Here is a 243,793-nt window from a genome sequence, read left to right as displayed (position 1 = left end):
AGAGAGAGATGTGTTGGGGTAGGGGGACTGCAGGTCAGGAAGTCCTGCAGATGTGCGTGCCTGTGTGTGTTTGCGCGCGCGCGCGCGCGCGCGCGTGTGTGTGTCTATGTGTGTGCCTGGAGCTGCGCTTGCAGGTCTGAGAGTCCTCCGAGAATGAGTTGGGGAAGGCGGGTGCAGGACCGAGGCCTGGAACAGACAACAAAGAGGCCCTGAAGGAGGGTGGGGCTGGCCGGGGACAGGAGGGGTGGCCAAGAAAGTCGCATGAAAACTCCGACCCCCTAGAAAGAGAGACGGTATGGGTTGCGGAGCCGACCTCACGGCCGGGTCTTTGCTGTTTAGACGCCTGGGTTCCCGGATCCCAGACACGCGCACGGGCAGGAAGTTAGACCGGAGACAGAGAGTATAGACAGCCCTTCTGGATAGGGGCAGACGGGTGGGAGCTCCTAAGGGGTGCCCGGGCGGTGATCGGGAGGTCTCCAGCGGCCCGAACCAGGGTGAGGAAGAAGGTGGAGTCTGCGGAGGCCCCAGGCCGGAGCGCGGGCGGGTCGGGCCCAGCATCCCCCGCCGCCGGGGTCCGAGGGGGAGGGGCCGGCTGGAGGAGCGGGTGGGGGCGGGGTGGGGCGGGGCGGCGGGGGATGCGCCCCTGCGCGAGCCAGTGTCGCCTGCCCTCCTTCCGCACAGCCCGGGTTTCCGCTTCCCTCCGGGCGTGAGAAGAGAGGGGCCAGGCCGAGCCCCGGCCCTACCGCCGCCGCCGCCATGTGGCCCCCAGACCCCGACCCCGACCTGGACCCCGAGCCCGCCGGCGGCTCCCGTCCCGGCCCCGCGGTCCCCGGGCTCCGCGCCCTGCTGCCGGCGCGGGCTTTCCTCTGCTCTCTCAAAGGCCGCCTCCTGCTGGCCGAGTCGGTGAGTGCGGCGGGACCCTCGGCCGCCCCGCTGGGACTGCGCGGCTCCTTTCGGAGGAGGACGTCGGGGCGCGGGTGGGGTCCGGGGGCGGCCGCCGTGCTCCGATCCCCCCTCTCCACGCCGCCTCGGCCGACTTTTCTCGGGCGCCTGGCGAAGTTGGGTCGAGGTCCCCAAACTTTGGACGGCGGGGCGGGGCGCGAGCCCAGGCCATCCGCGGTGCTGTCCCCGCGAGTCCAGAGCCGGGGACCGTGGGAAGCGGGTGGGGCCCGGGGATGTGGGTCCTGCTGTGTGACCCGGACGACCCCGCCCTCTCTGGGCCCCGGGGACTCGGGCAACTCGGACCTCCAGGACTCCCGAGCCGCGGCGGGGTCCGCTTTCCTGCGCGCGGGTAGGGCGGGCCGGGGCCTCGACCTGCGGGGCCGAGCGGGCGGGGGGCCGTGCGGAGCGGGAGGGACCCCCCCACCCCCGGGACTGGGTGAGGCGGCCCCGCGGTGACTTCATCGCCCTCCTCCCCTCCGCAGCCGGGCTCCTTCCTACTCCGCGCTCGCCCCCCCCCCGGCCGGTGGGACTTCTTTGTCCTCTGGACACCGGAGGCGCCCGCACTGTCCGCCGTGGGGTAGGGGTGGCGCTGGGCCGCCGGGGATGGGGAGGGACAGGCCGGGCCGGAGGCAGGGGGAGGCGGGAGGAGAGAGCGGCGCACGGCGGCGGCCACTTGTTGCTTAGATCCCGGCGACTTGGCGCTTCCTGCCCTTGTCCCCGCTGTACAGATGAGAGCGCTCAGGCGCCTGATTTGACAGGTGGCTAAACTGAGGGGCCCAGTGAGAGCGGCCAGGAGAGTGGGGGCAGGAGGAAGGGGGATTCTGCTCCAGGACCTCTCCCTGGTCGCTCAGGGCAGAGGGCAGAAGGTGATCCTGCAGCCTCTCCCGCGGTCAGCCCAGAGGCCACCTGCCCAACGCCCAAGTGAGACACCAAGGCCACACTCCGAGCCCACACTCCCAGCCCCACCCTGGAGACCACTGGGAGCCACTTGAAGGGAGAAGCCTCGAATCCACCGTCCCCAGAGTGGCTTGAACACCCACCCCCCATCCCCACCCAGGACCACCTCATGGAGGGAGGCATATGTCCAGCAGGAGCATAGAGGCTACCCTGGGCCCAGCAGATGTCAAGAATCCAGGTCAGGGAGGATAAGGAAGGGTGAACGGTCAGCACTCAGGGTTCACAGGAGCCGCTGAGGGCACTCCTGCCTCCCTAGTCCCCTCACTGCCACCCCCAGGCCAAGCAAGTGCAGAGGCTGAGATGGACAGAAACAGAGAGAGGAAGTGGCCCCAGAAATCGCGGGATGAGAAAACAGGAATTGAGAGGGGAATCCCCAGAATTAGGCTTTGGGGCACAGGCATAGGAGACAGGAAGGGGAGGGCCAGGGCTGGGTCAGTCCCATGGAAGGCCTTCCTGGGAGGCCCTAGCAGCCTCCCAGCCCCTCTCTATACCTTAGTCTATCTTTCCAAAAGGGGCTCAGCTGCACCCAAGGCCATGTGCAGAGCAAATGGGGGTGCTCTGGGGACCCCCGGGATCCCTGCAGTTCATTTGTCTGAAGCAGCCACAGTGCTTCCTGTGGGGCATCTGGGTGTCCCCATGGGGCCTCCTGCACCCACTAGAAGCTACTCAGCCATGGACATGTTCAAACGCAGCCACAGTGACAGAAACCAGGGACAGATGGCCTCCCCAACACCCACAGGGCCAAGTTGCTTAAGAACTCTAGCTGGGCCGGGCATGGTGGCTCATGCCTGTAATCCCAACACTTTAGGAGGCTGAGGTGGGTGGATCACCTGAGGTCAGGAATTCGAGACCAGCCTGGTCAGCATGGTGAAACCCTGTCTCTACTAAAAATAAAAAAATTAGCTGGGTGTGGTGGCAGGCACCTGTAATCCCAGTTACTCGGGAAGGCTGAGGCAGGACAATCACTTGAACCCGGGAGGTGGAGGTTGCAGTGAACTGAGATCGTGCCACTGCACTCCAGCCTGGGAGACAGAGCAAGACTCCATCTCGGGGGCAGAGGTAAGATAACTCTATCTGGGGGGTTAGCCAGCCCTGGGTTCAAATTCTAGTAGCCTCTGATTAGCCAAGTGACAGAGTCTTCTCATCTGTAAAGTGGGGCTGTGCTCATGGGTGGATGTGAGAGTCAGAGGCACCAGGCACTGTGGAGCCCCAGGCTGGCCAACAGGTCGCCTTGGCCTGCTCTGCAGCACACCTGGGCTGCAGGACTGCCCAGGGCTCGACATCCTCCTGCATCAGCTCTTCCCACCTACAGAGTTGTGGGCAAGACCGCAGTGAACATTTTGATTCTTACAGTTCAAGTACAGCTGGCCCCACCTTTCACAGCTGGCCCTGTATGAATAAAGCAGCAAGGCCTGAGATGTCTGTGTCAACGCACTCTGTTAGATGTTCCTTTCTTATTATTATGAAAATTTGCAAATACATTAAAACGCTGAAAGATTTTTTTGCTTTATCTATCTGTCCATCAATCCATTTTATCTTTTAACACAAAATAAATTGCAGACATCAGGACATTTAAACTCTGAACACTTCAGCACACATATCATTAAGGTTCAAGATTTGTTTTTTGTTTTCAAGGTGAAACTTACATTCAGTGACGAGCGCACGTCTCTGGTGTTGGGTGTTACTTTTTGGAAACTGGTTCCTGCCTCGCTTTGATTTCCCTCCGCAGGGCACTGAGTGGAGTGGATGTGCTTGGGAGGCTGGGGCTTTCTGACTAGGTTCTGGTAGGGAGCTGGGGTGGGGTGAGGTGAGGACTCAGGGCCATGCCCAGGACTTGGAGGCAGCATAGGTGTGGGCCTGGGCCATGCTGGGGTTTTTTTTGTAGGGGTGGGTGCGGAGAGGGTCTCTCACTCCCTCACCCAGGATGGAGTGCAGTGGCCTGATCACAGCTCACTGCAGCCTCAACCTCCCTGGGCTCAGGTGATCCTCCCACCTCAGCCTCCTGAGTAGCTGGGATTTCAGGCACACACCACCACGCCTGGCTAATTTTTGTATGTTTTGCTGAGATGGGGTTTTGCCATGTTGCCCAAGCTGGGGTCAAATTTCTGGGCTCAAGCAATCCACCTGCCTCGGCCTCTCAAAGTGCAGGGATTACAGGTGTGAGCCACTGCGCTTGGCCTGGGATTCTAATCTGGCTCTGCCACTTCCCAGCTGCAGGACTGTGAGCAGCTGGCTTCCCCTGCTGGAGCCTCCTCTATTCTGACCACAGGGCCTGGCTCAGAGGAGCACTGGACAAGGAGCATGAAAAGGCTCTGACTTCACCTTAAACTCCTTCCCCGCAGGGTCTCTCATTCATCACTTTTATCTGCTATGTGGCATCCTCAGCATCTGCCTTCCTCACAGCGCCTCTGCTGGAGTTCCTGCTGGCCTTGTACTTCCTCTTTGCTGATGCCATGCAGCTGAATGACAAGTGGCAGGGCTTGTGCTGGCCCATGATGGTGAGGACAGGGGCCCCAGGAGGGAGGCGTGCCCTGCACCAAGTGGCCAGATGAGGAGTCCGGAGTCGTGCACTTGGGCCCTTATCCTTTCTCTAGTGTGCTGGAGTTTGCAGTTGGTTAGAACTGGACGGAGAGACCCAGCTTCAGATCATCCCAGCTCCACTACTCAGCAGCCCTGTGACCTGAAGTGGGCTGTGGTGCCTCTAGAGCAGGTCCGTGAGGCAGGGAACCCAGAGTGGGGTCTCTGGCCACCAGGTGGCGCCGGTGCTCCCCACCGGGCCTACAGGAATGAGCTGCCACTACAGCAATTCAAGCCATTTCCACGTGGGCAGGACAGGTTAACTGAGGACTTGCAGGGCTTACCCAGACCTCAGCCATCGGCAACCCTGACCTCGTTTTATCACCTGTGAGGGCCGAGACCCCAGTGGACTTCGCTGAATGAAATGTGTCCTAGAGAAAGGGCAGCAAAGGCTCGACTTGAACCCTTGTCTCTTGACTTCATATCTAGCATCCGCTGCCTCAGGAGGGCTGCACCCTCTGTGTCCCCATCTTAGGGACGGGTAAGCAGAAACTGCGATCCATAAATGGATCGGCCACAAGAGTGTGGCAAAGCCGAGGCCCAGAGCCAGATCTCCCCATTGGAGAGTGGAAGCGAGCAGGTGGGGGTGTTTCCAACTTCTGCTTCCACCGCGTCCAGGCTGCAGCCTGATCCACACAGTTTTTTGTCCAGACCCAGGATAGGGCAGTGTCAGCTGCTGGCAGGGCAGCAGAGGCACCTAGGGGGTGGAACAAGGGCCTAGGCATGTAGGTGGGGTCAGGACGGGGTAGGAGCCCTCAGGTGCTAGGCCTGGGGCTGGGAACCCGACCACACTACCAGGCCTCCTCCCCATGCTGTGCTCAGCTCCAGGGGCTCAGGGCAGCATGCCCCTCTCTCCCCAGGACTTCCTGCGCTGTGTCACCGCGGCCCTCATCTACTTTGCCATCTCCATCACGGCCGTCGCCAAGTACTCGGATGGGGCTTCCAAAGCCGCTGGGGTGAGCAGCCGCCCCACCCATCTGGAAACTGCAGATGCCCCTCTAGCTGCTCATTTAGGGTAGGACCTGGGGCAGAGCCTTTCCCTGCTGGGGCCCCCCTGGGGTCTCATGTGGGTCCCGATGATGATTCCAAAGTCCTCTCATTAGAGATTGACTCTACCCGGAGTTTTGAAAGGCTGTTTGTCAAACCAAGTTCACAGCTCATTTTCCCACTTCCATTACTCAGAGGGGTCTGTGCCTGTCACTCAGGCTCTTTGTCCAAGCAGGTCTGAAATGGGCAGCGAGGCTGGGGCAGCAGCCTCCCGGAGCAGGGAGTCAGCCCTGTGATATGTCCCATCCACCCTGTCCACAGGTGTTTGGCTTCTTTGCTACCATCGTGTTTGCAATTGATTTCTACCTGATTTTTAACGACGTGGCCAAATTCCTCAAACAAGGGGACTCTGCAGATGAGACCACAGCCCACAAGACAGAAGGTGAGCAGCTGCCCTGATCACCCCAGCAGTGCTGCAAAAGGGGCCTGCCCTCCCTTGGGGATGGGCGGCTAGTTTGAGGCTGGTGTGGGATCATTTCCTCTCTCCCCATGGCAGGAAGTGTTTTCACAGCCCATTCTCACCTACCCTCATGCAGCACTGATCCAAAGCCAGTCCCATTCCCCTAGTGCCCCCTCACCCCACCTTTCTAGGAAGGGCAAGCAGTGGGCACGGCTGAGCCTTGGGCCAGGTAGGCAAGTCTCCCTGGATGACCCCCCCGGGCAGCCAGTCCCTCTCAGGGCACCTGTCCACCTGGGATCCAGAGTGGCCACCCCCCAAACCCAGCCTCTCTGCTCTGCTGTCTTACCCATCCAGGCCTGTCCTGGGGTGCTCAGAGCCCAGAGAGGAGTCAGACCCAGAAACCGTGGCAAGGGACACATGATGTGTCCTGTACCAGGGGAGGGGCCAGATGGGGCAGCAATGACAACAGTAAAACAGGAGTCGATAGAGGGAGGGATACAGTAGCTGAAAGCAGGCCCACGCTGAGTGCCAGCCAGCCCGAGGCTCTGGAGGGGACGCTAGAGCTGGGTCCTGACGGATGGCAGTAGAGGAGTGTGCAGGCAGAAGAGACCAGGCTGGTGCAGGGAAGAAGGCTGAGAGCAGAGAGAGCAGGCGCTTCTGCCCGGGGAGATGCTTCTCTGGACCAGGCAGACGTGCCCCTGTGCTGGCAGTGCCTGTGGCTGGGCAGGCAGACAAGGGCAGCTCTGGAAGGGCCTGTAGGCCCCACCCTGTGGTTGGCATCTTCCCTAGGCAAGACCAATAGGTTAGGCTTAGGAGTCACTAGTTTCCTAACAGCCAGGTGCTGGGGCCACGGGGATTTGTGAATCCCAGAAACCGTCCTTCTGCTGAAAATGAATGCCATTAATCCCATCCCATCCCTTGGCAAATATTAGGTTAGAGCTCCCAGACGGTTTCCTCAGGGTCTGCAACCTGCTCCCAGTTGCCCGCAGCAAGTGATCCCAGACAACCAGCCCAGGGAACAATTAGTAAACGTCAGTGGAAACGGGTGTTTTGTTTTGTTTTTACTATTTGGAGAGCTTCACATATGTAACAATTATTTTGCTGTAAAATTATTCCTAACTTATATGTCAGAATTGAATATAGTGGCCAGGCACAGTGGCTCACGCCTGTATTCTCAGCACTTTGGGAGGCCGAGACGGGTGAATCACTTGAGGTCAGGAGTTTGAGACCAGCCTGGCCAACATGATGAAACCCCATCTCTACTAAAAATACAAAAATTAGCCAGGCATGGTGGCGCCCGCCTGTAATCCCAGCTATTTGGGAAGCTGAGGCAGGAGAATCACCTAATTTTGGGAGGCAGAGGTTGCAGTGACCTGAGATCACGACACTGCACTCCAGCCTGGGTGACAGGGCAAGACTCCACCTTGGGGGGAAAAAAATTGAATATAGCAAAACCCACAAAATCTGAGGAGTGCAGCCCAGGAACAGGAGTGAGGGACAGAGCTGGGGTTCAGGAACTAGGCTGCCCACGCCCCAGCCCTGAGCCCTGCCATGAGCCAGCGACAGCTCATAGGGACTGACTGGGGTTCTGAGAGACAGAGGCTGGCCAGGGAGGGGATGAGCATGAGGAAGTAGCAACCAGCACTGGGGCGGGGTGGGGGGTTAGTGACTCGTGCTTTTCCTTCTGGGGTGGAGGTTCCAGAAGGCTCTACAGAGCTCTGAGACAGAATTGGGATTTCAGGAACCCTCGAGGCACACCTCATAGGCAGGCCCTTACCATTATAAAATTGTTTCTGATTACAATATTAAACAAGGATTGGGGGAGGGGGATTGAAGATATAAAATGGCTAAAAAGAGGCTTGCTGATTTTCCAGTATATTTTAGTTTGGGGGACAAGAAAATAGCTGTCCTCACCTTGTCCTGCTGAACCTGGGGGTGGGGGTAGAGCTGGGATGCAGAGGTACAGCCCTGACCCACCCAGCTGAGAACAGCCCAGGGAGACTCCAGAGGGGCTGGGCCTGAGGAAGGGGCACCTGGGCTTCAGTCTTGGGGTGGAAACACCCCCACCTGCACCCGCACCCACACCCTGGAGGTGCAAGTGGCTTCTGTGGCCGGGCGCGGTGGCTCACGCCTGTTACCCCAGCACTTTGGGAGGCTGAGGCAGGTAGATCACCTGAGATCAGGAGTTCAAGACCAGCCTGGTGAAAGCCCATCTCTACTAAAATTACAAAAATTAGCCAGGTATGGTGGCACACGCTTATAATCCCAGCTACTTGGGAGGCTGAGGCAGGAGAATTGCTTGAACCCAGGAGGGCAGAAGTTGCAGTGAGTCGAGATCCCGCCATTGCACTCCAGCCTGGGTGATGAGCAAGACTCTGTCTTAAAAACAAAAAACAACAACAAAAAAAAAAAAAAGAGAGAGAGAGAGAAAGTGGCTGCTGCCTGTGGAGGGCCTCAGGCCCACGGCCTGCCCTGATGCCAGCGATCACTGGGAACGGTAAGGTCAGCTGCGGGAGGCCCGCATCCAGGCTCCTGCCAGCAACCCAGCTGTGCTTCCCCAGAGACCGTTCCCAGGCATCGCTGCCCTGAGCCTCCTGCCAAGCATCCTCTCTGCTTTCCTTTCAGAAGAGAATTCTGACTCGGACTCTGACTGAAGGCCTGGCGGGCGCCCTGGCAACCTGAGCCACACAGGCCTCCACCCCTGCGCCTCACAGGGGACGCTGGCGTTGGAAGGGAGGCCTGGACTTCTGAGTTGCAGAGGGGGCTGCGGATACAGCAGGCCCCCTACAGCCTCAGGTTCTGCCTGAGCCCAGCCTACCAGGCTTGCCCCTCAGCTCAGCACTGTTGACCATGCTGCGTGTGAGGGCATCTTGGGTATCCAACCCCTTCTCCCCATTTCTGTCCCACAGGCCTTCAGCCCTTTAACCTCTCTGCCAAAAACCAGCACAAGGAGACAAAGCAGAGCCTTGTCTGTATCTGGGCAGCAGGTGTTCCATGCTGCTAGGTGGCGGGGGTTGGGGGTCTTCTGTTTCACTAACAGGAACAAAGACAGAAACCGTGACAGGGCTGCCCCACCAGGCCCCGGTGGGTTTGTCTGCACTTGATGCCCCTGCCCGTGCCAGGCTCTTTGGTGACAATGACCCTTCCAAGAATCTTTGGTTCAAGGAGCACCAGTTCCCTCTTCTTTCTTGAAGCAGGGAGAAACTGACCTTTGCCTTGTCGCCCAGGAAGTGGGGCTTGGCACCCGTAACTGACACCTCCCACCCTTGGAAACCATGTCTTCTGGGGGTGAGATGACCATTCTGGGTCTAAGACTGTTTCAAAGAAGAGCTCATAGACTGACTGGTCCAGAAGACAAAGGGTACAACAGTGGCATCACAGTGACAGTGTCACGGGGAGCTGGGTGGGCCCAGCCAAACCTCCCTTCTCCCTAGAGCCCAGCCAGCAGGCAGGAGTTCCTGGACCCTCAGGACAGTGAACTTCCAGACCCCAGGGCAGGTCTATGGGCCACTGCGGGAGATGAGACCAGCCTTCTGTGTTCACCCAACGATTTATACTGTGTATCTGTCTTTGATGGAATTTTGTAACTTTTTATATTTTTTTATGCAAAAGCAGCTTCTTAAAAGATGGCATTTTCTGTGACTCTAGGCCTCACAAAAGAGCCAGAGTTCTGGACCCATGTTTGGAGCATTTGTAGCCTTATTCTCTTGCATGTGAATCTCTTACCCTGAAAAAAAGCCATAATGAATTAAGCCAGACTGACCACTTGCTTGGAGTGTGTGTTTGAAAAAACCAGAGCAATACTGTTGGGTATTGTGTCAGGCTTCATTACAAACTGGTAATGCCAATGTGGATCCTGACAGCTTTCAGTTTTAGCAAAAATACACATGAAATCTGACTACCATTTAATCCTTTATTTCAGTGGTCCCTAACCTTTTTGGCACCAGGGACAAGTTTCGTGGAAGACAATTTTTCCATGGACTGGGGGTTGGGGGGTGGGTTGGAGTGAGGGTGGGAGGGGATGGTTTCAGGATGAAACTGTTCTATCTCAGATCATCAGGCATTAGATTCTCATAAGGAGCACCTGTGTGCTAGATCCGTAGCATGCACAGTTTACAATAGGATTTGCGTTCCTATGAGAACCTAATCCCACTGCCAATCTGACAGGAGGCGGAGCTCAGGCGGTAATGCTGTTGCTTGCCACTCACCTCCTGCTGTGCAGCCTGGCTCCTAACAGGTCCCATGGTACCAGTCCACTGCCCAGGGGATGGGGACCCCTGCTCTAGTTCTCACACTACCCTGTTTTACAAACAAAGAAACTGAGACAAAGGTCGGGTAACTGGCCCAGGGCCCTCTCACTTACACATCAGGATAGTGTCTCACGGCACCCTCAGGCAGCCGGAACCCTGGGGCTCTCCTGGTTTGGAAGCTGGTTGCATAACAGCCCAGAGAACTGCAGCCCTGGAGGACCCGGGTCCGCATTCTTATCCAGGCTGATGGGAAAAGACAAGACATTCCACCCAAACTGTCACACACCACATGTACTGAAAATGCGTAAGAAAGCTGGGTGTGCAGGAGTGGAGAGGCCCCTGGTGGAATTTACATTCCACCTTGTAAGCCCTGGCAAAGCGGCAAAGCTGGTGTCACAGAAGCCTTGTTCCACCCTGAGGATCGTGGCTCTGTTCAACCTCCACACAGCAGCCCTGTTTCAGGAACTGGATCCGTAACCTTTAAGGGGCAGAGGAGGCCAGTCAGAGTGAGGAGAGACAACGACATCCTTACACGTCCATTTATTAAACAAGAGTTCCTTCATGACAATTTAATACAATAGTTATTAACGATTAGTGTTGAGAAAATTATCTCCCTCTACATACAAAAATACAGATTTGAACACTATGAAAAAGATCAAGACAAGTACCATGAAAAATTGGTCCTTCAAATGAAAGGTGGAAAATTGAGCGCAATGTGAGGCTTTGCCTGCTGTCGGGGACAAATCAATAGCAGCAAAGCTTTGGGGCCCCGACCCACTCCAGACATACAGACTTGAACCCGAAAGCCAGGCCAGCCAGGGGGCGCCCACCCAGGGCTTCCACGTCAGCTGAAAAACCAAACATATAAACCTAAGTTTGCCCAATGGGCATCGCCTCAGAAAGCCCACAGTTGTGTCTTTAAACTGCCGAAATGAAAGAGACTTGACAAGTAAAATGTGATCGTTGTTAACATTGCCCCCCCAAAAGTGCCACCAGGTGAAGTACCACGGAGAAATCATATTGGAAAGTTACTACTTAGCCATCTGACTTGACTTCCTTGGTTATCAAATAATTACATATTCTGACCCTTCAGAAGGACACCAAAAGCTACAATTTTATGTTTCAATCCATCCGTACCTTCATTTGCAATGGCTCAGCTAGTTTACTCAAGGGTTTTGGAACCAGACATAACTCACGTCCTGCAGGAAGGAGAGGCAAAAGGAGCCGGTAAAGAGTATGTGTCTGTGTCTTGGTGTCATCTAGCTCCTCACAGCAAACAGCCTGTTTTGTTCAGGCCTGAAGCCTGGGAAAGGCCGCCGAGCCTAGCCAGAGCATCCACAACGAACCAATCTGAGATCCGAGTGGAAGGTGAGAGCCCCAGAGCCGGGTGAGGTCCCCCGGGAAGCTTCCCACTCTGCAGCGGCAGCGAGGCCATGCCTCTGCAGGACGCCCGCACTGATTCTGGAAGGGGCCGGGGCCAGAGAATACGCTTGGGCTCAGTTCACCAGCCCAAACCACAGGAGAAGGAACTGGACACCGTCCTCTCACCATTTTACACCCAAAGACAGGAGGTCAGGGCTCTGATGCTACTCTTTTGTTTGTAAAATATGGAACCACTTTCTTTGTACTGTTTGAGGTGAGCAGTGGCTCCAAACTGACCAAGTGGTTAAAAAATGCCAAATGCAATTATACTGACTTATAATTATTTCATAGAAATATACTCTTACTCTCAGACTATTTAAATAAGCAGAAACAAGATGTGGGAGAAGCAGCAGCAGAGAGGAAAGAGGAATAGCCAGGGAATTTTTTTGTTGTTTTTTTTCTTCTTTAAAATACATATGAAGTGTAAAGAGAAAATGGCCAAAACCTCAAAACTACCATTGTTGAAAACAATATTAAAAGGACACAATCTAAAATCATGCTACAAAAATAGTGTTATCTTGTTTAACTAAATGTACATCTTTTTTTCCAATTCCATGATTGACAAGAGTGCTTATGCGACGCATGGAAGGCACCAGAGGTGAAGTGATTATTTGCCTTAAAATATACAAAGAATTGCCTACTTTGAAAAAAAAAATAGTCATACTTGTAAATAAATAGTTTAGTGTTTCTGCCATGGGTTCCTGAACCCCTACAAATTTCAACATATACAAATAGTTTCAATTCCTACCATTCTCTTAGAGGGAACCACGCCAAACAAAATCAAGTTAGGAACAGCACTGATTTTATCCAAGTAGGTCAATTTGAGGCAAGATTCAAAAACTCATTTTAAAATGGGTTACAGAATGAAAGAGTTGGGAACAGGCAGCCCCCTTTGGGCCTGGGCCAGCCTACGAGTCCATCCCAGGTGTCCTGCCCTCACATCTGCCAGCCCTCGGGCCGGCCAAGTCTCCCTTCAAACCCTGAGTATTTGCCTTCCTCACTTCTGCAAAGAGGGGAGCAGAGTCTTGAAACTTGCAAAATCGATTCTGGAAAAAGCAGGCAAGCAAAGCAGGGCCTGTTGGGGGGAAGCAGCGTGAGTCAGGCCTCACCCTGGTGCAAGGGCACCAGGTCTCCCTCCTCTCCCCTTGTCTCCTCACCATCCCTACGCATGACTGACTTTCCTGATAAAAATGGGATACTTCCTACTGGGTGTCAGCACTGTCATCCTAAGGCAACTCAGACTTGATAGTTTTAGACTATGATCAAATCTCACACAAACCATTATCAGAATCTTGTTTCACACCATCTCTCTTTTCAGGCAGTTATGAAAAGAAACTCTGACCTGGCCCTAAATCCCATCAGCAAAGCTGACTAAGGTGGTCTGAGATATGTTCTTATTCCTAAACTCAAACTTTAAAAGTTCCAATAGCTCCCTGGGGTCCAAGCCAAAGGCTCCCTGGCCTTTGTGTATTATGTATCCCAAAGAAAACACGCCACCCCAGGTGTCTAGATGGCAAGTCACCCGAATTAAAGCCTCAGCATAAAAAAAGAAACATAGACAACAAACTTACCCTATGAAATAGATAACACCATTCAAGGACCCATCATCTGAACTTTTCTAGGCAAGTTGCCAGTGATTCAAACTCAGCGGGTTTGTGGGTGATTTTTTCCTTACTGTTAACGTTTGTGGAGTAGGAAAAACTAGAAAGGAAAAAAAGAATCCCAAAGGTTGAAAAACTGTATCCAAACGGAAAAAGAATACATTCCAGACAAAAGAAGGGAAAATACAATAGGACCCACTCCACTTCAAGCTGAAGAATGTACAAATGCTACTCACTTGCATGAAGAATTAAACAGAATATTCACTTTCAGAAGAAAATTTTTCTAGACCTAACAGATATTGACGGTATTTTCTCTCACAGTTTCTAAATAAAAGAAACATAAAAGGTCAAATATTTTAAATTACTCTCAACCAGACAGTTCTTGTGATTTGAATGATATCTGCTGAGAAGAGAAGAAACACAAGATTCTATAAAGCGCCAGGGAAGTTTACAAAGCTGAAAGCTGAGGGTGTCAGGCCTGCATCCTGTCTGAGACGGCAGCCAAGCCAGCTTCAGAGTCACCTGCTGGACCCACATGTTCCTGAGCCAGATGCCAGGAGCTCACCCACAGCACGGGGAAGACTTGTCCCCAGCATCCCACTCTTGCCCTCAAGCTCACTGTGGAACACAAGACAGCTTTCAAAGACAAGAGGACAGGAAGGCAGTTAACCAAGTACACGTTTCCAAGACAGCCTGAGCTGTCTAGTGCTGATAGCAGACACATGGGGCGTTCCAGGCCACTGCTTCCTCCCTCATCTCCCAGACCTGGCCGTGTGTGGACCTCACCAGCCTACCAAGCTGTTGGGCCTGGACATGGGTGCTGATAAAATAAGACAAACCTGGAAAAAACCCTGGATTCTGCAACTTCACTAGGAAATAACAAGGCACCTAGAGACTTCACAAGCTAATAATGGCGGTCCCTGGAGCAGGAAGCAACTTGTTATTCTGCTCAAGAGAATCCAACAGCAGCTCTTGGCCTAGAAACCTTTTTCCCCTTTCTGATACCTGTTTAACGTCATTATTTCTCTGTAAACAAGATCTGGAGAAAACGACAGTCAGGAAGTGGCACAAAGACTTCATGATTGTTTTGTTTTGAACACAGATGAGACAATAGGAACCCTTAAATCATCACTGCCTTGCAGAATCACTAAATTGTTCAGGTGTCTCCATGCTCTATTTATCTCCTAGGTGCTCAGACCAACCCACAGAAAATCTGGCACAGAGAGGGATTAGACCTCAGTCCACCTCTCAGAGCACATGGATGGGTGAGGGGTTTCTCATGTGAATCTACAAGAAAAGGTACGCCTGGGCCACACGCAGGACATGACACACACTAGGGTTGTTCAGGGCTCATTCACTGCAAGCAAGAATTCACGTACATGAGTGCACAAAGGTGTTGCAGCTTGGTCTCCTCAGGCTTAACCCAAGGCTGACTCACTAGGACAGCTTCCAAGATACCACAGATGAAACTGCAAACTTGAAGAGAGTCAAAATGTTTTCAACTGAGTCACGAAGCTCTCCCAGAAGCACCTGACATAGGGTGGAGGTCAGACACATTCCCTGGCTGCCCACAGGCATGAGCCTTCCTGCCAGGGGACAGTAATAGGGCCCAAAGGGCTGGGGGTGCCGCCGGCTTCCCAGGGCCAAGCCCTCAGAGCTGGGCCGGCCCTGCTCATGCTGGCTTCAGCTCACGTTGCCAAGGAAGATGTGTATTGGGGCTGTGCAGGCTGCCACATTCTTGCTTTTTCTGTAGACAAAAGTCACCTCCCTCGGATGGCTGTTTACTTCAAATCAAACTGCTCTGACGAGATTTTAATCTGTAACTGCGTCTGCTCTTCCCAGCTTTATGTGGGGCCAACAAGTATCTCCAGCCTTTCGTGACTGTAACCCCTCTTTAAGACAGGGAAAACATATTTCCCTCCCATGCCTTCAGCAGTGTGAAAGAAGGATATCAAAGAGAATCAGAGGGAAAAAATACCAAATCCACCCAATTAGTGCCAAAATAAACCTTCTCTGAGGACGTCAGTGTTTGCATCCATCTAAAACCACCAGAGGTTCCACCAAATGCTTGAGGGTTTCAGCTGTACAGTGTCCAGGAAAAAATCCAAATGCACACAGCAACTGCAGTTTCTTCAAGTTTTGCTTTAAATGTGAAAACCAATATCGTCCCACCAGAACACTGAGAAAAACTAAGGTCGCTCAGCCTTCAAATGCCCCAAACCAAACTGATACTGGTCCCTATTGAAACTATTAAATGCAAAAACGCTTCCTTCAATTTGCCAAGAGGTCATTTTAAGGCCCCCAGATATAGATTGTCTTCTGTTTGCATACAGAGGCAATATAAGAAAAATATAGGCGTCTTCACATTCACTGTGGACAACCCTATTCCCTCTAGAACTTTCATCACCATGTGGTCTATACATGATGAGATGTGCAACCACACATTACATCAACTAGAAAGTGTCCATGGCACCACTTCCGGTTCTAGTGGGAGTTAATTAAATACAAGGAGAACATTTACAAAACCACCGAGGAGCCTCATGGCACAAAGGATATTAAATAGTTACAGGGACATAAATAATTCTGAAGAGTCTATCACAAAGATGCAAATTAACTCCTAAGTCACTCTCTGGCGTGTCATCCTTTTTGGTCATTCATCTGCATTTAGTTTCAGTGACTTCAGAACTATTTCTTGCAGCTGACAACATATCCTCAGGAGGCCGACCACCTGCCCCTCCTTTCACCAGATGATCAAGCGGTTTTACTGAAGTGACCTGGGAAAACTTGGGCAACAAGCCCACCTGAATGATGCTCTCGTTTTCAATCTCACTTCAAAGGTGGCCTTTTTTGGGGGCCAAGTAACATGATTCCCAGCAGGAGATTTCTGATAAAGCTCAGGGTGGTCCTTCCAAGTGGGCCCCATTTAATGCAAGGCTGAGCCTTTGTGGCCCTATTTTAAAAGGAACTCTCTAAGGCAGGTAAGCCCAATTTTGACTTTGCAAACACACTCAACAGACCTGCCAGGCAGCACACCCAGCTGTGAGCTGGCCTGGCTGCCCTCTCTGTGGGAGCACAGGCTAGCAGGTCAGTCCCTGAGGCAGACATGGTGCTCAGCCACATAGCCTGGGCCACTGCTCCGAACTCAGATCGTACTGAAGGTGTTCGTGCAGGGAGCTAACCCCAACTCCGACCCCCAGCCCAGCAGTGTTGCCTGATCAACACTGTGAGATCAGATGCTGTCCTTTTCTGGGGAATGAGACGCCACATGTGCATAAGGGGACGCTTTCTTGCACAGACCCCCCGCCGCCCCCTCGGAGTTATTTATTACACAGTACGCTGCTAAAGCTGTCAACATTTGTCAGCACTTGATCTTGGGGATTTCTCCACATTACTGCAAAATCTTCCTGCCACAATAAGTGCTTTTTGGTGAGGGCTAAACACAAAATGTTAGAGCTAAAGTGAGGTTTGTAAACATTAAAAACAGTTCAAAGAGGGAAAACCTGACAAACTAAAACAACTTTTTTCCATAAAAGATATAATTAATCTCTAATTTTTTTAAAAAACTACTGCATCATGGGGACTCACTGAACTCATTCACCACATACAATAATCTTCACTTTATCAAGAATCAATCAGAAACCTTAAGTAGCTAGGATTTTTCCCCCCAACAACTCCCAAAAATGATGTCTATAGTTATGACACTGAGGCGCCCAAAGCGACAATTAGTGCCTTCTGAAACATGGGTGGAAGGGTGTGTTCTGGTGCAAATTCAAGTATTTTCAAATCCTAGACGAGTCTGCTCAGAATCATTTTAGAACTCTTTGCAGGCATTTAGAAAATTAGCACACATCCCTAAAATAGAGGGGTGTGTGTGTGCGTGTGTGTGCGCGCATGTATGCATGCTGTTTTTTAACTCAAACACATACCTCCCACCTGCGGTTCATGAAGCCAGCAAATGGGCAAGTGCCGTGGCCGGTGGAATAGGTTTGTTTCTTTCATGGCTTTTACCTGAGAAGGTAAAATGACTGAAAATCTGCAATTCAGCCTCAAAGTATTTAGGGTAGGCAGGAAACTGGAAAACAAGATAGTCCCCATAACAAGATGGTCCCCATATTCCTGGAGAAGAATCTGGGGTTCAGGAAGGTGATTCATTTGAGGAAGAATCAAGTGATTTCTCAGCAGAGTAGGAAACAAAAGGTCACCCTTCCTTGAGTCAGAGGTCCCTGGGAGCCATCCTCACAGGACATCAGCTTTCCCCAGCCCTGTGGCCTTTGGGCTGGTGCTGGCTGCCTGGGGGCCCTGGCACGGAAGACGAGGAGTAGGCTGGATCCCAGCACACAGACTCAACACTGACTTGGAGCAGGTGGTGCCTAAGGCTGCCTGAGAACCACTGCCGACTGACCGTTCCAATGCTGTCCCTTCATTCCTTCATATTTCCCCCCTCTTAGCAGCCCCATTTAATCCAAAGTCTTGTTACAAATACACATGACAAGGTGGCTCAGAGTCAAAGTAAGCCTGTGCTTCAGGGCAGGTAAGACCTCAAGTGGACCTGGGCAGTGACGCCGGCTGCTCCACAGCCCCAAACGCCGAGGAACGTGGGCCTCCCGACTCCACCGCGGACCCGCCCACTGGGCCACTCGGGAATTCCTTTCCCAAAATGAACTTTTACCAAAGAGGACAAAATTCAACTGAATCACATGGAAATCTGACACGACAAAGGAAAGAAAACTTGACTGAGAGACAGGCACGAGGACGGGAGGGAGGAGGATCCAGGCAGGTCCTCACGTGTCCAGGCGCTGGATCTCCGGGCGACTGTCCACATCCCTGGACTCTGTGCGGGCTCGGATGTAGTCATTGGTGCTTTGCTGGCGGACGCTGACTCTCCATTTCTGCACTGCCAGGAATGTGTTCACTGCATATACCGCAGTCGCCAAGAAGCCAAATATCTAAAAACACACCAGCACAGTTAGTCCTCGGGCACATGGCCTAGCCCCTCAAGGCTTCCGTGGTGACCCAAGCCACATGCAGCCCCTTCCTGCTCTGCCAACTGATCATTACAACCCTGTGCCTTCATTCCTTGATCTTTTCCCCCTCTCAGCAGCCCCATTTGATCTAAAGTCTTGTTTCAAATATATATGACAGGGTGGCTCAGAGTCAAAGGGAAGCCTGTGCCCAGCCCTGCTGGATGTGTGGCTGTCACACCACGGCTGAGTCTCTAGTCATGTGAGACACAGAAAATCTTGCCTGACCTAAAGACAGCCTAAGGTTTCCTTTGAAGTATTTTGGACCTATAAGAAAATAAATCACAGAAGTACCCCTTTTACTGCACCTTCAGGGCCTCTGGTCCCAGATGAGAAAATATAGTGCAGACAAAATGTAACATAGACAGAAAATCAGGGTTTCGTATGTGGGTCCCAAATCAAGCCACACGGCCAATGTTCCACATCACAGCCCCCATCCCACACCTGCCTCTCATGGGGCAGCTCCAAGTAAGCAGCTCCAGAGTGAGAAGCACAGAGTTTTAATTATTAAGACTGACAAATCTCCTGAGTGGCACCTGGGAGAGCAGCTAGTTTAATCATTTATAAACCTTTTAATCCCCCCATTACAAAAAGGATACCTGTTCCTCATAAACTGAGAACAATACAGAAATGCAGGGCATGGAGAAGGGAAGTCCTACATCATCTGGTTCCCACCTGCCGTGGCATTTCCACCTTGAAATGTCATGTGACTGCTAAACGGTGTCATGACTGCATTCAAGAACCCTCCCTTTCCCAGGCAGGTAAGGCTCTTAAACAACATCACTGACAGACATTAAGGACTGTGTTGGAAACAAACCAAAGCAGGGGTTCTTGTATCTGTATCATCCAGAGGGTTAATTCAAATACATTTCTGACTCAGTAGCTCTGGAGCGGAGCCTAAGGATGTCTAACAGACGCCAAGGCTGCTGTTCTGGGGCCCATACTTTGAGAACCACAGCACTAAAGGGACACTGGGACCCCCACTGGCCCAGTAACATCATCTTTAGCAAAGGAAAAGCCACAGGAGGGGTAGCAGGACACATGCCAGGGACAGGTGAGCAGGTCACAGGAGGTGCCCAGATCAGCCTGCTTTAACCATTTGAGTTTGCTTACCACGGCAGCAATTTCTGCTCCGGCTCTATGGTTTAAAGCAGCCAGTACGACTGAAGCAATAAAGAAAAGGAAAGTGCTGAGTCCAGTGTTGACCAAATCCTAAAGAGAGAGACAAAATAAACCAAGTGAAAAGAACCATTCCATCTTTGCTCTAAAAGCAACTGAAGAACTTTCAAAATAAGACCCACGATACCCAACCTCCCTAGTGGCTCCATATTTCAGTCTCAATGTCACAGGGTTACTGGTCACACAAAAGAAGGCAAAGTTAACAGTTTATGACACTACTTGATAAATCACCACCACAAAATCTACATTTTCACCAACCCCACTACCCTTTCTGAAGAAATAGTAACCAAAATTGCTAACAGTAATTACCATTTAGAGGTCTGGTGCCATCTTTTAAAAACCACACTCAAATCATCTTGCTATGGACAAAGCTCCCCAAGGGTACAAATGTACTAAAACTGGTGAAATCCCTCCAGCATTCCCCGCACTCACATGTGACATTCAAAACAAACTTTCACACATAGAGAGCACACGTAGCCAGACTTCACACTCTTTCTCAAGCAGTCTTTCAAGCCTCTATGTCACTAAAGCCTGGGGAATTTTCTCCTAAGCTTCTTGCATAGCACGCATCCACCGTTTCACAGATTTAACTCGTCTTATTTGTAGAAGGGAACATAGCAGGGTAATGAAAGGTCACAGCCTGAGCAGGGTCCAAACCACCCATATGACTTTGGACAAGCTACTTTGTTTCTGTGCTTTACATGAGAATATACCCCTTCCTCCCAGAGTTGTTGAAGGAATTAAATGGAACCATACAGGTGAAGAGCCCAGCATGGTGCCTGGCCCACAGCTACGGTCGCCTACACATTTACTGTCACTTCTGTTATTACTACTTTGGCATGAGGTCCCCCAGTAGCCTGGGTCATACCAGAGTACCTCTAAAACCTCCATAGGAAAAAAATTCAGGAAAAAGCCCAAACTGCCTGAGTGCCAGGCTGATTACACTATCCACACCTGATGGGTCCTCTGGTCTGGCCTGGCTCCAAGGTCGATTTCCTCTTTTTGAAGATGTAAAGATGGCTGGTGTGGTGGCTCACACCTGTAATCCCAGCACTTTGGGAGGCTGAGGTGGATGGATCACTTGAGGTCAGGTGTTCAAGACCAGCCTGGTCAACATGGTGAAGCCCCATCTCTACTAAAAAATACAAAAATTAGCTGGGCATGATGGCGCATGCCTGTAATCCCAGCTACTTGGGCAGCTAAAGCATGAGAATCACTTGAACCTGGGAGGCAGAGCTAAGATCGTGCCACTCCACTCCAGCCTGGGTGACAGAGCAAGACTCTGTCTCAATAAAATAATAAAATAAGATGTAAAGAGACAATGCTGGCATGATAACAGTGCTGAGCCTTGCAGCAGACACCCAACCTGCTCCTGGCTCATGGAAAGCTCTGCTCAGATGCATCTGCCAGCAGGATGGGTTTCAGCTATGACCTGCGTAAGCCAGGGCAAATTTTTCACAAATTCAAACCAGGAAGCGTTTAGTTACACTCAGCTCTGGGTAAGAGGCTGTAGGGGTAAAAAGAGAATATAAAATATACTTCCCAAAGCAAAGACTATTCAGAAACGAGGGGAATATACAATACACTGTGAGGTCAAACATCAAATAAAACAGTATCGACATTAACAGTGACTATATAAAAACAGAGATGCAGCAACGGGCTAGAAAACAAACAGGCCAGGCACTTTGGGAGGCTGAGGCAGGTGAATCACCTGAGGTTGGGAGTTCAAGACCAGCTTGGCCAACATGGAAAAACCCCGTCTCTACTAAAAATACAAAATTAGCCGGGTGTAGTGGCACATGCCTGTAATCCCAGCTACTTGGGAGGCTGAGCCAGGAGAATCGCTGGAACCTGGGAGGCAGAGGTTGTGGGGAGCCGAGACTGTGCCATTGCACTCCAGCCTGGGCAACAAAAGCAAAACTCCGTCTCAAAAAAAAAAAAAGAAAAAGAAAAAAAGAAAACAGTCAAAAATTTTAAAGTTGTAGGAGTATCAGTAGTTTTAAATTTGCTTTAGTAATGATCATTAACAATAGTGAGTGGAGAATGAGATGATGAATGGGATCAGTGAATACAGGGAAAAAATATTTCAAAAAGCTATTTTAAAAAGATAAAAAATAATCTTTCAACATGATCTGAGGCTAAGGGACCAGATTAAACCAGAGGAAAAAAACGCCAGCAACTACTAATAAGAGCATAACATATCTGCCTCCTCAAATCCCACTGAATCATATTTAAATACTGAAGCACTTGCTTAAAAGATGAATCTAAATATAATTGAGCTTCTAGGGCTGTGCTGTCCAATAGGGCAAACACTAGCCATGTGTGACGAAAGTTAAACTAATTCATATAAGATAAAAAATTTCGCTCTTCAATCACACTAGCCACAATTCGAGTGCTCAGTAGCCAGGTGTGACAAGTGGTCGCCTCAAGGGCAGAGCAGATCAGAAAACATTTCAATTGTCAGAGCAGCTGCTGTGGCACCACACTGCCCTGAGATCAATGACTAGGTCACAGAGAAGATGGGGAAAGAAGGACATGTGAAACACTACCATGAGGGTGCACACGGCCAACTCAACTGCAGGACCTTCTACAGGATAAATGACCCAGTTTTTCTAACAAGTCAACAGAATAAAAAGAGAAAGGGGGGCCAGGCACAGTGGCTCACGCCTATAATCCCAGCACTTTGGGAGGCCGAGGTGGGCGGATCACCTGAGGTCAGGAGATCGAGACCAGCCTGGCAAACATGGTGAAACCCCGTCTCTACTAAAAATACAAAAATTAGTTGGACCCTGTCTCTACTAAAAACACAAAATTAGCCATGGCCAGGTGTGGTGGCTCACATCTGTAATCCCAGCACTTTGGGAAGCCGAGGTGGGTGGACGGCCTGAGCTAAGGAGTTCAAGACCACCCTAGGCAACATGGCAAAACCCCATCTCTACTAAAACACAAAAAATTAGCCAGGCACAGTGGCATGCACCTGTAGTCCCAGTTACTTGGCAGGCTGAGGCAAGAGAATCGCTAGAGGCCGAGGCAGAGGTTGCAATGAGCTAAGATCTCACCACTGCACTCCAGCCTGGGCGACAGAGCGAGACTCCCTCTCAAAAAAAAAAAAAAAAAGTTAGCTGGGCATAGTAGCACACGCCTGTAGTCCCAGCTACTTGGGAGGCTGAGGCAGGAGAACTGTGTGAATCCAGGAGGTGGAGGTTGCTGTGAGCCCAGATTGCGCCACTGCACTCCAGCCTGAGCAACAGAGGGAGACTCCATCTCAACAACAACAAAAGCACGGGGGTAGGGGAATGGAACTGTTTGCAGGGATCTTGTTTGCATCAAGATTTGAACAAAACAAATGTAAAAAGACATTGTGAGACAAAGGGGAAATCTGAATATTAACTGGATATTAAATAAAATTAAATATTGCTAATTATGTTGGGTATGACAATGGAATGGTGCCATTTAAAACATAACGCTGTATTTTAAAAAGAAAGGTAGTGAAGAAACAAATGAAAGTGTTAAGCAACTATTGAACAAATACTTTTAAAAACGTGTATTCCTACCTAACATCTTAAAGCAAAATAAATCAAAGAGAATAAAAATTACATTTGAAAAAGTAAAACCACAAAAGTATGTGTGTGTGTTTAAATAACCCTGGTCAAGAAGAACTTTGTAAGCATTATACCAAATGCAGAAACCTTCAAGTACAATCTTGGCAAATATTAAACCTTAAATAACCATTTGACAAGATGGTCAATATTGGCCGGGCACAGTGGCTCAAGTCTGTAATCCCAGCACTTTGGGTGGCCGAGGTGGGTGGATCACTTGAGGTCAGGAGTTTGAGACCACCCTGGCCAACACGGTGAACCTCCATCTCTACTAAAAAAATACAAAAAATTAGCTGGACGTGGTGGTGGGTGCCTGCAGTCCCAGCTACTCAGGAGGCTGAGTCAGGAGAATTGCTGGATTCTGGGAGGCAGAGGTTGCAGTGAGCCAAGATTGCACCCCTGCACTCCAGCCTAGGTGACAGAGCGAGACTCTGTCTCAAAAAAAAAAAAAATGGCCGGGCGCAGTGGCTCACATCTATAATCCTAGCACTTTGGGAGGCCAAGGCAGGCGGATCACCTGAGGTCAGGAGTTCAAGAAGAACCTGGCCAACATGGTGAAATCCCATCTCTACTAAAATACAAAAATTAGCCAGGCGTGATGGCAGGTGCCTGCAATCCCAGCTACTCAAAAGGCTGAGACAGGAGAATTGCCTGAACCCAGGAGACAGTGGTTGCAATGAGCCAAGATCGCACCACTGCACTCCAGCCTGGGCAGCTGAGCGACACTCTGTCTCAAAAAACAAAAAAAGCTCAGTATCTTTAATTTATAAATAGCTCTTGCATATTAATAAGAAAAAGTAACAAAGTGAGGAAAGAACATAAATAAGCAATTTGAAAAAGAATACTTATGGGTAATAAGCAGGAACAAATATTCAAATTTACTTATAGCCAAAGAAATGAAAATTAAATTGGCAATCATATACTACTATTCACCCGTGGGATTAGCAGACTATACACCTGGGGTAAGTGTGTGTGTTGGAGAGAGTGAGAAGACCACCAAGAAGGGCTTCAATGACACAACTTCCTGGAAAACCATTGCCAATAGGTATCAAGGGTTTTAAAGAGGTTCATGTCATTTTCCTATGAATCCCACACTTGGAAATCCCGTTGGGAGTGGTGGCTCATGCCTATAACCCCAGCACTTTGGGAGGCCGAGGCAGGCGAATTACCTGAGATCAGGAGTTCTAGACCAGCCTGGCTAACATGGCGAGACCCCGTCTCTACTAAAAAAATACAAAAATTAGCTGGGCATGGTGGCACATGCCGTAACCCAGCTACTCGGGAGGCTGAGGCAGAGGAAACACTTGAACCTGGGAAGCAAGGGTCGCAGTGAGCTGAGATCGCGCCACTGCACTCCAGTCTGAGACGGAGCGAGACTCCGTCTTGAAAAAAAAAAAAAGAATATCGGAGGCCAGGCATGGTGGCTCCTGCCTGTAATCCCACCACTTGGGAGGCTGAGGTGGGTGGATTGTTTGAGCTCAGGAGTTCGAGACCAGCCTGCGCAACACGGCAAAACCCTGTCTCTACAAAAATATTCAAAAAAATTAGCCAGGCATCGTAGTGCGTTCCTGTAGCCCCAGCTACTTGGAAGGCTGAAGTAGGAAGATTGTTTGAGCCCAGGAGGTCGGGGCTGCAGTGAGCGGAGACTGCGCCTCTGCACTACAGCCTGGGGGACAGAGTGAGACTCTGTCTCCAAAAAAATAAATAAATAAATGATATAAGGCAAAAAGGTCCAAGTATAAGGAAGCAAACAAAGTGCTCAATAAGGGAGTTGTTCAATAAAATGGTTATTTCCATAATGGAACACTATGCAGTCATTAAAAATAATCATGCAGTTGTATATTTAACATGTAAGGTACAATAATTTAAATGAAAAAGCATGACTTTAATGGTTCCATTTTTCTGCACTCACATATCACAACACACATGCATACGCAAAAAACAGTCTACAGAGAACAGTTTAGAAGGATTTATACTCAAGTATTTTAAGTGGTTACCCTTCATTGGGTCGTATCACGTATTTTTAAACAGCTTTATTGAGATATAATTCACATACCATAACATATACCCAATTAAAGTACACAATTCAATCACAATGTAATTTTAGAACATTTTTAGCACTCCAAAAAAAGCCTCATACGCATTAGCAGTTATTTCTCATTCCTCCCCCAACCCTAGGCAACCACCAATCTGTTTTCTGTCTCTATGGATTTGCCTATTCTGGACATTTTTTTTCCCTGTGTGTGAAATCTGCCACAAATATTCTGGACATTTCATACAAATAGAATGACATAACATGTGTTTTGTGCCTGGCCTCTTCTGAAGGCATGGCCTGCCCCTTCACACCTGTGGGATATCTCGTCAGGTGAGATGAGAGACTGAGAAAAGAAGTAAGACAGAGACAAAGAGAAACAACAGTGGGCCTGGGAGACCGGCACTCAGCATACCAAGGATCTGCACCAGCACCAGTCTCTGAGTTCCTTCAGTTTTTATTGATTATTATTTTCATTATCTCAGCAAGAGGAATGTGGTAGGACAGCAGGGTGATAATAGGGAGAAGGTCAGCAAAAAAAACATGAGCAAAGGAATCTGTGTCATAATTAAGTTCAAGGGGAGGTACTACGTCTGGATGTGCACGTAGGCCAGATTTATGTTTCTCTCTGCCCAAACATCTCAGTGGAGTAAAGAATAACAAGGCAGCATTGCTGCCAACATGTCTCACCTCCCGCCACAGGGCGGTGTTTCTCCTATCTCAGAAGTGAACAAATGTACAATCGAGTTTTATACCGAGACATTCCATTCCCAGGGGCAGGCAGGAGACAGTGGCCTTTCTCTATCTCAACTGCAAGAGGCCTTCCTCTTTTACTAATGCTCCTCAGCACAGACCCTTTACGGGTGTCAGGCTGGGGGACGGTCAGGTCTTTTTCATCCCACGAGGCCATATTTCAGACTATCACAAGGGGAGAAACCTTGGACAATACCCAGCTTTCCAAGGCAGAGGTCCCCGTGGCTTTTCGCAGTGCATTGTGCCCCTGGTTTATTGAGACTAGAGAATGGTGATGACTTTTACCAAGCATACTGCTTGTAAACATTTTGTTAACAAGGCACGTCCTGCACAGCCCTAGATCCCTTAAACCTTGATTCCATACAACACGTGTTTTTGTGAGCTCAAGGTTGGGGCAAAGTGGGTGGGGCAAAGTGGCTGGAGCAAAGTTACAAATTAACAGCATCTCAGCAAAGCAACTGTTCAAGGTACAGGTCAAAATGGAATTTCTTATGTCTTCCCTTTCTACACAGACACAGTAACAGCCTGATCTCTCTTTTTTCCCCTACATCTTCCATTTAGTATAATGGTTCTAAGGTTTATTCATGTTGTGGCATTTATCAGTACTCATTCCTTTTTATTACTGAATAATATTCTGTTGTATAGATACACCACGTTATTTATCCTTCATCAGTTGATGGACATTTATTTCTACGTTTTGGTTATTACAGATAATGTAGCTATGAACCTACAAGCTTTTGTGTGGACAGTTTTCATTTCTCTTGGGTCATCAGACTTTTTTTTAAATTACCTATTATCTTCTAGTTTTGGGGGTTTTTTTGGGTTTTTTTGTTTTGTTTTGTTTTGTTTTTTTACAATAAGCACTTATTACTCGCACAACTTGAAAGGCTCAATACTGGAATACTGCAAATCTTAGTCAGCATCAAGCACTTGAGTTCCTGGGCCATGAAACAAATCAAGGCTGAACTGATCACAAATGAAATATTTGTACACAGAATCAGCCTGGGGCTGTCACTGCAATCCTGGTTGGCCCCCAAACCAACATGCTATGTGGCTGGCTCTAGCCTCTGTCCTATACATCCAGGAGACGAGAACATTTGCAAGCACTCGGCCCATCCTTTGCACTCACTTGTGCTTGAATTGCCCCAGGATCAAAGGGACAATTATAATGTTGATGACAGTAGCAGCTACCATCTATGGAGTCACTGTGCCAATCATATCGCTCCCAGTGAATTCTAACCTAATTATGATCCAAAATGCCCACAAGGCAGGACTTGTTATTTTGTTCTACTTTCATAGATGAGGAAACTGGGTCCCAGAAAGAATGAGTGTGCTATAATGAAAAATATTTAATCAAATCCTTGAATCTCTTGAGTGATATGAGCATCTTTTGTTATTCATAATGAGTCCCTTTCAATCATACCCGAGTTTATGCTAATTAAGTGACTTTTGTGGGAAGAGGGTGGTAGACAGTTTCAGGATAGGGGCAGGTCACCAGAAAAACCAGCCAGGTGATTAGAGAGTTGGAATTTTCAGCCCCATCCCCTGGACCTTCAGGGAAGTTAGAGGAGCTGGATGTTGAGTTCAATCACCAAATGGCCAATCAGTCATGCCTACCTAAGGAAATCTCCAGAAAAAAACACCTAAACGATGGGGTCTGGGGAGCTTCTGAGTGGAGCTCATTCTGACTCCATAAGGACAGAGGCTCCTGCATCTGAGGCCCTCCAGACCTCACCCTATGCATCTCTCCCATGTGGCTGTTCCTGAGTTGTATCCTTTAAAACATATCAGTGATTGCTTAAGTAAACAATCCTGAGTCCTGTGAGTCACTGCAGAAAATGACTGAACCTGAAGGGCGGTGGAAACCATCAAATCTGTACTCAGCCAGACAGAAGTGCCAGGGCACCCCTTTTGCAGCTGGTGTCTAAAGTGGGGCCATCTTGTGGGACTGGGCCCTCGTCTGTGGGATCTGTGCTAACTCTGAGAGTTAGTGTCAGAATTGAGTGGAATTGTTGAACACCCAGTCAGTGTCAAAGAATTACAGAACAGCTTGGTGTGGAAAATGTACTTGGTGTCAGAAAAAAAAAAAACACAAGACGAGTCACGCCCAAGGGCTCAGGGCTCAGCCACTGGCCCCTGTGGGTAATTGCCAACTGTTCTCAACCCACCACAGCACCCAGCCTGGGTTCTGAGATAGAGGCCTAAGAGGTCTCCACGCCCACTAAGAAAGGGCAACCAAAGCGGAAGAAGAAAAACAGGACAGTGTGGGGGCCCAGGATGCGAGATGAGAGAGTATGGCAGGAAGGACAGAGGGCCCCACAGCAGACACCGCCAGGACGTTGAGTGGAGTGAGAACCCAAGAGCGACCAGAGGATCTAGGAACACGGAGGCCCCATCCCAGGCTCCTGACCAGGGGACTTTCAATGCCGCCAGACTGGAGTGGGCTGAAGACGAATTGGGGAAGACCACCACATAGTCAGGATGGTGGACTGGGGGAAGGGGCAGGGGGTGTGTTTGGCTGGAAAATACACATGGGAAGCTTTTGGGGTGTTGACAATCTCCCATTTGTTGACCCAGGTGGTGGCTGTATATTAAACTCCATATTTACTTTCATAATTTTTTCAGAATTTGACAATAAAAGATTAGAAAAGCGAGATTAGGAGAGGGGGAAGTAGAGAAGGCAGGTGCAGACCTCCTGTTCAGGGAAGTCTGGCTGAGCTGGCCCTGGGCTCTGGGGCCAGTTGAGTGGGAGCCACTGGCAGGCTTTTGGGATGGGGGAGGATCAGACATGCCTTTTAGATAGCACCACATCCCAGAAGGGAAGGGGAGGAAAGGAGGAGCCCCGTGGCACTAATCAAAGTAAACAGGGGTGGAATATGTGAGTGTATGAGCTCCCAGCACTTTGGGAGGCTGAGGCGGGCAGATCACCTGAGGTTGGGAGTCTAAGGCCAGTCTGACCAACATGGAGAAACCCCCTCTCTACTAAAACACAAAAAAATTAGCCAGGTGTGGTGGCACATGCTGGTAATCCCAGCTACTCAGGAGGCTGAGGCAGGAGAATCGTTTGATCCCGGGAGGTGGAGGTTGCGGTGGGCCAAGATTGCACCATTGCATTCCAGCCTGGGCAACAAGAGCGAAACTATATATATATGTCTCTCTCTCAAAGAACAAGTCCCACAATCCATCCAAAAAAAAAAAAAACCCAAACCAAAAACTTGACATTAACAGAATCTTTCAAATTCCATCAAATTATGCTTGTAGAAAATTATGCATTGTCCTCCTTATTTATCATTTCTCATCCATATTTATGTCAACCTGGGCTCCTGGAATGACCTGTGTTTTTAAATCTATACCAATCACACCCTATTTTAACCATCAGGCTGGCTCTGCTGGAGACAAAAATACTCCCAATACTCCCACCACCTTGTTATAGAAACACAACACAGCCAAGGCCAACCCTTCTGTAGCAAGTGGAAGAGCTGAGATCGGCCCTGAGGAGCTCACTTTTTCACCCCTCTCAGAGAACATTGGACAGGGGCTGCCTTTAATAGATACCATCTTGGTGGTGGCTCACGCCTGTAACCTCAGCACGTTGGAAGGCTGAGGTGGGCAGATCACCTAAGGTCAGGAGTTGGAGAACAGCCTGGCCAACGTGGCAAAACCTCGTCTCTACTAAAAATACAAAAATTAGCTGGACATGGTGGCGCACGCCTGTAATCCCAGCTACTCAGGAGGCTGAGACAGGAAAATCACTTGAACCTGGGAGGCGAAGTTTGCAGTGAGCCAAGATCGCGCCATTGCACTCCAGCCTGGGCGACAGAGCAAGACTCCATCTCAAAAAAAAAAAAAAAAAAAAATTAGGTACCATCTCCTCAAGGTCATGTAAGGTATATGCCCTTTTATTGGGCAAACACACAGGCTTTATCTGCTCCAAAAGAGTGGAAAGTCTGGAACAGATCCCAAAGAACAGGATCGTGTTCTCAAGTGACCACATCACCACCCAGCCATGGGCCCAGGCCACCACCACCCAGAGGAAAAGAATGAGTATCAACTTCCCTGGGAAGAGATGCACCTCAACATGACCGGTGATGTGGTAGTGTGATAGTCAACAAGTGGAAAATCTTTCATGATTAAAATAGAAAAAGCAGAATTCCAGAAAGCTCACTAAATAGGTATTTCTGGGCTGGGCATGGTGGCTCACGCCTGTAATCCCAGCACTTTGGGAGGCCAAGGTGGGTGGATCACCTGAGGTCAGGTGTTTGAAACCAGCCTGGCCAACATGGTGAAACCCCATCTCTACTAAAAATACAAAAATTAGCTGGGCGTGGTGGTGCATGCCTGTAACCTCAGCTACTAGGGAGGCTAAGGCAGGAGAATCGCTTGAACCCGGGAGGTGGAGGTTGCAGTGAGCCGAGATCGCGTCACTGCACTCCAGCCTGGGAAACAGAGCAAGACTCCGTCTCAAAAAAACAAAAAACAAACAACAAAAAGTAGGTATTTCTGGGGATAAACACCAGTATAAATTAGTAAGAAATCTGAAGCATGGAGTCTTTTAACAGGTTAATGGCTGTCAGATAAACTGACAAAACAGAATTAAGGGGGGTCAAGTCAAACCTGGTGGAAGTAAACAGGGGAACAGTGTGGGTAACGTAACAGCAGCATGCCAGGACGGACACTTCTTACTCAGGTGAGATTAACATCGCTGCACTGGCCGCAGCCCCCACTGGTTTGAGGCCTTACCAGGTGACTTTACACCCATTACCTCATTTTGTACTTAAAAAAAAACCCTGCAAAAAAAAAAATTATTATCTCCACTTTACTAGTGCTGACACTTCACCAATGTAGGGCTCTCAGTGACTAGCCCAGGGTCATGCACAGCCCATTTTAGCAGCCACCTTGGACTTGAACCCAGCCCGGTCTGTCTGACTCAATGCCTATAATCTTAACCTTTCCAGCAGCTGCTTCTTTGTCAAATAGGTCCTCCTGCAGGGTTTCACAGCCCAGCCCCTTACTCAACAAGTATTTACTCACAGGCCTCAGGAACATCAGGCAAGTAGGACAGCAATGAAGAAGATGCTGACCTTGACCTTGACCCTACATCCATGGTATGAGCATTTTAACTGGGGGAGGTTTGCAAAGTTCTCTTAAACTGTCTACTGCATGCTCTGTAAGCATTTTCTTATGGATAACTAAACCTCATCTTAAAAATAGTTGAGACATTACAACCTGTCACAAAAACTCAGACAAAATGCTTCTAGTTATCTTGAGGTTTTACAGCTTAAATTTAAAATACCACCACATTTTTCTCAGCTTTTGGTGCTAAGACAAAAAACAGCTAAGTTTTCAACTGATACCTACTTTTCTAGAACAGCAACTCTCCTTTTATTTTTCCTCCTTTAGGAGTCTGTGCTGGTTAGGACAACCCAGGGAGCACCTGTAAGGAGGACCTTCCCCACCCAGGGCACACCAGGAGAGCAGCCCTGCCAGGGAGGTGGCAGGTCCAGCCTCCTCCTTGGGGCCCACACTTTCTCATAGGCCCAGCAGCAGCCAAACACAGACAGAGCCACGTGTGGCTTCTGTGTGGCTCCCGATCTCAGGCAAGGGTAGCTGGTCTGAGGTGCTCTCCTCCTGCTTCCCCCTCAGCAGCTGAGGTGCCCATGGCGTTCTCATCCCACAGGCACAGCAGGGTGAGGCAGCCAACTGTGCTTACATGGATCTCCCTGACTGACTCCCTTTGAGCTCTTGCACATGCTAATTTGTAAATAAATATCAAGAAAACAAAATGATATTAAAATCCCCTTCTCATTCAACACAGTAAGGATACAGTCTAGGAAAGGGGGTCTAGGACTGAACAGCCCTGTGCTTCCCATCTGATTAACAAGGGTGGCCAAACAGGGCTAAGAACCCAAACCATGGGGAGAAGAGGGCAGGTTTCCACTCAAGACTTTCTGATCAAACCACCAAACACCCCCGGTCCTCCTAGTTGCTTTGAATTTAATAATATTCCTAGGCTCTGTAAGTTACTGGCATTTTCATTCATATTTTCAATTCTTCCAGAATCAATATTTTTATAAATGGCTTTTAGGTCCAGTCTGAAAAGTATGTAAATGTCTACACTGTATTTTATTTCCCATATTCTCCAAATATCAACATGACCAGTCTTCTCAGATGATCGCAAAATTGAAATGACATCTTTAAGGTGGCCAAAATAATTGTTATGATGTTTCTCCCTTTAGTTAAGATTCAGTTTATTTTGTAGTTTTACTTAACCCAGTGAAGAAATTTAAAATTTCACAGTTGAATTATAATGGAATATTTAAGGATCAAAATGAACTAGAACCAAACACGACCTGGAGAAATTCCAACTTTTCCTTGGAGCCAACCGGCACGTGATCCTTTCATGGCCAGAGCGGCCGCTTATACTCACTGTCAGATTCCAGTTGATCTGGGGGATCCTCATGTGCAGGTTGAGACTGAACATAATCAGCAAGACGCCAGTCACCACAAACGCACTGCAGCTCACAAACTCAAAAAAGTAGAGGCCTTCACACGGGGAGCACGCCATGATGGTCTCTATGCAGATGAATGCAATCAGGGCCAAGATCTAGGAAGAAAATTGGAAACATATATGTATGTATATATTTAGTATACATCTGTGGACATATGTACCTGCCATGCTTATATAACACTGAACAACAACATACTGCCACTGAGTTTTCCGCTGGGGACAGCAGTGTAACTGTCGGAAATCAAACCTGCTTCAATTCTTACATAAAGAATAGGTGCAGGCATCTTAATGAAAGGATCAAATTACTAATGTAAACAGTGAAGGCCCCACCACATACACTGAAATCAATCTGGTGTGATGTGGCCCCTGGGTGTAAACTGCTGGCCCTTGGGAGGAAGCAGAAACATCTCTACAATGTTTCTAGGTCTTCTCCTGCCACCAGTAAGTAAGTGGGTGTTGCCTATGTGTGTTTCTAATTCATGGTCTCTACCACAATTATCCCAAACACTGGGAGAGCAGAATTCTGATGGGGTCTGACTTATGCCATCTGCAGTTACCTTGGTGGCTCCTGCTAAAGTCACACAGGTTAACTGGGACTCCTGATGGCTTTAAAACAATGATTGGTATAATCTCCTCTTCCCCCTGTTAGGTGAGAACAAGAGGCCCACCTAATTAATTCATATGGTTTTAAAAAATATATTTTTTGAACTTAATCACAAGAAGATGGCAGCTTATTAAAAAACATTAAGAAATCTACCAATAATAGAATAAATTTCTAGGCTGGGCACGGGGGCTCATGCCTGTAATCCCAGTACTTTGGGAGGCCAAGGTGGGTGGATCACCTGAGGTCTGGAGTTCAAGACCAGCCTGACCAACATGGAGAAACCCCCTCTCTACTAAAAATACAAAATCAGCCAGGCGTGGTGGCACATGCCTGTAATCCCAGCTACTCGGGAGGCTCAGGCAGGAGAATCGCATGAACCTGGGAAGTAGAGGTTGCAGTGAGCTGAGATCGTGCCATTGCACTCTAGCCTGGGCAACAAGAACGAAATTCCATCTCAAAAAAAAAAAAGAATAAATTTTTTTCTTAAGGACCAAAGTACCATTCTGGCAGTATGTCCTAAGAGTTCACAGACCAAAAAATCAAATAGATATCAATGGAAATTACCAAGTGAACTTTTAAAGGGGGATTTCAGGAGAAGGAGGAGTCCCAAAGGCAGAGTTAATGGCCCTGTGATCAAAGACAGGTTTCCAGCACCTAAAGCCAGATCAGTCTCAGGCTCCCGCTCCGCTCAGTTCAGTGGCATCTGAAGCCTATGCCGCTGCTTCCAGGCTGGCCTCCACCTCAAAGGTCAAGGAAGCAGAGGCAGGCAGCTCTGTGGTCCTCTAGAGACTTGTCCTTTAGAGCTTGTGAGAAATGCAGAATCTCTGCTTCCTCCCCTTGAACTACAGAATCAGAATCTGCTTTCTGATGAGATCTTTAGATGATTAAAGTGCCAGCAGCATCTAAGGCACGGGCTGTTCTGGAGCCTTTCTCCACCTGCTGAAGTCCTACTCATGCTTTCCAATGCTCCACTTGATGCTGCCACCACCTCCTCCCCATGTCTTCCCTGACTGCTGCTCCCTATCAGACATCAGCTTATCCCACCCTCTCCCAGGAAAGCTGGTTCACCTATGATTGAATTCTATCCTTACCATATTGCAGCCTCTGCCTCCTGAGCTTTTAGGGGGCAGGGCAGTCCATCCCCATCTACCCCCAAGGCACCAAGCACAGTAACTTGCACATAGCCGGTAGATGGGGGCTGAATGAGCCATTAGAAAACCCACATCTACAGTTCCTGGTTGACTGGTCAGTGTCTTCAGGTGAATGGAAGGGTGGTTCTGCCTTTCCCATTGTCAATACTTCTACACAGAACCTCTTTCCTAACAATATGTGTTTTTTTCTAAATCAACACATTAAAGACACGGGTCTTCTTTGTCAAAGGATACAAAATTTCAGTTAGACAGGAAGAATAAGTTCAAGAGATCTATTGTACAACATGGTGACTTAGTCAACAACAGTGTATTGCATTGTATTGTTAAGAGGAGATTTTAGGCCAGGTGCAGTGGCTCATGCCTGTAATCCCAGCACTTTGGGAGGCTGAGGCAGGTGGATCACCTGAGGCCAGGAGTTCGAGACCAGCCTGATTAACATGGTGAAACCCCGTCTCTACTAAAAATACAAAAATTAGATGGACATGGTGGCGGGCGCCTGTAATCCTAGCTATTTGGGAGGCTGAGGCAGGAGAATCGCTTGAAACCCGAGAGGCGGAGGTTGCAGTGAGCCGAGATCGTGACACTGCACTCTAGCCTGGGTGACAGAGTGAGACTCCATCTCAAAAAAACAAAAACAAAAACAAACAAACAAAAAGAGTAGATTTTAAGTGTTCTCACCACAAAAAAAAAAAAAAAAAAAAAAAAAAGGTAAGTATGTGAGCTAATGCACGTTACCTCGCTGGATTGAGCTATTCCACATTGTAAACACATTTAGAAACATCATGCTCTACACAGTAAATATAGAAATTTTTACTTGTCAATAACACAGAAGATATGGGTCTTTAAATATACACACTGTGCTTCACCTAATGGCTCTTCTTATAATTTTCTATTGCACCATAGACTTTAATTCTCCATCTGAATTACATGCCTAACTTGCAATCAATTCACAAAAGAAATAGTTCACATAAGGGAAACTCCTAAACTTTCCCCTTTTTTTCACCCCAGTAATCAGATCTAGTAATCTTGGGCAAGAAATAACACACTGTACTGATGAGTTACAAATGTTTCTGGTATGCTAACTTCAACCATATTTGTGTGGGAAAGTAACATCTACATTCTTAAATATTAACATAAAAATGGCTTCAGGGATATGCAAATCTAATAGACCATTCGTTGTGGCAGTGAACAAAACAGACAAAAAATCCTGCTCTTAGCTCACAGTCTAATAAAGGAGCTTTTTTTTAATTACATTTAAAAACAGAGTGAGTTAAACAGTGATAAGAACGAAGGACAAAAATGGAAGCAGGGAAGCTGAACAAAGCATAGCTGGGGCAAAGGTGTTTGAAAGTTTAGACAGAGACCAGGAAGAGTGGCTCACGCCTGTAATCCCTTTGGGATTACAGCACTTCAGGAGGTTGAGGCGGGTGGATTGCTTGAGGCCAGGAGTTCCATACCAGCCTGGCCAACATGGCGAAATCCTGTCTCTACTAAAAATACAAAAATTAGCTGGGCATGGTAGCACATGCCTGTAATCCCAGCACTTCAAAAGGCTGAGGCGGGTGGATGGCTTGAGGCCAGAAATTCCAGACCAGCATGGCCAATATGACAAAACTTTGCCTCTACTAAAAATACAAAAATTAGCCAGACGTGGCGCTGCACACCTGTAATCCCAGCTACTAGGGAGACTAATGCATGAGAATCCCTTGAACCTGGGAGGCAGAAGTTGCAGTGAGTGAAGATTGTGCCACTGCGCTCCTGCTTGGGTGACAGAGTGAGACTCTGTCTAAAAAAATTTTAACATAAAATAAAGTTTAGGGTGGGCGCAGTGGCTCACAGCTGTAATCCCAGCACTATGGGAGGCCGAGGCGGGTGGATCACATGAGGTCAGGAGTTCGAGATCAGCCTGACCAACATGGTGAAATCACTAACTGCGCATGGTGGCGCACGCCTGTAATCCCAGCTACTCGGAAGGCCGGAACGAGAGAAATGCTTGAGCCTGGGGGCAGAGGTTGCAGCGAGCTGAGATTGTGCCACTGCACTGCACTCCAGCCTGGGCAACAGAGTGAGACTCTGTCTCAAAAAAAATAATAAAAATAAATAAAGTTTAGACAGAGTGTCCCTGGAGGGTGCTAGCTGAGACAGAGTTGCCGAACATATAAGGGACAGCTGTCTGGAGAAAGAGCACTGGAGGCAGAGGGAGGAGCAAGGTGAGATCCCTGGGAAGGGGGTCAGGTGGCCCCTAGGGAGAATCACAGGAGGGAGGTCAGACCCAAAGAGCCCTTGGGTGCAATGAGGTATGTGGCTCTCACTCTGAGTGTGATGGAAGCACCAGATAGTGGCAGGATCTCCTTTGGGTCTTAAAAGGGCCACCAGCTACTACATGGAGAACAGACTACAGTGAGGACAAGGGCAGAAGCTGGGAGGAGAGTGAGAAGACCCTTGCAACAATGAATAGGGCTGACCTATTACCTTGCAGAAATGACTTCACAGGTGTGTGACTGCACAGGCTCAGTCAGAAAAGTTAGCATGGTTCCTGCCTTGCTCTCTCTTAGACCACTCATGATGGGGAAAAACCAGCTGCCATGTCTTGAGGGTATTCAAGCAGCCCTATGGAGAGGTATAAGTGCCAAGAACTAAAGCCTCCTGCCAATAGCCATGTTGAACAAGCCATCTTAGACACGGGTCCTTCAGCCCCAGGCAAGCCTTCAGATGACATAGCCCTAGCCAAAAGCTTGACTGCAACCTCCTGAGAGAACTAGAGCAAAGCCACCCCCCAAATTCCTGACACACAGAAATGAAAAGAAAAGAAAGATCTGAATCTTGTTTGTTTGCTTTTTTAAGACAGGGTCTTCCTCTGTCACCCAGGGAGTGCAGTGATGCAATCATAGCTCACTGCAACCTTGAACTCCTAGACTCAAGTGACCTTCCTACCTCAAACTTTCGAGTAGCTGGAACTACAGGTGCACACCACCATGCCCAGATAATTCTTTATTTTGTAGAGACAGGGTCTCACATAGGCTGGTCTCAAACTCCTGGCCTCAAGTGATCCTCCCGCCTCAGCCTCCCACAGCACTGGGATTACTGGTCTGAGCCACTGTGGCCCACCTAATATGTCTTGTTTTAAGTCACAAAGTTTTAAGGTAATTAGTTATGCAGCAACAAATAATATATCGGGGAGGGAAAACTCTTGTTGTTATAAAACATTAATATTCTACTCATTACTCATTGATTACAGGTACGTACAAATCAAACACCTTATAGGCACTTCTCGCTTTTTATCATTTAGTTCCCCAGCACAACCTTATGAGGTAGATATTAGCCCCATTTTACAGATAAGGAAATTAAGGTTCTGTGACATATAGACAGCAAGAAGCAGTGCCAGGATGTAATAGCCAAGATTTGATTCTCAGTCTCTCCAGTTCTTACTGCCTCACTATGTTATTTCCCTATTAGCTTCTCACCCATAAAATTATACCTGCCTCCTTCCCAAATCTCAAATGGTCACTGTGTTGAAAACCCAAACAAAAATATATGTAAAAGGGCTCTACAAATGACAAAATGCTACATACAAAATAAGAAAATAACATGTTATAACCTACACCTATTTAAACCATAAAATACCTATCATACATCTTATTTTGTAGCCCACTTTTTCTGCTAAATAGTGTATCCACAGGTATGTCCACATATAGATGTTACTTTTAATAATTACATAGTATTCATATGTAATTACATAGACAGATACATAAATACACACATATACACCTCTATACATGTACCACAATTTAATTGATCCCTGGATAGGCATTTAGATGGTTTCTAATACTCTGCTGTTACAAGCAAAACATTTTTTTGTCTGACATTGGACACAGCAAAATGTCAACATTTTCTCTAGCACAGTGAAATCTAATCATTGCTGAAATAAAAACTACCTATTGACCAAGAAAGGCTCAGATAAAGTGATACTAGAAGCCAACAACTTCAAGGGAACTAAAGAGTCAAAAATAGTTCAACTTATAACAACCTTGAAGTGAGCAAATGTCACGTGAACAAATTATACAGAGATGTCCAAAAAGATGTATATAAGAAAAAACTTTTTTGTTTGCTGATAATGAGATTATGGATGCCCTTGGAGAGAGTCCTTTCCAGGTGGCACCTACAAACGGACCAGAGTAAATATTTTCATATTTGATAAGTAAACTGGGCCAGGCACAGTGGCTCACACCTGTAATCCCACCACTTTGGGAGGCCAAGGCAGTTGGATCGCTTGAGGCCAGGAATTCCAGACCAGCCTGATCAACACAGTGAAACCCTGTCTCTACTAAAAATACAAAAAATTAGCTGGGTGTGGTGGCACATGCCTATAATCCCAGCTAGGCAGGAGGCTGAGGCATGAAAATCGCTTGAACCCTGGAGGTAGAGTTTGCAGTAAGCCGAGATCGCGCCACTGCACTCCAGCCTGGGTGACGAAGGGAGACTTCATCGCCAAAACAAACAAACAAATAAACAAAACCAGAATTGATATTAACAGGTTGTCAGATTTCCACAACTGTGGCAAATTACGATTGGCAGCATCAAAAAGCAGGAAGAGAAGGAAAGAGAGAGGACTGGCTGATGAAGTTACCATAATAGTCGTCCTTCCACTCTAACTTTCTGTCACAGCTTCTTGTGCCAGGCAATAATGAAATAGCGATTTTTGGTTTTGTTTTGTTTGTTGCCAGAGTCTCTGTCGCTAAGGCTGGAATGCAGTGGTGAGATCTTGGCTCAGTGCAACCTCTGCCTCCCGGGTTCAAGTGACTCTCCTGCTTCAGCCTCCTGAGTAGTTGGGATTACAGGCACCTGCCACCAAGGCCGGCTAATTTTTGTACTTTTAGTAGGGACAGGGTTTCGTCATGTTGGCCAGGCTGGTCTCAAACTCCTGACCTCAAGTGATCCATCCACCTCAGCCCTGCAAAGTACTGGGATTACAGGCATGAGCCACTGCGCCTGGCCACAGTGGGCATTTTTGGCATTCAGCTAACTGGAAGTTGAGTGAGGGATACATTAAATTTGGGTTTAGCTGCTGGTTCCACGTGTGGTTAAGCTACCGTAGCACTCCCAGTGGAGGAATGGCTTTCACATATGCTCTGACACCACTGCACAGGCTCATCTGACATTATGACAATGGAACAGACCCCAAACTTCATGAGATAAACTGTCCTATGATGACCAACTAGAAATATGTGGGTAGTGGAGGAGAAATAGGGTTTGAAACATATGGAGCCAGAAGCTTGTCTGTGGGAAATTCTTCAGATCATCAAATGCATAAAATTGTAAGTAGAGAATTCTATTGTCATCAGTGCCTAAACGAGAGTTGTGTCTTATCAGGAAAATACTCAATAATGTAGTGTATGCAACTATAAATGTACTACACGTTTTCTCCCTTTTTTGATGGGAGCCACAGGAAATAGAATTTATCAGAATTCCAGGGTGTGTAGGGCACAAAACTGTGGCAGTACTATAAACAGCAAGTACTTCTTATTTTTATTATTATGTCGAGATGGAGTTTCGCTCTTGTAGCCCAGACTGGAGTGCAATGGCATAATCTTGGCTCACTGCAACCTCTCCCTTCCGGGTTCAAGCGATTCTCCTGTCTCAGCCTCCCAAGTAGCTGGGATTACAGGTGCCCGCCACCACGCCCGGCTAGTTTTTGTATTTTTAGTAGAGACAGGGTTTCATCATGTTGCCAGGCTGGTCTCGAACTCCTGACCTCAGGTGATCCACCCGCCTCAGCCTCCCAAAGTGCTAGGATTACAGGTGTGAGCCACCGCCCCTGGCCAACAGCCAAGTACTTCTGTGCAGGAGTTTGGAGTTTTATGTATCCCAATGTACCAGATCGCATCTTGATACAGCTGATGAATTTTAAATTGACAAAGTCTGACAATCCCAAATAAAATGGCACACAAAATTGCTTCCAACTCACTGAAACAGCATGAAGAAACAAGTGTTCAGCGACAAACTCCTACACGTGTTCATCAATAAATCAGTGAATGGGGCCTCAGAACTTATTGATTGTATAACGACATGATGTTGCTCGAAACAATGTAGTGGCGACCTAAAATCTGAACTGCACTTGTGTACACCGAAATGTCAGGTAGACTTTGTATACTTTTTCAGAATTACTGATCATACTGAAGTTCAAATCTACGAAGGATCTATTGCAGTGGAGGCCAAAACAAAAACAGAAAGAAAATGCTTTTTAAATTTGTAATTGATTGTTTCCTGTTGGATGTCAAAAGAAGGCCCCCCCCCAAAATCTGTCATTTAGTGTGTTTCTTATTTTAAAACAATATTCACTATTGTACCTGTCTTGTGTTTTTGTCTTTCTTTTTCCAAAATCAAGAGTCTTAAGCTCCTCAAAACCTGTACCTACTGCTAGGTTTGGACAATGAAGTGTGAGTGGGGGAGACACCTGTGGTGACCCTTGGCAGCAGCCTTTTGGAACTACAGACAGTTCCACCATGTTCCTTCCCTGCCACAGCAGCCTGCAATGTTCCAGATACAGGGCAGGGGAGGGGAATGACCAACAAACACATAAATAGATGCTCAACTTCACTTCCAACAAGAGAAATGCAAACTGAGGTACTCTTTTCACTTACTTGATTCATAAAAATTATAAAGTGATATCCCATACTGGTGAGAGAATGTCAAATCAGGCCATTTTCCACACTGATGGTGAGGGTACAGACCAGCATGGCATGCAGACATTGATCTCCCAATCCTTGTCAAAATTGGCCGGGCACGGTGGCTCATGCCTGTAATCCCAGCACTTTAGGAGGCCAAGGTGGGCGATCACCTGAGGTCAGGAGTTCAAGACCAGCCTCGCCAACATGGTGAAACCCTGTCTCTACTAAAAATACAAAAATTATCTGGGCATGGTGGCAGGCGCCTGTAATCCCAACCACTTGGGAGGCTGAGGCAAGAGAATCACTTGAACCTGGGAGGTGGAGGTTGCAGTGAGCTGAGATTGCGTCACTGCACTCCAGCCTGGGCAACAAGAGCAAAACTCCATCTCAAAGGAAAAACACGGCCAGGCACAGTGGTTCACGCCTGTAATCCCAGCACTTTGGGAGGCCAAGGCAGGTGGATCATGAGGTCAGGAGTTTAAGACTAGCCTGGCCAAGATGGTGAAACTCCGTCTCTACTAAAAATACAAAAATTAGCCAGGCGTGGTGGCGGGCGCCTATAATCCCAGCTACTCAGGAGGCTGAGGCAGAGAACTGCTTGAACCCGGGAGGCCGAGGTTGCAGTGAGCCAAAATTGTGCCACTGCACTCCAGCCTGGGCGACAGAGACTCCATCTCAAAAACAAAAAACAAAAAACTGTAACTGTGCACACCTTTTGACCCAGAAATTCTAGGACTATGTACCCTATGAATAAATGCACATGTATGATGCTGCACTGTGTGTCACATTAAAAAGCAACCAGACCGGCCGTGGTGGCTCACGCCTGTAATCCCAGCACTTTGGGAGGCCTAGGTAGCTGGATCACCTGAGGTCAGGAGTCCAAGACCAGCCTGACCAATATCGTGAAACCCTGTCTTTACTAAAAATACAAAAATTAGCCGAGTGTGGTGGTGGGCACCTGTAATCCCAGCTACTCGGGTGGCTGAGGCAGGAGAATTACTTGAACCCGGGAAGTGGAGGTTGCAGTGAGCTGAGATTGCACCACTGTACTCCAGCCTGGGCGACAGAGCAAGACTCTGTCTCAAAAACAAACAAACAAACAAAGCGTCCAGCAGGAGAGCCATGGTGAATAAACAACAGCGCATCTACAGACAGTAAGAAACACAAGGCAGAGAGATGGGGGATTCTGTGGACTGGCGGGGAAAGGGTCCAAGGGATACTTAGAGAAAGAACAGAGTACAGAACATGAGGCATAAAGTGACCCCATTTTTGGTGAAGAACAAAAAATAAGCATATTTGTGTTTACAAACACATTTATGTGCACTGAAGGATTTAAGCTAAACAGTAAAAAATCAATACCTCTCTATGGATTAGGATTGGGTGGGGAACAAGGGAATCACGGAGATTTTTCCTTTTTTAATTAACACTCCCGTAGTGTTTGAATATGTAAGAAATATGCATCTTCATACATATATATATTTATAATACATGCATAATATATACACATATATGTACACATTGTACATAACTGCATGTATGTAAATATATCACATGTATATATTATAGATTCAGGAAGAATCTATAGTAAAATATTGATAGTGAACACATCTATATGGTAGAAATGTGGATAGGTTTATTTTCATTGAGCCTGCTTTCATTTTCCAAAATTTCTACAAAGAGTATACGTGTTTTTAATTAGAAAAAAAATTAAATGCCCTATGTATGGACACTTTTTTGAAACATCCAGGTTATGAGTTAAATTTTAGTGACCTCTAAGAACCAATCCTTACTTGTTTTGAAACCATTCATGAATTTTCTTTTTTTTTTTTTGAGACAAAGTCTCGCTGTGTTACCCAGGCTGAAGTGCAATGGCGCGATCTTGGCTCACTGCAACCTCTACCTCCTGGGTTCAAACAATTCTCCTGCCTCAGCCTCCTGAGTAGCTGGGATTATAGGCATGCACCACCACACCTGGCTAATTTTTGTATTTTTAGTAGAGACAGGGTTTCACTATGTTGGCCAGGATGGTCTCGAACTCCTGACCTCAGGTGATCTACCCGCTTCGGCCTCCCAAAGTGCTGGGATTACAGGCATGACCCACCGCGCCCAGCCCGGTCAGGACTTTTTAAAAGTCCTTTTGGCCAGGTGCAGTGGCTCACACCTGTAATCCCAACACTTTGGGAGGCCAAGGTGGGTGGATCACGAAGTCAGGAGATCAAGACCATCCTGGCTAACATGGTGAAACCCCGCCTCTACTAAAAAAAAAAAAAAATACAAAAAAGTAGTCGGGTGTGGTGGCAGGTGCCTGTAGTCCCAGCTACTCGGGAAGCTGAGGCAGGAGAATCGCTTGAAATGGGGAGGCAGAGGTTATAGTAAGCCGAGATCGTGCCATTGCACTCCAGCTTGGGCAACAGTGCAAGACTCTGTCTCAAAAAAAAAAAAAAAAAAAAAAAAAAAAAGTTCTTTTAAAAAGTACACAGGCATCACAATTATAGCCTGTTTTCACAAAAGAAAGTCCTCTTTTTAGTCCGGATTTGATTTTGTCAGTCATCTGAGAAGTCAAAAACTTATCCTGTTTTTCCATCTAAAAAAGCAATCTATGACATCACCTAGAAATACATGAGCATCGCTTCTGATACACTGTTGGGGGTAAGGAAGGTGTGCGCAGGGCCAACTGTGAGGAGACTGGGGAAGAAGTTGGACAAAAGGGCAAGTGAGGAATGTGAACATCTGTCTCTCTGAGTGCTACTCAGAGAAGTTCAGGATCCAGCCTTAATCCCCCACACAAAACACCAGAGAACCTAACTTCAAACTATTGTTCTTTCTTTTTTAAAAAAAAAAATGAGTCTCACTATGTTGCCCAGGCTGGACTCAAACTCCTAGCTCAAGAGATCCTCCCACCTCAGCCTCCCGAGTAGCTGAGATTACAGGTGCACGCCACTACACCCAGCTTTGCTATTCTTTGGTTACTCACTAGACATCTGTGTGAGAGAAGTTGTGAAATCATTTGATAAAAGTGGTATTTTTATTTACAGTGATGGTGACCCATTGCTTTAAATGCACTTTCTCTGCATTCACTTGAATCCAAAGCAACTCTCATCCTATAAAAGACAGTCTGTCATTAGGGTTGTAGGAGTCATTAATGCTGGCTGCCAAATATTTGTGGTTCTCCACCATCCAGCACCTTCCCCGCATCCGTTGAATTTGTGTGGGGCCACAAGACTACTTCTGGCTAATGAGCTGCCAAGTGCATCACTTTCAGGTGGAAGACTTTGTTGCCAGTGTGAGATGTTCCAGAGACCTCCCTTCACCACAGTGCCCAGCAAGCTCTGAAATGTAGCTGCTCTATCAGCAGTGAAGACACATGGGCTAGAAAGAGTAAGCGCAAAAATGAACCTTGGTTGTTACTACCTAGTATTCTTGCTTTTCCCAACTGCTACGAGGATGGTGCCTTCATCTGTTTGGGAATGAAAATATTTTTCCTGGATCTGGGTTTTTCCTCATCATTAATATCTTAAGAAATCTTAGCACTTTGGGAGGCCGAGCCTGGTGGATCACCTGAGGTCAGGAGTTCAAGACCAGCCTGACCAACATGGTGAAACCCCATCTCTGCTAAAAATATAAAAATTAGCTGGGCCTGGTGGCACATGCCTATAATCTCAGCTACTCGGGAGGCTGAGACAGAAGAATCGCTTGAACCCGGGAGGTGGAGGTTGCAGTGAGCCGAGATCACGCCATTGCACTCCGACCTGGGCAACAAGAATGAAACTCCGTCTTAAAAAAAAAAAAAGAAAGAAATCTTAGCCCCCAGGCCGAGCACAGTGGCTCACGCCTGTAATCTCAACACTTTGGGAGGCTGAAGCAGGCTGATCACCTGAGGTCAGGAGTTCAAGACCAGCCTGGCCAACATGGTGAAACCCCGTCTCTACTAAAAATACAAAAATTAGCTGGGTGTGGTAGCGCAGGCCTGTAATTCCAGCTACTCAGGAAGCTGAGGCAGGAGAATCACTTGAACCCAAAATGCAGAGGTTACAGTGAGCCAAGATCATTCCACTGCACTCCAGCCTGGCTGACAGAGTGAGACTCTGTCAAAAAAAAGAAAAGAAAAGGAAAAGGAAAAGGAAAGAAAACAGAAATCTTAGCCCCCAGACACTATGTCCTAAACAGTGACTGAGGTTGCTGGGCACAGTGGCACACACCTATAGTCCTAGCTACCCAGGAGGCCTAGGCAGGAGGATCGCCTGTGCCCAGGAGCTTGAGGCTGCCTACCGTGAGCTATGATCATGGCTGTGTAATAGCCACTGCACTCCAGTCTGGGCAATAGTGTGAGACCCTGTCTCTTAAAAAAAGAAAAAGTAGGCCAGGCGCAGTGGCTCATGCTTGTAATCCCAGCACTTTGGGAGGCCGAGGTGGGCGGATCACGAGGTCAGGAGATCGAGACCACCGTGAAACCCCGTCTCTACTAAAAATACAAAAAATTAGCCGGGCATGGTGGCAGGCGCCTGTAGTCCTAGCTACTCGGAGAGGCTGAAGCAGGAGAATGGCGTGAACCCGGGAGGCGGAGCTTGCAGTGAGCCGAGATCGCGCCACTGCACTCCAGCCTGGGCGACAGAGCGAGACTCCGCCTCAAAAAAAAAAAAAAAAAAAAAAAAAAAAAAAAAAAAAAAAAAGAAAAAGTTCCTGAGGTTGGTGTGGACATTTGCCTTTATGTTTTAAAAGTCCACTTTTTTTTAAAGTAATATTTAGGCAAGTACTATCCCTTTATTCAGCTAAAATTAGCTGAGGATCTACTACATGCCAGGCACGATCCTAACTCTAGGGATGCATTGGTGAACAAGCTCCTTAGGGAGCAAACATGCTCCTTTTTTCTCTTGGTCTTGATTCCTTCTCTTTATCTATCTATCTATCTGTCTGTCTATCTATCTATCTATCCCTGATTTTTTTCTTCCTGATATATGCATTATTTCCATGACAAGTCATTTCAAATCTATTGAAGAGTATATCCCAATTTAATCATGACAGATATCACCTGGTGTCCTGCAGACTCCACAGTGGGAGCAGGTATGGCCTGTCCTCAGCAACCTCCCCACTCCCCAAGCCTGGGCTCAACCTCAGCCTCGCACTGGGTTCACACCCTCCTATGAACACAGGTCAGGTCCAGAGCCCGACTCCCTCCTCATGGGGGGCAGGGGCAGGGCTCTCACTGGCACTTGTCTGCTGCCCTTCTCTCCTGAGTATGGCTTCTTTCAGGGCCCCTAATCCCTGTACATGTCAGGATCACAGACATGGCCCCCCAGGCAAACAGGGTGAAGCCAGACAACTTCTCCCTCAACCCTGATCGTTCTGTGGCACTTGGAGACTCTTTGTGCTTAAGGTCTCAGTTCCAGTCCAGCCAACACACGCTATTATACACAAAAAGAACTAAACCAGGTTCGTGGCTCGGTGCCCAGGGAGGTATCGAGACAAAAAGTGCTGCTGGGGTTTGGAAGAGGGAGGATCAATGAGGGCTTAGGCAGCAGCAGAGGCTTTAGGAGGCTTCCCAGTCAACACTGAACTCAGGTGGTCTTAGAGGAAAAGCAGGAGAGAACATTTGTGTGAGATAGTGCCTAGCTTTCAAGATGTGTTCCTTGGTTGGCTGGAGGCGGGTAGAAGGTTGGGATAGAACCTAGTTCCTCACCAAAGTGCCTCTGTTTTATGTTTATACTCCCATTAGCAGTGGTTCCTAAAGTTTTCTGGCCAAAGAACAGAACATCTGTTAATAGCCTTCTCCTAAACTAATGTTCCAAGAAGACTAGTTTGCAAACCATTGTTCGGGTTTATACATTAGAAAAGCATTTCTGTTGTATTTAAAAAAAAATTTTTTTAAGGCTGAGACTACAGATGCAGCCTGGCCCTTTCCCTTACGGAGGAGCAGCCCCAAAGTGACACAAGTGTGCAGAGTGGTGGGCCCCGCAGACATACAGCTTTGGGTCTTCTCATACTAAGCCCCATGCTATTCCCACCTTAACTATATCCCTGGTCTTAGGGTATCAGGCACACCAGCATCTTAACAGTTCTGAAAAGCTTCACAGTAAAACCTGTTTACCTTTACTTAATATATGGATGTTACACAAGCACAGATTTCTTCCCCCTGCACACCTCTTAACACTTTGCACAGCCATGTCTGGAGGGAAACTAGTTTGGGAAACACAAAAGGCATGTGCTGGTCAATACTCAGCTTTGTCATGTCATGCACAATTTACAGAGTAAAAACATGGAAGCTCATTTACCCAGCAGGGGAGCAGCTATTAAGGACCCTGTTAACCTAGTGAAGGCCTACGAAGCTGAGTGGTGACCACACGAGCACACACAGCAGGGTTTAAAGTGTCTTCAGAACCAGAAGAAGCTCTAATCAACTCCAGCACATTCGAAATTAAAATGTCTCTATTCCTGTCAATACTGAAAAAATATCTGAAAGACAAGACAGGGCTTGTATTTAGCCACAGACGAAAAAGGCTAGTTGTTAACGGCTGCTGGAAGACCTCAGAATGCGCAGAACAGAGAATCCAGAGGGGGCAGTAGAGAGCAAGGCAGGGACTCCACTTCCGAAGCCAGCTCCTCTCTTAGCAACCAACAGGGGATGTTAAGATGGGCTCCTGGAGCCGGAACTACAGAAAAGGCACGAGGCCTCTCCCCACCATCTTTCACAGTGTTGAGATCGGGGGTTTTAAGCCACTCTTTATACACATGCTAAACAACAGATCACCTTAAAACATAAGTTCCCAGGCCAGAAGCCATTTATATGGTCTGAAAAGGGGGGCAAATAGTTATACAATGCCAGGCACCTTGGAATAACAACGGCTTCCACTTAGGGAGCATCAATAGTGTAAGGAAGCTACAGGGCTCTGCACTAGGCACAGTCCAAACATCTCTGATCCTCACGCCCGGACTCAGGAAGCAGGCAGCACCTCCATCGTGTGGCCAGGTCCCAAAGCTAGTTCCTCCCCTACCTCATTCTCCTAGATAAGATGCCTAACATATGACTTATCCAGAGTCTTCCCACCCCTTTCACCATGGGAAAAATCACCATGTATGATTTCTCTTCAAGGAAAGTAATACAAGACCTGGGGTAGCCAGTGCTGACAGTCTGACAAAGCCCACAACGTGACTGCTTATTCTCAAAGGGATTTAGCTGGAGTAATATCTTAATTTTTCTAAGAAAAAAAATCCATGAGTTTTTTTTCCCCTCCCAAGGGAGGCCATCCCATGAGGAAGATAAATTTAAAATATCACCCTCCTCTCCCTTGAGACAATCCAGCAATGAGCAAATAATATTTGGTTCTGAAACAAAGGAGCTAATTGTAGGTGTAAATTATTCAATCTGCAACCAAGGTGTTTGCATGTGATCGTTGGTTTCATTGCTTTTCTCTAGCAGCGCCCAAGCTAGGACCTGAGGGTAGCAAAGAAGTAATAGAAAACTACCTGCTCTGGAAGGGCAGAGACGGCCCTCAGGAGCTAAAGCCACCTAGGCTGGCCAGGAGGACTAATTAGTCAACAGTGATTAGTTGAGCAAAGGAGCCGAGGGGTGGAGGCAAGTAAGTTCCTCATTGTTGACAAGAAAAGGAGAAATGAGATCAAAGGGAGAGGCTTCCAAGGACTCAGAATGGTCAAAAGAAAACAGAGTGCAGGCAAGGCTGGGGTGCAGCAGAAGGCAGCAAGGTGTGCACCCCCAAAGGAAGCCCGCCGGCCTCTGCAGCCACACTCCACTCTTAAGTGGTGCTTACCGCAGACACCTGAAGGCACCATTTTCCACCAAGGACAGAAGTGTTGGGTTGTTGATGCCCCAAAAAGCTTGGTTGGGTCTGGGTGTGGCCTGTGTCACTAAGGCCTATTCAATCAGTGTCCCTGACAGATGTTTCAAGCGGGTTCTCTTTGTAAACAATTTTGCTATTCTGGAATTCTAAAGCCATAAATAAGAGTTGAACTTTGGACACTGCATTCAATTTCCATTTTTTGGCAAGATTCTCACCTTCAACATAAATTTTCATACTTAGAAGCATGCTCTAACACATACATTAAACCCGCAGGTTACCCATCAACAACGGCTGGACACTGTATCACAGGCTCCAATTAAAATAGGTTTATTTTTTGGTATCTAACTACTTAGAGCACACAAACAGGGTTATCCAATAAAGTGCAAAACATTTTCTTATTTTTAAAAGAAAATCCAGAAATCCTTATTATGTGGTTTGATGATATAACTGCACATGATTTCAGAAAACCACAGGATGGTCAGCATCTTTCTTGCCAAAAGATTGCCCACAGAATCTTACTGCAAATGCTACCCTGCTCAAAAAGCCAAATTTTCAGACCGTTTAAATTAGTAATGGAGCAAAAACAAAGCACATGTAGAGGACAGAGGAAACAAACTGCCCTTAAACCATAATCTGAAGCTGTTTAACTACACTGCTGCCATTAGGATCTTCTTTTCCCCCTTCCTTTCTCATGGTCCTAGCTTCATAGATGAAGCTGAAATCCCAGAAAGCAGTGTCGCATCCCCACAATTCAAAAGCAAAACCTCCCCCTTTCCTTCCTCTTCCTGCTTTACTTCCTGGGTACTTCCCCAACCTAACAACTCTGGCCAACCACCTTAACTGAGAGTAAGGGCACAGCATTTCTCATTGAATGAGAAACGAGCAGGCTGGGAGAAGCTTTTTGCTAAAGATTAATTTCAGCCAAAATAGTGAACTGCATATCACAAGAGGCCAGGTGGAAGTCCAATGGGAAAACCCAGCTCAGTCGTGAGACCCACTACCCTGGCAACCCCCAGGACCTCTGCACCATCCAGAGAGAGAGGTCTTAGAACCAGTCTCTGGGAGAGGGAGATGCAGTGAGCTAAGGGTTAGCAGTACAGGCCCAAACCTATGACCCCCAGGGCCGCCATCCTTACCCCACAGGTCAGGGACTACTGTTCAGCATGGTGGTTATAATGGTGTCCCCAGCTCCAGAGACAGTGAGAACAGTGGAACCTAGAATGTGTGATGCTGTGGCCTTCCTTAAAAAGTCTACGTTTGCTGAGCCCTTCTACTATGAGTCAAATACAATGCTGGGCACTTCTATAAGCATTCTACCCTTTAATGTAAAATTCATTCCATCCTGATAGAAACATCGTTGGTTGGTTTCTGTTTGTTTGTTTTTAAGACAGAGTCTTGCTCTGTTGCCCAGGCTGGAGTGCAGTGAGCGATCTCGGCTCACTGCAACCTCCGCCTACCAGGTTCAAGCAATTCTCCCTGCCTCAGCCACCCGAGTAGCTGGGATTAGAGGCATGTGCCACCATGCCTGGCTAATTTTTATGTTGTTTTTTTTTTTTAGTAGAGACAGGGTTTTGCTATGTTGGCCAGGCCGGTCTCAAACTCCTGGCCTTAAGTGATCCACCTGCCTCGGCCTCCAAAAGTGCTGGGATTAAAGGCGTGAGCCACTGCACCCAGCCAGTTTTTAATTACGATATAATTCACACAGCATAAAATTCACTCTCTAAAATACACAATTCAGTGACTTTTAGTGTATTCAAAGTTGTGCAACCATCACTATTACGCAATTACAAAACATTTTCATCACTCCAGGAAGAACATGGTTTTTAATCCCCATCTTATTGACAAGCAAAGTGAAGCAAAGTTGTTAAGCAAACCAGCCAAGATAAGTCTTGTTAACAGCAGAGTTGGGGTTCAAATCTGAACCCCAGAACCCTCTACAGCACTAGGCACTAGTGATCACCCTCCACCTGCACTGGACTTCCACTGCTCCCCCTTCCCATCCTGCCTCCTGTCACGTGGCAGGTGCTCTCCAGGGCCTTGCCTCTGCTGCCTTCTCATGAAACACATGCTTACCAACGGACTCCCTCCTCCAGACTCACACTCCCAAATTCACCCTTCTAGTCTGAATGTCTATCTAAGCCCCAGACCCAGGCCCTAACTGTTCCCCCACAAACTGGGCACCTCTACATAATATCACCAGGCACCCACAAATGTGAGTGCAAAAATCCTCTTGCCGTTAGCATAGCCCGTCGCACAGTAGTTAAGGAGTGGGGCTCTGGAGGCTCACGGCCCTGGGCCCTGATCCCAGCTCTGCCACTGTGACCCTGGGCACATTTACTTCTTTTCTCTGAGCCTCTCTTTATAAATTGTAAAATGGGTTTTCTTTTATTTATTCAACTGTAAAATGAATTAAGGGGCAATTCTGATGCTAAAGGATTGCTGTGAGGATTAAATGTAAAATACTTTGCACCATGCCCAAGAGTGAGTATTCAGCTACATGGCAGCCATTGTCCTTACTATGTGAAAGGGCCAACAGAGCCCTCAGACATATTTCCTGTCTTCACCAAGCTCCAGTCCAGTAAAGAAATGTGAACATGTAGCATGTATCCGAATTTCCTTTTTGTTTTTTGGGTTTTGGGGGGCTTTTTTGAGACAAGAGTCTCACTCTGTCACCCAGGCTAGAGTGTTGTGCTCACTGCAACCTCCGCCACCTAGGCTCAAGCCAACCTCCCACCTCAGCCTCCCGAGCAGCTGGTACCACAGGCACACACCACCACACCCAGCTAATTTTTCTAATTTTTGTAGAGACAGGGTTTCGCCATGTTGCCAAGGCTGGGACTCAAGCAATCTACCTGCCTCAGCCTCCCAAAGTGCTGAGATTACAGGCGTGAGGTACTGCGCCCAGCTGAACTTATTTCTTTTTAAAAAATAGCTATTATTGGCCAAAAAGACCTAGAAGTAATAACTCAGTGACAATGAGCACCCCAAGTACCCAGACTGAGGTCTCTAAATAATATTTCCTACTAAAAGTAACAAGGGTTTCTTAGAGAAATGGCTAATTCAGGTCTGGGACAGGACATCCACAGGATAAATATTATTTCCCACTAAAGGAACAGGGATTTCTCGGTAAAATGCCTGAGGTCTAGGACAGAAACGTGTGTGTGTGTGTGTGTGTGTGTGTGTGTTTATATATGTGTATATATGTATTACATACATATATACGAGATATAAGATCCAAATCTTAGTTTCTAAATACTACCATTTTTCACTTAAAGGAAGTAGGGCTCCCTGGAAAATCCAGGGCTGGGGTAGGAGAGTCCAAGATGAGCGTGAAACATCTTGTGCTTAGAGAATGAAGGGAACATGTCTAAAGGACACTGGAACCAATGTAGAGGGGCTCCCATTGCCCAAATCGGAGACAACTTGAGCATCAAAATAAATAATTATAGTTTGGCCGGGTGCAGTGGTTCATGCCTGTAATCTCAGTGCTTTGGGAGGCTAAGGCATGAAGATCACTTGATCCTAGAAATTGGAGACCAGCCTGGACAACATAGTGAGACACCATCTCTACAAAAATAAATTAGCTGGGAATGGCGGCCCACGCCTATGGTCCCAGCTAACTCAGGACGCTGAGTTGGGAGGATCTCTTGAGCTCAGGAGGTCAAGGCTGCAGTGCGTTATGATCATGCCAATGCATTCTAGCCTGGGCAACAGAGCATAGTCTCTGGGAGACAGAGTATTTGTCTCCAAAAACAAACAAAAATAATAATTATTATTAAGTATTAAAATCAATGAAAAAAATCCAAACTCATGAGTTCATACAAATATAAATTAAGAAGGGAGAAGGAAAAACTCTTTCCTACAGTTGAAAATCCAACCAACAAATATAGAAGGAATGGTGGATTTAAAAAACTGCCATTTGGCAGCTATCATAATTCTTGATTCAGGCAAGAGTCATCAATGGACATTAAAACTAATGAATGAAAGGGTTTTTTGTTACTGTTATTGTTGTTTCTTTTGAGACAGAGTCTCACTCTGTTGTCCATTCTGGAGTACAGCGGCGTGATCTTGGCTCACTGCAACCTCTGCCTCCGAGTCTCAAAACATCTTCCCACCTCAGCCTCCTGAGCAGCTGGGACTACAGGCATGCCCCACAGAGCCCAGCTAATTTTTGTATTTTTTGTAGTTTCACCATGTTGCCCAGGCTGTGAAAGATTAAGAAGTTATAAGATATTTACATTGTCTGAAAGTATCTTCCCACACAAAAAAAAATACTTATTAACTACATAGAAAAAAAAAAAACAACAGTAACTCAACAGTGGAGAATCTGAGCAGACATCCCCTTAACCAGGTTAAGATCTCCGATAATGGGTCAAATCTACATCATCTGCCTCTGATACGATGCACTGAAAGGACACATCGTCCCTTCTGTGGTGTTCCCAACGCTACCACAAAATAACCAGAATCCAAACAGGAGACAGCGTCAGACAAACCCAAATTGAGGGACAATCTACAAAATAACTCGCCTGTATCCTTCAACTGTCAATGACATGAAACAAAGGCTAAAGAACTATCCCAGACTCAAGGAGATTAAAGAGACATGACAACTAAATGACAACATGATCTAGGACTTTTATTTATTAAACGGATTTTTGAGACAAAGAGGGAAACATGAATAAGGTCTATAGATTAGCTAAGAGTACTGAATCAGTGTTAATTTCCTGATTTTTTTTTTTTTTTTTTTTTTTCAGATGGAGTCTCGCTCTGTCACCCAGGCTGGAGTGCAATGGTGTGATCTCGGCTCACTGCAACCTCCGCCTCCCAGGTTCATGTGGTTCTCCTGCCTCAGCCTCCCGAGTATCTTGGGCTATAGGCGCCCGCCACCATGTCCAGCTAATTTTTGTATTTTTAGTAGACACAGGGTTTCACCATGTTGGCCAGGCTGGTCTCAAACTCCTGACCTCAGGTGATCTGCCTGCCTTGGTCTCCCAAAGTGCTGGGATTACGAGTGTGAGCCACCACAGCCAGCCCTAATTTCCTGATTTTGATAACTATAGTGTGGTTATGTAAGAAAGTAATCTTGTCTTTAGGACACTGAAGTTTTTAAAGATAAAAGAGACATCAAGTCTGTACTCTCAAAAGACTTAAAATATTCTATAAATATACATATACAGATATATAAACACAGAGAGAGAGAGACACAGGAAGGATAAAGCTAATATGGTAAAATTAACATTTGGAGAATCTAGGTGAAAGTATATATTGTTTTATACTACTCTTGGAATCTTTCAGTCTGTAATTATTTCAAAATAAAGGCTTTTTAAATGACATGTATCAAATCTGTAAAAATCCACGAGTTTGGAGAAAAAAACTCTTTGTTCACCCTTAGAGGTTGCTAAAGCATTAGCTTGTTATTAGGAAAATTAATGAAGGAAAAGAATCAAAAGAATCAGCATTTACCTTGCCTTTCCTTTACAAACTGTATTTCACAAAAATCAAACGGATGGTGAGGAAAAGATCTTTACAAAATTCCAGTTAATAAATGCAAAAGGAATGATTGAATTAGAAAATCATCAGCCAGGCGCCATAACCATGCCTATAATCCCAGCACTTTGGGAGGCCAAGGTGGAAGGACCACTTGAGGCCTGGAGTTCAAGACCAGCCTAGGCAACATACTAAGCCTCCATCTCTACAAAAAATATTTAAAAATTAAAAATTAGCTGGACGTTGTGATGCATGCCTGTAGTCCCAGCTACTCAGAGGGCTGAGGTGGGAGGATCACTTGAGCTCAGGAGGTCTAGGCTACAGTGAGCTATGATTGCGAGAAAGCAAAGAAAGGAAAAGAAGGGAGGGAGGGAGGGAAGGAGGGACAGAAAGAGGGAGGGAAGGATGGAGGGAGGGAGGAAACCATCATTTTGAAATGATCTGGACCCGGATTCTCAATCCATCTGAAAACCAGGAGTTAGAGGGCATTAATTGCTGAACTCAACCAAAAAACATTCTTTTTCTGCCTGTTCATTTATCAAAGTCATGCTCCTAACTCCCATTCGAGTCGCACTTCCCCCACCAAAGCTTTCTATGGCCCTTTCTTCAGCCCAAACCAGTTTTATCGCTCTGTGATTTCCTGTGGCCCTTGATCTATGCCAGTGGTTCATATACTTGGTTTATCCGGGAATCCTTTCAAAATCCCGATAACCACACTGGGCTCTAGAACAAGATTTCTCAAACTCAGCACTATTGGCATCTCAGACGAGATCACTCTTCATTGTGAGGGGCTGTCCTGTGCACTGAGTATGTTTAGCAGCATCCCTGGCCTCCACACCACTAGGTGCCAGTACTCCTCCCACCCCCAAGTGGAGAAAGCCAAAAATGTCTCCAGATACTGTCAAATATCCCCTGGGGGGCAAAATCTCCTCCCACAGGGAGGAAGAATGGCTGATCTAGCTTGTGAGCATCAGTAGCTATTAAAGCCACCGATGAGGAATTCCAAACAGATGGATCAAGCATCCACCAATCAATCTTGGCTTCACTAAAAGCAAGACAATCAGCTGCTCCACCTGCTAGTGTGGACGCAGTAGGATGAAGCCAGCAGACCTGAGACAGCTTCTTTTTATCCCACCCCCAACCCCATCCCACAGTCAAGCTATATAGAGTAACCAGGTTACAGGAAACAGAGAAGTTGAAGGAGCATGTTAAAATCACACTAGAGGCTGGGCATGGTGGCTCACACCTGTAATCCCAGTATTTTGGGAGGCTGAGGCAGGCGGATTACTTGAGGTCAGGAGTTTGAGACCAGCCTGGCCAATATTGTACCGTCTCTACTAAAAATACAAAAATTAGCTGGGCATGGTGGTGTGCACCTGTAGTCCCAGCTACTTGGGAGGCTGAGGCACAAGAATCACTTGAACCTGAGAGGCAGAGGTTGCAGTGAGCCAAGATCGTGCCACTGCACTCCAGCCTGGGCAACAGAGTGAGACTCTGCCTCAAAAAAAAAAAAAAATCACACTAGAGAAAGCCACCAGTCAAGGCCAAAATGTGGGAAATCTATATAACAAATTACCCCATTTCATCAGCAAACAAATGACATAAAGGGAGATGAGGGCTGTTGTAAGGTTAAGAGAGACTTCAGACACAGCAAGCAAATGCAATCATGTATGGATCTTGTTTAAATCCTAATTCAAACCAAAAGGGCATTTTGGAGATCACTGGGGAAAAGTGAACATAGGATAGTCAATGACATTAAGGAATAATTATATGTTATTTTGAAGTAATATTGATATTGTGGATGTGTCATTTAAAATAAAGTTCGTAACTGATAGAGATGCATACTTCATATTTATAGTTGAAATGCTATGATATTGAAGACTTGTTTTAAAATATTACAACAAAAAAGGAGGGGAGTGTTCATTAAACAAAAATGCAAAATGGTGATAACTATAAAAGCTGGATAGGCCGGGCACGGTGGCTCACGCTTGTAATCCCAGCACTTTGGGAGGCCGAGGCGGGCGGATCACGAGGTCAGGAGATCGAGACCACAGTGAAACCCCGTCTCTACTAAAAATACAAAAAAATTAGCCAGGCGTGGTGGCAGGCGCCTGTAGTCCCAGCTACTCGGAGAGGCTGAGGCAGGAGAATGGCGTGAACCCGGGAGGCGGAGCTTGCAGTGAGCTGAGATCGCGCCACTGCACTCCAGCCTGGGTGACAGAGCAAGACTCCATTTCAAAAAAAAAAAAAAAAAAAGCTGGATAAAGTATATGGGGACTTGTACTATTATCTTTACTAGTGTATGTTTGAAAGTTTCCATAATAAAAATTTAAATTTTTTTTAAATGTTGAAGAACTTCTATCCAGAACATAAAAAAAATTCACATCTCCACAATAAGAAACAACCCAGTTAAAAAGTGAGTAAAAGATATGAGCACATCACGAAAGAAGATACATAGATGGCAAATGAGCACATGAAAAGATCCTTAACATCACTAGCTATTAGGAAAATGCAAATTAAAACTACAAGGCAGAGCACAGTGGCTCATGCCTGTAATCCCAGCACTCTGGGAGGCTAAGGCAGGAGGATCACTTGAACCCAGGAGTTGGAAACCAGCCTGGGCAATCTAGTGAGACTCCATCTCTACAAAAAAAGAAAAAATTAGCCAGGCGTGGTGGCACATGTCTGTGGTCCCAGCTTCTTGGAAGGCAGAGGTAGGAAGATGGCTTGAGCCTGGGAGGTAGAGGCTGCAGTGAGCCCTGATTATGCCACCACACTCCAGCCTGGACAGTAGGGTGAGATCCTGTCTCAAAAAAAAAAAAAAAAAAAAAAAAACTCCACCATAAAAAGTGAAATTTATTGCATGTAAATTAAAAGGAAAAATTTTCAATGTTGTGAAGTCTATTGATAAGGAGAAGCATGCATAAAACAGTCACGTTACAAAGTAATCTGTGCTTGTAAATCTATGCACACAGACACATATGTGAACAAATACACATGGAGAAAAAGTGTTACACACAATGTGACTAGTGTTCACCTCTGATGAGTAAGATACTAGGACGTGTGTTATTTTCTTTTAACTTACAGGTATTTTCTAATTTTTCTTAAATTGGTATTACTTGTGTGATTTCTTTAAGAAGTAATTTAGAAAGAAGCAAATAAAAAAATAACTGCAAGCTGCTCTGGGAAGCCTTTCCTCATCCCTCCACAATAAGCCTCTCCCTCTGCAGGCTTCCTGCTGTCCCCTCGAATCTCCTAACACTTGGCTGCCCTGTCCCCATAGTCAGCTCTTCCCTCTCCTGCTCGCTGTGCTAAGTGAGGAAGTGCAGTTTATCGCACGGTGGGGCCGGTCTCCGGAATCGTGTCTAGCTGGCTCCCTGCTCTATTCCTCCCGAACAGACACTCAGGAAAATAGCTGAGCAATGACTGACCAACAGGGCATGAACAGGCATCTACGAAACAGTCATTAAACCATGTCCACAGGCAACTGGACACGATCCAAAGGTTGATAATTAATGTTCCATGTCAGCCTAAAACACGGGCTCAGGTGAAGGGTCACTTAAGTTTCTAGAAATTATTTGGGAGAAAACATACAAAGCTGGTTTATCACTTGCCACATTTGTGAATAAGAGACTTCATATTGCTAATATGTAAGATGATAAGCTTCAAAATTATCCCAACGTCAGCCAGACTGGTGCTGCAGATGGACTGTAACCTGTAAAAATTTCAGGTTCAAAGATTCAGCTACAGGAATATAGAGTAGGGAGAACAGAATTGATAAAAGTAGTCAAGTGAAAACAGACCTGGTGATTTTAGCTGACACCAGTCACACTGAGGCTAAACGCTTGTCAGATAAGGATGAAGTAAAAGACCACCATTTCTGGTGGGAAGTAGAGCTAAGCAGTCCCAAATCTTTTCTATATTGCTCTGTTTTCATATTCACAGGGAGAAAAGTCTGTTCGTTAATATGAAAAGACAGTAACATTAAGTCCAAATTTTATTAAAATAGATCCTTTTATATGATTCCTTGCACATGCCAGGAATATCCCAGAGTAATATTTAAAACATTTCCTTACTACAGGCCAGGCACAGTGGCTCACATCTTTAATCCCAGCACTTTGGGAGGCCAAGGTGGGCAGATCACCTGAGGTCAGAAGTTCAAGACCAGCCTGGCCAACATGATGAAACTCCATCTCTACTAAAACAACAAAAAAATTAGCCAGGCATGGTGGTGCATGCCTGTAATTCCAGCTATTCAGGAGGCTGAGGCAGGAGAATTGCATAGCTCGGGAGGCAGAGACTGCAGTGAGCTGAGATCGCACCACTGCACTCCAGCCGGGGCAACAGAGCAAGACTCTGTCTCAAAAAAATAAAATAAAATAAAAATAAAACATTTCCTTACTACAAAAACAAAACAAACAAAAAACCAAAACACCATGCCACTGTGATTCATCTCTACACAAGCCAGGGCCCCAGCAGCCTGCAAGCCAGGAGCCTATTTGGCTATCAGACAATAAAAACAGACAACAAAAACAAATTAGAAAGCTTCCAAGTATCACAAATTTGGAATTCCAGTTCCAGTTAATGAAGTAGGTAAACTCCAGCCTGTCTGTCTCACTGAATGCTGCTATCAAACTGGAAACAATGCACACAGCAGCTATTTCAGGACGCTGAAAAACAAATCGAAGTAGGCAGATGAGGAAGATGCCCAGAGTTCAAAGCACCACAGAACCAACAGTCAGGCTCCTATTTTTCCTCCAGTGTTCCCCAGCTTAGACTCTAAGGAGCCTCAAACCCAGAAAAACCCAGAAAAGAGAGCCTGGTATAGATAGGGAGTCCAGGACAATCCTCTAGTTCTGGCCAGAAAAGTGGACAGGGGGGTTTTCCTAACACTCATAGACACTGAGGACAATCCTGGGTTTTATTTTCCTTTTAACTTTTTTTTCCTTCATTCTCACTTAGATTTCAGACCCCAGACAACCCTGAAGTCTTGGGGCTCACCCCAAGGTGTATATATGTGAATCTGACCCTAAACAGTGCAGTAAAGTCGTTGAGAATGAACTACGGGATAGGTCACCACCTAGGTCCCAGACTGGCCACTGGGTGGCATATACCAAGCAAAGATTCAAATAGCATCACAAAGGCTTTGAAACAGAATTGATATTGAACCTTTAACCCACAGAAGACTGACCAGAACTTCTCCCTTGAACCCAGCCAGGTTGATTGCTTTCAAAAACAAAACAAAAATCAACATTCTTCATAGGATTTAAACAAGACCAGAGTCCCATAACATAATAAACAAATGTCTATGATATAATTCTAAATTACTTGGCATACAAAGAACCAGGAAAATCTCAATTCCTATGGAAAAAGACAATCAATAGATGCCAATGCCAAGATGACACGTTGTTGGAATTATCCAATTGTAAAGCAGCTATAATAAAATAACCCAAGATTAGCCAGGTATGGTGGTATACCCCTGCAGTCCCAGCTAATCAGGAGGCTGAAGAGGGAGGACTGCTTGAGCCCAGGAGTTCAAGGTTACAGTGAGTGATGAGCTACATTCTGCTATTCAGCCTATCCATTTTTATTTTGGATACCATGTTCTATGATTCTAAGATTTTCATTTCCTTCTTTTTTTTTTTTTTTTTTTTGAGACAGAGTCTAGCTCTGTTGTCAGGCTAGAGTTCAGTGGTGCGATCTCAGCTCACTGCAACCTCCGCCTCCCGAATTCAAGCAATTCTCCTGCCTCAGCCTCCCAAGTAGCTGGGATTACAGGCAAGTACTGCCACACCCAGTTAATTTTTGTATTTTTAGTAGAGCCGGGGATTCACCATGTTGACCAGGATGGTCTCAATCTCCTGACCTCGTGATCCACCCACCTTGGCCTCCCAAAGTGCTGGGATTACAGGTGTGAGCCACCGCACCCAGCCCATTTGCTTCTTTATATCTTGTATTTCTTAGCTGAGACTTTCTGTCTGTCTATTTGTTTAAAGAGTATGCATCCCTACTTCTTGGATTATTTTATATAAAGCTTAGAACAGGCCAGGTGCAGTGGCACACGCCTGTAATCCCATCACTTTGGGAGGCTGAGGCAGGCAGATCACCTGAGCTCAGGAGTTTGAGACCAGCCTGGCCAACATGGTGAAACCCTGTCTCTACTAAAAATACAAAAATTAGTTGGGCATGGTGGTGGGCACCTGTAGTCCCAGCTACTCTGGAGGCTGAGGCAGGAGAATGGCGTGAACCCGGGAGGCAGAGGCTGTAGTGAGCCTAGATTGCGCCACTGCACTCCAGCCTGGGTGACAGAGCGAGATTCCGTCTCAAAAAAAAAAAAAAAAAAAAAAAATTTCAGATAAAGGAAAATGAAAAGAATTCATAGCCAACAAATCTGCTCTAAATGAAATGCTATGAGGTTCTTCACGGAGAACGGAAATGATACCAGAGGGAAACCTGGAACATCAGTAGTGAAAGAAAAGCAACAGAAGTGGTAAAAACCTCAGTAAACATAATATACAATTCTCGAGTTATTTAAAGTATGCATGATGGTTAAGAGCAAAATCTATAACAATGCTGGGATTTCAATGTATTTGACAACAAAAACAAAGTAGGAGGGTAAAGGGGCCTATGTACTTGCAAGGTTTCTGTATTTCATTCCAAGTAATGAAATATTAATTATAAGTAAAGCATAAAATATTAATGTTATAATTATGTGTATGTATAATGTAATTCCTAGACCAAACACTTAAAAAAAAAACTATATAAAGAGATACTAGTCAAAACTCAATAAATCAATTATAACAAAATACTAACAAATATTCAAAGACTCCAAAAGAAAAGAGGAAAGGGAAAACAGGAACAAAACAGAGGGAACAAACAGAAAATAAATAACAAAATGGTAGGTTTAAATTTAAGCAGACTAATGATTACATTAAATATAGGCAGGACATGGTGGCTCACACCTGTAATCCACACTTTGGCAGGCCAAAGCGGGAGGATCGACTTGAGGCCAGGAGTTCAAGACCAGCCTGGGTGACAGAGCAAAACCCTGTTTCTCCGACAGAGAGTCTCACTCTGTAGCCCTGGAGTGCAGTGGTGCAATCACGGCTCAGTGCAGCCTTGAGCTACCGGGCTCAAGTGATCCTTCCATTTCAGCCTCCCTAGCAGCTAGGATTACAGGTACATGCCACCATGCCCAGCTAATTGTTTTGGTATTTTTTTGTAGAGACAGGGTTTTGCCACGTTGTCCAGGCTGGTCTCGAACTTCTGACCTCAAGCAATCCATCCACCTCAGCCTCCCAAAGTGCTAGGATTACAGGCATGAGCCACCATGCCTGGCCAAGACGCTGTTTCTTAAAAAAAAAAAAAAAAAAAAAAAAAAAAAAATTAATTAATTCAAAAGGGATCATAGATCTAAATGTAAAATGTTAAACAATAAAATTCAGAAGAACACATAGGAGAGAATCTTTATAAGCTGAGAATAGTTTTTAGACATGACACCAGAAGCATAATCCATAAGAAAAAAAATGGATAAAATTTCATCAAAATTAGAAACTTGGTCTGGGCGTGGTGGCTCACACCTGTAATCCCAACACTTTGGGAGGCCCAGGCAGGCAGATCACCTGAGGTCAGGAGTTCAAGACCAGCCTAGCCAACACAGTGAAACCCCATCTCTACTAAAAATACAAAAATAGCTGGGTGTAGTGGTACATGCCTGTAGTCCCAGCTACTCAGGAGGCTGAGAATCACTTGAACCCAGGAGGCAGAGGCTGCAGTGAGCAGAGATTGTGCCACCACACTCCAGCCTGGGTGAGACAGAGTGAGACTTTGTCTCAGAAAAAAGGCCGGGGGCAGGGCGCGGTGGCTCACGCTTGTAATCCCAGCACTTTGGGAGGCCAAGGCGGGCGGATCACGAGGTCAGGAGATCGAGACCACGGTGAAACCCTGTCTCTACTAAAAATACAAAAAATTAGCCGGGCATGGTGGCGGGCGCCTGTAGTCCCAGCTACTCGGAGAGGCTGAGGCAGCAGAATGGCGTGAACCCAGGAGGCGGAGCTTGCAGTGAGCCGAGATCACGCCACTGCACTCCAGCCTGGGTGACAGAGCGAGACTCCATCTCAAAAAATAAAAAATAAATAAATAAATAAATAAAAGGCCGGGCATGGTGGCTCATGTCTGTAATCCCAGCACTTTGGGAGGCCAAAGCAGGTGGATCACTTGAGGTTAGGAGTTCGAGACCAGCCTGGCCAACATGGCAAAAACCCGTCTCTACTAAAAACACACAAAAAATTAGCAGGGCATCATGGCACACACTTGTAATCCCAGCTACTTGGGAGGCTGAGGCAGGAGAGTGGCTTGAATCCAGGAAACAGAGGTTGCAGTGAGCGGAGATTGCACCACTGCACTCCAGCCTGGGCGACAGAGGGAGACTCTGTCTCAAAAAAAAAGAAAAGAAAGGAAAAGGAAAGGAAAAGGGAAAGAAAGAGAAAGAAAGAAAGAAACTTGTTCTGCAAAGGAAATTGTTAAGAAAATAAGAAGACAGGCCAGGCGCGGTGGCTCACACTTGTAATCCCAGCACTTTGGGAGGCCAAGGCGGGCGGATCACAAGGTCGGGAGATCGAGACCATCCTGGCTAACACAGTGAAACCCCATCTCTACTAAAAATACAAAAAAATTAGCCAGGCGTGGTGGCAGGCGCCTGTAGTCCCAGCTACTCGGGAGGGTAAGGCAGGAGAATGGCGTGAACCCGGGAGATGGAGCTGGTAGTGAGCCGAGATCGCGCCACTGCACTCTAGCCTGGGCGACAGAGCAAGACTCCGTCTCAGAAAAAAAAAAGAAAATAAGAAGACAAGCCACAGAGTTAAAATATTTGCAAGTCACATATCTGACAAAAGTCTTGTATCCAAAGTATATAAAGAATTCTCAAAATTCAATAGTAAGAAAACAAACTGCCCAATAAAAATTACTTGAACAGGTTCTTCACCTAAGAGATGGCAAATAAGCACAAGATGCTTGATATCATTAGCCATTTTAGGGAAATGCAAAATAAAGCTACTATGAGATGCCACTACACACCTATTAGAATGTTACAATGGCAGTCATAAAAAAGAATGAGACCATGCCCTTTGCAGCAACATGGATGGAGCTGGAGGCCATAATCCTAAGTAAATTAACACAGGAACAGAAAACCAAATACCACGTTTTCGCTTATAAGTGGGACCTAAACATTAAGCTCCTGTAGACATAAACACGGGAACAACAGACACCTCTGATTACTTGGAGGGAGGGAGGGAATGAGGAATGGGTAGAAGAACTACCTATCAGGAACTATGTTCACTACCTGGGTGCAATATACCCACGTAACAAACCTGCACATGTACCCCTTGTATCTAAAATAAAAGTTGGGGCCGGGCACAGTGGCTCACGCCTGTAATCCTAACACTTTGGGAGGCCGAGGCGGGCTGATCACCTGAGGTCAGGAGGTCGAGACCAGCCTGGCCAACATGGCAAAACCCCGTCTCTGCTAAAAATACAAAAATTAGCTGGGTGTGGTGACACATGCCTGTAATCCCAGCTACCTGGGAGGCTGAGGAAGGAGAATCGCTGGAACCTGGGAGGCGGAGGCTACGGTGAGCCGAGATGGCGCCACAGCACTCCAGTATAGGCACCAGAGCGAGACTCTATCTCAAAAAAATAAAATAAAATAAAAAATTAAGAAATAAAAGTTGTAAAATAAAATAACAACAAATGTGAAGGTTCTATAAAGCAATGAACTGGGGACCTGTTATGTACTACATTTCAGGTTGTGATATTAAATAACCATATTTTCTTTGTAGAAATGTGTCTTGTCATATGTAATATCACACCTACATACATAAGATGCATTTACACACAGTTCAAAATGCATATCAGCTTCCCTTACATTCCCTTTTGATATTAACATACGAACTTTACAAAGTTTAAAAAAGAAAAAAGGGCCTGAGGTGGCTCACGCCTGTAACCCCAGCACTTTGGGAGGCCGAGGCGGGCAGATCATGAGGTTAGAAGTTCAAGACCAGCCTGGCCAACATGGTGAAACCCCATCTCTACTAAAGATCCAAAAAATTAGCCAGGTGTTGTGGTGTGCACCTGTAATCCCAGCTATTTATGAGGCTGAGGCAGGAGAATCGCTTGAACCAGGAGGCAGAGGTTGTAGTGAGCCGTCATCGCGCCACTGAACTCCAACCTGGCTGACAAGGCGAGACTCTGTCTCAAAAAAAAAAAAAGTAGTTACCATCTTTGGAAATAATATTTCTTCTGTTTTCTTTGCTTTATATGAACCAAAACTTTTCCCTGTTTTTTTTTTGTGTGTGGGGGGGGGTTTTTTGTTTGTTTTGCTTTTGGTTTTTGAAAGACAGGTTGGAGTACAGTGGCAGAATTATTGCTCACTGAAGCCTCCAACTGCTCAGCTCAAGGGTCCTCCTACCTCAGCCTCCTGAGTAGCTAGGACTACAGGTCACGCCACCAACAGAGCTATTTTTTTTTTTTTTAATTTTGTGTAAAGACAGAGTTTCGCTATGTTGCCCAGGCTGGTCTCAAATTCCTGGACTCAAGTGATCCTCCCACCTCAGCCCCGCAAAGTGCTGGAATTACAGGCATGAGCCACCACGCCCAGCCCCATTTTCTGGTTGGTTTGTATGCTTGATTCTATACAAACTAAGTTCTGCTTATGGCCATTCTGATGCCTTGCTGGTGTTTTGTAGAGTTGCTATGACCACAGAACTTATGGATTGTTTTCGGAAATATCTGCCCATGTTTTTGCTTTTTCTTTACTATTCTTAGAATATACTAAAATTTTTTGTTGATCCTAAAGTAAATATACATAATTTGATTTAACTCCTCATTTTTGGCATTTGGAATGTAATAAACTCTGGATAACTTTAAAGTGTCATAATATTATGAATAAGATTTGAATTGCTGAACTTGGAAATCTAGAATGTCATGTATTTTAGAATCTCTGAGGAAAACAGATGACAGCACTTCACTGTTCCTAAATAAGCTTTGACTATTACCTTAGAGTCACCGTGAGTTTTGAAGAGTTGAGGAACTTGCTGGTATTTATTTCTTTACATTATTCCTAATAAAATTAATTTATCATCTGCTTCAACAAAAAGAATATTACAACAGCTTTAAAAAAAAGAAAAAAAAAAGGACTATGAAGTGCTAGCCAAGAGGCAGAGCGACTGGAACTCCCATTTACTGCTAGGAAGAATAGAAAACGGTATAGCCATGCTGGAAAACTGTTTAGCTGTTTCCTCTACAGTGAAACACTTACTCTATGACCCAGCAATTTCACTCCTGGGTATTAACCCCAGTGAGATAAAAACCTACATTCACACAAAAAATGGTATGAATATTTATAGTAACTCCATTCATAATCACCAAAAGTTGCAAATAACTCAAATGCCCTTTAACAGGTGAATAAAGAAACTGTGGGACATGCCTACAATGGAAAACTACTCAGCAATAAAAAGGAATGACTATTCATAAAATACAACGTGAATGAATATCAAATACATTACACTGAATGAAAGACGGTCTTAAAAGTACACACTTATGATTCCATTTCTGTGACATTCTGGAAATGACAAAACTATACTGACGAGAAACAGATGAGGTTGCCAAGAATTGGATGTGACTACAAAGAAAGGGAACGAGGAAGTTTTGTGGGTTGATGAAACTTTCTGTATACTCATTATGGTCGTGGCCACAGGAATATATGTACATGCTAAAACTCATAGTACTGTACACCAAAAAAAGTCAATTTACTATATGTTAATTAAAAAAAAAAAAGAGCACGTGAAGACCACCAACATCCTTGGCATGTGCCCAAACCTCTATAGCTCAAACATTTGCTGGATTTTTTTTTTTTTCTTTTTTTTGAGACAGAGTCTCACTCTGTCACCCAGGCTGGAGTGCAGTGGAGCAATCTCAGTTCCCTGCAAGCTCTGCCTGCCGGGTTCACGCCATTCTCCTGCCTCAGGCTCCCAAGTAGCTGGGACTACAGACGCACGCCACCATGCCCAGCTAATTTTTTTTTGTATTTTTAGTAGAGATGGGGTTTCACTGTGTCAGCCAGGATGGTTTCGATCTCCTGACCTCGTGATCCACCCACCTCGGCCTCCCAAAGTACGGGGATTACCGGTGTGAGCCACTGCACCCAGCCATTTGCTGGATTTTTTAATGATCTCAGAAAGAAAATGGTGCACACTCCTTTATTAGATTTGTTTAATTCAAACCTATATGACAAATTCTAAATTAGCTTTAATTATTTGTTTTAGATTCAAAGTAGAAAATAAAGCCTTCAATTTTGCCACTTAATCATGAAACAAAAATAATGTAAAGAAGGAAACAAAGCAATTTTCAAAATGGCAACCAAAACAAAAGCAAGAGAGAGTCTACTACATGGAGCTAACCAGAGAGAGGCTAAAGCATAACGAAGCATCATGTTCAGATCTTCGCTGTGTATTTAAAATTTGTGCAGTTCGGCCGGGCGCGATGGCTCACGCCTGTAATCTCAGCACTCTGGGATGCCAAGGCGGGCAGATCACCTGAGGTTAGGAGTTCAGGACCAGCCTGGCCAAGATGGTGAAACCCCGTCTCTACCAAAAAAAATACGAAAATTAGCCAGGCTTGGTGGCATGCACCTGTAATCCCAGCTACCCAGGAGGCTGAGGCAGGAGAATCACTGGAACCTGGGAGGCAGAGGCTGCAGCGAGCCAAGATCCAACCTGGGCGACACAGCAAGACTCTGTCTCAAAAAACCAAAAAAATCGTGCACTTCTCTATACGTATATTGCACTTCCATAAAAAGTTCTTAAAAGTAATAATGTGGCCAGGCACGGTGGCTCACACCTGTAATCCCAGCACTTTGGGAAGCCGAGGTGGACGGACTACGAGGTCAAGAGATTGAGACCATCCTGGCCAACATGGTGAAACCCCGTCTTTACTAAAAATACAAAAATTAGCTGGGCGTGGTGGCACGTGCCTGTAGTGCCAGCTACTCGGGAGGCTGAGGCAGGAAAATCGCCTGAACCCAGGAGGTGGAGGTTGCAGTGAGCCGAGATCAGGCCACTGCACTCCGGCCTGGCAACAGAGCAAGACTCCATATAAAAAAAAAAAAAAGTAGCTGGGCGCAGTGGCTCACGCCTGTAATCCCAGCACTTTGGGAGGACGAGGCGGGTGGATCACAAGGTCAGGAGTTCGAGACCAGCCTGACCAAGATGGTGAAACCCCGTCTCTACTAAAAATAAAAAATTAGCTGGGCGTGGTGGCAGGCACCTGTAGTCCCAGCTACTCGGGAGGCTGAGGCAGGAGAATTCCTTGAACCTGGGAGGTGGAGGTTGCAGTGAGCCAAGATCGTGCCATTGCACTCCAGCCTGGGCGACAGAGCGAGACTCTATCTCAAAAAAAAAAAAAAAAAAGTAATAATGTAAATCTGTAATTCCAAAAACCACTCTGCATCATACCCCGAAGCAAACTGTGGTATGTGTAATAACCCATTTTTACAAGTATGTGCATGGGAACAAAGTCCAGAACAATGTAGACCTAACTGTTACTGGGAGTCCTCTCTAGCTGAGGAGAACACCAGTATTTTTACTTTTTTCTCTATTTTTCTATAACAGTCTGACTTTTTAAAACAAGGGACACAAATTTTTTTGGAATCAGAAAATAAGTTTTCACCATTTTGGAAAATATTCAAGATAAAAAAACTGATATTTATATTACAGACAAATTTATATATGACTTGACTGTAAGCTCCTTGACATAAAGCAGCTTTGTAAGCCTCATATAGTACCAGATTCCCAAAAGACACTTCACCAGATGTGTAGCTGGAGAATGAAGAATAGAAACAGGGAAGCCTTCTCAAAGAGAAGGGCTAATTTCAGGAGTCTCCAAATAGAGGGGAAGGAATCAGGCAAGCGGCACGGGTAGCTGGATGGAAGGAGACCTGTGAGTGATGGTGAAGAGGCCAAAGGCCTCCTGAGATGGAACAAAGACAGGGGAGTGGGCCCAGGGGAGACAGAAAATTTGGAAGAGGTGTGAAGGAAAGGGTAGCACTCAGCAAAGACTTGTGATGGAGAGAACAATGGTTGCATAGGAAAACATCAGCGGGCTCACTGATCCCTTCTAGAACTAACCATTCCATTCTCCTCCCTTACCTTCTCCTCCTCTCCCCTGAATCTCCAAGGAAAGTGACTCCAGCCTGTTGCTTACACAGCTTGTCATGCTCAGGATCCTTAGCACACAAGAGGAGTGGGCACCTGACCCAGGGCACCAACCCACAGGCTGGCCAGGCACCTGTAACTTGGCCTAGCTGGGAAAACCCTACCCAAATAGATCATCAGATGCTCTCTGGCATTCAACTGAAGTTAGCATCATGATGAGAGAACAGACAGACCAGTAATGAATATTTCAAAATATATAATCTCCAGCCTGGGCAACACAGGGAGACCCGGTCTCTACAAAAAAAATTAAAAAAAAAAAAAAAAATTAGCCAGGAGTGGTGTGGTGGCACACATCTGTGGTCCCAGCCACTCGGGAGACTTGCAGAGGATCACTTAGGCCTGGCAGGTCTAGGCTGTGGTGAGCCATGATCATGACTGCACTCCAGCCTGGGCAACACAGTGAGACCATGTCTCAAAATACACACACACACACACACACGTATATATAAGTATATATATCTACCAGGATATATTTATAACATATATGTTGGTGCAAAAGTAATTGCAGTTTTTGTCCTTAAAAGTAATGACCAGGCCAGGCACAGTGCCTCATGCCTGAAATCCCAGCACTTTGGGAGGCCGAGGCAGGTGGATAACTTGAGACCAGCCTGGCCAACATGGTGAAACACTGTCTCTACTAAAAATACAAAAGAAAAAAAAAATTAGCTGGGTGTGGCAGCATGTGCCTGTAATCCCAGCTTCTCAGGAGGCTGAAGCAGGAGAATCACTTGAACCCAGGAGGTGGAGGTTGCAATAAACCGAGAATCAGCCACTGCACTCCAGCCTGGGAGACAGATGGGAGACAGAGCAAGACTACGTCTCAAAAAAAAAAAACCTAATGACCAGAACCGTAATTACTTTTGCAACAACTTATATATATAATATGTATATATTATTATATATAGGCTGATAATATAACCTATGTAATATTAGTAACATATCTCAGAAAATGTAATACCTGCAACTCCACTAAACAATCTTTTATTATTCCTCTGATTCTTAAGGGTTACTTTTGAGTTACACTTTTTTTTTTTGAGACGGAGTCTCACTCTGATCGCAATGGTGTGATCTCGGCTCACTACAACCTCAGTCTCCTGGGTTCAAGCGATTCTCCTGCCTCAGCCTCTCAAGAAGCTGGGATTACAGGCACATGCCACCACATCCAGATAATTTTTTTTTTTTTTTTTGTATTTTTAGTAGAGACGGAGTTTTGCATGTGGGCCAGGCTAGTCTTGAACTCCTGACCTCAGGTGACCTCCCACCTCAGCCTCCCAAAGTGCTGGGATCACAGGTGTAAGCCACTGTGCCTGGCTTTTTTTTTTTTTTTTTTTTTTTTTGAAATGGAGTGTTGCTTCGATCACAGTGGTGCGATCTCGGCTCACTACAACCTCAGCCTCCCAGGTTCAAGCAATTCTCCTGACTCAGCCTCCCAAGAAGCTGAGATTACAGGCACACTCCACCACACCCATTTAATTTAATTTTTTTTTTTTTTTTTTTTTGTATTTTTAGTAGGGATGGAGTTTCTTTCGCATGTTGGCCAGACTGGTCTTGAACTCCTGACCTAAAATGATCCTCTCACCTCAGCCTCCCAAAGTGCTGGAATCACAGGTGTGAGCCACCATGCCAGACTTTTTTTTTTTTTTTCTTTTTGAGTCAGAGTCTCACCCAGGCTGGAGTGCAGTGGCACAATCAGAGCTCACTGCAGCCTCAACTTCCTAAGCTCAAGCAATCCTCTCACCTCAGCCTCCCAAGTAGCTGGGATTACAGGCTCACACCACCATGCTCAGCTAATTTTTTTATTTTTTGTAGAGACAGGGTCTCCCTATGCTGCCCAGGCTGGTCTCGAACTCCTGAATGCAAGGGATCCACCCACCTCAGCCTCCCAAAGTGCTGGGATTAGGCGTAAGCCACTGCACCTGGCCCACGTTATACTATTATTTACAGAAAATGCCTCAGTGTGCACACTGCAGATTCTCAATGATGTACTGTACTTTTGTACAGCTACTTAACAGTGAAATGTGGTTTGTTCCACAGGGCCTCTTAATATGGCATTCCTTAAAGCAAGAGATTGTGTTTCCCACTGCAAACAAGCCAGGCAGCAATGTTTTTTACATACTCCTTGCAGTTTACTTACTTTAAAACACAGTATTTTCCTCAGCCAGTGTTCTCTTCTTGGCAGTAACCAAACAGGGGATTGACATTTTATTGAGAACACCACCTTCCTTTGCATGTTTGCAACTTCCGCTCAGGTCCTGAAATAGTCTTGGTTGTGGGATTTTTTGAGGTCAATGGTGGCCAGTCCTTGGTTATCTGAGACAAAGTGCCATGTGCTGCCTTCCACAATGGGGCCACGGCCCCTGCATTCCACCAGCCAGTTTTTGCCCCCAAGTTCTCAGAGCAAGGCAGTCAGTGCTCATCAGCCCCTGCCAGACAAGCTTGGTGGACAGATCCCTCTCCATGCCCAGTTGGCAGAGGAGGAAGCATTTGGTTGGCCTTAGGCTAGTGAGGCCAGCATGGAACTAGGCAGAGCCAAGTTCTCTTTCAGATGCAGTTGGGTCACAATCTGGTCTGTGAAGGGAGGACATAGGCCTTTGGGACCAAGGGGCCACAGGCTGCCCTTGACCAGATAGATGGAAAAGCTGAGTCCCTTTGGATTCATGAGTCCCCAAGATTCATGAGGCCCAGATGCTTGGCCCTTCCAAGGCTCCCTCAAAGGCCTGGCTTACTAGTGAGTCCTGCAGGTAACCCAAAGGAACCCAGGTATCTGCTCCTGGCAACTCAGGCCAACACTGCAGAGACAGGGACAGACATGGCCCAAGAGCAGCCCAGATGGTCACAAAGGCCCCTCAGTGCACACACCCAGACAGGGACAACTACAGTGGAAATTCTAACAGGTTATCTGCATCAGTCTCTACTGCCCATCACACATCAACAACTGCTTGACAGATATGCTGATGGTAACTTAGGTTCTCAGTGGAAACTAATTTCCACTGGAATTAGGTTCAAGTGGAATTTCAACAAATGGATGCGCTCATCAAAATGAGTCAGCAAGCTACCCATGTATCTGTGTTCATTCAGTCATTCGGTGTTGAATACATCATCATCTACAGACCTCACAGAGGACCAAGTGCTGAAAGGTGTTACATATTCTTTTTTTTCTTTTTGAGATGGAGTTTTGCTCTTGTTGCCCAGGCTAGAGTGCAGTGGCATAGTCTCAGCTCACTGCAACCTCCACCTCCCGGGTTCAAGCAATTCTCCTGCCTCAGCCTCCTGAGTAGCTGGGATTACAGGTGCCCGCCACCACACCCAGCTAATTTTTTGTATTTTTAGTAGAGGTGGGGTTCCACCATGTTGGCCAGGCTGGTCTCAAACTCCTGATCTCAGGTGATCTACCCGCCTCGGCCTCCCAAAGTGCTGGGATTACAGGCGTGAGCCACTGCACCCGCCTGGTGCTACATATTCTTTTCTTTACTTAAAAAAGTTTTTTTTTTATTTTTTTTTTGAGACAGAGTCTCACTCTGTTGGCCAGGCTGGAGTGCAATGGCGCAATCTCAGCTCACTGCAACCTCCGCCTCCCAGGTTCAAGCGATTCTCCTGCCTCAGCCTCCCAAGTAGCTGGGATTACAGGCATGCGCCACCATGCCCGGCTAATTTTTGTATTTTTAGTAGAAACGGGGTTTCACTATGTTGGCCAGGCTGGTCTCAAACTCCTGACCTCAGGTGATCCATCCTCCTCGGGCCTCCCAAAGTGCTGGGATTACAGGTGTGAGCCACGCCTGGCCAAGAGCCAGAATTTTAACAAAATGTTTTTCCTTTATATTAATCTGATCTGAGACACAATGGTAGACTTTATTATTCATTAAAAAAAAAAAAAATCTACAGGCCACCTACAGAACTCCATGGAGGCAAAGACACAAAGGAGAAATTCTGCAGACCCCTGGCCCTGTTGGGCTCCCTGCGACCTAGCAGTTAGTCATTTCTTGTGGGCTTCACTCATTTAACCAGCCTGGCAGTCCCTGGGCCCCCAACCCAAACCAACAGCTGAAGCTTTTCCAAAGCATCTAGTGAAGGTGAGACATGGACATGCACAGTGACTCCTCAGCTATCTTTGAGCAACACACCACCAGCAACCACTCACCACCACCTACACCAGCACCACACACTGCAGGACCGAACAGCCGTGCAAATTATTTACACATGACAAGTGGGGGCCTATTTCCCCAGTTCCAGCTCTAAAACCACACTATTTTTTAAAAAAATACTTATTTTATTTTTTTAAGATAGGACCTCACTCTGTCACCCAGGCTGGAGTGCAGTGGTGCGATCATAGCTCATTGTAACCTCGTACTCCCAGTCTCCTCGTACTCTTCCTGCCTCTGCCACCCAAAGAACTGGAACTATAAGCGCATGCCACCATGCCCAGCTAAAAAGAAATAAAAATAAATCACACTCTAACGGGAATGTAGACAAATTTGCTGTCAAATTATTCTGTTCTCACTTTACTATCATAGAGAGTAAGGCAAAGTTACATCCAACACCAGGATTTTGTTGCAATCCAAACTCTGGGGCTCTCAGTCAATTAATTGCCTGCCCCAGTACATTCACTTGGGCAACTGCCTGAGTTGGTTAAATACTTGCTCTTTACACAAAACATCACAAAGAATTGATGTGTCATATACAGTCTTTCCTAAACTACTATTCTAAAAAATGCCTAAGGCTCTTCATAATTCTTCTGTCTCTCCCCATAACCATATAACGGACAAGAAAGATGATCACAAATCACTGAACTGTCCCACATCTGGCCTCACAGAAAGGATCAAACCTCCATCTCTATGGCAGCAACAGCACAGCATGGGGAAAGAACACGACCCTGAGGCTCAGCTCCCAGGGACACCAACCAACGGGGTAGCTACAGGAAAGTCCCAACTTCTCTAGGAGTCAGATTCCTCACCTGTAAAACAAGGGAAGCGCACAATAGCTTCACGATCCCTTAGAGTCTAAAACTCTTGAGTTTCTGTTTGGAGCCACCTTGACCCTTCGTCATTGATTTATACTGTGCATTCACCTTCAACATGAATTAGTTGTTTCTTTTCTTCCTTGATTTGGGACTTGTTCCAAACTTCCCAACACCATCAAAATGAACGTGGCTAAGCCGGCAAATGCTTACCAAGTGATCAGCACTGTGAGCACTTTACAGAAGACTGGGCCTCTGCCATGCAGATGTTTATAAACTTACTACAGTAGAACATAAGTATTCCTTATTATCCAAATCTGTTCAGAAAGCCAGTGCCCAGAGAGTCAGGGACATATGTAATGTAAGATAGTGCTTCATCATAGGACACCAATCAGAGCAGAGAAAAACCAGTGACAGCCAGGCATGGTGGCTCATGCCTGTAATCCCAGCACTTTGGGGACCAGGGCAGCTTGAGCCCAGGAGTTCAAGAGCAGCTGAGGCAACATGTTAAGACCCTGTCTCTACAAAACACAAAATTAGCCAGGCATGGTAGCACACCTGTAGTCCCAGCTACTCTAGAGGCTGAGGGTCTAGGACCACTTGGGACCAGGAGGTTGAGGCTGCAGTGAGCCATGATTGTGTCATTGTACTCCAGCCTGGGAAATAGAACAAGACCCTGTCTCAAAAAAATATATAAAAAAGAAAAGAAAAACCAGTGACGCCAGGCATGGCAGGACCAGAGGAAGACAGGTGGGGGCAGGGAAGTAGGGAAGGGGACATGAGGCCCTGCCTCACCCTGGCCCACTGACTTCTGGGGCATCTGTAGGCTGGGCAAAGGGCAGCAGCGGCCTTGCAGCAACAGCGTGTTATTGTGGGGAACAAGAGCTTCCAGCCAGGCTGAGGCTGGCCGATTTACGTGGAAAGAATCTGAATGGGAAAGTGACTGGACCAGAACCTGGCTAAATTAAGCGCCCATGGACATTTTAACAATAACAACACTCATCAAATGTTTCCCACGGCCACCTCATACCAATCCTATGGTGACAGGTAGTCTTATCTGTACTCCTACTCCCAATCATTCTAGCCTGACTCAGGCCCTTAAAGGCCAAGCTGAGGCCTAAAGGGCATGGTCCTAAGTGTAGGTAGTCAAGATATATATATATATATATATATATTTTTTTTTTTTTTTTTTTTTTTTTGAGACAGAATCTCACTCTGTTGCCCAGGCTACAGTGCAATGGCATGATCTCAGCTCACTGCAACCTCCACCTACTGGGTTCAAGCAATTCTCCTGTCTCAGCCTCCTAAGTAGCTGGGATTACAGGCCTGTGCCATGATGCTCTGCTAAGTTTTATATTTGGAGTCTGGGTTTCACCATGTTGGCCAGGCTGGTCTCAAACTTCTGACCTCAGGTGATTTGCCCGCCTCAGCCTCCCAAAGTGCTGGAAGTACAGGTATGAGCCACCGTGCCCGGCCTCAAGATCTATTTTCATGAAGAAAAGTGACCACGGTCAGATGTGGTGGCACGTGCCTATAGTCCCAGCTACTCGGCAAACTGAAGCAGGAGATCACTTGAGCCCAGGAATTCAAGGCTGCAGTGAGCCATGATCACACCACTGTACTCTAGCTTGGGCAACATAGTGAGGCCTCATCTCTAAAAACAAAAGAAATGAAAAGCAAAGCCATCAGGGGAAAAAGAGAAAAATGAAAATCCAGAGAGGGGAGCAGAAAGCCATAAAGAATGCTCCTCCAGCAACCCGGAGATGCAGGGCTCCCCTCTCAGGCTAGAGGAACAGAGGAAAGGGAGAGAAAGAAACAAATGAAATTGGGAGGTTCTAACATGATGAGCTGGATAAAAATCCAGCCCACCCAGCCCCCTCTCGCCACATAGTCCCCATTTCAAGATAAATTGTGAATGCTTTCGAAATGAACCAAAAATACCAAGTATCTTCGATGGAAAACTAGGCCTTGTTAGAACGTAACTTTCCAAGTTATCTGATCCTATGGAATTTGCACCTTTCATTGTCCTTGAGCTATCTGTAACTCTGTTAAACTGTGCATAACTGACAGCAATGCAAATGATCCTCATCTATAAATAGGCAAATTAATTCTGTCTGGTGGAGAGACAATTGATTCAACTCCAAGCCAGAGTTGCATGTATTTGAAATTGATTTCATGGAACGTGTGTGTGCATGTGTCTGCTCTTTGAATTTTCCTTTGAGCTGGTTGTAACATCCTACTGTTTCCCTCATTAATTAATAAAATACATTTGTATGAGTCATGATTTTATCTTTAAAAAATTATTCTTTGGCCAGGGGCAGTGGCTCACGCCTGTAATCCCAGCACTTTGGGAGGCTGAGGTGGATCACTTGAGTCCAGGAGTTCAAGACCAGCCTGGGCAACATGGCGAAACCCCACCTCTACAAAATGTACAAAAATTAGTCAGGCATGGTGGTGCATGCCTGTGGTCCCAGCTACTTGAGGGGCTGAGGTGGGAGGATCACTTGAGCCCAGGAGACAGAGGTTGCAGTATGTCAAGATCATGCCACTGCGTTCCAGCCTGGGTGACAGAGCGAGACTCCGTCTAAAAAAAAAAAAAATTATCCTTTAATATCTACAAACAAGTTAAAGTCCAAAAAAGGTGCCAATACTCTGTATTAGCTGTTCTAAGAAGTAAAGAAAAAGATTCCAGGTCAATAATTCATCCAACCCCAAACACTTTGAAGTCTGCTGGCAAGAAGGAGGACAATCAAGTCTCAATTTTCACTTCTTTACCCCACTCCATGGGAAAAGATGACCTCCAGCTTCCTCATCACTTTCACTGGTTCTGATTTTAGCAATTCTTAAATTTCATCAATAATCCAAAGAGAAAGAAGAACTGAGGGCCCCCCTTCTCCCCTGATTCTGAGAGATGTGACCCCTGAATTATGCAAAAAGGGTTCTCTTGAGGCTGGAGACCCCAGCAGGAGCAGAGCCAGCAGAGGGGAAAACAGAAACGGACCAAGTCAATGTAAGATGGGACCGATGAGGCCGGGCGCGGTGGCTCATGCCTGTAATCCCAGCAGTTTGGGAGGCCGAGGTGGGCAGATCACTTGAGGTCAGGAGTTCGAGACCAGCCTGGCCAACAAGGTGAAACCCTGTCTCTACTAAAAATATAAAAATCAGCCGGGCGTGGTGGTGGGTGCCTGTAATCCCAGCTACTCGGGAGACTGAGGCGAGAGAAACGCTTGAACCTGCAAGGCGGAGGTTGCAGTGAACTGAGATCACACCACTGCACTCCAGCCTGGGTGACAGAGCGAGAATCTATGTCACAAAAAAAAAAAAAAAAAAAAAAGATGAGACCAATGAGTGATGCTGGAGCAATGCTCACAATCCGCCTAATGGTTACAGAAACAAACTCACATGGGGGCTCTGGCCTTGGAAGGTAGACTGCACAGCTCCCCACCAGCTAGCCAGTTATTGACCCCAATAGCCTTCTGTTTCTGCATCTGTAAAATGGCAACATTAACAGTGTCTGCCTCATAAGCTTGCCATGAATGTTAAATGAGGTAACACACATAAAACACTTAGCAATCTGGCACATAGCAATGCACACTTCAGTGCTACCTTTAGTATCATTTATTGATTGAGAAATGAATTTAATGTACTGTAAACTAAAAGCAAGAAATATAATAAATCATAACTGCCGGCCAGGCACGGTGGCTCATGCCTATAATCTCAGCACTTTGGGAGGCCAAGGCGTATGGATCACTTGAGGCCAGGAGTTCCAGACCAGCCTCGCCAACATAGTGAAACCCTGTCTCTACTAAAAATACAAAAGTTGGCCAGGTATGGTGGTGGGTGCCTGTAATCCCAGCTACTTGGGAGGCTGAGGCCCGAGAATTGCTTGAACCCAGGAGGCAGAGGCTGCAGTGAGCCAAGATCACACCACTGCACTCCAGCCTGGGTGACAGAGTGAGACTCCATCTCAAAAAAAAAAAAAAAAAAAAAACAAAGGCCGGGCATGGTGGCTCACGCCTGTAATCCCAGCACTTTGGGAGGCCAAGGCGGGCAGATCACGAGGTCAGGAGATCGAAACCATCGTGGCTAACACGGTGAAACCCCGTCTCTTCTAAAAATACAAAAAATTAGCCAGGCATGGTGACGGGCGCCTGTAGTCCCAGCTGCTCGGGAGGCTGAGGCAGGAGAATGGTGTGAACCTGGGAGGCAGAGCTTGCAGTGAGCCGAGATCGTGCCACTGCACTCCAGCCCGGGCAACAGAGCGAGACTCTGTCTCAAAAAAATAAAAACCATAATGGCCACCTCCACCTCTTAACTCTCTCTCATTTAGTTATGTCCTTTCCATCTCCACTGCCAAAAGACCAGTTAGTTAAGCCTTCTTTTCTCACTGGATCTACTCAAAGTCTCTGACCAGGTTCTGCTGCAATAATCTCATCCTTCTCAAAGCCATTGCACACACCTTCTAACCTAGAACTATCCAACAGAAATACGTAAGCCACACATGCAACTGAAAATTTTCTAATAGCCATATTTTAAAAAGTAAAAAAGTAGAATTTGGATAGTATATTTTATTCAATCCAATATATCCAAAATATCGACCAGGCACAGTGGCTCACACCTGCAATCCTAGTACTTTGAGAGGCTGAGGCAAAAGGATCACTTGAAGCCAGGAGTTCCAGGCCAGCCTGGGCAACATAGTGAGACCCCGTCTCTATAAAGGAAAAACAAACGAAAAATATTACTTCAATATATAATCAGTATAAAATTATTAATGATAGTTGACGTGCTTTTTTCCCTATTAAATCTTTTTTTTTTTCTTTTTTTGAGACGGAGTCTTGCTCTGTTGCCCAGGCTGGAGTGCAGTGGCACGATCTTGGCTCACTGCAAGCTCCGCCTCCCGGGTTCATGCCATTCTCCTGTCTCAGCCTCCCAAGTAGCTGGGACTACAGGCGCCTGCCACTACACCCGGCTAATTTTTTTGTATTTTTAGTAGAGATGGGGTTTCACCATGTTAGCCAGGATGGTATCGATCTCCTGACCTTGGGATCCGCCCGCCTCGGCCTCCCAAAGTGCTGGGATTACAGACGTGAGCCACCGCGCCCAGCCTTCCCTATTAAATCTTTAAAATCCAGTGTGTATTTTGTATTTATGCATATCTCAATTCGTATCAGCCACATTTCAAGTGCTCAATGGCCACAGTTATAACTGTTCCCCATCTCTTTTAGAAAAATCCAAATTCATCAGCCTAACAAATCAGCCCCTCACCAGCCTGGGTCCCCCTCATCTTGCCCCATTTGTCGAATCACTTGCCCTTCCCTTCCATACCACACTTGACTCACCTCTTACCACGCCTTTCTGGCCTGGATCCTAGCCCCTGGGATATTCCTTTGCCACAGGCACATCCTCCTTATTCCAGGCATTGGCCATTCAGCATCTTACAGCAATGTGCCCCTTTCCCAAATGGCCACAAGTGCTTCCTGCCAAGCCCACTATCCCCAGGCCTCTATCACAGCCCCTGGCTCAGGTGGTCCAATGGTTTGTGTACTTTTGTCTGTCCCACTCCAAACCCTTACTCCCAAGAGCTCTGGGAGCTCTTTGGAGGCAGAGATTTTTGTCTTATTTCTAATAGTACCTGGCCCACCCTAGGCACTCAAATGTATATAAAGTATGGATTTTTTAAAAAGGGGTGAATGATAGCATTTTTACTGACATCTAGTTACTGATCTTGATCTAACTTTCAAGTTATTTAGCCAACTCTTAATCTCAAGTTATAGGCATTTCTAGGGCTTGGCCTGAAAATGGGTGAAAGAAAGTAGACAAGCTGAGGAAGCCACTACCCCTAGAAGAGCCATTGTTTCTAAGTTGTTTTTCTTTTTTTTTTCCACTGGCACAAAAATCTTTTAGCCTTAAACTGTTTTTCACAGTGGTGCTGGAATAAATGGGAAACCACAAAAATGAAGGCTTCCACTGCACCCGTCATCAAATCGCAGTGGCAGTAAAGAAAACATCCAGAACCATCCACATTTGATTAAACTTTGAACACTTTAAGTGTTTATTAACTCGTTTAATTCTCAAACTTAACCATTCATTTGAAATTGTCAACAACAAAATGCTGGCTTAACAGTATTTCCTATAGCCTTCTCTAGCCTTCACTGAAGATCGCCAGCCTCCCTTTGCAGGCCTCATGGAACGGTTGTTCTTTTATTTTAATCAGAAAGCTTTAAACAAAAAATCACTATGACCCTCAGTTTCAGTCCCAGTTGTGACTTTTTCTTTGCCTGAAAAGTGTCTCTTGAAAGATACTTGCTTGACAGATACAAGCCTCTCTCTTTCTGAATGTGTTAATCAGAAAGCAGACAACTTCAATAATAATTACAGAATTCTGGTTTTCATTTTACACTTTTCTAGGCAAAAAGATTGGCAAAGCCTCTTATGGTTTCCCCAACTTTTACAAAAATCTGTCTCCTAAGCAAAATCTTCTGTTTCCTAGTAGCAGTAGATAGTATACTTAAAGTTAAAAAAAGAAAAAGTAATTACAATGGCATTTTATTTCCATACTTTCTCTCCAACATTTTCCACCTCAAATAGTCTAGTTGTGTGCGTGTGTGTGTGTGTGTGTTTGTGTGTATAGAAATTTTCCCCATGGATTCCATGTTTTCAAAAACTTGACCTTATAAACTACATTAATAACCCATTTTTTTCTTTCTATTTTTTTTTTTTTGAGACGGAGTCTTGCTCTGTCACCCAGGCTGGAGTGCAGTGGCACGATCTTGGCTCACTGCAAGCTCCGCCTCCCGGGTTCACGCCATTCTCCTGCCTCAGCCTCCCGAGCAGCTGGGACTACAGGCGCCCACCACCACGCCCAGCTAATTTTTTGTATTTTCAGTAGAGACGGGGTTTCACCATGTTAGCCAGGATGGTTTCGATCTCCTGACCTCGTGATCCGCCTGCCTCGGCCTCCCAAAGTGCTGGGATTACAGGCGTGAGCTACCACGCCCAGCCCATTTTTTTTCTTTTATTAAACAAACACGTACATTCAACTGTCTATTCAACACCTATGTGCCAGACCCTGGTTTAGACACGGGATATGGCAGGGAACTTGAAAGCCAAGTCTTTGCTCTGGTGGAGCTGACCTTCCAGCTGGATGGTCAATGCTCTGGAGAAGAATCACACAGGGTGAGAGGGGTCAATAGTAAGGCACAGTGGGGTAGGGGAGTGTTCTATTCCAGATGCGGGGGTATAGGGAAGGTCTCTTCTGAGCGGGAACCAGAAGAATAGAGCCAAGTGGGAATCTCTCTGAGCCTATTCCGGTGCAGGAGGCTGCCTAATTTAAAAAATAAAAATAGCTAAGTGGGGATTTTCAGCAAGAGGGTGAGGGATGAGAGAATAAACCCTGGGTGCAAAGATGAAGGCAGGTGCATATTAATCAAAAGCTTACTGAAAACTCCTGATCAACCTGAAGTAATCAGTATTATAAAATTCCAGCCAGAGGTAAGAAATTTTACCTCATTCTGCTTAATCTAAGAAGAAATCTGCCTTATTCTGCTTACTGTGGTTTAGAGTATAGACTGTTTGAAATATAATTAGTACCCAGGCCCTCTTTTTTTTTGTTTTTGAGACAGAGTCTCCCTCTGTCGCCCAGGCTGGATAGCAGTGGCATGATCTCGGCTTACTGAAAACTCCACCTCCCAGGGTTCAAGCGATTCTCCTGCCTCATCTTCCCGAGTAGCTGGGATTACAAGCACCCACCACCAAGCCCAGCTAATTTTTTTTGCATTTTTAGTAGAGACTGGGTTTTACTATGTTGGCCAGGCTGGTCTCAAACTCCTGACCTCAAGTGACCTGCCTGCCTCGGCCTCCCAAAGTGCTGGGATTACAGGCGTGAGGCCACTGCACCCCCCAACCCTCATTCTGACTCTCAATCCCCCATTACTACCTTAATAAACTCTAGTGATCCCAGGACCCCACTCTGAAAACCAGTGATAGCCCCCATCCGGAGAAAAGGCCACACACGAGAGGCACTGCAATGAAGCCTGAACAACCCCCCACCCACTGCTTTAAGTTGAGAATTTTTCAAAAAAATCCTCCCCATCAAGAAGTTAAACTGTTTAAAAATAGGATAGTTTCCAAATACTTAAACAAGCAATACCTTCTCCCCCAGGAGGTGTCACTTTCTGAGCTTGAGCCCTTCTACTTATCGGCCTCTTCTCCAGCCTGCTGCAGCCCTGCTCTAGAGCCCTGGACCACTTCAAACTGAGGTCAGAGTTTAAGTCAGCTGACAGGCCGAAGCCATCCCCCTGAGCAGGGGTTCCCTGCTCTCTTCCTCTCCACCTCTCCCAGTCTATATCCTTCCTCCTTCCTGGAGCCCTGAGGCTAATGAACCCAAATCCCATCTCATCTCACACTGCTTGTTACTTCTCTTGCACACACAGCCTGTTCTCCAGGAATCACCTTATTTTCCAAATAAAAATATCAGGGTATATTGTGAGCACACAGGTACTGTTACATGAATTGCTGTAATTTCAATGCTTAGAATACTTCACAATTTATAGTAAAATAATTATTTAAAATTTAAGATTATACTTATATATGGTCTGATGAGGCAGCACAGGAAATTGAGACTGTCTGGGAAAATTTATTATCTGTGATCCCTTCTGCTCTATTCTCTAATAAGTAATTTTATTTTCCAAAAGAATCCCATGTCATCCTGCAAGAGCATTTGGGGTTACTTCCAGAAATAAGGATGCAAGAGTCAGTGATAGCAGCTATAGGTTGAAGACCCCATGCTGGTATTTCCAGGCTATTTCAATGACTCAGGGAAGACCGCTGTGGGGGAAGAAAAAAAAAATCAACCCCAGCTTCCATACATACCTCAGTCCTTCATGGGGTAGGCCACACGTGTGGTGCAGCTCAAGTCTGTACAGCACGACTTTAGGCTGGAAAGAGCTCTCTCCCAGGCACCCAGGTATGCATTCATTCTACCGAGAGAGAAGCATCCTGACACACAGCCCTGTCCTTACCTCTAAGCATCCTTTGGAGTGCCATAACCTGGGAAAGATTCTTACTGATTTCTTTTTTGTTTTTTGAGGCAGGGTTTCACTCTATCGCCCAGGCTGGAGTGCAGTGGTGCAATTTTGGCTCACTGCAACCTCCGCCTCCCAGGTTCAAGCGATTCTCGTGCCTCAGCCTCCTGAGTTGCTGGGACTACAGGCATAGGCCACCACACCCGGATAATTTTTTGTATTTTTAATGGAGATGTTGTTTCACCACGTTACCCAGGCTGGTCTCGAACTCCTGAGCTCAGGCAATCTGTCCACCTCGGCCTCCCAAAGTGCTAGGATTACAGGCATGAGCCACCACGCCTGGCCTGATTTCTAATAAAGAACAAAGTTCCGGAGCCGGGCATGGTGGCTCATGCCTGTAATCCCAGCAGTTTGGGAGGACGAGGCCGGCGGATCACGAGGTCAAGAGATCGAGACCATCCCAGCCAACATGGTGAAACCCCGTCTCTACTAAAAATATAAAAGTTAGCTGGGCGTGGTGGCACGCACCCGTAGTCCTAGCTACTTGCGGAGTCTGAGGCAGGAGAATCCCTTGAATCCAGGAGGCGGAGGTTGCAGTGAGCCGAGATCGCACCACTGCACTCCAGCCTGGTGACAGAGCAAGATTCCATCTCAAAAAAACAAAACAAAACAAAAAAAAAGAACAAAGTTCCAGCCAGGCACAGTGGCTCATACCTGTAATCCCAGCACTTTGGGAGGCCAAGCTGAGCAGATCACCTAAGCTCAGGAGCTCGAGACCAGCCTGGCCAACATGGTGAAATCCCATCTCTACAAAAAATACAAAAATTAGCCGGGCGCTCCTGTAATCCCAGCTACTCAGGAGGCGGAGGCAGGAGAATCGCTTGAACCTGGGAGGTGAAGGTTGCAGTGAGCTGAGATTGCGCCACTACACTCTAGCCTGGGTGACAGAGTGAGACTCTGTCTCAAAAAAAAAAAGAACAAAGTTCCTCCAAAGTTGTGGAGAAAGAATTAATTTAGCCCTGCGGTCCAGGAGAAGCCATTAGGACTTACAGAGGTCACCATTTCCCAGTTGTCTGTACTTGTGGATAAGCACACTAGAAACCTGGAATAAACTGAGACCCTCAGATATGTTTTGGGAGGAAATGTCAACCAGGTCTGTATTTTTTTTTTTGAATGTTCAGAAATGTGGTGGTCTTGTCCTTTGATGTAGTAAAAGCACTCCTTGAAATTTAACCAAAAATAATAATTCAAAAGAAGAATCCAGGCTACACTCATGAGGACATTTATTGACGCATCTTCCTAATAGCAAAAAACTAGAAACCGTAATCATCAGACTTTGCTATAGGGGATCATATGTAGTCTTTGGAAAGGAAAAAATTCCCAAGTCCTTTTCATTTGAGTCTGTCATAATACGATGATTATTTTTCTAATTTCTAATTTTCTTTAATGTTACAACATTTTCACTAACAAATAAAATGAGGGTAAATTCCTTTCAAATGGAAGAAGTTTTCCATTAGCATCAACAAATTTATTAAGCACCTACTATTGTGCAGAATGCTTGTTTTTTTTTTTTTCTTTTTTTACAGAAAAGTGCATTTTAAAACAACTTAAGCTTCAAGTTTGTCCAAGTGGTCTGTATTATCTAAATCATTCTGCCCAAGGGCCTCCAAATTACAAAGAAAGGAGAGTCATGAAAGGTTAAAGATTACAGTCAGTATATGAGCTTTAAGGCTATACTAAGGTAAAGCTAGTAACATCTACTATTTTAGTAATTTTTGAATAGAAGGTACTTGCATGTGGTATAAAATTCAAGGGCTGGGAGCAGTGGCTCACACCTGTAAACCTAGGACTTTGGGAGCTGAAGGCAAGAGGATCGCTTGAGCCCAGGAGTTTGTGACCAGCCTAGGCAACATAGCGAGACCCTGTCTCAAAAATAAAATAAAATAAAATAAAATACAAAAGGTACAAACAGTTATACAGCAGAAAATGTCTCCCTGACACCCTGGCCCTCAGCCACCCGGTTCCCCAACTTGTATCATTCCAGAGATATTCTGTATCACTATCAGTCTGTTGTCTGTTCGGGTTGCTATAACCAAATACCGTAAAATGGGTAATTTATTTATTTATTTATTTTTGAGATGGAGTCTCGCTCTGTCACCCAGGCTGGAGTGCAGTGGCGCAATCTCGGCTCACTGCAAGCTCCGCCTCCCGGGTTCACGCTATTCTCCTGCCTCAGCCTCCCGAGTAGCTGGGACGACAGGCGCCTGCCACCACACCCGGCTAATTTTTTATATTTTTCGTAGAGATGGGGTTTCAACGTGTTAGCCAGGATGGTCTCGATCTCCTAACCTTGTGATCCGCCCACCTCGGCCTCCCAGAGTGCTGGGACTACAGGCGTGAGCCACTGCGCCCGGCCAAAATGGGTAATTTATAAATAGAAATTTATTGCTCATAGTTCTGGAGGCTGGAAACTCCAAGATCCACATGCCAGCAGATTCAGTATCTGAGTGAGGGCCCATTCTTCACAGACGGCATTTTCTATATGTCCTCACATGGCAGGACACATAGAATGAGCAAGGACACTCCCTTCAAACTCTTTTAAAAGGGCACTAATCCCATTCACGAGGACTGAGCCCTCATGACTTAATTACTTCCCAAAAGGCTCCACCTCTTAATACTATCACACTGGGTGTTAGGTTCCAACATCTGAATTTTGGGGGAACACCAACATTCAGACCATAGCAACCTCCAACAGGCTTTGATGACGTCGTGTCTTGAGACGCTGAGCTAGGGAGCATGGTGGGCTCACCAGTACCGTAATACTACCATTATCCCCAACTTACAATCCCCAAGTAAGAGACCTACAAGAGATCTGCTTGTGGCCTGAGTGAACAAGTAGCTTGCCAAAAGTCTCATGGCCGATAAGAGATACAAAGTCCATCACACTCTCAGAAACACTCCCCTCAACACACACACACACACATTCTACCCTAAATAAGGGTGACTTCCGGTCGTTGTTCTCTCTCCCTGGAACATACCTCCATCAACCATCGCTAGCCCTTTGCCTGGCTAACTTGATTTTCCATATAAAGTTTAGAATCAGCATTCTTCTATCTACAAAAAAACCTTGCTAGGATTTTGGGATTGTATTAAACCTATAGATCATTTGTGGAGAACTAATATTTTAACTATATTGAGTTTTCCAATCCTAATGAACACAGAATGCCTGTCTACTTATTTTGGTCATCTTTGATTTCTTTCTTCGGTGTTTTGTAGTTTTCAGTGAGCAGATCCTATACATGTTTTGTGAGATTTATATCTAAGAATTTCATTCTCTTCAGTGCTGTTATAACTGATATTGGTTTTTTGTTTTAATTTCCAATGATTTATTGCTAGGATATAAAAATACTATTGGTTATTGTGTGTTGACCTTATATCCTATAACCTTGCTAACTCACTTATTAGTTCTAGGAGGTTTTTTATAGATTCCCATGTGATTATCTACCTAGATAATCATGACATATGCAAATAGGGACAGTTTTATTTATTTCTGATCTGTATGCCTCCTATTAATTTTTTTGCAATGGCTAGGACTTCCAGTATGATCTTGAATATGAGTGGTGACAGCAGACGTCATTGCCTGTTTCCCATCATAGGGGGAAAGCACTCATTCTTTCCCCACTAAGTATAATGTTAGCTGTAGATTTTTTGTAGATGCCCTTTTTCAGGTTGAAGAAATTCCTTTCTCTTCCAAGTTTGCTGACAGCATTTATTATGGAAAAGTACTGAATTTTGTCAAAAGTTTTTTTTCTGCATCAAATGATATAATCATGTGGCTTTGGGTTTTGTTTTGAGAAAGGGTCTCACTCTGTTGCCCAGGCTGGAGTGCAGTGGCACGATCATGGCTCACCGCAGCCTTGACCTCCTGGGCTCAAGCAATTCTCCCACCTTAGCCTATAGCTGGGACTACAGGCATGCACAACCATGTCATGCTAATTTTTGTACTTTTTGTAGAGAAGGGGTTTCACCATGTTGCCCAGGCTGGTCTTGAACTCCTGGGCTCAAGCAATCCACCTGCCTCGGCCTCCCAAAGTGCTGGGACTACAGATATAAGCTACTGTGCCTGGCCTGCTATTTTAAGCTGTTAATATGGTGTACACCTATAATATTTACTTTCAAAAACTGCACCAACCTTTTTGTTCCTGGGATAAATCACAATTGGTTTGGTGTATTATTCTTTCTCCATTATGCTGGGTTTTATTTTCTATATGGTATTTTGTTGAGGATTTCTGTGTCTGTGTTCATACAAGGAATACTGGTCTGTAGTATCATTTTCTTGAACTGTCTTTGTGTGGTTTTGTAAAACATGTATACTCTACATTTAACAACTTCTTTTGAGATTGTGGATTATAATTTAACTATTTTTAATCATCGAAAAAACTTGAGTAATTATAACTTTGCTTTTCTGCTAGAATTTATTTGACTCCAAGTCCTTGATGAGGAAGACAACTCCTAAAGATAACAATCTTCCTAAAGGAAAATGGGACTGTTTTACAAGGAGCCACAGAATGGTGGATCTGAGAATCCAACATAGAGAAACCCACTGCTTCATCTACCATTATGCGCTTGTATATGCATGACTTCAGGGATAAATGGGAGCCAGGAGTACAAAGGAATCTTCAGTAGTAAACAAAACGCAGAACCCTTCACGGTTTGACCAGGGTCATTGTGTGTCTGCCTGGTCACTTGACCAGCTCTTACGAATCAGGAACCAAGCTGAATCTCAGTTGAACTAGCCCCTCCAACAGAACTGAGGGGATTTGGGGCTAATAAGCTCAGCGCTATGTCTACAGCCAGTCATTTCTCAAAGCTGCAGCTTTGTAAATGTGGCTATATTTGTGTTGTATATGATTTCTATAATGTATTACTGCCCCACCCCTGCACATTCTCCAGAGAACAGTAACCAGCCAGGGATTGTGCTGACTGGCTTGAGATTTAGAAAACTAACAAGGTTTCCATCAAATAAAAGACATGCCATTACCCACCCCTGAAGTGCAAATACTCACATTTGTTTTTTAGTTATGTAAGAAAGCAACTATCAAACATTAACCTCTTAATTCTTACAATTCCTAAGATGCTCAATTAGTCATTACCACCCATATTGTACAACTGAGGAACCCAGATGTGATGAGATTAAGAGACATCAAAATCAGCAGAGCTAAAATTTGCATTTAAACATTTCCAGGCCAGGCACAGTGGCTCACACCTGTAATCCCAGCACTTTGGGAGACCAAAACAGTAGGATTGCTTGAGCTCAGGAGTTCGAGATTAGCCTCTAGTTTGAGGCAACATAGCAAGACCTCGTCTCTACAAAAATAAAAAAAAAATAGCAGGGCATAGTGGCGCATGCCCATAGTCCTGGCTATTCAGGAGGCTGAGGCAGGAGGCTCCCTTGAGCCCAGAAGTTCAAGGTTACAGTGAGCTATGATCATGCCACTGCATTCCAGCCTGGGTAACAGGCTGTGCCCAGGCTGGAGTGCAGTGGTACAATCATAGGTTACTGCAGCCTCGACCTCCTGGTCGACAGCAAAAATCTGTCTTAAAAAAAAAATTCCTATTACCCATCTTTTGTTATTAAAAATTCATATACAAATACGTTGTCAGAAAGTCATCTAGGCATGGGAAGGGCTCAAGAAAGGGATGTGGATCAGGTGTGGTGGCTCACGCCTGTAATCCCAGTTTGTGACCAACCTGGGCAACACAGTCTCATTAGACTCTTGTCTTTATTCATTTAAAAAAAAAAAAAAAAGAATTCACACAAGGAGGAAGAAGATAATTAATTTAAATCAGTTGTTTAACCACACTAGACATTCTCCCCAACTAAGAGATATGTACAGGTTTCATTTTGAAAAGATACAGGCAGAAGTAAGTGACTCATGCCTGTAATCTCAGCACTTTGGGAAGCCAAAGAGGGAGGGTTGCTTGAGGTCACGAGTTTGAAACCAACCTGGGCAACATAGGGAGACCCTATCTCTACAAAAAATTTAAAAATTAGCCAGGCATAGTGGCACACACCTGTAGTCCCAGCTAGTTGGAGGGCTGAGATGGAAGGATCACTTGAGCCCAGGAGGTCGAGGCTGCAGTAACCTATGATTGTACCACTGCACTCCAGCCTGGGCACAGAGCAGGACCTTGTCTCAAACAGAAAAAGAAAGGATAGAATCTATGCAACTGCACCGTTTAATTTTTTCATAATGTTTCAGATTAGCTTTACTATCAAATCACATTCCATTAAAAGTACCAATTTAACCTAAATCATAAGAAATTAAACTATCTTTAATTCAAATACATAATTATGTTTTTTGGTGATATTTTCACACAGTTTCTGTATGGACAGGCATTGTTAGCACTATGACAGCTAACATTTATTGCACATCAGTTAGATGCCTAATACGGTAGGTACTTACACATATTATTTCATTTTCTTAATCCTTTGAGGGAGGTATTGGCAGTCTCATTTTACAGAAAAATCTCAGCCTTGAGGTTGACTATTTATCGAAAGCTGGTTGCTAGCACCTGTGCGAGGTTTTTTGTGTGTGTTTTTTTTGTTTGTTTGTTTTGTTTTGAGGCAGAGTCTTGCTCTGTCACTCAGGCTGGAATGCAATGGCACAATCTCAGCTCACTGTAACCTCTGCCTCCCAGGTTCAAGCGCTTCTCCTGCCTCAGCCTCTGGAGTACCTGGGATTACAGGCACTCGCTATTATGCCCAGCTAATTTTTTGTATTTTTGTAGAGATGTGGTTTCACCATGGTGGCCAGGCTAGTCTTGAACTCCTGACTTCAAGTGATCCAGCCACCTCGGACTCCCAAAGTGCTGGCATTACAGGCGTGAGCCCAGCCTGTTGCAAGGTTTTTTTAACACTGAAAGGATATAGAAAGATAAGTCTCAAACTTTAATGTACACGTGGATCACCTGGGGAATCCTGTTTAAATGCAGGTGACTCAAGTTCTGGGGTGAGGCCACTGATTCTGCATTTCTAACAGGCCCTTAGGTGATGGCAATGCTGCTGGCCTAAGGCCAAACTTGGAATAGCAAGGATCTACAGGTTGCAATAGGCCACAAAAACCACCACAAAAAAGTCTACAGCCCAACGCAGGGGCTCACGCCTGTAACCCCAACACTTTGGGAGACCAAGGTGGGCAGATCACTTGAGGTCAGGAGTTCAAGACCAGCCTGGCCAACATGGGGAAACCCCATCTCTACTAAAAAATACAAAACTTAGCCGGGCATGCTAGTAGGCATCTGTAATCCCAGCTACCTGGGAGGCTGAGGCAGGAGAATCGCTTGAACCCGGGAGGTGGAGGCTGCAGTGAGCCAAGATCATGCCACTGCACTGCAGCCTGGGTGACAGAGCAAGACTCCATCTGAAAAAAAAAAAAAATCTAAAAAAACTAAACTTATGGCCAGTCGTGGTGGCTCACGCCTATAATCCTAGCACTTTGGGAGGCTGAGGCGGGTGGATCACCTGAGGTCAGAAGTTTGAGACCAGCCTAGCCAATATGGCGAAACCCTGTCTCCACTAAAAATACAAAAATTAGCCAGGCATGGTGGCAGGCGCCAGTAACCCCACTCGGGAGGCTGAGGCTGGAGAATTGCTTGAACCCAGGAGGCAGAGATTGCAGTTAGCTGAGATGGTGCCATTGCACTCCATCCTGGGCATCAAGAGCAAAAGTCTGTCTCAAAGAAAAAAAAAAACACACAACTAAATTTATTTTTAGACATGGGATCTTGCTATGTTGCCCAAGCTGGAGCACAGTGGCTACTCCCAGGCACCATAATAGCTCCCTGTGACCTTGATCTCCCAGGCTCAAGCAATCCTCCCACCTCAGCTTCCTGATTTTTAAAAGTCAAATTTTTCTCCAAACCACAGAGTTAGAACTTACTCATATTTCTTGATGGATTCTGAGTTTTGTAACATCTCGGAAGTATCTTCATAATGACTTCTTATTTTCTTTTCCAGTTTAAATTTAGAGTCCAATTTCTTGGAGTTTTGTGGGATTTTTATCAAGGCTGGGAAGCCAACTACACCAAAACCATTTCAAGTTGCCATACCCTTCAAGCGGTCCCCTTTCCTTTATCACCCACATATAACCTCTCAGAGTTTAAGTTCTAGAGATTAACAAACAACAGAGTTAGGTGAGATTTTGGGGGCTAGGCCCAAAATTTCTTCTAGATGAAAAGTACAACTATAGGCCGGGCGTGGTGGCTCATGTCTGTAATCCAGGCACATCGGGAGGCCGAGGCGGGCAGATCACCTGAGCTCAGGAGTTCGAGACCAGCCTGGGCAACATAGTGAAACCCCATCTCTACCAAAAATACAAAAAATTAGCTGGGCATGGTGGTGTGCATCTGTGGTCCCAGCTACTTGGGAGGCTGAGGTGGGTGGGTCTCTTGAGCCCAGGTGGCGGAGGTTGCAGTGAGCCAAGATTGTGCCACTGCACTCCAGCTTGGGTAACAGAGTTAGACCCAGTGTTTAAAAAAGAAAGAGGCCGGGCGCGGTGGCTCACGCCTGTAATCCCAGCACTTTGGGAGGCCGAGGCAGGCGGATCACGAGGTCAGGAGATCAAGACCATCCTGGCTAACACGGTGAAACCCCGTCTCTACTAAAAATACAAAAAATTAGCTGGGCGCAGTGGCGGTCGCCTGTAGTCCCAGCTACTCGGGAGGCTGAGGCAGGAGAATGGCGTGAACCTGGGAGGCGGAGCTTGCAGTAAGCCGAGATTGCGCCACTGCACTCCAGCCTGGGGGACACAGCGAGACTCCATCTCAAAAAAAAAAAAAAAAAAAGAAAGAAAAAGAAAGAGTGAAAAGAAAGAGAGAAAGAAAGAGGGAGAGAGGGAGAGAGCGAGAGAGAGAGAGAGAAAGAAAGTGAAAAGAGAAAAGAAAAGAAAAAGCCGGGCGCAGTGGCTCACGCTTGTAATCCCAGCACTTTGGGAGGCCGAGGCGGGTGGATCACGAGGTCAGGAGATCGAGACCACGGTGAAACCCCGTCTCTACTAAAAATACAAAAAATTAGCCGGGCCTGGTGGCGGGCGCCTGTAGTCCCAGCTACTCGGAGAGGCTGAGGCAGGAGAATGGCGTGACCCCAGGAGGCGGAGCTTGCAGTGAGCCGAGATCGCGCCACTGCACTCCAGCCTGGGTGCCTGGGTGCCTGGGTGACAGAGAGAGACTCTGTCTCAAAAAAAAAAAAGAAAAGAAAAGAAAAAAAGAACAATGCTACAACAAAACAGTACCTTACCAAAAGGTTAATGATAAATGCCACCGGCTTCCATCCCTCGACTTAGGTGATAAAGTCCCAGCAATGCAGTAATAACTAACAGTCTACAAACTGGATTTCAATTCTTTTACTAGATCCTTTTAGGGACAAGTTCTATTTACTTTCAAAATCCCACAGTGCAAACGAAGCGAGGTATTTGACCAAGCCCTGCTCTTTTCTTATTCATTTCTAATTATCTGTACTCTGGGCACCCCATACTCAAACACTGGCTAGCTGCCTCTTTTAAAAGGCAATTGCAGGCAGGGTGTGGTGGCTCACGCTTGTAATCCCAGCACTTTGGGAGGCCAAGGTGGGCGGATCATGACGTAAGGAGTTCGAGACCAGCCTGGCCAGGCCAACACAGCGAAACCCTGTCTCTACTGAAATTACAAAACTTAGCTGGGCGTGGTGGTGGGTGCCTGTAATCCCAGCTACTCAGGAGGCTGAGGCAGGAGAATCGCTTGAACCCGAGAGGCAGAGGTGGCAGTGAGCCAAGATTGTGCCACTGCACTCCAGCCTGGGCGACAGAGCTAGACACCATCTCAAAAAAAAAAAAAAAAAAAAGGCAATTGCACACCTCCCTTCACCTCCTACATTCTCTTTGCTAACAGCAACGCCAAACTACAAAACCAATACATCTTTGAAAACATTCCAGTTTACCAGATAAGGTAAATTTAAAATTCTGAAGACAGATTATCTGATCCATTTTTCTTTCCATAAAGCCCTTCAAAAACACCCTCTGGCAGTCAGCAGAACAAGCCTTTTCACCCAAGAGAGACATAAAATAGCCTATGATTCTGTCATTTACAAACACCAGGACATTTATTTAAAGGGTATCCACACATTATATTATTCCCAAGGAATGCTTATGCACTCAAGTAGGAACAGGAGGACCAGGCCTGGCACGGTGGCTCATGCCTGTAATCCTAGCACTTTGAGAAACCAAGGAGGGGTGATCGCTTGAGCCCAGTAGTTGGAGACCAGTCTACGCAACATGGTGAAACCCCATCTCTACTAAAAATACAAAAATTAACCAGGCATGGTGGAACGTGCTTGTAGTCCCAGCTACTCGGGAAGCTGAGGGGAGAAGATCGCTTGAGCCTGGGAGGTCGAACTGCAGTGAGCCACGATCGCACCAGTGCACTCCACCCTGGGCGACAGAGACCCGGTCTCAAAAACGAGAGTGAGAGAGAGAGAGAGAGAGAGAGAACAAGAACAAGTGGCTTCTCTGGCTATGAGAAGCCTATAAAGTTTTGAGGCCGGTGGCCTCAGAAGGCCTACCTGTGACAGGGAATGTTGGGGGGACACACGGGTTTTTCTGAATTACAGCATGCCCACAACAGAGCTAAGCAATTGCCCGCAGAGGCATGTTACAAAACCACAAAGCAGGAACAGAGCCGAGAGGCGCCTGCCCAGAACACCCTGGAAGCTAAAACATAGGACCCTGAGAAATGAGCTCTACTACAGACAAGTCTAACAGAAAGTTCTCTGTTTCTGCTACCTCCAAAACTGGCTGCCCTCCCAGATTTAACTCTGGGTACCAATTGGGCAATGCCAGCCACCGTGCTGGGCGGTGGATTCCGGGATGCCGAGTCTGTCTTCTTGGTTAGAAGGACACAAACCTCTGCAGTGTAGAGAACTGTGGGCATATCTGGGCTCCCCCACTGTATCAGGGCTACCTGCCTCCATCCAGCAAATACTTACTAAGCGCCTACCATCTACGCCTGGCACCCAGCTAGACATCAAGGGGGAACCAAGCCACAGTCCCTCGTCTCCGCAGGCAGAAACAGACGAGCACCGTCTGGAGGTTGCGCGGGCCGGGAAAACCTGCCACAGGTTGCTAAGACCAGCTGTACCCAGGAGACAGCAGGATTCCCAGCAGCACCCAGCCCAGTAACGCCACAGACTCCCGGGAGCGAGGGCGGAGCGAACAGGTAGGCCCAAGGGCAGGTGCTCAGGTAGGAGGCGCACACCAGAGGCTGCCGGCCTGGGAAGGGCAGGCTCTGGCCGAGGGCGGGATCCCCAGAGGAGGCTGCAGAGTGGCCCCGGGACCCCACGAGGGAGAGGGGGCGCGAGGAGCGGGCTCCGGCCCGGGCAAGCGGGTATGCGGCGGAGGCCCCGCAGCGGGGCGGGGAGGGAGGCGTGCGGCTAGGCCGCCCTCTGGCACCTGGGGCCCCGCCCGGCACCTACCACTTGGGCGACCTTGAGGCGGCCGAGCGCGCCGCGCAGGTAGTCGGGGTCGCAGCGCAGGCCGGCCAGCCCGCGGCGCTGGCTCACCGGCTCGGTGGTGGGCTGGTACGGGCTGCTGGCGCCCGAGATCATGGAGGTGCTCGAGGCCTCGCCCTCGAAGCCGTCCAGCTCCTCGCCGCTCCGCATGCTGCCGCCCGGCCCGGGCCGCCTCGCGCGGCTGGCTCCCGGCGCCAGGAGCGGGCGGACTCAGCAGGGCCGCCGCATCGCCGCCACTGCCGCCGCCGCCGCCCGACTGACCGCCCGCGGCCCGCCCGCCGCCGCCGCCGCCGTCTCTCGCCCGCCGCCCGGCTGCGGCTGCGGCTCGGTCCGCTCGGGCTCGGCTCCCGCCGCCTCGGCAGCGGAAAGGGAGGGAGGTGGGAGCCAGGAGAAGGAAGGAGGCGGGAGCCGGCGCGCCGGGCCGGGAGGGGCGGAGCCAGGCCGCAGCCGGCCGCTCGGAGGCGCTCCGCGGCTCGGGCGAGGTGGAGGCGGCGGCGCCGCGGGCCTCGGGGCGGGGCGGGGCGCCGGCTCCTCAGGCCCCGCCCTGGCCCCGCCCCCACCTGCGCCTAGAGCCGGGGCCGGAGCCGCTGGTGGGCGCTGGCGGGCGCTGGCGATCCCCGGGGTTCAGGCAGCGGGGTCTTGGGGCTGAGGGAAGGGTTGAGGTGGACCTGGAGGCCATGGAGTTGCTTTTCCAGACGCTGCCTCAGGTTCTCCTTTGAAGAAAGTGGGGTCCTCGACGCATAGGGTGGGGAGCTTCCCGGTAAAGACAGAGACGGGCTGCGCCACCCGGGTGCCGGGAACGGTGCGTGGCCAGGGTGGGCCTGACTCGGACTGTTGGGCCGACGAGAGGTGGGTAAGTGCCTGGGTTCTCACGCTGGGCGCCTGGAACAAACCGGTTCCGAGGCCGGGGGCAAAGCGGGGCAGGGTGAGGAGCGGCCCCACTGCAGGTTGTCCCTGCCGGCCTGACCCAGGCGACCAACACGTTCCTCTCCTCTCAGCTGAAAAGCTTTGCTAGCTCTGTCTACGCATCAAGTAAGGTTAAACACAGATTTTGCCCCGAAGGGCATTAATTAGGGACCAATTTACAATTCAAATGTGAAGGCTAGTTTTAAGCTAAGTAAAACACTGACTTTCTAAAAAGTGTCGCTTTGATATTGAACCCTTCCACAACCACAAATACCGAGAGCTTGCCGTGTTCTAGGCACTGAGCAAGGCGCTTGAAGAACGTATCGTTGTTATTGCTATTTTACAGAAGAAGAGACTAAGGCTGCAGACTGGAAGTAGCTTGTCCAAGGTCACACAGTTCATTGGTGGGCAGAGCCCAGGTTCCTACTTAAAAAAAAAAAATTTATTTATTATTTTCATCATCATTATTTTTGTAGAGATAGGGCCTCACTGTGCTGCCCAGGCTGATCTCGAACTCCCAGGCTCAAGCGATCCTCCTGCCTGAGCCTCCCAAAGTGCTGGGATTACAGGTGTGAGTGACCGTGTCCAGCCCTCAACTTTTTCAAAGATGGAAAGGACAGTGACTCTAATACTGTTGTCCTTCTGTATGGGGGCAAGAGAGGGAGCTTGTTTTCAGAACCCCCTCAAATACCAAAATCTGAAGATGCTCTCAAATCCTTTATATAAAATGGTGTAGTATTTACATATGACCTACACACATCCTCTCATATACTTTAATTGTTCTACTGTATTACTTTTTATCTGTGTGTGTGTGTGTGTGTGTGTGTGTGTGTGTGTGTGTGTGTTGTTTGGGGGTTTTGTGTGTGTGTGTTTTCTGAGACAGAGTCTCACTCGTCACCCAGGCTGGAGTGCTGTGGTGAGATCTCCACTTACAGCAACCTCTGCCTCCTGGGTTCAAGTGATTCTCCCATCTCAGCCTCCTGAGCAGCTGGGACCACCATGCCCAGCTAATTTTGGTATTTTTAGTAGAGACAGGGTTTCACCATGTTGGCCAGGCAGGTCTCAAACTACTGGCCTCAAGTGATCTACCTACCTCAGCCTCCCAAAGTGCTGGGATTACAGGCATGAGCCACCACGTCCAGCTTATTTTTAATTGTTTTTTCCAAATACTTTTTTTTTGAGACGGAGCCTCATTCTGTCACCCAGTGGCATGATGGCAGTGCACTGCAACCTCCACCTCCCAGGTTCAAGCAATTATTCATGCTTCAGCCTCCTGCGTAGCTGGGATTACAGGTACCCACCAACACGGGTAATTTTTGTGATTTTAGTAGAGATGGGGTTTTGCCATGTTGGCCAGGCTGGTCTTGAACTCCTGACCTCAAGTGATCGGCCCACCTTGGCCTCCCAAAGTGCTGTGATTACAGGCATAAGCCACTGCACCCAGCCTGTTTTTTTCCAAATTTTTTTTATCAGCAGTTGGTTGAATCCATAGCTGCAGAAACCACAGATACAGAGGACTGACCCTAAATCAACAAATATTTATCGGGCACTTACTGTAGATTAAGCAATATACTAAGAACTTGGGATAGACAACCAGCCGATGGTGACATTAAGTGGTTGGATATAGACTCTTGCCTCTGCTTTCTCCCAAAATCCCAGTGAAATGACAGTTACAGGGATTTTTTTGAGGGGGTAGGGGTGGGCATTAAACTGTTGGGATAAAGAATGGGAAAGGAGGCAGGGCACCATGGCTCATGCCTGTAATCCTAGCACTTTGGGAGGCTGAGGTGGGAGTTCACTTGAGGTCAAGAGTTCAAAACCATCCTGGCCAACATATTGAAACCTTGTCTGTACTAAAAATACAAAAAAAAAAAAAAAAATTATCCATACATGGTGGCGAGTGCCTGTAATCCCAGCTACTCGGGAGGCTGAGGCAGGAGAATCGCTTGAACCCGGGAGGTGGAGGTTGCAGTGAGCTGAGATCACCCCACCGTACTCCAGCCTGGGCTACAAAAAAAAAAAAAAAAAAAAAATGGAATGGGAAAGGAGACAATGGCAACAAAATGTTGGAAGCTGGGAAGCAAATGGGCAAGTGTAACTTAGCAGATCCAAGAAAGCCAAACCCTAAACTGGCAGGGGAAAAGCTGAAATATTATGCAGCACAGGTTATATCACAGAACAAAAGGCTCAGGAATGGGCAGCACCAAGTAAGAGTAGAGTTAGGGGGTGAAGGCAGGAGTAATAAACAAGAAGATCAAGTGAAAGTCTTTAAAGAAGCAAGTGGATTCCTAGATCCCTTTTCACACCCATCCCCCAAAACTGGAGCTTTGTTCTCTGAAGAGGGTGAAACAGAAGGCCTCTTCGTTAGAGATCACTAGGCACAGTTCAGGGAAGGAATACTGTACTAAAAACAGGTGGAGTAAGTGAAAGTTTGCTTAATGAATGAGACCCCCAGACATCCTTCCCTAGATCATGGTAGCCAAGACCTCACATTCTCTCTGGAAAACATGATTAGCACAAGAAGAAAGACCCAAAGATCCTGACAATGGAAGTACCCCAAAGTGGAGCCCAGCCAGATCACCCAACACTGAATCCCACAGTTGAGACTTCTCACCTACAGGCACAGAGCTTCCAATGAGCTTTTGAGGACCCTACTTTGAAATATAAATGACAACTAAGAGTCACCAAACATTTGAGGAAAACCTATAACATAACAGAGGTCAAAACGAAGAAAAAGATATATGTCATTAAATGTTTACAATGGTATACATATGTGTGTGTGTGTATATATATACCATTTTATACACATGTATATATCAGTATTCTCAGGTAAACTGAGAAGATACTGTAACCATGAAAAGTTTAGAATAAGGCTGGGCATGGTGGCACATGCCTGTAATCCCAGCACTTTGGGAAGCGAGGTGGGTGGATCATTTACAGTCAGAAGTTCAAGACCAGCCTGGCCAACATGGTGAAATTCCATCTCTACTAAAAAAACAAAAATTAGCCCAGAGTGGTGGTGCATGTCTGTAGTCCCAGCTACTCAGGAGGCTGAGGCAGGAGAATCGCTTAAGCTCGGGAGGCAGAGGTGGCAGTGAGCCAAAATCGCGCCACTGCACTCCAGCCTGAGCGACAGAGCAAGACTCTGTCTCAAAAAAAAAAAAAAAAAAAAAAAAAAAAAAGTTTAGAATAAGGCTGAGTGCCCTTACAGTGCTCACACCTGTAATCCCAGCGTTTTGGGAGGTTGAGGTGGGCAGATGGCTTGAGCCCAGGAGTTCGAGACCAGCCTGAGCAACACAGCAAGACCTCATCTCTATTAAAAAAAAAAAGTTTAGAATAAGATGTTACCGAAAAGGAATATTCAGAGAAAAAAAAAAACCTCTTAGACAAGCACATGAAAATATGCTCAATGTTATTAGTTGAAGGAAATTAGGGAAATGCAAATCAAAACTACTTCATAACTGCTAGGATAGCTATAATAAGAACAACAGTAAATTATAAGTGTTGGTGAGGATGTGGAGAAACTGGAACCCTCACACATTGCTGGTAAGAATGTAAATGGTGTAACTGCTGGGTTGAAAGTTTGGCAGTTCTTCAAACAGTTACATAGAATTACTATATGACCGAGTAATTCCACTCCTGTGTATATACCCAAAAGAACTGATAATGGGTGGCCGGGCACAGTGGCTCATGCCTGTTACCCCAGCACTTTGGGAGGCCAAGGCAGGTAGATTGCTTAAGTCCAGGAATTCAAGACCAGCCTGGGCAATATGGCAAGACCCCATCTCTACAAAAAATACAAAAAACTAGCTAGGTGTGGTAACACATGCCTGTAGTTCCAGCTGCTTGGGAGGCTCAGGTGGGAGGATTGCTTGAACCTGGGAGAGGAAGGTTGCAGTGAGCTGAGATTGTACCACTGCACTCCAGCCTGGGCGACAGAGTGATACCCTTTCTCAAAAAAAAGAAAAAAGAAAATAAAGAAAAAAATTGGTAATAGATGCTGAAACAAAAACTTGTATGAGACGTGCCAGGCTCCATGATGCATGCCTGTAGTCCTAGCTACTCAGAAGTCTGAGGCAGGAAGAACCTTTGAGCCCAGGAATTCAAGGCTGCAGTTTGCTATGATTGCACCTGTGAGTAACTACAAACTCCAGCCTGGTAACACAGCAAGACACCATCTAAACAAACAAACAAAACCTTATTTTTATGCTCTGATTTAAAAAGAAACACAAGAAAACCTTCTTCATGAATGTTTGTAGCAGCACTGTCCACAGTAGCCGAAAAGTAGGCACAAGCCAAGTGTCCTGCATTACCCCATGAAACAGGAGTTCGAGACCAGCCTGGCCAACATGGTGAAAACCCATCTCTACTAAAAATACAAAAATTAGCCAGGCATGGTGGCATGTGCCTGTAATCCCAGCTACTCGGGAGGCTGAGGTAGGAGAATCGCTTGAACCCGGGAGGCGGAGGTTGCAGTGAGCCGAGATTATGCCATGGCACTCCAGCCTGGGCAACAGAGTGAGACTCAGTCTCCAAAAAAAAAAAAAAAGAATGTGTTTGAGAGCCAGGCACGTTGCTCATGCCTGTAATCTCAGCACTTTAGGAGGCCAAGGCGGGTGGATCACCTGAGGTCAGGAGTTTGAGACCAGCCTGGCCAACATGGCCAAACTCCATCTCTACTAAAAATACAAAAATTAGCTGGGCATGGTGGTGTGCCCCTGTAATCCCAGCTACTCAGGAGGCTCAGACAGAATTGCTTGAACCTGGGAAGCGGAGGTTGCGGTGAGCTAAGATCGCTCTGGGTGACAGAGCGAGACTCCATCTCAAAAAAAAAAAAAAAAAAATGTGTTTGAGGCCCAGTGTGGTGCCTCACGCTTATAATCCCAACATTTTGGGAGAAGCTGAGGAGATGGGCAAATCACTTGAACTCAGGGGTTCAAGAACAGCCTGGGCAACATGGTGAGACCCTGTCTCTACAAAAAAATGAGCCGTGTGTAGTGGCGTACCTCTGTAGTCCCAGCTACTTGGGAGGCTGAGGTGGGAGAATCACCTGAGCTCCAGAAGTCAAGACTGCAGTGAGCCCTGATCATACCACTGCACTTCAGCCTGGCCAACAGAGTGAGACCCTGTCTCAAAAAAAAAAAAAAAAAAAAAGATTTTTTAAAAAACAAACTTGGCGGCCAGGCGCAGTTGCTCATGCCCGTAATCCCAGCACTTTGGGAGGCCGAGGTGGGTGGATCACGAGGTCAGGAGATCAAGACCATCCTGGCTAGCACAGTGAAACCCCGTCTCTACTAAAAATACAAAAATTAGCTGGGTGTGGTGGCAGGCGCCTGTAGTCCCAGCTACTTGGGAGGCCGAGGCAGGAGAATGGCGGGTGAACCCAGGAGGCGGAGCTTGCAGTGAGCCGAGATCGTGCCACTGCACCCCAGCCTGGGTGACAGAGTGAGACTCTTGTCTGAAAAAAAAAAAAAAAAAAAACCTTGGCATTTAGTGGGACAGATAGTCCCTGCCAGTGGGGACATGGAGAGCCAGTATTGAAACCAGTAAGTGCAACGGAATGTGTGCTGAGTGTCGTTGGAGGAAGGAGGGTGTTCATGATGGTAGGGACATTTCCAGCAAAAAGATTTAATTGAGTCTGTGGGTCAGAATTTCAGCTGAGATCTGAAATACAAACACCAGTTATCCAAGCAAAAGGGTTGGGGGAAAATACTGCGGGCAGAGGGAACAACATGTGCCAAGGCCCAGTGACAAGCACCAGCAAGGCGCACTGAAGAGAAAGGAGTGCAGAATTCAAGTGTGGGGAACTGGCAGAGGAGACCTGAAGCTGAAAGGCAGCTGCGGACCAGTACCCTGTGGGAACTCATGGTCCACAGAAGAGGGTAAGTTCCAAAAGGAGAGGGCAAGTTCCAAAAGGAGAGGGCTAGGCCTGAGAGTGGCCCAACAAGGCCTGCCTTGAAGGATGCTCTCTCTGGCTTCAGTGCAGCGATGGATTGAGCAGAGGCAAGAGTGGAGGCTGTCCTCCAGTACTTATTAAACTGTTTCCTGTTCCTGGACACTAGCCTAAGTTTATTTTTAGTTCTAGGGACAGACTCAAAATTTTCACTTCTGGTTTTTAAAAGAAGTTTGCAGACTTCCAAAGGGTGTTGTTGGGAATCCCACACGGATCCTTAACTAGTAGACAAAACCTGGTATTGTGGTGCCTTCCTTGGCATTGGATTGTAATACATCATGAATCCCTGGGTGTAGCTGTGCCTCCGGGTGTCTACAGGTGCTGAAGACAAAATGAAGACGACACAGAAGCAGACAGCCCTTGGCCAGATCCCTGGGTTCCAGTGTCTAGTCCCCATATCCAAGCTGACTCAGGACAACCAGACTCAGAAGAGACTGATGAATAAGCCAGATGCTACTTTGTTAATTACTGCCAGAGGATAGACTCTGCCAGAATGCTGATTCTTACCTCAGACCCGTTATGCGGAAGAGCTGCTCAGGGCAGCCAGCTGATGTGGAAGGACATGCCTGGGCCTCAGGAGGCTTAGGCTGCTGCCCAGGGTCTTTTACAACAGCGTCTTTCTCACCCCAGGCAGTGCTTAGGCACTAGAAAGTTCCTTGTCATTGACGCTTTTCTCTACACAGTCAGCACCTATCTGTTCAGAACATGCTCACGTTTAGCATCTTTAGGTAGGGGCTAGTCCCCGGGATCCCTTGGTTCACCTGGATCAGGTTTGTCCCTCAGTGTCTCATTTAGTCCTGGGCTTGTGGGCAACTACCTCCAAGTCTGGAGACCACTAACTGTACCCTCCTTCTACACACACACACACACACACTCTCACACTCTCACACTCTGACTTCCCTGAGCATCAGGACTCATGGAGAGTCCTAACCTCAAAAGCATCGGTCTAGACTGGGTGCAGTGGCTCATGCCTATAATCCCAATTCTTTGCAGGGCTAAGACGGGAGGATCACTTGAGGCCAGGAGTTCAAGACCAGCCTGGGCAACATAGCAAGACCCTATTTTTAGGAAAAGAAAGAAAAGGAGAAAAAAAAAAAGCATTGGTCTTACAAAGACCTTAGATTCTAAATTTCATGAAGGGCTAGGAGCAAAACACCTTCCCAAACTGTGGTCTCTGCGTATTCTGTGTCTCGAGCCAGTGCGTAATCATGGGGAGGAGAGACGGGTTTGCACTTCATTTCATCTGTTACTGAGGCCCCTCCTCAGTGCATCCTTACAAATGTGGGAGAATGGGGATAGCTTGTCCTGTAACTTCTGTTAAGCAATAGATTTGATCTACTACGTTTCATACACTCAGTAATTAGCAGAAGCCCAGCCGGGCACGGTGGCTCACGCCTGTAATCCCAGCACTTTGGGAGGCCGAGGCGGGCAGAGCATGAGGTCAGGAGTTCGAGACCAGCCTGGCCAACATGATGAAACCCCATCTCTACTAAAAATACAAAAATTAGCCGGGCGTGGTGGCATGCGCCTATAGTCCCAACTACTCGGGAGGCTGAGGCAGGAGAATTGCTTGAACCCAGGAGGTGGAGGTTGCAGCGAGCCGAGAATGGACCACTGCACTCCAGCCTGGGTGACAGAGCAAAACTCTGTATTGAAAAAAAAAAAAAACTAGCAGGAGCCCTTAAAGGTAGAAACCTCAAACAGAAAATTATATAGACAGGGACAGTAAGCAGAACTTTTCAAGCATAAGGTATATAGTAGGAAGACTGATTAAGTTTATCATTAACAATTATCAATGTTAAAAGCATGAACCAAAAACACAAGAACATTTTTAATTTAGTGCTTCAAGACTAACAACTTGGTATGAAATGATTCTATTTCTTTTTTTTTTTTGAGACAGAGTTTCACTCTTGTTGCCCGGGCTGGAGCGCAATGGCGCGATCTTGGCTCACACAACCTCCGCCTCCCGGGTTCAAGTGATTCTCCTGACTCAGCCTCTGGAGTAGCTGGGATTACAGGCATGCGCCACCACGCCCAGCTAATTTTGTATTTTTAGAAGAGACGGGGTTTCTCCATGTTGGTCAGGCTGGTATGGAACTCCCAACCTCATGGTGATCCGCCTGCCTCGGCCTCCCAAAGTGCTGGGATTACAGGCATGAGCCACCGCGCCCGGCAAATGATTCTATTTCTAAAAGGCCTTTTAAAGAAAGGTACCAGGCTGGGTGCAGTGCCTTATGCATGTAAATCCCAGCACTTTGGGAGGCTGAGACAGGCAGATCACTTGAATTCAGGAGCTCGAGACCACCCTGGGCAACATGGTGAAACCCCATCTTCACAAAAAATACAAAAATTAGCCAATCATGTTAAGTGTGCACCTATAATCCCAGCTCCTCGGGGGACTGAGGGGGGAGGATCGGATCCGTTGAGTGTAGAAGGTCGAGGCTGCAGTGAGCCATGATCCGCCCACTGTACTCCAGCCTGGGCAACACAGCAAGATCCTGTCTCAAAAAATAAATTTAAAAATTTAAAAATAAAGGTGCCAGTAATAAGTCTTGATGTCTGAAGGATTAGACTCAAAGATGTAAAAATAAAAACCCATTGTTTTGTGTTTGAAAGGAGCCGATGTCCCTGTCCCTCTCCTTGGTGGCAGGGCCCTGACCAGACTCCTCCAGCAATGTTCCCACATGCCTGGAGGGAGGGGCCAGAGCCTGGGCGAGTTCCAGGGAGGAGTGGTTCAGGGGTGAGAGTTAACTGCTGCTTCTGAAGGAACTTGTCCCTTCAGCCGGAAAAATGCTCTCCGAGTCTCTAAAAATAGTGCTCGCTGGGATTTTCCAGTTTGACATTCCTTTGGTTACAATGACCAAAGACAAACCAAGCCAGTCCACCCTGGGCCCCTAACCAGAGCCTCCGGGGAATCCCAGCTTCTGCGGAACCCCAGTTTGTGGTTCCTGCTGCTTCCAAAATGTAATGATTTGGGGAGAATTCACCTGCTCAGCAGCTGCCTCACTTCTCCCTGGCTGCCCTCCACCTTCTCTCTCATGGCAGAGGAAGGGCATGGGTTTCTGGGGAAGAAGGCCGAGAGTGTGGCCATAAGGAAATGTGGGACCTGCCTTCACTTACCCTCCAGGACTGGTGTCCATGCTGGGCCTGGCTAAACTAGCCATGTGAATCCCAGGGAGCTGCTGAGGTAACCAGGAGGCAACAGACACCTCGCCAGGCATTTGCAGCTGCCCCACCCCCAGGGGCCAGGCACTGGGCCACATCCTGGGGCTTCACGGCTGTTACAGAAGAACTGAGGTGGGAGGGAGTTATAAACCAAGAGTATCTGAGACAAGTCTCAATCAGTTCAGAAGTTTATTTTGCCAAAGTTGAGGATCTACCCAGGAGACAGGTTCTCTAAAGATGATTTTGAGGACTTCATTATTTAATAATATATATATATATTTTTTTTTGAGACGGAGTCTCGCTCTGTCGCCCAGGCTGGAGTGCAGTGGCGCAATCTCGGCTCACTGCAAGCTCCGCCTCCCGGGTTCACGCCATTCTCCTGCCTCAGCCTCTCCGAGTAGCAGGGACTACAGGCGCCCGCCACCACGCCCGGCTAATTTTTTGTATTTTTAGTAGAGACGGGGTTTCACCTATTTAATAATTTTTTGAGATGGACTCTCACTGTCGCCAAGGCCGGAGGGCAACCTCGGCTCACTGTAACCTCCGCCTCCTGGGTTCAAGTGATTCTCCTGCCTCAGCCTCTTGAGTAGCTGGGATTACAGGCGCCTGCCACTGGCCAACAGGGTGAAACCCTGTCTCTACTAAAAATACAAAAATTAGCCAGGTGGGGTGGCATACACCTTTAATCCTAGCCACTCAGGAGGTTGAGGCAGGAGAATCGCTTGAACCTGGGAGGAGAAGATTGCAGTGAGCCGAGATCCAGATCGTGCCACTGCGCTACAGCCTGGGCGACACAGCGAGACTCTGTCTCAAAAAAAAAAGGCCCTGGGAGTTCAGAAAGAAGTGAGTGGTCTGGGTTCTTTCGCAGATATGGGCAGGGTTGAGAAGGTATGTGAAGGGCAGGGGCAGGGACAGAGGGACAGGAAGGTTGGGAACTGATTCTGAAGACGCCTGCAGTCCGGGGAGCCATGAGAGTTGCATTTTGCTCCTTAAGCAGGGGACTGATGTGATCAGATTTGGACAAAAACAAAAAGTACTAACGAATAATTCAAAGCCTTATCTCCCGGTGTCAAATGGGTAGTAGAGACACTGTTGCCGTGAATAATGTATAGCGACCTTTTAAAGGGAAAAAGGTCTCAGGGACCCCAAGAGAACATCTGCAGACATCCAGGGCTCCCCAGACCCATTTGGGGAAACCCTGGAGCAGCCAGAATTGCCCCAAGAGTTCAAGCAGCCAGGTTCATGAGCCCTTGAGCAAAGCCTCAAAGGTCAGACTGACCTCAGGTGAGCTATCAGAGTGGGCAGGAAAGCACAATCGGAGGACACAGCAAGGGCAGAGGCCAGGACGCTGGGAGGCTGGGCGGCTGGGGGAGGAGTGGTGAAAGGGTAGCTGGAAAAACACTCTGATTTTATTTTTATTTTTTAATTTTTGATATGGCGTCTTACTCTCTTGTCTAGGCTGGAGTGCAGTGGCACAATCTTGGCTCACTGCAACCTCAGCCTCCCTGGTTCAAGCAATTCTCCTGCCCAGCCTCCCGAGTAGCTGGGATTACAGGCACCCGTCACCATGCTTGGCTAATTTTTGTATTTTTAGTAGAGATGGGGTTTCGCCATGTTGGCCAGGCTGGTCTTGAACTCCTGACCTCAAGTGATCCATCTGCCTCGGCCTCCCAAAATGCTGGGATTACAGGCGTGAGCCACTGCACTCAGCCAGGAACACAGTAAAGTAGTGAGGTTGGAGAGGTGTTAGGGGCCACTGTGAAAGGCCTGAATATCATACCACTTTGCCTCTTAGTATGCACATATGGGCAGACATGAAGGTTAATTAATTAAATGTATTTATTTGAAAACAATCTCAAAATTACAAAAAAAAAGGGTAAGTATAGTATAATGTTTTTCCCTGAATCATTTGAGAGTACGTTACCAACCTAACAGCCCATCATCCTCAAATACTTTAGTATTTTCTACAAAGAAGGACATTCTCTGCTTTTACCAGAATATGCATTAAAATCAGGAATTTTATTTATTTTATTTATTTTATTATTTTTTGAGACCAAGTCTTGCTCTGTCGCCCAGGCTGGAGTGCAGTGGCGTGATCTTGGATCACTGCAACCTCTGCCTCCTGAATTCAAGCAATTCTCATGCCTCAGCCTCCTGGGTAGCTGGGACTACAGGTGCACACCACCACACCCGACTAATTTTTGTATTTTTAGTAGAGACAAGGTTTCACCATGTTGGCAAGGCTCATCTCAAACTCCTGATCTCAACTGATCTGCCTGTCTTGGCCTCCCAAAGTGGGATTACAGGCATAAGCCACCACACCTGGCCAGGAAATTATTCTTGATACATTATTACCATCTAACCCTCAATTCCAATCAAGTTTTGCCACATGTCCCTACAATGTCACTGTAGAAAAATGAAGCCATTAAGGATTATGTGTTGCTCTTCTTCTTGTCATGTCACCAGTTTCCTTCAGACTAGAACAGTTCCTCAGACCCTCCTTGTCTTTTATGACCTTAACACCTTCAAAGATGTAATGCAGCCAAGTTGTTTTGTACCATGTCCCTCAATCTGGGTTTCTCTGATGTTTCTTTGTGATTAGATCCTGGTTATACATTTTTGGCAGAAATCCCCCAGCAGCAACACTGTGTTCTCTGTTCAGCCTATCAGGGGCACGTGACTGCTATGTGTCCCATTATTAATGATGTTCACTTCCATCAGGTGATTGAGCTTCTGGCCGCCAGGCTTCTCCTGTAGTACACTTTTTCCCCCTTGTAATGAATAAATCTGACACTTCGTGCATCAAAATAAATACTGATAGTAATGGATTATAACCCATTGAATAAATCATGTAAATTTGAAGTTTTGATGAGGAATGGAATGCTGTTTCACACTGAACTTTCTTTCTTTTTTTTTTTTGAGATGGAGTCTTTCTCTGTCCCCCAGGCTGGAGTGCAGTGGCGCGATCTCAGCTCACTGCAAGCTCCACCTCCCGGGTTCACGCCATTCTCCTGCCTCAGCCTCCCGAGTAGCTGGGACTACAGGCGCCCGCCAACACGCCCGGCTAATTTTTTGTATTTTTAGTAGAGATGGGGTTTCACCGTGTTAGCCAGGATGGTCTCGATCTCCTGACCTCGTGATCCGCCCGTCTCAGCCTCCCAAAGTGCTGGGATTACAGGCTTGAGCCACTGCGCCCGGCCCCACACTGAACTTTCAGTTTACTAATTTATTTATATAGCCTCATGACTTCCTATTTTATTCAATGGGTTATAATCCATTATGATCTTTTTTTTCTTTTTTTGGTGTTCAAATTGTCCCTGGCCAGTGGGCTTCTCTCAGTCTCTCTCGAGGAGCCAGGGTCTTGGCTGGGTGCAGTGGCTCACGTCTGTAATGCTAACACTTTGGGAGGCTGAGGTGGGCGAATCACTTGAGGTCAGGAGTTCGAAACCAGCCTAGCCAACATGGTGAAACCCTGTCTCTACTAAAAATAAATTTTAAAAAAATTAGCCAGACATAGTGGCGGATGCCTGTAATCCCAGCTACTTGGGAGGCTGAGGCAGGAGAATCACTTGAACCTGGGAGGCAGAGGTTGCAGTGAGCTGAGATTGCACCACTGCACTCCAGCCTGGGCAATAGAGTGAGACTCCATCTCAAAAATAAATAAATAAATAAATAATAAAAATTGGCCAGGCACAGTGGCTCATGCCTGTACCCTAGCACTTTGGGAGGCCGAGGTGGGCAGATCACCTGAGGTCAAGAGTTTGAGACCAGCCTAGCCAACGTGGTGAAACTACATCTACTAAAAATACAAAAATATAAAAATTAGTTGGGTGTGGTGGCAGGCACCTGTAATCCCAGCTACTCAGGAAGCTGAGGCAGGAGAATCGCTTGAACCCGGAAGGCAGAGGTTGCAGTGAGCCAAGATCATGTCATTGCACTCCAGCCTGGGTGACAAGAGCAAAACTCCATCTCAAAAATAAAATAAATAAAATCCACACAGTGAAACCCTGTCTACTAAAAATACAAAAAATTAGCCAGGTGTGGTGGTGGGCGCCTGTAATCCTAGCTACTTGGGAGGGTGAGGCAGGAGAATCGCTTGAACCTGGGAGGCAGAGGTTGTAGCAAGCCAAGATCGCACCACTGCACACCAGCCGGGGTGACAGTGGGAGACTCTGTCTCAAAAAAATAAAATTAAATTAAAATTGAAAAAAGGCAGGTCTTGCTGTTGCCCAGGTTGGAGTGCAGTGGCAACTTACAGGCACCATCATAGCTCACTGCAGCCTCAAACTTCTGGTCTCAAGAAATCCTCCCACATCAGCCTCCTGAGTAGCAGAGACTAAAGGCACGCACTACCATGCCTGGCTCCTTTTTTAAAATTTTTTTTCATTTTTTTCATGCCTTTATGCATACAGCTCCTGTCTTTTGACAGGTGTCTATGGTTCTTTGAGCCCTTTCTTACTTTCTGGCACAGATGTTCCAGGCTCATCTTACACTTTCCCTATCTCAGCCCCAGAATCTGCCATTTCCCCGAGAAACCCCAGGTTTTTTATTATCATTTTTTTTTTCCTTGCTTCCTCATCCTCTGCCTCTCAGCCCCTTCTCTCTCTCTCTCTCTATTTCTTTAGAGATGGAGTCTCGCTCTGTCACCCAGGCTGGAGTGCAGTGGCGCAATCTTAGTTTACAACCTCTGCCTCCCGGGTTCAAGCAATTCTCCTGCCTCAGCCTCCCAAGTAGCTGGGACTACAGGCGCACGCCACTACGCCTGGCTAGTTTTTGTATTTTTAGTAGAGATAGGGTTTCACCATGCTGGCCAGGCTGGTTTTGAACTCCTGACCTTGTGATCTGCCTGCCTCGGCCTCCCAAAATGCTGAGATTAACAGGCGTGAGCCACCACAGCTGGCCCTATTTATTTCTGAGATGGAGTCTTGCTTTGTGGCCCAGGCTGGAGTGCAGTGGCACAATCTCAGCTCACTGCAACCTCCACCTCCCAGGTTCGAGTGATTCTTCTGCCTCAATTTCCTGAGTAGCTGGGATTACAGGTGCACACCACCACGCCCAGCTAATTTTTGTATTTTTGGTAGAGACGGGGTTTCACATGTTGGCCAGGCTGGTCTCGAACTCCCGACCTCAGGTGATCGACCCGCCTCGGCCTCCCAAAGTGTTGGGATTACAGGCGTGAGCCACCGTGCCTGGCCTATTTATTTACTTACTTATTGAGATGGAGTCTCACTCTGTTGCCCAGGCTTGAGTGCAGTGGCACAGTCTCGGCTCACTGCAACCTCTGCCTTCCAGGGTTTAAGCAATTCTCCTGCCTCACCCTCCCAAGAAGCTGAGACTACAGGTGTGTGCCATCCTGCTGGCCAATTTTTGTATTTTTTGTAGAGACAGAGTTTCTCCATGTTGGCCAGGCTGGTCTCAAACTCCTGGCCTCAAGCGATCTGCCCACCTCAGCCTCCCAAAGTGCTTGGATCACAGGCATGAGCCGCTGTGCCCGGCCCCCAATTTATTTTATGAGAGAATGGTATTTAGAAACCAAGATCATGGCATAAGGTGTGCTCATTGCTATTGGGCTGTTGCTGCTCCCAGGCCTTCTCCGGGCAAAAAGCTAAGGGATATATGTGTGCAAACACATATACATATGTGCACACCTCTACATCTACAGGGTCTTACTCTGTCACCCAGGCTGGAGTGCAGTGGCCCAGTCATGGCTCACCACAGCCTTGGCTTCCCAGGCTCCAGCAATACCCCAGCCTCAGCCTCAAGACTAGCTGGGATTACAGGTGCATGCCACCACGCCTGGCTTATTTTTATATTTTTTGTAGAGATGGGGTTTCACCATGTTGTCCAGGCTGGTCTTGAACTCCCAGGCTCAAGCAATGCACCCAACTTGGCCTCCCAAAATGCCGGACTTTACAGGAATGAGCCTCTGCGCCTGGCCATTTGAAAATTTGTATGCATGAGTGTATTGAAGAGCATGGGCTGGGAATGGTGGCTCACGCCTGTAATCCTAACACTTTGGGAGGCCAGGGAGGCAGGATTGCTTGAGCCTGGGAGTTCAAGACCAGTCTGAACAACACGGTGAAACCCCATCTCTACAAAAAAATACAAAAATTAGCTGGGTGTGGTGGTGCACACCTATAGTCCCGGCTACTCAGGAAGCTGAGGCAGAAGGACTGCTTGAGCCTGCGAGGCAGAGTTTGTGGTGAGCTGTGATCATGCCACTGTACTCCAGCCTGGGCAACAGAGTGACACCCTGCCTCAAAAAACAAAAAACAAGAACAAACAAAAACAAAAAAAAAAGCAAAAAACAAAAAACCCAAAACCATAAGTTCACACTGATACCTCCAATTCCAATCCAATGCCATATACATTTAACTTATTTGACCAATGCCTGTATGCAGCCCCTCTTCCATCACCTCCATCCCTGCACAGATGCCCTCCTTACCACATGACCCTGCCCTGGGCCACCCCACTCAGACACCCCATGCCTGCTCTACTCCTTGTAGATGCCCTCCTCATCTACCCCAGCTGATACCCTCTCCTCTCCACTGGGGGAGTCTACCCATGGGTTTGCTCTCAGTCACTCGGTCTCTGACACTCTGCACTCCTGCCCCATCCCCAAATAAGTATACCCTCTCCACCCTGCTTGGGCTAATACTCTATGCTAGGCCATTCATCCATTCTTACTCATGGGGACACTCTCCACCCTGCTCAGGTTCCAAACCCTCCTTTGGGTCTCCACAATTCCCCACTCCACCCCCAGGCAGATACCTGCCATGCTCTGCCCACCTAAAGGCTTCAGGGCTTAATTGTTGGGGGAGAAGAGCTTGACAAAGATTTTGGTTTTTATTTTGAGCAGAGAGAAGCTGACTGTGGCATTAAAGACATCAGTTAGCTTGTCTGTTGTTCCCAGAATACCAGCCCGGTAGGGGGAGGGCCTACCTTGTTCACCTCCTTGTCACTCGCATTTTGAGTGTCACCAACCCATGCCCACAGTTCCCTGGAAGATGGCTATGGTTATTGAGCAGAGGCAGGAAGAAGGCCCCAAGAGGCCACATACCTCAGACACGTGTTTGGATGCCCACACATGCAGATGGCAGAAAGCTGCCTTGCCCAAGAAATCAGGCAGTTGCCAGGTGATGGAATTTATGGTGTGCTGAAAGCTTGTCTGCCCTAAAATAGCTCTCTTGCTCAGTCTCAACTAGCAATTTATTTCTTCAGATTTAAGACATGGTGTTTAGGACTGCCTGGGCTACCAGCTAACTAGCTAGGGAAAGGTATGCAGATTGGGTAGAGGAAGGCTGCAAGACAGCAGCAATACTTTCTTTCTTTTTTTTTTTTTTTTTGAGACGGAGTCTCGCTGTCGCCCAGGCTGGAGTGCAGTGGCGCGATATCGGCTCACTGCAAGCTCTGCCTCCCGGGTTCAAGTGATTCTCCTGCCTCAGCCTCCCAAGTAGCTGGGACTACAGGCACCCGCCACCACGCCCAGCTAATTTTTTTGTATTTTTTAGTAGAGATGGGGTTTCACCGTGGTCTCGATCTCCTGACCTCGTGATCCACCGCACCTGGCCAATACTTTGTATCTTATTCCCAACTCTGTTCCTGACTTTGTGTAACCTTGGCAAATAATTTATAAGGCCTTTTCCTTTATTTATATATATTTTTTGAGATGTAGTTTCGCTCTTGTTGCCCAGGCTGGAGTGCAATGGTGCGATCTCGGCTCACTGCAACCTCCGTCTCCTGGGTTCAAGTGATTCTCCTGCCTCAGCCTTCCAAGTATCTGGAATTATAGGCAGGCACCACCATGCCCAGCTAATTTTTATATTTTTTTTTAGTAGAGAGGGTTTCACTATGTTGGTAAGGCTGGTCTTGAACCCCTGACCTCAGGTGATCCGCCTGCCTCGGCCTCCCACAGTGCTGGGATTACAGGCGTGAGCCACTGCGCCCGGCCTTTTTTTTTTTTTTTTTTTTTTTTTTTTTTTTTTTTTGAGATGGAGTTTTTGCTCTTATCTCCCAGGCTGGAGTGCAATGGTGCTATCTCGGCTCACTGCAACCTCTGCCTCCCGGGTTTGAGCGATTCTCCTGCCTCAGCCTCCCGAGGAGCTGGGATTATAGGTGTGTGCCACCACACCCAGCTAATTTTTGTATTTTTAGTAGACACAGAATTTCACCACATTGGCCAGGCTAGTCTTGAATTCCTGACCTCAGGTGATCCACCTGCCTCGGCCTCCCAAAGTGCTGGGAATACAGGCATGAGCCACTGCACCTTTTTTTTTTTTTTTGAGTCAAGGTCTGTGTCACCCAGGCTGGAATTCTCAGGCTGGAATTCGCAGCACCTCAGCCTCCAGGGTAGCTGGGACCACAGGCATGTGCCACCATGCCTGGCTAATTTTTTAAATTTTTTTTTAGAGACAAAGTCTCAATGTGCTGCCCAGGCTGGTCTCAAACTCCTGAGCTCAAGTGATCCTCCAGCCTCAGCCTCTCAAAGTGCTGGGATTATAGGCATAAGCCACATGCCTGGTCTCTAAAGCCTTTTCAAGAACTGAGGCCTGTGTGTCACACAATTTATTCAGGGCTGGTTCTGTTTGGGGACACTGTCTGCAAGCCAGACACTGTGCTAGGCACACATCCAGCATCCCTATGAGGGAGATGAGGATCTCCTCACTGGATGCTGAGATTCACAGAGGTTGACTGACTTCTCCATGACTACACAACTGTGAAGTTCTGGGGCCACGACTCAAACCCAAGTCGACCTGAAACAAGTTCCCAGCTGAGATAGCCCAGGTGTCGGGCCTGGGGCTATGGATTACAGTTTCTCTTTTATGTCAGAGCAGTTCTGATTCGGCTCAATGCCAGAAATATTTACAGTTCCAAGTGTGGGGAGAGCCATCTGGTAGAGTGGCTGGTTTGAGGCTGTTCTTGATGATGATTCCTATGAGGACTCAGCACCAGCAGCAGGCGATGTTTGCTGAACTCCCCTTTGTGGCTAGGACTGCACTATCCATGGGCATCAGGGAGAAACCTGCCCCTAGGGGGAAAAAACTCCCAGCATTGTCCTAGTTGTGACAAATCCACCAATTCACAAGTGCTTATTTCCTCTGGGGCAGGGATTGTGAGGGGGAAGAGAAGGTGGGGCAGGAGAGATAAAACAGAGGCTGAAAGGTACTATCACCAGAGTCTAAATTCCAAGCCTCATAAAAACGTGGACCTTTATCAAGCCTCAGAAACCTGGCATGTGAGTGTTCTCAAAGGGCATTCTGTGGGACCTGGAAGATGCCCACAGTCAAAGACATGTCAGACCTACCAGTCACCCACAGAACAAATCAAAACCAAAATCTGTCTAATCCAGTGGTTATCAGACTGGGAAAGGGATGGGGGAAGAAAGGATGAGGAGGGCTGGTCGATGGGTATAAAGTGACAATTAGGAGGAGTAAGTTCTGGTATTCTATCACATAGTAGGATGACTATGGTTAACAGTAAGGTATTGGGCCGGGCGCAGTGGCTCACACCTGTAATCCCAACACTTTGGGAGGCCCAGACAGGTGGATCGCTTGAGTTCAGGAATTTGAGACCACCCTGGACAACATAGTGAACCTCATCTCTACAAAAAATACAAAAATTAGCCAGGCATGGTGACATGCACCTGTAGTCCCAGTTACTTGGGAGGTAAGGTGGAAGGATCACTTGAGCCCAGGTTAAGGCTGCAGTGAGCCATGACTGCACCACTGCACTCCAGCTTGGGTGGCAGAGCGAGACAGTCTCAACATAAATAAAATAAAATAAAATATACCTTCTCGACACCCACATATTTTCTATATACAAAGCTTAAACAGTGACAGTGTTGTTTCCTATATACTCCGAAGTGTAATTCCAGGCTAGCATTTGTTAGATGTCTGAATAGGTAAAAAACAGATTCACAAACTGTGCCAAATATTTTAAATATCACGGGCAGATGTTAACAGGCCACAAGTTGCACCCCCACTCTTTAAAATAAATTATTGCCTTAAAAAGGCACATAAATTGTTGAACTCTTCCCAAAACAAAAACTTACATGCTTCACATTGGGTTTGCCTTTTCTAGCAGAACTTTAAATAGTTCTTTAAAGATCCTGCTTGGCTGAGATTTGTGGGGAGGCAGAGCAGGGAGGATGGAGGAGCTTGATGATCACTTAGGAATGTCAGTTAATTCAGTTCTACGCAAGAAATAAGTTTGTTACAGAACATTACACATGAAAATATCTTGTCATTAAATGAATTTTTACATAGGAATTTCTTTTTTCTATTTTTTTAAGACGAAGTTCACTCGTTGCCCAGACTGGAGTGCAGCGGCTCAATCGGCCCACTGCAACCACCGCCTCCTGGATTCAAGCAATTATCCTGCCTCAGCCTCCTGAGTAGCTGGGATTACAGGTGCACGTCACCATGACCAGCTAATTTTTGTATATTTAGTAGAGACAGAGTTTCACCATGTTGGTCAGGCTGGTCTCGAACTCCTGACAACCTCATGATCCACCCACCTCGGCCTCCCAAAGTGCTGGGATTACAGGCGTGAGCCACCACGCCTGGCCAATTTTTTGTATTTTTAGTAGAGATGGGGTTTCATCATGTTGGCCAGGCTGCTGTCAAACTCTTGACCTCAGATGATCCACCACCCATTGGCCTCCCAAAGTGCTAGGATTACAGGCATGAGCCACCATGCCCGGCCAGGAATTTTTTTTTTTTGAGACAGTGAGTCCCACTCCGTAACCCAGGCTGGAGTGCAGTGGCATGATCTCAGCTCACTACAACCTCCACCTCCTGGGTTCAAGTGATTCTCCTGCCTCAGCCTCCCCAGTAGCTGGGATTACAGGCACCCGCCACCATGCCCAGGTAATTTTTGTACTTTTAGTAGAGACAGGGTTTCGCCATGTTGGCCAAGCTGGCCCTGAACTGCTGATCTCAGGTGATCCACCCCCTCGGCCTCCCAAAGTGCTGGGATTACAGGTGTGAGCCACCACGCCAGCCAAATTTTCACATAGTAATTTCGTAACAAGGTTAGAAACATTTGAAAGGTTAGGCTTGTCCCATCTGAAATACTGCCCAAGGTTGGGGAAAGGAGTTCTTGACCCACACAGAATCCACCCCCAATTCCTGGCCTCAAACCCCTGCTGTCTCCTCTCCTTTCAGGCTGTCAGAGTCCCTCAGTGTCAAGCCCAGGGAGACACTTTTGGCCATCTCACTGTGAGCCAGCAGGGTGTGTTCATCTCCAGTGGGAGTTTTGGCCGCTTCCTTCCTCTGGCTCTCACCACCACTGCTACTGGCCTGTCATCTGTTTCCTGGTCAGAACACACCATCTCTGCCTTGTCAATACAGATGGCATCAAGACAGCACTTGGCATCCTTTCAGCTATCTGCAAGCCTTGCAGGGTAAGGAATACAATACTAAATACCTCAGAACTCTGTTGTGGCATCCTGTAGGAGCAGCACCAGGCATCATCACAGTGAACGGTCACAGGATATCCATCCCTCTACGCTCTGTTCTCTTTAGAGATGGTATTTACACTACAAACTGAAATGCCACAACCAAAAAGGGTAGGGGCTAAGAATGAGGTTGCTGGATCAGTGTTACTTAGAGATGACATCCTAGAGATGTTTTCAGGGTCATCAATCACACCGAAGACCTACCATATGCCATGCACATGTGTACCTCCTCTAATGTCCACAATGACTAGAAAGAAATTTTATCCCCTTTACAAAGATGGAAGAGGAGGCCTAAGAGGGGTGAAGTTCCCCAATTTTGGTTGTTTTCTTGTTTTGCTTCTTGATCAATTTCTCATCCATCTGAACTGCACTTGCTTGCTTCATGTCACCAGAGAATGAACTAGGACTGGAACCCATCAGTGCCCATGCCCTCCCCAACATTCCAACTGCTTCCCTCCACAGGTTGCTCCCAATCCAGAGGTGGCAGAAGAGGAATTCCAGAGAGGTTAGTGGTGTGTGTGAGGGCCCCTAAGGCAGGTCTAGAGGCAGTCCAGCCTGCCAGCCTCACAGGCACACCTAGGAACATTTGCACTGGTGAAAGTCTGTCTCAGAGCCTGCCAAGGGCTCCTGCCACAGGCAACACCTAAAGCTCTTCATACCTTAAGAGAAAGGAAATTCCAAGATAGGAGTAGCAGACACCTCAATTTGCATTTCCCAGAAAGATACCTGCGACTGCAGCCCCTTCTCCCTTTGTAGAGAATATTGGGTACTTTATCTGCCATTTCTCTCCACCTAGCAAGAGTGACTCTTCCATCCATCATGGCAAGGGGAAAAGGTTGAACAGCAGCACACAGCTGCTTATGACCACAGATGAAAACACTCTTGATTGATACATTTTCCCCATCTGCTTTATTATTTATTTTTTTGAGATGCAGTCTCACTGTCACCCAGGCTGGAGTGCAGTGTTGCAATCTCGGCTCACTGCAACCTCCGCCTCCCAGGTTCAAGTGATGCTCCTGTCTCAGCCTCCTGAGTGACTGGGACTACAGGCTTGTGCCACCATGCCTGGTTAATTTTTGTATTTTTAGTAGAGATGGGGTTTTACCACGTTGGCCAGGCTGGTCTCGAACTCCTGACCTCGTGATCTGCGCACTTCGGCTTCCCAAAGTGCTGGGATTACAGATATAAGCCACCGTGTGCGGACCCCCAACTGCTTTAAATGAGCACAGAGTATCAGCATACCACCATGATTAGTTGAAACTCAGAAGCTAGACTGCCTGGGTTCAAATTCTGGGACCTTAGTAGCTACTTACCTTATCCATGACTTAATTTCCTCATCTGGAAACGAAGATGGACATCAGCACAGCTGTGAAGTTTAAATCAGTTTGTATAAACCACCTAGAAGAGTGACTGGTGGCTGGGCGCCATGGTTCACACCTGTAATCCTTGCACTCTGGGAGGCAGAGGCGGAGGCGGAGGCGGGTGGATCACCTGACGTCAGGAGTTCCAGACCAGTCTGGCCAATATAGTGAAACCTCGTCTCTACTAAAAATACAAAAATTAGCCAGGCGTAGTGGCGTACGTCTTTAGTCCCAGCTACTCAGGAGGCTGAGGCAGGAAGAATCGCTTGAACCCAGGAGGCAGAGGTTGCAGCGAGCCGAGATTGTGCCACTGCAGTCCAGCCTGGGCAACAGAGTGAGACTGCATCTCAAAAACAAAATAAAATAAAATAAAATAAAAATAAAATAATTAAAAATAGAAGAGTGACTGGTATACAGCAATCTCTAATGTAAGCATTTACTATTACAGTGTTAATACCCATATTATCAAATAAAATAATCCTCAACACATTTATTCACCAAACTTCCTAACTTAATTTTAAGACAAAATGTAACAATGAATTAATAATCTGTACAAGTGCTGACAGGCACGCAAACTGGTGTGACCTCTATGGAAGGGATTTTGGTAATATCTAACAACCACAGACGCGCATTTACCTTTCGAGTAGGTAGGCCCACTGCTAAGAATTTACCCTGAAGACACATCTCCAAAATAAAACACAAGATATGCAGAAGGTTAATCACTGCAGCATTAGACGTAATAATACAAGACTGCAAACATCCTAAATGCCCATCTGCAGGAGACTGGATGAATCAACAAGGTACATTATACAATTGAATAGGATGTAGCCATAAACAAGAATAAAGATGCGGGGCGCAGTGGCTCACGCTTGTAATCCCAGCACTTTGGGAGGCCGAGGCAGGCGGATCACGAGGTCAGGAGATTGAGACCACGGTGAAACCCCATCTCTACTAAAAAATACAAAAAAAAAAAAAAAAAAAAAAATTAGCCGGGCGTGGTGGCAGGCGCCTGTAGTCCCAGCTACTCGGAGAGGCTGAGGCAGGAGAATGGCGTGAACCCGAGAGGCGGAGCTTGCAGTGAGCCAAGATTGCGCCACTGCACTCCAGCCTGGGCGACAGAGCAAGACTCCGTAAAAAAAAAAAAAAAAAAAAAAAAAAACACACACCACAGAATAAACATCTCCATGAACTAATATAAACCAACTTACAGGCAATGTTAAAAAAGTAGATATGATGTGTCCACTCAAAAGGCCTGCAAGTAATAGCACTCAGTAAAATTAAGTATGCCTATCGTCCAGATCTTGGTTTCCAAAAACCAATCTCCCACTAAAAGAAACCAGGGCTCTAGCCGGGCATGATGGCTCACATCTATAATCCCAGCACTTTGGGAGGCAGAGGAGGGTGGATCACCTGAGGTCGGGAGTTCGAGACCAGCCTGGCCAACATGGCGAAACCCGTCTCTACTAAAAATATAAAACTTAGCCAGGCGTGGTGGCACACGCCTGTAATCCCAGCTACTCAGGAGGCTGAGGCAGGAGAATTGCTTGAATTCGGGAGGTGGAGGTTACAGTGAGCTGAGATTGCACCATTGCACTCCAGCCTGGGCAACAGAGCGAGACTGTCTCAAAAAAAAAAAAAAAAAAAAAAGAAAGAAAGAAAGAAAAAAAAGAAACCAGGAACCAGGACTCCTTGGAAAAACGGCTGATTCCAGGTCAAAGTCAGGGAAAATGCAAGGTGAGCCTGGAACACCTTTTTGTGCCAGAAAGCAAGAAAATGCTCAGAGATTAAGGGGAGCATATCAAAAGGACATAGTTATATCTGTTAAGAGTATAGTATCCAGAATAGATAAATAACTCTTACAACCCAGTGATAAAAAGTCAAATAGGCTGGGTGCAGTGACTCATGTGTATAATCCCAGCACTTTGGGAAGCTGAGACACAAAGCAAGACCCTCAAAACAAACACAAAAAACACAAAAGGCAAATAACCTAATTTTAAAATGAGCAAAGAATCTGAATAGACATTTCTCCAAAGATATATAAATGGCCAATACACACATCAAAAGATGCTCCTTAACATCGTTAGTCACTGAAATACCTACCACCTTCATATTCATGAGGATGGCTGTAATTTTTAAAAACCAAAAAAAAACAGGCTAGGTGTGGCGGCTCACACCTGTAACTCCAGCACTTTGGGAGGCCAAGGTGGGAGAACCACTGGAGGCCAGGAGTTCAAGACCAGCCTTGACAATCCCCATCTCTAAAAAATAAGATAAAATAAATATGGCTTTAAATGTTATTCTTTCCAGAATTTCTGACAATTTCAAGTGAGAGAGGTAAACATTGTTAGTTATGTGATCAGATACCCCGTATGATTAGCAGAAAATTCAATGTATCTCCAGTGGGATGATTTACCATAAAGCAAGCCACCAAAACTTGTAAGCAGTCTGGATTCGTGTTTATTGAAGCCAGTAATTAGAGACATCTTTTTTTCCCAGGACTAGAAAGCAAGGTTCCACATGACTGCATACTGCACCCGGACAGAGCCACACCCCTGGACTAAGGCTGGTGGGGGATAATCTGCAGTCTTAATTTTAAGTTAGAAACACCAATAAATTTAGTATACAGACGACAGTGAACTTTCACTTACAGCATTAACATTGTTAAGGTCATGATGTACAGAGCAGTCACTTTCAACTTTGTTAAATTAATAAAACATGACAATGTCTTCAGTTTAAATACCGATTTTAAAATGCCAATCAAAAAAAAGTGCAAACAAAATAACAATCTAGCAGCATATCTGTTGCATTTTTAGGAAAGACCAATTCTTGGCCGTTATCTCAGCCACATATTCAAAGTTGGGCTTTTCTCTGATTTTTTTATTTTAAAGACAAACAGCAGATGTAACCATTATAATGTGCATAAATAGTCATAAAATTGTCTTTAACAGTCTACCATACAAGTGTACTCTGCAAATAAAATGAATTTTACTTTAAAAACTAAAGGCTGTTTAATATTTGGCCTTTGGTTCCAATGCTTGAAAATCCCAAAATAACAAAACTCATCTCCCTTCCTCCCATCTCCCAAAAAGAACCCTGCAGCTCCCCAAAGTTGGTAGACTTTGGCAACCACTGAGTACATGACACCATGTATCAGCTTCTTCTGATACTAGGAGCTTCCACTTGTCATGAGTAAATAAAAGTGGTCTCCAAGAAACCTTCCTTCACAAGACATGTCTTAGCATTTCATCAGTTTTAGTATATTTTATATTGACACAAAAAGTGCTTATCAGTTCAAATGATAAAAAATAAAGACAAATTAAAATTTTGCATTAAAATTTAAAATTATACCACATCCCTCTTCGGCATGTGCCTTTCCAGGAATTCTTGTTTCTGAGGTCAGTCATTTTACTCCCAGGGACTAAGCGACCCCACCTTTAGTGAGGCCACAAGCTGTTTGGCATCTATTGGTCACTACACCACAATTATCATTCTACAGTCAGTTTACTGTCATTACCTAGACAACCTGGTAATTGGAAGCCACAATACATTTGTTTTTTAAAAAACTGAATTAAAAAAGGAAAAAAATAGTGTATCTCAACAATAAAACTGGCACAAGAAACGTTTCTATTAGAAAGGCAAGTTGATACTCAGCTTTCTCCTTAACAGTGTTCAGACCTTTACGAAAGCAATTCAAGAAAGTCTTCAAAGAGTCTTGACACAACATAGGATATTAAGTTATCCCCAGTACTACATTAGTGGTCAGTCAAATCTGGTATGTAAAAGTAATGACATTAGGGAACTTATGCTTAGACACAGTACAACAAACATTCATATAAAAAAAGTAAACTCCACATGGTGAACTGTGGTTTTTTCCCTTGGTTTGACAACATTTTATACATTAAATTCATGGTAGTGTTTGCATTTAAATGCTGTCATATATAAAATTAAAAGTGCAATTTCAAATCCACAGAAATCATTTCCAGAATGGTGGTATAACATGACAATGTGCATGAATTTGCCCTAGGTGGGGAGACACCTGAAACTCTTATTTCCATAAGAAAAAAAATGCTACATTTTATGAAAACACCTAACAAGAGAAATGTATCATTTCCATTTTCTGTATAAAACATTCACACTTATCTGTCCATCTCATAGCACTGATCAGACCAGGAAGCTAGGAAAAGACCCTTTTGCATCAGTGGAACTCCTTGAAGCTTTCCACAAATCATAAGGCAGGGCTTGGTACGAGCCAATTAACCAGAGTGCAATTACATTAAAAACCTCCCCCAAACTTTCCGTGGCACATTGCATTATGGTAAAACCAGAGGTTGATCACCTATTTTCTATTAGTTACGCCAGCCTATGGTAGTAAAAACAAAAAATTTAATTTAAAAAACAAAGCAGGAGCTATTTAGACAACAAAATTCAAAGTAAACTAATTTTGTAACTGCTGACTTTGAAGACATCCCACAGTGACTGTCTGCCCCACAACACATATCCGTGGAGCCCAGTACCTCTCACGAGGACATAGCCTGGGCCAAGCACACGGGTCCTGGGCAGCTGCCATCGTTCCCACCCCTGGGTCAGCTCCGCCTGACTCAGGCACCCCCACAATTAGTACATCTTTCATAAGTTAAAGATGCATTCAAAATAAGCCTAATTCCCATTTTGCTTAGTGTTTTGTTTGGAAATGCTTCTAACAATGATTCTTCAACTTCTACTGAATGCACAGTATTTACTGACACTGCTCATCTCCTCCTCCTTCCACCTCCCTCAACATTCAGCTTCCCCACCATCACTTGTCTCATTACTCCTTCTCGTCTTTCTTTCATGGACTTTCTGCTACTTAATCTGCTTCCCAAGAACAAGTGAATTTACTAACATGAAACTGGTCAGACTAACCATCATCTTACCAATGATTTCTTGGTCTCATTTGCTCCACCCTGATAGAAAGTGGGCCCTCTTTCTTTCACTCTACCTTCCCCTCCACAAGAAGCCCAGATGTGCTTGCCTCCCACAAAAGAGCCACATGCCCCAGAGTCCAAGGGTTATCCTTAACAAAGGGTCTGACATGTAACCTTCCTAAATGTGCATTTCACACTCGGACAAGCCAATGAAGTTTTTTTTTTTTTTTTTTAAAGTTCATCTCCCCTGCCCCAAAAAACTGATAGCATGTGCCATATCAGAAAAATCCTGGTCTTAGCAGATCAATATACATAGTTATTTGGTCATTCGACATATGCACTTTTTAAGGAGGTTCAGGCTTCATTTTCTGTTGAAGAGTTTGTTACCATAGAGTCTGGCTTTCGAGTCATTCTATCCAGTTCTTCCTGAACATTTGACAACACAGTCTTTTGTCCTGGAAAAAAAGCAAAAAAGCAAAAAAGCAAAGTAATGATGTGAGAAGAGGAAACAATTTTTTTAAAGGAGCATTTAAAATTATACGCCTTCTATAATCACTTGATGACAGTAACCTTAATAAGAATGAGGAAAGCCTTTTTCTACTGCAGTGGAGAGGAGACCCCAACTCAGCACATCCTAATCCCAAAAGTCACAGGCCAGTGCTTCCTCCAACTCCAAGGGAGTGACTTTGACTGCTCCCTGGCGGGGGGTGCCTGTGTGCCAAATACAAGAACCTTTCTGCTGTTTCTCTGCAGTTTTCCTCAGCTTTGGGTGGTGGCCGCTGCCGGGCATCGGCTTCCAGTCCGCAGAGGGCGAGGCGGTGTGGACAGCGGCCCGGCACCCAGCGCCCCACCGCCCGCCTGTCCGCCGCGCCCCGAGCCCGCCGCTTCCTATCTCAGCGCCCTGCCGCCTCCACCATGGCCCAGCGAGCGGCCCTGATGCAGGCCATCAAGTGTGTGGTGGTGGGAGATGGAGCTGTAGGTAAAATTTGCCTACTGATCAGTTACACAACCAATGCATTTCCTGGAGAATATATTCCTACTGTCTTTGACAATTATTCTGCCAATGTTATGGTAGATGGAAAACTGGTGAATCTGGAATTATGGGATACAGCTGGACAAGATGATGACAGATTACGCCCCCTATCCTATCCGCAAACAGATGTGTTCTTAATTTGCTTTTCCCTTGTTGAGTCCTGCATCATTTGAAAATGTCCGTGCAAAGTGGTATCCTGAGGTGCGGCACCACTGTCCCAACACTCCCATCATCCTAGTGGGAACTAAACTTGATCTTAGGATGATAAAGACACGATTGAGAAACTGAAGAAGCAGCTGACTCCCATCACCTATCCATGTCAGCAGGGTCTAGCCATGGCTAAGGAGATTGGTGCTGTAAAATACCTGGAGTGCTCGGCGCTCACACAGCGAGGCCTCAAGACAGTGTTTGACGAAGTGATCCGAGCAGTCCTCTGCCCACCTCCCGTGAAGAAGAGAAAGAGAAAATGCCTGCTGTTGTAAATGTCTGAGCCCCTCGTTCTTGGTCCTGTCCCTTGGAACCTTTGTACGCTTTGCTCAAAAAAAAAAAACAGTGGAGCCTTCGCACTCAATGCCAACTTTTTGTTACAGATTATTTTTTTCCATAAAACCATTTTTTGAACCAATCCGTAATTTTAAGGTTTTGTTTGTTCTAAATGTAAGAGTTCAGACTCACATTCTATTAAAATTTAGCCCTAAAATGGGGAAAAAAAAAAAAAAAAAGAACCTTTCTGAAAACCCTCTCACCACCCAACCCTGACCCCTGTGCACTCTCACCATCTTCCTAGAGGTAGTACCTGAATTTCAGCAACGCAGGAAACTATTTTCTTTGCCCCAGATAGGTGTTTTTGTTTATAACATTCTAGACTGACTCAAATGGATAACCTGAAAACATTATGTTTCAATAAGAATAAGAGGCCGGCCCCATCTGGGAAGAAGTGAGGAGCGTCTCTGCCTGGCTGCCCCGTCTGGGAAGTGAGGAGCGCCTCTGCCCGGCCGCCCCGTCTGGGATGTGGGGAGCGCCTCTGCCCGACCGCCCCGTCTGGGAGGTCTACCACGGAGGCCAGAAGCAATGTGGGGGCTGGACGTGGTGGCTCACGCCTGTGGTCCCGGCACTCTGGGGGGCCGAGGCGGGTTGATCACTTCAGGCTAGGAGTTCGAGACCAGTCTGGCCAACATGGCGAAACATGAAAAATACAACAGACAAACCAACCAACCAACTCAGTGACAACAAAACAGGTCTACCCTGGAGTCATACTGTAATTTTTTCTATTTTCCTCCCTTTCTGATCCTTTATCCCACTTTCTTTTTCTTCCTCTTCCTTCTCCTTCTTCTTTGTCAAATAGAGGATTGAGTTATTATCACTGATCCAAAAAAAAAAAAAAGAATAAGAGGCCGGGCACGGTGGCTCACGCCTGTAATCCCAGCACTTTGGGAGGCCAAGGTGGGCGGATCATGAGGTCAGGAGATTGAGACTATCCTGGCTAACACGGTGAAACCCCATCTCTACTAAAAATACAAAAAATTATCAGGGCGTGGTGGTGGGCGCCTGTAGTCCCAGCTACTCGGGAGCCTGAAGGGGGAGAATGGCCTGGACCCGGGAGGCGGAGCTTGCAGAGAGCCGAGATCGCGCCACTGCACTCCAGCCTGGGTTACAGAGCAAGACTCCGTCTCAAAAAATAAATAAATAAATAAATAAATAAGATAGTTCAGTCCTGCACAAAGTCTGTACTTGTGTTTTTCTGCTGTCAGATGCTAACAGGCCTAGAAATAGACACCTATTTCCCAGAAGGGAATACTACCAGCCCAGAGGCTGGGCCGCTAGACCAGACTCTGAGTTTCTTAGAACATGGGAGCCACTGGAGGCCCAGGCTGCCCCAAGTGATTTCCTGAGGGTCTCCTCTACCCTGAAGACATCAATTAGGGAAAACAATGTATAAACATACCTTATAGCCAATGGAAAATGGAAAGCAAAGACCCCTTAAAATGTCCTCCAGCTTCTTGGGAAAATGTGTAATTCCCAAGGAAAATATGTTTTGTTTTGTTTCAGAGATCTCCAAGACATAGACCTGCCCTACCTGCTTACATGGAAGGACAGGTGGGTGGCTGCCACAGAGGTGTGTATGTGACAAGTAGGGAGCTTCAGGGAGGAGGAGGCCCTGACTCTGCAGTGAGACAGTGAGGGTTCACAGCAAAATTAGGGGCAGTGGAGTAAACAAAAATCCTTACAAAGCGTCACAGAAAAAAAAAATAGAACAAATAAAACATCACTGGTTCAGAACAACTAAGGCTTTAGAATAATTTTAAAAAATTAAAAGTAGGCCAGGTGCACTAACCCCAGCACTTTGGGAGGCCGAGGCAGGTGGATCATCTGAGGTCAGGAGTTCGAGAACAGCCTGGCCAACATGGCGAAAAACCGTTTCTACTAAAAATACAAAAAAATTAGCCAGATGTGGTGGCACGTGCCTGTAGTCCCAGCTACTCGGGAGGCTGAGGCAAGAGAATTGCTTGAACCCGGGCGGCGGAGGTTGGTAGTGAGCTGAGATCATGCCACTGTACTCCAGCCTGGGCGACAGAGCAAGACTCCATCTCTATTTAAAAAAAAAAAAAAATGTCAGCTGCGGGCGGTGGCTCGCAGCACTTTGGGAGGCTGAAGTGGGCGGATCACAAGGTCAGGAGTTCGAGACCAGCCTGGCCAATATGGTGAAACCCCATCTCTACTATAAACACAAAAATTAGCTGGGCATGGTGGTGCGTGCCTGTAGTCCCAGCTACTCAGGAGGCTGAAGCAGGAGAATCACTTGAACCCGGGAGGCAGAGATTGCAGTGAGCCGAGATCACACCACTGTACTCTAGCTGGGGCAACAGAGTGAGATGCTGTCTCAAAAAAAAAAAAAAAAAAAAAAAAGAAAAGAAAAAGAAACCATCTCTACCAAAAATACAAAAAATTAGCTGGGCATGGCGGCAGGCGCCTGTAATCCCAGCTACTCGGGAGGCTAAGGCAGGAGAATCGCTTGAACCTGGGAGGCGGAGGTTGCAGTGAGGTGAGATCACGCCATTGCACTCCAGCCTGGGCAACGAGAGCAAAAGTCCATCTTGGAAAAAGAAAAAAAAAAAAGTCACTGGTACACCCTCCATGGACCATGACTTCTACTGGAGAGGTTCTACAACAGGGCCACATATGTAATTTAGGCTATACCTCAACTCACCCAACACCCAGTTCCCGAGAACCCAAATGTACACAAATCCTACTCTCAATGTGCCAAGGAAACCTGCATGGTAGCAAGGCAATCCCACTGAAAGCACAGCACACTGCTCAATAGGAAATGAAGACCTGCTTCCTTGCTTGGCTATTCAGGACACTGCAGGGTCTGCAGGGCAGGTGTCTGTCTCTCCATCCTTGCAGCACTACTCAACCACAAGAGTCACAGGTCTCCAGGGCCCTTCTGTACCTGACTTCTTGGCTGTGCTCTGCACCCCACCAGCACCAGGACTTCCAGGAGAGCCTGTCTTTTTACTCAACAGACTGTTGAAGAAGCTGGCCAACACCCCTTCACTTGCTGCATTATCTAAGGAAAATTAAAGGAAAAAAAAGCATCATATAAACTGGAAGACTTACACAAAATTAAACACCGTAGTTCTCAGCTTGGCATTAGCCACTTGTGGCTATCAGCTTCCTAGGATTTTGATAACATTCGTTCGCTATGATGCCTTTACATTGCTACTGCTAAGGCTACTTAGCATGATTACTAAGCGGAACCATGTTTACATTTCCCACTTGTTTGGGGGCAGAATAGATAACCTGTGCTCCACACCACCTCCCCGTCCACGAGACAGTGTTTTTCAAAGTTGCATGAGCACTTAACATTGCAAACCTGCTGTGAAAAGCTCACATCCTGAATAGAAGACACCCATCAAACATGCAAGCATTAAATAAAACTGTTTTTTAATGATTTTACTGCAGGCAGTATCTGTGAGTATCACTAAGTTACTGGGATAAAAGCTACTTAATCTGAAAAGTAATTGAGCTTGACAAGAGAAGTGAAGGGGGAAAAATCCCCACAATTCATAGATAGTCATCATATAAACATAATGAGAAACAAAAGCTACAGATTCAAAATACACATTTTAAAGTGACTCCCTCAGCCAGGCGTGGTGGCTCACGCCTGTAATCCCATCACTTGGGGAGACCATGGGCGTAGGACTGCTTGAGGCTAGGAGCTTGAGATCAGCCTCGGCAACATAAGTGAGACCCCCTACCTCTATAAAAAATATTTTTGTTTGTGTTTTTTTGAGATGGAGTCTTGCTCTGTCACCCAGGCTGGAGTGCAATGGCACAATCTCGGCTCACTGCAACCTCCACCTCCCAGGTTCAAGCCGTTCTCTTGGCTCTGCCTCCCGAGTAGCTGGGATTACAGGTGTCCACCATCACACCTGGCTAATTTTTGTATTTTTAGTACAGAGAAGGTTTCACCATGTTGGCCAGGCTGGTCTCAAACTCCTGACCTCAAGTGATCTACCCGCCTCAGCCTCCCAAAGTGCTGAGATTACAGGATTATAGGCTTGAGTCACCACGCCCGGCCTTTTTTTTTTTTTTTTTTTTTAAACAGTCTCTCACTCTGTCACCCTGGCTGGAGCGTGGTGGCATAATCACAGTTCAACTGCAGCCTCTATGCCCTGGGCTCAAGCAATCCTGCCGCTTCATCCACTTGAGTAGCTGGAACTAGAGGCAAGCACCATCATGCCCAGCTAATTTTTCAATCTTCTGTAGAGGCGAGGTCTCACTATGTTGCCCAGGCTAGTCTCGAACTCTTTAGCTCAAGCGATCCTCCCACCTTGGCCTCCCAGAGTACTAGGATTATAGGCAAGAGCCACTGCATCTGGCCTACAATAAAAATTAAAAAAATTAGCTGGGCATGGTGGCACACGCCTATAGTCCCAGCTACTCCGGAGTTGACATGGGAGGATCACTTGAACCCAGGAGTTTGAGGCTGCAGTGCACTATTATTGCATCACTGTGCCACAGGCTGGGTGACAGAGTGAGACCCTGTCTCTAAAAAAATAAAGTTACTATTTTGCATTCCTCTCTGAAAGAATGCACAGGGCCTAAGCGAGGTCTCACACAGAGCCAGGTGCATGGGCTACCAATTCTAACAAAGGAACAGGCCCTGGTCTCTGCCTACATTGGACCTTCTTCCTCTGGAATGGGGTAAATGGAAAGTAGCCCTTATCGGGGAAGAGAATATCCTGGCTTCCATGAGTCTCCACCTTACAGACTCAGCCACCCAGCCCCTGCAGGGTTCAGGTCTAAAACTAAACTACTCTCCAAAGAGACATACGTTTGAGGAATACATACTTTTGATGTTTGGGTCCGGCTTTTTTACTGACGTGCCTGGGGAGGAGCTAGGCACACTGGCTGGCCCTCCCCGACCCTGGGTCCTTGGAGAGCCAGAGGGTCCTCTTGCAGGAGATTCCTAAGTCCAAAAGCAGCTAAGGTCACACACAGGCATAACAATAACAAAAAATACATATGCCACAAATGGAGACATGCTTCTGCAGGGTATTTTTCACAGGCTATGGTACAGCACTGGGAGTATGCTCTCAATTCAAGCCCTTTCTGGATCTGTTTCTCCTGAGAAAGACATCCAGATAACAAAGCCAGCTCACTCTAATTCCCAGAGTTGTATTCTTTCATCAGAAACTTCTTGAGTTTCTTTTATATTTCTGGTCATGGGTCTTTAGGGAAACCAAATTCCCACTGAAAATACAAAACCCACACAAATATAAGCTCTCACAAATAATGGTATAAAGTTTGATGACACCCACAACACTGGGCCTTGACCCTCTGTTTAGTGTAAGGTACTCACAGAAGCTCTCGTGGGCGTAGCTGGTTGCTTGGCAAGGAGTGACTGCAAAGAGAGGGACAAACTAGCCATTAACCAAGGCCTGCAGAGAGCACTGAAGGTCTAGAGAAAAACTTACTCCAAGTACTCCACTAGAGGGCACTATTAACAACAACTAAGTCCTGTTTTATACCACAAATGCCAAAAAATTTTAATTGAGCCATTTGGTATATGGTGAAAAAAAAAAATACTCCAAGTAACCAGTTTCGAAGCTAAGGAAGCAAGCAAGGGACAGAAAGGAAAAAGATGGAAAAAGAAGGAAATAGTTGGAAAAAGAACCATCAAAACTTCCTGCTGACCTGCCTGTACCATTGGGCGGATGATAGGTGGACCCAGGACACATCTAACAATAATCTGGGTGACAGAAATGGGAAGTCTGCATTCTAAACCGTCAGCTTGGGGAAGTTACTCTCCTCACCTGCAAAATGGGCATCACTTGCCTTTATGTACAGGGCTGTGTGAGGCTACATGAAATAATGGAAGTGTGGTCAGGTTACTGTCAACATAGGAAGTATTACGCCAGAAAACCACATTTCCAAAGAAAGAGCACTTAAAAGACGCGAATCCTACTATTCCTGTAGGAGAGTCTGCAAGGCAGGCAGGTGATCTCCTAAGGGAGGTGGTCCATCCCCAACTAATCCTAGAAATAGGAGGGAATGAGGAGATCTGGTTTCAACCCCTCTACCACTGCAAGCTCTTTGTGACTCCCCACATGCAGACAACCCCAATCCCACCCTAGGAACTGGCATTTCATGCATGAGAAGGCCTCTGTTCTAACCTCACTGGTCTTCTTACCTGTTGCTTCATTAGGAACACCTGCTCATCTTCTGCTGCCAACTCTTTGTCGTGGACCAGCTGTGAAGCAACATACATGTTTGTGGCCACAGGCCAAGAATACTCCTAACCACTGTCAAACTTCATACCGAAAGGAGAGTCTGAGGCTCAGGCTTCAACACAGGTCTGGGAGATCCCTGCTGAGACTGCAGAGTAATATTTTTCTAGCCTGGCACAGACCTCTCCCAAAACCAGCTGCAGCATGTAGCCAACTGGCGTTTTTAAGTCTGGCAGGTTCTAAACACCTCAGGGTCTGCAGGACATCACATGAGGGGATCCAGTAACAGTAATCCAGAGGCAACGGCAGCACTGGCAGGACTTAATGGGAAACACCACCAACTCCAAGTGGGCATTCCATCACTCCTGCCCACCAGCCCTGGGCCATTTACGTAACACCAGACCTCATTTAAAGATCAACAAAAAGGCCCTGGGACTTACTACTCCCCACCACCCCCTACAAACTATACAATGTGTAAGACCTGTTTCTTTATAGTTTTTTTTTTTTTTTTTGAGACGGAGTCTTGCTCCTGTCGCCCAGGCTAGAGTACAGTGGCCCGATCTTGGCTCACTACAACCTCCGCCTCCCAGGTTCAAGCAATTCTCCTGCCTCAGCCTCCCAACTGCTGGGATTACAGGAATGAGCCACCATGCCCCACCTTTATAGGCTTCTTTTTGCATTAAAAAACACCTAAACCCTTTTTCTTCTTTTCTATTTTTTTTTTTTTTTTGATATGGAGTCTCGCTCTGTTGGCAGGTTGGAGTGCAGTGGCGCAATCTGGACTCACTGCAACCTCTGCCTCCCAGGTTCAAGTGATTCTCGTGCCTCAGCCTCCCAAGTAGCTGGGATTACAGGCGCCTGTCACCATACCCAGCTAATTTTTGTATTTTTAGTGGAGATGGGGTTTTGCCATGTTGGCCAGGCTGGTCTCAAACTCCTGACCTCATGTGATCTGCCTGCCTTGGCCTCCCAAAGTGCTGGGATTACAGGCATCAGCCACCGCACCCGGCCCTAAACCCTTAAAGCAATTGTCTTTGACTACCTTTCTCACGGGAGGTTTCACAATAAAGTCTTCATATGCATCTTCTGGCTTCACGGTTGTAAAATTTTCGTGTAAAATAGCTATTTTCTTTTCATTGTCCCAGCCTGCAGGTCTAAAGGCAAAGAGAGAGGGACTGAATTGCTTTTTCTGGGGCTGCCTTAGAGCATACTCAGATCACACTCGGGACTCCTGGGTAGGACCCTTCTCACAAGATATAGTGTGTAGTTGTTGGGGGTTGTTTGTAGCTTTTGGCAGATGTGCCAAAATACACTGTAGGTATAATCCATCGGAACAACATCGCAGGTCCTGCTCCATACTGAATTCATGGGCCCAAGGTCTAAGGAGCCAGTATGAGATCCGATTCCACAGGCTGCCCCACTCAAAGCATTTAGCACTCTCCCACAACTCCGCCTAGAAGAGCAAGGACACAGTGGGGTGCTGTTCCGACAGCGAAAAGGATGCAGAGAGCAGCACAGAAGGCAGAGCTCAGGATGGGATGGTTTTCTTGGGCTCTGTCATGGCTCCCCTCCTGTGGGTTGTTTCTCTAAGAATTCTTTCAACAGTTATCTTGTGGACTGGTTCATTAACTTTGCTGGCATGGGAGGATGTGTCCTAGAACCAAGGGGCAAGCAGGGCCTGTGTTTATCCTAGGCCCCAAACTAGAGGAGCACAGAGTCCTTGAGGTTCCTACACCGGTGCTGGCCAGCTCAACATCACAGGGTAGGATGGCACCCAAGTTCCATTATGTGAAGCCACAGCCTAGGGTTCCCACCTGAATCCCTTAAAGGTAGCAATGGTAAAATGTCCTGTATGACACACTTTTGAACTCAAGCAGCTCTGAAAGATGGCAACTGACTGACTGTTCTCACAGGCCTCTCATTCTCCATCTGACTTCTACTCCATAGCTCTATAATCAAGAGGGTGCTTAGCCAGGGTGCTCCACCCCAATATCCTTGCTGACTTTGCCAGTCACCAGAGAGGTAACTACCAACAGGACCAAATGTGCAAAGGGGCAGGGCATGATTGAGATACTGCCGTGAGCCATGCAGCCTTCGGAAGCTGAGAGATGCTTCTTCATTCCAGACCAGCCCCAAATCCAACCGGTCTCCTTGCTCCTAGGGATGACATGTGATTTGGATACCAAGTGATTCCAAACACACCTCTCACTGGGCTTGTGCCTTTGGCGCCTGCCTGACTGCTCTGAACAACTCTCTAAAATCAGCCCAAGCCTGTAGGTATGCCATCTATGACTAGCCTGAGTGACACTCTCCTTGACTGTGCAGGAGGCAACCCAATTCCCTGAGAGCTCCTGGCTTTCACATTTCCAGCCTCTCACAGACTGCTCTCCCTGGCTCCCCCTATTGCAGTTCTTTCCAGTCCGCCTGGGATCTACCACTTGTCTTCCAGCATCACCCTCCTGCTTTCCCTGCCATACTTCCTCCATAACCCCATCACTGCCCTTCCCTTCTTCAGCTGTGTATGTCCCCTCTACAGTGCCATATGCAAGGAACACGTATCATTCATTTCTGTGTTCCTTGCAGAGAACCTGAGCACCTAATGGGTGCTGAGTAAGGTTTCCTGAATGAATAATGTAATTGTTTGTTAAGTCAGGAGGATACTGAAGCCTGAACATCAATCTGCTAACACAAGTCCTGTCAGAGACCACAGCTTCATGTTTATGCATCCAGCAACACTATGATTCTCCAGTGAGAGAAAGACACCAGCTTAGGAAAACAGGTATCCAAGTCTCTATCGAGGACAATCAATCCCAGTGGCTCCCAAAATGTGAAATGCCAGAAACACAGCAAGCACTTAATATAGCCAAAGCCCGTGCTGACAGAGATGTCGAGAGGATGTTTGCAATCATCCCTGCCAACAAGCAGATAAAGCAGGCACTTTAACAGAAGACATTCAGGATCCCCCAAGCACAATTCCCTATATTCCCTCCCCAGCCAGTATTTTACCAGAGTTGACAGTGAGTGCCAAAAATGGCTGGCTTAGGTTTTGGCAACTTGCTCTCGAGGAAGAAAGGCAGCACCCCTGACCACACCACCCACTTCCCTCAGGCAGATGTCTCATAATCCGGAAAGGAAGAGAGAGAGAAGGTGCAGTGAGAGAGCTGGCTGTAGAGGACACAGACAGACGGCACCTTCCTTGAAGGGGTAAAATGTAAAAAGCAAATGTACTTTAAAAAGAAGAGTTTCAAAGCATCATCTCAAAATAACTCACATAAAAACGGCATCCTTTTCCACAACTAAGGCAGGGGTGGTGAAGTGGAAACCGTATGTTTTATGAACAATATACTTATACAGCAAGTCGAGGTTTTTCTCTTCTTTCACTGATGTGTAAATCAAGGCAGCTCCATCTAATCAATCTGCTTAAGAAAAATCAATTCACTGCAGGAGGAGACAAAATCAAACACATACAACCTCAAAGTACTACTCATAGGTTGATCAGTTTTTGATCAATACATGAGCAACAGAAAGCATTACAATTTTAAAAACTAAAACGCTTATAGTATTACACAGGCATACTGCACACTGGTAAAAAATAAATAAAAAAGTAAAAAGGTCATAGTAGCAGATGAATGAAGTCAAAAGCATAAAGCTATGTTGATGCTAGTGGGCTGTGCAGTTTATTTTTTAACATGTAAATTGTTGTCTTGATCCCACAGATTACTTCCTGAGACGTAAGGTATTGGCTCTGGGGTTAGCCCAGGAAAACACTCTCAGAATATCAAGGTACACAGACTCCTTCCCAGGCAGATGCCTACATGCAACCAAATTTATCATTAAACCCATCTTTTGAGGGATGGGTGCCAACAGGCTAATGGGCCATCCCAAAAAAGATAGCAGGAACTCATCTCTCATCTCCACCCGAGGGTGTGGAACCATAGCACCAACTGCTACTGGCTTTTTACAGTAACAGGACTCAAAAGACTGCAGACACCACCTCTCTATCATGGACAGCACAAAACATAAACATATGGGAAACACCAGTAGCCTATAAAACAATACCCTGTTTGGTAATTGACCTTCTCTACCTAAAAGCAAAGTTTAAAAATATTTCTAAGACAGTATGATAAAAGTAACGTGATGATAAAATGATCACATTAAATTCTTAATAGGAAAGCTTATCAAATGTATAGTATTAATAAAAGTGGGCAGACACAGTGGCTTACGACTGTAATCCCACCACTTTGGGAGGCCAAGGAGGCTAGATCACTTGAGGTCTGGAATTCGAGAACAGCCTGGCCAACATGCTGAAACCCTGTCTCTACTAAAAATACAAAAATTATTCAGATGGCCGGGCATGGTGGCTCAAGCCTGTAATCCCAGCACTTTGAGGGGGCCGAGGTGGGTGGATCACATGAGGTCAGGAGTTCGAGACTAGCCTGGCCAACATGGTGAAACCCCATCTCTACTAAAAATACAAAAATTAGCCGGGTGTGGTGGCTCATGCCTGTAATCCCAGCTACTCGGGAGGCTGAGGCAGGAGGGTTGCTTGAACCTAGGAGGCAGAGGTTGCAGTGAGCCGAGACCATGCCATTGCACTCCAGCCTGGATAACAAGAGTGAAGCTCTGTCTCAAAACAAACAAACAAAAATCTGGAAGTGGTGGCGCACACCTGTAGTCCCAGGTACTCAGGAGGCTGAGGCAGGAGGATTGCTTGAACCCAGGAACACAAGAGCTAAGATTGCACCACTGCGCTCCAGCCTGGGTGACAAAGCAGACTCCATCTCAGAAAAAAAATTGAAAAATACGCTGAGCGCAGTGGCTAACAGCTATAATCCCAGCACTTCTGGAGGCTGAGGTGGGTGGATCACTTGAGGTCAGGAATTTGAGACTAGCCTGGCCAAAGTGGTGAAACACCATCTTAAAACAAACAAACAAACAAACAAAAAAACAAATAAATGAGTGATCAAAGGTAGACAGAAGTTAATAAACCTAAAACTCCGATACACTAAAACATAAAACTAGTAAAAAGATATATACAAATTCTCTTTGGCAGAACACTATTCTGGGTTCGGGAGGTGCTTTATCTCTTTGAAGATGCCCCATTTGGAAGAAAGCCTGTGACCCAGGCCCCACACAGTGCCCAAAGGATACACTGAAGGCAGAACCTCCGCAGGTGTGACTGGATAAAGTCCAAATGCTCATCCCTGTAATCGTGCTCCTTCTCCAGGACACTCACTGCATCACACTGCAGGGAAGACAGACAGAGTCACCTTTTTGCCTCATTGCCTGCTGACAATGGGAACACCACATTTTTCAGAAATAAAGTATTGTGGCTCCAAAGAAGAAAGCCATAGCTCAGGGTCCAAGCATTAATTAGAGAAGAGTAAAAAAAGAACTGGAAATTTTTCTCGTTCATCTTGGGCCTCGGTTTTTTTTTTTTTTTATCTGTAGAGTGAAGATGTAATAGGCCTGATCACCTAACGGTTTGTTCTAAACATCAAACAAGCTCCCATCAGGAGAAAGGCCCAGTGTACACAGTTGTACACTCCACTCCACAGGGCTCTATCCTCAAGAACAGGATGAGAATGGCACACTATAATTGGGTAACATGATGGCTCTGACCGGAAATAAAGAACTTTTAAAACTCAAAATGTGGCCAGGCGTGGTGGCTTACACTTGTAATCCCAATACTCTGGGAGGTCGAGGCGGGCAGATCACCTGAGGTTGGGAGTTTGAGACCAGCCTGACCAACATGGAGAAACCCCCATCTCTAATAAAAATACAAAATTAGCCAGGCATGGTGGCGGGCACCTGTAGTCCCAGCTACTCAGGAGGCTGAGGCAGGAGAATCGCTTGAACTGGGAAGGCAGAGGTTGCAGTGATCCAAGATCACACCATTGTACGCCAGCCTGGGCAACAAGAGTGAAACTCCATCACAAAAAAAATTTAAAAAGTTTTAAAACCTATTGTTTTTCCTTATATAAGAGATACAACTGGCCGGGCGCGGTGGCTCACGCTTGTAATCCCAGCACTTTGGGAGGCCAAGGCGGGCGGATCACGAGGTCAGGAGATCGAGACCATGGTGAAACCCTGTCTCTACTAAAAATACAAAAAAATTAGCCAGGCGTGGTGGCGGGCGCCTGTAGTCCCAGCTACTCGGAGAGGCTGAGGCAGGAGAATGGCGTGAACCCAGGAGGCGGAGCTTGCAGTGAGCCGAGATCGCGCCACTGCACTCCAGCCTGGGTGACAGAGCGAGACTCCGTCTCAAAAAAAAAAAAAAAAAAAAGAGAGAGATACAACTTTATTTCTCTATGACCGAACTTAGTTTGTTTTTTCTTTTTCTTTTGAGACATAGTCTCACTCCGTTGCCCAGGATGGAGTGCAGTGGCACCATCTCAGCTCACTGCAACCTCAGCCTCCCAGCTCAAGCAATTCTCCTGCCTCAGCCCCCGAGTAGCTGGGATGACAGGCGCCTGCCAGCACGCCCGGCTAATTTTTCTATTTCAGTAGAGACAGGGTTTCACCATGTTGGCCAGGCTGGTCTTGAACTCCTGACCTCAAATGATCCACCCACCTGAGCCTCCCAAAGTGCTGGGATTACATAAGCCACCATGTCTGGCATGACTGAACTTAATTTCTATTCCTACCTCATCATTCTAATTTTCCACCATTAGTTTGGACCACATCAACTGATTTAAATAGCCTTAAGGAAACTGCTGTGAGTTCTTTTTTTTTATTTTTATTTTTTGAGATGGAGTCTCACTCTATCCCCCAGGCTGAAGTGCACTGGCACGATCTCAGCTCACTGCAAGCTCCGCCTCCTGGGTTCACGCCATTCTCCTACCTCACTCAGCCTCCCAAGTTGCTGGGACCACAGGCGCCCGCCACCACGCCCGGCTAATTTTTTATATTTTTTGTAAAGATGGGGTTTCACCGTGTTAGCCAGGATGGTCTCCATCTACTGACCTCGTGATCCGCCCACTTCAGCCACCCAAAATGCTGAGATTACAGGCATGAGCCACTGCAACTGGCCAACTGCTGTGAGTTCTAAGTTTGAAAGTCAACAGTGCTTCAGAGACATTAACCCTAGGCCATGAGCAAACTGACTAGTCATGTTTCCTGCATTTAAATTTCCAATTTACATGATAATTTTTTCTGTCTTGACATATTCAATGTACCTTAATGAATCTCAATAAGCCCAACTCTCCCTTGGGAAAAAAATGTCAACAGTTTCTCAAACTTTCAGATGGTGACTGTTCACCACCTGAACCCAGCCAAGCCAACAACCCCCTGGCACGCACCTTTGTGCACACCACCAACACCGGGATCCCCAGGTTATGAGTCAGCACATTGTCCCCCAGAGGCAGGGCAACATTTTCTTCATCGGAGCCTGAGGTCAGAGGGCCTCTTCTCTGTGGGGAACCTTGACAACCTTCTTCAGGTTCCATATAGTCTTGAAAATCTTTCACGACTGGGGGAAAAAGGGAAAAAAATCACATGCACATAAATAAAAATACATGTTAGCTTTAGAACACTGAAAAGAAGGCAATAACAAGCACAAAACACAGGCAGTTGTGTGTGACAAACTTCCTAGTCACATCCAACTGCAAAATCAAGGATTTGGGGATGCTGATACAAAATGCCAATTCTGACATATTCAGTGTGAGCTTTGTAACATCAGGGCAGCAAAGACATTCCCCTGGGCATCTTTAATTGCACCAAACCCCTGAACAGGTTTTTTTTTTTCTTCTTCTTCTTTGAGACAAAGTCTTGCTCTGTTGCCCAGGCTGAAGTGCAGTGGTGTGATACCACCATCTTGTGAGCTCAAGTGATCTTCCCACTTCAGCTTCCCAAGTAGCTGAGACTAAAGGCATGTGCCACCACACCCAGCTACTTTTAAAATTTTTGTAGAGGTGGGATCTTCCTGTGTTGCCAGGTTGGTCTCAAACTCTTGGGCTGCAGAGATCCTGCTACCTCGGCTTTCCAAAGTGCTGGGATTATGGGATTACAGTCTTGAACCACCATGTCTGGCCCTTAAACAGGTTTTTAAAAAATACTAAGGTTTCAATAGTTCTTACCATGAAGAAAGCCACTTTTCTTATGTATCTTACATTTTCAGAATACCAGAAGAGTTGAACTGTGTTACTTCAACATAGCCGACCATTAGAAACAGCTATAACTTACAATACTCATCACAGTCCTCATTAGAAACGCCTAATGAGCTGGGCGCGGTGGCTCATGCCTGTAATCCCAGCACTTTGGGAGGCCGGGGCGGGTGGTTCACCTGAGGTCAGGAGTTTGAGACCAGCCTGGCCAACATGGCAAAAACCCCATCTGTACTAAAAATACAAAAATTATGCTGGGGGTGGTGGTGCACCTGTAGTCCCAGCTACTTGGGGACTTGTGCTAAGGCACAAGAATCGCCTAAACCTGGGAGGTGGAGGTTGCAGTGAGCTGAGATTGCATAACTGTACTCCAGTCTGGGCAACAGTGTGAGACTATACCTCAAAAACAAAACAAAACAAAACAAAAAGTTTCCATCCTGGCCAACATGATGAAACCCCGTCTCTGCTAAAAATACAAAAATTAGCTGGGTGTGGCAGCACGTGCCTGTAATCCCAGCTACTTGGGAGGCTGAGGTGGGAGATTCACTGGAACCAGGGAGTCAGAGGTTGCAGTAAGACACAGCGAGACTCCGTCTCAAAAAAAAAAAAAAGCTTAATGAAACAATTTGAATTTTATAAGAACATGCTGTTTCCACACAGCTGAAGCTTGTCAGCACTAAGTAACCAGGCTGGTCTTGCCCAGCACCAGATGTATTTCCTTATTATCCTCACTCTTGTGGACTCAGTCTCATCTTTTGGGGATCCCAAGTCACTTGTGCAGTGTTCACGGCCTATTCCTGCCTAACACAAGAAAGGGTCAGTGGTACAACATCCACTTATTGGCATACAATGTTCACTAATCCAGCTAAGGAAGGCCATTAAGGTGACAATGGTCCGAGCCTCAGTTAAGCCAAGTGACCACAAAGCCCACAGCTCTGCACCTTTATGTGGGCACTTCAAGGCTCTCATGTTGAGCCAGAGAACAAAAAATGCAACAGTTAAAGCTACCTTGAGCCAGAGAAGAAAACAGGCAGCTCTACCCTTCTAAGTCCAGTAAGACTGAAGGATCAAAGGCCTTTTACTCTCACCAACATGCTAAGTAAATTCAAATAACGAGACTGAAGAGGACCTAGAGAAAGGTCCTACCTGCTCCTCTTCACCCACAGAACAGAATTCAAACATTTCAAAACCACCAGTTTTTATTTACAAAGATTTGACGTTACTATTATATGAGCTTCTGAAATTATCTGAGAGCTCTGTCTTTTATGTAATAGTGAGCAAACTGAAAACTAACTGATTAGGCCCTAAAGTGCAGATGTGATATTTCATCTCTACAGCATCTCTTTTTGGTTTTTTTGAGATGGAGCTTCACTCTGTCACCCAGGCTGGAGTGCAGTGGCACAATCTCAGCTCACTGCATCCTCCACCTCCTGGGTTTAAGCAATTCTCTGCCTCAGCCTCCTGAGTAGCTGGGATTACAGGCACCCACCACCAAGCCTGGCTAATTTTGTTTTGTATTTTTAATAGACACAGGGTTTCACCATCTTGGCCAGGCTGATCTTGAACTCCTGACCTTGTGATCCACCCACCTCAGCCTCCCAAAGAGCTGGGATTACAGGCGTGAGCCACAGTGCCCGGCCTACAGCATCTCTTTAATTACGCTCATTCATATACCTTCACTGTCAGGCTCACCGCGGTGGCTTATGTCTGTAATCCCAGAACTCTGGCAGGCCAAGGCGAGTGGATCATGAGGTCAGGAGTTCGAGACCAGCCTGGCCAACATGGTGAAACCTTGTCTCTACTAAAAATACAAAAATTAGCCAGGCATGGTGGCAGGCACCTGTAATCCCAGCTACTTGGGAGGCTGAGGCAGGAGAATCACTTGAACCCAGGAGGTGGAGGTTGCAGTGAGCCGAAATCGTGACATTGCACTCTAGGCTGGGTGACAGACTCTGTCTCAAAAACAAAACAAAACAAAACAAAAAACAAAAAAAACAAAACAACACACACACACACACACACACACAACTTCACTGTCAATATAAATAATCTAGTCAAATAACCTTTACTCCATTTTGGATAAAAACAGAGAAGAACTTCATGTGCTTGTTGAAGGGTCTTTAAAGGAATCAAATATTCTCACATTTTTCTCTTTAAAAGCACTTTTAACAAATCTTCAAATCAATAAAATATACAATGGCTTAACTGGGCAAGATCTAATGCCCCAAGATCTCATGAGGCACTCAACTAGGGCTTCCCAGACAGTGAGAAGCACAGAGCCTGGAAAGGCTCATAGGTGAGCTAAGCTACGGTTGGATGGTGGAGGCAGGCAGCTCAGACAGCTGGCTCCACGAACCTCCACCCCATTACCTTGTGCACTGTAAACTTTTCTCCTGTATTTTACCTGTGCCATGAGGAGAAAATAGTTCAGAAGCCCTAGATTATTCATGCTTTAAAGGAATGACTTAATTGTGGCTGCCCAACAACAGTAGGAAATTCATATTTTTAAATAACTTAGCATTTTATTTATTTATTTATTTTTGAGATAGGGTCTTGGCTCTCTGTTGCCCAGGCTGCAGGGTAGTGGCACAATCATGGCTCACTGCAGCCTCGACCTGCTGGGCTCAATCAATTTGTCTGCCTCTGAGTAGCTGGGACTACAGGCATGTACCACCATGACTGGCTAAATTTTTGTAGAGACGGGGTTTCACCATGTTGCCCAGGCTGGTGTCAAACTCTTGGGCTCAACCAGTTGGCCCACTTCAGCTTCCCAAAGTGCTGGGGTTACAGGCATTGAGCCACTGCGCCTGGCCAACTTAGCATTTTAGAAAGCAATTTGGAAAGCAGAGCAAATGTACATAACATGAGTGAAAAGGCAGTATTAAAAAGAGGAAGGACTATGTAAGTAAGATAGTAAAACGTGCATTTTTTTTCCTGGGTATACACATACTGCAGTTTCTCCAGATGGTGAGATGGTGAGTATTTCACAGCAGGGGACATCAGCCCACTTGGGGCTTCCCTTTGGAATCAGATGGGAGTGGGTACAAGATCACAGAGCATCTTCATTGCTGCTGCAGCTTCTCTCTCAACTTTTCCCTCCTACCTCATTTATTGGTTTCACAGTCCTGAGAAGACCCCATAGTCCTAGATAAGCATAAGAAAAGCCCCAGATATAAAACAATAAAGACTAAAGTACAAAAAAGCGCCACCTTCTGGTGGCTATAGGGGATGCTTTCCCTCTCACTCAGATGATCCCTGCAGCCAAACAGCTGCCACAGACACAAAACCACTGGGAACCTAACCCTAAGAGAGTGGCCAGCCATGGAGCAGCTTTCCAAAATCAGAAGACTGGAGACTGGTGTTGGACTGGAAACTAGGTTGAATAACAGCCCTTCACTCATTCCATATAATATCTGGAGTCCAATTAATCTGGAAAGCAAGAGTCCTCTGGGCAAGAGGATAGCCAACTGCTTTATTAAAATGTAACCTAAACCCAGTATTAACAAAGGCTCCTCCAACATACAACACAAAGACATGGCTACCATTCTAAACATCTGAGAAGGGGTGGTGATGGCAGACAGGCCAATGGAAAACCAACCAGAGTCATGAGACATGGTTCCAGCAATTGCTAGCTGCTCTACGGTGTCCTCTCTCCTCTTCCTCCTTATAACCAAACTGAACTTTGATATTAAGAACACATGGCAACCCAAAGTAAAGATTACATATCCCAGCCTCCTTAAGAGGCAGCAGCCCCTGCAGCCCTGCATTTCTCTTCTTCCATCCTGCTGACTGGAACACGGATGTGAAGGCTAGAGCTCTCTGTTAGGAGGAAGAGAACCACACCCTAGAAATGACAAAGCAGTAAGCACAAAGGAGCAAGGTCCTCCAGCTGTCTTCCCAGGGCTCTAATTTCCAGTCCTCAACTACCTACACTTCTAGATTTCATTTACAAGAGAGAAATAACCCTCAGTCTTATTTAAGCCATTATATTATCTCAGGTTTTATGTCACATGCAGCTGAGTCTAATCCTAAATAACAGCCATCAATGACTAAATCACAAAATAAATTCAGTGTTTCATGGAAATTTAAGCTCCCCAGGAGCAGGCATTTTATTTACTGTATCTCCAGCACATAGAACAGTACCTGGTACCTGGTACAGTATAGGGCAGACACTTTCCCTATCTGGGAAAAAACAATATTGGCTCAATCTCTCTCTTTTCTCTCTTAACAGATCTCTACAAGGTTATCACTCTAAGAAAACAGCTTCAGAGAACTGAAGTCGCCAGTGCATTAGCCCACTCATCTGGGCACAAAGCTGTCTGTGCAGTGGATGAAAGCAGGTCTTCAGACTCAGAACTATTCAGAGAAGTTGTCCTTAAGGGCTCTATTTCAGGGAAAAAGAGGCATTATCTAGAAAGGTCAGTGGTTGAAGACACATGAGCTGAGCTGCATAACAATCACAGTAGTACACATGCGGGTGACCAGGGAAATATACACATGCACAACAAACCGAAGAATGCAATGTTAAACTCATTGTTTCAGCCAACGTGGGACAGAAGCAAGATGAAGTACGGGACAGAAAACACACTGCTAGAAATTTGATTTCAAAAGCGCATCAAAATTTCTGAACCATTCTGCCAGTAAGTGTGAAGATCTCGTGTGCCATGCCCGAGAGGCCCTCATTAATTCACCAGAGGGGGTGATGTCATCCTGTGGAAATATGCCAGGCTGGGTCAAACTTGCCCTGGCCAGGACGGCTGCTGCTGCTGCCATGGCTCCAGCCCCTGCCCCTCCCATTTCCCTGCCAAGTGGACAGAAGATGATGTAACTGCACAGAAGCAAGGGAAAGGAAAAACAAGCTTCTGAACCAGATTAAGGAAAAAAAAACCCAAACAAACTTCCTTTAATTTGAAAGTTCTTTGTTGTCAAAAGGGCTTGGATGTCCTTAGTCTTAAAATAACCTTTCATGTTAATTACAAAAAAAAAAAAAAAAAAAACCCTCCTATTTCTAACTAAAATCATATTTTACTGGATTCCAAAATGAACTAAGGAGCTGAAAGCTTTGTCTTTTTTAGGACTTCCTCTAAGCCTGCCAACATGAGGGTCCATAGGGCCTTAATGGAATTCCAGGGCAGTGAACTCAAGCTGCAGAGACCACACCAAACCCTCACATCCTCTGATGTTAACTCAGCAGACAGAGAGTAACAGAAAAGCACAGAGATCCACAGAACTTAACACATTTTAGGGAGTGAGGGAAGAACTCTTATTTGAAATGGAAACCAATGAAGATAATAAATATTGATTTGTTTTCTTCAACTTGTGACACTTGAGTTAAAGACTGCTTTGAATACTTTTGACTACTGAGTTTACAAGAGGAACTCTGAAATAAATGGTGCAAAAAAAACAAAACCACAAAGCAAGGGAAGCCTCTAGGATTGGGAAAAGGAAAGTGATTCGAACCATCTAAAGAGACTAGTGAATTTCCCAATTAAGAAAATTGTATTTTACTCACACTTCCGTTCCAGCTCCCTCATTTTTTCTGGTGGAATTTTCATTTTATCAATGTGCTCACGTAAAACACTAGCCCATTTCTGCAGAGATTCCATCACAGTCCAAGGTCTAGACATGTCTGCAACAAAAATGACGAGGGTCTCTGGCAAGGATTCAGCAGAAACTGCAAATTTCAGCAGGCCTTTGTGGTACAAGTCTCCATCCAGAATCCACACATTGCAGCGCGTGTGATCTGAGAAAAGAAGTGAATGAAGCTAGTTACCACCTGACGGTGACCATCAGCACAGCTGTAGAAACAGACACATCAGGAAGATCTTGAAGGTGTCAACTATGAATTCTAAATAGAATGCAAAATTTGGAAATCCAAACCAAAAAGTGCCCAAGTGCTCAGTAGACAGCAATCCTTGGTCCTGGTGCCTTTAAAACTACAGTAATATAGGGTCCAGGCATGGTGGCTCACACCTGTAATCCCAACACTTTGAGAGGCTGAGGCAGGGGGATCACTTGAGGTCAGGGGTTCAAGACCAGCCTGGCCAACATGGCAAAACCCCATCTCTACTAAAAGTACAAAACAAATTAGCCGGGAATCATGACACTCGCCTGTAATCCCGGCTACTTAGGAGGCTGAGGCAGGAGAATTGCTTGAACCCAGGAAGTAGAGGTTGCGATGAGCTGAGATTGTGCCAATGCACGATAGAATGAGAGTCCGTCTCAAAAACAAACAAACAAACAAAACTACGGTAATATAGGAAGTGTTCACACCTAAAAAGGTTTCCAAAATGTCTACAAAGAGTGAGGGTATCGGACCGGCATGGTGGCTCACGCCTGTAATCCCCACACTTTGGGAGGCCGAGGCGAGCAGATCACGAGATCGGGAGTTCAAGATCGGCCTGGCCAGCATGGTGAAACCCGTCTCTATTAAAAATACAAAATTTAGCTGGGCATGGTGGCAGGCGCCTGTAATCCCAGCTACTTGGGAGGCTGAGGTAGGAGAATCACTTGAACCCGGGAGGGAGGCAGAGGTTGCAGTGAGTCGAGATCGTGCCACTGCACTCCAGCCTGGATGACAGAATGAGACTTGGTCTCAAAAAAAAAAAAAAAAAAAAAAAAAAGAGTAAGGGTATCTTAGCTTTCAATAAGAACCAAAAGATACTAATGTTCACTGGTCAACTATGCCACAATCTAAATAATCCATCATCCTAAGATAACAGCAATCAGTGAAGCAGTGAGCTGTGCTGAAGAGCCTATGTTTAAACAAGCCCTTCTTGTGCTGGTCACACTAAACAATGCATTCATATACTATAAAGGATGCCAAAGAGACAGAACCTTTGTATTTAAATGTGAAGATAAAATCATCACTTACATAAATTGAGGTATGAATTACCAGATGCCTAATTATATTGGGGAATTAGTAATTTTTTGTTATGATAATAATATGGTTATGTTTTTAAAAAATCCTTATCTTAGACGTCCTTATGGCAGTATACATAGATAAAATTTAATGTCTGAAATCTGCTTCAAAATCATCTAGTGGGGAGTAAATAGAGCAAAGAGTAAAAGTACAGTTGAAATAAAATTGATCAAGAACTGGTATGTATGTATGTATTTATTTTTGAGACAGGGTCTGAGACACCCAGGCTGGAGTGCAGTGGCAACTGCACTCTCAATTTCCTGGGCTAGTGATCCACCCACTTAAGCCTTCCGAGTAGCTAGGACTACATGCGCAAGCCACCATGCCCAGCTAATTTTTAAATTTTTTGTAGAGACAGGGTTTCCTGATATTGCCCAAGCTGGTCTCGAACTCCCAGGCTCAAGCAATGCTCCTGCCTCAGCCTTCTAAAGTGCTGGGATTATAGGCCTGAGCCAGTGCACCCAGCCAGAACTGGTAATTGTTGAAGCAAGGTGACAAGTACACTGTGGCTCATGATACCACTCTCTACTTTGTATATATTTTTTGTTTTCTATTAAAATACATTCACACAAATGTGCAAGTGCTAAGATTTAATGAAACGTGGTTCCAAATGAATACCAGGATGATCTAACTACCGAAGACAATTCTCCAAATTGATTCATTTATTTGAGATGGAGTCTCACTCTATCACCCAGGCTGGAGTGTAGTGGCACGATATTGGCTCACTGCAACCGCCGCCACCCCTCCCTGCCACCCAGGTTCAAGCGATTCTCCTGCCTCAGCCTCCCAAGTAGCTGGGACTACAGGCATGTGCCACTACGCCAGGCTAATTTTTGTATTTTTAGTACAGATGGGGTTTCACCACGTTGGCCAGGCTGGTCTCGAACTCCTGACCTCAAGCAATCTGCCCGCCTCAGCCTCCCAAAGTGCTGGGATTATAGGCATGAATCACCATGCCCGGCCAAATTTATAATATATTTTTAGAAATTTTCAGTTATCTTTGAGAACTATTTTTTATTTATTTTTATTTCTTGAGATGGAGTCTCCGTCTGTCACCCAGGTTGCAATGCAGTGGTGCAAGCTCAACTTATTGCAATCTCCTACTCTGAGGCTTTGATTCTCCTGCCTCAGCTACTGAGTAGCTGGGATTACAGGAGTGCACCACTACGCCCAGCTAATTTTTGCATTTTTAGTAGAGACCGGGTTTCACCATGTTGGCTGGGCTAGTCTCGAACTCCTGACCGGTGGTGATCTGCCCGCCTCAGCCTTGTTGGGATTACAGGCACAAGACACCGTGCCCGGCAGAACTATTTTTTATAAAAGTACCTTGAGAACTATCATCAAAAATATTTTATTAACTATTAATACTTTTTCTTCTTGTGATGAGTTTTGCTTTGTTGCCTAGACTGGAGTGTAGTGGTGTGGTGTAGGGGTGTGCCTAGACTGGTGTAGCTCACTGCAGCCCACGCCTCCCAGGTTCAGGCGATCCTCATGCCTCAGGCTCTTGAGTGGCTGGGATTACAGTTGTGTGCCACCATACTGGCTGATTTTTGTACTTTTAGTAGAAATGGGGTTTCACCACGTTGTCTAGGCTGGTCCCAAACTCCTGGGCTCAAGGGATCCGCCCACCTCAGCCTCACAAAGTGCTGGGATTACAGGCGTGAGCCACCACACCTGGCCTATTAGCTTCTTTTTCAACATAATTCCAAAATATACTTTAAAACCAGCAGGGCGCGGGTGGCTCACGCCTGTAATCCCAGCACTTTGGGAGGCTAAGGCGGATGGATCACTTGAGCTCAGGAGTTCAGGACCAGCCTGGGCAACATGGCAAAACCCCATCTCTACAAAAGATACAAAAATTAGCCAGGCTTGGTGGCATGTGCCTGTAGTCCCAGCTACTCAGGAGGCTGAGGAGGGAGGATTGCTTGAGCTCAGGAGGTGGAGGCTGCAGGGAGCCAAGATAACGCCACTGTACTCCAGCCTAGATGACAGAGCCAGATCCTGTCTCAAAAAAAGAAAAAAATAAAGAAAACAAAACAAACAAAACCCAATCTTCCTCTTTTAGAAAAATATACTTAAAAAAAAAAAACCTATCTTCTATTAACTACCTTTTTTATATAAGCAATTAACATGCTACAAAAAAATTTATATTCATGACTTTGTGTCAACAGTATAAAGTATCTAAATCTAGCAATACTTTCAAATTCTATTTTAGTGGCTTTAGTTTGGGTTCTGTGAATGTCCTCAAAAATACTGCTCTGTACCCAAAGTCTGTGGGTTTTAATGCCTACCCATCCACAGGCATGGTTCCTTTTTTCAGCCTCTCTCCCCACTGCCCACTACACATAACTCACCCATGTGCTTGGAGATCACACCACGTGTAGCATTAAACAGATGCCCCCAAACCTGGAGGCAGAGGTCCTTTGACATGTCACATCCTACCACAAACTAGGTACAAGCCAGAGACTATTTTCTCTACCTGGGTAACTGCTTGCAAAGTGTGTATTTATAACTCAATCACACCACACAATAAGAAAGACTAGGGCTGGAAAATGTACCATTAACAACAGATAAGGGCAATTCTTCCATCAAACAGGAACTTGCAAGTGGGTGGCCTAAAAAAATCCAACAAATGCAGAGACCAAGAAGTTTTTAAGGTAACTTTAAAAAAATTGGTATGTAAGTTAAAATATACTTAAAGGCAAATAAATGTGGTCAACACGATGCTCTGGCATGAAATATGCTTAGGGTATCTTGAAGCAGAAGTGGCTATAGAGATTCACAGATTATCTACATCATGTTTTACACTTCCAAAAGAAAAAAAAGGGTACTAGAGCTATCACCATGTCTCAAGCACTGTTACACCTGATACACCCTGTATCATTTTGTATAGGCACCATTACCCCATTCTACAAATGAGGCAACTCAAGTACAGAGTGGTTAAGTTAGTTACCCAAAGCCACACAACTACTGACTACAGGCATGGCATTCTGAACCAGTTCTGTCTGGCTCCAAGCCACAGCTCTTTCCACAGTAACCATGCTGTCCAAAAAAGACAGGAAGCAAAAGACTCAAGACATGTGAGATCCTCTGGCCAGGCTCAGCAGCCCTGTATGTAGACTCCAGTGGGCCTAGATGAGTACCCAAATGCCTCTGTCCTTCTTACACAAGAGACTCTTACCCATGCCCTCGACATTTTTTTTTTTTTTTTTGAGATGGAGTCTCACTCCGTTGCCCAGGCTGGAGTGTAGTGGCACAATCTCAGTCACTGCAACCTCCCAGGTTGAAGCGATTCTCCTGCCTCAGCCTTCTGGGTAGCTGGGATTACAGGCATGCGCCACCATGCCTGCTAATTTTTGTATTTTTAGTACAAATGGGGTTTTACCACGTTGGCCAGGCTGGTCTCAAATGGACCTCAGGTGATCTGCCTGCCTCAGCCTCCTAAAGTGTTGGGATTACAGGTGTGAGCCACTGCACCCAGCCACCTATGCCCTCTACTAAACAGCTCTTGGAGATGGTAGAATTACGGTGCTGGAAAGGACCTTGGTTCAACTTTGTCATTTTAGCAATAAGGAAATGGGGGACTAGAGATGGTAGGATCAGCCTTCATTATATAATCGCCCATACATCATAATCTTTACTGTTTAAATGAGTAAAGGCAAATATAAAGAAAGTAATTTTTTTTTTAATATGGAGTCTCGCTTTATCGCCTAGGCTGGAGTGCAGTGGGGCAATCTCGGCTCACTGCAACCTCCACCTCCTGGGTTCAAGCGATTTTCATGCCTCAGCCTCCAGAGTAGCTGGGGCTACAGGCATGCACCACCACACCTGGCTTATGTTTTGTATTGTTAGTGGAGATGGGGTTTCACCCAGTTGACCAGGCTGGTCTTGAACTCCTGATCCCAAGTGATCCACCCGCCTCAGCCTCCCCGAAGTGCTAGGATTACAGACGTCAGCCACCACGCCCGCCCTAAAGAAAGTAATTTAGTGAATACACTTCATCTTTAGGTTATACAGATAACTTTTCTACCAAAAAAATCAACCAACCAACCAACCTAGGTACCAATGGTTATTTATTTTCGAATCACTGAAAAGATCTAACATAGGCTGGGCGCAGTGGTTCATGCCTGTAATTCCAGCACTTTGAGAGGCTGAGGCAAGTGGGCTGCTTGAGCTCACGAGTTCGAGACCAGCCTGACCAACATAGTGAAACCCCATCTGTACAAAAATTAGCCGGGTATGGTGGCACACATCTATGGTCCCAGCTACTTAGGAGGCTGAGGTGGAAGGATGACCTGAGGCTGGGAGGCAGAGGTTGCAATGAGCCGAGACTGAGCCACTGTACTCCAGCCCGGGTGACAGAGTAAAACCCTGTCTCAAAAAAAAAAAAAAAAAAAAAAGATCTAACATAAAACCAAAAGATTATAAAGGAGGCATTACTGAGCAGTTGTAACCCAAAACCATTACTCCAACTCACAATTACACTTGTAAGAAAACATTTTAAAATTATATGTAATCCTTTTGAGAGTGTTTATCATGTGCTTTTAATCATCCTAAGCACAAACTATTACTACTCACGTTTTAAAGATGAGGAATTAAAGAATATTACCACCTCTGAGCATCTACTCCTCTACCAGAAGAAACACAGAAAATGGGCATTTCTTTCATTCTTTTTTAAAAAACAGAGACGGTCTCGCTCTGTCACACCCAGGCTTGAGTGTATAACACAGCTCACTGCAGTCCCCAACTCCTGGCCTCAAGTGATCCTCCCACCTCAGCCTCCTGAGTAGCTGCGATTACGGCAGGAGTCACCAAATCCAGCAGAAATTACCATTTCTAAACTGTCACAAAGAGATTCAGGAAACTCTCCTATTAACATATGTTAAATTGTTACACTCAAAACCACACCAACTTTGGATTCTCTACTAGAACCAGGCAGAGTAACAATGGTCCCCAGGACAGCCAAGCATTTCTCTCATATAAAACTGCAAAGCTTTAAAAAATCTTTCTTATCACCTTTATGGGTAAGTAAAAATTTATCTTCAGTATCTCTTTTTAAAGGCAGGCTAGCCAGAGCAACAGCTAAGTGTCCCATTCCCCAATTTTGCTAACATACTCTATAAAGGGGGTTAAGTTCTGCAAAAGATACGTACTTCATCTATTCTGTGATTAACTCTCTGAGAACCAAACAGAAAACTGAGAATGCCTGGCCATGTTGCAGGAACTGCACCCAAGGAAGCAGTCAGAGTCCTGCATACACTCCCTTACCATGGGATCAATGCTTCACTCACCATCTCGGTCCTCATCATGGACGCTGAGGTAGAGATATTCTAGGCCTCTTCCTTTTTTGCCATGCTCAGCTCCTTGTAGTTTAGTCATGAGGGTTGTTTTACCAGAACCATCTTCACCTACAAAGGATGTTTGCAAGACAAAGGTGTACTGTTTACTCCGGGCAAGGATGGGAGGCGTGACACTCACATGACAAGAAGCAACTAAGAATTTCATGCAAAGTCTGCTGTTGAAGTCTCACCTGCTTTCATAAACAAAGTGGTTGGGAGGGTGGGGAGGAGAGAGTAGTAAAGGCAGCAAATTCCAAGATCTAAAATGACATTCTACTGCAGTTATCCTTACTTCACAAGGGAAATAATGAGGCAGGTCCACAGGCCCTATCTATAATTTATAAGACATGCATTTGGAGAAGTGAAAGTAAAAGGTAGGGTTAGTTTCTCACAAGACAAACTTTCACCACAAGAAAAACAAGAAATCTTCAAAATATGATACAATTAACCTAAAAGTCCAGGTACTGTGAACTAAAAAAAAGTCTGATCCTGCTTCACGATGGTGAAGAATGGAAGTTATTCACTTTTGATTTTAGTACATCTCCTTCACAAACATTCTGAAGGCTAAGAAACTGACAAAAATAATTATAGACCTAGCAAAACTCTTTAGTACAATCTCAGTTAATTATTAAGCACTTCTTCATCTCCCTCCACCCAAACAACACCCCCTCTCCCCGATCCTTAAACACCAAGGAGAACTATCGCCAAACATTACTAGGCACTTCTGGCATTTAATAATATGGAATTACACAACATGAGAATTGAAAGGCAGTCAGTCAGTCCAAGATCAAAGACCTCCTCTCCATCTCCAATGCCTCTACCTTATTCAGGCCCTCTGCATCCAGACCACGGTGAGTACCTGTCAGCCTGACTTTAGTATCTGCTCATTTTGAGCTACTGTCCCTCTGCAGGCAGTGTTCTTTCTAAAACTCCGATCTGGTGATCCGATCCCCCACTTCTTGAAGATCTCTAAGGGTCCGGTATTACCTACCACAGTCAATTCCTGAGGAAGGTCACACATTCTCTTCTAACAGTAGGAAAACTACCAAGGCAGTGATTCCCATGAGAATTGGGGGATGGAGGTGAGACAAAAGGCCTTTGAAAATCAGAGAACTTCAGGAAACAGCACTAACTCTTCAGCCTTCCCACAATCTGCCCCCAACTTACCTTAGCAGCCACCAACCACAAGGCGCTTCTAGCAGTTTCCAAACCCCACACCCTCTTGTCATCTGTGTCCCTGCATACTGACACTTTTTTGCAAAATACTCAACCCCCAAATCATCCTCCTTCAACAGCTCTAAGCAGTGTAATGCTTCCACAATAATCGGCCTGGTGCAATGCAATCACCAATACATCTATCTTCCACTAGACTGAGATTCTTCTATAGTGTTTAAGAGTCGCCTATGCTGAGCCAGTGCCCAGCCCACAGGTCCCAAGCAACAAATGGACTTGCTGTGTGAATGTACCCAAACTCCCTCACTTGAGGAGAGTGAGGCCAGAGGGAGTAAGGGATCTGACTCAGGTAACCTAGCAGTGAGGGCTGGCATAATGCAGGAAACGTCCCCAGTGCTGACTGTCCTCTGCAAAGTCCCTAAAACCTCGGACTATGCACTACTGATGAGGCTCAAAGAAGGCTCCCGTGGTCATTTCCCCACAGCTCCGAGCCCAGGTCACCTCGTTCTCCCACCTTCTCCACCTAACCTCATCTACTAGCTCCCCTCTCCACGACCTCAATTTGGTAACCGTCGAGGCTATGAAGGCACAGAAGGCCAAGTGACTGAAACGATGTGCCGACAACCCCAGAGCACCACTAGGCTCTCCAAAGAGGGCAACATCCCACTCTCAGGCGGGGGAGGCTTGGCCACTCTCCAGCTGCCCGGCCAGGGCCGACGGTCCCTTTCCCGCCAGGCTGCGGGCAGGCGGCTGGAAAGGGGAAGGCGGGGACCTGTGGGAGGGGCGCCCGCCTCGCCCACCCCAGCGACCTGGGGCAACGCCCCGCCGCCGGCGCTCACCGAAGACCAGGATGTTCTTGCCGGACGGCAGCTTGGACCTGGCGCGGGTGGACACTTCGCTCAGAATGGAGGACCTGTGGCGACAATGGCAAGAGTGGTCAACCCCGGGCCGGGCTGGGATGGCCCGGCTCGCGACGGCCCCTCACTGTGTCCGACGGTCCGGCCCAGAGGTCGCGCCCCCCACGGCCCGGCCCGACCGCCCGCGTCCTCACCATAGGCTCTGGCCTTCCTCCTCCTCACTGGTCAGGTCGCCGGCGGCCGCCACCGCGGGCCCGTTGGGACCTAGCAGCATCTTCTTCTCCACCCCCACCGGCGCCATCTTGCCAACTGCAGCCACAAAGAGGGCCCTCCCCCGGGCCCGCCGAGGACCCGCGAGGACCCCGGCCGGGCCGTCCCCCGCTCGCCGTCCCCCGCGCCGCGCCGCCCGCCGACCTTGCCGCGGCGACTGCGCCGCCCAACGTGTCCTCTAGGTTTGCGATGGCCACGGGCTCCCACGGGTTGCGAGGCCGCCGAGGTGGCGGGCGGCGGTCAGGCAGCCGCCGGGGCAGCCATGCGCGGGGAGGCAGTGGCAGGCGCGGGCACCGTCCGGACCGAGGGCGGGCTGGCGGCCTCTGCCGGCTGAGGGGCGCAGCGCAGCGCCCCGCCATGCTCGCCGATTCCCCTGTGCCGTCGCGGGTCGGGCAGCCGGATGACCGACCCGAAAGCCTAGGCTTTGGGAATGAGACTGATGGACACAAAAGCGCCATTTATCTAGAGCTCACTATGTGCCAGTCACACATTATCTCACTGAATCTTATCTAACTCTTTCACAGATGAGGAACCTGAAGCTCAAAAGATTTAAGAAACCCACCCAAGGACCCAAGGCTGGAAGATAACATTCGGTACTTCTAATTTTTTCCCCAACCTTGGACCATTATATCATGAACTTGGCCTAACCCTACTCAAGCCCTGCATTGAAAGACTAGCCTTAAGGAAGACCCCAGAATCCTCATAAATATCCTGCTTTTCCCCCTCCTCCGAAGACTAAAGACTGTGAGGTAGTGCTCTTGACCGCAGTGCATAATACACTTGGCTTTGCTTTATTAACATGCTTTTTAAAATGATGTTTTCAGGGAGCCAGCATTTCACACCAGAAGAGGAGCCCTTAATTTCCTTGGGGGCCAGCTGGCAAGCGCAGAGCGGGGAGGAAAACAAAAGGGAAGGGGATGGAAAAGGGAAAGAGCGGAGAGTAACCGAAGGAAAAACATTCCATTTTCAAGCTTAATTTTAGGTGTGGCCTCTACTTGAGGGCTCTTGCCATTCTCTATGGAAACAGGCTAACAAGACATTTCTAAATATCACAAGGAAGTGGAATGTGGCAGAAAAGCACCACCTAAGTAGGTTTCAGATGAGTAGGATTGTGATCCTGATGCCAAAAAATCTGGCAGCATGAATTACGGGATAAAACAAATGGGCACATCATCTGCCAAACTGGATGTAAGGTTTAAACAAGACGAGAGTGAAAACCCACTGAGTTCCTCCCTTGGTAAGCTGGGAAAATCTGGCAAAGTGCCAGAAGTCCTAAAAGGGCAAGCAGTGCTGAATTTTCACAGGACAGAAGATGGAGTTGAAAATTACAGGCCAGTGAGCTTAATCAGCACTAAGTGAAATTTTGTGATTAAACATTAAAGGAAAAGAGAGTACCAGATTTGCACAGTATCTTTCTTTTTTGCAGGAGTACCAGGTAGGCGGATGCTGCAGATATAGCAAATGCAGATTTCAAAAGGGCATTTGACAATTCACGTCTTCGACGCGAAAGTGAAATCAATGCTGGATGATAGCATTGAGGCTTATTAAAGACTAGCCCAGAGGTGGCTGATGAAGAGGGACCAGCAGATGAGGCTGCTAGGGGCCTGCCAAAACCTCCTGCCCTGGCCAGCAAACTCAGGGTGCCATCAGTGACTTGGATAAGAATACAGCAGCCGTCATGGAAGTTGTGGATGACCTGAAGCAGGAAGGGTTGCCTTATCTACTGCATGACAAACTGAGCAGAGACTAAATCTTAACAAGTTGAATTAGCAGGAACTATTAAAGTCCTGTGGAAGAGTTTAACAAAAAAGCATAGGAAGGCCAGGTACGGTGGCTCACACCTGTAATCCCGGCACTTTGGGAGGCCGAGGCTGGCGGATCACTTGAGGTCAGGAGTTCCAGACCAGCCTGGCCAACATGGCCAAACCCCATCTCTACTAAAAATACAAAAAAAAAAAAAAAAAAAATTAGCCAGGAATGGTGGCATGCACCTGTAATCCCAGCTACCTGGGAGGCTGAAGCACGATAATTGCTTGAACCCAGGAGACAGGCTGCAGTGAGATCACACCACTGCACTCTAGCCTGGGCGACAGAGTAAGACTCTGTCAAATAAAGTAAAATTGAGTTTAAAAATGCATAGGAATAGGATAGGAAATTATTTGAAATAAAAATTATAATCTAAACGTCATTACTGTATTAACTATAATCTAAGAGTTGGTCATGTAGAATGCCAAGAAACATCTTAGGGTAGAACCCATAAAACCTCACTGATGCTAACAAAGAAGCTAGCCCCCCATGCCAGTCAGACTGGATTTCTTAGGGTGACATTTCTGGACACATTTTGCAAAGACAGAGGTATCCAGTGGTCAGTGACTAAACTCATAAGGGGACAAGACATTGTTCTGCTGCAACATGAAGTAACTAGGGCTCATCAATATGAAGGATAAAGATACAGAGGGAGAAGAGAGGAAAGTGTAGACATTTCTGAAAAGCTAAAGCAAATAAACATACACCAAAAAGAAGTGAACCTGACTATACAATGTGGGAGTATTCAAAGCAACTGCATAATTAGTCTTTAGAAGAAGAAACTTTTTTTTTTTTCCTCTAGGATACTACAGTAAACAAAAGAGGAGGAAACTTTTTTAAGAGATAGGGTTTTGCACTCGTCCAGGCTACAGTACAGTGAAACACTCATAACTAACTACAACCTTGAACTCCTGGGCTCAAGCGATCCTCCCACCTCAGCCTCACAAGTAGCTAGGACCACGGGGGCATGCCACCACATCCAGCTAATTTTTAATTTTTTTTGTAAAGATAGGGGTCTCACTATGTTGCCCAGGCTGGTCTCAAACTCCTTGCCTCAAGTGATCCTCCCACATTGGCCTCCCAAAGTGCTAGGATTACAAATATGGGCCACCACCACAGCCAAAGAATCATTTTAATTAGCAAAATGTCAAATATTGATTCAGTGTGTGGGAACCTTAGTTAAATAGCTTGGGGAACTATTCTTTCTGAATTCTGGGGAGGGACTTTTGTACCATATAAAAATACTAAAATCCAAATGTCTCACATAGTATTTATGGCAATATAATGTCAAATAACATTCAAAGGCTAATTCTTTTCTCTGTGTCCTTTAAGCTTAAGGAAAAATAAAAGCATATTCCTAAACAAATGTTTGATTTTATGAAGGAATTTTCTTACTAATCTGTACACTGAAGATATATTTGCTTTATAAATCATTGTAATTTGATGAGTTTCAGCATCACAAAAACTGTTTAATGAAAACTGTATCCTCATTTCCACATTCCTTCTCATGAGAGTTTAGAAAAATACTTTAAATGTATCTTTCAAGGCCCTGTATTTTAAGAATCCAAACTAAAAACTGACAGTCTTCTTTCAATCAAGAAGCTGCACATGTGGGGCGTTTGGTCAGCTTGTGGTATTTGTGAGCAAGGTCCACAGCCTTCCGTCCTTGCTGAAAGGGGAAAGACCACAAAATTGAATTCCAGTGATTTCCCATTTTCTTAACTCCATTGAAAAGGTAATTTACTTCTGCTTCAGTAAAGTTTTTGCGAATTCTTCTTTTTTCTGTAATTAGAATTGTAGAATATATTAGTATTTGCTGAACAAAGGTCCTGAGATGCAAATAAGTGCTTATTTGGATATGCTTAACTTACACCTAAGGATATAAACTATAGAGTGAGAAATGCCAGGGCTTCTCATCATGTGGAAACCCACTTCAATTTTAAAAACCTGAGTGCCTAATATTAAGCTAGTTGCTATCACTGTGACTTCTTCAGTAATTATAACTTGACAGTAGTAATACAACATCTTTCAATCAAGAAACAAAAGTTTATAAACATTTGATTGTTAATTCAACATTCCTGAGGACAGTTAACAAACATCTTACCGGCCAGGCACGGTGGCTCACGCCTATAATCCCAGCATTTTGGGAGGCTGAGGCAGGTGGATTACTTGAGGTCAGAAGTTCGAGACCAGCCTGGTCAATGTGGCAAACCCTCTCTCTACCAAAAATACAAAAAGTAGCCAGGCATGGTGGCACATGACTGTAGTCCCAGCTTCTCGGGGGGCTGAGGCACAAGAATTGCTTAAACTCGGGAGGCAGAGGTTGCAGTGAGCTGAGATCACACCACTGCACTACAGCCTGGGTGACAGAGCAAGACTCTGTCTCAAAATAAATAAATAAAAATAAAAGCAGCTTACGTATCTTACAGATACAGTCTTCCCAAAGGGCTCCATAACTTGATAGAATAGAAAAGAATATCAACACTTGTTAAATATTAGGTTTGATAATATTTTTAAGAATAAGGGTTGGCCAGGCACGGTGGCTCACGCTTGTAATCCCAGCACTTTGGGAGGCCGAGGCGGGCGGATCACGAGGTCAGGAGATCGAGACCACGGTGAAACCCCGTCTCTACTAAAAATACAAAAAATTAGCCGGGCGTGGTGGCGGGCGCCTGTAGTCCCAGCTACTCAGAGAGGCTGAGGCAGGAGAATGGCGTGAACCCGGGAGGCGGAGCCTGCAGTGAGCTGAGGTCGCGCTACTGCACTCCAGCCTGGGCGACAGAGCGACACTCCATCTCAAAAAAAAAAAAAAAAAAAAAAAAAGAATAAGGGTCTTTTGAAATTTGCTTTTAAAAACACGTGGTCAGCTAGATCAAAACTCAAAATATAGGCTGCACAATGGGGAAGGAAGTTTTTAACTTTGGTTTTTAAGGGATACTTTCTATAAAGAAAGAATATACAGTTGGTATCTATAAACAAATATTTTCTGGTGATGATTACTAGGAAATAGTTTTCTTTAAACTTTTTCATTCATTATTATCTCATGTTATCATTGTGGGTAGATGCTGGTGAGGAGAAGTTTTTTGTATTTCCACTTGAGGCTGTTATTTACTTTCGTAGTACTGGGTGCAGTTGTCCTGGGTCACCCTTAGAAAATCTTGCCCTTGCAGGCCAAGACAGCCATTTGTTTACCTCTAAGAGCCACAGTTCAGACCTTTTAAAACAGATGAAAAAATCTTCCCAGCAGAAGGTTGAGATATCAGTGTAAATAATGTCTGATTATTACTTAATAGTATTATTTAGAATGTAAGCTCCATGAGGGCAGCAATTTTGATCTATTTTATTCACCATTGTATCCCCAGTGCTTAGAACAGTAGGTAGTCAATAAATACTTGTTGAGAGAAAAAAATTATTGGTAAAACTATCTCAAAACTTATCAATGAAATTATTCCTTCATTTTGGGTGTACTGGAAAACTGTGGCTATCCAAGAAATAGGTTTCAACTCCCCTTGCTAAATGATTTGAACCCATAATAATCAGGACTAGATTGGTTACTATAACTTTCAGGATATTGAACCCTGGAGTTGATCATGTAAAGCCCCACTTTTCCATTGTGGCTGCCATCTCCCTGACTTTTATACATAATATCTGTGCCCAAATCCTCAAAGATTCCTACAGCAGAGTACTGAGCAGCCTGGAAGAAGGAAGCAGCTCTCTACACCCCAAGCTCCCCACTCTGTGACTTCTTTAGTGCTCCTCTTAATATTAGGTATTAGGGAAGAGCAAGGGAAAATGGGCAAGAGGGCTTAATTCTAAGGACTCTTTTATTTTTCAAGCCCTCTCAAAACACCAATCCATCCTGAAATAGAGCCTTGCGGAAATCTGTAAATGCTTAGGACGGTGGTCCCTTCTCAGAATGCGCTCACATTTGAGTATAAAGTATAGTTAAATGAATGGTGGTGAGTATCCTAAAAAAAGGTTAAGTTTATCAAGAGGGGGAAAAAATGGCAACATACCAAATATTCCTGGCCGGCTTGTGAAAGAGATGTAAGAATCACTACTTTCTCAAGGTTCCTTTCTAAATTCTAAAAAGTAGGCCAGATTATTTGGTTTTAGCCAAAGCAAGTCTTACCTACAAAAAAAAAGTATGTTTTTCTGAGCTCAATGTCACTTAACAGTATATAGGACCCCTGTATATAATCATTGTATAACCATTATTATGCACATTTCATGAAGTTCTGCAAATTATTTTAATATGCAAATAGATTACAGCATATTTTTCATTGTTATGTACTTGCTTTGAAGACATGTTGCTGAAAAACACTTATTATTAATTTGATGCCAAGCCCTTGTCAAGAACAAGATCTCCAAGTGCATGATGTTTCTATGAAAAAACACCCATTTTCTAACAATTACTATAGAAAACATTACTTCAGAAAGTGGGCTTATCTGTAGTGGTATTATACTTAATTATAATTTGCATGCAGAACTTTTAATCTAGAAAAAGACTCAGATATAAAAAGCAAATTTGAAATTTCCTTGAAAGTTTTGGCAGTGAAAATAGCCAAATAAATATATGTGGCAAAATGCTTCTTGAATGTATGACATCCAAATGTCTAAATAACAGAGTGGCTCTATAGATGTTACTAATTAATATATCCAACCTATTTTAGTCTGCAGGTATTAACTCCGTACGAATAAAAGAAAATGATGATGTTATTTAGGTTTCTGATACATCGGAAATGGTGATCAATGTGAAATGTTAACCCTATAGTTAAATAACAATTCCCATAAATTAACTAATTGTTTAAGAGGCATTTTTATTTTTTAAGCAGAGTTTTAAGGTTTATACTATTTGTCTCTTCAATTTTTATTGTTTCAAGCACTATAGTTATGAACAAAAACCTCCGCAAAGTCTCTCTGAAGCACTTGTGCATAATAATTTTGTCCTTAGAATAGAAATGTGAGGATAGAACAAGGGCTTCTGGAGAATGGCTTTTTGAATCTAAGTTCTGCCACTTACCAACTATTAATAATTATGCCTTACAATAGGAGCAAATTAATATCTAACTTACAATATTACTACAGGAATTAAAGGAAATAATATCTATACAACACCTAACACCTAGCAGGTGCTTAATAAATGTTAGTTTCCTCCTGCTCCTTCCCCTGCTGGCAGGCAATGAGTGAGCAAGCAACATGAAGGGAAGACGAAAGTCTCTTTTATTAGAAGGTCTTACCCTCATCAGAGGCAAGGTTTATCATTTAAGATCCATTAATAATGAGACTGAGAACAACTCAGCTGTTCTCTTCTTTCTTAGGAATATATGAAATTTAAGTTCATTTAAAAATTAAATATATTCAGCCAGGTGCAATGGCTCATGCCTGAAATCCCAGCACTTTGGGAGGCCAAGGCGGGCGGATCACTTGAGGTCAGGAGTTTGAGACCAGCCTGGCCAACATGGTGAAACCCCATCTCTACTAAAAATACAAAAACTAGCAGGGTGTGGTGGCACATGTCTGTAATCCCAGCTACTCAGGAGGCTGAGGCAGGAGAATCACTTGAACCTGGGAGGCGGAGGCTGCAGTGAGCCGAAATTGCTCCACTGCACTCCAGCCTGGATAACAGAGCCAGACCCTGTCTCAAGAAAAAAAAAAAAAAATTAAATTAAATATATTCACTTATTCCTCCAGGGGTAGTAGATTCATTACTGAGTTGTTGTCTTCTACGTGGGGTCAGCAGAATTTCTGAAAAATATGGAAAACATTTAGCACATTTAGCGTCCCGAGTAATAGCATATCAATTCCATTAGTATATTTCCTTTATTCCCCTGTCTAGTGGGAATACTTAGATAGATTAGGAAGAATTTTTAAACCAACAGTCTAAGACTACTCCCTGGGTACATCTTGAATTACTGGTTGCTTAGAGACAGATTTTCTTTTTAAGATTATTTTACCCTCTAGTTTTTAATATATTTAATGCTTTAGATAATAGTTCAGAAGGTATAGCCATAATTACAATTTTAAAGTTCCTGAATTAATTACTTTTGTTACAGATAAGTGATTTCCTTAGTTCACTTTTATATCTGTCTTCAGCTTCCACAATGACTTTGTGACGATCACATTGGTATGGGCAAGAGTGCAAGAGCTTGCTAAAGTTTCGGCTATTCAGGGATTTTTCTACTGCTATGCAACCTAAAAGAAAACAAATTAAAGTTATGTGTAGATGTCACAAAATATCTAGTAACAAATCTATGAAAGTAAATATCTATATGATAGTAACTGAAGTAAAATCAGGAACTATAAATACCTCAAGAAGCTCAAAATCATGTGAGGGAGTAAAGACAACAAATACAACAGAGTGAAATAAGTGCTGGGAGGGAGGTATGAACAGTTATGGTGCTTTAGAAAAAGAGCATCTAGGCCAGGCATGGTGGCTCATGCCTGTAATCCCAGCACTTTGGGAGGCCAAGGTGGGTGGATCATGAGGTCAGGAGTTCGAGACCAGCCTGGCCAATATGGTGAAACCCCGTCTCTACTAAAAATACAAAAATTAGCTGGGTGTGGTGGCATGCACCTATAGTCCCAACTGCTCGGGAGGCTGGGGCAGGAGAATCACTTGAATCCAGGATGTGGAGGTTGCAGTGAGCTGAGATTGTGCCACTGCACTCCAGCCTGGGCGACAGAGCAAGACTCTGTCTCAAAAAAAAAAAAAAAAAAAAAAAAGGAAAGAAAGAAAGAAAAGAAAAGAAAAAGAGCATCTAGAGCGGGTGCAGTGGCTCACGCCTGTAATTCCAGCATTTTGGGAGGCTGAGGCAGGCTGATCACACGGTCAGGAGTTCGAGACCAGCCTGGCCAATATGGTGAAACCCCGTCTCTACTAAAAATACAAAAATTAGCCAGGTGTGGTAGCGGGTGCTTGTAGTCCCAGCTACTTGGGAGGCTGAGGCAGGAGAATTGCTTGAACCCGCCAGGCGGAGGTTGCAGTGAGCTGAGATTGCGACTACCCTCCAACCTGGGCGACAGAGCGAGACTCCATCTCAAAAAAAAAAAAAAAAAAAAGAAAAGAAAAGAAAAAGAAAAAAGAAAAAGAGCATCTATGTTGGGTGCAGTGGCTCGTGCCTGTAACCCCAGCACTTTGGGAGCCTGAGGCGGGCTGATCACAAGGTCAGGAGTTCGAGACCAGCCTGGCCAATATGGCAAAACCCTATCTCTACTAAAAATACAAAAATTAGCCAGGCGTGGTGATGGGTGCCTATAGTCCCAACTGCTCGGGAGGCTGGGACAGGAGAATCACTTGAATCCAGGAGATGGAGGTTGCAGTGAGCTGAGATTGTGCCACTGCACTCTGGCCTGGGCGACAGAGCAAGACTCTGTCTCAAAAAAAAAAAAAAAAAAAAAAAAAGGAAAGAAAAGAAAAGAAAAAGAGCATCTAGAGCAGGTGCAGTGGCTCACGCCTGTAATTCCAGCATTTTGGGAGGCTGAGGCGGGCTGATCACATGGTCAGGAGTTTGAGACTAGCCTGGCCAATATGGTGAAACCCCGTCTCTACTAAAAATACAAAAATTACCCAGGCGTGGTAGCGGGTGCCTGTAGTCCCAGCTACTTGGGAGGCTGAGGCAGGAGAATCGCTTGAACCTGCCAGGCGGAGGTTGCAGTGAGCTGAGATTGCGACTGCCCTCCAACCTGGGCAACAGAGCGAGACTCCATCTCAAAAAAAAAAAAAAGAAAAGAAAAAGAAAAAAGAAAAAGAGCATCTATGTTGGGTGCAGTGGCTCGTGCCTGTAACCCCAGCACTTTGGGAGGCTGAGGCGGGCTGATCACAAGGTCAGGAGTTCGAGACCAGCCTGGCCAATATGGCAAAACCCTATCTCTACTAAAAATACAAAAATTAGCCAGGCGTGGTGACGGGTGCCTATAGTCTCAGCTACTTGGGAGGCTGAGGCAGGAGAATCGCTTGAACCCGCCAGGTGGAGGTTACAGTGAGCTGAGATTGCGACTGCACTCCAACCTGGGCAACAGAGCGAGACTCCATCTTAAAAAAATAATAAAAAAAAGAAAAGAAAAAGAGCATCTAGGCTGGGTGCAGTGGCTCATGCCTGTAACTCCAGCACTTTGGGAGGCTGAGGTGGGCGGATCACTTGAGGTCAGTAGTTCAAGACCAGCCTGGCCAACATGACAAAACCCCATCTCTACTCAAAATACAAAAAGTAGCCGTGCATGATGGCAGGTGCCTGTAATCCCAGCTACTTGGGAGGCTGAGGTGGAAGAATTGCTTGAACCTGGAAGGCAGAGGTTGCAGTGGGCCGAGATCGTACCACTGCACTCAAGCCTGGGTGACAGAGCAAGACTCTGTCTCAAAAAAAAAAAAAAAAAAAAAGAAAAGAGCATCTAGGGTTGAGAGTGGTGGTTCATGCCTGTAATCCCAGCACTTTGGGAGGCCAAGGTGGGAGGATCACTTGGGCTCAAGAATTCAAGACCATCCTGGGCAATACAGTGAGATCCTGTCCCTACGAAAAAAAATATTAGCCAGGTGTGGTGGCACACATTTGTAGTCCTAGCTACTTAAGAGGCTGAGGCAGGAGAATCCCTTGAGACCAGGAGTTCAAGACTGCAGTGAGCCATGATCACACTACTACACAGAATAAGACCGTCTCTTAAAAAAAAAACCAAAAAAAAAAAAAAAACGCTGGGCGGGACGGCTCACGCCTGTAATCCCAGCACTTTGGGAGGCCTAGGCAGGCGGATCACAAGGTCAGGAGATGGAGACCATCCTGGCCAACATGGTGAAACCCCGTCTCTACTAAAAACACAAAAATTAGCTGAGTGTATTGGCACGCCCCTGTAATCCCAGCTACTCGGGAGGCTGAGGCAGGAGAATCGCTTGAACCCGGGAGGCAGAGATTGCAGTGAGCCGAGATCGCACCACTGCACGCCAGCCTGGCGACAGAGTGAGACTCTGTCTCAAAAAAAAGAAAAAGGAATATCTAGTTTGTGTGGTTTTGAGCAAGAGTCCCTGTTAAGGGAAGATATCCAAAAGAAGTGATCCTTAAGCTCAGTAATCTTTTTTGTTTTTAACATTTTATTATGTAAAATTTCAAACACTGAACTCCCATATATCCATCACCCAGCTTCAATAATTATGAACTCATGGCTAATCATGTTTTATTTATACCTCTACCTAGTCAGCTCTGTCCCCACGTATGCACTGGATTATGACACCTGAAATTTACATTAAAGTATCATTTCATCTGTAAATACTTCACATGCATCCTTAACAGATAAGGAATTGGTTTTGTTTGTTTGTTTGTTTGTTTGTTTTCCTTTGACAGGGTCTGTCACCCAGGCTGGAGTGCAGTGGTATGATCACAGCTCACTTTTAGCCCCGACCTCTTGGGCTCAAGTGATCCTCTAGCCTCAGTCTCCTAAGTAGGTACAACTACAGGCATGCTCCACACCTGGCTAATTTTTTATTTTTTGTAGACACAGGGTCTCCTTACATTCCCAGGGCTGGTCTCAAACTCCTGGGTTTAAGTAATCCTCTCACCTCAGCCTCCCAAAGTGCTGGGATTACAGATGTGAGCCACTGCACCCAGCCAGGACTTTTTTTTTTTTTTCTGAGATAGTGTCTCACTCTGTCACCCAGACTGGAGTGCAGTGGCGTGATCTCAGCTCACTACAACCTTAACCTCCTGGGCTCAAGCAATCCTCCCACCTCAGCCTCCCAAGTAGCTGGGACTATAGGCACACAACACCACACTCAGCTAATTTTTGTATTTTTTTTAGAGATGGGTTTCACTATGTAGCCCAGGCTGTTCTCGAATTCCTGGGCTCAAGTGATCCACCTGCCTCAGCCTCCCAAAGTGCTGGGCTACAGGCATGAGCCACCACCATACCTGGCCAGGACTCCTTTTTATAAACAGATAAAACTATTATGACACCTAAAAAATCATGCTTAATATAATCTAACATCTAGTGTTCAATTTTCCCCATCAATTCAAAAATTTCTTTTGAAAGTTGGTTGTTGGAAAGGTTCATCATTACTTTTTTTTTTTTTTTTTTTTAAGAGACAGGGTCTCACTATGTTGCTCAGGCTGGACTTGAACTCCTGGGCTCAAGCAATCCTCCCACGTAGCTGGAACTACAGACACACGCACCACTGGGTCTGACTTACATTCGGTTAACATATGTCAAGGTGCTTTTAATCTATCAGTTCTCCTCTCTTCCTTGTCATTTACTTACTGAAGATACTAGGTCATTTGTACTATAGTTTCTCAAAGGCTAAGTTTTGCTGATTGCATCCTAGTTGTGTCCTTTAAAATGTTGTTGTGTGTCCTATAAACTAGTAATTAAATCTAAATGATTGGTCAGATTCAGGTTCAAGTGTCTTTACTAGAATTCCATGCAGGTAGTATTGTATGTTTCTTACTGTATCACATTAAGAGGTACATATTTTCTGTCTCTCTCTTTTTTTAAAAAGAAATTGTAATTGGGCAGCCTCTTGACCCAATAGGGTTAGACAAACTCCCTCTTTTTTTTAAATATTAAGATAGATCAGCAGCAAACCACCATGGCACATGTTTACCTATGTAACAAACCTGCACATCCTGCACGTGTATCCCTGAACTTAAAATAAAAGTTGGAAAAACATTTTTTAAAAAAAGATAGATTGGTAGGTTCAGGTAATGTCAGCCATGTCCATCCATTATAAAGTTCTCCATCAGTTTGTCGCCTAATTGTATTAGTGGCCCATTCCTAAAGGACTAGAAGTTGGCCACGCAGATAGTTGGCTGAGATGAAGACATTTCAGTACAATAAAGATGTGCAAAACCACTGAAGTGTGAAAAGCATAGTATTCAGAGAATCATGGACACTCTAATATGGCTAGAGTACAGAGAAGTATGGGAGAAAAGGTGGGGCTGGGGAGGGTTGCAGGGAACAAGAAAAAGAAAAGTCTTGAAAGCCATGCTAAAGAATTTTAACTCTCTTCAAGGCAACAGGGAGGAACATAGAGATACTTATTAAAAGCAGGAAGATGATACGATTTCATTTGTCTCGTAGAAAGGGCACCTGAAGGCAAGAGGATCAGTTGAGAGGTTACTTTAGTAGTCTGGAAAATAAATGAAAGGATTTTGAAACAAGGCATTTGCAGGGAGAATGGAGAGATTTCTGAGGTAAAATTAGCAGGGTTTGATGAATAATGAGCTGTTGGGATAAGGGAAACGTTTAGGATAATTCTCAAGAAATTCAGTACTTGATTAAATGGCAAAGTTTGAAATAACCATAGCACATTTCTAGCAGATTCAGAGTAAATGTACAGTAAAATTTAACAAGTGGAAGTAGGACAAAATTCCATACAACTTTGAAAGCCAGGCAGAGAGGTTGATTCGGTGGGTTACAGAGAAGCACTGACGGTTCTTTAGCATGATGACACGATAAAGCACATATTAAGAAGATAAGTTAACAGTGATATGCATATTATACTTGGGAGTTGGAGAGACTTGAGACAAAGACTGCTAGAAAATTGCTGCGATAATTTAGGCATGAAACAAAAAGGGCCTATGTGGCAAAAAAGAACAAAATTTGATAGACTAGAAATAAGGGACAGAACAAGAGAGAACAGTCATGGATGATTCAAGGCTTAAAGTCTGGGAGACCAGACAAATAGTGGCAACACTGACAGAAATGCAGTGAGTTGGGAGGCCAATTTAAAAGGAAGAAAGATGCCGCGGATATTGTGTTTAGGATACATTAAGCTTAAAGTAACAAGAAGATATTGAAGTGGGTATGTGCTGAGAACTACTGGAAATGAAAGAACAAGGCTATAGCCCACGTTAGAAGACAAAAGTCAAAATACATATTTGAAAACCATCAATAAAATGATAGATGATGCTACAAAAGTAAATGTAGTGAAAGAACTGCATAAGTGCTATAGACTAGGTCTTGAGAAGAATACTTGTGGCAATCTGGCAGGAAGAGAAAGATAAAGGTGAAGACTGAGTTCTATTCATCTTCGATTTCAGTGCCAGCCAAGGACTAAGCACTCCATGTTTGTGGAATGAATGAATGGTAACTAGGGGAGAAAGGAACAAGGAAAGAACCATCTTATACAAACTAAGCAATTACAGAACATCTACTCTGCCACCTAGAATACTTTTGACCAGAGATTCCCAAACTTTCTAGGTTCATGGCACCTCTAAGCCAAAAGAAATGCCTAATGATTCTGTCAGATCCAAAACAACTTAGTAAGTATTTATGTTCTAACAACTTAGTAGCCATTTGAAAAAATAATACAATTAAATTGAAAGAAATATTTGTACTTTATTCTTATTAAATACATTTACTTTCTTTTTTTTTTTTTGGAGACGGAATCTTGCTCTGTCACCAAGGCTGGAGTGCAATGGCATGATCTCGGCTCACTGCAACCTCTGCCTCCCGGGTTCAAGCAATTCACCTGTCTCAGCCTCCCGAGTAGCTGGGATTACTGGCGCATGCTGCCATGCCCAGCTAATTTTTTGTATTTTAGTAGAGACGGGGTTTCACCGTGTTGACCAGGCTGGTCTTGAACTCCTGAGCTCAGGTAATCCACCCGCCTCGGCCTCCCAAAGTGCTAGGATTACAGACATGAGCCACTACACCCAGCCTAATATATTTACTTTCTAATGGGATATGTGCATCTGTTGGGAGGAGTGGATGAATACTTGAAAGGACAGCAAATCAAACAAACTATTGGGTATTTTTTTAAGATGAGGAAAAATGAGCATAGTTCAAGGTGGAACAAAAGGAGTTAATGAATAGAATGGAAGTGAAGAGAAAGATTTTGCAATTAGTATTAAAATGTGGAGGAAAAAAAAGATATGAGATTCAGCTTATGGCCAGACATCAGTTTTGGAAGAATAGAGATAACCTCTTCATCCAAGAGGGAAGAACAATGATGTTCTGAGCCGAATACAGAGAACCTCAATTTTGTCCATAGAGCAGAGTACAACAGCAAGATGAACAAAGAGGAAATACCGGGGTGTGAAGGAGGAGGAGAAGGGATGGAATAAGTATTGTGGAACATTTACAAGAGCCCTGCAGAAAAAACAAATAATGAACATGAAACAGTAGAAACATTTACATATTATAAATATAAAAATAGGTATTTTTAAAACTTAATGCCTATGTTTACAGGATAATCCAGAATGCATAACTAGTAATAACTGGCTCTCTGAAAACATTAAAAAATGTTTATTTTACTCAGTAAGGTTAAATTTATAGATGGTATTATGACAAAAAGATAATAAAGTAATAAAAAGGTACTAACTGTGTTTATTCATACATACAAATATTGGAAGCTCAGCCTGATGCTGATAAAAGGTGTTTTTTTTGTTTTGCTTTGTTTTTAATTATAGAGACAAGGTCTCACTAAGTTGACCATGCTGGTTTTGAACTCCTGGCCTCAAGAAATCCTCCAGCCTTCGCCTTCCAAAGTGTTGAGATTACAGCTGCCTCACCTGGCCCAGATAGAAGATATTAATTTGAATGCTTTGATATTCCACAGTATTATTTCTCCAAAGGGAACAAAGTAAATCATACATGTAGAACTATTATAAATTCTAGTTAATTACAGTAAGCGTGGTGGCTCATGTCTGTAATCCCAGCACTTTGAGAGGCTGAGGCAGGCAGATCATTTGAGGTCAGGAGTTCAAGATCAGCTCGGCCAACATGGTAAAACCCTGTCTCTACGAAAAAATACAAAAAAAAAAAAAAATTAGCCAGGTGTGGTGGTGGGCACCTGTAATCCCAGCTACTTGGGATGCTGAGGCACGAGAATTACTTGAACCCGGAAGGTGGGGAGTGCAGTGAGCCAAGATCGCGCCACTGCACTCCAGCCTGGGTGACAGAGTGAGACTCCATATAAAAAAAAAAAAAAAAAATTCTAGTTAATATCATAAAAGGCTTTGACTGTGAAACAACTGCAATTAAAAAAATACTTACCCGAGCACCTATACGTCAACATTTTGGAACTGGAAGTTGCTAGAAAACTGACTACTTCTTTATTTATTATATCTGAACATAATGTAAATGGATCTGAAAAAAAATTGCAAAATGAAGGATTTTTGGATTAATGAAAAGAATCAGATATTTTAAGGATTTATTAAATATCAAGCTTTTCATAAACCTTAGCCTAGTACTATGCCTCCAATCATGCTGGGAATAAACAGAAAGATTCTGGATCTTAATGGAAGGCATTTACAACAGAAAGAGTCAAAGGTGTGGTTTATACTTTAGAGGGCCAATATACCAATGGACTTTTTTTTTTTTTTTTTTTTTTTTGAGATGGAGTCTCACTCTGTCATCCAGGCTGGAGTGCAGTGGCATGATCTCGGCTCACTGCAACCTCCGCCTCCTGGGTTGAAGCAGTTCTCCTGTGTCAGCCTCCAGAGTAGCTGGGATTACAGTTGCCCGCCACCACGCCTGGCTAATTTTTGTATTTTTAGTAGAGACAGGGTTTCACCATGTTGGCCAGACTGGTCTTGAACTCCTGACCTCAGGTGATCTGCCCACCTAGGCCTCCCAAAGTGCTGGGATTACAGGTGAGCCACCGCACCCAGCCAATGTACATTTTTAGCTATAATGGTTACCTAAATATCTGTTTCATTAAAAAACCGAAGAAACATTTTGAATCATACCTGTTACTGGTAACTGCTGCTTTATATTTTTGGCAATGTGAACTGGGTGTTTAAAAACATGGTCACTAAAAGAAAATAGACACCAGATTACTAAAAGTAAACATACTGTTTGGTGTGTGGACCAATGTTTCTATAAGCAGTGTTGTGATTTTCGGTGTTTGGTGGGCAAAAGCAACCCGGAATCACGATCTACCAAAATCTACCAAATTCTGCCAAAGTATGGCCTGCAACGATTACAGCTGTGTTTCTAGAGCTAGAGTCAAACAAGACTCCAGAGGGCAATAGTATTGATGCCAGAAGAAACATGGAAGAAAAAGATTATATAAAGAAGGAAGTAGGAGAGATGAAGGCAAAAAGGAGAGAACAAAATCAGTGGGAGCAAAAATGAACATGGGTGCAGGATGGCAAAGTGCTAACAATAATCATTTAAAGACCTGAATTTAAAAATCCTTCCTAACCCCCAAAACATTTGTATGTTTGAACCCTGTAGTCCTTGATGAATAAATACAAGTTTTGATTATACTGTCACAATGATAACAGGCAGTACAGAGAAAGGCAAGAACTGTAGATCAGACAGCAGGCATAGCAGTAGCTTTATAGTTATAGCTATCTGTCCATGTACGTATATTTGTAGGAGCTACTACGTAGGAGAAAAAAAGCATTTCAAAGAGATGAAAATATTAATAAGTTGGCTGAGGTGGAAATATGGCTAACCCTAGCCGGGTGCGGTGGCTCACGCCTGTAATCCTAGCATTTTAGGAGGCTGTGGTGGGCAGATCACCTGAGGTCGGGAGTTTGAGGCCAGCCTGACCAACACGGAGAAACTCCATCTCTACTAAAAATACAAAAAATTAGCTGGGCGTGGTGGCACATGCCTGTAATCCCAGCTACTCGGGAGGCTGAGGCAGGAGAATCACTTGAACCCGGGAAGCGGAGGTTGCGGTGAGCCGAAATCATGCCATTGCACTCCAGCCTGGGCAACAAGAGCGAAATTCTCTCTCAAAAAAAAAAAAAAGAAAAAAGAAATATGGCTAACTCTATAGGAGAAAGAAGGGTATGGGTGAAAAGCTTGGGATGGAGGTCAAGAAGGCTGGCCCAGGACCACATCTTACTGCTTCCCAATTCCCATACCTGAGCAATCAAGTTAAAATTAACATCAAGAGTGGTCTTGAAACAGATAAAAGGGGTGGTATTGGTGTAACCCTTCTTCCTCGTACTTAGTTTACCCTTCAACCTGCCCGAAATGTAGCAGCATCCTCTACATTTTTCCCAAGTACAGTAACCATCAGAAGAGCACAACCCAATAAAGTATTTAAGAAAAGCTACAAGCCCAGGTCTAGCCCCACAAACTAACTGCAAGGGAAAAAGATTATGTTCTAGAGACAAAGTGCAGGGAACAAACAAAAGGGCAGACCCAAACCAAATTTTCTTCACATCCTATTCCCTTTATCACATTAAATTTAAAAACTAGTTTTTGCTATACTGCTGATTATCAATGCATGCATTGTTACTTCAAGTAAAGGGTTTCCGTTTAGGTTTTATTTTCTGAGTATCCTTTCTAAAATTCAAATCTGTTACACCACTCAATTTAAAATCCTCAATCACTCCCTATACCCTGTGAGTTAAAACCCAAAATCCACAGTATGACATTGCAGGGCCCTAGATGAACTGGCCCATACCTCCCCATCCAAACTCCTTTCCCAACACTTCCTACTTTAGGCTCTTCCCAAGACCATGTTTCATCATGTCATTTCTACATGCCCAGCATTTAACAGTGTGGCATACTACAGTACACAATAAATGCTTGCTGAATAAATAATAGTTACACACAATTATTAAACTATACCTTGATTGAGAAACAAAATTCTTTTCAAAAGTAGTTTCTTCGTGTAAGTTTTGATTGCAGCTTGACTTGGCTTTATATAAAGTCTTATTTTGCTCACTCTCCCTGTAACAAGCATGGACTGGATTTGCGCTCTTTAACGGTGTCTTCATTTGGTCATCATTTGTACATGCTTTAGACATGACTCCATGGGATTTATAACTCTGAAACTGTCTAGAATGGCTTTTATCCTCATCTTCTGCTTTGCTACCTCGACCAATCTGATCTGCATGGAGACGTTTCCATGTATTCTGAATACTTATGTTCATAGATGAAATATTATCCTGATAGGTTTCTCTTTGTATTTCTTCCTATAGTGTAAAAATGACAAGAAAATAATTTCAATATAATCTATTCCCTTTATAATAAATTTATACTTCATTTAAATAATGAAGAATGAAGAAAAAGTTTATGATTGCCAATAGAACACATATGATAAAAGGCAGTTTACATTAGGAAGAAAAGGGAGTTTATTCATTAAACAATATTGGGACAATTGAGTAGCCATCTGGTGAAAAAATAAGTTGAATATCTCATAGCTTATACAAAGATAAAGTCAAAATGAACCAAATATTTAAATATAAAAACAAAGTCATATATGTTCTAAAAGAAACGATTATATTTTAATATTCTCAAGGGGTATAAGACCTTTCCAAGTATTACCCAAAATTAAATAATAAAACAAAATTAATATACTCGACCACATAAAAAAAACTTTTTAAAATTCTTCTAGAGACCAAAAACATTATTCTGGGCAGGGATCTCAGGAATAAAGAATCAGAAGCAAAACCAAATGACAATAAAAACACCCAGAAATAATATGTATAAAGCATATATCTTAAGCAACAGGATATACATATATATTTTTTTTGAGACACGGTCTTGCTCTGTTGCCCACGCTGGAGTGCAGTGGCATGATCACAGCTCACTGCAGCCTCAACTTCCTGGGCTGAAGCAATCCTCCCACCTCACCCTCCTGAGTAGCTGGGACCACAGGCATACACCACCACACCTGGCTAATTGTGTATTTTTTTGTAGACACAGGGTTTTGCCATGTTGCCCAAGCTGAAGGATAATTTTTAAAAATAATATTTATAAAAAGCTACTATAATGAAATATGAAAAAAGATCAACGATAGCATGGAAAAGCAGGCACAGAAGATGAACAGATAGTTTATAGGAAAGGAAATATTAATAGCTCTTAAACACAAGAAAAAATGTTCCATTCCACTTAAGATAAATAAATATTAAAGCTACACTGAGATATTTTTCTTCATCTATTATACTGACAAAGATCAAAACACTGTGGGGAAACATGTACTCTTAAACATTGCTAGTGGGAGTGTAAGTTGATACAACTTCTGTGGTGAAACAATTTGACAGTATCTTTCATAATAAAAACTATGTCTATCTAGGTATTTGAGAGGTACTATTATTTTCTCCATGTATCAATGATGAAACTAAAGCACAAAGAGATTAAATAACTTGCCTAAACTTTCCCTTAAGTTCACAGCATCCATGAATTTGGGTATCCGTGGGAGATCCTGGAACCAATCCCCCATAGATACCAAGGGTTGACTGTACTTTAAATGGGTGAACTGTACGGTTTGTGAATTATATCTCATTAAAGCTGTTACAGGATACACATACACACACACACACACACACACACACACACACGGGTACATGTGTAGCAGGTATTTAGAGTTGTTTGCAATGGTAAAAATTTAAATATAACTTACATGTCTATCAATAAAGGACTGGTTAAATCAATTATGGCACATCTGCAATAGTGAATACTACTCAGACAATTAAAATAATAAAATCACTATATTATACTAACTTGGACACTATGTTTTTATTTTTTAACATATATGCATATACAAAAACACGAAGCATGCATACATAGAAAAATATATTTATATAAAGAGGAAAGAGGTTATTAGATTATTACTACTTTTCTCTTTCTTGAACCTCAATTATTCAGATGTTAGATCTCTTGGCTCAATATTCCATGTTTCCTGTCTTTTCAGTCATCATTTCTACTTTTTAAAAATCTTTTTTTTTTGTTTTTTGTCAAAGCATGATTTTTCCAGTATTACTATGGAGTTTTCCATTTAAAACCATTTAAAACTTAAAAAAATAACTTGGGAAGAAAAAATTTTTTACCCTCCAATCCCTACTGTTAAAAAATATAGCTGGGCATGATGGCTCATGCCTGTAATCCCAGCATTTTGGGAGGCTAAGGCAGGCAGATCACTTGAGGTCAGGTGTTCAAGACCAGCCTGGCCAACATGAGGAAACCCTGTCTCTACTAAAAATACAAAGAAATTAGCCAGGTGTGGTGGCACACATCTGTAATCCCAGCTACTTGAAAGGCTGAGGTATGAGAATCACTTGAACTTGGGAGGCGGAGGTTGCAGTGAGCCGAGATCATGCCACTGCACTCCAACCTGGGCAACAGAGCAAGACTCTGTCTCAAAAAAAATTAAAAAAAAATTTATATGTCAGTGTAGTACAGAGAAAAAAAGAAAGAAATTTTAAAAATTTGAAAAAAGTTCTATATTCTTTAAAACAAAGAATCCAACCTTATTTCCTTCTCTTTCAAGCTGTTCTATTCTGTGTAGAATTTCCTTTGCTTTCCTCCAGTGCTCTTCAAGATTATTCTCCTTCACATTTATGTCCTTTAATTGCTGTGTTTCATTTTCATCAAAAGGACATTCTCCTAGACTTAGAGATAATTTCTCAGCTTTGTAATATGGGAAAAAACAATGAATGAAAGGTTATTTAAACACTTTATATATAAGGACAACCTCACAGCCCACCCTCTCCTTTCTCTAAATTTTTCCATCCAGACTATCTTAACAGCTTAACTGGTACTGAAAAGTAAGTGGAAGAGTACCTAGCAGAGGCCCAGGACTCAAACAGTCATAAAACAGACTTTACTCCTCAGAGTTACAGGAGAAAAAACATGCAAATATGTTATGCCAGACACATAAACATTCTCAGGTACATGGACACTGGTTTTAAAGTAGTTAGTTTTTTAGGCCGGGCACAGTGGCTCACACTTGTATTCCCAGATACTCTGGAAGTTGAAGCACAAGAATCCCTCAAACCCAGGAGGCACAAGCTGCAGTGAACAGAGATTGTGCCACTGCACTCCAGCCCGGGTGACAGAGTGAGACTTCGTCTCAAAAATAAAGTAGTTTTTTTAAAAAAAATAATGTTCATAAATTGATTCCTTCCTATAATCCTTTTTTTTTTTTTTTTTTTTTTTAACACACTGTGTCTGCAGTTTTTCTTCCACAAAGATCAAAATTCTTACCATGGCCAACTGCCCTCTGAGCTCAAGCTACACTGGCCATCAATTCCTTAAGTGCACCAGGTTCCTTCTTATCACAGGGCCCTTGTGCCTCACTGTTGCTTATGCTTGAGACACTCACTGATAACAAATTCCTTTCTTTTCACCTAATTAACTCTAGACATTCAGTTCTCAGCTCAAGAATCACTTCCTCCCAAAGCCTTTTCTGCTCCACATCTGGACCAGATTCCTTTGTTATAGGCTCTTAAAGACCTGTGGTCTATCCCTGTGTACTTGTTATGTCAATTTATAATAACACATAATCTCATCTTTTGAGTTACTGTCTATTTCTCTAGTTAAACTAAGCTCTGTGAATACACAGACTGTTTTTTATCACTGTATCCCTGATGTCCCTGATGCCTAGCACTCTGCCTGGCACATAACAGAAACTCAAAACTTTTTTTTTTTTTTTTGAGACGGAGTCTTGCTCTGTCGCCCAGGCTGCAGTGCAGTGGCACAATCTCGGCTCACTGCAACCTCTGCCTCCCTGGTTCAAGTAATTCTTCTGCCTCAGGCTCCCGAGTAGCTGGGGCTACAGGCATGTGCCACCAGGCCTGGCTAATTTTTTTTATATTTTTAGTAGAGACGGGGTTTCTACGTGTTAGTCAGGATGGTCTCGATCTCCTGACCTCGTGATCCGCCCGCCTTGGCCTCCCAAAGTGCTGGGATTACAGGCGTAAGCCACCACGCCCGGCCCCAAACATTTTTAAATAAATAAATATACTTATGATTTAACAACAAATAACCCTTAGTCCACAAATTTAATTCCTGCAAACTAAATTTGTGCACACAGCATAAAATAGTGAATTATCTATACTGCTGCTCTCTTCCACATGGGTTTGTATATGCTGTCATGTCTAAATTTTATACTCTGATTTTTTTTTTTTTTTTTAAGACAGGGTCTCACTCTATGACCCAGGCTGGAGGGCCAGTGGTGCAAACACAGCTCACTGCAGCCTCGACCTGAGCAACTTCTGAGCTCAGATGATCCTTCTACTTCAGCTTCCCAAGTAGCTGGCAGGCATGTGCCACCATGCCCAGATAATTTTTTCTATATATATATATATATTTTATAGAGACAGAGTTTCTCCATGTTGCCCAGGCTGGTCTTGAACTCCTGGACTCAAGCGATCTGACTGCCTTGGCCTCCCAAAGTGCTGGGATTACAGGCATGAGCCACTGTGCAGGGCCTAGTCTGCTTTTCAAATGTAAGAAGAATCTGAGAGCTATAAGGCCTTGGCTCATGAAAGCAGAAATAAATTCCCCTTTAAAAACTTTGGTTGGTATGTTCTTAAAGTAATAGTACACTTACTAATTTTTTTGCAGTTGTGAAGCACAAATGTAGCAGCTTTGTTCAGTTCCTCATTCTGAGATTCAGTTAAGGCTTGAATCATGAGTGGAAGCCCATTGTTTTTAAAAAGGTCATACTGATTTTCCTCTGGAAAACATAAACAAAGAGGACAATGATTTTATCATAAACTATCTATATGAGGTCGTAATTCTTCCTTGTGATAATTATGAACATAGTTCAAAATTTTAAAAATAGGCCAGGAACGGTGGCTCACTCCTGTAATCCCAGCACTTTGGGAGGCTGAGATGGGTGAATCACTTGAGGTCAGGAGTTCAAGACCAGCCTAGCCAACATGGTGAAACCCAGCCTCTACAAAAAATACAAAAATTAGCCAGGCATGGTGGCAGGCACTTGTAATCCCAACTTCTCAGGAAATTGAGGCACAAGAACTGCTTGAACCTAGGAGGTGGAGGCTGCAGTGAGCCGAGGTCACACCATTGCACTCCAGTTTGGGCAACAGAGTGAGACTTTGTCTCAAAAAACAAAAACAAAACAACAACAACAAATTTTTAAAATAGAGAAACACATAGTTTCTTTCTTTTTTTTTTGAGACGGAGTCTCGCTCTGTCGCCCAGGCTGGAGTGCAGCGGTGCAATCTCGGCTCACGGCAAGCTCCGCCTCCTGGGTTCACACCATTCTCCTGCCTCAGCCTCTCTGAGTAGCTGGGACTACAGGCGCCCGCCACCACGCCCGGCTAATTTTTTTTTGTATTTTTAGTAGAGACGGGGTTTCACCGTGGTCTCGATCTCCTGACCTCGTGATCCGTCCGCCTCGGCCTCCCAAAGTGCTGGGATTACAAGCATGAGCCACCGCGCCCGGCCCAAGAAACACATAGTTTCAAAAGGATTTTTTTTTTTTTTTTTTTTTGAGAGGGAGTCTCGCTCTGTCACCCTGACTGGAGTGCAGTGGCACGATCTTGACTCACTGCAGTCTCCACCTCCCAGGTTCAAGCAATTCTCTTGCCTCAGCCTCCTGAGTAGCTGGGACTACAGGCACGCGCCACCATGCCCAGCTATTTTTTTGTATTTTTAGTAGAGACAGGGTTTCAACATGCTCGCCAAGCGGGTCTTGAACTCCTGACCTCGTGATCTGCCCACCTCAGCCTCCCAAAGTGCTGGAATTACAGGTGTGAGCCACTACGTCCAGCCCCCAACAGGATTTTTAATATAGAAAATAATTCACTTAAGGCCGGGCTCGGTGGCTCACACCTATAATCCCAGCACTTTGGGAGGCCGAGGCAGGCAGATCACCTGAGGTTGGGAGTTCGGGACCAGCCTGACCAACATGGAGAAACCCCGTTTCTACTAAAAATACAAAATTAGCCGGCCATGGTGGCGCATGCCTGTAATCCCAGCTACTCGGGAGGCTGAGACAGGAGAACTGCTTGAACCTGGGAGGCGGAGGTTGCAGTGAGCCAAGATTGCACCACTGCACTCCAGCCTGGGCAACAAGAGCGAAACTCCGTCTCGAAAAGAAAAAAAAATAATTCACTTACACAAAATACCTGTCTCATAAGTGATCTCAGAAATGCAGCCACAGAGTAGTATCATAACTCATAAGAGTCAACAAACTCACTTGGTTTGAAAAAGGGTATAATCAATCCTAAATTATACAGAGGTTAAGGGAAAGAATAGATAAATAAACTAATGGAGGGAGTAGAAAGTAAGGGAAGGAAGAAAGAGTGGAAGAAGCAAGAGAGAGCAAAGGGAGGAGAGTGGAAAAGTGAGAGTGGAAAGAGCAGAGAGAGATTAGAAGTGAGGGGGTAGAGAGGAAAGTGGAGAGAATTGGTAAGAAGGAGTAGATTGAACAGAGGGAGAATGGGAGGAAAGTAGAGAGGAGGAGGAAAATAAAAGGGGGAGAAGAAAGAGAAAAGAGAGAGGAGACAGTAATAGGTAGAAAAAGAAGAATCTTTGAAAGTTTTAACAAGGAGAACAGAAACAGATTTGTGCAGTGATGTGCAGAGTGGACTGAAAAAGGAAGATAGAAGGGAAGGAGCTTTCTCCCTGTGCTGCAGTGAGAAAACCACTGCAATAATATTGGTGAAAGATGTTTAGGTTTGAGGGCCTACTTTGGAAGGGCAGCATGGGAACTGGACAGAAAGGGATCAAGAGGGGTGAACAGAAGTAGAACTACAGGTCTTAATGACTGACTTAATACAATGAGTGAAGGAGAATTAGGAGCTGAAATGACTAGTTTGAGGTCTGAATGACTAGGAGAAAAGCAATACTTTTAAGACCTTCACATAACTGGAAGAAAAAGAAACAGAAGTATATTTCCGCTCTACTATTTTAATAACCACACTCAATAAATCCAATACTTACCACAATCCTCTGTGCAATGACCAAGAGTAAGAATGATGCTAAATTTTTCTCCTGAATCCAGACTTTCATGAAGCAGTAATGCCAGAAGTTTTGAAACAATGTGGTACTTGGAGAGTACTATCCCAAAAGTAGCTATTAGTATAAAATAGGAAAAAAAGATAGTACAAATTTAAAACTTATAAATATATATATACTATATATTTTTCAGAGCTTATTCAGGCAGAATGTTATATATCTATATAACATTAAATATACACATATCATAACATCTAATAAATATGTGTATGTGTGAATAAAATATAAATTCATTGTAATAAGATGGCGGCTTATTACTATAACCCTCATTACTCTTTCTTCCCATACTAAAGACATATTACTAAAGCAAATTTTTTGAAGAATTTTTTTTCTTAATTGTTCTGCAGAATGCTGTGAAGATGAAGTAACACTAACTTCCTAAAAGCTGAGTATGCTTACTCTCCCCTTACATATCTCTTCTTATCTAGATTGGATAGTAAAGACTTTCCTACATAATCAATTCCTGCTGTCATTTAAAATACACTATTAACTGACCACAGTTCTACTGACTTACTGATGCAATGAAGCATATGCGAAGCTATGCTGAGATGTGACAAAAGTCAAAAAGTCCACCATTTTAAGCTATACTTCTCCAAATGTGGCTTTTAACAGAGTCCACCCAGAGTCTAACAATACTAATATCAACAAAAAAGTTGTGAATTCCTCAAGGGACTACATCTTAATCATTTTTGTACTTGTAAAGCTCCGCACATAGCAGGTCCTCAATAACCACTTTTTAAAAAACCATCTATTTTTTGTCCCCTAGTTGTTTGTGAATACGAATAGAGTTTCTTACTCTTCAGTGTTCGCACATGTGAGAAGCAGCAGCCATGAGTTCAAGTCTGGTTCTGCCACTCACTAGTAATGCTGTGTTGGGTAAATCTGACCTCATACTTAGCAGAAAGAGATGTATTCTTTACATAAATTGGGTTTTCCATTCTTAATCTCAAAAATATCCCTTGGTTTCTCATCTGAAAAAAATTTTTTTTTTTTTTTTGAGAGATGGAGTCTCGATATGTTGACCAAGCTGGTCTCAAACTCCTGGCCTCAAGCAATCCTCCCATCTTGGCCTTCCAAAGTGCTGGGATTACAGGTGTGAGCCACCACACACAGCCTGAAATTTTTAATTTAATGCTGCCTTTTATTCCAGATGGAGTTTTGCACTTGTTGCCCAAGCTGGAGTGCAGTGGCGTGATCTCAGCTCTCTCACTGCAACCTCCGCCTCCCAGGTTCAAGCGATTCTCTTGTCTCGGCCTCCTGAGTAGCTGGAATTACAGGCACCTGCCACCACGTTCGTCTAATTTTTGCATTTTTAGTAGAGACTAGGTTTCACCATGTTGGCCAGGCTGGTCTTGAACTCCTGACCTCAGGTGAGCTGCCCGCCTCGGCCTCCCAAAGTGCTGGGATTACAGGCGTGAGCCACTGCGTCAGGCCATGTTGGATACTTTCTAATACTCCCTTCCACTTGTGAGAAACTGTTAGTCTAAACCATGTTACTATTCAATCTACTATTTCAATACTCTTCATGCTATATTCAAACGAAATTCAATTTCAAAAAAACTAGTAAGCACTGTCACTCACGATTATCAGCAATGCATGCATCCACAGTCTTTGTCACAACCACTGCAAGTTTAGCACTGGAAAGAGTCTCATGTGAATCAGATTCCAGTTGCATGAGAACTTGAGACAATACATCCAGTCCACCCACAGATACGAAGTATTTCTGAACATATGCTTGAAGAATAAAGTAGCAAAACTATTAATATTTCAAACAAGACAGCTGAATGGTTTTATTCAATAAATTTGCATTAAATATAACATTGACCTTTTCAAATACTTTCTAAAAATCCCAAAATTAAAGAATTAAAAATCCAATCTTTACCTGTGCATATATGTAATCATAAAATAGATTACTTATTTATGTCTCTTACTTTGACATAGTAAAACTACAGTATTTCTTGTGTATTAGAAATCTTTTTTGTTTTATTTAGTAAGAACTGCTCTATTTTGTAAGAATGGCATTATTAAGCTGTCCTTTAGGCCGAGCATGGTGGCTCATGCCTGTAATCCCAGCACTTTGGGAGGCCGAGATAGGCAGATTGCTTGAGTCAGGAGTTCAAGACCAGCCTGGCCAACATGCTGAAACCCCATCTCTACTAAAAATAAAAATAATAAGCTGGGTGTGGTGGTGCACGCCTATAATCTCAGCTACTCAGGTGGCTGAGGCAGGAGGACCACTTGAACCTGGGAGGCGGAGGTTGCAATGAGCTGAGCTCACACTACTGTACTCCAGCCTGGGTGACAGAGTGAGACTCTGTCTCAAAAAACAAACAAACAAAAACAAAACAAAACAACAACAACAAAAAAACCTAACCCTCAACATTATTAAACAAGTCTTTCAATAGAGTTACAAAGAATATATTCATTCATCTTGGTAATTAGCAAGCTGCCTATTTTCTGCAATCCAACATAACTAATTCCTCAGATTGACTCTTCAAGATGCAAAGTAATTTAACTGTTCTAAAAGAGCATACATCTCATCCATCATATTTACACCTAATTCTTTTACTTCTTGGAGCATAAAATTATAACAGATCCCTGAGAGTCATAACTATTCCAAGCAAAGATTCAATGACCGGTATCTATTTTTTTAAGTCTGAAGTCTTTTGTTCCCTAGTTGAAAATAATTCTGGGCCGGGCACCGTGGCTCATGCCTTTAATGACTACAGGCGTGCACCACCATGCCCAGCTAGAAATTGTTGTATTTTTGGTAGAGACAGGGTTTGACCATGTTCCTCAGGCTGGTCTCAAACTCCTGAACTAAAGCAACCTGCCTGCCTCGGCCTCCCAAAGTGTTGGGATTACAGGCGTGAGCCATGGTGCCCAGCCCAGAAACGTTATTTAAGGGCAGGCAAACATTTTCAATATTATGGTGGCTCCAAAATAGATTTCTTTCCTAGAAAGTATTTTCATTTTTAAAAAATCTTCAAAAAAGAGGCTGGGTGTGGTAGTAGCTCATGTCTGTAATCCCAGCATTTTTGAGAGGCTGAGGCAGGAGGATTGCTTGAATTCAGAAGTTCAATATCAGCCTGGACAACATAGTGAGACCCCATCTCTATGAAATAAAAAAAAAAAAATTGGCCGGGCGCGGTAGCTCACGCTTGTAATCCCAGCACTTTGGGAGGCCGAGACGGGCGGATCACAAGGTCAGGAGATCGAGACCACGGTGAAACCCCGTCTCTACTAAAAATACAAAAAACAAATTAGCCAGGCGTGGTGGCGGGCGCCTGTAGTCCCAGCTACTCGGAGAGGCTGAGGCAGGAGAATGGCGTGAACCCGGGAGGCGGAGCTTGCAGTGAGCCGAGATTGCGCCACTGCACTCCAGCCTGGGCGACAGAGCGAGACTCCGTCTCAAAAAAAAAAAAAAAAAAAAAATTGAAAATTAGCCAGTGCTGTGTGCCTGTAGTCCCAGCACCTCAGGAGGCTAAGGCAGGGGGATCGCTTAGGCCCAGAAGTTTGAGGCTGCAGTGACCCATGATTGTGCCACTGTACTCTAGCTGGGGTGACAGAGTGAGTGAGACTCTAGCTCAAAAAAAAAAAAAGCACTTGTTAATGCGTTGATGAAAATGGCAGTGTGTTACCACAGATTCTTAGTTATAGCCTGAGTGACAAAAACTCAGGCATATAAGCAGAAGAACATCCTAGACCACATTTATTGTACACTGAATATTTCAGATTTCTTCTAATCTGTAGTTTACTGAGGGTAATGACGTCCTATAACTATCACTCATTAAAGTTGGCTTTTAGAGATAAAGGGACTGTCAGGGTATCATGGAAATAGATTCCATTTTTTTTTTGAATTCTAGAGATATATCCTTTGCATGTGACATATGAGTATTTGTTTCAAACACTTGAATATAGATATACATCAGCAATGTGTGAAAGTTCTAGTTGTTCCACATCCTTGCCAATATTTAGCATGACCACTTTTTATTTTTAACATGCTAGTGGGTGTGTCGTAGTATCTCCATGGGATTTTAATTTGGATTTCTTGATAATTATTTCTTGAGCATTTTTTTTTTTTCCTGAGACAAAGTCTTGCTCTGGCTCTGTCACCCAGGCTGGAGTGCAGCAGCGTGATCGTAGCTTACTGTAAGCTTGAACTCCTGGACTCAAGTGATTCTCTCGCCTCAGATTCCTGAGTAACTAGGACTAAAACAGGTGCATGCCACCATATTTGGCTAATTTTTAGAATTTTCTTGTAGAGACAAGGTCTCACTACGTTGCCCAGTCTGGTCTCAAACTCCTGGGCTCAAGCGATTCTCCCTCCTTGGCTTTCCAAAGCACTGGGATTACAGGCATAAGCCACCATGCCCAGCCAATCTTAAACATCTTTTCAAGTGCTTATTTAATATTCACATCTTCTTTGGCGAAGTATCTGTTCAAACCTTTTGCCCATTTTTTTAATCACCAGGTTGCTTTTGTCTTCTTATTGATTTATAAGAGCTGGGTACAAATTCTTTTTTTTTTTTGAGACAGAGTCTCTCTCCGTCGCCCAGGCTGGAGTGCAGTGGCGCAATCTTGGCTCACTGCAAGCTCCACCTCCTGGGTTCACGCCATTCTCCTGCCTCAGCCTCCTGAGTAGCTGGGACTACAGGCGCCCACCACCACGCCCAGCTAATTTTTTTGTATTTTTAGTGGAGACGGGGTTTCACCGTGTTAGCCAGGATGGTCTCGATCTCCTGACCTTGTGATCCGCCTGTCTTGGCCTCCCAAAGTGCTGGCATTACAGGTGTGGGCCACCATGCCCAGCCCAAATTCTTAATCAGGTAAATGGTTCTCAAATATTTTCTCTCAGTCTAGCTTACCTTTCATCCTCATAGCAAGCTCTTCTGAAGAGCAAAATTATTTCAATGAAGTCCAATTTATCATTTTTTCTTTAGTTATTTATGCTTTTTATGTCCTTAGAAACCTTTGCCTACCCCCAAGGAGTGAGAATTTTCAGCTTTTGTCAATGTTTTATATTTTTCACTCATATTTATTTAAGTCTATGAACCATTTCAAGTTAGTTTTTGTATACTGTATAAGGGTTCAGATTCATATTTTGCATATAGATATCCACTTTTTCTAGCATTATTTGTTGAAAATATCTTTTCCTTCACAGAATTACAATGACATCTCTGTAGACAATCAACAATGATATATGTATGAGTCTATTTCTGGGCTCTCACTTTTGTTTCCTTAATCTGTAAGTCTACAAGGCCAGGTGCGGTGGCTCACGCCTGTAATCCCAGCACTTTGGGAGGCCAAGGCGGGAGGATCACTTGAGATTAGGAGTTCAAGACCAGCCTGGCCAACATGGTGAAACCCCCACCTCTACTAAAAACACAAAAATTAGCCAGGCTTGGTGGCGGGCGCCTGTAATCCCAGCTACTCAGGAGGCTGAGACAGGAGAATCACTTGAACCTGGGAGGTGGAGGTTGCAGTGAGTCGAGGCCGTACCATGCACTCCAGTCTGGGCAACTAGAGTGAAATTCTGTCTCAAAAAAAAAAAAAAAAAAAAGAATCTGTAAGTCTATACCTACACCAATGCCACGCTTTCTTGATTTCTGTATAAGTACTAAAATCAGGCAACATAGTCCTACAGTTTTATCCTTTTTTCCCCAAAAGTTTCAATTATCCTAGGCCCTTTGCATTCCATGTAAGTTTTAGAATCAGCTTGTTAATTTCTAGAGAAAAATCTGCTGGGATTTTGCTTGGGAATTCCATGAATCTAGAGATGAATTTGAAAGTGACGGTCTTACAATGTTGAGTCTTACAATCCAGAGTATTATATATCTTTTTTATTTTTGTTACTGTGCGTGTGTGGGGGGGTCGTGTTACAGGATCTCCCTGTTGCCCAGGCTAGAGTGGAATAGCACAATCATAACTCACTGCAGCCTTGACCTCCCAGGCTCAAGCAATCCTCCCAAGTAGCTCAGACTACAGGTGTGAACCATTACACCTGGCTAGTTTTTAAATTTTTTGTAGATACAGGGTCTTTCTATGTTGCCCAGGCTGGTCTTGAACTCCTAGATTCAAGTGGTCCTCCTGCCTCGGCCTCCCAAAGTGCTTGGATTATAGGCATGAGGCACTACACCTAGCCTCTTGTCTTTTTTCCAGTCTCAAGGGGGAAACATTAAGTCTTTCACCGTTAAGTGTGTTACTTGTATTTTGTAGAGGCCCTTTATCACATTAAGGAAGTTTCCTTCTGTTCTTAGTTTATCATGAGTTTACAGATGTACGTTGAATTATGTCAAATGCTTTTCCTGCATCTATTGAAATTATCATATTGTTCTTCTTTTCTAGACTGTAAATATGATGAATTTTCTAATGTTAAACCAATCTTGCATTCCTGGGATACATGCCACTTGGTCATAATATATTATCTTTTCTATATATATTGCTAAATTAGATTTGTTAATATTTTGTTAAGGATTTTTACATCTATGTTCATAGAGCTATTAGCCAACAGTTTCTCATAATGTTGTTTCTGGGTTCTGATATTGGTGTAATGCTGGCCTTATATGTTGGGAAGTGTTTCTCCCACTTCTATTTCCTGGAATAATGTATGTGAAATTATTATTTGTTTGTTTCCTGAAATGTTTGGCAGAATTCACCAATGTAACCATTAAGGCCTGGAATTTCCTAAGCTAAGGTTTTGTTTTGCGTTTTGTTGTTCTTTTTTTTTTTTTTTTTTTTTTAGAGGTGGGTTCTTGCTATGTTGCCCAGGCTGCAGTGGCTATTCTCAGGTATGATAATAGCACACTATACCCTTGAACTTCTAGGCTCAAGTGATCCTCCCACCTCAGTCTCCCAATAGCTGGGACTACAGGCATGCGCCACCATGCCCAGCTTGTGTTAAGGTTTTAAACTACAAATTTGACTTCTTTAACAGATATAGGAATATTCAGGTTACTATTTCTTCTTGGGTGAGCTTTGTTTGGTAGTTTGTATCTTTCAAAGAATCTGTCCAACTCATCTAAGTTGTTAAATGTCATGACATAAAGCTGTTTCTACTATTCTTTTATTACTCTTTTAATATCTGTTAAGATCTATAGTGATGTCACCTTTCATTCCTGGCACAGGTAATCTGAGCTTTCTCTCATTACTTTGTCATCAGTCTGGCTAGAGGATCACTTTTATTGATTTTTTCAAAGAATTAGCTCATGTTTCAATTATTTTTCTCTATTTCACGATTTCTAATCTTCTCTTCATTATTTCCTTTGTTATGCTTATTTTAACTTACTTGGTTTGCTAATTTCTTAGGTAGAAGCTAATATGGTTTTTTTTTTTTATTTGAGACAGAGTCTCTCTCTGTTGCTCAAGCTAGAGTGCGGTGGTACGATCTTGGCTCACTGAAACCTCTGCCTCCCAGGTTCAAGCGATTCTCCTGACTCAGCCACCCGAGTAGCCGGGATTACATGTGCACACCACCACACCAGGCTAATTTTTTTGTATTTTTAGTAGAGACAAGGTGTCATCATGTTGGCCAGGCTGGTCTGGAACTCCTGACCCCAAGTGATCCTCCACTTCAGACTCCCAAAATGCTGGGATTACAGGTGTGAGCCACCACACCCAGCCAGAAGCTAGTATAATTGACTTGAGACCTTTCTTCTTTTCTTATACAAGCCTTAATACTATAAATTTCCCTCTAAACACTGTTTTGCAGCATCCCACAGATTTCTTTTATTTTTTATTTTTTTATTTTTTTGAGATGGAGTCTCACTCTGTCACCCAGGCTGGAGTGCAGTGGAGTGAGCTCAGCCTCTGCAGGTTCAAGAGATTCTCCTGCCTCCGCCTCCTGAGTAGCTGGGATTACAGGTGCCTGGCTAATTTTTGTATTTTCAGTAGAGACAAGGTTTCACATGTTGGTCAGGCTGGTCTCAAACTCCTGACCTCGAGCGATCCACCCGCCTCAGCCTCCCAAAGTGCTGGGATTACAGGTGTGACCCACTGTGTCTGGCTTTTTTTTTTTTTGAGACAGAGTCTCATTCTGTTGCCCAGGATGGAGTGCAATGGTGTGATCTTGGCTCACTGCAACTTCTGTCTCCTGGGCTCATGCGATTCTCCTGCCTCAGCCTCCCAAGTAGCTCGGATTATAGGTGTCTGCCACCATGCCCAGCTAACTGTTGCCACCATGCCCAGCTAATTTCTGTATTTTTAGTAGAGATGGGGTTTTACTATGTTGGTCAGGCTGGTCTTGAACTCCTGACCTCAAGTGATCCACCTGCCTCAGCCTTCCAAAGTGCTGGGATTATAGGCGTGAGCCACCATGCCCGGCCTAATGTTGTATTTTCATTATCATTCAGTTAGAAACATTTTATAATTTTCCTTATGATTTATGCATTGACTCACAGATTTTAGTACTAAGTTGTTTAATTACCAGATATTTGGGGCTTTTCTAGATGTTTTGTTTTTATTCATTTCTAATTTAATTACCTTGTGATCAGAGAACACACTCTATGGGTTTTTAGTCTTGCTATCTGGTTTCTCCATTTTATGAGAGTATCTGGGGTGATTAAAAAAACGATGCTGCTATCATCTTCCCAATATCCTCCTAAAAATATCTACTTTTAAGATTTTCTTATCTTTAAGAGTCTAAATACATCCAAAATAACCCAAATTACAAGAATTCAACTGATTCAATAATAAATTCAATAGTTTTTATTATGCTTTGAAATATGTTTCTTCAACTATGACCTAGAAAATAACGAACACTTACTGTTATTTGCAAGAGTGAGTCCAATAAATGAGCAAATAGGGCGAATTATCTCAGGTGTCATGCAATTTTTTAGCCATTCATTAGCATGTGGAAAAAGGGAACAGCAAAACATTTGATTCTCATCTGAAAGAAGACAAAGTCAATCATGATTTAATATGACAGTTGGAAAATATCAGTTTTCATTTGTTTTTATCTTTATTTTTATATTTAAACATTACAGATAATTACCATTTTGAGGATTGTTGACGCAGACACACAGAGTACTACACACTGAAGACCACAACTGATAACTCTGGAAAACATTTTTATCTGACAAATCCAACTCATGTTTTGAAATAACTGTCCTATTAGGTTAAAAAGAAAAGAAAGTAAATTAATACAAATGTGTTAAGGTCCTAAGTAATGAATAATTAACAAAAAGAAATTTGTATTTGTTTACCTGAATAACCGTGACAGAACTGTAATACAACCTGTTTCTCTCACGAGTGTTTGTCCGGTCCCTTAAAAAAATAGCCATATAAAAATATGAGTTTTATTTACAATAATCTTGCAGAAATGAAGAACAGTTAAATTTTATTTTACCAAATAACCTTTAAACAACTTTAAAGTATTACAAAGTATAACAGAATTATGGTGGATAAAAATCTGTAATCAAGATTATTATGAAAAATATGTCACTACTGCTTAGAGACTAATTGCATTCAAATTTCCTCTAAAAATCACAAAACTCTTACTTTGCATCATGGTTCTGTATTGCAGTATCAAGGTAAGTTCCAAAATGGAAAAATAAATAAATTCAACCTTTTCTAGTTTTTCCAAAATAAAACAAAATCTAGAAACATTTTTTTTAAGTGCACGCCTGGCAAGAAGGTGCCTCCTCAGGCCTCTCTGGCAAGAGGCTTAGCTGAATGAATTACCTGAGCCTGCTCAGACTATCATTGTGCCTGGGTCTGTGACCCTCCCCATGGAAACAATAATAGCAGAGGACTACAAGGGTGAGAGACCAGCCACTGCTAGCAGAAGGTGAGGCTTGACTCCTCCCCTTCAAAGGATACAACCTGATGCCTAGCTTCCCTGAGGCTGCCCCACCCCCACCCAACACCCTGGGGGTTTGGGCCTTGAGCCCTACAACCAACCAGACTTCCCCCTCTATTGATGCCCACATTTCCCCTCTAGCAGGAAGGGTGGCATGAGAGAGTCTGCTGGTACTGAATATGGTCGTTGTGCTGGGATCTGGGTGACATGGGGAAGGGGTTACACAGCCTTGGCCTCCCCAAGTGCTGGAGTTACAGATGTGACCTACTGTGCCTACCTAGAAGCATTTCTTTTTTTCTGAGGCAAGGTCTTGCTCTGTCACTCAGGCTTGAGTGCAGTGGCTTGATCACAGCTCACTGCAGCCTCAACCTCCAGAGCTCACTCAATTCTCCCACCTCAGCCTCCCAAGTAACTGGTAGCACAGGTGTGTGCCACCACACCCAGTTAATTTTCCTTTTCTTTTTTTTTTATATTTCTTTGTAGAGAGACAAGGTCTCACCATGTTACCTAGGCTGGTTTCAAACTCCTGGGCTTAAGGGATCCTCCCACCTTGGCCTCCCAAAATGCTGGGATTACAGGGATGATCCACCACCCCTGGCCTAGAAACATTTTAAATGCTTACAGAATTTCTAACAGTTTGAAGAATTAAAATTTTAAAAAGTTAAAAAATAACTGAGCAGTAAGTATACGGGAACATTCTATATTATCTTTGCAACTTTTCTGTAAATCTAAAATTATTCCAAAATAAAAACCATTGCTGGCTTATACCGTAAACACTGTAACTAAATGGTCAATTCAGCAGAAAATCAACTAAACTAATTCATTAAATGCCTCTCTTTTTCTCTTTAAACCTGTTACCTTTCAATGCTAAGCACTATGAATTACTTTATTTCTTAAAATTAATAAGTACTGAATGATTAAATACATGCTAATAACCCACTTTTCTTTAAACTAGTATTCCTCAGAGGTGAGGTTAAAAAAAGACACTGGGCTGGGAGCAGTGGCTCATGCCTGTAATCCTAGCACTATTTGAGACCAGCCTGGCCAACATGGTGAAACCCCTGTCTCCACTAAAAATCCAAAAATTAGTTGGGCATGATAGCATGTGCCTGTAATCCCAGCTACTCAGTAGGCTGAGGCAGGAGAATCGCTTGAACCAGGTGGCAGAGGTTGCAGTAAGCCGAGATCATGTCACTGCACTCCACCTTGGGTGCCAGAGCGAGACTCTGTCTCCAAAAACACACACAAAAAAAACTGATATAAGAACTCAAATAAAAAATTAATAATGGCTGTTCCAATTGATTAAAGTGTTTTCAAATAGTCATAAGAGAATGTACTTACTATTATTTGAAACCAGAACCAAAATAACATAAACAGACATTCTTTTCAAATTTATGTTTGAATCATTAGATAAGAACCAAGTTAAGTCTTCAAACAACTCTGAAGTACACAAAGTCTGCTGACAGTAAACTGAAATATAAAATATAATTTTAATTTCAATGCATTGTCACAAACATGCTTTAAAATATGCTGAACAAAATAAAAAATTGCCTAACTGGGGATGGTTCTTAACCAAATCTCATTTAATTGACATTTATTAGTCATACAACAAAATTTCTCACAAACTGATATGTGCTTACTCAATTAGCAGACCAAAGAAGCAGAATATTAATCAAAAGTACTTAATCTAGGCTCCAAAACACATACTGAAATCCCCTAGAATTTACAATAAAAAACTTTTCTGAATAAAAAATTAAATAAAATTTAGCAAAAAAAAAACACTTTAAAGGATGAGTAATAAAACATAGCATGAAAAACAATTCAAGAAAATTCAGAAAGCTACTTTAGAAAACAGAGGGACAAACAATATTTGTTCTATGTTCTGAGACTTTCCTAGAAATAAAAATCTTTTCAAAAATCATACTACCTGATAGTTTTTTTGTGTGTGTGATAATGCAACAAGCAGAATTTTACAAAAATAATATAGACATAAAGATACAATCAACATTTCATCCAGTTCCTAGAACCAGCCATTAGACCCTATCTCAAAGGCAAGGACTAAGCCAGGCACAGAAAGACAAACATCATGTTCTCACTTATTTGTGGGATGTAAAAATCAAAACAATTGAACTCATGGAGATAGATGATTACCAGAGGCTGGGAAGGGTAGTGGGAGGTGGTGGGTATGGTACCAAAAAAAAAAAAAAAAAATAGAAAGAATGACTAAGACTTACTATTTGATAGCATAACAAAGTAACCATAGTCAATACTAATTTACTGTACACTTTAAAATAACTAAAGAGTATAATTGGATTGTTTGTGTCACATAATGAATAAATGCTTCAGTGGATGGAAACCCCATTCTCCATGACGTGATTATGCACTGCATGTCTGTATCAAAACATCTCATGTACCCTATAAATATATACACCTATTATATAGCCACAAAAATTAAAAATAAATTTAAAAAAAAATTCAAGGACTGTATGTTACTTATCCCTGTATCCCCAGTGCCTTGCACAAAGATTGGTTCCTAAAAGGTGATTTTTTTTTTTTTTTTGAGACAGGGTCTTACTCTGTGGTCTGTCACCCAGGTTAGAGTGCAGTGGCATAATCTCGGCTCACTGCCACCTCCACCTCCCAGGCTCAAGCAATCTCCCACCTCGGCCTCCCAAGTAGCTGGGACCACAGGTGCACACTACCATGCCCGGCTGATTATTTGTATTTTTGGTAGAGATGGAGTATCACCATGTTGTCCAGGCTGATCTCAAACTCCTGAGGTCAAGTGATCCACCTGCCTCAGCCTCCCAAAGTGCTGGGATTATAGGCGTGAGCCACCATGCCTGGCTGATGAAGAAATATTTAATAAATAAAAATATAAGAATATAAAGTTGGTCTGACAAAACAGTGGTTTATATTTAACCTCATTTTAGATACACTGCAGAAAAGTGTTCTTGCCAATGTGAATTTCTATACCCAAAGCATGTTTACCCACACATGACATGGTTGTGGGTTATCTTCATCCTTTGATCTGGAAAGAAGATGAAAGAGAAAGGAAAAGACAGGGAAAAGGGAAGGGAAGGAAAAAGGGGAGGGGGGGCAAAGGAGAAAGGGGAGAGGAGGGGAAGAGAAGGGAAAGGAGGGAGGGGAAGGTAAGGGAAAAGAAAGAAAGAGAAAGAGAAAGAGGAAAGGAAAGGAAACGAAAGGAAAGGAAACGAAAGGAAATGAAAGGAAGAAAACAGAGAGAAAGAGAGAAAGGAAGGGAGGGGGGAGGGAGGCTAGATAAAATTATTCAAACGTAAAAAAAAAGGAAAGGAAATTAACTATAAAATTAGTTTTGAGTATACTGTTAAAATATAACACAATGCTTAAAGTATAATGAAATAAAGTTTTATATTTTACCATTTTTTTCTGCAATAGCTCCTAATGTATATAAGGCTGCTTCTTTTACCATGCTATGTTCACTTGACTTTGCAAGATTTTTTACAAACATCAAACCACCAATTTCCCGAAAATAAACACTTGCATTACCTGTAGGATGTGCAGAAAAAAACAAAATAGAAATATTTATTTTCATTATATTTTCAGGGATAAAATAAATCACATGAAGACAGTAACATGATATGTAGAATAACTGAATGGAAGATAAAGAACTATGCTTATTTGATATATCAGAGTACTAAAGAACTAGAATCACAGATAAAAATTCACTATTATATCTTACTGTTTTGTTGACAAATTGAATGAATAGTGACCAAAGCCTCCTTTTGTGAAAAAGCATTGTCCATTTGATACTTTAGACACTCCAATAATAAGTTCAGGTCAGTCTTCATTTCTAAAGAACAAAAATGTCATTATTTTAAACCAAAAGGTTTATTTCAAAAACTAACCATTCAAATCTCACTTACTAAATACATATCTTTGGAATAGTCAACTTTTAAAGTAACAGGCATGTATTACTTTTATAATCCAACAACCATGTTTTTTTTTTAAAAATGTTCTTTAAATAAAAGAACTTAAAATGAACATCTTATAGTTCTTTGAGTTTCCCTTTTTATAAATATAGGAATAGAAAGTCCAAATATTATTCTCTTTAAGTAAAGCTACACGGGTTTAAATATCTGTCATTTAGAAAAAAAAGTGGATAAAAATGAAAATATAACATATGAGAATTTGTGGGATGCTACGAAAACAGTATTCAAGATGAAAGGTCTCAGATCAACGACGTCAGCTCCCACCTTAGGAAACTAGAAAAAGAACAAATTAAACCCAATATAGGTACAAGGAAGGAAATTATAAAGATCTAAGCTGAAACCAGTGAAACAGAAAACAAATACAGAGGAAGTTCTTTGAGAAGAGCAACAAAACTGATAAACTTCTAGCCAGATGATTTAGGAAAAAAGGAGTAAAGACACAAATTACCAATATCAGAAATGAGAGAGATGGCATTACCACATTCCACAGATATTCAGAAGATATTAAGGGAGTACTACATACAATTTCATACCTATAGATTCAACAACTTAGGTGAAATGACATCACCAAAACTCACCCAAGAAGAAAAAGACAACTTGAATAGTCCTATATCTATGAAAGAAGTTGAATTAAGAGTTAAAAACTTTTCCTCAAAGAAAACTCTAGGTTCAGATGGTTTCATTTGTAAATTCTACCAAACATTTAAGGAAGGAATAATATAAATTCTACTCAATTTTTTTCAAAAGTTTTTTTTTTTTTTTTTTTTTTTGAGACAGAGTCTTGCTCTGTCGCCCAGGCTGGAGTGCAGTGGCGCGATCTCGGCTCACTGCAAGCTCCGCCTCCTGGGTTCATGCCATTCTCCTGCCTCAGCCTCTCCGAGTAGCTGGGACTACAGGCACCCGCCACCACGCCCGGATAATTTTTTTTTTTTTTTTTTGTATTTTTAGTAGAGACGGGGTTTCACCGTGGTCTCGATCTCCTGACCTCATGATCCGCCCACCTCGGCCTCCCAAAGTGCTGGGATTACAAGCGTGAGCCACCGCACCCGGCCTCAAAAGTTTAAGAGAAGGAATACTTCCTAACTTATTCTATGAGGCTGGTATTACCTTTATACCAAAACGGAAGCCATTAGCAACAAAACTACAGACCAGTTTCCTTCATGAACATACATGCAAAAAGTCTAAACAATTTTAGCAAATTGAATCCAACAATATATTAAAATAAAAATACATCACGACCAAGTGGGTTTATCCCAGAAATACAAGATCGATTTATGATTTGAAAAAAATCAATGTAACAAACCTTAAACAGGAAAACCTTTTGGTCATCTCAATAGATATAAAAACAGCATCTGATAAAATCCAACATGCATCCCTGATTAAAGAAAAATATTCCGCAAATTTGGAATAGAAAGGAACTTTTTCAACCTAGCAAAGTGCATCTACAGTTGAAAACCCTACAGCAAACATCATACTTAACAGGGAAAGACTGAATATCTTCTCTCTAAAACCAGGTATAAGACAGAGATGTTTGCTCGTATCACCACTCCTATATAACATTGTCCCGGAGAGTCTAGCCAGTGCCGTCAGGTAAGAAAAAAGAAATAAAAGGCACCCAAATTGGCAAAGAAGTATTTGAATTTGCATACAACATGATCTTCTACATAATTGGATGGAATCTACAGAAAGCTACTAGAGTAAGTGAACTAAGTTTTCCAGATAACTCTTTAATACATAAAAATAGATTGTACAGTCAAGTGTTGCTTAATGATGGGGATACATTCTGAGAAAAGCATCATTAGGTGATTTCATCATTGTATTAACATCATAGACTTTACTTACACAAACCTAGATGGTAGAACTTATTACACATCTAGGTTGTATGGTATAGCTATTGCTCCTAGGCTATAAACCTACATAGCATGTTACTGTATTGAATAATATAGTCAATTGTAATACAATGGCAAATTTTTGTGTATCTAAACACATCTAAACATAGAAAAGCTATAATACAGATTTTTTTTTTTAAAGGTATATCCAGAAGCTGCTATGGGTGCATCAGCGAGTGAGTGGTGAGTGAATGTGAAGGCCTAGGACATTATTGTACACTACTGTAGACTTTATACTACTCAATTTATTTTTAATATTTTATTTTATTTTATTTTGCACTCCAGCCTGGGCAGTAAGAGCAAGACTGTCTCAAAAAAATAAAATAAAAAAAATTTAGAGTTCTGAAAGATATAGGATGAAGGGTGGATATAATATAGAGGAGCATACTAAGAGAAATTAAGATGTATCATCAATCAGTACAGTACTTAGTCTCTCTCTTTGTTTTGTGGTTTGGTTTTTTTTTTTAGATGGAGTCTCACTTTCTCGCCCAGGCTGGAGCGCAGTGGTGCTACCTCACTCACTGCAACCTCCGCCTCCTAGGTTCAAGTGACTGTCCTGCCTCAGCCTCCCGAAAAGCTGGGATTACAAGTGCCCACCACCATGCCCGGCTAATTTTCTGTATTTTTAGGAGAGATGGGATTTCATGATGTTGGCCAGGCTGGTCTCAAACTCCTGACCTCAGGTGATCCACCTGCTTCGGCCTCTCAAAATGCTGGGATTACAGGCATGAGCCACTGCACCCGGCCTGGTTTTTTTGAGATGGAGTCTCACTCTCTCACCCAAGCTGGAGTGCAGTGGCACAATCTTGGCTCACTGCAACCTCTGCCTCCCGGGCTCAAGCAATTCTCCCACCTCAGCCTCCCAAGCAGCTGGGATTACAGGTGTGTACCACCACGCCCAGCTAATTTTTTTGTATTTTAGTAGAGACAGGGTTTCACCATGTTGCCCAGGGTGGTTTCGAACTCCTGAGCTCAGGCGATCCATCTGCCTTGGCCTCCCAAAGTGTTGGGATTACAGGCGTGAGCCACCGCGCCTGGCCATAGTCTCACTCTTGAAAGAAATTCAACTGTCAATTTGTTTCAATGAAATAATTCATGACAAAATTTGTTAGTGAAAAACCATAGTACAAAGGTTATCACTAAGATGTTTTTAGCAATAGCAAGTATTTATTTATCATTTTGTACACTAACAGACACTATAAGAAGGTAAGTTTGACTATGGATACCAATAAGCCACATCAACAACATGCCAAAGAAAATTTTTGATGGAGCATAATGATTTTCGGTTCTAGGCACGATGCAGGCAAGATACAAAAGACTTTTCTTTTCTCTTCTTTTGAGACAGGGTCTCACTATATCGCCCAAGCTGGAGTGCAGTGGTGCAATCACAGGGCACTGCAGCCTCAACCTCCTAGGCTCAAGGGATCCTCCCACCTCAGCCTCCTGTAGCCGGGAATACACATACATGCCACCACGCCTGGCTAATTTTTGTATTTTTTGTATAAACGGGATTTTGCCATGTTGCCCAGGCTGGTTTCAAACTCCTGAGCTCAAGCCATCCTCCTGCCTCGGCCTCCCAAAGTGCTGGGATTATAAGTGTGAGCCACCACGCCCGGTCTGCAAGAAACTTCTTTACGTATTCCTCCATTCCCTTCTGTACGCCTTTCTCATACTTTGGTATCTCCTATCATAATCCTTCCCTTCCCAGCCAAAGCATCTCCTGACATAACAACTATCATGTTTCACCTTGGTTTTTATCTTCTCTAGGCAAAGTAACCTAGTTCCTTCAGTAACTCCTGAATAAAATAAACCAGCAAATACTGAAGTGAATACAAAAAACACAATCAGGCCGGGCACAGTGGCTCACGCCTGTAATCCCAGCACTTTGGGAGGCCAAGGCGGGCGGATCACGAGGTCAGGAGATCAAGACCATCCTGGCTAACACGGTGAAACCCCATCTCTACTAAAAATACAAAAAATTAGCCGGGCGTGTTGGCAGGCGCCTGCAGTCCCAGCTACTCAGGAGGCTGAGGCAGGAGAATGGCGTGAACCCGGGAGGCGGAGCTTACAGTGAGCCGAGATCCAGCCACTGCACTCCAGCCTGGGCGACAGAGCGAGACTCCGTCTCAAAAAAAAAAAAAAAAAAAAAAAAAAAGAACACACACACGCACACACACAATCAAATAAAATTTGATAAATTGGACTTAACATTTTAAACCTTTATACCTCAAAAGACACTATCAAGAATGCAGAACAATAGCCCAGTCTAGAAGAAAATATCTGCAAATCAGTTATCCAAATAAATAGGGGGCTTGTGTTCAGAACAGATAAAGAATTCTTAAAATGCAACATTAAAATCACAATCTAAAGTGTGGAATGGATTTAAATAGACATCTGTCCAAAGAAGACAGATTGCCAATAAGTATATGAAAAGATGCTCGACATCACTGGTCATTAGGCAAATGCAAATCAAAACCACAATTAGATACCACTTCACCCTGTTGCTGAACAATTGACTGATGGGAGCCGATGGATAAATACTCTTCACCCTTTGGCTGGGATAACTCTCAGGCACATGACTCTACACTGGCTCCCAGAGTTTCCCAGTGGGCTTAAGCTCCAGTTACCCATAATAATAACTTATTTGATACCATACTCTCTGTCTTCTTTTTCCTATCTCATTTTCCCACTTTCCAGCTAGTGTTTCCTGGGATCACTTTCTGAAAAAAGGTACTTGCACTCAAATCCTTATCTCACAGTCTACTTCTGGGAGCAACCTAAAGACTTAAAATGGAAAAGAGTGAGATGTGGGACTGAGGTTGGAGGTTTCGTAAATGGTTTGAGAGGGGAATCACCAACAGTTATCCCCTATCTCTCCAGTTTTCAACTTCTCCCTCTCCAGAATCTCCATTCCCTTTTCAGAAATTATTTTATAACACTTTCTTGCCATTACAACTTTCCTCTAGCTACTGCCATATATCTCACTATTTATTTATTTATTTATGAATGAATGACAGGGTCTCGCTCTGTCATCAATGCTGAAGTGCAGTGGTGCGATCATGGTTCACTGTTACCGTGACCTCCCAGACTCAAGTGATCCTCCCACCTCAGCCTCCCAAGTAGCTGGCACTACAGGTGTGTACCACCACGCCCAGTTATTTTTAATTGCTTTTGTAGAGACGAGGTCTCAATGTGTTGCCCAGTTTAGACTCAAACTCCTGGGCTCAAGTGATCCCCTACTTTGGCCTCCCAAAGTGCTGGAATGATAGGAGTGAGCCACCACACCTGGCTGATCATATATCTTTAGTCAAGCTCTTAAAGAGTAAGCAATTCATATTCAGATCTTAATTTTCCACTCAAATCTAAACAGACTGCAATCGGGCTAAAATCTATTAAGTTTACCGTTAACATAACAAATTACATCCTAAATGCAAAACGCAGTGGAAAATTCAGTCCTCAGCTGTGGCATTTGACATTTTAGGCTCTTAAGCAACCTCTCTCTCATGAAGCATTCTCTTAAGGTTCTGATTTCCAAGATACCACATTCCTGACTCTTTTCACCTTTTTGAAATGTTTTTCTCAGACTTTTTTTAAGGGCTGTCTTCCTCAGCTAAAACCTTATGTGATGGTGTATGTTAATGAACACTATTCTCCACCCTTTTCTCTCTGGTTAACCTCCTCCATGCCCATGGATTCAGTTTCCATCTTTCTGGGAACAATTCTGAAATCTGTACCTGTAGGCATCCTTTGATGGTGGTCCTCTCAGGTTCCCATTATTCTTGTATACACTAACATTAAATCAGCTATCACATGATATTCTAATTGTCAGTATGTCTTTTCCCATTAGAACGTCAGTTTCCTGAAGCCAGAAATTATGTGACAGGCACAGAGTAGTGCTCAATATTTATGTAAATGGCTGAATGATTCTTTCATTTCCTGGATCCTGTCAGATAATCTACAGTATATCCTACCAATACAAAACTCATTGCAGATATATGATCCATCAATTTCTCACCTTGTGTTTTCTTTGTGTCTTCACTTTCCATGCTTGTCTATATTCTTTTTCCTTATATTTTGTCTATAAGATAAAGGTATTTTCTCAATTTAAATCAATGTTTGAGAATGGCAAAGATGTAAGTACAAATGGGTGGGAAAATTGTTTTCCTGAAGCCAAAAGACCAGGGAACTACAACTTTTAAAATAATAAATTTAATTAACTTACTTAATAAGTTGAATCTGCAACTTATTAGATGTGTAATATCAAGCAGGTTGATTAAATTCTTTGAGGCTCTGTATCCTCATCTGTAAAATAGAAATTATATTCCTATTTCACAGAGTTGTTACAATAATTACATTTAAAAACATTAATAAACATCTGGCATTTTTAAGCACTATATGCATTCAACAAATTTCATTAAGCAAATGAATGACTGGGTGACTGGATCTAACTGGACCTCTTAGCTGGTCCCATTTCCTTCCATTTTTTTTTTTTTTAGACAGCAGGGTCTCACTCTGACGCCCAGGCTGGAGCGCAGTGGCTTGATCACGACTCACTGCAGCCTTGACCTCCCAAGATCAGGTGATCCTCCCACCTCAGCTTCCAGAGTAGCTGAAACTACAGGCACATGCCACCACACGCCACCACATTTGGCTAATTTTTTGTATTTTTTGTAGAGACGGGGTTTTGCCATATTGCCCAGGCTGGTCACAAACTCCCGGTCTCAAGCAATCCACACACCTCAGCCTCCCAAAGTGCTGAGATTACAGGTGTGAGCTCCCACACCCAGCCCCCACTTTCTTATTTTCTTCACGGAAATCTTCATCTCATAGTTTCAGATTAGGGACCCCCTACCTATGAGAGGTTTAAACACACACACACACACACACACACACACACACACACACACACTCCTTAGATTGGCCTTTCTCTTCACAAGCTAAATACTAAATTAACAACCCGTGGTTATTTTCAACATGGTATAGTGAGATGGGATCTCACTATGATGTCCAGGCTGGTCTCCTGAGCTCAAGCAATCCACCCACCTCAGCCTCTCAAAGTGCTGGGATTACACACTTGAGCCACCATGCCCAGCCTAGAACCATTTTTAAAATAACTGGCAACTCTGATATGGCCTGTCACATACCCTACTTTAAAATGCTAAACTGATTAGTTAGAAAAAATGCCTCAGAGTCCAGTTAACTTCTTAGAGCAACAAATCAGGATTCACAAAACTCTAAAATTCTTATTCCAACACTATGTTGTTAAAGAGAGATATCCAATTATCCATTTATAGAGCAAGGCCTTGTCTCAAAAAGAAAAAAGAAAATTCCTAAGCACAAAGAAATGTTTAAAGAAATAACAAATGTAAAAATCTTTTATAAAGTAGTATACAAATGTACAGGTATATTATTTTTGCCTTTTTTTTTTTTTTTTTAAGAGATAGGGTCTCAATCTGTCACCCAGGCTGTAGTGCAGTGGCATGATCTTGGCTCACTGCAGTTTCAAACTCCTGAGCTCAAGTGATCCTCCTGCCTCAGCATTCCGAGTAGCTGAGTCTACAGGCACACATCACCACACCCGGCTAATTTTTTAATATTTTTGTAGAGACAGAGATTTTGCTATGTTGCCCAGACTGGTCTTGAATTCCTGGCTTCAAGTGATCCTCCCGTCTTGGCCTCCCAAAGTGCTGAGATTAGAGGCATGAGTCACCATGCCTGGCCCATTTTTTAACCTAAATATTACATTAAAATAGAAGTAGGTATGTTGTAAGTCCACAGGATTGGATATTATTACAAGAATATTCACATTTACTAGAAATGTTCAATAGCAAAGAAAAATGCTTATGTTACAAAGCTAACCAAAAAGAGTAAGACTCAATTTAATCTACAGTCTGATCCAAATTAGTTAGAGGTAAATATAAAATAAGACTGGCTAGAAAGATGACATATTAACACTTGTCTTTAGTTAGTGGTTCTATGGGTTTTATCCCACTATTTTCTATTTTTCACAATTTTTATAATAACAGCTTCTAACATTCAGTAAATACCTATTGAGGCTAGGCTTTGTTCTTTACATCTTATGAATATTCTTTTTGGTCTTCACGATAACCTTATGAGGGAATTATAAGGATGAAGATACATGAGGAGAGGGCAAATAATTTGACTAACTTCAAATTGCTAGTAAGTGCCAGAGTTAAAATGGAAACCAAGAAAATTTCAGGCTAGGGCCTACACTCTTATCCTCTCTTATACTGTCTCCCATATATAAATACATATTGCTTTTGAACAAATGGGTGAAGATTTGGAAAATATTACTAGATTTAAAAAGGTGAACTCTTTAGAAAATGGAAAATTGTTATCATATATGGATGTTTTTGTTTCATGGACAACCTTAAGGACTATTTCCTTTATTTTAATTATCCAATCTATTCTGCTTTTAATATAATTTTTAAGAGGCATAATGTATAACTTTTTTTTTCTTTTGACAGAGTCTCACTCTGTTGCCCAGGCTAGAGTGCAGTGGTGTGATCTCAGCTCACTGCAACCTCCACCTCCCGGGTTCAAGCAATTCTCCTGTCTCCGCCTCCTGAGTGGCTGGAATTACAGGCATGTACCACCACGCCCGGCTAATTTTTGTATTTTTAGTAGAGACAGGGTTTCACGATGTTGGCCAGGCTAGTCTGGAACTCCTGATCTCAGGTGATCCACCCGCCTTGGCCTCCAAAAGTGCTGGGGTTACAGGTGTGAGCCACCGTGCCTGGCCTAAGAGGGGTAATGTATAACTTTTAAACCTAAATGCTTTCAAATTAAAACTGACCACCCACACTCTTTTTTCCCTTTGTTTTTATACTTTTTTCTTATAAATGGTTACTTTGCACAAAGAGTTTGCCAAGTACTTGGTAGCATTAACACAAGTCATCTATTTACTTGAGAAGTGCTTACAAACACCCATAGCAAAGGGTAAGTTATAACTTTCAAGGGATTGATAATCATAAAATTATATTTAAAATTATAAAACAAGTATATTCCCAAGAACAAAAGCATCTGCCATATAAAGCAGATTATGAAGTGTTTTTAATAATTTAGTGAATACATGTACTGTCACAAACAAGGAGATTTCAAAATTCTTTACTGTATTCTCACAGGAAAAAAGGATTTTTTTCTGGATGACAGAGAACCTCTCCCACTTACACGTTTCACACAATCCACTCCTCAAAACAATAGTGTTAACTCAAATCCAAATTTCAGCAAGAAAAGTAGCTGAATATTACTTGTTTACCTGATTTAGAAAATGTATACAAAAGCTTTTGGGGGGCCGGACGTGGTGGCTTGCGCCTATAATCCCAGCACTTTGGGAGGCCGAGGTGGGCGGAAGACTTCAGGCCAGAAGTTGGAGACCAGCCTGGCCAACATGGTGAAACCCCGTCTCTACCAAAGAAAAGTACAAAAATTAGCTGGGCGTGGTCATGCACCTGTAATCCCAGCTACCTGAGAGGCTGAGGTGGGAAGATCCCTTGAGCCCAGGAGATGGAGGCTGCAGTGAGCTGAGACCACGCCACTGCACTCCAATCTGGATGATGGAGGGAGACCCCGTCTCAAAATAAATAAATAAAAATAAAGTTTTTTTTTTTTTTTTTTTTTTTTGAGACAGAGTCTGGCTCTGTCGCCCAGGCTGGAGTGCAGTGGCGCCGTCTCGGCTCACTACAACCTCCACCTCCCGGGTTCAAGCGACTCTCCTGCCTCAGCCTCCCGAGTAGCTGGGATTACAGGCACCCACCACCACACGAGGCCAAGAAAGCTTTTTGAAATCGAAATATTATCCCAATATATCAGAAAGATAAATGCCATCTTTTTGTGTAAGGCTGACAGGGCTGATAATCCCACCACTAAATTGTTTTTTGTCAGCGGATACCCAGCTTGTAATTATATATAGCGAAAATACCCTCTAAAGAAGACGCAAGAGAGAAGCGGCAAATTTGTTTTCGATCGTTTAAACGGGTCAAGAAATAACAGTCATTCAGGTCCCAGAAAACGCACCGTGGGTACCAGGAGTCAGCTGGCTCTGCAATATGAACACCCCCCATAAATCCTCAGGGCCTCCTCCCGGGTTCCACAGGTAACAGACACGTAACCTTTCCAAGGAGGGGGCACTCACCCCGCCTGGCTTCCTGCCCATTCAGCCTGCGGCCCGCTAACCTAAAGAGTTGGAGGAATTCCTTGTGCAGAGCTTAGGTGGCCCCTCCAGGCTCCTCTCTAACCAGGGCTCGCAAGTCCTGCGTGGGAGCAGGGCACTGGTTAGCCGCGCGGGCCACTCGCGAGCCAGCCATCAGCCCCCTCAGCAGGCCCTCCCCGCTCAGGTGCTGTGGGACATGCGGCCCGGCCTTGGCTCTGAGAAACGACTTCACTGGTGGGTCCCACCCTCTCCACACATCAAAGTCACCTGGGGAGGCGCCTAGGGAGTCAGAAGTGAAATAGAGGGGAATACTGCCAGGCTCTACACGTCTCTAAATGGTGCATCACGTGATGACTGTCTCTTCCCGCCAAGGGCTGTGGGGACTACAGCCGGGGCCTGGCACCTGCTCATAAAGACCCCGTCCCCCCAAATCGACCCTTCTCCTCACGTGGGCTAAGAAGGGCCTGACGGGGCGTTAAGACATCCTGGCCAGCCCAACCCGCCTTCCACAGGCGCCAACATACGGAGTTTCCAAGCGCAGTAAGGCAGGACCCCAACGCGCGGGAGCGGAGGCCGTGGCGTCTACCCTCAAGCAGGGGATTCCGCCCTTTCTTCATCACCGCCCACCTGCCACGACGCCCGACAGGGTTTCCCGCCCAGCCGTCCAGGCTCACGTCCGTGGGCGGGACTTCCGGCCGGCAGCCCCGCCAGCCCCTGCACGGCGTCTTACGCTTCCGCGGGTGCCCCAGGTTGCCAAGGGCAATGGGGTGGTCGGTGTCCTGGATGCAAGATTTTTTAAAAAGCTACAATTTGAAAGAAAAATCTAATCTCACCGCCCCCGGTTTTTAGGGTTTTTACCTCAGAGGAGCATTAGCCCCAAAATTAGGGGACTGTGCAGGCGGTTGACGAGGTCTGGCTATGGGACGGTGGCCGTGAGGCACGCGACGGCGAAGCCCCAACCTCCCCTCCACCTGGCATCTGTGCTGTGCGTTCTCCCTTTTGTTGGGCACGTCGCTAATGGTCACCACCGCCCTACAGAGGCAGCCAGGCCTCCACCTCACCAGGGGGCTTCCGGCGTTCAGTCCAGGAGGACTTCTCCGCGCCTGGACCAAAGGATCAGAGTGGGGCCAAGGTCTAGGCCTGTCCCTTGCCTCCTCCGCCGTAAAATGCAGCCCACGGAACTGCTAGGCGATGAAGGCGAGGGGAAGGTCCCCGATACAGTGAAGAACAGCCAAAGAATGGCTGACACATTAGGGTCCGGAAAACCAAGTCCCTGTGAGGTGCCCTAGCAAATCTAACAGGTTCTCACTTAGGAGACGCTGGCCTCAGAGACAGCTGCAGCAGATTAGGGGCCTTAGATACTAAGAGTCATGCACCACGGACCACGTTCCTCAGCCGTAAGTATTAAGACATCAAGCCAAAAACCGGGCACTGCACCCACTTCTGGATTCTGGATTTCCACTCCGTTTGCATCTACTACTTCCTTTTTTTTGCCCTCTAATATGCTGGTGAATGCTATTAGTCCCATGTGACTAAATTTAAGAGTATATATGAGTAGAATGACCCATAAAATTTCAAGAAGTAGGTTAGGCAGCCAAAACTCAAATTAGTTAAGATAATACTACATACAAGGGGACGGTCTTGTTTTCTGGGAAAACTACATATCCAGAAATAATTTCTTTTTAAATTCTATTCATTTTAACAAATGATGATGGTCCTAAAACGTCCATAGCTAACATCTGCACATGGCTTAAATTCATTATTGAAGATGGTAAGAAAAAAAAATTTTTAATTATCTCTAATAAAACACAAGGATAATCTATGACAAGTTACTTTGAAATAGCAAGCCAATATTGATGCTCAGTGAGAAATGGATAGGATTCATTTTCTAGGAAAATGACTGTCTCCTTTCCCCTCCCCACAAAGAACAAGACTACATTATTACAAATGAGAAAAATGTTTATTAAGAAAACAATTTAGCAGCTCTCCTTTAGAATTTTACAGACTAAAACACAACCCGAAGGCAATCACAATTTCAATCATTAACACACTACCTAAGGTGCTTACTCTACAACTGGAAAGTTGCTGAAGTTTGTGACATGCCACTGTAAATGTAAGTATTATTAAAAATTACAAATTGTTTGGTGATTATTTTGATGACCTCTTGAGCAGCAGCTCCTGAAAGGAAAAAGGAGAAAAGCGAATCTTTGAAAGAGTGAACTTCAATACTCAATTCTGTAAAGAAACCTTTCCTTTTCAAAAGCAAAGGTGTTTGAAAGTGACCCAGAACAGATGCAGTTAGCTTACTGAGTCATATCAACATAAAAGCCTATAATTCTTTTTGTTATTAAAGGAAATCTAAACAGTAGTGTGGTTGACCAAACTTTAAAGGATACACACAGGCATAAAAGATTCTCAAAGGACACCCTACTGCTGCATTTGAATTTTACCTTGTATGTTTTATAATAAAAAAGGAGAAAGGTATATTTGTTCTGAATGCATTTGTAATTTAGGAAGGATCTATATTAAATATCGCCAGACTGCTATATTTACTCAAAACAAAAAAACTACTAAGAAAAAAACTTGTGCATGTTCTATAACCTGAGGACTGGATAGCATTTTTTTTTTTTTTTAGACAAGAATCTCACTCTGTCACCCAGGCTGCAGTGCAGTGGCATGATCTCAGCTCACTGCAACCTCCTCCTCCCAGGTTCAAGTGATTCTCTTGCCTCAGCCTCCCAAGCAGCTGGGATTACAGATGCCTGCCACCATACCTGGCTAATTTTTTTATATTTTTAGTAGAGATGGAGTTTCACCATGTTGGCCAGGATGGTTTTGAACTCCTGACCTCAAGTGATCCGCCCATCTCAGCCTCCCAAAGCGGAGGCCTTACAGGCATTAGCCACCGCGCTCGGCCGACTGGATAGAATCTGAGACTACTGTGCACCAAATACTGTTCTAGGCAGTAGGGATACAGTAAGGAAAAAAGACAAAAAGATCCACTTACCCTCATGCTACTTTTTAGCAGCAAGAGAGAGATAATTTACAAATAAATAGAATGTGTAGTATGTCAATTGACCATAAGGTGCTAAGGAGAAAAAGCAAATAAGGGAGATATAAATACAAGAGGCGGGGTTCATCTTTTAAATAAGGGAGTCAGGGATGGCATCACAGAGAAGACAGCATTTGAATAAAACCTGAAGGAAGTGAAGGGATATAATGGCACTGTGCAAAATGATTACAGAATGCATAGAAGTAAAAAACAAAAACAAAAAAAACAAAAAACCTTCAATTTATACTTTTTTCTGCTATAGTTAAGTCATCCAGTCCATCCATCCGGCTGTACCTCTTCTTAGATTCTGGACTGAATCTGAATAAATAATAATTTGCCCTTTTCTGTGAATTGGCAGTTAACTTTGCTATTTTGGCACAAGAGACTACTTGGTTTTAGTTTAAAATAAATTATTCCAAATCAGGCTTTAATTTGGATTTGCTTAGAAAATAGTTTTCTTAGGTCTATATGATTCATTTACATTCTGAACACTTCAAATATTAATTAGACCTAAATCTGCCTTTAAAACATTCAACATCCAGAGGGAAAATGCCACAAGCTAATAGCTCAGTCTATAGGAGATCACAGGAGAGTAATATTTTTTTGAGGGGAGTTATGGACTGAATGGTTCGTTTCCCCCTCAAATTCATATGTTGAAATCCTAATGTCCAGTGTAATTGTATGAGGATAGGGCCTTTGGTAGGTGATTAGGTCAAGAGCGTGGAACTTTCATGAATAGGATTAGTGCCCTAAGAAGAGACCCCAGAGACTTCTCTTGCCATTTTTTTCTTCACCATGTGAGAACACAGAAGAGACAGCTGTCTATGAACCAGGAAATGGGCGCTCACCAGACCTGACCATGTTGGCATCCTGATCCCAGACTTCTAGCCTCCAGAACTCTGTGACAAATTTTTGTTGTTTGTAAGTCTATGATATTCTGTTACAGCAGCCTAAACTGACTAAGACAAGGGGGAAGTAGAGTGAGGGAGGGAAGTAAAGGGAGCTTTTATGAAAGACATGTCATTTTTGAGTTGGGTCTTGAGGAACATGTAGGTTTTGGACATGCAGAAAAACATATTTTTAAGGCAAATAGGCCCAGCGGAGCAAAGATCTAGGAGCAGGAAATCAAAGGGCATCCTGGGGGGAAAGCAAGTAATATGATAAAACCAAGGCTAGAAAGGCCGAGTGGAACCAAAACACAGGGTTTTTTAACGTCAAGCCAAAGTCCCTGGACTTGCTTGGAGGACTGTTGTAGAGTGTTATGTATATTGGTGGGGCAGAGGCTTAGTAAAAGGACACAATCAGAGCTATGCTTTAGAAGGATTAATGACTCTTAAGGAGTTTAAGTTGGATGGCAGTGGGAGAGATGGAAGGCAGGGAGACCAGTATAGGGGTAACTGAATAAGTATCCTAACCTGAGCAACACAGTGGGACCCTGTCTCTACAAAAAATTGAAAAATTAGCCAGGCTCACTGGCACATGCCTGTAGTCCCAGCTATTCAGGAGGCGGAGGCGAGAGATCACTTGAGCCCAGGAGTTTGAGGTTGCAGCGAAGTATGATGGCATCAATACACTCCAACCCGGGCAAAAGAGTGAGACTATGTCTCAAAAAAAAAAAAAAAAAAAAGAAATATAACATCCTGCTTCACTGACCTCCCTAATTAAAACAGCTAGACGACAAAACTTTGTATTAAAATAGTAACTGTACTATATAACAACAGGTGAGTCTTCTCAAATATTGAACTCACCCCCCAAGAACGCAGCAATGGTATGTGGCTCAGCAGCTCCATATCGGCAACTAGAGGAGACCACAGAGACATGAATTTTGATTAGCCTTAAGACAGGTATGGAATCATCTCCTAGATACCCTAAAAAATACTCACAATTCATGGACATAATCATCTTTCACCATTACAGATAAGCCATATTCCTGAAGGAAGCCAGTGAGACAAGACTTCAACTTTCCTATGTCTTCTTCAACTTGATAGTTAGATACCCCTAAAAATAAAAGTTAGTTTTCATTAAAATAAATGTGATTCAAAATTAATGGCCAACTCCTTTATTTAATCTAGTTTCAGATGTTCTAGTCAAAATATGTATGAAACTGAAGAACAAAAGTAACAAAGTATGGGACCAATATTTGCACATATCACAAACTTATAATCAGAGACCAACTAAAACCTAGTAAAAATTTGAATTTAATTAAATCTTTGTTAATTGTATCATATTCACTGTCTAGAAAAGCATCTGACACATAGTGCTTAATAATTATTTGATAGAAGAACTTAATGAATGAGAAAGTAATGTCCTACTTATACCCTTTATAAAAGTTATTCTCCAATTCTAAAAGACTAAATGATAAATGACACTGAGGACATAAAGCTATTAATAATAAGTAACTTTCTTTTTTTTCTTTTGAGAGAGAGTCTTGCTGTCACCTAGGCTGGAGTGCAGTGGTGCAGTCTCGGCTCACCGCAACCTCTGCCTCCCGGGTTCAAATGATTCTCATGCCTCAGCCTCCCAAGAAGCTGGGACTACAGGCGTGCGCCACCACAAACAGCTGATTTTTTCTATTTTTAGTTTCAGTGTTGGCTAGGCTGGTCTCGAACTCCTGGCCTCAAGTGATCCACCCGCCTTGGCCTCCCAAAGTGCTGGGATTACAGGTGTGAGCCACCATGCCTGGCCAATAATAGGTCACATTTATTGAGCATTAATAGATGCTGGACACTGTTCTAAGGACCTTATATATATATTAATTGATTGAATCCTCAAAACAGTCCTATGAAGTATGTATAGTTATCTCCATTCGTAGAAGAGAAAACTAAGGCACAGAGAGATTGAGTTACTTAGCTCATAAGTGATGCTGTATGACTTCCAAAGCTAGGTCATAAAAAGCCCTGTACCTTCCACTTGGGTTTTTTGGAATGTTAATGCAGAAGCCAGCTGACATGCTAAAAGGAAGTTCAAGCTAGCCACCTGAAGAGATACCTGACCAGCTGCCAGCTATTCCCACTGTTCTGACTAAGGTGCTAGTTACATGAGTAAAAATGTCTTCTTGCATGTCTCAGTCAAGACTTCAGAATGACTCCACCCCCAGGCATCAAGCAACTGCATGCCTCCCCAAGGAGAACTGCCTGAGACCAGGCAATCCACAAAATCACGACACTATTTATTGTTTTAAACCACTAAGTTTTGAAGTGGTTCGTTATGCAATAGATAACTGAAATAAATACTAATCAAATAATACAAATATAGCAATACATATTTGGTGTTTATTCTTTTTTTTTCTTCTAGTAAGCTTGCTTGTTAGGACTATAAACTCTGAGCCGTGCAGTGGCTCATGCCTGTAATCCCTGCACTTTGGGAGGCCAAGGCAGGAGGATCACTTGAGGTCAGGAGTTCAAGACCAGCCTGGCCAACACAGTAAAACCCTGTCTCTACTAAAAATACAAAAATTAGCCAGGCGAGGTGGCGGGCGCCTATAGTCCCAGCTACTCGGGAGGCTGAGGCAGGAAAATTGCTTAAACCCAGGAGGCAGAGGTTGCAGTGAGCTGAGATCACGCCACTGCACTCCAGCCTGGGCGACAGAGCAAGACTCTGTCTCAAAAAAAAAAAAAAAAAAGACTATAAACTCTGGAGACATACTGCATCAGATGGAGCAGCAGGTTTTATGATACCCCTAGAATGTGTTGCTATGCAATAATCCTGCACAATTAAAATTATCATCCCGAAGAAAAATATTCTGAGCAACCTCAGATCTTTGAGATTATGCCAATTCTCCAATGACTACATTTGCTGAAGATAAAAAGTAGACACTAAACAAAGAAATTCCTACATCTTCAGAGTTACTGAGTTGAGAAATTACTAGCGTACTTTTTTTTTGTTTTGAGACAGAGTCTCACCACAGTCACCCAGGCTGGAGTGTAGTGGCACAATCACAACTCACTGTAGCCCCAACTTCCCAGGCTCAGGTGATCCTCCCACCTCACCCTCCCGAGTAGCTGAGTCTACAAGTGCACACCACTATGTCTGGCTAATTTTTTGTATCTTCAGTAGAGATGGGGTTCCACCATGTTGCCCATGCTGGTCTCCTAACTCCTGGGCTCAAGCCATCCGCCTGAATCAGTCTCCCAAAGTGCTGGCATTACAGACGTGAGCCACTGTACTATGCCTGGCCAGCATATTTCTTGTGGCTTTCCTATTCCACTAAATTAAACTCAGTGCGAGTCTTAGTAGCTAAACTATGGAAAATGACAGAAAAAAAGTTTTCTTCTATACGTATTCAACCAACATCCCCCTGTAATAGTTTAGAATCGAACACTATTTTGCAAATAGTTAAACTTAAAAAACAAAAGGTAGTTCTTCACTGGGGAACGTTTGGGGTGTAATGTGTTTACAATGTGAAATTCAAGCAACACTATTATAAATAGCCTGAGAACACTTTCAATTTAAATGTTTTATTGAAGATCTTATTATATCTGGTAATTCAATTGCTATTCTTACCTGGATATCTACCATGTTGTTTATGAAATCTATCAACAGCCCGTAACATTAAGTACAACACTATTTCATTATCTGGATTGTCCATGCTAGAAACTGAAAGGAAAAAAAATTTCAGTTTAATTTGGTTAATTTGCAATGTAACAAACAATGAAAGGCTGAATTTACTATATACTTGAGTTTCAGGACTATTAGCTGGAGTCACACAATCTCTACTGAAGTAGTAACATACTGACTTTAACTCATACATATCATACAATGGACTCAGTGACCTAAATATGACTTTATGCATACATTAAGTTTCATATAATATATAAATTATAATTACTTAGATAGGCTTAGAATAAAATTAGAATATGAATATTTACATTATCTTTTATATCATCACCATATACTCAACACTATTAACACAAAATATTTATATTTTTAAATTAATTAAAATTAACCCAGAATCAGAAGGCTATTATACTTACTAATTTCATCCTTGTTAATTGTATCCAAACCATATTCTTCAGCTAAGGATCGACATCTTACCACTCGAAGAAATGCAGAATTGCTGCCTGAACAGAGGAAAGATACTCTGGAAGCAATGACTGTGACTGGTGAATATTATGAATCACAGGTGACTTTAAGAACAGAGAATTATGTGTATACCCTTCTCAGACATGAGAATGTGAAGAAATGTTTTCTCCTTGACTCTAATAGCAGAGAAAGCACTAGAACACGAATCACTTTAAATTTATATCCCTAGCACTGCAACCAATTCAGAAGCAAGTAAGGTGATGGCCTCTCTGAACCTCAGTTTTCAAGTGTAAAATGGGGATGATACTGTTTACCTTTGAGAATTGTTCTATGGATTAAATGTAACACCAGTATAAAGTGCATCTATAGCACAATGCCTGATATGGCTCTAAAAATAATAGTTTTCATTATTATGGATAAGTAGTCCTAAAAGAGAGAGGTTTATGAATTGTACTCTTGATATATGTAATGACTTTTTTAAGCTTTGCATTATTGAAATTTTCAAAAATGCCCCAAAGTAGAACAGAGTAATAAATGTTCAAATACCCAGCATCGAACTTGCAATCTAGTATTATATAATCTAATACAACAAATGCTAATTCAAGATTAGTCTAATAGAACAAACAAGGTGCAAGATTAGTAGTGGCAGAAAACATTAAAACTGAGCCTAAACAGACATTGTGGAGAAATCATAAAATGGAAAGCTTGGATAAATCTATTTTAAGGATGGGGAGCATGCAAAATATAAACTTCCACAGGACGTAGGAGCAGTAGCTACAGGGAGAAATCTTCAGATGGCATGCACGACAGATTGAGTATTTTGAAACTGACTCTTAAATAAAAGAAAATGCTTCTGGCCTACTGAGGAGTTACTGAGAAGACTCCTACGAACCTAACCACTCTGAAACTAGATGGCAAAATTCTTAACTCCATTACAGTCATTTAACACACATCAAAATGAGTATTTAAACCAATATTGTCAATGTACATGTGACTCAAGACTTCACACCCGAAGTCTTCAGACAAAAAAATTTCCTAAATTACTTAAAATTTAAAAACTGAAAATACTGTATTAATGGCAATTTTCAATTAACCGACCGTTCAGCCTTTTTAGCACTGCCACAGATAAACATGTTCTACCTCTGATTCAGTCTTAAAATACTCTCCATGTATTGTATTATGAGAGGGAAAAAAAAAACCTTACCCAATAATTATCTATATCTATATCACTGAGGCCATGGAAAACTTAAAATTTCAACCATTCAAAATACCTGGGAACATTCCCTGTGGCACATTTCTATCAAGCAAAATAAGGAAATTAATTCAAGGGGACTTACAGAGTAATTTTAATTCTTTCTCTGAAATGGACTCTGGTGCCTGTAAAGAGATAAATACAGATTCTGTTCCAGTTTAAAAGAGAAGATTAACAAAGGGTGTGGCACAAAGCCAATCACTGTGAGATGGGAAGGCTTTCTCCAGCAGCTGGGAGAGCACTTTAAAAATATCTTGTTTCCTTATCACAAGCTCTCCCATTAGGCAGGCAAATGACAGCTCCCTCTAAAGAAGCACAGAGCCAGTGCCACACCCTCTGTCTCTAAACCCTTTCTGGCTGGAGTTATGTGCTCAGGCCTGTATGGGCACAGTGTGCCCAGCAGCTTACCTGGCCAATGGACTGCAGCAATTTGGCAACATGATTACCCACAGCGGCAGCATCTTTCTTTGCTTTTTCACGGTAACTGAAAAAGAACAAAAAGCAATTACTAACAAATTTTTAAATTAGCAAAATTTAAATTGTTACCATGAACAAAAATTTTCTTTCCTTTTCATGAAAAAACACAGGCCTGACAATGTATGAAATGTGAAAATGCCAGGGAAATGCTATCAATAGCACCATGAGTAGCTGGGAATCTTTCCAGTGCAAGTGACAGACTCTCAGTGCCCACTAAAACCCAGGGTCCCTCTAACAGCACCCAACTTAAAAACTGCTCCCCTAGAGGGATCTATGATTTTGGCTTCTGTGACAGAGGACCTGAAAAAATACACTACTGAAGAACATGACTTATCTCCTGGAAGTCAAGTCCAAGGAAAGTTAAATATATTAAAACTGTTCATCTCCAATGTAAAACTTCTTTGTTTTTTGAGACAGGATCTCGCCCTGCCACCCAGGCTGGGGTACAGTGGCGCAATCCTGGCTTACTGCAGCCTCAACTTCCCACGCTCAACTGATCCTCCCACCTCAGCCTCCCAGGTAGCTGGGAATTCAGGCGCACACTACCACGCCTAATTTTTGTCTTTTTTGTAGAGACGGAGTTTCACCATGTTGCCCAGGCTGGTCTTGAACTCCTGGGTTCAAGCGATTTAGAAACTGAAAATACTGTATTAATGACAATTTTCAATTAACTGACCTTCATACCTTTTTAGCACTGCCACAGATAAACATGCTCTACCTCTGTTTCAGTTAGAAAATACTCTGTATTTATTATGAGAGGAAAAAAAAAACCCCAATAATTATCTCTATTTATACCACTGAGACCATGGAAAACGTAAAATTTCAACCATTTAAAACACCTGTGAACATCCCCTGTGGCACATTTCACCACCCGCTTTGGCCTCCCAATGTGCTGGGAATACAGGTGTGAGCCACTGCATCTGGCCATAAAACTTTTCTTTAGGTCTATTTACCTTTCACCCTCTAAAAATCATCAGTGTTCAGGCTGACTACCTCCTATGTAAGGTCATACTTCTTTCTATCCTCAATTGACCTTCCCCAAGTTTTAAGTAGTTGAACTCTTAGGCTAGGACAACAAACCAAGATTCGTTCAATGGTGACATGATAAAGTGTGAAATCTGTCTGGGGAAGAGAGATCATCTCTGTGTGCCATTACTTGGCCCCCAAAGAAACGAAGCCAGCAGATCTGGATTCTTTGCACCATGCCCTAACTATACGAGGGTAATATTCATTGAGACCCATCCCTATGATAATCTATCTGGGTTCAAGCTAGTGATACCTGGATAGCAAGGTGTCTAGCTATAGTCATAGACTATAAATTATGAAACATTAAGATAAAAAATTCATCAAACCTTCATGGTTTTAAGTTACAAATAGAAGGCAGTATAGGGCCATAGCTAAGCATACAGGCTCTGGTACTGAGTTTCCTGGGGTTCAAATCTTGGTTCTGCCATTTACCAGCTATCTGACCTTGTATAAGTAATCTTTTCAATACCTTAGTTTCTTCATGTGTAAAATAGGGACAATAACAGTCTCTCTCTCTCTCATAAGGTCTTTGTGAACCTTGTGTGTGTATTAAATTACTTAATACATATAGTTCACAGCACAGAGTTAAGTGATCAAATATTAAGTTTATCAAGAAGTATGAAAAAAAACTCTGCCTCCTAGGCATATGTGGTAATTCTGTATGTCCCATTCAATTTTGCTTTGAGCTTAAAAATAATTGCTCCCTAAGTATTTTTTTTTTGAGACGGAATCTTGCTCTGTCGCCAGGCTGGAGTGCAGTAGCGAGATCTTGGCTCACTGCAACCTCCACCTCCTGGCTTCAAGCGATTCCCCTGCCTCAGCCTCCCGAATAGCTGAGACTACAGGTGCGCGCCACCACACCTGGCTGATTTTTTGTTTTAGTAGAGACAGGGTTTCACCATGTTGGCAGGATGGTCTTGATCTCCTGACCTCGTGATCCGCCCGTCTTGGCCTCCCAAAGTAGTGGGATTACAGGCGTGAGCCACCACGCCCGGCCTAAGTTCGTTTTTTTGTTTTGAGACAGAGTCTCACTCTGTCACCCAGGCTGGAGTGCACTGGCCCGATCTCGGCTCACTGCAAGCTCCACCTCCCGGGTTCACGTTATTCTCCTGCCTCAGCCTCCGGAGTAGCTGGGACTATAGGCACCTGCCACCATGCCCGGCTAATTTTTTTGTATTTTTAGTAGAGATGGCGTTTCACCGTGTTAGCCAGGATGGTCTCAATCTCCTGACCTCATGATCCACCCTCCTCGGCCTCCCAAAGTGCTGGGATTACAGGCATGAGCCACCACGCCCAGCCTGGCCTAAGTTCTTCAGCTTATTTTTACTTATTTATTTGAAACAGAGTCTTGCTCTGTCACCCAGGCTGAAGTGAAGTGGCATGATCATGGCTCACTGCAGCCTCAAACTCCCGAGCTCAAGAGATCCTTCTGCCTCAGCCTCCCGAGTAGTTGAGATTAAAGGCGTATGCTACCGTGCCCACCTAATTTTTCAATTTGTAGAGACGGAAGTCTCACTATGTTGCCCAGGATGGTCTCAAACTCCTGGACTCAAGCAGTTCTCCCACCTTGGCCTCCCAAAGTGTTGGGATTACAGGCATGAGCCACTGCAGCTGGCCTAGTTTATTTATAAGCAATGAGGTTATAATAAACTTTCATTTGATTTCTGATAGGATGATAAAATGTTTATCTCTAATATAATCAGACTTTGTCTATTACATAGTTTGAAAACAGTGACATACACGTTTTGCAGTTTTATATATTTGCCTGAATCTGCAATCATATCAGGAATTGTGCCTCGAACAGGTAAATTTCCTTGACCCTCTTTAGCCACAAATTCCTTTAAGGCACGAGCTAAAATCCAAAATGATGGAGTCTAAAAGAATAAGAAAAAATTAACATTAAGTGGTGTTTTACTTTGACCCAAAGGTTTAGCAGCAATGTTTTTATTTTTTTTGTTGTTACCTGTTTGGTGATATTTATGCAGCGATCATCATTAAATATATCTTCAATACTGCTTGGGATCTAACAAAGGAACATGAAACATTTACTTACACAGTATTAAGAATTTGCCCATCTTTATTTTCAGTGCTATTTCTTCAGATATGTTCTTTGAATTCTCAAATTGTAATCAAATACAAACTTCTGATTTGTTTATAATTTTATTTAGAATCAGTACCATATGAAGATTTGATGGGGAAAGAAAGAATGGAAGAAAGACCTCTCCTGTCCACTGTTGCTAGCATTTAATACCTATTCTCTTATACCATAAATGGGGTAAAGAAGGGGTCCCAGTAAATTATTATAGTTACATCTGAAGACAAAACAGATTATAGACTTGTAGTATTTCATGATTTTCCATCTTGTCAAAACGCTGAAACCCTTGCACCCTAATTAGTTACCGTTGAGACAACCACTCTGAAAAAAACTAAAACTATAAAGTAATTTTATTGCTAGCAAGATCTTCATACATTAATCAAGAGTATAAAGCTGAGCACAATGGCTCACATCTATAATCCCAGCATTTAGGAGGCCAAGGTGAGAGGGTCATTTGAGCCCAGGAGTTTGAGACCAACCTGAACAAAACAGGGAGACCCCGTCTATAGGAAACATAAAAGTAAATTAGCTGGGTGTGGTGGCACATGCCTGTGGTCCCAGCTACTTGGGAGGCTGAGGTGGGAGGATCACTTGAGCCCAGGAGGTCAAGGCTGCAGTGAGCAGTGATTGCGTCACTGCACTCTACCCTGGGCAACAATGTGAGATCCTGTCTCAAAAAAAAAAAAAAAAAAAATATATATATATATATAGACACACACACACACACACACACACACACACACACACACACCACACCATAGGCTTTGATTCTACTGATGTGTGGAAAAAAGAAATGTCTCAGTGGGATCTCCTAACTGGTCTCTCTGCTTCCACTCCCAGTCCCCTCAATTCTGTTCTCACCAAAGCCGGAATGGTCTTTTAGAATATAAAGCAGCTCACTCCACTTGCCCAATCGAAATGCTTAAATAGCCTGCAAGGCCTTTATGATCTGGCCCTTTCTGCCTCTCCAAACTCAAATCCTTCCTACCACTTTTCCCCCTTTTTCACTTCACTCCAATCACACTGACTTGCTTACTGATGCTTGAACAAAAGTCAAGCTTCATCCCACTTCTGGGCCTTTGCACATGTGCTTCCTCCAACTGAAAAGCTCTTCCACCAGACCTCTGCGTGTCACTTCACTCAGGCTTCTGCTTAAACGTCTCTTGGAAAGTCTCCCTGGCTCCCTATGTACAATTGTCTCTCAACCCCAGATTCCCTTGTCCCCAACATGCTCTCTGACCCTTTGTTCTGCTTCAATTTTGTTCACAGCACCTGGTGCATTTTTATCTGTTTATTTAGCTTACTGCCCCCCAACTATTAGAACCTTTTCTTTTCAACTGTGGTTTTATATTCAGTGAAATACAGAGATTTTAAATGTCCAATTCAATGCATTTTGATAACTATATATACATATTTTTAACTATAACCCCAATTAAAACAGAAAATTTTCATCACCCCAGAAAAGTGATTCACAAAGCACATACTTTTATTTTTTGGACACAGGGTCTCATATCATTGCCCAGGCTGCAGTGCAGTGGCACAATCATGGCTCACTGCAGCCTCAACCTCCCAGGCTCAAGTGATCCTCCCACTACCTTAGGCTCCAGAGTAGCTGAGACTACAGGTGCATGCCACCATACCCATCTAATTTTTAAATTTTTTGTAGAGACAAGATCTCCCTATGTTGTTCAGGCTGGTCTTGAACTGGGCTCAAGCAATCTTTCTGCTCTGGCCTCCCAAAGTGTTAGGATTACAGGTGTGAGCCACCACACCTGGCCAGCAAACACTTTTTTTTTTTTTTTTTTTTTGAGACAAAGTCTCACTCTTATCGCCCAGGCTGGAGTACACTGGTGAGATCTCAGCTCACTGCAACCTCCGCCTCCCAGGTTCAAGCGATTCTCCTGCCTCAGCCTCCCAAGTAGCTGGGATTACAGGTGCCCACCACCATGCCCGACTAATTTTTTTTGTATTTTTAATAGAGATGGGGTTTCACCATGTTGGCCAGGCTGGTCTTAGACTCCTGACTTCACGTGATCTGCCCTCCTCAGCCTCCCAAGTGTTGGGATTACAGGTGTGAGCCACTGCACCTGGCCCCAGCCAGCACACTTTTAATCACTCAGCAACACTGCCTTGTTGTCTCTAAAAAGTTGGTAATAATACCTTACGTGCCTTCCTAACTTCAAAGGCAGTATATTTGCTGTTTTAAGTGACAAGAAAATTCTAACTTAAACTACCAGGTGTTATTCCAAAGCTCCCCCAAAACTTCAATGGTCAGACCTCAACAACTAAGCCATAACAAAACCAAAGGCATCTGAGGTGGAGTCTTACTCTGTTGCCCAGGCTGGAGTGCAGGGTGTAATCTTGGCTCACTGTAACCTCTGCGTCCTGGGTTCAAGTGATTCTCCTGCCTCAGCCTCCCGAATAGCTGGGATTACAGGAATGTTCCATCATGCCCAGCTTATTTTTGTATTTTTAGTAGAGATGCGGTTTCACTATGTTGGCCAGGCTGGTCTTGAACTCCTGACCTCAGGTGATCCGCCCGCCTCAGCCTCCCAAAGTGCTGCGATGAGCCACCATGCCTGGCCCTGTATTTATTTCTAACTATACATTTAGAAAACATTAACTTAAATCATTATAATCAACCATTTAATAGCCAAGGACTCTAGAAAACACCTTGTTCATGTGAATCCCTCAGCAACTCTTTCATTACCTGAGTTGTATTTAGTGCTGTGTTCACATTTTTAATAGCTTCTTCAAAATTCTCTTCATCCTCTGGAGCCCCATTTTCATTTTTTAGAATTCCTATTATAATGGGAAATTGTTAGCAAACAGCCCTTTTCTTTTCACTCTTCTGTTCCCCCATTATAAAAATAATCTTGTCAGATCCTGCAGAATATTAAACCTTAAGAAATACAGCTTATCATTAGTCCTTAAAACTATACAAGGCGTGGCTTCTTAACTTCTCCAGAGGGAAAGTAAAATAAAAGCTCATGATAGTATCATCTGACAAAGGTGTTAACAGAAATCTAATAAGCACCTGCCTCTAGCAATTTGCTTTTCAAGCTTTATACAGTATTTAATCATATCCCATAATATTACCTTGTCTAATCAAATCTCTGAAGTCCTCTTTTTCTTTATACGTTTTAGGTATTCGTCCATTTGTCTAAATTGGTTAAAAATTTTAAAAATCTAGTTATTAAAAACTCAAAACACAGAAATTGAAAGTCTAAAGTGTCCCCCATTCTCTACATAAGATTTCATCAACAAATATATTTCTCTGTGAAATCAGAGGCTCACTTGATAGAAAACAGACACTGTGACCATTTATCTACATTAATTCCCCCTGCCAGTTTCATAATGACATTTATTGAATTTCATTTTGTTAATTAAAATTATCAGGATCAAAAAAGGAACTGCTAGATTTAAATTTAAAAGCATCCATTTGCCCTACCATACAACCTCATAAGGAAAAAAATTAATCTCCCATTCCCCATCAAGGAAATCCTTTATAAGAAATTGAAAATACAGTTACATATGAAATTTTTTTTAAAAAAGGACATACTTCACTATACCACTGTGCTAAATATTTAGCTATGATCACGATCCATGGAGTATGACTGTGGTCCTAAAAATGAGAGACAAAAAAAAGAAAATATCAGTATTATTAATTCTTCACTGTACCATCTCATTTTCAACAAATTCAACAATATTTATGATCTCCTAATATATGAAGAGTAATGAATAGAGGAAAATGAACTGAGTTAATAAAAACTGCTTTACAAATTTTTCTAGAGGTAGATACCTAGTATGTCACATATATACTATGATTGTCCCCATTACACCAGCAAAACAGTCTCAGAGACTGCCACCCAAAAACACAGCTCAAATCTCAATTTCAGACACCAATCGTAAAGTAAGAAAGAAGGATCTTTTCTGTTTTCTGATGAACCAAATAAACAACTGCTTGTTAATTAATATGGAAGTGGGAAAAAATACATATACTCCTTATATTGTTAAGTCATTATTTCTATTTGTTTAGAAAAAGGCCATAAAGAGAACTTCTTGGAATTTTTTTGTTTCTGTTTTTTAAAATTTTTTATTTTCAATTTTTGTGGGTACTTAGGTGTATATATTTATGGGGTACATGCTTTGACACAGGCATGCAATGTGAAATAAGCACATCACGGAGAATGGGGTACCTGTATAGCATTTATCCCCTCAAGCGTTTATCCTTTATGTTACAAATAATCCAATTAAACTCTTAATTATTTTAAAATGTATAACTAAGTTGTTATTATTAACTATAGTCACCTTGTTGTGCTTTCAAGGAGTAAATCTTATTCATTCTTTCTAATTTTTTTTTTTTGGTACCCATTAACCATCCCCATCTCCCCACCTGGAATAGGTTAATGTCCAATTTCTTGACCTAGGTAGTGATTACACAGATGTTCAGTATATGTACTTTTCTTCAGTAAAAAAGTTTTTTAATTTTGGAGAAAAATTAATATGTTGAAAACAAGGTAAAATATTGTTATTGGGTAATCCAGATGACAGGAATATGGAGGTTTATAGGATTTTCTCACTTTAGTGTAATTCAGAAACCTTAGGTTAAAAAAAAATGTTTTAAGTCTATCTGTAAATGTAAGGTCACACACACTACCAACCTTTTTTTCCATATGATCCAAATCATAGGACTGAAAATGTTCTCTCAGTTCAGGGAATGGCTTATCTAGTCGTAGATCCTCTAATGCATTATCTGGATGAGATTCTATTACTGTGAAACAAAGAATTCAAAAGGATAAATTTAATACTTAAAAAAAAAAGAGAGAGATGGGGTCTTGCTGTATTACCCGGGCTCAAGTACAGTGGCACAATCATAGCTCACTGCTGAAATTCCTGGGCTGAAGGGATCCTCCCACCTCAGCCTCCTGAGAAGGTGGGACTACAGTCTCGTGTCACTGTGCTCAGCAAATTTTTTTGTAGAGATGGGGTCTCACTATGTCACCTAGGCTAGTCTCAAACTCCTGGATTCAAGGGCTCCTCCTGCCTTGGCCTCCCAAAGTCCTTGCATTACAGGTGTGAGCCACCGTGCCCAGCTCAAAAGATAAACTTAATTCTTTGGCAATACTGATGACAATACACTGAATTATAGAAACTTAGGAAATCTTTAATTTTTAAATGGGCACAGGGCCCACAGGTTTTTTCATTTTTATTAAGGTATGATTTACATATAGTAAAATGCACAAATCTTAGGTCAACTATAAAGTTTTAGTAAAAGTAAAACCAAGATTCCCTTAGAACACAATTTGTTCTAACTGGAAAAGCTCAAAATTGACAAAACCTATGTAGAGATAGCAACTAACGACGTATCCTTCCTCCTCTTGTGATCTTCAATAGACAGCATCACCATCTACCTAGACTTCTTCCCCAGAAACCTGATGGTCACCCTTTACTTCTTGCTTCCTTGGCCCCAACATCAGTAACTCCCCACTTCCTAATCTCACTCTGTACACTGCTCTCCACATGAGAGAGTACAGGAGAGTGTATAATTTCAGTGAGTGCTTAGAGGTAGGCCCAGTTCTGTCACTTGCTAACTATGTGACCTTAGGCAAATAATTTAATATCTCATTGCTTCAGCATCATCTATAAAAAGCAGATAGTAAAGTATCTACAGGTTGTATATCTCTCTTATCCAAAATGCTTGGGACCATAAGTGTTTTGGATTTTGTTGAGATTTTGGTATATTTGCAAATACATATTAGATGAGCTCTCTAACCCAAAAATCTGAAGAAATATTCCAATGAGTGTTTCCTTTGAATATCATGTCAGTGCTCAAAAAGTTTTGCATTTTGGAGCACTTCTGACTTTGGATTTTTGGATTAAGGATGCTCAATCTGTACCTTATAAAGGTTTTGGAAAGAGTAAATGAAATAATTCTCATAAAGGCAGGCATACAACTAGCAGTACTGAACCTTCATTATTATCTACCCCCTGTTCTTGTCTTCCCTAAATTAGGAAAAAGAACACACTCTCTCTTACTTAGGCCACTGGAAATTTCTAACAGCAATCCATGCCTCCAATCTTTGCCCCTTTAAATCCATTTACTTTCTACTCAACTTCAGAGTGACCCATTTAAAAGAAAATGTTTACACGGGTCACTCTCCCACTTTCAACTCTTTTGTTCCCTCCCATCAGTTGACACCACTTTCAACTCTTAAATGGTTCACCACCAGCAGCCAGAGCTTATCCTGACAAGCAATCCCTAACTGCCCACACAGATATTACTCCTCAGTGATGCTACCAATGCCAATGGCTATCACCACATTAGCAGAGTGCTTGGGTCATAGTAAAAATGCTTTCTCGAGTCAATAAAGAGCATTGTATGAATACTGGATGAAAATTTTATGATCTAAGATTAAAATTTTATAAGTAAAGGGCTTATATCCACCCTCAGCTGATGGAGGTCTGCCTATAAACGACTTTGGTCTCCTACAACAGTTTCCTTGGGAACAGTAGTTATATAAATGTCTTTGTTGTGTGAAATTGCACCTGAATTGAGAGAACCTAAAGCCTGCATGAGAATGAAATAAAAAGATTGGACGGGCCTGGTGCAGTGGCTCACACCTGTAATCCCAGCACTTTGGGAGGCCAAGGCGGGTGGATCACCTGAGGTCAGGAGTTCAATACCGGCCTGGCCAACATGGTGAAATCCTGTCTCTACTAAAAATGCAAAAAATTAGCTGGGCATGGTGGCGGGCGCCTGTAATCCCAGTTACTCGGGAGGCTGAGGCAGGAGAATCAGTTGAACCCGGGAGGTGGAGGTTGCAGTGAGCCAAGATTGTGCCATTGTATTCCAACCTGGGCAACAAGAGCAAAACTCTCTTAAAAAACAAAAAAAAGACTGGAGTGGGGAAGGGTGGTGTAACTTCATGGGTCAGAGTGATCTACATTCCTTAGCTCTCCACAGCCTTACATGCCCAATGTGGGTTAGGGGGCAAAAGAAGCTGGGTACTTGCATAGTTGCTGGATCTCCTAATAAGATGAAGAAGCTGTGCCTGTTGTATGTCCTGCTTTGTATCCTTCTATAATGCTACATAAAGAGTAGATTGCAGCCTATTGAATCTGATTGCCACTTTGAATGTGCAACTAGAGATGTGCTGCTACAAATTTACTTCGTAATTTAAAACTGACTTGCTAAATCGTCAAGTTTCTAAAATTATAGCTAAAGCAACCAACAGTAAGCCCATATGCTCAACAATTTTACCTGGATGTTCTTTTATAATGATCCTCATATAACCAACTAGTCCATATGTCCTACAGATCAAAAGAGGAATCTGGGAATTCCAGAGGACATCTGCTAAGCGCAGTAAAGTGCTGTTTAAAAAAAAAAAAAAAGCAAAATATGAACATAAGCAAATGGAAATACATCAAACACGAAAACATGCAAAACATGAAAATGTCTTAAAGCAACTTTCTTACTAAATAATAGATGCAAAGGTACATAACTGCATTTACATAAGCAGGTCAAGAATACACTGAAAAGCAAGCATTTCCACAGGTTGCAGTCTCAAACAAAGAAAGTACATCTTTTGGACAAGAGGGATGTGAAACCTTAGTCTGTCATATTAAGGAGAAACGTTAAAGAGATAATTCTAAACATTTCCATGATAGAGAAAAAATATAAAATCCACAAATACACCCCCAACAATTCCAATAACCAATTCTCTGTTGCCCAGGCTGGAGTGCAGTGGCATGATCATGGCTCACTGCAGCCTCAACCTCCCAGGCTCAAATGATTCTCCCATCCCAGCCTCCTGAGTAGCTGGGACCACAAGCAGGCACACCATCTGGCTAAATTTTGTATTTTTTGTAGACACAAGGTTTTGCCATGTTGCCCAGGCTGGTCTTAAACTCCTGTGCTCAAGTGATCCGAACCTGTCTCAGCCTGGTTCTGCTGGAATTACATGCATGAGTCACTGCAACCAGCCTTCAATAATCAAATCTAACTAGTTTTTAATCACTAAAACAAAGAACAACAACAACAACAACAACAACAAAACAACGTTCAGTTTAACTGCTCTAAATATATTCCAAAAGTTTCACATCTAAGGTCGGGCTTGGTGGCTCCACGACTGTAATCCCAGGACTTTGGGTGGCTGAGGCGGGTGGATGACTTGGGGCCAGGAGTTCGAGATCAGCCTGGCCAATGTGGTGAAACCCCATCTCTACTAAAAATATAAAAATTAGCTGGGCACGGTGGCACATGCCTATAATCCCAGCTATTTGATTAATTCTGAGGCACGAGAATTACCTGAACCCAGGAGGCGGAGGTTGCAGTGAGCTACGATTGTGCCACTGCACTCCAGCCTGAGCAACAGAGCAAGACTCTGTCTAAAGAATAATAATAAAAAAAAAAGTTTCAGTATTTTTCTCTTCCTCATCTTTTCAATGCTGGAAGATTTCTAAGAATTTCTTTTTATTTATTTATTTATTTATTTTTTGAGACAGAGTCTAACTCTGTCACCAGGGCTGGAGTGTAGTGGTACCATCTTGGCTCACTGCAACCTCCGCCTCCCTGATTCAAACGATTCTCCTGCCTCAGCTTCCCGAGTAGCTGGGACTACAGGCATGCGCCACCACGCCCAGCTAATTTTTGTATTTTTAGTAGAGATGGGGCTTCACCATGTTGGCCAGGATGGTCTCGATCTCCTGACCTCGTGATCCGCCCGCCTCGGCCTCCCAAAGTGCTGGGATTACAAGCATGAGCCACCGTGCCCAGCCATAAATTTGAAACTCTTGACCAGGCATGGTGGCTCACACCTGTAATCCCAACACTTTGGGAGGCCGAGGAGGGTGGATTGCTTGAGCTCAGGAATTTGAGCTCAAGCTCAAAAAAAAAAAAAAAAAGTTTCATATTTAAAGTTTCTGTAGAATTTAAGAATTTTTAAAACCATATCATCATAGACTGTGCAAAGAAAATAAAACAATGCAAATCTAGTAAGATTAAAATAAAAACATATTAACATAAAAATTTACCTTTCAGCAAGCTGAGTTGCAACTACAACAGTAAACCTACAGAAAAATGAAGGATCATTGTCTAGTAGGTTTTCTGGACTCTAAATAGGACAGCAAAGAAAAAAACAAACAAAAAAAACCAATTTCACAATCATATTAAACATGGCAGAGACAGTTAAGCTATTTTACAACAAATGAGGCAACAATTCCAATTCAACTAATCATAAATGACACAAGGATTCAAAATTCTAAATTTCTGGGGCTTTGAATTATTTAAAAAATTGTATTTCAGCACAGACATAATAATGTGTGTACATATATACCTCTTCCACAAAACTTCCAGAGACATCGCTATTTAATTCTTGTAAGAATTCCATGGCAGCTTCAGCTCGGTTCTTTTTAAAAACAAAGCATTTAACTTGAATTAGAAAAAACTTGGTCACAGTATAATCCCCGAATTTATGGAACAGGCAAACATACTGTAAAACTATCCAAATTTCATGCATAAGTATGACAACTCTGTTTCCCTTCTTTTTTTCTTTTTAGAGACAGGCTTTTGCTCTGTTGCCCAGTTTGGAGCATAGTGGCCTGATCATAGCTCACTGCAGCCTTGAACTCCTAGGCTTAAGCAATCTTCCTGCCTCAGCCTCCCAAGTAGGTGGGACTACAGGCATGTGCTACCATGCCCAGCTAATTTTTTAAAAAAATATTTTGTAGAAACAGGGTCTTGACATGTTGCCCAGGCTGCTCTTGAACTCCTGGTCTCAAGCAATCCTCCTGCCTTGACCTCCCAAAGTGCTGAGATTACAGGCGTGAGCCACTGCTCCCAGCCAATTCTGCTTCCCCTAGTGTTTAAGACTCAACAGAATATTACTTAAAACAGAGCAAAACCATCATCATCCAGAGTTCTCAAATGACATTACTTGTACTCTACTTTTTTGATTAGGCAAATGACCAAAAAACTCTGGGTAGCAGGCAGGGATGTCCTGGATCAAGTTCAGACTCACTCTAACCACCTACATCTATAATCCTGTACAAGCGTGGTTAATCACTAAGCTAACAGTCATTTCACTAAGTTGACTAATATGGTTTTGTAAGATTTTTTAGGCCGGATGTGGTGGCTCATGCCTGTAATCTCAGCACTTTGGGAGGCTGACGCAGGTGGATCACAAGGTCAGGAGATCGAGACCATCCTGGCTAACATGGTGAAATCCCATCTCTACTAAAAATACAAAAAATTAGCCAGGCGTGGTGGTGGGCGCCTGTAGTCCCAGCTACTCGGGGGACTGAGGCAGGAGAATGGCATGAACCTGGGAGGTGGAGCTTGCAGTGAGCCGAGATCACGCCACTGCACTCCAGCCTGGGGGACAGAGCGAGACTACGTCTCAAAAAAAAAAAAAAAAAAAAAAAATTTGTTAACCAGAATCCATCCTCTGAATAGTAACATTACTCAAGATTTAGCTTTAATACAGGATACAATGTATAAACACAGACAGAACTTCTAAGTTTTTAAACTACCAAACATATGAAGATTTACAAGATTAGAAAAATTAGTTAACTTTTTTCTCAGAGAAATAATACACGTTTTTAAAGTCAAAGCTTTTCAAGCAATCAAAACACAGTGGCATCATTAGATGCTCACATGCAACTATATTCTCTAATTGTTTACCTTGCCGATACTGCTTCTTTGAAGGAAGAAACTAAAGTGAACAAAATAAAGGAAAAAAAAGTAAAGCTTACTGACTATAAAGGAAAAGTTGTTTGTAATAGCATGCATATTTCATTCATAGTATAAAACAAACTATATTGTGATTACAGATTGTAATGGCCTTCCTGGAGGAAGAAAATCAGATGAAACTTATAAAGAAAGATAGGCTAATAAATCAATGTTTCTTTCCCAAAGTGTGTACCACAGAAAGTGAATTTCACAAGATCCTCTGACAGAAGAGGGTTCCTTGGCTAAAAAACGTTTGGGAAACACCAGCGGGTGTGGTGGCTCACGCCTGTAATCCCAGCACCTTGGGAGGCCGAGGTGGGCGGATCACAAAGTCAGGAGATCGAGACCATCCTGGCTAACACAGTGAAACCCCATCTCTATTAAAAATACAAAACATTAGCTGGGCGTGGTGGCGGGCGCCTGTAGTCCCAGCTACTCGGAAGGCTGAGGTAAGAGAATGGCGTGAACCCAGGAGCTGGAGCTTGCAGTGAGCCGAGATTGTGCCACTGCACTCCAGCCTGGGCGACAGAGAGAGACTCCGTCTCAAAAAAAAAAAAAAAAAAAAAAGTTTGGGAAACACCATATACATATTTCCCTCTTGTAAATTCACAATACACACAATAATGTGATACTAAAATCTTATGGTAAAGAAATTTTAACTTCATTTGATCCATTTCCCCAACTAATTTGACCGTGGAACCCATTGGCCCATTTAACAGCTCTTATCGTTCCCTAGAACCAGTGTTCCATAGACCACTCTCGGTGTATTGAACCATTTGTTTTTGCACGTAACTGTAACAGATTTATTCAGGCTTCCTCCCATACATACCCTTGACATGTCTCAAGGCCCAGATATGAGGCTGCTGATCAGAGTCAGGATGCCACTTTTTGGTATAAGCTCACTGGCTCCATAAGAAGAAACCTTATTTTTATCACATTCTACTCTAACCAACCAAGTAAGCAAAGATAACAAGACTTCTTGGTATATATCAATAAAAAAGCTGTGCTGTGCCTAGCAGAAACTGGCACTACGATCCAAAGAAAAGGCATCAAAACTAAATATTAACTAATTGCTGGTTTTCCTTAAATTTACTCACTGTTGTTGTTACTGACAAACACAATGAGAGATACCAGACTTCAAGTCCCTGAAAAGGTGAGCTTTAAATTCAAATTTGGGCATGTTCTGAAAGTCTAAATATAATCTTTAAAGAATAATATACAGGCCATCTTTAAAACAGCATTTTTGTAGACACAGTGTAAAGAGAGATACACCTAGACTGAGCCTAAAAGACATCACAAACAACAGGTATTATTGTTAATTATATGCTAACACCTACAAGTCAATGCAAGAGCTTAGGAAGTGCCCATATTCCATGAATAAAGGAATAATGACTACACCTTTATATTAATAACAATAAAGACAGTAATGATGGGTACCATTTATTAATGCCCTATTTGCCAGATGCTGTACTAGCACTTTACCTATATTATCTCACTTCCTCCTCACCATAATCCCAAACATAAGGATGATTTCCACTGAGTTGAGTCACCCTGACTGAGGAGGTGAAGCTAAGATTCAGGCCTTGCCTTCCTTAACATGTATATATTTGAAAAGAATAGAACATACTTGTTTCCAGCATCTTCTCCGCTGACCTGATTTCCATCAATAATTGTAAACGAACCAATACCTGAGAGCCAAAACAGAGTCAGTCAGGAATATATAGTTCTAGGTCATAATCTTAAAGAAGTATATTTAGAACACAACCACAAACCTACGTTACCTGGTAGTACCAAGTTTTTAAGAATTTCAGTTCCTGTGGCTGTTGCATTTATTAGGCAAACATGAGCAGATTCTAAAGCCTCTTGCCCATGATCACCCCACAACCTACAAAACAGACACAAATTTGACGTTTTTAAAACTTTCATGAAAATACAGTTTTCTTATTTGAATGGTGATCTTTAAACTTTCAACTTTCCTTGCATAGACTGATGTCATAACCACAGAATACAGGTAAGACAGATATTAGTATAGTGATTATACAGTAATCTAGAACTCAGGTTGATGCCTTGAATGGTTAGGGGGAAAGAGGGAGAGCGTCAAATTAGAAACAGAAACTTGGTCTTCCAGCTCCTTAACAGCCTGGGCACAAGAGCGACACTCTGTCTCAAAACAAACAAACAAACATTTAAAAAGTGTCTTTGGATTTAAAACCTCATCTGTTTTCTATTTCATTTATTCTTTTTGTTTGTTTTTGTTTTGAGACAGAGTCTTGCTCTGTCACCCAGGCTGGAGTGTGGTGGCATGATCTTGGCTCACTTGGCCTCCCAAAATGCTGGGATTACAGGTGTGAGCCACTGTGCCCAGCCCTATTTCATTTGTTTTTAAATTATGTTAGATGTGCCGGGCACAGTGGCTCACGCCTGTTATCCCAACACTTTGGGTGGCCAAGGCGGGCAGATCACGAGGTCAGGAGATCGAGACCATCCTGACTAACATGGTGAAACCCCGTCTCTACTAAAAAATACAAAAAATTAGCTGGGCGTGGTGGCAGGCGCCTGTAGTCCCAGCTACTCGGAGGCTGAGACAGGAGAATGGCGTGAATCCAGGAGGCGGAGCTTGCAGTGAGCCGAGATTGCACCACTGCACTCCAGCCTGGGCAACAGAATGAGACTCGGTCTCAAAAAAAAAAAAAAAAAAAAAATTATATTAGATGCATTTAAGTTAAGTTAGATGCATTTAAGATCTCGACATAGGGCTTATTACTGTGACTTCTGCAAAAGCTTTACCAAGAAAACTGAATTATCATCTGAAAAGCCTCACATCAACTTCTACAGGCGTGCTTTAAAGTATATTACCCAATGAACATCCTAATAGAGTGATTAATGTGCCTTCCCTGTTACCTGATCTAAAGCAGATTACCCCTTATTATGTAGCCACTATGTCCTCCAGAGCATATGTCAAGCAACTGCTTTGTTTTTTTTGTTTTTTTTGTTTTATACAGGGTCTTACTATGTTATCCAGACTGGTCTTGAACTCCTGGGTTCAAGCATTCCTCTCGCCTCAGCCTCTAGAGTTGCTGGGACTATAGGCACAAGCCACTGCACCTGGCTTCATTTGTTTTTGTTTGCTGAGCATCCATCTTTCCACTCCACTCTATGTTCCATAAGGGCCCAGACAGCTGTCAAATGTATGGAGGAATTGCCTAGAACCAGATGGACCGTAAACGCCTGTTTTCTCCATCAAAGTATGGCACGTAGAAGACACCTGACATATATGGTTGATGGATGCTTGGATAGTTGGAGAGTAAATTTAAGAATACTGGTGCATCTTGGCCAGGCGCAGTGGCTCACGCCTGTAATCCCAGCACTTTGGGAGGCCGAGGCAGGCAGATCACTTGAGGTCAGGAGTTTGAAACCAGGCTGGCCAACATAGTGAAACCCCATCTCTACTAAAAATACAAAAATTAGCCAGGCGCAGTGGCGCGCACCTATAATCCCAGCTACTCGCGAGGCTGAGGCATGAGAATTGCGTGAACGCAGGAGGCGGAGATTGCAGTGAGCCAAGACTGCGCCATTGCACTCCAGCCTGCGCGATTCCGTCTCAAAAAAAAAAAAAGAATACTGGTGCATCTCAAGCAGGGTGAGATAGTGTGTGCCTGTAGTCCCAGCTGCTTGGGAGACTGAGACACGAGGATCGCTCCAGCCCAGGAGATCAAGGCTGTGGTGTGCCAATAATCATACCTGCGAACAGCCATTGCACTCCAGCCTGGGTAACATACTGAGACCCACCTCAAAAATAAAACAAAAAGAATATTGAGGCCAGGCACGGTGGCTCATGCCTGTAATCCTAGCACTTTGGGAAGCTGAGGCAGGAGGATCACTTGAGTGCAGGGGTTCGAGACCAGCCTGGGCAAACCCCCATCTCTACAACAGTTAGCTAAGCATGGTGGCACATGCCTGTAGTCCCAGCTACTCAAGAGGCTAAGGCAGGAGGATCGTTAGAGCCCAGGAAGTTGACGCTACAGTGAGCAGTGTTCTTGCCACTGCACTCTAGCCTGGGTCACAAAGTAAGACCTTGTCCCTGAAAGAAAAAAAAAAAAAAAAAAAGAATCCTGGTGTGTCTGTAAGAAACACGTTTCAAGAAGAGGCCAAATGAATCAGTCTTCTCTACTATCTTGCTGGCCCGACTAAGGTGAAGTCAAGAGGGGCTTATTGACTGCTGCATTTTGCTTCTAACTGCTTCCCTTTGACACTTCAAAACCAGTTCTCACTGTGAAAGCTAAAGTTTGGGACTTAAATGGAATGCCCTCAGCAAAAACCCTCTTTTGTTAGAGTTGCTTAGTAACCTCAACTATCTTCTCAGCTCTGTCATGTACAGTTATACCTGCATTAGAAACACAAGAACTCCCAGAATTTACAAGAAAACCTAAGTTGGTTATAAGGACTGTTACCTTGTTTCTTCTCCTAAAAGCTTGGAAGCAGGATGTAACTGAGTACCTCTGAAAAAGCCAGAAGAGCCTGAGTTTACATCCTGGCTCAAAGATATGGGGAACTCTGAGCAAGTTACCTAACTTCTCCAAGACTCAGTTTCTCCAACTGTAAAGCACAGGAAATGGTTGCTTTCAAGGGTGCTCTCAGAATTAAGTGCCTAAAGCCTCTAATACAGCACTAGGCTGGTGGTGCAAACAGAAGCTCCAGTCCTTGGTGACATATAACTTCTGTTGTCTCAGAGGCTCCAGGAAGGAGGAAAGCCGAGCAGCTTTGTTATCTCCACAGCCTCAAGACATAGAAGACGCTCAATAAATAAGGAATGGGTAGTGCAAGGAGAAAAGGCAAGGGTGGGGAAGTACCCAAGGACCCTCCTGATGGCTTAGGCCTGCACTGTCCATTAAGGTAGCTGCTAGCCACATGTACTACTGAGCACAAGCAATGAGGCTAGTGTTAACTGAGATGTGCTGTTAAGTGTAAAATACAATATTTCTTTTTTTTTTTTTTTTTTTTTTTTTTTGAGACGGAGTCTCACTCTGTCACCCAGGCTGGAGTGCAGTGGCGCAATCTTGGCTTACTGCAAGCTCCGCCTCCCGGGTTCACGCCATTCTCCTGCCTCAGCCTCCTGAGTAGCTGGGACTACAGGCGCCCGCCACCGCGCCCGGCTAATTCTTTGTATTTTTAGTAGAGATGGGGTTTCACCGTGGTCTCGATCCCCTGACCTCGTGATCCGCCCACCTCGGCCTCCCAAAGTGCTGGGATTACAGCTTGAGCCACCGCGCCCGGCCTAAAATACAATATTTCTAAGAGTTTTTGGGGGGCTTTTTTTTGACGGAGTCTCGCTCTGTCACCCAGGCTGGAGTGCAGTGGCACGATCTCGGTTCACTGAAACCTACACCTCCTGGATTCAACCGATTCTCCGGCCTCAGCCTCCAGAGTAATTGGGATTACAGGCGCGCATCACCACGCCCAGCTAATTTCTGAATTTTTAAATAGAAACAGGGTTTCACCATGTTGCCCAGGCTGGTCTCGAACTCCTGACAGGTGATCCGCCCGCCTCGGCCTCCCAAAGTGCTGCGATTACAGGCGTGAGCCACCGTGCCGGTCCTCCAAGACAGTTTTAAAAAGGAAAATACTCATGACCAGCTTGGGGAAAGGTGGCAAAAACCTCGTTTCTACAAAAATAAAAATAAAAATTTAAGTAAAATATCTCAAGAACTTTTTATATTGATTGTGTTGAAATAGTAATGTTTTGGACATACTGGGTTAAATTGTATTTAAAAATCAATTTCACCTGTTTCATTTTACCTTTAGTGTGGTTACTAGAAAATTTATAATTACATTTGCGGCTCACATGAAGACTAGCATTTTACTTCCATTGGACAGCGCTGGCTGAGAACAAAACCTAACCCTCCGTGCCGCCCTCGCGGCCGGGATGGGGTGCGCTCCGGGCCTCCCCATTCGGAAAACGAGGAGCCTGGGCGCACCGAGGCGGGGCCGGCAGCCGCCTTAGCAACCCGGCTGGCGCTGGGGACCGCGGCCCCGGAACCGCACACCGCATGGCGGGAGAAGGGGTCCCAGCCCTCGCGCAGCACCTTTGGCCCAGGGCGGGAGCCCCGAGCGCCGGCTTCCCGCGCCCCGCACGGCCCGGCCCAGCCTGGAGGAAGGCCTGAGGGAGGCCCGACCGCGCCGCCCGCGCCTTTAGGCCCGGCCCGGACGCTGGGAAGCCCGCCGGCCCACCCTCGGCTCGGTGAGCCTTGGCTCACCTCAGCTGCCGGTCGTACTTCTGCTCCTTGAGCAGCTTCCCCGGCTGCGCCATGGCCGAGCCCGCCGCGCGGAGAACAGCTGAGCCCTTGCGGAGCGCCGCCACCAGCTCCACAAGCGCGCAGACGCACTGAGTGGCCCTCCGCCGCTACCATCTCCTGCGCGCCGCCTGCAGGGGGCGCCGCACTGCACTGCGCACGCGTCACCGGTACGCCGGGGCGTAAGCGGCCCCGGTACTCGAGCGGGTCTGGGGCTGTTGGTCCCCGTCGGCCGGAAAGGCAGCCTCGCTAGCCTGCCAATTTGCCCTCTGTCCGTGCAGTAATTGGGGGCGACTGGGGCCTTGGAATCAGGCATACTTGTATTTTGACCACTTAACTGGTTGTGAGATCTACTCTTTACCTCTCAAATCCTCAGTTTGCTCACCTGCAGTGGGGATAAATGGGTCCCAAGTGTCTTTTGACCTTAATGAGATTTTGAATACAGGAGGCCAGACTCCCCCCAAATCTTGCATGAATAATAACTTTCATTTTGATGATCTTTATTTTTCACCCATTTCTTCCTCTCATGAAAAGCCCACAAGCCTATTTTGAATCACAAAGCTAGGGGCTCCCTGCTGCAGATGCAGACAAGTCCAGGGCTCTGTTCTTGGAGAGTTTAGTCTCATGAAGGAAGAGGACAGCAAACAAGCACTTACCAGACAATGTGGCCTTCCTCTAGATAGAGGGAAGCAGGATGCTCAGGGGTGCACAGGAGAACCTCCCCAATCCCCCTCTCCAAGAATGTTTTATGTGGTGTGGAGATGGAGGAGTCTTTTGTTTTGTTTTGTTTGAGACAGGGTCTCTCTATTGCTGACTGGAGTTCGGTGGTGTGATCTCAATTCACTGCAGCCTCAACCTCCCAGGCAGCAATCCTCCCACCTCAGCCTCCCAAGTAGCTGGGACTACAGGCATGCACCACCACACCCGGCTAATTTTTGTACTTTTTTTGTAGAGATAGGGTTTCGCCATGGCCCAGTCTGGTCTCAAGCTCCTGGGCTCAAGCGATCTGCCTGCCTTGGCCTCCCAATGTGCTGAGATTACAGGCATGAGCCACTGTGCCCAGCTGGAAGGGTGTTTTAAGCATAAGGAACAGCAGGTGCCATCTCTAGGAAGCAAAGAAGGCATAGCAAGCTGTAGGTGCTAGAGTAAGTTTGGTCAGGTGAAGGATAGGGAGTGGTTGAGAAGGTTTGAGAGACAGTTGGGACGGGCTGGGTTCTGAGGACTGTGAACATAGATCCAAGGAGGAATTAAAAATCCTCCACTTCCTGAAAAGACCCTCCTTTCAGGAAGAGAATGGCTGTCCTGTGGGGATAGGAGGCCAAGGAAGGAGGTTACCCCATGAGAACAATTGGGAGGGGGGTGGTGGTGCTGAAGACAAGGTGACCATCTGTGAGGGAGATGAAGGCTCCTTCCCTGCTATCTCGCAGACCCTACAGGCACCTTCAGGTTAATAACTGCCTGAAATAAGGTGAACATGAACACAGATCCCCACCCCCAATCCCCTAGGATGGGGACCAGAGAGATGGCACAGTTCGATGGTAATGATGCAGTGATGATGGATTGCTCTTTGCCCTGGGCGTGGTCTCCTGGACTAGGGTGAGAGTACACCCTCCCACACCTTCCCTTGCCCTTACCCAGCTCCCATGGAACACACTGATGGGAAACAGAGGCGTGAGGCTTTCCCAGCTCATCATGTGTTTGTGCTGTCACATTTCCTTCTCCAAGTGGACAGGTAAAATATAAGGGATAATAAAGTACACTCCGGGAAAGTAGGAAGGTCAAAAGGCAGCAGATGAGAGTTGACTGCTTAGTTTCTCATACTCATGGACTTCATGAAAGGAAACATCCTCAAATTTAGTAGAAGGCTAGTCATAGTGCCCGTGAAGAAGTAAATGATTTTGAAAAGGTTTGTGTTGGTGTTGTCTGTAAAATGATACCTCAGGGTATCAGTTTCCTGGGAATGTCATAACAAAGAACCACAAACTGGGTGACTTAAAACAAGAGAAATTTATTGTCTCACAGTTCTGGAGGCTGGAAGTCTGCAATGAAAGCATGGGTGGGACTATGCTCCTTATGAAACCTGTAGGGGAGAATCCGTCCGCTTCTTCTTGGCTTCTGGGGGTTTGCTGGCAATGTCTGGCTAGCAGCCACAGCACTTCAGTCTCTGCCTCCATCGTCACATGGCATTCTCCCATGTCTCTGTGTCTCCTCTCTTAAGGACACAAGTCACATTGGATCAGGGCTCACGCTGATGACTTCATCTTAACTGGATTACACTTGCGGAGACCCTGTTTCCAAATAAGATCACCTTCACGGGTACTGGCAGGTTAGGACTTCAGTAACTTCTGGGGAGGACATAATTCAGCCCAGAAGTTTTGTATTAATGTTATCATTATTTTTTAGAGGCGGAGTCTCACTATATTGCCCAGACTTGTCTCAAACTCCTGGGTTCAAGCAGTCCTCCTGCCTCAGCCCCTCAAAGTACTGGGACTACAGGTATGAGCCACTGCACCTGGCCCTGCCCATTTTTAATAGGGTTATTTGTTTTACTGTTATTGAGTGGTCTGAATTTGTGCATTTTGGATATTAGTCCCTGATCTAATGTATATTTTGTAAATATTTTTTCTCAATCTGTGGGTTGTCTCTTTATTCTGTCATTTCCTTTGCTGTGCAGAAGCTTTTTAATTTGCTATAAACCCATTTGTCTATTTTTGCTTTTGTTGCCTATGCTTTTGGAGTCTGGTTACTATTTTTTGGCGGGGGTGGGGGACAGGATCTCATTCTTTCACCTGGGCTGGAGTGCAGTGGTATAATCAATGGCTCACTGTAGCCACGACCTCCTAGGTTCAAGCAATCCTCCCACTTCAGCCTCCTGAGCAGCTGAGACTACAGGCACCCACCACCACACCCGGCTAATTTTTAGATTATTTTCTGTAGAGATGAAAGTGAAAATAATAATAATAATTCAACCCATAAAATCATGTAAAGGTGCCTATGCTGGAGCAGAGGAGGCTGATCAGACACAGTTCTTTTGATGGCCCTGACATGAAAGAACTCAGGGCCCACTGGTGAGTTCTCCCTGTTGTGGAGGATGGAAACCAGATATATCAGACAGGAAGCCATGGTGTAATTCATTTAAGCTATTGGTTTTCAAAGTGTGGTCCTGGACCAGCGGCATCAACATCACTTTGGAAACTTGTTAGAAAGGCAAATTTTTGGCTGGATACAGTGGTTCATGCCTGTAATTCCAGCACTTTGGGAGGCCAAGGCAGGAGGATTCCTTGAGGCCAGGAGTTCGAGACTAGCCTGGGAAACATAGCAAGACCCTGTCTCTACAAAAAGAAAAAAAAATTAAAAATTAGCCAGGCACGGTGGTGTATGCCTGTAGTCCCAGCTACTTGGGAGGCTAAGGTGGGTGGATCACTTGAGCCCAGGAGTTTGTGGTTGCAGTGAGCTATGATCTCGCCACTGCACTCCAACCTGGGCAACAGAGTGAGACATTCCTCTCTTAAAAATGAGATCTTAAAAAAAAAAAATTAAGTATTAAAAAAAAAAAAGAAAGCCAGGTAAGGTAGTTCACTCTGGTAATCCCAACACTTAGGAGGCTGAAGCAGGAGGATTGCTTGAGCCCAGGGGCTTGAAACCAGGCTGGGTGACATGGTGAGACCTTGCCTCTGAAAAAAAAAGAAATACAAATTCTTGGACCTTATCCATACTTGCTGAATCAGAAACTGTAGAGTGAGGCCCAGGAAACTGTTTTAACAAATCATCCAGGTGATTCTGATACATGTATGATCCTACCCTGGCTTTCTGAGCACTTACTATGATGCCAGGCAGGCCCCTGACATGCATCACCTCATAAGCTCACAACCACCCAGTGCAACAGATATTGCTGCTAACCCCGTTTTACAGACAGAGGGCAGATGTTTGGAGAGAAGAGTGAAGTAACAAAGATTAAGAAGTGGTGCAGGGGTTAGAAGCAAATACCCCAGTCCGGTGCGGTGGCTCACACCTGTAATCACACCTGTAGTCCCACACCTGTAGTACTTTCGGAGGCCAAGGCAGGAGGATCACTTGAGGCCAGGAGTTTGAGACCAGCCTGGGCAACATAACAAGACCCCGTCTCTACAAAAAATAAAAAATTTGGCCGGGTGCAGTGGTTCACACCTATAATCCCAGCACTTTGGGAGGCCGAGGTGGGCAGATCACGAGGTCAGGAGTTCAAGACCAGCCTGGCCAATATGGTGAAACCTTGTCTCTATTAAAAATACAAAAATTTGCTTGGCGTGGTGGTGGGCGCCTATAATCCCAGCTACTCGGGGGGCTGCGGCAGGAGAATCGCTTGAAACCGGAAGGCAGAGGTTGCAGTGAGCCGAGATCGTGCCACTGCACTCCAGCATGGGTGAAAGAGCGAAACTCCATCTCAAAAAAAAAAAACAAAAAAATAATTAGCCAGGCATAGTGGCATACCTGTAGTCCCAGCTACTTGGTGGGAGGATCACTTGAGCCCAGGAGTTGGAGGTTGCACTGAGCTATGACTGCAGCACTGTACTCTAGTCTGGGTGACAGAGTGAGACCTAGTCTCAAACAAAAAGAAATAAATACCCCCAACAGATCTGACCAGACCCCAGCGCAGATCTGTTATTTTATCCAGTCCAGTTGGTCTCAACGAGGGCAGACTGGATCTTTGGGCTGTCAGGAAGTTTGGGGCTAGCTCTGTGCTGGCAGAGATTATAGTCTGTGGGAGACCAGCCAGGAAGGAGTCATAACCCAGGACATCCTCCCAGGCCACTAGCCCTCTCTGCCTGTCCTTGCGCATCCCATCCCTTCTCACCCTGGTCCTCATTGGCTGATCTCTTGCCTCACTCCCCAACCCCATAAGCTCCTTGAGGCAGCTATGAGTCTATAATGTTCACAGTTGTATCACCTGTGCCTGGCCCAGCAGTTGACATCTAATAAGTCTTCAATAAATGTTTATTGATTAAAGAATAAATTTCTGAAACTATTGCCATCATACTTTGTACATTTTAAAATATGTTCCTAGTAATGTATATATCATTTGATTTGGTAATTCTACCTCTATCAATTTATTCCAAGGAAATAATCAGTCACATATAAAGATGTATAAGTAAGGAGGCCAGGCGCATTGGTTCACTCCTGTAATCCCAGTGCTTTGGGAGACTGAGGTGGAAGCATTGCTCGAGGCCAGGAATTTGAGACAGACCAGCCTGAGCAACACAGTGAGACCCCATCTCTTTTTTTTTGAGACGGAGTTTCGCTCTGTTGCCCAGGCTGGAGTGCAGTGGCACGATCTTGGCTCACTGTAACCTCCGCCTCCTGGTTCACGCCATTCTCCTGCCTCAGCCTCCTGAGTAGCTGGGACTACAGGCACCCGCCACCACGCCTGGCTAATTTTTTTTGTATTTTCAGTAGAGACGGGGTTTCACTGTGTTAGCCAGGATAGTCTTGATCTCCTGACCTCGGGATCCACCTGCTTCGGCCTCCCAAAGTGTTGGGATTACAGGCGTGAGCCACCGCACCTGGCCAACCCTATCTCTTAAAAAAAAATCATACTGGGCCTCAAAAAAAAAAAAAAAACATACTAAGATGTACAAGTAAGGATGTTCACTGCAGTGATATTTGCAACACTGAAAACTAGAAATAACAAAATCACAGCAGTGTGTGAATGAATATTATGTGGCAAGTTCTTCAAGGCCGATCAAGCAAGGAAACATTGGCCGGGCGTGGTGGCTCATGCTTGTAATCCCAGCACTTTGGGAGGCCGAGGTGGGTGGATCACAAGGTCAGGAGATCGAGACCACAGTGAAACCCCATCTCTACTAAAAATACAAAAAATTAGCCGGGCATGGTGGCGGGCGCCTGTAGTCCCAGCTACTCGGAGAGGCTGAGGCAGAAGAATGGCGTGAACCCGCAAGGCGGAGCTTGCAGTGAGCCGAGATTGTGCCACTGCACTCCAGCCTGGGCGACAGAGTGAGACTCCGTCTCAAAAAAAAAAAAAAAAAAAGCAAGGAAGCATTTACCATAGGGCACTGGGTGGGAAAAAACTGGTCAAAAAGCCATCCTGTGATCCTGATTGCTCAATTGTTTTCCTTTTTTTCTTTTTTTTTTTTTAAGATGGGGTCGCTCTATATTACCCAGGCTGGAGAGCAGTGGCTATTCACAGGTGTGATTATAGCATACTACAGTCTCAAACTCCTGGACTTAAGGGATCCTCTCACCTCAGCCTCCTGAGTAGCTGAGATTATAGGCACACCACCACACCTGGCCTTGACTGTTTACATACTACTAATACATACAGGTTGAGTATCTCCGATCCAAAAATCTGAAATCCAAAATGCTCCAAAATCTGAAACTTTTTGAGCACCTACATGATGCTATGGGGGGCCTGAGATAATGACACTTTTGCTTTCTGATGGTTCAATGTACACAAACTTTGTTTCATGCACAAAATTATTTAATGTAGTGTGTCAAATTACCTTCAGGCTATGTCTCTAAGGTAAGTATGAAACGTAAATGAATTTTGTATTTAGACTTGGGTCCCATCCCCAAGATATTATGTATATGCAAATATTCCAAAGTCCGAAAAAAATCTGAAATCTAAAACATTTCTGGTCCCAAGAATTTTAGGTAAGTGATACTCAACCTGTATCAGAAAAGCTTGACAGAGCATCACCCTAATACCAAACCAGGAAAGGACATAACCAAAATAGAAAACTACAGACTAATAACCTTGATGAACATAGATGCTAAAATCCTTAACAAAATACTAGATAACTGAATCCAACAACATATCAAAAAGATAATCCACCATGGTCAAGTGGGTTTCATACCAGGGTTGCAGGGATGCTTTAAAATACACAAGTCAATAAATGTGACGCACCACATAAACAGAATTAAAAACAAAAATCAGGTCGGACACAGTGGCTCATGCCTGTAATCCCAGCACTTTGGGATGCCCAGGCGGGTAGATCACCTGAGGTTAGGAGATCGAGACGAGCCTGGCTAACATGGTGAAACACTGTCCCTACTAAAAATACAAAAAATTAGCCAGGCATGGTGGTGTGCACCTGTAATCACATCTACTCGGGAGGCTGAGGTGGGAGGATCACTTGAACCCGGGAGGTGGAGGTTGCAGTGATCTGAGATCGCGCCATTGCACTCCAGCCTGAGTGACAGAGCAAAACTCCATCTCAAAAAAAAAAAAAAAAAAAAAGAATTTAAAAAAATCATATGATCATCTCAATAGATGCAGAAAAAGCATTTGACAAAATCCAGCATCGCTTTATGATTCAAACTCTCAGCAAAATCAGCATACAAGGGACATACCTCAATGTAATAAAAGCCATCTATGAAAAACCCACAGCCAACATAATACTGAATGGGGAAAAGTTGAAAGCATTCCCTCTGAGAACTGGAAGAAGACAAGGATGTCCACTCTCACCACTCCTCTTCAACATAGTACTGGAAGTCCTAGCCAGAGCAATCAGACAAGAGAAAGGAAGAAAAGGCATCCAAATTGGTAAAGAGGAAGTCAAACTGTCACTGTTTGCTGAAAATGTGATTGTTTACCTTGAAAACCCTAAATACTCCTCCAGAAAGCTCCTAGAACTGATAAAAGAATTCAGCAAAGTTTCCAGAAACAAGATTAATGTACATAAATCAGTAGCTGTCCTATACACCAACAGCAACCAAGCAGAGAATCAAATCAAGAACTCAACCCCTTTTACAACAGCTGCAAATAAAACAAAACAAAACAAAAAACTTAGGAATATACCTAACCAAGGAGACGAAAGACCTCTACAAGGAAGACTACAAAACACTGCTGAAAGAAATCATAGATGACACAAATAAATGGAAACACATCCCATGTTCATGGATGGGTAGAATCAATATTGAGAAAATGACTATATTGCCAAAAGCAATCTACAAGTTCAATGCCATCCCCATCAAAATACCACCATCATTCTTCACAGAATTAGAAAAAACAATTCTAAAATTCATGTGGAACCAAAAAAGAGCCCACATAGCCAAAACAAGACTAAGCAAAAAGAACAAATCTGGAGGCATCACACTACCTGATTTCAAACTCTACTATAAGGCCATACTCACCAAAACAGCGTGGTACTGGTATAAAAATAGGCACATAGACCAATGGAACAGAATAGAGAGCCCAGAAATAAAACCACATACTTACAGCCAACTGATCTTTGACAAAGCAAACAAAAACATAAAGTGGGAAAAGGACACCCTTTTCAACACATGCTGCTGTGATAATTGGTTAGCCACACATGGGAGATTAAAACTGGATCCTCATCTCTCACCTTTTACAAAAATCAACTTAAGATGGACAAAGGACTTAAATCTAAGACCTGAAACTATAAAAATTCTAGAAGATAACGTTGGAAAAATCCTTCTAGATGTTGGCTTAGGCAAGGGTTTCATGACCAAGAACCCAAAAGTGAATGCAATAGAAACAAAGATAAATAGTTGGGACTTAATTAAACTAGAGAGCTTTTGCACAGCAAAAGGAACAGTCAGCAGAGTAAACAGACAACCCACAGAGTGGGAGAAAATCTTCACAATCTATACATTTGACAAGGGACTAATATCCAGAATCTATAAGGAACTCAAACAAATCAGTAAGAAAAAAACAAACAGTCCCATCAAAAAATGGGCTAAGGACATGAGTAGTCAATTCTCAAAAGAAGATATACAAATGGCCAACAAACATATGAAAAAATGCTCAACATCACTAATGATCAGGGAAATACAAATCAAAACCACAATGCCATACCACCTTACTCCTGCAAGAATGGCCATAATTAAAAAATCAAAAAACAGTAGATGTTGGCATGGATTAGGTGATCAGGGAACACTTCTACACTGCTGGTGGCAATGTAAACTAGTACAGCCATTATGGAAAACAGTGTGGCGATTCCTTAAAGAACTAAAAGTAGAACTACTATTTGATCCAGCAATCCCACTACTGGGTATCCACCCAGAGGAAAATAAGTCATTATATGAAAAAGATACTTCCACACACGTTTATGGCAGCACAATTCACAATTGCAAAATCGTGGAACCAACCCAAATGCCCATCAATCAACGAGTTGATAAACTGTGGTATATATATATACGATGGAATACTACTCAGCCATAAAAAGAAATGAATTAACAGCATCTGCAGCGACCTAGATGAGATTGGAGACTATTATTCTAAGTGAAGTAACTCAGGAACGGAAAACCAAACATCGTATGTTCTTACTGATATGTGAGAGCTAAGCTATGAGGACGCAAAGGCATAGGAATGATACAATGGACTGTGGGGACCCAGGGGAAAGAGTGGAAGGAGGGTGAGGGATAAAAGACTACAAATATGGTGCAGTGTATACTGCTTTGGTGATGGGTGCACCAAAATCTCACAAATCACCACTGAAGAACTCACTCATGGCCCAGCACGGTGGCTCACGCCTGTAATCCCAGTACTTTGGGAGGCTGAGGTGGGCAGATCACGAGGTCAGGAGATCGAGACCATCCTGGTCAACATGGCGAAACTCTGTCTCTACTAAAAATACAAAAATGAGCTGGGCGTGGTGGCACGTGACTGTAATACCAGCTACTTGGGAGGCTGAGGCAGGAGAATCGCTTGAATCAGGGAATCAGAGGTTGCAGTGAGCTGAGATCGCACCACTGCACTCCAGCCTGGTGAAAGAGCAAGACTCTGTCTCAAAAAAAAAAAACAAAAAACTCACTCATGTAACCAAATACCACCTGTACCCCAATAACTTATGGAAAAAATAAAAAGAAAATTAAAAAAGAAAACCTTGGCAGGATGGTCACTAAAATGTTAACAGTGGCGAACCTTGAGTAGTGACATGACCAGTGATTTTAATTTTCTGCTATATGCTTTTCTGACTTCCAAATTTTCTACAATAGATGTCACTATTATAATTAGAAAAGAAATATTTGGGACTTTAAATGTACGTAACAAGGCCGGGCATAGTGGCTCACACCTGTAATCCTAGCACTTTGGGAGACTGAGGTGGGAGGATCCCTTAAGGCCAGGAGTTTGAGACCAGCCTGGGCAACATAGTGAGATCCCTGTCTCTATATAATCTTTAAAAAAAAGAAAAAAGGAAGTGAAAGTTGGAGGCCAAGGTCATTTGATGAATGAGGCTTGGCTGTACAGGCTGCTCATGCCCTCCTCCCCCAGGCCTCCATCACAGCCCTCACATCCCCCATTTTCCCCTCCCATATAAATAGCAAAAACCAGGAGCCACTGACACCAGTGAGACCAAAGAGAAAACTCTCAAGCAGAGAGATCAACTCAGCTTTAAAAACAGCATGTAATTGAGACTGGAGGCGCCTGAATGGAGGCACACGCTCCCCCAAGTTGACCTGAGTGGGTTGCTGGGGCAACTGGCGCTTCACCTTAGAAGGGCAGTCTCCAGTGGCTCCTCTCACCTTCCTGAGTTCCCAGTACCCAGAGAAAATGCTGAAGACAGGCTGCAGGAAGGAAAGAACTGGATCAACTTTTATTTGGTTGTTAAAGAGGTAATACATACTTTAATTCATTCAAGAGATACAAAGGAGTACCAGTAAAGAGTGTCCTTCCCATGCTATACCACACCCTTCCACAACCTTCCACAACCTTCCGGCGTCCCGTCTCCTCCCTGTAGGTAAACACTTTCCCTAGCTTCTCCTAAGTCCTTTTAGAGAGGACTTGCATATACACACAAATGAGAGTCAAATTTAAAATCCACTTCCTCCCTTTCCAGTGATTTTGGACAATATTGAATGAGGGACCCAGCAGCCCTGGGTTTTCATCTTTGTTCAGTCACTCACTGTGCATCTCCCAGCCCATCACTCATCGTCTCTTGAGCCTTGCTTTTCTCATCCGTAAAATGGGGTAAAAATCTCCCCAGGGTTACTATGTAGATGAAGTTGGATGCAAAACTATATGAAGAATTCCAATTGTATCTTTTTTTTTTTTTTTTTTTTTTTGACACAGAATCTCACTCTGTAGCCCAAGCTGGAGTGCGGTGGTGCAATCTTGGCTCACTGCAACCTCCACCTCCTGGACTCAAGCAATTCTCATGCCTCAGCCTCCTGAGTAGCTGGGACTACAGGCACCTGCCACCATGCCTGGCTAATTTTTTGTATTTTAGTGGAGACGGGGTGTCACCATGTTACCCAGGATGGTCTTCAACTTCTGAGCTCAGGTAATCCTCCCGCCTCAGCCTCCCAAAGTGCTGGGATTACAGGCATGAGCTACTGTGCCCGGCCCAATTGTATCTTTTAAGAACTACAAATAAATATGAAAAAGACCTGAGTCCCTCTGAAGAGGAAATGGGTCAATGGAGTTCGGGCTATCCCCAGAGCTCTCTCCCAGGTAAAGGGTGTTGGCAGCTCTCCCAGGTAAAGGGTGGCTGGCTTCTCTGGGAGACAGAAGGTCCAGGCCTCACCCAGAAGCATGCCTTTGTCTTCTTGATCTGTAGATGCCATTTCTGGCTTGGAGACCTGGGGCCTTGACAGTGCTGGATTCTCTGTCACATCTGGTCTTGGGGGCTACTTATCGCTGTCATAAGTCCCCTGCCCCACCCTAGGGTCATATTTATATTAAGGATCCCTTCCTGCTCCTGGATCAGAGAGGGGCATCTTTGCAGGCCTGGGCAGTCACTAACATTGGCCCACCCAACCAGTTGTCAATTAATCTCCATAGCTCTATCTGAGGATCTGGGGTTTAGGGCCTGGGAGAGGGAAACTGAGACAGACACAGAGATGTAGGGGAGCCAGGCAGACAAGATGGCAGATTCCTGCACAAGGTCAGCCAAGAGCAGGGCCTGAAAGAGGCTGGCCAGCAGACATTATACTAGTGGCTGTTCAACTCCTGCTGAGTACAGGACCCTGGGTGGGATCATTTGTCTGTCCTTCCATCCATCCATCTGTTTGTCTTTCCAAAACTGCCTGCTGAGGACTAGCCAGAGACAAGCCCTATCCCTGGCACAAGGCCACATGCTAAGATGAATCAGATTGGGCCGGCTGGAGCCAGTGGGTGGAAGACAGAGGACACACCAGGTGGAGGGCACAACAAGGACCAGGGCTTGTGGGTGGGAAAATGCTGGGCCAAGGCAGGCACTGGGGTTGAGTGCAGGGTGGAGGGTCTGAGCTCCCAGGGGGTGTACTGAAGGTTATGGGAGGTCAGGAGAGGAGGGACAAACAGCAGGCTATGGAGGGACAAGCAGAGTCCCTGAAGAAAGGAGGAAGCAGCAGACAAAATAACAGGGAGGGTGGAAGTCAGAGCCTCAGACTTAGCTCCATGGGGAAGCCACCTGGTGTCTGCCTGTCTTCAGGCCCATTGGTTGATGCCACTCCTTCTCACTCCTCCTTGGGGGATCTGGTTCCACCTGGGCCAAGGGTTCAGATTGCCAGTCCTGTCCCTGCATCTACCCCAGGGTTCCCGGACCCCCACACTCACAGCACATCCTTGTACCCAGCACCAAGGAGAAATGGTAAAGACCCCAGTGTCAGGCCAGGAGTGGTGGCTCACTCCTGTAATCCCAACAC

At 44.5% G+C, this 243,793-nt stretch overlaps 5 protein-coding genes and 2 pseudogenes across 11 annotated transcripts; 2 read left to right on the top strand and 5 right to left on the bottom strand.

The window, feature by feature from the left end:
• Positions 1–446: 446 nt before the first annotated feature.
• Positions 447–9,821, top strand: CMTM3 (CKLF like MARVEL transmembrane domain containing 3). The gene is made up of 6 exons (XM_030795819.1): positions 447–494; positions 682–903; positions 4,242–4,397; positions 5,337–5,432; positions 5,785–5,905; positions 8,549–9,821. Exons 2-6 carry the CDS (start codon positions 757–759, stop codon positions 8,575–8,577), a joined length of 549 nt encoding a protein of 182 aa, XP_030651679.1. The 5' UTR covers positions 447–494; positions 682–756; the 3' UTR covers positions 8,578–9,821.
• Positions 9,822–10,698: 877 nt separating this feature from the next.
• Positions 10,699–94,168, bottom strand: CMTM4 (CKLF like MARVEL transmembrane domain containing 4). 2 transcript variants are annotated; one of them, XM_030795793.1, is made up of 4 exons: positions 93,739–94,168; positions 32,208–32,384; positions 19,331–19,429; positions 10,699–18,142 (listed from the first exon to the last, which is right to left on the bottom strand). In XM_030795793.1, the coding sequence occupies exons 1-4, from the start codon at positions 93,922–93,924 to the stop codon at positions 17,978–17,980; spliced, it is 627 nt and encodes a 208-aa protein (XP_030651653.1). In that variant the 5' UTR covers positions 93,925–94,168; the 3' UTR covers positions 10,699–17,977. The 2 variants fall into 2 exon arrangements, with proteins under 2 accessions (XP_030651653.1, XP_030651658.1); XM_030795798.1 differs by having other exon boundaries at positions 93,826–94,168.
• On the top strand, positions 93,199–123,093 carry LOC105739348 (annotated as a pseudogene). The gene is made up of 3 exons (XR_001115261.2): positions 93,199–93,482; positions 114,964–115,761; positions 122,275–123,093. The product of XR_001115261.2 is annotated as a ras-related C3 botulinum toxin substrate 1-like (transcript).
• Positions 119,052–152,222, bottom strand: DYNC1LI2 (dynein cytoplasmic 1 light intermediate chain 2). 2 transcript variants are annotated; one of them, XM_030795768.1, is made up of 13 exons: positions 151,879–152,222; positions 151,667–151,740; positions 149,607–149,723; positions 142,906–143,136; positions 136,590–136,759; positions 134,440–134,533; positions 132,560–132,695; positions 130,331–130,442; positions 129,252–129,311; positions 128,421–128,462; positions 127,910–128,027; positions 126,006–126,122; positions 119,052–121,976 (listed from the first exon to the last, which is right to left on the bottom strand). In XM_030795768.1, the coding sequence occupies exons 1-13, from the start codon at positions 151,983–151,985 to the stop codon at positions 121,876–121,878; spliced, it is 1,479 nt and encodes a 492-aa protein (XP_030651628.1). In that variant the 5' UTR covers positions 151,986–152,222; the 3' UTR covers positions 119,052–121,875. The 2 variants fall into 2 exon arrangements, with proteins under 2 accessions (XP_030651628.1, XP_030651636.1); XM_030795776.1 differs by lacking the exon at positions 128,421–128,462.
• LOC115830854 lies at positions 130,449–132,549 on the bottom strand (annotated as a pseudogene). The gene has a single exon (XR_004026361.1). The product of XR_004026361.1 is annotated as an uncharacterized LOC115830854 (transcript).
• A 2,658-nt stretch (positions 152,223–154,880) lies between the features above and the next one.
• Positions 154,881–197,395, bottom strand: TERB1 (telomere repeat binding bouquet formation protein 1). Its single transcript, XM_030795810.1, has 18 exons — positions 197,309–197,395; positions 197,102–197,164; positions 190,948–191,058; positions 190,626–190,754; positions 188,565–188,693; positions 186,628–186,688; positions 186,417–186,532; positions 186,189–186,311; positions 179,006–179,158; positions 177,350–177,481; positions 174,990–175,115; positions 172,905–173,065; positions 170,282–170,628; positions 168,436–168,500; positions 167,741–167,833; positions 159,806–159,955; positions 159,443–159,508; positions 154,881–155,542 (listed from the first exon to the last, which is right to left on the bottom strand). Exons 2-18 carry the CDS (start codon positions 197,130–197,132, stop codon positions 155,355–155,357), a joined length of 2,181 nt encoding a protein of 726 aa, XP_030651670.1. The 5' UTR covers positions 197,133–197,164; positions 197,309–197,395; the 3' UTR covers positions 154,881–155,354.
• Positions 197,396–203,200: 5,805 nt separating this feature from the next.
• Positions 203,201–231,314, bottom strand: NAE1 (NEDD8 activating enzyme E1 subunit 1). Of its 3 annotated transcripts, XR_004026350.1 has the most exons (21): positions 231,170–231,314; positions 226,697–226,800; positions 226,543–226,603; positions 224,868–224,898; positions 223,522–223,593; positions 223,220–223,299; positions 221,448–221,557; positions 218,848–218,957; positions 217,746–217,808; positions 217,283–217,346; positions 216,894–216,985; positions 214,052–214,111; positions 213,829–213,962; positions 210,994–211,069; positions 210,671–210,710; positions 209,285–209,371; positions 208,815–208,907; positions 206,195–206,309; positions 206,060–206,109; positions 204,559–205,891; positions 203,359–203,437 (listed from the first exon to the last, which is right to left on the bottom strand). XR_004026350.1 is itself a non-coding variant. In XM_030795758.1 (20 exons), exons 1-20 carry the CDS (start codon positions 231,220–231,222, stop codon positions 203,328–203,330), a joined length of 1,605 nt encoding a protein of 534 aa, XP_030651618.1. In that variant the 5' UTR covers positions 231,223–231,314; the 3' UTR covers positions 203,201–203,327. The 3 variants fall into 3 exon arrangements, 2 of the variants coding, with proteins under 2 accessions (XP_030651618.1, XP_030651613.1); XM_030795758.1 differs by lacking the exon at positions 204,559–205,891 and having other exon boundaries at positions 203,201–203,437; XM_030795753.1 differs by lacking the exon at positions 203,359–203,437 and having other exon boundaries at positions 204,100–205,891.
• Between the last annotated feature and the right edge of the window lie 12,479 nt (positions 231,315–243,793).

This window comes from Nomascus leucogenys, chromosome 2, assembly GCF_006542625.1.
Source record: "Nomascus leucogenys isolate Asia chromosome 2, Asia_NLE_v1, whole genome shotgun sequence".
In the NCBI taxonomy this organism is placed as follows: Eukaryota; Metazoa; Chordata; class Mammalia; order Primates; family Hylobatidae; genus Nomascus; species Nomascus leucogenys.
This window is presented reverse-complemented; position numbering and strand designations above follow the sequence as displayed.

Excerpts from the sequence above, each read along its gene's own strand:
- TERB1 (XM_030795810.1), bottom strand. The coding sequence starts at position 197,132 with ATGGAAAGTGAAGACACAAAGAAAACACAAG. Across the intron at positions 190,755-190,947 it reads TTCAATTTGTCAACAAAACA|GTAATGCAAGTGTTTATTTT; the intron begins GTAAGATATAAT and ends CACATCCTACAG. Across the intron at positions 170,629-172,904 it reads TTGAAAGAGAAGGAAATAAG|GAAGAAATACAAAGAGAAAC; the intron begins GTTGGATTCTTT and ends TTTACACTATAG.
- CMTM3 (XM_030795819.1), top strand. The coding sequence starts at position 757 with ATGTGGCCCCCAGACCCCGACCCCGACCTGGACCCCGAGCCCGCCGGC. Across the intron at positions 4,398-5,336 it reads GCTTGTGCTGGCCCATGATG|GACTTCCTGCGCTGTGTCAC; the intron begins GTGAGGACAGGG and ends CTCTCTCCCCAG. Across the intron at positions 5,906-8,548 it reads CACAGCCCACAAGACAGAAG|AAGAGAATTCTGACTCGGAC; the intron begins GTGAGCAGCTGC and ends CTTTCCTTTCAG.
- DYNC1LI2 (XM_030795768.1), bottom strand. The coding sequence starts at position 151,985 with ATGGCGCCGGTGGGGGTGGAGAAGAAGATGCTGCTAGGTCCCAACGGG. Across the intron at positions 129,312-130,330 it reads TGAAACCTCCCGTGAGAAAG|CTGGTCCACGACAAAGAGTT; the intron begins GTAGTCAAAGAC and ends GTTGCTTCACAG. Across the intron at positions 128,028-128,420 it reads CTACGCCCACGAGAGCTTCT|GAATCTCCTGCAAGAGGACC; the intron begins GTGAGTACCTTA and ends TTTTGGACTTAG.
- CMTM4 (XM_030795793.1), bottom strand. The coding sequence starts at position 93,924 with ATGCGGAGCGGCGAGGAGCTGGACGGCTTCGAGGGCGAGGCCTCGAGC. Across the intron at positions 19,430-32,207 it reads AGATCAACTGGAATCTGACA|GATTTGGTCAACACTGGACT; the intron begins GTGAGTATAAGC and ends CTCTCTCTTTAG. Across the intron at positions 18,143-19,330 it reads GAGCAGAAATTGCTGCCGTG|ATATTTGGCTTCTTGGCGAC; the intron begins GTAAGCAAACTC and ends GTGTGTTTTTAG.
- NAE1 (XM_030795753.1), bottom strand. The coding sequence starts at position 231,222 with ATGGCGCAGCCGGGGAAGCTGCTCAAGGAGCAGAAGTACGACCGGCAG. Across the intron at positions 226,604-226,696 it reads TAAAAACTTGGTACTACCAG|GTATTGGTTCGTTTACAATT; the intron begins GTAACGTAGGTT and ends TTTGGCTCTCAG. Across the intron at positions 214,112-216,893 it reads CAGCACTAAATACAACTCAG|ATCCCAAGCAGTATTGAAGA; the intron begins GTAATGAAAGAG and ends TTCCTTTGTTAG.